Source organism: Puntigrus tetrazona, chromosome 15 (assembly GCF_018831695.1).
Source record: "Puntigrus tetrazona isolate hp1 chromosome 15, ASM1883169v1, whole genome shotgun sequence".
Taxonomy (NCBI): Eukaryota; Metazoa; Chordata; class Actinopteri; order Cypriniformes; family Cyprinidae; genus Puntigrus; species Puntigrus tetrazona.
Window position 1 is genome coordinate 1,556,318 of NC_056713.1, and position 243,793 is coordinate 1,800,110.

The 243,793-nt window shown below is 37.1% G+C and overlaps 5 protein-coding genes across 14 annotated transcripts in view; 3 read left to right on the forward strand and 2 right to left on the reverse strand.

Annotated features, from left to right (window-relative positions):
* cadm2b (cell adhesion molecule 2b) overlaps positions 1-21,820 on the reverse strand; it is a 195,266-nt gene extending 173,446 nt beyond the window's left edge. For 2 of the 6 annotated variants that reach the window (XM_043259340.1, XM_043259346.1), the window contains exon 1: positions 21,381-21,815. In XM_043259340.1, the coding sequence (XP_043115275.1) occupies positions 21,381-21,441 (61 nt within the window). In that variant the 5' untranslated portion in view covers positions 21,442-21,815. Of the gene's footprint in view, positions 1-21,380 lie in introns of all 6 variants that reach the window. The other 4 variants (XM_043259345.1, XM_043259343.1, XM_043259344.1 and 1 more) reach the window with 3 other exon arrangements.
* A 44,519-nt stretch (positions 21,821-66,339) lies between these two features.
* Positions 66,340-184,793, forward strand: gbe1b (glucan (1,4-alpha-), branching enzyme 1b). 2 transcript variants are annotated; one of them, XM_043258907.1, is made up of 16 exons: positions 66,340-66,675; positions 84,199-84,368; positions 87,571-87,686; positions 93,768-93,893; positions 95,103-95,238; positions 99,880-99,970; positions 102,957-103,166; positions 117,982-118,097; positions 118,618-118,745; positions 122,425-122,523; positions 133,559-133,669; positions 134,957-135,128; positions 148,622-148,806; positions 161,864-161,994; positions 171,860-171,977; positions 183,842-184,793. In XM_043258907.1, exons 1-16 carry the CDS (start codon positions 66,578-66,580, stop codon positions 183,902-183,904), a joined length of 2,070 nt encoding a protein of 689 aa, XP_043114842.1. In that variant the 5' UTR covers positions 66,340-66,577; the 3' UTR covers positions 183,905-184,793. The 2 variants fall into 2 exon arrangements, with proteins under 2 accessions (XP_043114842.1, XP_043114844.1); XM_043258909.1 differs by lacking the exon at positions 66,340-66,675 and adding an exon at positions 70,253-70,317.
* A 7,400-nt stretch (positions 184,794-192,193) lies between these two features.
* On the forward strand, positions 192,194-207,885 carry slc7a1b (solute carrier family 7 member 1b). 4 transcript variants are annotated; one of them, XM_043259231.1, is made up of 12 exons: positions 192,194-192,539; positions 200,177-200,626; positions 200,705-200,863; positions 200,942-201,107; positions 201,490-201,623; positions 201,738-201,960; positions 203,671-203,807; positions 204,661-204,763; positions 205,163-205,371; positions 205,497-205,648; positions 205,728-205,836; positions 206,661-207,885. In XM_043259231.1, exons 2-12 carry the CDS (start codon positions 200,257-200,259, stop codon positions 206,840-206,842), a joined length of 1,944 nt encoding a protein of 647 aa, XP_043115166.1. In that variant the 5' UTR covers positions 192,194-192,539; positions 200,177-200,256; the 3' UTR covers positions 206,843-207,885. The 4 variants fall into 4 exon arrangements, with proteins under 4 accessions (XP_043115166.1, XP_043115163.1, XP_043115165.1 ...); XM_043259228.1 differs by lacking the exon at positions 203,671-203,807 and adding an exon at positions 203,130-203,269 and having other exon boundaries at positions 192,203-192,539; XM_043259230.1 differs by lacking the exons at positions 192,194-192,539; positions 203,671-203,807 and adding exons at positions 193,359-193,470; positions 203,130-203,269.
* A 2,850-nt stretch (positions 207,886-210,735) lies between these two features.
* On the reverse strand, positions 210,736-211,754 carry LOC122359511 (natterin-3). Its single transcript, XM_043259842.1, has one exon. It carries the CDS (start codon positions 211,640-211,642, stop codon positions 210,800-210,802), a length of 843 nt encoding a protein of 280 aa, XP_043115777.1. The 5' UTR covers positions 211,643-211,754; the 3' UTR covers positions 210,736-210,799.
* Positions 211,755-232,734: 20,980 nt separating this feature from the next.
* On the forward strand, positions 232,735-241,493 carry slc1a5 (solute carrier family 1 member 5). Its single transcript, XM_043258583.1, has 8 exons — positions 232,735-233,391; positions 237,676-237,718; positions 237,803-237,874; positions 238,025-238,191; positions 238,288-238,521; positions 238,734-238,928; positions 239,011-239,145; positions 239,455-241,493. Exons 1-8 carry the CDS (start codon positions 232,847-232,849, stop codon positions 239,684-239,686), a joined length of 1,623 nt encoding a protein of 540 aa, XP_043114518.1. The 5' UTR covers positions 232,735-232,846; the 3' UTR covers positions 239,687-241,493.
* Positions 241,494-243,793: the final 2,300 nt, after the last annotated feature.

The window sequence follows — 243,793 nt, forward strand, 5'->3', positions numbered from 1 at the left end:
TTTAATAATTACAATTATAATTATTCTGAATAATTCATGATAGATTAAAAAAAAGAAAATGAAAAAAAATTATGTTTTCCACTTAAACCTCATTAGTCGCACAGCTATCCTTGAAATGGCATTAAAGTTTTTCAAAAACATAAAAACCACGTGCTGTAACATAATATTAATAATTTGTGCAACATAAAAAAATAAATAAAAAATCTAACTTGTCATAACTGAATTTCTAAAATAAATAAATAAAAAAAAAAAAAACCTGTATAAAAATGTCTCAAAAATGAGAATGATTTTAAAATAGCTTTAATGAGTCAATTAAATGAATCATTAGATGTCATTCACTCTCTTTCAAAAGGTCACACGAGACTACACAAAACACCCACTGACCGACGATTATAAACAATCGAGCGATCGATCCATCAAATGGAGATCTTTCCCCTTAGCCATTAAAAAATGTATGGCTGATCAAAGGCGGTTAACAGATGCTTTAGGGGGTTTTCTCTTTAGGAGTCCTCCTTCCATCTGTTCTCCGCTGGCATTGCCATCACGAGCCTGCTTACAGGCTCCTCACTAAAGCACTCCATAGGAACCATTTTGCCCTGAGCAATGGGGAATGAAAAACAAGTGGCCAAGAAAAGCTTTTAATTTTCCCTTCATTAATGGCTTGATGACTTTATTCTGCATGGAGAATTAGTGCATCTAACTAATCAGCGTCGATACAGATACTTTTTCTAATTCTTCTCCGACAACTTAAAAAGGCAAGGTTATAAAAAGATGCGTAATGATTCCCAGAGGGATGCGGATAACACCCTAGCAGGCTCTCAAAAATCTTTTTTAATCATCTTTGCCTGAAGTCATTATTATTTATGTGCAAGTTTATAACCGTGAGATGTATGGAAGCACTTTAATTCCTCTCAAGAGCGACATTGCGGTATGTTCCTCATTGTAGGACAATGTACTGCTGAAATTATCTATAACATAAATAAAATCGAAATCAACTGATATTTGTTAGTTTATTACAGGGAGGGTTCACGCCAAAAAAAAAAAAAAAAAAATCATTCACCCCCATGTTGTTCCAAACTTTTTGGTTCTTCAATGGAGCACAAAAGTAATGAAAGTGAATAGGAGCTGTCAAGCTTCAAAGTGACAAATAAGCATCATAAAAGTACCATAAAATTTGTCCGTTTGATTCATGCACTTTATTTCTAGTTCATATGATTGCTTTGTGTGAGAAGTTAAGTCACGAAATTTTGACGTCTACATCGGTCAAGTGATTCATGTATAAATCAGACTGATTCAGTTCTGATTCAGTTCTCGGTTCAACTCACTCACCCAATGATTCCCTTGCGGCTAACAACAGACAGGATGGTAGCTTTAGTCTGTAGTCATGGTAAAAAATGAACTTGCAAAGATGTAAATAAAAGAAATCAGCCAACCATTCGCATTATCCAGAATATGTACCGACACAACAGTTTGACAAATCATTTGACATTTAAAATAATGGCACCGTATCACGGTAATAAGGAGGAAGAATATTGTTAGAAAACCCTATAGAATTATTTTTATTTAAAGATTTTCTCCAGCTGATGAACAATAAAAAACAGTGACAGCCAATCAGAACCCACCTGGCTTTAAAGGGGTCGATGAAAAACTGTTATTTGAAATCTACAAATTCATATTCAATTAGGTCAGGCACGAAAAATAACACCTTTTCAGGGCTAACTGATCACTGCATGTTTTGCGTAAAACGCTAAAAGATGGTTTGCGCCATTTCTGACCCAATTTGTGCGCGTCACAAGACTCTTCGTGTCATTTTTAGCATTGCAATTCCCAGTCGATCCAGGCCAAGATTTTCTTTCAAAATGTGCTTTTCTCGTTTAAACAAGCTAAAAAAAAAAATACAGGTTTGGAACAACACACGAGTGAGTCAATAACTCCCTGAATAGGTCAGCCTATTCCCTTCAATCAGTTTTCTTGAAAAGGAATAATAAAAGCAACAGATTGAACAGAAATATTCATACGATTCGTACACTAAATTTCACGTGCATCTGACAGCGTCGCGTGACTGAAATGTAAGTCATAATACATGAAATAACACGAATCTCGTTGCTGGCTTTGAGTCAAATCTTTTCTATTGTTCAGTGTGATTTATTTACAAATCAGACCGATACTATTCTTGAGTTCATCTCACCGACTAAATGATTCAGGCTTTATTCAGCTGGCTGGAAGGGATGTTTCACACACAATATAGCGTATACATAATTCGGCCCACTTTTACGATACTTTCTATAACAGTCCCAGTCCCCATTATACTGAAAAGACCAGCCAAGATTTTCTTACAGGTTTGGAACAACGTGTGAGTGAGTAAATAACTCCATGAACCAGGTGAGCTATTCCCTTACCTTCCTTCAGTTTTTCTACACAAGGAATAACAAAAGGAAAGATAGAGCATACAAGATCTGGGCTCTACAGAGGGAACCTCGGGCATTCAGACCTGAGCGGCGATGCGAGGCTCGGGCCAAGAGTTTGCTCAGACTCTGCGGAAATGCAGCAAAGCCATCCATGCAGATTACGGGAGCTCTGCAGCCTGGCACATCTTTTTGTTGCTGCCATCCTGTCTTGAGGAGAGAGAGAGAGAGAGAGAGAGAGGAGGGGAGGCAGCAGAGGAGGCTTTTCTCTGCGGCAAATTCTCCAAGCCCTCTCGTTCCCCGTTCCTCCTCGAGGCCCGTCTCACACAACAGTTTTGTTTGTGCACATCTGCTCCGAGGAGATTAAAATTACATCAAAATATCACAAGAGACCATCTCCAGAATTACTCGCATGTGTACGTTCCGAACGAAACACTGTTGCTCTGAGGCGAAAAGTAAGGTGGAAGGGAAAAAAAAAAAAAAAAAAGAGAGAAAAGAAAGGCTCCGGTGTGCTCAACAAATCTATGCCCATCGCAAGTATTAGTCACAATAGGTCAAAATCCTGTGGGCTAAAACAAGGAAAGCTGAATATGTTCGAAACCCATTAAATTTTGATAAAATCAGACTGCAGGAGTCGGGTTGCTCAGGGTTTTATCAGTCCGATGGGAAACAAAATTGCGTTTATAAGGTATCGGGATGATATTGCGAGTGCTTTTGGGGATGAAATAATCACTGGATTTGCCAGGTTTGTAGCTTCAAAACATTACAACATATTCAGGGTTTTCTTTAGGCGCTCAGTGACTAGAAACTCTACCTTGTTTTCTCTCTGCAAAAATACTTTCGGCACACTTTTTTTTTTTCACGTTATTGCAAAAGATCCTCCTACAGGATCCTATTCCTCTTTATCAATGCTTGGTCACAGACTTCTATTCCTTTCTAGCTAATCGAAAGAGCTTATGCTAATCGGCTAACGCTATGCTAAGCTAGCAGGCTCCTCTTAATTTACACTCCTCTTGCATATGTGCCTTCAAGATATTTGACCTTTGACCAAAAGTGGGGCTAATCAATCTCTTTTTCATAAGACAGTTTTAGCTTCAGTGATGTAGCGTGATATGTCATTTAAATGAAACTTCAAAATATGTTTTTATTTATTAAGACAATACGCAGAATATTATTGTGGCACTTTCTGTTTCAGAAATAAATATCGTACCTCATACCTAAATATCGCTTACAAACAAAGTGAGCCGCGCTTGGTAACTTTGCAGTTAGAAATCAGTCAGTTTTAGCTAAATTTAACTACCGATGTCATTTCATGTAAGATTCAATTGAACTTAAAGATTGTTTAAGTGCTATAGTTTGACACTGAGAAGCAGACATATAGATATGGTAAACTGGGAGTAATTATTAGGGCTCTGACAGGAGGTGTAAAAGGCATGCTGGGTAATAATATACTGCTTGCAAGTGTGACTTTTTCAGGGTTATTTTCAACCTCATGTCTACAGATGGCATCTATGGCACGGTTACTATAGTCTAGAATATATATTCATTTACCAGTGTGTATATGAACATGTATACTTTACCTTAAGATTTTGAGATACTTAATTAACTCTTAAATTAGCATTTATAACAACATAGGCTCACTGGAAAAAAGCCTACCTCAAGCTAGATTAGTGCAAAACTCCAAAAACGCTACGAACAATACTCTTTCCTAGCTGAAATGAGCACCACCGACACTAAATCAATTAATTGTTTACACAAATTATGATTACGGGGGAGAGTATCAATTAAAAGACTTTATGGTTCATTTTAGAATTCACATAAACAGCTCCATACAGGTGGCTTTTCCGACAAAGTAAACTTGCTTGTTAGCTCACCCAGTACAGAACTACAGATGCAATATGTTTTACGAAACATTCAAGAAACCCTGTTGCTTTTAACACATGCTAAATGTGTACGTTATGTTAAGTATGGTTTAGTGTAGGTGGCATGTTATTCTTAAATGCGACAGAGCATTGACCTTTTAGCCCTGATCATCAGATATTTAATTTCTGAACTGCAACATTATGTACAACAGCCAGTGTAATAAATCACTGACATATTCATTTTCATCTGCTTTGATAAAACCGAGCACTCGCACATCGAAAGACGTACAAGAAGCAACACGATATCATTCTGCAGAAACGTCAGCAAAGGCACATTTTTCCAATGAGCCTGGTTGCATTCTGGATTTAAAAGCTCCGTTAATTCACAAAATTGTACAGGATTGCAGAGTTTTTCGGATGTAACTTATTTCTAAGTTGACCGATACAGATATGAATATCTTATTTCGTGTTCAGCGTAGGAAAGACAACCATTTGGGTTTGAAACGACATGTGAGTGAGTAAATGGTGACAGAATTTTTTATTTTTGGGTAAACTGTCAAGGTCTAGGGAGGACACGGAAATGTGAATTCTGACAGAAAATGTTGAGTTCTGCTTGATATTTTTTTGTCTCAGAAATATTTTCATCCCTCTTCTCTTTTCTTTCCCTCGGCGTGTGTGTGTTGTGTGTGTCTTTGTTGACACTTCCCTGAACTGTTCCAGTGAAAGGTGGAATCCTAAGCCTTTAAACCAATGCCTCCACAGAAATTCGGCGGAAGCAGCACAGAAAAGTCCGTGGCAATCCAGCCCTGAGATTCTCATTTCCCCTCCCTCTCCGCCTGTCTTCCCAACTTTCTCACAGACGCACAGACAATCCTTTCTCTGGAGATAGATACTAATTACCAAATACTGTCCATCCCCGTCAAGGCGGCCAGACAGAGACGGCGTTGTATTTGGTTCAGCTTGCCTTCATTCCAGCGGTGAACTCTGACCGCGCCGCTAACGGACGTATCATACGAGATACTGAACGGTTATAATGTTCTAGACTTTTCCGTCCTCAGAGCCCTGCTCTTCTTTCGTTTCCATGGTTTCAGCTCATTCTCACTATAGATAAGTCACTCCACATATTCTTAATTAAGGTCAAGAATGTATTTTCATTGCTCACTGTTTTCAGGGCTAAAACCAGCCACCATTACATAAAACACACTGACACAACTGGAGCGCATGTGCACAGAACATCTGTCTCTGTGCAGTGTGCATGTGTGTGGAAGCCGGGCAGCTCTATATTTAGTAAAAAAAATAAAATTATAAAAAGACCTTAACTAATTCAAGTATTTTTTTTTTTTTTTTTTCAACCTAAATGTATTTAAACAGAGCTACATATATTTGACAAAATAATTTTTTCATGTAATATATTTTAGCATTTACCCATAATATATATTTCATCATTTAAATTGCTATTTGAATGTAAATATATATATATATATATATATATATATATATATATATATATATATATATATATATATATATATATATATATATATATATATATATATATATATATATATATATATATATATATATATATATATATATATATATATATAATTTAATTACTCATCATTACACATTTTAAATTAATATCTTACTATACATAATCTATGTTATCATTCACATATACAAATCATCAAATACTAAACTGAATTACAGACATAAAATCAAGATTTTATTACACACAAAGGAGATGCAAATTTGCAATAACTCAAAAGTGAAACTACTTTCACCACACTTTACGGATGTGATCTTACATATGCACAGTCCTCTGCATTAACATTTCTATGAATTCACTCATGGGTGATATTTCAGTTGTTGAGCTTCAATGGTAATTCAATTTCACCATACAAGGAATGCAAATTACTTCTGTTAAGCGTCCCGCCTGAGTTTGATTTATAAATAAATTAATGTTTATGTAAATTAAAGTACTGTCTTTCTCCATTCGCTGATAAAAGGCTGCTCCGTTAGGGACTTGTGGCGTGTGGACACAGAAGCTTGCGTTTGCGATAAGTTTTTTTAAAAATAAATATACTTAACAGAATAAGGCTGGGTATCGAAAGCTGCTCATCGCTGCAGTGCACAACAAAAAGCACATTCCGCAATTCATTACACTGCATCTCTATATTTTCTGTGTTGTGTATTTGTATCATGGAACCAGTTTGACCTTATTCGGTTCAATTTAACTGAACTTTAGGAAGTAATGCTAATGAAAAACATATACAATAAATAACAGATAAACAGGTAATGCCATGAGAAAAAAAACTGGGCAACATAGTTGGGTTACACTTTATTTTAAGGTGTCCTTATTACAGTGTAATTATACATTTAAGTTATGAGTAATATTGATTAACTATAATTCACTTGCTATAGAGGTTTAGGGTTTCTTGCATGTAATTATGCATATTTAAGTGTTTATTTAATATTTAATAGTAAGAACATGTAAGAAGGACACCTTTAAAATAAAGTACCCATAGTTGCGATGCAGGGCAGTGTAGCTTATAGAATCCAGTTAAATAGCACTAAAATGTAAGATATTGGTGCAAAAATGGCCTGTATTAGATTTTGTCCCATATTTATTCATGTTTTTGTCTCGAATAGAACAAGTGCAAATGTGATATTGATATTACACAACCGTTCACTAAGAAATTAATATTGTATTGTGTTTTTATTTTCTTTATGAATGTGGGTTTTGAATGAATCTTGTGAACCAATGATTCAATGAGCCCATTTACAAACAGAGCCATTTACATTCCTGAATGAATCAACCATCTGAACGAATCAAATGAATTAATTACTCATCAGATTAGTGTGTCCCACTTTATATGAGGTAGTCTTAACTACTATATAATAAACTGTTGACCCATCCCTTACACTTTAACCTACCCTTAAACCCACCCACACCATCAAACCTATCCATCACCTTACCAGTATCCCACCTCAATAGCAGCAAAAGTGTTTGCAATACAATATGACCACACTGTACTTATTTTACTTACTTAAGTACATAGTAGTAAAGGCCACCTAATATATAGTGTGACCAATTAGTGTAATTAAACGCGCAATTACATGCTAACTTTGCCATCTCTACAAAAAACACAAATGGGCATAATCTGCATCATAAAAAGTGAAATAATTGTAAGTAAAGCATAAAAATGTTATGCTGTGAAATTCTAAACATGCAATTGTAAAACATAAAGACTGATGAACGTTGTATTATATAACATGAAACATATATGAAGTCATATTAAGAGAATAAAGTCAGGATTACTTCTTGTGTTAACTCTGAGGTGAAAATGGGTTGATATAAATTAACAAAAAGAGAGACGGACAGTGAGAAAAACACCTCATCATTATCTAGGAGAACCAGCAGTTGAGATAGTTCAGGTAATTTAGCGGAAAGACTCCATGGTCGAATACATACACAGCGGCTGCATGAGATTAAATCTGTAATCATTGGAGTGTTGGCTAGCACATAGATGGAGAGTCATTAGCCAGCAGGTGCACAGAGTGCTTGTACCATTATCCGACATTACTGTGCCGCATCTCAGCCCTGAATATCACATTCAACAAGCACAGGAAAGGTTAAAGCAAGAGGACCGGAGACCTGACAGCTGAGAGAGGCTAAACCGTTGGTTTCTACACTCGCTCACTCACTCCAGCCCTCACACATGCACAGACATGGATTTAATGCGGAGTCACAATAATTATGCGCGACAGCTGAACTGCTGCTCTCTGCTAGTGGCTGTTCTGTCATGACCATATTTCATTTCAGTTTATCTCAGAGTTGGCAGAGTTTCCACTTACTCCGCTGAAATGTGTCTTGTGCTCGCGCGTGTGCGCCTGTATCCTTAAACGTCATGTTTACTGATACATAAAAATGAGTCGAAAACACATTCCGTCTAATAAAACTCCCACACAGGTTTGTTGTGAGGTGGAAATTTGCAGATTTCCTACGGAGACTATGCTATGCTGCAATAAACATCTTCATCAAGATCTTCAACGTCATCATCATTTTTTCTTACAAAATTGTAAGACCCATAATGCACTTTTCATTTTGGAGGCGAAAGTTCAATAATTGTATTTTAAACAAAAGTCCTTGATCTCTCAAATGTCTGTTATTTGATATATACATATATAGCATATATATATATATATATATATATATATATATATATATATATATATATATATATATATATATATATATATATATATATATATATATATAATGTTCTACCCACATTCTGATGCAGATTAATTATTCAAAGAGACAAAAGTGAGACTAAAGCTTGACATCAAGGCCACTGATAATGAGTTAATGCAGAGATGAAATATATAATTAAACACCTACTGTTAACGCAGTTATGTTACAGGGAATGTCATAGTTTTGTATAAACATATCCCTTAAAGATAACTAAAGACCAAATTAAGCAAATGTGTGACTTAAGGCGATGAGTGGGAGAAACGAAAGTTTGAGGCGTCAGCTAACTTCATAAGAAACTTCTGGTTATATCAGTCTCAGAGCCTTAGCTGTTGATGGTCTAACTGCAGGCTGATATCTGCTCATCTCTAAATAAACTGCTATTTTTAGGATTATCTGCCCATCTGTCACTGAAAACGCTCCAGGCGTCTTCTTACCAATTACTTTTCATTTGGCGAAGGAACAGGTTGTCATCCTCAAACCCTTGTTTCTCGTTCGCACCTCTTCGCCCTAATTTTCATCTTTCCCATTGTACGAACAGACCCCAGTCCATTCACACACCTTCCATCTCCATTCACCTTCCTGTTTCAACTGGTCATGTAAGCATTGCCATAATTACACTGAACACGGCTCTTTCCGCTGCATGCGGTCCGATATTTTCAGTGACTTGCACTAAAAGCGTGTTTAATCTTCCGTGAAACAGATAAACACGAATGTGGCAATGTTTTATATTACGCTGGTTGTTAAGCGCACTGCAGCAGCTCAGAAATGAATGTCTGGCGAGTGGCGCAAAAATGGTTAAAGCTCTGTCGCGTTCGAATATCACATGCCACCTCTTCCCTAAACCTAAGCGATAGCATTAAGAAAAGCAAATGTGAGATAAAAACGCAATTGTTGAAGCGTAACATTGTACCGGGTGCACCACCGAGCAAGTTTACTATGTCAGAAAAGCAACAGATTATGTTTTGCAAATATTAAAATGTGTTAGTTTACAAATCTTGCACTTTGGTAGAAAAAAATCTTTTATGGTTACACCTATTATTAATTGCATATTACTAGAACATTAGCAATTTATCAGTGAGAATTAAGCGCTTATTCTACACGACCTCATTTTGCATCCCCGATCCTACCCAATACCAAAACTTAACAACTGCTAACTTTTTAATAAATTAAGGATTTATTGAGGGAAAAGCTGTAGTCAATAGTTAACTAGCATTATTCTAAAATGGTACCAAATGTTTCAAGGTCAAAATGTAAAATTGTGCAAGAAGTTGCATAAGACGTAGACTTTATAATTAAATATTGATATAGTTAATTAAACTTCTGACCCTGTAATTATAATTTGCTTGAAGATTAATATAAATTGTTGCTTAGCGTTTGTTATGTTCTTTGAGGAATAAGCAACAAGTTGGCTCTCAAATGAGTGTCACATAGTATTGCCATTCCTACATAGATGCAAGCCTATTTCATCTCTTAATTTTGCCCTTCACATTTTGCCCCCGTCTCCAGCCTTCCTCCTCCAATCTCTGCACTTTTGCTGTATTTAAATTTTTTTCTTTGACGCTTTATGGTTATGTCTTTGACAAATCCTGCAGTCTCAGTCACTCAGGCCCTCACCCACCTTGCTATCGGCATGCAGCTCTTGTTCCAAGCGTTGATCCTCCTTTACGAGGTCATGGAGTTGATGCGCCTTCATCCCATCCCCCCCCACACACAACCTCAGCATCCCTCCTCGCTTCCCCCGCCAACCTCCACACCACCTTCAGTTGCAAATCTGTCCGTATTCAGCCTTGCTTCCCTCGCCTCGCGCACCCGTGGGAACCTTTTTAAAGATCAAATCGATACCAGGACATAAACATGCATCAACTCAGTTTGCGCTTTTCTCTCCCTCACTTTGTAGAAAGTTAAGTCTCACTTCTCACGTCTCAGTTGTGAGTTGAGCAAAGGAATTTAACGTATGGTATGCTGGTCGAATTATTTTTAACGCAGATATTGACTTTCTCTCACCGAAAATACCGTTAAAGGTAAAGAAATTTCCGTGCCGTTTTCTAAACTCCTCCCTGTCTGCTATTGGTCAATAAATAAACAGCCACGCCCCCAAACTCACACTATTGGTCGTGTCACTGTTGCCGTGTTGGGCTGGGCAGATTCTGGAACAAACATTCCAAAGTTTTAAAAACAACGCCTACAAATAGCTTGCTCATAACCGACTCCAAAGTAAAGTGTAACTACTTTAATCTTTACATTCCTGATAGTATTGTTTCTCTGCTATGAAGCCTGCCAAGCAGATGTACTCTGCCATAGGCCCCCTCCTTCTCTGATTAGATTAAATTGTCTCCTCAAATGAATTAAGGACAGAAATCAATTATTGCGCATCTCCACGCCTGTATCACAGCAATACCCACTTATTAAATAGCCCTCGCCTTTGCCTGTTTAATCTTTGATTACGCTTTCAATTTGAGTTGCTGTTATCTCCATCTGCCACCATTATGTTGCCTCACCGGCATCATTGAGATGTAGTGCCACGCGCTTTTGATTACTCTCATCGTGTAGCTTTCCTTTGATTGCTGTTTTGATGAAATAGATACTATCTCTTTATAGTCTCTCGCTACAAGTATTTGAAACGGCTCTTTAAGTGAGTGACAGGCAGGATCCTTTTACTCTCATTCTGAGGCTGACTGTCAAAAAAACGAATGTTGTAATGTTTTTCACAGAAACAAAATAAGAAAATTAAGTTGGTTTTTTTCGGTTAAATAATTAGGCTGCAATAAGTGTAGTGAGTCTGTTTTTGTAGCTAATTACACGATGTAGACACAAGCTCTAATCATGCAAACGCAAATCTTAACCAGAGTAAATGAAAACATTTCACAACTTATTATATTTCTATTCAGAATTAAATTATTAATTGATTTATACTCCCGTTTTACCAAATTTAGTACTGCAGCTATAACTATTATAGTCAGTTGTTATTAGTTGCAGTATTTTCAGCCTTTCAAGTCACACTAGTTGTAGGTTTTAAGAATTTAGCTATTTTATACCAGTTTAATGAAAAGAATATATTCAGAAAAAGGATTTATTCACAAATTTCTTCATTTCAAAATAATGAGAAACGGCATGGTTGTCTGAAATACAGTGGAGTAAAAAGTAATATATTTTTGATTATAATGTATTGGTTTATAATCTAACCAAATTGAAAATACAGATTTTTAATGCACTTAAGTACATTAAATACAATCATGTTCAACGTTACTTGTGCTGTTTAATATGACTGAAAAGGGTTTTTGTAGGAAAAGCTTACATTTAACTATTATTTATTATAATTCCACAATTTCCATTTTACTAAATAGGATAACTAAATGGAGTATTTGCTTAGTCGTATCAATTTTATAGAGTTGCATCGTTTTCATTTATAATAGTTAACTGAAGCCCCATAATGCAATATACATTCTAATTAATGAGAAATTAAGACATACACTCTTCATTACAGAAAAAAAGTAATCAAATAGTTTGTTGCAGACCTATTTCATATTATTAGATTCGCTTTGCTGCACAATAACAAGTGAATCGCTGATATATAGCTGGTCAGACGGGTAAAAACAGCTCGGATGGCGAGGCCACAGAAAGAAAAAGCAGAGCAGCTCGGTGTAGCAGAGTAAATGAGATTCATTGTGTGGTTCTCATCCGCAGGCAGTGTGAGGACATTCTTCTAAGAGTAGAGAGGGTGAGGGACTCTGTTTAAAGGTCAGACAGCAGATGAGATGAAGACTCTGCTTCATTCTCAGCCAAATATTAGATTCAACAGAAGAGCCGAAAGACTCCAAAACAAGCCCAAAGTGCGGCTGCTTGAGTTGCTGATGCAACTGTGGTGCTCACATACTGAAGCTAAGGTACAGAACGTACAAAGCAGAGCGCCGAATTGATTTCGTATTACGTTTTCATATCAGATTGCATATGCTGTATTTCTGGCAGAATGGCTTTATTTCTTATTAAAATGTTTTCACAGTTTTTGAGAATCCATAGGATCTCTACAAATTATGCGATGCAGTTTCAGGGCATTGCTGGGTAGTAACTGAGTAGTACTTTATTTTACACTCCTTTTTTTGCATTATGGTAATTACAACAACGTGGTAAAAGCTAGATACTAAACCCGAACTTACCCTTAAATTGATGTATTTACCTTATATTACTACTTGCTCAAGTGTTTTATCTGCATCTAAAGTAATCCAAACTAACCTAAAAGCAGTGTAAAAGTAATCTAAAAGTAGGCAGAACACACTTCCTAAAATCTAATCTAAGAGATACATTACTAACCACGTTTTTTGCTATCCAATTTGTAATTACAAATTACTGTACAATTGAAACAGCGCTGGTTAAAACACTTACAATTCACCCAGCGCTGTTTCAACATGACTAAATAGGCACATGATGAAGTAATTAATCTGGGGTGCGTTTTCTTTACAATGGCGTAACTTTCTGATAAACCGCCATATTGGATCAACAACATAGGACGATTGTTAATGACATCACCAACATGTGGTGCAACAACTTATTCTATTTAACGAATTCGAAATCTCTGGGATGCTGCTGTATTGAACATGGCAGCTGATGATTAATTTACTATATTTGTTCCCTGTCACTTAGGCATTTGTCACTAGGCATTCATCCACATGCCCACTCTTCAAAAATGTCACTTATTGAGAACGTACCAAAAATCATATTAAAATGCATTTGTATTTAGATAGAATGGAAGATATGGATTCCACTGAATGTGGGCTTGCTTACTGTGCCCAAGAGCATAATTTATTCAAGCCCTTATGACTTACTAACAAGAAATTATGCCTTTAACCACAGGTCGAGAGCTGTAGTTCCAACCCCGTAAATTTGCGACGCTACCGATGCTTTTGGGAATCACACCCCCGGTTGCGAATCTTCATTTCCACTACGGTTTAAGGAAACGCCAATTTGCTGAGCTATATCGGTAATGATGAAACTTGAGACTATAGTTGGCTGAAAATGTTTTTTTGGAAACACACTCCCGATTGCAAATGTTCGTATGATTTCGGGAAACACAAAATTATTCATTTATATTGGTAACGACAAAACTTGCAGATATAGTTGGCTAACATTGCTTTTTGGAAAAAGCAACTGATTGCGAATGTTCATTTGAGCTATTGTTTCGGGAAACACTGATTTGTTGAACCGTATTGGTAACGGCAAGACTTGCGACTATAGTTGGCTGACAATGCTTTATGTGAAATGCACCCCTGATTGCGAATGTTCATTTGAGCTATTGTTTCGGGAAACACTTATTCGTTGAACTGCATTGGTAACGATGAAACTTCCGACTATAGTTGGCTATCAATGTTTTTGGAAAACGCTCCCTGATTGCGAATGCTCATTTGAGCTATTGTTTCGGGGACACACTGATTCATTTAAGTATGTTAGTACTGACAGAAGAAACACACCCCTGAGATACAGACTTTCAACCAAGTGATGTTGGGGTTTTTCCACTGTTTTTTTAAGTGCTAAAGGCAGAAAAAGAAGCCAGTCATTTCTCTATATATAGAGCTGGGATATGTTAGGAAAGAACCAATTAACCAATGGAAAGTGGCTTCTGAATATAACAAAAGAAACTGCCAATGTCAATGAGAGTTTGCTGATCATTTTGCCGTAGTACTAACAGAAATTCAAAGGTGACAATGAGGTAATTTTAATGTGTGAAGCTATCGGTAAACAACCAATTAAGTCCTCTGCATTTTGTGCACATGCCGTTTTCATGCTGTGATTCTTTTAGCAGCAGCCGCTTTAATGTTACTTCCCTGTTAAGAAAGCTCTCCTATTAGTTAACCAGCTGATACATACAGTATGAGATGGTACTTAATAAATCAAGTCAATAAATAAAAGCAGTCGGAAAAGACACATTTATAGTAGAGCGGAGGAGTTTGTAATGCTGTGCCTCTTTCAGAAACTTTCCCTTTATCTCCACTTAGAGATAAAGAATAGAGAATAGAAGTAATATTCCTTGTCCAAACTTCGAATATAATCTTTATCTCAGCTTCTGTCTGTTCTGTGGCCAATGGGTCGCCAACAGAAGCTAATTATCATGTCTGTTTGCCTAAAGGTAGGTGATCTTATTAATTGTGCATGTCACAGCACCATTTATCAGTAGAGTTATTATGGGCTTCTCAAGCGAGGAATATCTGTCCTTTCATTACAGAAGTCGTTCATAGGCACGCTACTTTAATTGCACTTACATCTGAATCTGCTCAGAGCAACCTCATTACTGCCTACAGGAACAAACATGTCATTACGACATCTGTCATGTCGAGCTATAATGGTCGCAGTTAGGACTAGACAAACCGAATTACTCCACAATCTAGATTAATCAGCTGCATCGAGCCAATAAGCATGAACTCGCACGGAATCTACATCCGACACATTTGTAGCCGGACATGTGCAATTACATAAACGTAATGAAGTAATTCACCTGCCCTGAAGGCTTTACAACAGCCTACGAGACGCTGCTCTGGGCAACGGCCAATGTCGGTTTAATCATTCGACTAAAAACAGTGCTTTTTTCTTGCAGGGAGTTACAGGTTCAACCCACAGTTAATGAAAGTGACCCAATATCTATGTCTGCGGAAAAAAGAAAAGATCTGTGCGTGAATGTATTAGGAATGCTTTATGTTTTCGGCACTAAAAATATGAGACAAAAATTATATATAAGTATTAAAATATCATAAATGTAGTCTACTAGTGCATTGCATTCAATTGGCGAAAGACTAGTAAAAATCATTCTTGAAATAAAGCTTAAAATATAAAGTTAAAAAATTCCAAGTGTTGTATGAAATCATTAAAATAATCTAATTAAAATTAATTTAATGAGCTTAAGTTAAGCATTAAAATTTCTAAAGCTGAAAACTGAAAAATTATTTTTTAAGTTATATATATATATATATATATATATATATATATATATATACTAATATTTACTGTGTATACCAATACATATAAATAATGTTAAAAATAGGTATTGAAATACAGCTTAAATAAAATAGAAATATTAGATGAAAAACTGAAATAAAAAGCTAAAATTAATCATTTTTTTTATAGTAAGATTAATAAAATAAACCTAAAAAATGAATTTGCGCTGTATCAAAATATTTAAAAAAATAATGTAAAAACTAGAACTGTTAAAAATAGAGGTAAATAAAAGGTAAAAGATAAACTTAAAACTTAAACCTAAACAACTTTTAATTAACTAATATGAAAGAATTAGTTACCAATATTATAAAAAATAGAGATGAATAAAAAAAAGAAAAATACTAAATAAAAATTACAAAAGCACATAATAAAATTACAAAAACTGAAATACAAAAATTTAAGGTGGCACATCTAATGCACCCCACCGATGTCGTTATGAAACTTTATCAAGTATTTAATTTTTCTTTTACCTAGTATTGATTACGTCCCTAAAAATACGACACTAAAGACAAAAATACCTCCTCCTTGTTTAAGACCCCAAAACACTAGCTGTCATCTTGGCCTCTTCTCAGCTGTTGTTCGAATGTCTCTTTCATATCATACATTATTTTTTTTTTTCTCACAGCGCGTCTGTGACTCATCTGTACAGATGTAGATCTGTCAGCCAGCACAAAGCGGAGAGGCTTGGCTTCTCTCTGCACACAGCCTGCTTTCCTTTACTGGATTACTGATATGCGGCGGTACACAGCGTAGCTCCATGGCCGGCACTCAGCGGCTTAGAGCCCATTCTGCTAGGATAAGCTAACCCTCCATGGCGAGGAGAGAGCATCTTTAAGAGAGAGCATAAAGCATTCTGCCCGTCACACCTCACGTCAAAACGCTGTGATGCGCTAATGCTGCACTTCAGCTGCCGACACACTACCTTAAACGCTCAGCTGACACAGGATCTATCCGCACGTTTAGCTGGGCCCTCGGGCGACTGAGCCGCAAGATGTTTCGGGGGCTTTTTTGGTCCCTCAGGCCCAATTTGTATGGCACATTCACAGAAAGCCAGCTACAAATGTCTTTTTTTGTGAATTGTTAACTAAGGTGGGAAAGAAGCCGCTCTAATGGGAATATGACTGTAGAGGTGCTGTGAAGCCCTGACCTAAATGTCTGGTCACGGATGTAATTGGAGACCTCGAGTTTTATATAACTATTAAGACGCCATGCAGCGGTGTTTTGATCTGTGATGTGCGAGATTCCTGTGGACGTGGACGGGACTGCAAATATCAAGTGCACTTTAATGCTCTGGGTGAAATGTAGGAGACGCAAGATGAGCTTTGAAGAAAGCGCTGACCCGTCGGACCTGTGGTGTGGTGGTGCTTGTGAGCCTCGGTGCTCGTTTGGGAGATGCAGGATTGATTTTAGCCGCTAACTCTCTTCCATGCGTCCCATCTGTCAATAAAAAGACGATCCACTCTGACTTTTGATAATATATTTCCTTAATGGGAATGGTTCTCAACAAGGGGGCCGTGAGACGGGCAAAAATGATAAAAAAAGCTAAAAATCTAGTCGCAAACTGACACTTTATTTAAGGATCAGGGTTCCTGTGGTTTCTGAGAACCATTAAAAAGCATATATAGGATAACAATAATGCAATCGTTAACATTACTCGTCCTGTCGATCTTTTACAAGAATCCTGGACATTTCTGTAATCTGTGGAAGGTCATTTACGCCGCATAAGAAAAAAAATATGTATCTACATATAATTATGATAATCATAATCAAAATTATGAGATAAGGAAGATGGCTTTCAGTGTCATTATTATGATTCACCAGAGTATGATGACTTTTTTTATGATCTAAAAGGTTTCTGTATTATTATTATCATGTTGAATACAAACAGTTTCACAATAAGCAGCTTTGATAAGCAGATTATTACAGTACCAGAGCAATACATAAGTACATAACACACATGAAGTTCTATTAACAAAGTTTGCGAGAACGCTCAGATAACCAATCGTTTTAGCACAGGTGGAGCTCGTTTAGATAATCAACTTAACTAGCGCGATATACCAACTCACCTCTTTTCCAGCATCCCTCCTCCTCCCCAGCTCCTCACGTTCTCATCCCAGATCAGAGATGGGAGCTCGGAGCCCTCCCCACGCTTCCCATGTATCTGATCTGAGGTGCAAACTCTTGAAATAAAGGTTTTCAATGAGACGCATACTGTGGTTCTGCCATTCAAAAACACGGAAAAGTTCCATTCGGAGCAATGCAATTCATATCTAGGATACGTTCCTCGATAATCAGCTGTAGTTTAATGAGATGATTTCTCTTTCGGACCCCCGCTGACGGACTTGATTTCGTTGTTTAACAGCGGGAGAGCGGACATTAAAAAAATCATCTGAGAACAGTGACTCAGTCCTCGAAGCATCCCTGCATGAATGTGACCCTTCAGCCACAGATTATCTATCAGCGCTTATAAGGAAATCTTTCCATCAAATTGATAAATCAGCTGAGTGTGTAACTCCATGCAAAAATATTCATCTAAACACTGTCCGTTCTTCACTGGAGGCACTCAAGACTGCGAGCCCGAGCTAAAGCACAGTCATTGGTTCACATTTTAAGGAGGGATGAGAATCAAGCTGCTGGAGAAGAAGAAAAAATGACAGCTCATGGCAGAGATCCTTGGGATGTAAATTATTAAAATACTTTTCAGAGTCACCATTTTGAATGTGACGCATATTAAGCCGGAAAGGTTCGGGTGAAGCGTTTGACTCCACGAGCTGACTGCATGTAAGCAACAGAAGAAAAAAAGAAAGCCCCGAGAGAGCAAGAAATAAAACCAACCTTTCTTCTCTAAATAAAAAAATATGATCCTTGATTGCTCAAAATGTACAATTGACATCACTGCAACATATATACGTATCCACATTATAATACTACACTGCAGGCCACACATTATAATATATATACTATATATATATATATATATATATATATATATATATATATATATATATATATATATATATACAATATCACACCTATACTACAATGTTACAGTTTTTAAATAAAGCTTCATAATATGAAAAGGATACTTTCTTCAATCTTTATGTGCTGCAGTCATGATGAGATTAGGTTCTGAAAACCAAGAATCGAAAACAATGGAATCGAATCCCGTCGATTCTAGAACCAGGAATTCTAATCGGATTTGATTCTGAAATTTTCAGAATCGAACGGCCCTAGTTGCTAGATATTCTCCTGAATCTTTTCTAAATGTCTTGCTTTTTTCAGCCCTTTGTTGCCCCCGTGCCAACTTTTTTGAAACCCGTCAGTACGCATAAAATTTTTAATTTGTATAAATTTGTCGGTAAAATTTCTCATTTTCAGTTTGAACATATGTTATGTTCTCGGTGTTTAATTGTTAATAAAATATCGGCTCACGTGATTTTAAATGCTTTTAGGTTTTATTCTATTCGAATTTTAAAAATGATCTCATAAAAATTGTAATCTACGCACACCAAAACTAGCTTTTAAGTGCTTTAAAACAAGTTCACTGCAGCTGCTTGCACTTTAAGTCAGTTTATTGTAATATGGTACTTCTGCGTGGTGTGATCTATACACATTATGCAAACAAAATGATACACGCACACGGCCACATATTACAGCCACGTGTTTATGACTGTCAGCGAGAGGACGCATTCGCAGGGAATTTAAAAATACCTGACAACCCGTATCAAGAAAAAATTGATTATTGGTTTTGATCCACACCAAGTTCCAGGAATAATTATAGAGCTCTGTAGTCAGCACAGACAGTGCCAAACCTAACATATGCCGACATCTACATACCCACAATCCATCTCTGAAGCGCACTTCTGAAAAAGCGCACTGCTAAAAAATCACACTGCTAAATCTCTTTCAAAAGTTACTTGTATAACACTACAGTACATTTTAGTGTCCCCGCGATGTACTTCCTATAATAATAATAATAGTACATTCGAACCCTTAACCAAACCCTAACCTTTAACCTATTCTAATTACTCTGTAACTTAATATTACTTAGTACTTAAGTGTATTGAAACACAAGGGCACCTTGAAATAAGGTGTACGCATTACTTGTCGGTGCATTGTTTTTGTCTGATATGGTAATAATGTTTAAAAATGTAACATCAGCAAAAATGGGGTGCAAAAAATTTAATACAATAAATAAAATCAAGCACAAATCAACCCAGCATCCATTTAAGTACATATTTTCATATATCATATCTGCTTTTTTTTTGCTCACTGCACGTTTATATATAGACTGATGTCACGAATAAAGCAGAAATGGGGCATTATAGTTATTTTCAACACGCGTGTGTGATTACCACTGTTAATTAATAATAAAAATATGCGCGTTCACGTTTTCAAATAGTGTTACAGCTCACCCCGCCTGCTGTTACAACCGACAACCTCCATACTGTAGGCATGCACTTTATATTGCAACGTTACACGATTTAGCAATAAGCAGCAGATTACAAAACAGCAGGCACATATGAAAATAATATATTTGAAAATGTAAGACCTTTACTGCAAAACAGCAGCAGCAGCAACAAAGCAATAGGTGTTACAGCACTCCGAAGGGGTATTGTAACACGCAACCTATGCCTTGTCTGCTGAGACATATACAGCATCACTAATCAATATTAGCTAGTATCGAAACATAATATTGACTCTTTGTGTATCAAGCAGCTGTAGCTTTCTTGGCAGACGTATATATGGACTGCGAGTCAATAAAAGTCCATCAGCAGTGAGTCATGTTTTTGCAGCGGCACTAAGCTATATGCATCGCCAATGCTTATTATTCATTTCGTTTACGCACACGTCCTTTTGCACAGAGAGGTGTGTAAGCATTTACAGAGTACTGCGAGATCCGTGACCCCGTGGGGCGCGGCGGCGCGCGCGATCCGCCCGCGGGATTCGGAGAGAGTCAAAGCGGGACAGTTTTTGCGCGCCGGCTCGCTGCGGTCTGCCCCCGCCGGAGCTCCACGCACATCTGTCCGTCCTGAGACGTCCCTCCTACCTACTCACTCTGCTATCGCCACTGTAAATAAATGCATGAGCTGCATCTCCAGCCTTCACTCGAGCGCTGCGCGTCTCGAAGAGAAAATCTTATGCTGCGACGACCCCAAGATGTAGAATCTTGCAAATGCCGGAGCGCGCCGCGCTCGGAACGCGCGTGTGCGTCCGACTTAAACCAGCACTGGCTTCTAACACTCAGGAAAAAAAGGAGCTTGCGTTAAGCATCCATCAACTTCAACTTGCTTTGCGAGGTCAAATCACACACTGAACGTTAAACAAGCCCGCGCGTAACTGCGATTGCATTGCAGACAGCAGAAGCATATGAACGAATCGTGAATAAGAAGGTCGTTAGTGACTCGGTGTTCCCAAAGTTGGTCATTTAATAAACACAAACCACAAGACGCGTCAAATCGGTGAGCTAAACTGCGCGTAATTGAATTGTGGTGCCGCGTACGCGAGCCACACGAATCAATTCGGAACGAGCACATGCTCACTAACCCGTTCCGCGTCTGAAGTTGCTAATCTGTTAGGCGATGGGTCGCAAACATCATTGAAATGAACTACAAACAACTTCCCACGCGCGTGTAAAAGAATGTGCGCCGAACTCAAATCTGCACCGTCATCATCATGCCTCCAAACACGCGCGCTGTATGTGACCTGTCCAAAAGCGCGAGCCACTCGCGAAATATTATCCCCGATGCGACTGAGCACGGGGCTCGCGATAACGCGCGCTTAAATCGCCCCTCGCGTTTCCGTTCACCCCTGTCAACTCCCACCACACCCCAGAGGGCATCACACCGTGGCCGCGCATCCCAGGGTCCTTACCTTTAATGACGATCCCGCAGAAGCTGTAGAGCGCAAAAAGCAAGTGCTGTTGGAGCATCATATTCTCGTGGCGACGCTTGCGTCCGCGTTCTCCCTGCGCTGATGCTGATGCCGATGCCGCTTATCCAGGTGGATGGTGCGCTCTCAGTCGGGCTCGGATCGCATGGATGGAGCAAACCCGAATCTCCCGTCCCGATCCGGAGGATACGTCGCTCGCAGCAGTTACTGTACCCGGGCTGGGAGAAGATGCTGCCCGCACTGACAATGCTGAGAAAGTGGCACTTCAGCCCCTGCCTGAGTCTCTGCCTCTCCAGAGCGCCGCAGCAGACGCGGGTCCCGCCCACTTCGGATTGACACATGGAGACGCCTTACCGATATACAGACGAGCCCGGATGCGCAATCGATCACCCCGACTGATAACTTTCTGTCAGTTGGGATTTTTGGTTACACTTTCGAAAGCGGCCCGCTGTTAATTAGGCTCCTGGCTGTAACGGCGATAACACGCGGCTTCCCTGTTTAATTGGAAACGCCGCGCGTGTCGTTCAGGGATGCGGTAACACGGGGAGACGTGTAACGCCGACAATTTAACCGATTAGGAGTGAACTACGGGGGTGAAATCGCTGGCTTTGTACGGCGCACGTGTGATGGTCACGGTTGGGGTTTGATTTGTGATCTCGATGGTGGGTTTTAAATCAGCGCGTTGTCTTGTTTAGTTTGATTTGTAACATCCCCGTGATGAGAAGCGTGACATGCGAGGATTCTAACGGTTGTGCTGGATCTGCAAAGTTTGCACAAATTGGGACAGCATATATAGACCTAGATTTGTCATAATTATGAGAGTTATTATCGCACACAAAGTGGGTTATAATTGGAAGCTCTCACATACCACCACAATATATTTAAATTTATATTTAATATAAAAGTGGCTAAGTTATTTATATATATATATATATATATATATATATATATATATATATATATATATATATATATATATATATATATATATATTTATTTATTATTTTTTTTTGAAAGAAGATTCACCAGTGAGCTATCATTTGACATATTTATATTATTTGCATTATTTATTATTATTTGTTTTTTGATTACAATATGCTATATATTATGAATGTAATTTATTCCTGTGATGCAAAGCTTGAACCTCACTAATATCTGATTCGGCGCTCAAAGTATTTCTAATTATCATTGTTTAAAACAGGTGCTTGTTTTTTCTTTTTTTATGTAAACAATAATACACTGCCATTTAAAAGTTTGAGGTAAACACAGAAAGAGAAAGAGAGAAATTAATTTTATTCAGCAAGGACACATGAAATTGATTAAGTGACAGTAAAGACGTTTATAATAATCCAAATAAATACTTTCAGTATTTAACTTTCTATTCATTGAAGAATATTAAATTATATTATATTATATTATATTATATTATATTATATTATATTATATTATATATGTAGGGAGTGGAGTGCAAAAAGCATGGTTATAATTAATTATATAGCATATATTTTTATGTAGATATTAATTTGTTTGAATACACTGTTTCTGTTTGTTGTTGTTGTTGTTGTTGTTTTTTTATTGTAACATTTTTCATTTTTAAAAAAAAAAACATATAACAACTGAGGTTATGTTTCATGAGTCATGACACTGAGAGGTTTAGAATTAGTGATATAGCTGTCAGCTGGACATGTCAAAAGATTTGATTTTGGAACATAAAATAGTGACAGATTATATTAGATTTAAAAAAAAATACAGACCAGGAGTGTAGACTAGAAGGCTTTCTTTTCTTTGTTGTCGTTGTTATTGTTTTTGTTTTATATTGGAATAGTGTTGCGATCTCAAGTGGGAAAATGAATATTGTTTATCCTAGTTGTTAGCATCTTTAATTGGGTCTCCAGGCATTCTATCAGCAACAAGACGATGCCGTCCTCACCTTGTTCCATAATGCAAGTCGCTTTCTTTAGAGACGCATGCGTGCATTTATGAACGAGCATTAAATGCATTAAACATAAACGAGTATTTGTTTTAATTCACGAAACGAATAATAATAGCAAATATCATTAAAAACAACTCCACATACTTATATCTGCTAATAAAAATGAAGATGAAAAAAAGATGGTTCTCCTGGCACGGAAGGAAAGTGAGAATGAAGAGTCCAAGCGCAACAGAGCCGGACGACCCTCCCGGCTGGATATTAGTCTTCCTTCCGAGCGTTCTAGGATCGGTGGGCCGAAGTGGGCCGGTGTCCATCCATGACTGAAAACACAAGTCTAAAACCGCGCTCGCGGTCCGGGCTCTCTCTCCAAACCCATCGAAAGGATTTTACACCTGATTTCACATGCCGCTCACCAAATTTCGTCCAATTTAACACAGAGACCTGACTTGCCCGTTCGGGGAGTCTGGCCTTGGTAAAAAAACTTTGGCTCTGCTGAATCGTTCACACGAGGCTCAGTAAAGCCAGTTTCACAAAAGAAAAACGGCAGAGAGGCCAATTGGCTAAAGTTCTGAGCAACTTCGGCTCAAGCGAAAGAAGAATCGAGACAAAGCATATATAAGAGCGAGGAAGATTTAAGGTTGATGGCGAATGGTTATATCCTTCATCATTTCATTGAACCATAGAAAAGGAATTTTACTCAAGGGCTTTGCGAAGCATTATAGTTAATAGAGCATAACCTCTGGATAGCAGAGGGGCATTTTAAGACAAAAGCGGGTAAAGGCTTTCATTTCTATAAGATGTGCATGCATAGAAAGAAGTTAATAGAGTCTGTCTTCCCTGTGTACTGAAAACCAGTCTAAATTCAGCGCTGCTTTTCTTGTAAAATATGCTCAGGCCTGCAAGGTCTTTTGTATTTGTGAAAAACGTGTATTGCAAATCCATCTACATGGGAAAATAGAGTAGAAGACTCTCCAGACTCTCATTTTGCTCTTTACTTTCAATGCTTTTGACACTGACATCCACTAAAAGGAAAAATGCACAGCATTTTTTTGGATTTTGTAATCTTTAATGCACTTTATATTAAGTGGCCTTAACTACTATGTACTTACATCAAAATTTAAGTACAATGTACTGTTGTAGGGGAGGGATGCGGGTAAAGTTAGGGACAGGTTTGGTGTAAAGGATGGGTCAGTGGTTTAATTATAAATGTAAATACAAAAATGAATTACAGATGTAATTACACATAGGTGTTTTTAAAGGTATAAGTGCAATGTAAAAACATGTAGACAATAAGTACATTTTACCAAATGATTCATTTAAATGTAATGTTAGTAGTTAAAGCCACCTAACATAAAAATTGTATGAACGTCATTAACTATATACTGATTTATGTTAGTGGTGTGGTGATTCAGTGACTTCAATTCTACTGAAATGGTTCACTAAAAGCAGTAGCAGCTCGTGACTATAAATTTAGATTTTGGGTCGAAGCACTACTTTAAACTAAAAAGAATGTAAATGATGTTAAATTATGATTCATCGGTTTAAACTCTGCTTCTGCATTTAGGAATTAGACTGTAAAACTTTAGTGGAGGTCTTGTGGCCCTGCAGTAAAATGTTATTTTAAAGAAGTATTTACGGTATTTGAATTACGGTATTTGTGGTAGTTGTGGAGGAATTCAGTAGAAGGATAATTGCTAATAATAAAGTCTTAAACCCCAGATAAGGGAAGGTTTAGGTTAGGCGTAGGACATTCGTACAAAATCAATTGAATTGGCAACTGAATTGAAAAACGGCTGATTTAGCAAAAATCGTATGGATTCGTATGAGTAAGGTCGTAAGAATTTGTACAAATTAGACACCTCGTAAAACATGCACAAACTGCCTTGAGACTTAGTCCGGTCATCTGGGTATTTTAGTAAAAATGTACTCACTTTCAGGCCATCTAAGATGTAGATGGGTTTGTTTCTACTTTAGAACAGATTTGGAGAAATGCAGCATTACATCACTTGCTCCCTGATGGATCCACTGCAGTGAATGGGTACCGTCAGAATGGGTGTGAACAGCTGATAAAATCATCACAATAAAAAAATATATATATATATATATATATATATATATATATATATATATATATATATATATATCATATCATTAAGGTATTCAAACTGTCACTTTAAGCCAAAATATGAGTCTATATTCTATAATAACTCTTCCTCCAGTGAAAATGTTATATAAATGTATGGCCTAGACTTGTTTTGGACTGGTTCTGGAGCTCAATCTGTGCATTTTTCTCTCCTTAGTGAAATTAAATGACTTTTTCTCCGAATAAAATATTACATTATGGATAGAGGCCTCGTTATTTTGTCCAAAAGTGATGGCAAAAAGACATCATTATGTACTTATTTATTACAAGCGCGTAGCTTTTCGCTTCTCGTGATGAACTGATAAGATTTGGATTACTTGTGGATTATGGAATTCGACTCAAGTTTTGATCGCACCCATTCCCTGCAGAGGAAGATGAAGAAACACACTCTTATGCAACTTGGATGGCCTGAGGGTGAGAACATTTTCAGCAAACTTTCATTTTTCGGTGAACTATTCCTTTTTCCAGGGTTTATAACGTATTTCAAAAAAACCTCCCAATCTATATAGCAGAATGCGCTGTATAAAAGTACTATATCGCATTTTTTTTCCCGAAACTTTTCGTCTACTGTAGTCCCTTTGGAAAGATGGTTCATCAGCGGAACAAATGGTTTGCTGTTAAACAAAAGCCCAAGCCCTAGATTGAAGGGACCTGGAACATCACCAAATAGGCACATCAGATTGCGGTAGCACTGGGTAAAATTTATGGGTGTAATGTTCGATTTAATTCCAATATCGTCATGCAAAGCAGTTTTTAAGTTACCTTAATACAGTGCGCGTTTGAACAAGCTCTCAGAAATAGAGATGGGTTTAGCCTGACGTTATCGAACAGTCACCGGCTGTATCTCATGCTAAGTTTCATGTTGCATTCAGAGGAAACGTACGTCAGCATTCTACAGATCTCATTACATTGCAAATCTATAAATATTCAATCAAAATGGTTGCCTGGAGAGAAACGGTTCTTGTGCCTCACCGATGAACTAATTGAATCCATGAAACGCTCTAGCAAATATGCCCGCAGTGCACATGTCATTGTAACCCCGAGAGTCAAGCGACTGCAAATTGGTTTTTTGAAAAAACATATTTTTCTTATATGGAGTGTATGTATTCTGCTGGAAAGCTTGGAGAGTGCGTACGAAGAGCTTTGACTGTTGCATTGGAACCTCTGTCACTACGACGCATGTTTGCTTGATCGCAATCTTACGGTGAAATTAATTTAACCCTTTGTAGTGCAGTTAACACAGAGTTCTCAGACCTCTCCGTCTGTTTATTGGCCATTGTTTTTCGCTGGAAGAGAGACGGAGACAGTGAACAAATCCGAGGAAACTTTCTAAGTCCTAAGAACATTTTGAGCAGCGCTGTGACAAGGTGCCTTCAGTCCACGAAGTATGCGTTTATTCCTGATTGTGATTGCGTTTGTACCGAGATCGAAGTGCATCTTGAGGTTACTTGTATGATGTCTCATTAAAGAAACGGCAAATAAAACATTAAAACACACCAGTTCATCCTTCCTGTCTTTCTCCAGAGGTAGCCGCGGTAGTAATGATGATCAGAGACAGATATATTACACTGAATGTTTTGACAGGCGTCTCGCTGCCGAATAAAAGTAGACAGAGGATGCTTTTAAATGAGGCTTTCATTCATATTACCTTTGAGATTAATTAACTTCCGTAGGAGTTGATGAGAACCGCTGTTGTGACATCGTAACACTTGCCTGAGTGATTCTCAGGGGTGAGTTCACTAAACAGTTGCGCAGTATTTCAGCGCAAAACCTATAGTTATTCACTAGTCATAGCTGTTCGTTTGAAACTGTTTTGCTCCACATATAAATTAAGTCATTGCACTTTAATTTGGACATCAGCGCTCATTATTAGGTATTATATTTGCCTCAGCAAAACCTAATTACTGCTTGTTAGCAGTTAGTAAGACAGTTGTTAAGTTTAGATATGTCATACTTTAGATTGTGTCCCTAATACCTGTGTACTTACATAGTAACTACATGTGTGAATAGTACACACTGGCACATGGTATCTACAGCTGTAATATGTATGTAACTACACACATGTAACAACCCTCAGAACGGTGCATGTGAGTATAAATGTGTAAAAGGATATTGGTTATAACACATTTTTTTACTTCACTAAGTAGTCGTGTAACAGGAATTATATATCTATATTTTGTAAGTATGCGTAAGAGCAATTGGTACTGGGTGTGATCCAGGGGGTGGAGACTAAGACTATAGAATACCCAAGATGTGTCACTCGTATAGTTTCAAATGGGGAAAAATGCAAAGCTTAAAATGGCCGATCAATCACAAGAATCCCCCGCCTTCTATATAAAAGTTCCGGTTGCTATAGAAACAGTCAACATTCTGAGACGTGCAACTATAACTGCGCAAGTGCACCGGCTGATCTCGCCTGAGAAATAAACTGTTTATAACGCTATTTCAGCAAAAGAAACAACAATTATTGCACAGTTGTTGTCAGACTTCATTGGTGATTTCGAATATGACATTCTATCGGAAGCTTAGTTTGGGAGAATTTGGTGTTTCGCCTTCAAAGATGGTCGCCGTGTCATGACTTAAAGAGACTTTTGTGGAGATCGGTAGGTTTAGCACTATAATACCAGCGTGCTTACATGGTAACTCCTCTGAGACATTTGGAAATTTGATGTAAAGTGTAACATTCTAGACACTAACCACAACTGTAAAGTCTAACTTAGTGGCCGCTGGTTTGCCATCAGAGTAATCATATGGTAAATTCATAGGAATTTTGAGTCACACTTTATATTAGGTGGCTACTATGTACTTCAATGTATTTATATTGTATTAAGGTGGGATATAGGTAAGATCAGGGACAGGTTTGGTGGTATGGGTAAGTTTAAGGGTGGGTTAAAGATGGGTCAATTTACAGTCATTTTAAATGTAAGTATAAAAATGTATTACAAATGCAATTAAAGTCTCGCATTAAAATCTGGCTCCATCTAATCAACAAATAATGAATAAAATCATGTCCTCGCCTTAAATACTGAAGAAATGATTTGTCTCTGTCGCTATTTTTACATCGCAACTTTATCATTGTCAGCTAAAAGCAGGCAAGAACCATAGAATATTCTCAAAATCAAAGTACGCCAGATGTTGAAGGTTTTCTGAATTTCCCACTAGCATTCGACCAGCAAAATAGTGTGCAAATAGTGTGCCTTGTGCAAATCGCTTTCAGCACTAATTTTGTGGGTGTGTTTGTGTGGTTACTTGATTTGCATAATTCCTTTAGTGAGTCTGCCAGTGGGCGTAATTCATTTTTAGTAAATTCCCTGCACAGTGTGCATTACTGCCAACCCAAAAAGTTTGTTCTTTATTCGTGTATAAAAAAAATAAAAATAAAAAAAAACTTTTTTAAAAGCAATTCCTCTGATTTCTAAATGTTAAAATGCATAAAATATTAAAACAAAGTAGAATTTGAAGTAGATTTCTGATATTTAGAACTGGATGACTGCTTCTGAAGAAGAAGTCCTTGTTACTGTACATAAAAGATCTTCTTGAGAATCAGGCTTCATGAATCAAATCAATCAGACAATCACTGCTGTTCAGGCAGAAAGAGAAAGACATGCATACAAGAGCACAAGTAGCCTAATCTCAGTAGTTCTTTTGTGGTGGAAAGCCGTACCATCCCGACAAACGTAACCAGGCGAGCTGAAGGGGCTGCGTTATGAAGTAGTGTGTTTGTCAGACGGGACCCGACAGTGCTGAGCCAAACTCATGAGTCCTGATGACAAAACAGAATATTTTTATGCATCTTTTTGATAATCGGTATGGGACATAATCCATTAAATATTCAGAACACAAGCACAGCTCTGTCAACGTATCTGTGACATATTTTTATAGGCCAAAATAAAAAAACAATTATTATTTTAGCAATTTAATTTAATTTAATTTCATGTAATGTAATTTTATTTTATTTTCACATTTCTGGAAAAATGCAATAACAAGTGAACAAGCAAACTAATTCATTTTTACAGCATTAATAATTGCTCTACTTCAAGCTATTCTAATTCAAACTTGAACTTAAAAAATGATTTATTTGTTCCTTACAACCATGTGGCTTTTTCACTTCACAAGATCTTAATTGATAGAGCGGTGTTGATAACCACGTTGTTTTTATCAGCTCTTTGGGCTCTCATTCCGACGGCACCCATTCACTGCAGAGCATCCATTAGTGTGCAAGCGATGTAATTGCACACCTCTGATCCAAAGGAGAAACAAACCCATCTGCGTGGTCTAATGTAGATAGGTAAATTTGAAATAAATCGGATAACACTTTATTGCAAGTGCTATAATAAGTACCGGTATGTACGCGAGAAACAGGACTGTAAACTAAAGTGCTACCTACAAACTCCAAACTTTTGGACCGTAGCATAAATGATGAGCATCTCCTAACCCGAGAAGCAGTCTGGAAGTAGCTTCTCGACACTGAGACGCGCACAAAATGCGTGATAGATCTGGGGACCCGTCCTGAACCCAGTAGACTTCCCCGGAATTCAAAACAGAACCTCTACTAATTGCCTGTCTGTCTGCGTTCTGATCTCCACACCTGCATTATCCGAGACGGAATCTTCCAGAACGCCCGGCAGTCAGTCTGCCGTCCCCACTGAGCCCGGGAAGAAGCTACTGCCACCGCAGATACGTCGCACTGATTGCTTTGCGTTTTCCGGTGTACGTTAACGATGGCCCATGGCAGCTGGCATTCTCACAGACCACTGCATGGAAAATGGACCGATTTTCGGATTTAATTACCCACGATGGATTTTACCCCTTCTCTCTCTGTTTCTATCCTCTTAGCAGCCGGAAAACATTTATTTCGAAAACAGGACAAGACAAATGACGAGACCGCGGCCTTCCACCCCATTCCTTGGCTCAGTCCGTGCGTTCGTGTTCGTTTTAATCCGATGACAATGGATGATTCATTAGCATAGCTGAATATGTGCATTTGGACCAATGACAGCTCGGATCTCCGCTGCAGCTGTTGTTGTTGCTTGATATTGTTCCCTTTTGCATTTCAAAAACTTCCAGTGATCTCTTCGCACTTCATTTAAATGAAAATGTGTACGCCGTCCTCCGCAATATTGCCCAAGCTTGTAATTTCTGCATTTGCATTTCCCTTTGTCAATATTTTGTTGTCATGCTATTATACAGTAAGTTAGACATTATGATAAGACGTTGGGTGGCAAGACCTCACGTCTAATTAATTGCCGTGTGAATAAAGGCCTTAGATGAGCAGAGCTTGCTTTAGACAGTTACTTTGTTTCCGACAATTTATAGAGTTGTCTTCCAAGATATAGCGCGTTTGTTTTATTTTCATTCATTGCATAGGCCAGTGTTACTTTATCATTGAAATACAATTATAGTCTCTATTATTACTTTGAATGTAGTTATATTTTATTACATTTTTACATCAAAAATGTGTTTGCATGTTTCTTTACGCTGTCTATCTAGAAGTCCTGGCTTATATATATAGTACATAATATACATACATATATACACTTTTATTTTGAATAATTTGACAGCATATATATATATATATATATATATATATATATATATATATATATATATATATATATATATATATATACATATTATATTTGATAAATATACATATTATATTTGATATAACATTTATGTATTTATAGCATATTTATAGTAATATTTTTCTTGGTTTTAGTTAACTATATAATAACCATGTGATGAATGATTAAATCAACACACCAAAAAATTATTGTGCCACATTTAAATAAATCATTGCATTTTATTTTTCTCATTTTATTTATTTTTTTTTTTAATATTTTTATTTAAGATCTTTTTTTTTCAACTACATATTTTAATCTATTCATAAGTTTAGTAAATGCAAGGTTTCCCAAATCTATGAATAATCACATTTAATAATTGTAACAGTCACAGAAACAATCATCTTTATGATTTGTGCATCCTTAATTACATCGAGAGAAAGAGAACAAAGACAATAAACATTATTGCCTGAATGATAAACCGCATTAAAACCAATGTTAAAATCAGTGCAGGTTCTAACTGTGTGTGTGTGTGTGTGTGTGTGTGTGTGTGTGTGTGTGTGTTTCTTGTCACATGGCTCATATATTTAGTAAGGGCTAATCATATAAAGCTAATGAATTATTAAATGAAGCATAAAAAGTAGCTGTGGGTGCCTAAGTTGTGTCAGTGGCTCAACTAATTATATTCCAAACATTATTACAAAATGTTTAAATATAATGTCAGCAGATTCAAATAGGGCAAATAACATGGCTGGGTTTCGGACTTTTGGAACGGGATTATGTATTAAAAGCTTTTTTCTCATATATTTTTATTTGAAATGTAAATCATATTTATCAATAATTAATGCATTGTATTAATATTAATCACGCTTATTAATAATTAAATCCCCACCACTTGACATGACACCGCTTACTCCTAAAGTGGGGATTTAAACGCATATATAGAACTTATATATTTCCTTGGCCTTACGATATATAGAATCTTGGCAGCACACAATTTCAGTTGACAGAACATATCCTGGAATATAATTAGACATATTAGTTTTACCTCAGCTGATATCTCATTTCTCTTTGCCTCAAGGACAGCCTGAGAAAAAAAAAAAGTGTCTCAGCTTATCCCATTCTTCCCTATATATATTCATTAGGTGTGCGGCAGTAATACATTTTCCTTTGCCCTGTTATTATTATTCAGTCATTTATTTGTGGAATATTTAATTTCAATGTCTTTTCATTTCGAATCACACTCTCAGTGCCCTGTGGACACATTCTGGGGTGTTATTCACTCCACACACTGCTGTTGCTAAACTGACAGCATTAATTGGGAAATGATGCAACCTGTTTTGTTTGGTGATTAGTCGTGTTACCATCTGGACTGTTTTCTGCAGAGGAACCCTCACACATGAGTGAGCGAAATGTGCCACCGAAAAAGACGCTTCCCACCATTATACGTCACACGGGCCGCTGTCACCTTCAACAACACCCCTGCGAAACATAGCAGATATAACAAAACACCAGACTGTTTGGAAGAAGAGCTCAGACGAAACCTTGTGACGCGCCGGGCTTTCACGTTAAAGTGAGAACTATTGCACAGTTGCGTGCACGTCCTTGCGTTAGAAATAAAACATCGGTCTGCAAAATCTGTCTAGTCACTTCTTCCATTCTCTGTTGACCTCTCGCATCAGAAATGATGTATATATTAAAAGTTTATTTGCAAAAACAGATGATTCAGGGGTTGGTTTTTTTTCAAATAAAAAAAAAAAACATTTTTTATTATTTTATCGTGTTTTTTTATGGTGTTACCTTTTTTTTTAGTTATTTTTAACCAATTTAAAATAACCCAACTGCAGTTTGATTGACATTAATTGGAATGCTCAATGAAAAAAACATGATTTTGAAAACTTTCAATGGTGCTGAAACTGAAGCTGAAACAAATGAACGCTTCATATATAAACCAGGTCTGTATGAAGCTTTTATGTGATATAAGCTTTTCATTAATGTATGATTTATCGGGATAAGCCAAGATACAACTATTTAAAATCTGGAATCTGAAGGTGCAAAATAAATCATCGCCGTCGTCTTTATCAAAGAGGAAATCGCCTTTAAAACTGTCCAAATGAAGTTTGTAGCAATGCATATTACTGATAAAATATAGATTTTTTATATATTTATTGTAGGAGAAAAACCTTCACAGAACGTAATCTTAATTATCTTAATGATTTTTACATTTATTATTTTTATTTATTTAGAAAAATCGATAATTCTGACCCATATATTCTTGCTACTTAATACTGGTTACATCCTGCAACTGTTTTTGTTTTTAAATAGTGCATATTTCTCTCCCGATTCAGTCAAAATTACTTTTTACTGGAGGATTCAATATTATAGAGGGGACTCCTTACTTTCCTTAGCTGGAAACAATGTTCAGAATATGTTTATGATGGTTTTGTTTCTCACAAAAAAGCTTTTAACTTCACAAGAGTTGTGTGGTATATTGGGATTTTGGGATGTGTGGATTATCGTGATGGCACTTTAAAAGTATCTAATACGTGTTTGAATCATTTTGCACGATCTTTGTAACCTGAAAGCGACAATGGATTATTTACCACAGACCTGTTAGACCTGTGAACCAACAAGTGTATTCCATGACAAAGATTGTGTCTGGCACCCTATGCGTATTTTTAAGCAAAATTGCTTATTATTTATGAATTAGACTTAACAAAATCTTTAGGAGAGAGCCTGCGCCTGCACTTGGCTGTGTTTTTGATTGATTTGGTCACGTCTTGTAGCCTTGTAGCATCTGGCGTGGACAGACGAATAGATTTCCTCATTATTTAGCAGTAGAATTTTGTTTATCTAATTACTAAAACGATGGTTGATGAAAACCAGATTATCCAGAACCGGCTAATGTAACAAATGTGAAGTTTAAAGGACGGTGGGCAAAAATCTAATAAAGCTTATCATCTAAGGATCAGCTAATTATGAACGTCTCTCACGAATGATTTGTCTTGAAGTATCTCATTGTTCGGATTCATCTGATCTTCTCCATTGTCGTGCTGCGACTGTGAAGTAAACAAAAACCCTTGATTCCAGCCTCTGTAGTGTCAACGAAAGCGAAGCCTCTCTCCGTCTCACGCAGTTCGCAATGACAAGAATTCCAAGCTACTTACGAAGTCTAAGAACAATCTGTCATGATGTACGGCATCCTGACCTTGACCTTGACGAGTATGCAGCAAAAAACTGACAGGCTGGAAAACTTTCTGTTACTGTTGAACTCGACGCAGAGCATGTTCTGTTCCATATGGTGAAACATCGCCCGCAAAGGCAAGAAAAACCGGTTGTCCTTCAGGTGGGAAACATATATTACACTCTTTTATAAAAGTTCTCCAATGGTTCTTTCACACGCGTTACATTCAACATTGTCGAGAGATGTGTTTGAGCTGGCAATGGTGGCTTTGCAGGTGGGTTGTTCAGAAAATGTTAAAAGATTACATACACAAAACGCAAAAATGTAAAAGAAAAAATCACATGGAACAATAACAAGGGGGAGTAAATGGCGATTTAAAAATAGATTCCTCTGCTTTTCAAGCTTGAAAGCTCTAATCTTTGTTCATTGCGTGGAAAAGAGCTTTTAGTACATTTTACAGAACTGCTCTATTTGTGTTGTTAAGAAGAAAGACGTGTTGTGTGGTGTGCAACAACATGGATGAGTAAATGATGAGAGAAAAACTCCAAAAAAGTTAAACTATCATGCCAATATGGAAGACGTGACATATTGTACTTTATAAATTGTATGGGTTACATTAAAAATAAATGTGCTTCACGATGCCATCGGAGAACGTTTTTTGTCTAAACGGTTAAATAAAGTGCCTTTAACATACGTGGAGAAAAAAGGTTCTTCAGGTTACAATAAGACAAAAAAAAATGGTTCTTTAAAGAACCTTTGACCGAATGATTCTTTGCGGCACCAAAAATGCTTCTTCTTTGGCATCTCCATGAAGAACCTTTATTTTTAAGAGTATGCTTTTATTATGCTTCTTCAAGCTTGACAATTCTAGTCCCCATTGTAACTCCACAGTGAAGTGGCTATTACGACTAAAGCTCATTCGAAATACATGAAAAATGTGCAGTTACATAGAAATCGCTGCAGTTTCCAGCTGAAATGGACACTAGAGTCAGTAAAACTCAGACATCTTTTAATCCATTTCACACAAAGAATAATTTGCAAGGGCACAGTTTCAAATAATAAAGCCTAATTTCCAAACAATTGCTTGAGCAATATTATGTTATGAATTCAAACCAATTGTAACATGCCGCGAGATTTGAAAATGTGTTATTTTAAAGGTTAGTGTAACTACCCAGGTTTTCATATGCAGTAGGCTTTCTCTGTAGCTACCGCGATACGGTGTTGAACTTGAATGCAAAGCCTTGTGAAAACGCACTTCGATAAAATATTTCAAACCTGCAAACTTAGGGTTGGATTTGGTGTAGTGGATATTTCCAACATGATAAAGCATTAACTTTTGGTGATACTCTTCAGATATTTAAATTCTGAATTTTACATTTAATTAGCTGTATGCACCGCTTTCATTTAGCTTTCGCGACAATTCCAGTCCCCATTGTAACTGCATGGAAAAGAGCAGCTGTTACATTTTTCAAAATTGTTCCTTTTGTGTAATTCAGAAAAAAACACAGCCAAGTAGATTCCAATGACAAGGGTCAGTAAATGATGTTGAAAAAAAAAAAAATCAAAAAGGTTCTCGTTTAGCTGTAAAAGCCATTCTGGGAGCTTTAAGAGTATATTGTGTTTGAGTGTGGGCTGAAGGTGGATCACTCCATAGCTGATTATACAGCAGTGGTCTCATCAGTAGCCTCGTCTCTTATCTGTGTTCAGGGCTGCACTTCTTCCTTGCATGTCCACATCGTTTCTCTCCTCCGGACCATCTGTTCCATGCTGCCAATCTTCAGTGGTTGCCAGGTCCTGCTTCCTTGATCCTCCGTTCTCTCACAGACTGCAGCTGAGAGGATACAACCGTTGTAACATCAGAGGTAATCCCTCTTTTTGGCTTTCACTCAGTGAGGCACGATTAGAGGACGTCCTGCTAAGTGACTCAAATACAGTCTAACATACAGTAGCTTTAAGGGGCTTAATACATGACCGTAATTAGAGGGCAAGTGTCACTTTTAGAATCCAGTTTTAGTATTATTTTTATACTGTTGTAGTTTTCATTAATATTGCAATAGCTTTTTTTATTTTAATTTTTTTTCAGGGTTTCATTTTATTTTTAGGTTTTAATTGTATTGTATGTGCTCTTTTAAAAAACTCTTTTTTAACTTTTAAAAAGTTTTATACAATTTAGTACTTTAGTACGTTTTAGTACTTAAACCTATTCATTTCTGCATTTTCAACCAACATTTGTTGTATTTAACTTTAACTTTATTTCAGTCAACAGAAGTGTTTTGGGTTTTTTTTTGTTTTTTGAAGTAAAAAGTATTTAAAACAACATAAAATGAATGGCATTACATTCTTTGAAAGTCAAATCACATGTCATTTTACTAACTAATTAACTAATTAACTAATTAACATCATGTCTATTTGATGTTAATAAACTATTGTAACAAGGACGGTTAGGCTGAATGTGAATCCATATGTGGAAGTTTATTAAGAACAATCAATTAACACAGGTTAGAATATACAGGCAGTGAGTCAAAACTGGGAAGGCAGTCAGATCGGTCGACATACACAAGGGGAATCAAGTGGTCAGGAAATCAGTCAGAATTATACACAGAAGTCAGGCAAGATAAACAGGAGAATAACACTTGGTAAACCAGATTAATGGACAATACTTCACAAAGAGCATGTGGATGGTCTCTGGCTATGTAGTAGACGAACAGGAAGTGAGTGAAGAGGAAGCAGAGGGAGTCAGTACTCAGGCGAGGACTTCCTCTGCTGGGAGAACTCTCTCCTCTAGAACCATCTCCTGGAGCTCGACGTGGACATTCCTGTGGTCCTGGCGCAGGATGGTCAGGCCTTTTGGATGAAACTCCTCGATGAGGGACGGATCCAATATGTCCCCAGCAGCTACCCATGACCTTTCCTCAGGTCCATAGTCTTCCCAGTCCACCAGATACTGGAGTTGACCCCCTTTTCATCTCAAATCCAGTAACTCATTCCTATGATAGGCGGGGGTCCTGTCAATGTCCAAGGGTCCAATGTGGTTCTAGGGCTGCTTGGCCATGGTCAGCTCCCAGTGTGGACCGGTTTGAGAAAGGACAGAGAGACAGAGAGAGAGAGACAGAAAGAGACAGAGAGAGAAGCATATGGTAATTAGCAGGAAGCTTTAATTGGTAAGTGACCTCATTAATTCTCTTTAGAATTTTGAAAGGACCAACATAACTTAGACTGAGCTTCCTGCTGGGCAGCTGCAACTTGATGTCCCTCGTTGAGAGCCAGACCTGTTGTCCTGGTTGGTAGAAAGGGCGTGGCCAACATCATCTGTTGGCCTGGAACTCCTGTGTTCTCACGTCCTGCTGGAGACGAACATTAGCACTGTCTTACACCCTCTCACTACGTCAAATACAATCGTCAACAACAGGGACTGAAGTGGCTTTGCTAGATCATGGAAATATGGGGGGTTGGAACCCCAGGACACACTGGAAGGGGGTCAGGCCTGTGGAAGTGTGAGTGAGAGATTTCTTGACGTACTCTGCCCATGACAGAACCATGTTGTTCTCTGCTGCAATATGTCTATAGATATCTTCTGGTTAAGCTGTTCAACCTGGCCAATGGCTTGGGGATGATTCCTGATGTGAGACTAATGTTAATGTCAAGCTGTTTGCAGAACGCTCTCCAGACCCTCGATCACTGACGATATCCTACAGAAGGCCGTGTATCCTGAATACATGTTCAAACAAAGCTTGGGAGGTTTCTATGGCAGAAGGTAGTCCTTTCATTGGAACCAGGTGACAGGATTTTCAAAATCTGTCTATAAAGACCAGAATTGTGGTGAATCCGTTAGAGGGGGGAAGGTCGGTGACAAAGTCAATAGACCATGGTCGCTGGGGAATCGGTAGTGGTTGAAGAAAACCTAAGGGTAATTCCTTTGGAGTTTTAAACTAGGCACAGACCTGACATGTCGTGACAAAAGCTGTTACCTCTCTAGACATGGCTGACCACCAAAATGAGTTCTGTAGCAGACGGAGGGTGTGGGAAATACCAGGGTGTCCTGCAACCAGAGAAGTATGGCCATAAGCATACTGTTACACATTGTGTGTTATGCAGGTGTTGAGCACGGTGTGGATCGTTCTTTGAAGATTTTGTTGATGAACGACTAGAATGTTTGCAAGCCCATATGGCCTCACCTGATATTCATAGTGCCCCCTAGTGGTCTTTCATTCATCATCCTCCTTAATTCTGATGAGGTTGTAGGCACTTCGTAAGTTGTAGATGTTCTAATGCTGAGAGTACAAGAGAAAGTGGAGATTGCAGTTAAAGAGTCACATTGTTGATTCCTCTGAAATCAATGAATGGACATAGTCCAATGTACTCCTCCATAGCTTGACTTTTATTTCAAGACAAGGGGGTATACTTTACTCTTGGGAGGGCATGGCATTGGGAAAAAGGTCTATGGCACAGCCCAAGGGTCAGTGTAGAGGTAATTTTGTGGCTTTAGTTTTACGAAACACTTCAGAAAGGTGATGATAACCGGAAGGAATCTTTACTGTTTTATGGATCTCAGGCTTTTCTATGCTGGTTGTGAGGCGTAGCTGGGGCTTAGTGGGAAAACAGCGATTAACACAAAATGGTGACCAGATATTTAGCTTAACGTGATGCCAGGAAGTGACGCGATCATGTATGGATAACCAGGGATGTCTGAGGATTGCCTTGTGCTTGGGAGAATCAACAATGTGAAGGGTGATGGATTCTTGATGAAACAGCCCTACACTGAGTGCAAGGGTCTCTGTTTGGTGAGTGATTCCAGTTCCAATGAGTGAATCATCGAAGCTTTTATCTTGATAGATGGAATACGCGGTTGAGTGGGTATTTGACACTTGGTGACTATACTTTGGCAGATGAGATTTCAAGACAATTCAAGATGCAGTGCATCAGTTCTTAACCCAACGGGTAAGGTGAGAGATTTGCTAGTAGAAATTATTTTATTTACCCAGTATGTGGCTGGAGACATCTCGAACTGTGATGGCCTGATTCACTGCAGAAAAAGAACAACTGGTGTTGTCTCCACTTTTCTTTTTCCTTATCAGAAAGTCAAGAAGTATTTAATTGCATGAGTTTTGGCACTGTCTTGTTTCCTCAGTTGTTCTTGCACTGGGGAGCTTGTTGATCTTAATAGTCAGTGCTATAAATTCAGAAAACAATAAATCCTATCCTTTACAAGCCAACTCGGTTTGTAGTTCAGTGATGAGACTGCAATGAAACATGGCTTTTAGGGAGACATCATTCCAACCACTCTGGGCAGCAAGTATCGGTATGATTACCTTGTGATAATTTGCGTTGAAATTTCTCTGCCACCGTAGGTTATTCAAACAAATTTGCTGGAGAAAATAATCCACAGAATATTTGAATCAGAGTCCCAAACTGCAGCAGGCCCAGTGGATTGCTCTGCCAGTCAACAGCGTCATCAAAAACATTTCTCCCCTTGATAATCGAGATACAGTTTGACTTGACAAATGAAGCCTTTACAATGCTTAGCTGTGCCATCGAATTTCATTTGGGTGGTGGTATAGCTCGGATATACTGCATCAGGTGTTTGTTGACTGATTGCAGTTTGGTAAGCTGTTCTTGGTAGTTCGTTCTGATATGTGAGAGTGGCTTGCAGATAGGACACTTTCGCTGGATTCAGGGGAAGTATTCTTTAACGAGGACGCAGAGGCTGAGATAAGCCGGAGGCAGGATAAGCAGGAGAATAATGCTTGGTAAGGCAGGTTAGGTAAGGCCAGTCAAAACCCGGGAAGGCAGTCCAATTGGTCGACATACACAAGGGGAATGAAGTGGTCAGGAAATCAGGCAAAATTATACATAGAAGTCAGGCAGGATAAACAAGAGAATAACGCTTGGTAAAGCAGGTTAACTGGCAATACTTCGTGGAGAGCATGTGGATAGTGGACAAACAGGAAGTGAGTGAAGAGGAAGCAAAAGGGTGTGGAGCAGAGTCAGTGATCGGGCGATGGCTCCCTCTACTGGCTTGGTGTTACAACTATATAATATAAAATTGTGCACATTGATTTCACCACATAACAAACAAAAAGTGCTTTTTAAAGAACAAAAATATCAAAATACTCTTTGAAGGAATTCAATTGATGAAATGAAAACATACTTATCACGAAAGAAGTGCATTCACTTCATGTATGAATTTTGAATAAATCAATCGACAAGACAAATAAACTGCATCACGCCATTGACCCCTGTATGATTAATGCTCTGTATTTAAAAGAGAGCTTTGTGTGAAGAACAGAGCAGAAGTCATTTCCCTCGTAATAGTCAGGTGATCTTTTCTTGACTGGCTGAGTTTGCTTGTGGATCACCTCCAGGTGTTCCTTTGTTAGTATATGACAGTCACATCCCTGAACTGACTGAGGCGGCTCCACACTGAAATAAAGCTTCCAGAACAAAGCCGAAGAGAGCTGTGGCATTGCATTATTCAGTGTATTGAACATTTTCTGTCGTGAAATGGCATGCTCTTGTGATTGTGCCAATGACTCAAACAACATCACAATATGCGGTTTACATCAAAAAGATGCTATTCAAGGTCTCAGGCTTTGAAAGCTTGTTATTGTTGATTTAATTTCCATTTGAATTTCCCATATGATAATAGACCGCTCGTTGCTTCCATATCTATCAAATATGCATTTAAAGGGACAGGTGAGCCAAAAATTTTAATTCTGTCATCATTTACTAAATAAGTAATACTGATTTTTTTTCATTCATACAACACACAAAAAAGAATGTTCATTGTGACCAGATTTCAAGCAGCAAAAATTAATAAACCACATGATCATCATTTACATAACTGTATTATTATTATTATTTGTGTGTGTGTGTTGCCATTAAATCCTAGTGATGTTGCAGAGGAAAAGATTATTACTGAATGATGACCCAATGTTTTGCTTCATTAGCTAAACTGATGTAATTTTACTGTAATTTAATTTTAGCTTAATTTTATAATTTCTTTTTTTTGTGTACTTTCATTGTATGGAAAAGCGCAGCCTGGACATTCTGCTTTTGAGTTCTGCAGAAGAATCATACAATTATACATATAATTACGATTAATAATTTAACAGCACTTGTTTATTTAATACTTGACATGTTTTTCAAACATCAATTTAAAGTGACAACTGAACTAAAATTGTATCATCATTTAGACACCCTTGTGTTGTATCAGTCTAATACTACTGATCTTTTTTCCATACAACAAAATAATTATTCCAATATTCCATGTAATATCGAACGGCTTATTACAATGTCATATCTGTATTTGAAACAAATGTCAAAATGACACAAAATGAGACAATTAACAAAATGTCAATGCTCCTGCGGTGACCAGATTTCAAAAGAGCAGCATTAACCTCCTACTAAATGTCTTATTTTCTATTCTCCATAGGAAAAAAAAACTCAGAACAACATGGGAATACATAAATGATGACATAATTTTCATATTTAGGTGAACTATCCCTGGAAAATTTATCAGATTTATTAGACACCCTCAGTATTTTAGCTCGACTTTGAAACATCAAACGCAAATCTGATTTTAATGGAGTGGAACAAATGTACTTTATAAAATTTCTGCTTTTTTGGAAGTAGATATACTCTTTTTGAGTCTTGCATTATTCAGGATTAAATGTATTATTTATAGATATGTAAAATTTTTATCAGGGAAACAGGGTGGTGTGAGGTACATGCAGTTATGAGTTTTGCTCTCATCAAAGTGAAATAAAATGATTTGAATAAATAATGATGACACAGAAACATCCATTCAGCCTAATGATGCTCCAAAGGCGGAGGGTAATTTTATGGAATATTAATCTTTAAATGGTGCAAATTGCATCAGGAGTTGTATAGACTAAAGGATTTTGTGAGTCTGCATGATAATTTCGCCATATCTCTCCGAAAGCGCTGTCTCTGTTGCTGGTAGAGGATGTTTACTTACGCATATTAGTATGTATGCGAGTATCTCCGGTGCCTACTGCAGGTCTTCTTTTGAAGCTACTTTTTCAAAATCACCTTGGGCTTGATCTACGCAAACAGCTGAATCAGCTCTCAGCACTGGCTGTTATTCTCAAAGTCAAGCGTTGTTTGTTCCAGGTTTCCCATCTTAAAAGCTTCGTTTGAGTTCACAAAAGAGCCAAGATGAAGGCTGAGCTGAACCGCAGCCAGTATATAACGGTGTTCATTCAGTCAGCATTTTAATTATAAGCGGTGATCGCTAAAGCAACCATAACTTCCACTTAGTTTGGAGGTAAAAGACATCAATTCGATTTTTTTAGGACACTAAGTTGTGTTGATAAGTATAACAAATAATAATGAGTCTATTTGTATTCTATTCATATATATAATATCAGAAACCTCTTCTTTTTCCTTGCTGAGAGAAAGAGGGAAATTTAAGGTGCACAACAGTTGCAGGAGTCATATTTGTGAGTATAATGGATATAGCACTTCTAGAGAGTGTGTGTGTGTCGTTCTTATCAGTGACGTACAGAATGCAACACGGTTTTCTGTTGGTCCAACTGAAGATTTAGCTTTAAAACTTCAAAATACAACTGGTAAACAAGTGTTTCAGTGGAATCCAGTTATTTGGAGTGAACAAAAGCACAGAATTGGCTTGTTGAGCTCTCAGGAGCAGTCGTCAAAAACTTTACTCTTCGCCGTCTTAGTGACAGTCTGTTCCTTGTTTTATTAGTTGCGCACAAAAATGAAGGAAAGCAAGCGAGCAAGAAAGAAAGAAATACAACAATAACAATTAAAACTATTTTTGGTTTTCTCAACGGTAGTTTTTAAGAAGTTAAACTGTTGTTAATAAAGTTGGGAAATGGGAAATTTTGAATTGCTGTATTGGCTTATATTTTACTGCAGGAAAATGTGTGACGGCAAACATAAATATATAAAATAGGTAAAAATAAAAAGCCAATCGATAACGGAAAAGACAGAAAGAAAGAGTTTCAGTCATATATTGTTATTGTTACCACATTCATTAATTAAATTAGACTGTGTAAAAATACTGTATTATTTTTAAAAGTAGCATTCCTCAACTTTGCTCGAGGATTATTAATTGTTTATACATTTTTTGAATGAAATAATTGTGATTGCTATTTAAAGTTCATTCATTCATTCATTCATTCATTCAGTGCTTTAGGCTTATTTGTAAGGATGCACAATTTATACATACAAACAAACAACAACAATAATCACATTAGTATTATTATTATTTCATTTTGCAGTACCACTGAAATAATATTATAATTATATATATATTTTTGAGATATCGAACACAGTGCCACGCTTCACTCAACACAGAGCATTTATATTTATTCAGTTAAATCATTGCCTTTGCGATTTGATAACTAAGTCATGCCATTATTTCAGTTGTATAATATTAATAATTGTGCAGCCCTAAAAATCTTAAAAGCTTGTTAAATGTTGCCTGAAGAAGAGACTTAAAAAACACAAATCGAAAAATAGCAACAGACCAACAACCACCCAGAACAGCCTTGTAGCAGTGCGCAACAACATGGCAGAGAGTAATTAGCACAGAAGTTTTAGCACGATACACGAATGTGTCCGAAAGACTAACTTCTTTTCGAATAACTTCCTGTCTATTTCACAACGAATGCGTTCTCACAGTTTTTTTCCCCTCACACCTTGGCATGGCGTGCTAGCAGAACAGCTGTGGTGATGAACTCATCCTGAGGCGCTAACACCTTTGGTGTAAGGCGAACGTCTCGACATGTCCTGTTCGGACACAACAAAACTGCCTGCTCTCAAGAGCCGTCCCCCACCAGTGCGGTGGCCCACCGCCAGCTCCCTTACATCTGCTCTTCGGCGCTGACTGCAGCTGGACGAACGCCGAGGGCTTGGACGAGGAACTGTTTTTTAGACCCAATAGGTCTGATGTTCTGACACGTTTTTGCGTCTTCCCCAAATCTGTGTTTGTCAGACAGATGTGCAAACTGGTGGGTCACAGTCAAAAGAAGCACGTGCAACAAAAATAGATTATTGTACCATAGGCGGTCGAATTCAGTTGGATGTGCTTTTCCCTTCTCTTCTGAATGAAAATCTGTGTGCTGCCGCGTTGCTTTTAGACAGTTGTGGCCTAATGGTTAGACAGCTGGACTAGTCCGCTCTTGTCCAGCCCGATCTCAATTCATACATATTTTACGAGATGGCTAATCCGTACAAATTCGCACGACCTCACTCGTACGAATTCCTACGATTGTTGCAAAATCGTACATATTTTGCGAGTTTCCAATACGTATGAATTTGTACAAATGACCTACACTTACGAATTCGTACAAATTAGTCTAAGCATAAATGCCGTTCAGGAGATCGTCATTTACTCACTCTCACGTTCTTCAAAACACATAGGAGTTTCTTTCTTCAGTTTAATTAAATTTATAAAAAATTTTAGTGACCAAACGATCGCCGATAGCCATTGACTTCCATAATATAAAAAAAAAATCCTGCAGTTTTTTCCCAATCTATAGAAATTTATACTTGATAAAATCAATTCAACCCTTGCACAGCATTGTACATCTACTTTTTGGTGCATTTATCTGTTTAATTTTAATGCTGTCCTCCTAACTGAGATCTTTAGAGTGCTGCGGGAATTACTTTTTTGTTTGTAGGCCAAAACCCGGAAATTAGTTTTATGAATAAGTTCATAATGAACAAGCACTTTCTGTTCCATCATTCTGTAGCCAGTGTGTGTTTTTTAATGGGTTTTTGTTTAAATGCCAAAAATAAGTTATGTGTTTAACACAAGCTCAAGATATTTTAATCTATTCTACAACATAAATTGCTTCAGTAGTACCCCACTCATCATTTTTTTAAAGCCTTTGGAAATGGGTTTCTAACAAGTGGCTAAATGGGGTTACAGTGTTATCACGTTGAACATAAAAACTCATCAACTCACTAGTTAAATTTTGTTCAGTTCAGTAATCTTTTAAAACTCAAACTTTCAGTTAAATTTATGTTTTTATAAATACTGAAAGAGCTGCCATGGTGGTAACTTTGAAAAAGTGACAGTTCTAAAGTTTATTCATATCTTTTCACTTCTTGCGATATTTAATGCTGTCAAATTTGTAAAAGTTGTGGTCATTTGTGAAGATCATAACAATATATGTAAAATTTGTTACACTTTTGCTGTTCTCAGAGCTTATTTTCCGCTATATCCAAAAGGCAATTGGAAATATCCTATTGGATTTACCTATTGGATTTTTGTCGAGGGAACCTGGGTGATAGCAAATACTAATATATGTGGCAACCGCAGCGTTCTATTGTTATTATAGTGGATAAACACTACTAAAATAAATCATCTGATATTAGATTTGTAGAAAATTACCTTAAGCTTCAGTTTGCCTTATTTTCTAGAAGCTCTCTTTTCAAAGGCTTATTTAGCTTTAGTTGAAGTATTTTATTTAATTATCTTGTATCTTAATTGTAAACTTTAGTTTCAAAGCAGCTTCCCCAACTCCATCCAGACAGTCTCTGAAAGTAACTTGGTCATTCGCCTGAGTAAACTGTGACAATTTCCTAATTAAAGCATCCGTAACTTAATTAGCAGTAAGGATGTCTTCACCCCCTCTCATTAATCATAACGTAGACCACCTTCCACCCTTTCCGATATATGTTTTAGTCCAGATCCAAAAAAATGAGTCTGAACCCAATGATTTTTGGCCCATTTTCGAATCTCTCGTTTGTCCAAGGTCAAAAAGGTGAATGAGCATGTTTTAAAAGCTCCCACGTGACAGAAGTACTCTCTGCTAGAGAGTTATTTTAAATATTCCCTAACAGAGGTAACACAAGGTCAGAGGGAGGACTGATGCGCCGTTCCCCCTGAAATCCCATTAATTTTCACCCTCAAACACAAATGAGTTATTAGGGAAATTTGTGATTCAAAACACCTTTGTGAAGCTAAACCCAAACCCAAACATTTGATGGTGTAGCATGCGTATTAAATTAGGCAAAAATATGACTGGTTTCAGAACGATGATTTGAGAATAGAAAGAAATGACTAGAAATGATAAAAAGACTTTTGTTGTAACTCACCCGTCTGTTTTCATTTATTAAAGTCAACATGGAGTCAAAATCTCGCTCAAAACACAAACTTAGTGTTACTTTTATGAAGCTTGAAACTTCGAACCCCATTGGCTTTTATTGTGTGGAAAATGAGCAGCTGAAACACTCTTCAAAATATCTTCCACTGTGCTTCACAGAGGAAAGAAAATCAGACTGGCATGTAAATAATGGCATTTCTTTAATTTTGGCTATTCCTTTAAAAACACAAGCATTGTGGTTAATAAATGCCATAATAAATATGTTCTGCTTCTGTTATGTACAGCATATGAATATTATGACTGCAAATCCAGCTAGTGGAATATAAAATGGGTTTTAAATGTCGTTTCATGATAACTTCATAAAAGCTGATAAAAGACAAAATGATGTTAGCAACTCTATTGAAAGGTTTTGTTGTTGAGCTCAGGACCTTTAGCCTAGCATAACACATGCTAAGCCATGACATTCAGCAAATGCCCCAAAAGCCAGTGATCCATGTCTGTTGTCAAAACCTAGGTGTTTTCTTTGTGTCAGCTGGGTGATTGATACCAGCAGATAAAATGTCAGAAGGTCATTTTTGATAGCGTTGATCTCCTCAAGCCTTTTATAGGACCAGACTTTAATAGATCTTTTGTTTCTCTTTCTAGTAGACTTTCCACTACAGGAAATTCCTAAACATACAGTATTGGAAATTGAAGGTGGCATTTAACAAATTACTTCCATTATAGTGTTGGAGTATGTTTCTATGAGATTCATGCAATGGCAGCATAGAGCTGTTCCATGAACTTATTACAGGAACAATCCCTGCAGATCAACCTGGAGTTATGTGACTTGCTCAAGGGCACATTAATGAAAAGCCATGGCTTGCTCTATGCTGGAAAAATGACCAACAACTTTCTGGTTAATGTTTTTAAACCTTGTTGGCAGATAGGAGGACTTTTGGTTTGAAAATCCTGTTGTTGTTATTGTTTAGTTTGTTTTTTTTTGTAATAGAATTCAAAATAGAATTTCCCATTCAGGACACAGTTTACACTAGCGTGCTTTTATTTTGAAATGATAACAGTCCTCATATATATATATATATATATATATATGTCCCTGTTATTTAAATCACGGACGTGTCTGTGTGTTTGGATCGCTCTGTGGGTACAGCCATGAGCATGATGCTACTGTTTGTCGTCAAGGATACGCAGAAAGAATATGGGCAGCCGTGCCATCATTTTCAAAAGTCTCAGTTATGATTTACACTGTAACACAAACTAAAACTGGGTCTGAAGGAAAAAAGTCTCCGCTTTCTAACTTGAAAATGCCAGAGTGGTGTAAATGATAATAAAGCAAACATAATGCGTTTTATAGATTTGTAGTAGAATAAGTTAACATATACTTGCAAAGTTTCTATGTGTCAGAAGATATTAAGCAGACAGTCTGCTAATGCTAATGCTAATACTCTACTAATACTGTAATGACTGCTAGTTTACATGTAGTTGCAAAGTTACATACTGTTAGTATAATGTCTAAAGTGGACTATTGACAAAGTGTTAACAATTTTTCTTTTTTATACCTGATATAAAAATATCAAGCTCAAAAAATGTCTTCAAAGTCTTCAACAGGTGTCTGACTGCATACGAGTCATTGTATGCATTTAATAGCTATTTTAACGTATGTAAATACATTACAAAATGTAAGCGTTATTGTGAGTTTAATGTGATTCATTCAGTAAATTCATTAAATTCATACAAAAATGCCATGTAAATGTACAAAAACTGTGAAAAAATGTATAAGTGACCTTTATCTTTTATTCTTGCAAAGCATTAGTGGATCTTGTTTGTTTTGGAGTTAGCTGATTTGAAATGAATGCGCTCCTCATCAGCAGATGTAATCATCTAATAGATTCAGTGCATTCTGGACCTGCTCGGATGATACGGCATCAACACCATCCGGTATCTTTTAATCAGGCCGAAATTAAATCTTTGAAATTGATTTCATTTTACGTGTTCGCTCTTGTCGGCAATAATTACAAACCCCACCACGAAGCACCGCGCAACACACCTACTGACTCAAATGCATCTTCCCAGCTATATCAGATCTGCATCTTGTCATGTCGATTATAAAGCGTGGAAGTCCAGAGGGAGAACGCTGGCTCTTCACCATCTGTGCTAATATTCTAAAAAACAAGTCTGCGCGAAGGGCCAAAACAGTAGGAGAGAAAAAGAAAGAAAAAGAGACATAGACATAGACAGCATTGATGTTCAGAACTGGGTAATGACCTGCCTTCACCTTATCTTCAAAAGCAATAATGCCAGTATCATTAATTGGCTTGTCAGCACAGATGCGACTAGAGAGAACAAGCAGGGGCGGCACTGTGAGTTTATTCTGAGCACTTCAGGGTTTTGTATTCACCTCTCAGAAAGGTTACAATAGGCTGTTACAAGTGTCACCAAGCGTGCTTGAAAATCTAGCCATGTCTGCAAACACCGTAACGACTATTGTCTTCATGAGAGCATTCCTGTGAAGAAACCCTGATGAGACGCTTAAACAAGGCTGTTTTCGTTTTTTTCCACACAGAAAGATTGTCAGCAGTGTTCAAATAGAGTTTAGCGTGCGTTTGCAGTTGCAGTTGGGTTCTCTCTGTTATTTTGGTACTGGCAAAAAAATGTTATGTGTTTAGGCTACGTTTTTGCGATTGACAACCGCGTTTACTTACAGGTGTGAATCATGAAATATCCGGATCACACAGCAGCTTACAGTGGCGTCTCGAATTCGTCTAGAACGTTAAACCTGGGGCAGATCCATCAGCCAAAACTCAACAAAATGCGTCATTTGATGTCACGGCTTCCAAACGGCACAGCGTAGAGCTACCTCGTGTAAAAAACGCTCGAACATATTGCTAATCGGTTCAATAAAGTGATACCTTCTTTTTTCTTTTTGTTCATTTTCAAGAAAAGGGCAGCATTTTACTTCTTTTTTTTGCCATAATGGACACAAAAACAGGAAATGCTCTCATTGTTTCATTGCGACATTTTATAAAAGTGACGTGATATTCACTGGAACTCACTGTAGTCTTGAAGTGGGGTATTTTATATGTATGCTATGTATCGCTATGTTTCAATCCACCTATTTTTATGCGGATTTTGGATTATTGCATTAAAAAAAGTGCTGAATGGAAACACCAAGATGTGCATGAATTCCAAAAATGCGTGTTAAAAAAGTATGCGCACGACTGAGTAGGATAAACTTTTATCTGATAAGAGAAAATGCGCATAAACTACGATGCGAACATAATTACTGAATAATTTCCACCATGCGCATTGAAAACGTCACAACAACATTGTGCAGCATCTGGTATTAAAAAAGTACTACATTTAAATTACTGAAAATACTGGATTACCTTTCACATGTGACGCCCAAAACATACTGCATGATTTTAGCAATCCTATAAGGTCATGGATCTAATAAACCTGGCTACGACATGTGTCTATAACACCTCTTGACTCGTACGGTACAACACGCTTTACTATGGAAGAATGAATAGTAGTAAGCAAAAGAACAAAATCACATTTTACCAATTGCAGTATTATTGCAAAAGATGAAGGGATAAGGGCTTGAGGTAAGCAGTTATACGTTTTATCTCCATGTCGCCAACTTGCTGTCAATATATTGGACGGCTTACATGTAGCGGCATCTACTTATACATATCTATGATTTTAACTTGGATGTCCACATGGTAAAAGACGGTCCATAAAACTGAAAAGTGAAATCACAATAAGTGAAATCCTTCAAATCTTCATTAACCCAACAGCGGCTTTATATTTGGGTGGTGAGCAGCATGTACTGTATGTTTATTCAAATATTGAACAATATTGTCACATTTTTTAACCTATGATTTTGTTAATCAACTACAGTGCTTATGCGACCCTCAAAATTCACTCAACCAATTGTGAAAGAAGAGGCTTTTTTTACACATAAAATGAAATAACTATTACATAACTGGTCTAACTGATTAAAAAAAATAAAAAGATGTTCAGTTGAAAGTGATTTGCTTGAGCATTTAGCTATTTGAGTATGAAAACCCACTTAATGGAGGTATTACATTAAAACTGCGGGACACGGGCAGAAAATGGGTGCCCAAATGTTTGGAATGTTCCTAATTAGTGATGGTTGATTATGTGATGGATAGCTAATGAAGTGGGCTTTAATTGAAATATTCAATGATTGTGAGACTTTTTGGAGCTCAATTGGACAAGGTCCTTTTTAATGTGCTCAAGCATTTTTAGAACTAATTGAAGACTTCATTAGACAACTTGATGCCACTTGCAGTAAAATTGTTTAATGACTCTAATGGAAATTTTGTTCATGCTTTGTTGGGCCGCTGACATTTTTTCTCTCTCTCTCTCTCTCTCTCTCTCTTTATTTCCCTGTTGTGAATTTCAAACGTGTTTTAAGCAGCTACAGGTGCACAGACCAGGAAAGCTCCTCTACTAGCTTCAGCTGCCAATGAAGAGTGACACAGTGAGCTTTTTAAATAATTGACACCTCACTTCTGAAAACACCTTGTATGCCGGAAACTTCAGAAGGGACAAGAAACGATGAAAATTGGTTAAAAAAAAAAAAAACGAAAAAAAAAAGTTGGTCTCACTGAGGAAATATAACATTAACTTGAATGATTTCCTTCCTGTCACAGGTAAAATTACATTGCCTCCATTTGATTTCCCCATGCTGACTCACATAAAAGCCTTGACGGTGTTCCTGTGCTCTCTCTTTCAGTTTTTACTTCGAGCTAAAGCCCTTCCCTAGAAACCAATTTTGCCACTTCATCATCAGGTCAAGTGTTAACAATTCCGTTTTGCTGCCGTAGCTTTAGCAAGCTCAAATTTGTAATTGTGTTTTGTGAAAATCCTACCTCATCCCATAGCCTCGTGCTAGCTGCCTCGGTAGTACATTCTAATAGCGACGAAGAGAAAATGTTGCCTCAAAACAGTGATAAAAAAAAAAACACCGGTTTGTCGAATCGCCAGAAAGCTTCCAAGTGTGGACTCCCACAAATCCACTTCAGGTTAAATTGCTATCAGTAGTGCTTTCATAATACGGGTAATTTCATTCATAAGGGTCGAATGCTGTTCCCGCAGGAACATTACGCAAAACCTGACGTGGAAGCTTCTGCTGCCATTCACTATTTGTCCTGCTGTTGAGATAAACTGCGTTGCATGTAATTCGTCTTCTTTTCATGCAGACTTTATTGAAATTCTTATGCCAGCAATGGGAGTCATGCCCATAGCATCAGTTCTGTGCAAAAAACACAGCTCTGAATACAAAACTCTACTCACTTTACATTCGTAGCTGCATTGATAAAAAGACGGCCTTCAGAATTCAGCGTTCAAAGAGGTGGTTTCACATGGGCAGTCACAAAATGCACACTGGATTGTCTGTAAATGCATGCCGCAGGTTTGCTCAATGCCTTCGTAAATCATATTCACTTACAACTTTACAGTTCACCCAGAAATCAATATTTAGTCATTTTTTTACTCACCCTCATGTCCTTCCACACAATACGTTCTATGCCTTTTTGATTTTAGCAAACTAAGCTTAGTTAAGTGTGTTCATCCAATTTATTTGTCCATTGTATTATAATATATCTGACGTCTTTCCGAATGTTTTCCACTTACTTTGTTTTGAGAGCAAATGTGCAGTATAATGTGCAATATAAAATTTTAATAACTGGGTCAAAAATCTATAATATACCAGTTGTTGTTTGTTTTTGTGGTAAACATTTTATTTTATGGTCTATTAACTAGTTGTGTATTAGCATGCATATTACTAGAATGTTAGCCATTTATTAGTAGTAATTAAGCACATATTAATGCCTTATTCTATATTACCTTTTTCTATACCCCTAATCCTACCAAATACTAAAACTTAGCAACTACCTTACTAACTATTAAAAAGCAGTAATTTGAGAATTTACTGAAGGAAAAGCCATAGTTAATAGTGAATGAATAAGTATTAATTCACTAAATGAATAAGTATTCAATATTTTAAATTAGTACTTTTTCTTTTCTTTTTCTGATGAACAGGCCTAAAAGTTGCTATTTATTGAAAGCCCACACTTATTAATAGCTCACAAACAGTGTTGGGGTAACAAAATAGAATTTCGTAATCAGATTACTTTGCAAGTAACGTTTAAAGTAATGCATTGCTTTTGAAGTTACTTTTCCACATCTTTCAAATAATGCAAGTTACTTGAATTTCCCATTTATTCACCGACACCTTTCCTGTCCCCATGTTGAGAAAAATTTTGAGTTAGGTGAGGAGCCTTCAGCCTTAGGCTTTTTAATTGGTGTGAAATGGCCTTTACAGGTGTGGGAAAAAATGGGTAACCTAAAAATGACATAATGTACTACTTTCCATAAAAAGTAACTAAATAATGCAATTTTTTTTTATTTAAAATTACAAGGTATTATTATTAAAAGAAACTTTTCCCAACACTGCTTTTAAACCCCATATGATCTTATATTTGACATGAAAAAAGTTTAGATTCTTTAGATAGACAGTTTTGACAGTTTTGCATGTCAATCCAAAGTTGGCATCATCTGGAGTATTGGCAAGTGTTGTCATTGTATGAAATAATAGTATATGGTAGATTTTTTTTTTGTGTTATGAACATGCCTAAAAGTTCTTATTCTCTGAAAGCCTTGCTCTTTGGTCTAACTCTCAAACCAACATACTGTATTTGATTTGAGAGCAACGTGTCTCAGACATTTTCAGTGAAAGTAGGACACAATGAACAAGTGCTTACAACATAAGGAGTGATAATATTTGACGGTTCCATATCTCGATGCAATGCTGGCCTCATCTGGAAGTCTTCACAAGTGTGGGTGTTATATAAAATCTTTATAATGGATGGATCCAAACCTATTGCATGAAGTATTTTTGTGCTGAAGCTTTACTCTCTAGTATAGCTCTCAAATTAAATACGACTTTTTGTTTGATCTCAATGAGGTTTAGTTGTAGGAAACATAAAACGTCACTGACATCCAACCTGCACTGTATTTGATTTGAGAGCAAAGTGTTTCAGACATTTTGAGTGAAAAAGCAATTTTCATTACACAAAATTCAACTTGTTCAACCAAAGATGCTTAACATACAGCAAGTGTGTTTTGCTGTATTTAATCCTTTTTGACTTTACAGATAAATAACTGCAACTGGAAAAGAGCAGCAAGAACCTTTTTCTCCCGTAGAAGAAAGCAAGTCATTTAGATTTAGAACAAGTAATGATGACTGAACCTTCATTTTTTGGGGGGTGAGCTATTCCTTTCATTGTCAGAACTTTTGAAGATTGCTTCTCACCTTTGTGAGATCCAGGGATATCACTCTTTTCCTCAAAGGCTAATATCTTTCATTAGGGCCTCAACTCCTCGCGGGAGTCTCACAGTACTCTCCCGGACCACTTGCTCCTCCATCCTTGAAATTGAGGTCTGGAATGAATCTTATCACCTCTCATTAGCTTCATTCCCATTCTCCTCGGTCCCTTTTATTGTTTAACGTTAACCTCCTCACATCAAGGCAAAGCGCCGTTCCCGCTTTTGGGGGAATTATGGTCGGCCAGACTCGTTTCATGAAAGTCGATCCCTGACTTCTAATTCTGTTCCCAGTGGATGCAGTTTATCAGGTGACACTTCCGCATCCAATTGTGCTCATGCACTGTGGCTCAATCCAGTGTTTGCTGAAACATGCCAGACATTTAGTTTTTCCATTATCTTGGCTTTACAGCGCTCCTAAGTGCCAGATGAATCAGGTGGTCTCTGTTAAGTTGTAATTTTAATGAGACAGGCGGGCTTACAAGTTCAAATGTAATTGCCTTTGTCACAGGTGTCTTAAAAACATCTGCCTCTGGGGGTGACAGAAAGTAGGAAATGTATTTGCTACAACAGCCCGAGAAATGCAGGAAAAGTCTACGTGGAAAGCATGAGAGAGAAATCTGAACACAAAATAAATACTTTCTTGTATAACCTAAATCTGACAGAGCCTGAAACTGCTATAATAATTACATTTGAATTTACTTTAGGCCATTGTTAATTCATAACATCCCCAGCGAAATCCAGATCAGGGGTATGTTTACTAAAAGCATTGTTAGTCAACTGTGGTGATAATTTCTGAAGTTACCAACGTAGTCCAGTGACTCACTGTTTCCCAAAACAGTAGTTTAAATACAATCGACTGAGTGGTTACCATATTACATTCTGTACAGAATCATAGTTGGTTTGTTCTACAACAATGCATCGTTCTGTTGTAGTCAATTAGCAAAAAAAAAACCCAGAAAATACACTGTTAGTTAGTTAGCCTACTGCCCCAACTTCAAACCTGACATTACCCAATTTTGAATGTACCCAATGTCTGGAATAATACATAAGAACCTAATTATGTGTATAATTAAATAATAAATACATAAATTTATAGTTATGTATTTATAATTATATCCGTATGTTTTAACTAGTTGGTTTGGTAACATTTTGCAGAACTTTTAATTTGTTAATAGTTTACCACATTAATTAACATGAATTACAAATGAACAATACTTATGAAGCATTAACTAATCTTAATTAAGTTTCAAATTTGCGTTAATACTTTACAGAACAATTCTCACTTTTAAGTAGTTGCTTATTAGCATGCTTAGTTTTAACATATTTTGTCACAAATCCGGTTCTTGGACTTCTGTCCAATTTCCACCAGAGGTCTCTCTTCCATTATAATGACTCTCTTACTACACAAACATTCAACCTGGACTACCTTTCCCAGCATCCATTGCAATGATGACACTTTATAAGACAAGAACTTCCTCTTTCAAATTGCTTAGCATTTACACTCTCCCATTGATAGCTACTTTACGGAGCCACTTCCATGTCCTAGTTTCTAGTTCTATTTCTAGTCCATATCCTAGTTTGGTCAAGTGGTCCTGACCAAAAGTGAGACCGTGTTAAGTCGAGGCACGTCCTATTGCCTTTTTACCTGTTTCTTGATCTTGGATTTCTCTCTCATATTGTTATTTAGACTCTGTTTGTACCTTGCCTGGATTATTGTCTGTTTCTCAGATTATCCGTTTGCCTTGCTCTGTTGGAAATTGTTTAACGGAGACTAATCCATCCTTGGATTACTTTTGTCTGTGCCATATCTGTTGTTTTTGCTAGTGTTTTGACCCTGCCTGTTTCTGACCGTGTCTGTGAATAAGTTCCTTACATCTCTCGAACAGTTCACAAGAAAACTAACAACTACTTTGCTAACTATTAAAAGCAGCAAATTAGTAGTTAGTTATTATCACTAATAAGTGGCTAATATTCTAGTATTAAGCATGCATAAGCAACTAATAGGTGTAACCGTAAAATAAAGTTTTACCAAGTTTTAGCTCATTGTTAGCTAATACTAACATTAACTAATGCAAAGTAAGCCACACAGTTGTCAAGTTTAGGTATTAGGGATGTAGAATATGACCATGCAGAATATGTGCTTTATAGGTACTAATAAACAGCCAATACAAGTAATATGCATGATAACAACCAAGTAGTTAATAGTGAGAATTGGTTCAGATACTAAAGTGTTACTAAAAGGTTTTTTTCTCTTTTAAATGGTAGATTTGTCAAAACTGGGTACATAAATCAGAATTGTAGTTTTGATCTTTGATTTAATTCTTCTCCAAAAACTGCAAAATATAAGGACCCTATAATCCAAAACAACACCCAGAGGTATTTCAGCTGCTCCAAACAACACGCAGTGATCCCATGATAAATATTCTATCGGCAGCAGAACACTGGCCCCACCATCCTCACCTTGCTCATGCAGAGAGCACGTCCCTATAGGCCATAGAAAAATGCCTTTGATTATGTGGATGTGATGGGATTTGTGGGCACGGCTCTGGAAATGTGAACAGACTTAGGATGAGCAGTAAGAGCCCTTCTCTCGGTCAAACTGTACAGAAGAAGACATGTGCCACTGTGCACGTCTAAGTGTGTGCGCGTGGGGATCTGGTAAATGATCCGTGCACTCTTATAATGCTTTGACAATAGATTTATCCATACAAACGCAACTTGAAATAAGTGTGCAGCCTCCATCACAGTGATACGATGAATATTTTCAGCGTCTCGAGTCAAGATAACTGAAATTTAAAGACATGCTTGAGTGTGCAGTGGCGGGTACGGTTTGTACTGAGTCATAGGGAGTCTCGCAATCATATTGCTTCTTGTAGTGTTAACTCTGTGAGGCGGAACAGAAAACTCCTTTGTTTGAGTAGAAGTGAAGATAAAAATTGGGCCTGTCAGTTTAACCTGTACATTTAGTGTGCTTATTACAATGAACTAATTAAAAAAAAATGTAATAAAAAAATTGCGCAATTAATTGACAAGTCTGCAATATGTTTTAATTTAATTAATTATTTGTGGGTCTGCAGTCAACTATACGGGCAGCTCGCTTCATTGACAAGAAATATATTCCCAATTGTGAAGTCCCATTTATGAAATCTTTTTCTATTTGTGATTTAAAATTGTGATTTTATTTTACACACAACTGATTTTTTCTGAGAGTTTTCTTAGTTTCTCACAATTGTATGTTCCCAATTCTGAGAATAAACTAACAATTACAGTGCCTTTCAAAAGTATTCATACCCCTTCACTTTCTTCACATTATGTTGCTGCCTTATGTCAAACTGTTTTAAATTACTATTCATCACATTAATCTACACTCCATATGCCATACTTACAAAGAAAAAACAGTTGTCTTCCTAAATAGAAAAAAACAACTGAAATAAGAACATAAGTATTCATACCTTTAACTTCATATTTAGCTAAAACACCTTTACAGTCTCAATTATTTTTTGTTTGATGTGACAAGCTTTTGCTCATCAGCATTTGCCAGTTATCTTCCAGGTTTCTTCTCATTTCTTCACGTCTCAAGCTCTGTCAGGTTGGATGGGGGATGATGCACATTTTCAGGTATTTCATTTGGTTCAATTCCAGGCTGTAGCTAGGCCACTCAATGACATTGTTTATAAGCCACTCTTGTTGTATGCTAAGGTCATTGTCCTGTTGGAAGGTGAATCTTTAGCCCAGTCTGAGTTCCTGAATGCTCTGTACTGGGTTTTCATTAAGGTTATCTCTATATTTTGCTGCACTGAGCGTTACTTTTGCTCTGACGAGTCCCTCAGTCCCTGCCGCTGAAAAACAGCCCAACAGCAAGAGGCTGCTACCAGCACACTTTACTTTTAAGATGGTACTCTGCAGGTGATAAGCAGAGCTGGTTTCCTTCAAACATGATGATAAGAATCAAGGTTCATCAGACCAGAGAATTTTGTTTCTCATAGTCTGAGAGTTCTTTACGTGTTTTTTTCCTGTAAATTCCAAGTGTTTTCATGTGTCTTATCTGAGTAGAGGACTGAGTCTTGCCATACCGCCATAAAGTCCAAATCGGTGAAGTGTTACATTGATATTTGTTTTTCTGAAGATTGTCTCCATATATGATCACAGAGATCAGTTAAAGTGACCATCAGGTTCTGGGTCACCACTTTAACCAAATCCATTCTCTATCAGTTGCTCATGTTTTGCCAGGAAGCCAGCTCTAAGAAGAGTTTCATGATTCTTCCATTGAGGGTAACAGAGACTACACGCTTCTGTGACTCTTCAATGAAGGAGAATTTTTTTCTCAACTCTTTCACAGATGTGTTGCTTGATGCAAACCTTTTTCTGAGCTTTACAGGCAGTTCTTTTGATCTCAGTGCTTGTGTTTTGCTCTGATATGCATTATCAGTTTTAGACTTTTTATTAAGATCTGTGTGCCTTTCCAAATCATACCCAATTAATTGAATTTGCCACAGGTTAACTGCCCTTGAAGTGTAGAAACATCTACAAGCTATATGAATGCTCCTGAGCTAAATTTCATCTGTCCCAGATACAGGGTATGAATACTTATGCCATGGATTGTCTTTTATTTTGAATAAATTTGCAAACATGTTTTTGCTTTACCATTATGGTGTATGGAGTGTATATGATGTTTTAACATTTATCTAACAAATTGTGACCATGTTTCCAACTTTCAATTTCGCAATTGTGAAAGTCTAATGATAATGTTGCAAATATATTTCCGTAATTGTGTCTTTATTTCATAATTAAGAAAATTTTGTGATAATTTTTTCATTTATGACTTTTTATTAGAATTTAGTTTTCAAAAATGACTTCTTATCTTGATTTCTCTTTATCTAACTTTTTCCCCTCACAATTGTGAAATTAATCTCTATTTTAAACTCTTTTTGATCTCATAATAACCTTTCTCGTTGTATTCCGGGGGGGCAAAAACCAGGCCTCCATTTCTCAGGAAATATATAATGAATTAATTGGTTTATCGTTTAAGTTGTAATGTAAACTTTTTTTAAAATCACTACTTTATCTCTTGAAAAAAAAAGAAAAGAAAAAGAAGGTTGTCAGATCGTTGAAGATTTATTACTACTAATTAACCACATATTTCATATACATGTACAATTAGGAGCCATACACTGCACCATGTGTTTTTATCTATTCTTCCTGTCAGTGAAAATACAGAGATGCCTCGGCTCCATTCAGCCTCGTTCAGTGATAAGCCCACACCCATATGCGTGGGGATGGTGATTGATGGCTGGGATACGGCGATCAACAAACATGAGGCTGTTTTTCCTTAAAGCAGGTCGGCATGGACTGCTCAACCCCAGCAGCAGGAGCTTCTGTTTAAAAAAGCTGTCGGTCCAAAAAGAACACTCTATCCCACAGATTCCAGAGAGTGACTCAATGTACTCGCAGCCCATCCGAACAGAAGATGCTGTAATCAACTAAAAACACCTCCAGTTGCAGTAGTTGAGTCATATGTGTATTTGTGCCTCAGGATGTTCGCAAATATGTAATGGTCCACCTACTATCCAAGTATCGGTTTGGTCTGAGTTCCTTCAAAATTGTTGGGCTGTTAAAGCAGACAATGAATATTCTGCCTAAAGGGAGAGTACACCAAAAAATGAAAATTGTGTCATCATTTACTCGCCCTCATGTTGTGGCAAGCCAGGGGGACTTTCTTTCTACTGTGGAGCACAAAAGTGAATTTTTGAAGATTATCTACTGTAGGCTGCTTTTTTTGTCCAATAAAATGCAATTGAGTGAGAACTGGGATTGTGGGAACTGGGAATTGCGATTGTGAGGTCTGAAATACCAAAACAAGTTCCATAGGACTGCACAATATTTAATTTCTGAAGCCACATGAAAGCTTTGAGGAAAACTGTGATGAACAGACCACAAATTAAAGGGATATTTCACCAAAGAATTACAATTCTGTCATCATTTAGAGAACACAGAGTGAAGAATATTTGAGCCACTTAATTTTTATATTTAAACCATCTCTGTATTGTTACAGTTTTGTTACAGTATTGTTACAAAACTATGTTAATAAACAACATGTGCTCTTTCTCCATGTTACTTATATCCTTGTTTATTTTATCAGTAAAAGGACTTTTGTGAAAGGTGCATATTTTACTTTCTCATTTTTATATTCCATTTCATGGATGAATCCAGTCCAGTGGGGGCTCGAACTTTTACTTTTTTTCTTCTTTCTAGTCGTGTAGCATTGATTAAAGACAAAAGGAAGAAAAATGGAAGAACGCCAGACAAAACCTGCATGATATGAACACGTGTTTACATTAACTTTCTTGTATATTAAAAATCTGTGTTCCAGAGAAAAAGAAAGTCATACAGGTTTGAAATGAATGAATGAAAAAAGAGCTATCATGTTGGATGAACTGTTCCTTTAGCATGATTTCACTTGATCTACACTCTTATAGATCCTGAAGCAATATTCTTTTCCACCATGGGACTGGGTTGGAAAGGTTTATTGGATGAGTGTCATACCAACAAAAGGTATCCTACTGGATGTTCTACTTGGAAGTCTCCAGACTTGTTCATCCATGAAAAGTACTTTATACTTGTGATCTAATGTATACCAACACCTCCAACAGCAGCACGTGGGGAAATGATAAAGTTGTTGATCCATGACTATAGCTAAGCATTCCAGCATTTCTGTCAGATGCTTCTTTTGACCACTCAAGTTAACTGACGATTCATCTTCATCTCATCAGCCAAAAGGAACCGACGGGCCATACTGAGTTTAAGGTGACCCGTTTTAGCCCCATGTCAACAAGTATCAAGCTGTCCATCCTTCTCATCCAGCCAGGGTTTCATGCTCCAGGGAGTCATGGGTAACATGGCAGGCCGTGGTAACTCCGGTGGTATTGTCAGCAGCTGTCTGGTGTCTTTCCTCCCTCTCTGAAAACCAGGAGGCGTCACGCTCAGTCAGCCACCAAATGCTGGCATAAATCGACACAGTGACTTCCCAGCCACTGGCCCTGACTCCACGGCTCTGCATAGCTTATAAGGTGTCATACTTGTCATGCAGCGAGGGTACATGGGATTCATTTCAAGGACAGAGAGGACCAGACTCCTGAAGGAGTCTTGACTGTGGCACTGGACCTGAATGCGGTCATGCCTCAAGTGTGTACAACCACTCAGTGGATTTAAAAGCTATAATGGTTTTAATAATGAAAATTTTTAAAGGTTTGAACACCAAGAATTGTTTTCAAACACTCTACCTATCTACCATTGGTCAGACACACTAATAGACCCCACCTTAAACTCTGCGTTGCTGTGTCAGGTCAGTCAAATGTTAAACAACCAGAGAAATGTTTTGATAGCAACACACTATTTACACTTGTTTGAGGTAATCAATCTACGATGTAGTTGTCTCTGCAAAATGGTGTTTTTTTAGGTTTAAGGTTACCACCAAACACTCCGCCCATCTACCATTGGTCAGACACACTAATAGACCCCGCCCTAAACGAACGTCATTGGTTGAGCTGTCGTTGCTGTGTCAGGCCAGTCAAATGTAAAACAAACAGAACTATGTTTGGAATGCCTCTTAGAGACACGCTGACACTCTTTTTTGGGATGTTTTAATCAACCTACAAATGATGTTGTCTCCGCACAATATGCTCGAATTAGTATTTAAACAAAAAGAATTGCACACTTCAGCTTGAAGTTAACTTTAATGAGCTTTTTTGTGGATTATTCTAGATATGTTTGTTTCCAACAGGGGATTTTTCAGGGGATTAAGAGACGATTTTGGAAGATTAGTTCCTCTAAAAACCAACAGAGGGCTCTACTGAGTCCTGTCCATGAACTCTGTGAAGGGAAAAACGGGTCACTGCAGGTTCACCTGGCAATCAGACAGACTTCAGGCAGAGGTCAAAGCATTTTCAATGGAAATTGTTTTTGAGAACAGTGCACCGCTGTGGTTTCCTCAAACATGTTCATACTATTTCAGGTATTTCAAGCTCCGAACAAACCTACTCGCTTTACCTTTTGATTTTTCTTGTTAATAAAATATGCTATAATATTCAGTATGCAAAAATATGAGTGTACTGACTAGTACGTGTTCCTTCAGTGGTATGATTCTTGTTTTTGGCATGAACTTGCCCATGTATGCAGTTTTAACCAAGCAAATCGCTGCTGCATATAAAGTACGGAGATGTAGGCATTCGGTTGCATATCATTACGAGATTAGGCTTTAATAGAGATGTGTGTCGGAGAAACCCGCATGGCACTCTGGGATGCCCTAAAACAGTGTCACTCCAGGTGAAAGTAGCAAAAGGTTGGTGGCGGACATTAAAGGCGTTTTTATGCGAGTGCACTTGCGAAACAAAAACTGGACCGGAGCCCAGAAATGGAACGGAGTGACAAACTGCCAATATTTCTCTCAATCAAAGCCCCGAGTGCGACATTGTTATTAGTAGCCATGATAAAACAAGCATGTCTGTTACTTTTCTAAGCTGATTTACCATTTTCACTCGGCGGACAATAAATTAGGTGATAAAATCTGGCAACCTCACAACATCGCTGCATTGTGCCCGTTCGGTTTTGCATAGACAAGCAACTCTGCTGCTACGAGCTCCTCTCTTTTTTTTTTTTTTTTTCAGACTCTCACCCCTGCACTCTGCTGGAATGTAGATGGTGAAAAACTGACTGTTCTTCCCACTGGCCCTGAGCAATAAGAGAGTGTTTACACAGACAGTCCCACCCCTCCTCTCATCACCAACTGCAAATTTATATCTTTTTCGCTGGCTGTGTTTCTAATGCACCGGAAGCAAAAAGCTCCCTCCAGAGAAGCGAAGAATTCTCACATTATCTTTTCATTTCTGCACGTCAATACAAATTAATGTCAGGAAGAGTTTCAGAAAGTTCAACCGATTGAGTTTAATTAAATCAGAGATTATAATGCATAAACACATTAATTACCGAAGTGCGCAGAAAGATTATGAGGTTACTTTCGTTCAGGTCCGCTGTGTCAATCAAATTCTGAAATACGCTAAAGGGGGGTAATGTCTCTAAATTAATGGAATTACAGAAATCGTAGTAATGATATTCATTGTGAAAATTACTTCTCAGTACATTTTTAACGTGCCGGTTTCTTCAAAGATTATAAGCGTGCGCTTAAACGTCTGATGAATCACGGTGTTTATGAAACGCACACTTTCTTCTGGGTTCACCTCCGGCTCAGACTTGAGTAATTGGTAAATCGCACTAATTCCAAAATATCAAAACATTAACCTGTCTTTTTGGTACCCAGCCTAAATTTCTAAGAGATTCTGCAGCCGTAACTTTCATCTAAACCTTCAGTGCACATGTTGAAAGAATCTCTTCACTCATCAATTCTGACTCATTGACTCACAGAAACATATTGTTCTTCATAATATCAACCTTGACTTTCATTTTCCATTTCATGAATATTGTAATTGTGATATCTACGTGCATGCACTTTTATAGATTTAAATGACCTCTGATGGCAATAATATTGAAGTATTATTAGTACTGTATATGTGCCATTTTTTATTATGCATATACAAAAGAAACTGCATTTTGAATGTCATTTCGCTGAATGTCACCTCCACACTTAAAATGATCATTATGCTGCTAAGCAGCCTTTGCGCGTTCGGTCATTTTACCTTTTTTAAATGGATTTCCTTTTTTTGAAAACGCTTCTTAAAGGGACAGTTCACCCAATAACGTAACCGTATCATCTTCTCAACTTGCCTGAAGTTCTTTCTCCTGTCAAAAACTGTCCCTTCCCAAAATCATAAATCACGAATGTTACGTTATCAGTCACGTGGTGCAAACTTCATAGTATACTTTTGGACGTGAACACGAAAATGGTACATTTGACTAAAAATCGATTAGAAGAAACGTTTCAAGCAAAGGAATTAAAAGTCAAGGATACCAAACATGGCTATGGCCGTACAAATCGTTCCGTGGTTATTTAAAATACGTACACAATGAGTGATTAGCACCTGATAGGTAAATGTATGAGCTATACATGTAATATGCCATTGTGCGTAGTGTATTTTAAGATGATTTTGTATATGCATGGAAAAGGCGATCCACATTGTGAACGTAAAGGCAGTTCTGTAAAAACCAAAGGTTGGTAGAGTCTTGAATTCTTGTACCCATGCGTGATGTTCGTGATGTGCTGTGTCTTCGCCCATTAATCTCGGCTACTTGCCCCAAAATTGTCAGCCTGCTCCCTGATTTGGTATCAGTAAGCGTTCTCGCGTGTCAATGTTGCAAGCTGGTTTGTGAAAGAAACATGGAAGGCAACATGGTATCGTGGGCAGATTTATGACATTGTTGTCCTGTCCTGGGCCTCTTTGTAGATTTCGGCTCCTCAGGTTTCAGTGATTGGATTGAATCTCAAGTCGTCTGATTCTCTCTGATCCCCTACAGATGTCATTTTTGGAGGCTTCATTCATCTGAACTTACGCACCTCAGGTTTTAAGTGAACATTGTCAAAAAGGATCAGAGCAGAGTAGGCTCATGGAAAGTAGTGGTTTGGAGAGATTGAATCTTGCTCGCATGCATTTAAACAACCTGGTCTCATAAAAATATGTACCTCCGTGCACTTTTTGTGCAACAGTTTTTATGTACTGCGCGTTTCGCCGCAGTTTCAAAGAGAAATGTCCAAATTGCGCTAAAACGCAGGTTCAATACGTGAACCCTGGCGTGTTTATATTGCGATGATTCAAAAGCATCAGTTTTACTGCCTCTAGTGTTCATTTCTTTTGGAAACGGCAGTGATATGTAATAATTGGTATGTATTTTGCACGCACCCAGGTACGTTTATGCCAATTTGGACATTTCATGCACAACACAGGGACTAGAAGAACACGTTTTCGTACATATTTCTTTCTTCAACATGATTAAACATAAGCCGCGTGATTAAATTCAAATGAAAACAAGATAAAACTGCTGCGATGTTAGTCACACTTACCGACAGTCTAATAATGTTTTAACTCCACATTAAACTTTACTTATAATCCTCTGCATTTGATCTTACTGGACTGTTTCAAAATCAAATGTGATGCAACCGAAGTTAAAAGAGGACTGCTCCGAGGGTCCGTGCTTTGAAAAGTGTTATCAAATATGTGCAGATATGAGATCAGCTGCACAGACAGCAGCCACACCAAGCCTTCAGTGTTACGCTAATTTATAAAAATGTGATTCACTGCCATGCATTCTTCCTCTTAACACTTATTTCACAACAATAAGTATATAAAGGCCGACTGTAGGAAATGAGATACAGTACAGGATATGAAGCAAGATGAGTAAATTAAAGTCAGTTATTTGGAAAAGATCTCATATCCTAAAGGCTATGCAATAGCCACTTGCTCACTGCGGACTTTTGTGCTAATTAATTCATTATTTTTTTTAATGATTATTATACATTTTCATTTCTGTGCTTTTCAGATACCTCTGATCTGATTTATGTGATCAGAGTGTTCATGAGCATAACCGGGTTCAAAGAATGATCACTGAACCGGCAAATGTAAAACACACATTCGTAGCTGTCTGAATTAACATCAGTTACCGTGGCAAAGAAATCTTTTTTTTTTTTTTTTTTTTTTTTTTGGCCAATGATATTCAGTTAAATAAAATGGTTGTAAAGTTGTAAAAATGCCACTTTTGGTTGAATGAAGCCTGAGGTGGAAAGGAAATATGCTGATGAAATATATCTCACTTTTTCTCAATCTGTGAAGATTGCATGAATAGGATCCTCTTTTTATATCCAACCTTGAAAGTAACCAAACCGTACTGTAAAGACATGACATGTCACATACTGCACGGCCTGTCAGCAAAACATAAAAAGATGTAGAATGAATGAACGTCCGGCCCCACAAAAGAGGTCAAAGGGGCTGACCCTGGCCGTAAAGCCTTTACATTAAAAGCCTATGTTAATTAATTTGTCACTATTTTTAATTACCATAATTAATGCTGTGATTTGTGCGCTTGTGTTTGTTGAAATTTAACAGTGTAGTTAAAAATATATATATATATTCCTTTTAGTCTTAATTAAAGTGAAGTCATATAATCTGGATGAATAATTACAAAATATAATAATAATAATAACAATAATACAATAACAATATATTATAATGCTAATATATTATACAAAAAATCAATACAACAACAATGATAATAATAAAATAATATTAATACTTATTATTATTTATTTTTATATTATTTTAGTATTATATATATATATATATATATATATATATATATATATATATATATATATATATATATATATATATATATATATATATATATATATATATATATATATATATATATATATATATATATATATATATATACACATTTTTATATAACAATAAATAAATTACACTGCTAGGATATTCTTGTAGCCTACATTATTTATTAGCATTTATAATTCTTGTATCTATAATGCACATCTATTTATATTCAAATGCATTTCATGTATTGCATCTACGGTGTAACATTGATACAGAAGCTAGAGGGCCCGTGCTTCCAAAAAAAAAAAAAAAAAAGAGAAGGTTGTACTTTGTCAAGGGCAAAAAGTTCAATGATTCGACTCTCCGCCTCCTCAAAATCCTCCCCTAATCTGATCGCTGGCGCGGTCCCCTTAAAGCACCACGCTGCCATTTAAGAGCAAACATGAAAAGTAAGCTCTGAAAGCCACATCTTCTTGTTTTCATATGGACAGGGCAGAAAAAAAAAACAAAACACGCCCCCGTGTCTCCGCTGACAAGCGCGACACAAACCGCTGGTCATTGCTCCCAGTTGAAAGCGGCGTTTTAAATCGAGGGAGTCGGCGCTCGATTGCTCTGGTCTGACGAAGATGGCAGAATCGGAGTGTAACGTTTCAGTTCCTCACTTGAACTCCCTTCTACAAATGGATCCTTACCTCAAACCGTTTGAAAAGGACTTCCAGAGGAGGTAAAGCGTGCTTTTAAGCGTTATTTGCGTCTCGTCGCCGGGCAGTGGTTCCGTGGCTGTCCCAAACGCACACTGACACGCGTTGTCTGTCTGTCAGCCCTTCACACCCGGCACTTAGGAGTTGTTCTATTAATTCAGTGCAGTGTCCATTAAGAGACAGCTGCTGGATGCTGTCCTCCTCTGTGTGTAAGTGCTGCGTGCCCCGGTGAATATGTAAATACGGACATCTAATGCTTTCTATGGAAGCCTGATGGCGATGACGCCTCTCTGCAACGCTGCTTTAAGAGAGAAGGGGACAACATTTTGGGCGATTTTGTGCACAAAAATAGTAAGAACATAAAAACAACGACAACAACTACTACTACTAAATATACTATCATCCAAAAAATTGTTATTATTATTATCCTCGCAGCCTGGCTTTTGCATGGTAAAACACCTTTCATGTTCTCAATCCTAGACCTGCAAGTCAATCTTTAAGACCCCTGCTTTTGATACCCCCCACCTCTTATGTTTGAGCTCCCTTAACAGGTGCTTGTTTTTATATATTTTAATTATAGGAAGCAGAATCCACCTATGTTTGCTTATATTAAAAATAATATATTTTTAAAATAAATATAACAATGTTTTGTCATTTTTAAATTAAATTTCTATATTTGTTTTTAATTATATGCCTTTAAAAATAGCAAGGGGTTAATGACAAAAAACATTTGTATATTAATTACAAAATATATTATTTTAAAATATAAGCAAACACTATTTATTTATATATATATATATATATATATATATATATATATATATATATATATATATATATATATATATATATATATATATATATATGTGTGTGTATATATGTATGTGTGTGTGTGTGTGTGTGTGTGTGTATGTATATATATGCATAATATGAATTTCATATAATTAATATATTAAATTATTAATTAATATACAATTACATAAGAGCTCACTAAGTGTTTTTTAATTTAAATCTAACTTTTAAAAAAAGTTTTTTTGCTTTGCTTATAAGTTTAGGGTCACCTAGTGAGCCCTGGTTAATATAATTAATAATAATCTTTACCATAGTCATTTATTTAAGCAACTTTACAAAAAGGTAAACAAACTATTTATTGTGATTTATTAACAACTTAACAACAACAACAACAATAACAACAATAATAATAACAATGATATTACAACTACTATTACTAATATTATTTACATAGTGAATTATGCATTATAGTTTCAAAGCAGCTTCACATAATGTCTGCATCAAAAGTTACTTTACAAAATTCAGCGCAACACATTTATGGAAAATATATATATATATATATATATTACTTAAAAATAATATATATTATTACTTTGACCTGTGCATATTAAACTATATGAAAGAAAAAGTCAGCATACAAAGTTTAATTAAGTTTTAAATAAGTAAAAAAAAAATTCTGATGAATGGCTAAAATCTGAGAAGTATATTAAAATCTAAATTTGGTGTAAAACTAATTACTGTTTCAATAGATCTTGGGAAAAATTATATTCTAATTCTAAAAAAAAAAAAAAAATCCAATATACCACAGTTCCTAGTTGTACTAGTTTAGAACTTTTAAAATGCGTTCGCTTTATTAGTCCCGGCTTTGACATTGTCATAATTCATGAACCGCTAAAGACGTTTAGTCCGGACGTCTATTTTTAGTCTCAAACGCTGGTGAAGTCGAGGCCTGTGTCCCGGGCGGACATGAGACCACGTGACAACACGACAACGTACCGCGCTGCACCGTTTGCGCCTCGTCGTCTTATTAGTACACCGGCGGTGCTCCTTAGTATGCAGCGCGCCGCTGCTCCGTCGATAGCCGCGCGAGCGCGCTTACAAACGTATGCGAAGAGAAACGTTATTAGGCCGCGCTTATTAATACATAAAGACCAACGGGAAAGTGATGGATGACTTGGGGTGACCACCTTGAATATCTAATTATAACGTCAGTCATAATTATAGTTACAGTTTAACAGAGTTCTGCTTGAGTATATAAACAGTGACGCGCAATTGGCACTTCAGCTCGTGATTGCTTATGCCTGGAGACTTCGAGTGCTCCGTACCAATTAGACGGCGCTTAATTGCAATCCAGCGAGCGGCACTGTCAGCAGAAGCGCGCTCGTCATTTTAAAACGCGATACATTGCACCGTCTTTACGTTTGATTGTAACGATAACAACGCCTAATTGCGCGCGCGCGCGCGGGCCGCATGTTTGTGACTCGACGTCCTCCGTTCATTAGCGCCGCGGAGACCGCCGACACGTTCTTCATTATCGTTTTAATTAACACCAAAGTCTTGAGGGGCAGCCATCGAGGTATCTGAAAACGCGGTACACGGTTACTAATTGTAACCCCTCTCCGCGGAACCGGTTTCGAAAGCGGAACGATGCCGCGCTGAATGCGTGTCGCGGATCGACTGAGCCAAACCACGCGGGATGTCAGATTATTAAGGAAGCCTCTGCTCTTCGTGGCGCGTTCCGTTAAAAAAAATGAAGGTTAATAACATTTCAGATTTCTGGGCTACTTTTATTTGCTCTGAGAAAGAGAGGGCCCCGTAGGAACGGGACATGTCTTTAATATCTCAATTGCGGTGATGATTATAGAGAGCTCATTGAGGGTTGTGTTTAAGATGCTTGCTTGCTTGCTTGTGGAAGTCAGTTTCTGTCACATAAGAGAAAAAAACGCTTTGGTAAATCGTGATTTATGACATGAATCGATAGCGTAAGATGGGTCAAAATGAAGACCTCAAAAGCCATAATCGCCATGTGCAATGTTAGGGTAAAGACTTGAAAGTGGTGTAGCAATCGGATGAAAAGTCTCAGTATGAGCTGAAGTCAAATTCACAGGACGATAGGTTGAAATTAGGACTTCGAAATGAACCTAGGAGTTGTTATACAAACGCTGGACATTCTAAGAGAAAGTCAGTGTTGGGAAGGTTAAAATGACATGTAATGAACAGATTCAGATTTTGAGAGGATGAAATTTGATTAAAAAGTAAATGAAAATGTTCAAATTAGACGAAAAGTCATAAACATGAGATAAAGTGGAAAAAAAAGGGAAAATAAGGGGGCATGAGAAAAAAATTGTTAGATTTAATCAACTTTAAATTAATAATTCTATTTTTATTTAATAAAAAGTGGAAAAAAAGAAAATAAGGGGGCATCAGAAAAAAATTGTTAGATTTAATCAACTTTTAATAATTCTATTTTTATTTAATAAAAAGTCTAAATTAATTTTGATATAAAAATGAACTGTATTACATAAAACACGAAAACTGATAAATAATTACCACGAAGAAATTCAACTTTAAATTCATGATGTATTATGAATTAAACCAATTCATTTTGATGTAAATAAACGAATGAACTGTATCCGTGAATTTTTCAATGTCAGTGTTTCTTTCAGGAGTGTCTTGTTTTTAGGAGATGCCCCAGACACTATTCTTAAATAAAATTGAGTAGCATTTTAAAATGACGCAAGCAACCTACCTTTTATGCCTCAGCTCAGTTACTAAGTGGTGAAAGTCCACTAGGCCTCCTGACCTACTGTGTGTAAGCAGCGCATGTTCCTGCGGGAGTTGAACGAACGCGGTGGGAGTGAAGACTTTTGGAAGTAAGGTGAACTTTGTTCTATTGGTTTTTGGTGGCGAAATGCTCCTGTTGAGCTCAGATGGTTTGCGAGGGGTCGTGCTCTGATAAACACGCTAATAGGATGAACAGAAGAGCGGCGCGTGTGCCGTTTTAACAGAGACTAATCATTTACACGTTGCCCTGAATATCAGTAATCGGCATGGGCAAACGTAGCTGTTTTTCATACGCTTTCTCATAAATATTTAGCCAACTTCCCCTGCTAGCGTGAGCAATGAGATGATGCAAGCTTGCGAGAGGCGAAAGTGTGAAACAGCTAAACATGGAGGTTTTCACTTGTGATGCTGCATCTAAAGTCAGCGAGAACCTGACGTTCTGATCGATTTTACTTCAGTAAAGAGTGAAATTAAATATTGAATGAGGAAAAAAAAATGAATAAATGTGGGGGCCGGGCTTGATTTTACTTGCCGCCTTGTCATGTCAAGCTCCCAGCAGACTTCTAGATGAACCAGGGGAGCTAATTCCGACAAAATATTATGAAGATGAACTTTTTTACTTTTGTCGTCGTTGATTAGGATTTGTAATTGTGACATTAAATTTAAAGTACGTTTAAATAGAAGTATAAGCCGATATAGCAGTTTGACAAAAGTTATGGTTATACGATAAAAAGTCAAATTATTATCGTATTTTTGATTTAAAATTCTAAATTGAACTTGAAGTTATTGGATAAAATTGACAGAACAACTTTTTTTTGTTTTTACTAAAAATTCATGATTATGAGATAATACCAAAAAAGTAATTTTTTGGAGTAAAGAGTTCAAATTTTGGTAAAAAGTTTTTGAAATTGATTAAAAAAAAAAAACGCAGTAAGTCATGATTATGAGATGGAAAGTCAAATTTGGCATAAAAAGCTATTTGTAGTTCTGAAATAGAAGTTTAGATTGTCAGATAAAGAGTCTTAAAATTCTAAATTGACAAAAACAATTGTGGCAAAAACGTCAAAGTTATGAGATAAAAAGTCGAAATCGACAGAAAGCAATACTGACATAAAGTTATGGTTGCGAAATAATTAAAAAAATCATCATTTTGACATGAAACTTAACATTGACAATTTTGTAATTGACATAAAAAGCCATTCTGGCAAAAAGTTGTGGTTATGAAAAATTGTTGTGTAAAAAGTTGTTGTAGGTTAAAAGCTGAAACTGACACGAATGCGATTGACGAAAAGTCACCTCATGATCATGAGACAAAATTATGAGACGATCTGCCAAAAGCAGTTTTTAAGGAAAATGTCACTGCGAGATAAAAAGTCAAGTTTGGGATAAATAGTCATAATTATGACACGAAATTCAAAATGATCAAAAAAAAACTGACATTGACAAGAAAGTTAAAAATGATGAGATTAAAAAAATGTCTATTGACATGATTTCAGATAAATATACGCACTTATGGCATATGTCACATTTTACTTGAAATTAAGTTTTACCGAAACCACAATGCTTTTAGTTAACAATATCAAAACTATTAATTTTGCCGTGATTCCAAAAGTACATATACTTCGCATGTGTACTTCTTCATTCTGTAACATAATGCATTTGATTATAAAATGTGTAGTCTATATAATTTGATATAGCGCACATATAACATGCATAATTGTGCTCGCGCGTCACGTTTTCCTTCTAAGCGACGCCTCTTTCTCAAAGGCTTGGTTCCTTGCACGGTTCTCTACCCTAAGAACCTATATTGCCTCACTCAGTAGTGTGGTGTATTTTTCTGAGCGTGTTTATGAGGTGACCCTTCCAGCGGCTGCTCGGCTTCTGTGGACTCCAGGGAGCCCCGGGGCGAGCCTCACACACCTGCCTGGCCCCCGAAAAGCCCCTCTCCTCCCCATAAATAATTGTACATAGGCAGGTGCCAGCGCAATAGCTGCTCGCCTCTTGATCAAACCCCGGCGTCAGAGGCCCCTGAGCAACAAGAGCGTTTCTTTATGAGCGCAGGCGTCAAAATCAACAAGGTCTTGCGGGCAGCTCTGAATCACGCTGAGCATCAACGGAGGGAACGGAGTGTCAGGAATTCAGACGACTAAAGAGACTCCGTAAACTTCAAACTGGGATTGATACGCGCTGCTCCGATCCCCTTGTTCTCCCAGCTTTGGAGAGAGCCACGGCGAGTAACTTCTTAAACATTTTAGATTACGACGCGTTGGCGCACAAAGCAGAACAACAGCCTCCTCCTCCTTTTGCGCCTTGAAGTGAGAGATTTTTGCTTTTGCAATGTTTCATTTAGTCTCGTGTAGGCCAGGTTTTCATCTCAGGACTCTTTTGTGCGGCTCTTTGATGTTGAACTTTTGTTGTTTGGGAGAGAAAAGGCGGTTTGCGGGTAGTTACGGTCTACGCCGTATCACCGAAGCGTGAACTGGGATGTCGGCCACGAAGGCTTAGGGAGGCTTTCGGGACGGGGCCACGGTAATACCGAGGTCTCAAATGCTCCTAAGTATAAATAGCAACCTTGTTTCACCGTTATACCCAAAATAATAATAATAATAATAATAATAGCGGTGGGTTTGTGCAGCTGGGAGTGTGGAGAATGGTGATGTTGGACCACGGGTGCTGGAAGACCTACTCTAATAAAAGAATATGCCTTATATTAAGACCTGCATGAACATTAAACGACAATTTCACAAGAATTTATAATAAGTGTTAATGGAAAAAAGCGTGTAAGTCCATTATTACAGTAATAATTGAACGCAAATTTACAATCGTTTGAAATTGTTGTAGGAGCTCTAATTTAGGCCTTAAAATATGGGCTCAGTGTGATATTTTTTTTTTTTTTTTTTTTTTTGAATGCTTTTTAAAGACTTTTGCTCATCAAGGCTGCATTTATTTGATCAGAAAAAACAAACAAAACCATAACATGTGATTCTTTGATAAAAAAAAAAAGTTATATAAAGAATAACAGATAATATAGATCTTTTCTAGGTCTTTATTATCACCAAATAAATAAATACATTTAATTCATGTTTTAATAATAATTAATAATAATAATAATAATAATAATAATAATAATAATAATTAAAATACTGATTCCGAACTTCTGAATGGCTGTGTAAATCAAAGAAATGAATTCTTAATTTTAATTAAATTTGTTAATTGTTAGGGGACAAAAAATTAAAAACTAATAATAATAAATAATAATAACCTTACCAAAATTATTCTTTATCACTGAATTAGCATATTGGAATGATTTTTGAAAGATCAAGTGACATTTGAAGACTCTAATGGCTTAAATGTATTAGACTATTTAATATATTCATATAAATATATTGTAAAATAATAAAAACAATAATATTGTTTTTACTTATTTTTAAACCAATAAATGCCGCTTTGGTGAGCATAACATTAAAGTCTTTCTGACCCCAGACCTTCTTTTGTTCATTAAAATGGAATTCATTTTCTTTTCTTTTCAAAATATAATTTGTAATATTATTTTTCACTCATGTATGGACGAAATCTGACATTGCCGTGCAAGAGGTCTTAAAACAGTGGCAAATGAGTTAAACTATTTCTGTGTTCTTCTCTTGTATATTTTGTCAGGCGTTTCATAATTTCTCTAAAAATACTTTCATTTAACCTCAAACTTTCTTTTGACACAGTTTCACAAAGACTGCTGGGAAAACCCGGCATTCTGTTCTCTAGACTGTGTCTCATTGCATTCTCTCAGCTGATTCTGAAAGAGCATGAAATGCAGTCTGATTTTGTCTCCATCTGGGATTGATATTTCCCAGCAGTCTTTCTCTGACAGTTACTCAGCCAACTGTACATTTGTGAGAACAAGCTCTTGAAACTAAATGAACAAACGGTGGAGAAAGTGTGAAGGTCAATGGGTTACACATCCTCCATCCTCCATTCTGCTAACCAGAATGATCTTGGTTCGAATCCAAATCTAGTAGGAACTCTGGGATATTGGCCTCGTAGTGGGTTATGACCTTGAACAAGGCACTTAATCCAGAACCGATTGCGGCATCATGGGGCTTGTGTCAATACTAGTTTCTATAAACAAATATATTTTCAATATTTACAATATTTTCATCTATTTAGTCAATCAGCATGTCGTATAACTTTAATTGAGTTAACAACCTAAAAAAGCTCTCATAACGTACGTTGAATGTTGATATCTGGCTAAATTCATTTGAACAATAATGTTTATCATCTTAAACTGCTGATGTTGAAGTATACAATGTTGGATTAGGCTAATTCAGACATATTTGAACCAGATACTTATTCCATAATGTTCAGTGATGGATATAGCACAGTCCTTGTTTAAGCATATTAAAAACACTAGACGTTAAATCATGTAAATCTTAAAAAGCAAAATTCAAACTATATTTCCAACTTTTTTTTAAGGACAGACTATTAATAGCACTAGTTGTCTTCTTTTTTTTAATGTCTCAGATGAAAGATTAATCCCGCAACCAAAGTTAGCTTCTGTTAAATTACGGGCGTAACTATAAATCAATCAATGGATCGATTCTGTGATTTTTTTCCTAATGCATCAAATATCTCTTCGTAATTGATTCCGAGCTTAGTTATAAAAGAGATTGCGCTGCATGCTTTAGAAACAGCTTGCTTTCAGTTCCTCACTCACACGCACGCATTACTTAAAATAATCATTCATAAAGTTCAAAAAAGTAGAAGCAAATTACAAGTGTTCACAGTTGAATATCTTTACATTGATCTTGCATCATAGAAGCCGAGGTGCAAATACATTTAATCACTCAGTTGAACACACAAGCGGTCTTCTTCACGATTATTGTGCGCATTAAAAACTAGCCTAGAGCACCATCTGTTGTTGAAAATTAAGTTCAAAATCGATTCAAGAGAGAATCGAAATGTGTTAGTATAATCACAGAATCGACCCATTAGTTGATTTATTATTACACCCCTAATCATTTTCTGATAGTTTCAGAAATTCAGCATGGTCATCGTACAGTGCGTTACTAGCCACTAAAAATGCGAAATGAAATCGATGCAACATGGCACTAAAACATAAAACGTTATCCCTTCCTCTTTCGCCACTTCCACTTTTTTTAAACGCACATTAAAAACTACCAGAGTGCGATTCATCATGCTCTTTTTGTTTACCACTAACGCACGCTAATGACGTTTCGATGAGTCAATACTGTAGATCAGGGGTGTCCAAACTCGGTCCTGGAGGGCCGGAGCCCTGCATAGCTTAGATTCAACCCTGCTAAAACACATATACTATGCATGTCTGAAGTACTTGATTAGCTGGATCAGGTGTGTTTAATTAGGGTTGGAGCTAATCTCTGCAGGACACCGGCCCTCCAGGACCGAGTTTGGACACCCCTGCTGTAGATGTCATTATGGTACGGCCCATTTGCATGTCGTGCCAAGTTCACTAGATTCATGTTGCACGGTGTGATCTGTAAATGACCTTCCAGGATAGCTAAATTTGTGCAACACATACAAGACTTAAAGCTGAATAGATCTTTGTGTTCACTACTGTCCTGCATGCTTATTTAGTATGGATTATGTTCACTGGGAATTTTCAAAAGTCTGGCACACTACAATTTTGGACACGATTTTGTTGTGTAAGACAAATTTTGGGAATCATGACAGATTTCTTTCGTTGTAGGGCACACTTTGATTTTTTAGCATGACATGCTCACTGACTGCCAAATAATTGGCATTGAGATGAGTTGCAGCTTTTCACAAACTTCTGACACTGTCAGAAATTTTGGGTCGCAGTCCTAAAACGCGTCTGCCCTGCGACGGCCATCTCTACAAACTATTTTTTCCAAGCCAGCTGTCTCCAAACTTTTGTTTTCAGTGCCAGGCAAAACATTGCCAACATTACATCAAGGGCTTGTTTGGGTTTGTGTGGTACCATTTAAATTTTTGCCGATATTAGAACGTGACGCAACCGACCGTCTAGTCTAGTGCTGTTAGTCTCGTTTTTAACTCAAGATCTCACCAGGTTTGTGTCGTGCTGCGTCAAACAACAAACTTACAGATCAGGAAACGAAAAAGAAAAGAAAAATCAAGCGGCAGATGCTCCGCTTTAGAAAGGACATCTATAGTAGAGTAATTTTCACTCATTATTACTAATAAGCAGGTTTGCTGAAGTTCTGATTTCAGTGACGTTTAGGTTTCGGTAATGACCGTGTTGGAAATCAGCTTCCTATGAAGTCACCTTGACTCTCTGATTGAGATGCAGTTTCTGATCTCTCCTCTAGACTCTAATCATCTGGGACACGAGCCTGCGGACATGCGGAGAATATCACTGCCTTATGGTGCGGCAGTAGGCCAACCCTCCCTCAGCTCCTCAAACACTGATTTCTTATAATGGCAATGACTCTCATAATCACAGAGCAGCCGAAGTTTGACAGTCGGCATGGATTGGGATGGGGTCAGATTAATTTCCTTGCAAATAGCTTTCAGGTGTTTGCTTTTGTGTTTGCCTTTTGGGAGTCCTGGAAACGGTGTAGAAGTATTTAATAGGGATGCTGGTTCAATGTAACACGCTATTTTAGGCGTAAAACAATTTTTACTTTTGAGGGACCACGTAAGGGGTTCGTTCTCATTTGTTCAGCTCAGGTCGGTGTCGTACAAGATTCGATTGCCCTTCCGAAGCCAGTGCTACTTAACTTTGCACGCAAACATTTATTCATTTATTTGTTTTTTGCTAAATATGCTTAAGGATTTTCACAAAAAAATCATGATTCATACTAAAATGTATTATAAATTCCTGAAAAAAATAAGAAAAATAAGTATCATATCTGGGTAGCCTTTCATGCACAAATTTTCTAATAAATGTACACATTAATTAACATTAAAGACATCAAGGCAGTATTGGGTGTGTTAGGCTGCTGTCACTTTAAGACCTAATGCATGGATTCAATATAGTGATATTGTGATTCTGCAGTTTACATTCACTCAGGACATTAACAACTGTATTTGCATCAATACAAGACAATTTAACCTGAAATAATTCTCTTTGATGTCATCACACATCACATTTATCCACTTTCGAATGTTTTATGACACGCAGCAAGTGTATGCTGACTTTATGTGCTGTCATTGTCCTGTATTTTATAATCTATACAGTATCACAGTGGGTCTCATTTGCTATACTTGCGTCCACATATATTTTATTATCATTTGTTAAAAAGTATTTATGACCAGCCGAAACCTTATACAGTAGGTATGCGGAAATCACATGCTTACAGAAAGGTACAACAGCAGCAGTTTTTAAAAGGTACTAATATGTAAAGGTAATGTTATGCAACTTTTTGGGGTCAAAAAAGTTTACCTTTGAAAGGGTGCAGTACCAGTAAAAGTATTTGGCTAATAAAGATAGTAGGCTGATACAAGTTTAATTTTACCATTCTATATAGTATATTCAGTCATTTGATATGAGTATCATTTGCATATAGTTTGAATGACTTAAATATTTTTAATAAAATTTATTTAAAAGAAAAATACTGTCAGCCAATATAAATTTTTTGGGTGTCCAAAATATTATGTCTAGTGTTATTTAAGCAATGTCATGCACATATGTTTTTAAGTAAATATTTCATGTATTACAATGAGCAATTTTCCCACTGTGCTTGCTCTTAACCCGTATTATGCTACATTTAAGTGTAAAATCCTTCATTTTCATTCATACCGATGGCAGTCAAGGATGAAGGATGGATTAGTAAGCCAGTAACCTTTTTAAATATGACACTGTTACCGTGCTGTCCGTCTGTGCATTGATTTATGTTAATTTCTTTTAATGTTTGAAAAGAAAAATGGGTCTTCTCTTTCCAAAAAAACGAGTGCTTGACACTGACCGAATATGAGCGCATTTGTATTCATATCGTAATATTTCTGCGCTTGTTAAAGTGGTTCGTGAGAGAAACTTTAAAAAGGCTTTAAAAACTTTAAAACCAAATGCCAGAGGTTAAACTGCCTCATTGTGATTTCACATGGCAATGAATTCATTCACGGACAGCCAAGTTTGACGGTACCACTTTACGTGAAGGTTATTTTTTTGTAACTTTGGCTAATACATTAGGTATGGTGAACTAATGACAGCGTTTATTAATATCGGTTGATGTTAATGTCGACATGCACTGCTCTTTGAAAGTTTTGTCTTTTTTAGCGTACCTGAAAGGTGTCAATTATGTTCACCGAGGCTGCATTTGCGGTCTAATGCAGGCCCATTTTCCAGCTCCCCTGAAGTTTTACCGTTTTTGAATCCATTCAGCCGATCTCCGGGTCTGGCAATTACGCTTTTAGCTGTAGCTTAGCATAGATCGTTGAATCGGAGTAGACTGTTAGCATCACGCTCAAAATCGACCAAAGAGAAAATTCGGGATTTTCCAGGTGTAATAATCAAGAAACTTTTCTGCCGTACCATGGCTGCCACAGGTGCAATGATATTACGCAGCATCTGAAAATAGTCTCCAGCACTTTTAAGACAGGTCAAGTGCATTAAGACACGAAAGAGAACTCTGTTTAGTGCTGACATTTATGTGACATTAAATTAAAACCAAACAGATGTTTCCTCTCAGAGAATCTGAGAAACAAGCTGTAAAAGGCACAGCTCATTTGCATTTAAAGAGACATGCACGAAAACAGCGTGTTTCTGCTTCCGCACAAAAAATTGGCCTTTTCAAAATGACGTGTGGTTTTATTTTTATGAAATTTCACTGTTGCATAACAGTTGCCTTTTAATCTAGGTTAATAAATGCCATTAGAAATGAGTTAACTAATGCTAACAAACCCTAATATACATACTAATTTAAGTAAATTATTAATGCTATTAAACCCTTTTTGTAAAGTGTTAAGAGTTATGCCTCATCATGCGTCATTTCTTGTCAAGTGCACTTTATTGACGAATCAATCCGAATTAATTCCACTCTGCTGCTGTTCAGATGCGGTTAAAGCACGCCATTCATTTCATCGAAGCATGCAGGATGCCGCTTTTGAGTTTTTGTCAAGATTTGACTAATCTGCAATTATTTTGTTCTTCTACAATATTTAGTATGCGTTTAGTTTCTGAATGATTTCGTTTTACTTGTGCTCATTTTGATCTAAGAGGGATAAACAGTTTCGAGAGAGGCCTTTAGCATGCAGACAGTGTGCTCTGCATTAGTGTACTAACAGGAAGCACGGTAAAACCCTCTCACGCTCTATTGTGTCTGTGAATTCCTCCCTTTCAGCACAACGGTTATCAAAGCTTTGCCTTATGAAACTAATCCGCAAATTTACACAGAAAATTTAGAGATACTTACTGTTAGACTTTAAACATCTCGCCTGCTCTGAGCAATGTGTCTGTTTTTATAGATATGTAGGTCCATGTTTTTGACTTGGTAGTTTTGAGTACATTTATTTATTTGCTTACCCTCAGTTTACCCATTGATGAGTGTCCATGCATGCACTACTGTTCAAAAATAATAATTAATTAAAATATCACATTAATTAATTAAAATATTCGGCAGCACAACTGTTCTCAACATTGATAATATTAAGTGTTTCTTGAGAAGCAAATAAATCAGGATCATGTGGCACTGAAGACTGGAGTAATGATGCTGAAAATTCAGCTTTGATCGTTAACAAATTATATTGTATGATTTTAAATTGTAATATTTTATAATTTTGACTGTAGTTTAATCAAAGGACCATTTGGTAACCGTTTATAATAAGGTTCATTGCTTAACATTAGTTACAACATCAACTAACAATGAACAATACTTCTACAGCATTTATTAATCTCAGTTATTGCTAATTTGACTAATTTTTACTACAGCATTATTAAAATCACACGTTGTATTTGTCGACATTAGTTAATGCACTTTGAGCTAACATGAACAAACAATGAACAACTGTATTTTTATTAACTAACATTAACAAAGATTAATAAATAGTGTAATAAATGAATTGTTCATTGTTTGTTCGTGTTAGTTAATACATTAATGAATGTATTATTTGTAATGTATGTTAATATTTCACAACATGAGAGTTTTACTGTGTTGTGATGAAACTGTAAAAAAAAAGTAAAATCTAAATAAAGTCTAATAATATGTCACAATGTAGCAGTTTTTGTTCAGATTATTATTTAATTTTGTATTTTAACATAAAAAAAATTATAAAAATGTATACCCAATAAACTATGTAATTGGAGTTTCTGGTATAAAACCTGCCTAATTTTAAAGCGCTTATTTACAGTTGAATAGTGAATGGTGATTAGAGAGAAAGTGTTAAGATTACAGGCCCAAGTCAAAAAGCGCCGGCCACATCTCTATGATACGACTTGATGATTTATTCCCTCATTATGGTACCAGTGATAAGAAAACCGTCCGCTCGACTCACATAGTTACATTTTAGCACACCTCTCCCTAACAAACCGCCTCGAGCAAATACCAATAAATGCGTAGCTTACCGCATTCCTAAGGGTAAAATCAACCGCGAGCGAGCCTGGGGTCCATTCAGCCGCCCAGAGCATGTTTAAGCAGCATCAAAATTTATTCAGAAGAGTTCAGAAAATCAAAACATGTCATGGGACATTTGTTTTGAAGGTGTCTGGGACCTAAACGGACGAGCCCCAAGGGTTCCGCTTGACCATGCCAGGCCCGTCAGCTCTTCGGGCTTAAAGTTCACATTGAGGATGCAAACATATTTTGGCTGTTTAGACTGGAACAGCTTGCCCTCTTCATCCTCGGGCACCGTCCAAGAGCCTTGGCCTCTTCTTCAACCCATCGACATCTCCAGCAGTGGGCCTGAAGGGGCGTTCTGGTTCATAATTCTATACCGTTGGATGGCCGTTTATAGCTTTGTTGGTAATTGCTGCTCATTTGCAGAAAGTCGAACTCGCACCATTATTGCTCATGCTGCCGGAAACCGCCAGCTCTTATTGAAAACGAATGAGTTCCAGTTGTTTTATCGCAGAAAATCGCCCTGTGTGTGTGTGAATGCTGTAGGCGTTTGACAGGCCGCTGAGAGCTTAGCTGTTTAGATTCGGCATTTAATTCTTGTAGCGACGGCATCCAACCAGGGAATCTGATAAGCAGCAGGTGGCAAAGGGGATCTTAAATGCTATTGATTGTTTTGAAGAATGAGAATTAGCCATAAGGTGTTCTCTAGTGTGTTGTGAGCACTTGCGTTTCAAAAGCAGATGTTAAGTCACTGTTAATGTAGAGCTGTGCGACAGAAGTATTGGTTGTTCAGAAATAAACAAGTGGAGGAACAAGTAAAATGGAAACGAAAAAACTCAAGCTTGTTTGTTTTTTTAGCTCTGAAATACCTTAAATTGTTTATTTAATGCGTTTTCCTTTAATGTTAAATGTCATGGCCATAGTTTATGAATGTAGTTTTTGGTTTTTAGTATAGCTTTTGAATATAGCGCATGACATGATATGGGACGGGACAAAACGGCATTTAATATGTAAAAATTAAATAAATAATACTAAAAACATTTGCAATTGAAAAGAGATGCTAAAATAAAATAATAATTGAAAAAATGATGTGGACAATATGTTAACTTAAGTTCAATATGCAACATATAGACAGGTGAATTGCTCTTAAAATTAATTAATTTTATATATATATATATATATATATATATATATATATATATATATATATATATATATATATATATATATATATATAAATTATTATTAAATATGTAACTTGAAAATTAAGTATGTGCAAACATTTGAATAATTATTACATATATAAGATTTCGAAACGAAGACAAATTAATCCTATTTGATTTAGGAATTGGAGAGTTTTTTTTTTCTTTGACGTTCACATACTGTATTAACATAGACATAATACTAAGATGTTGTATTGATTGCAGGCTTTGTTGTAGCCTGTTGGTAAGATGTATTTGTTCAAGTGTGTTTCTGAAGTCAATAATATGTGTGAATGTTTTTCCTCTAACAATGTGTTTTTTCTTGTTAGCTTGTGCTTTCTAAACACGCGCGCACACACACACACACACACACACACACACACACACACACACGCACGCACACACAGACATTAGCTGTCAAAAAGAATGGCTCTGCAGAATCGAACAAGGAGGTGTTGGCTTGATTTATCTGAGCAAGATCATGTCTGATATGCCTTCCTGATGAGACGGTTGGTGTCGATATGGCATTTTAGAGAAGAACAGGTATAGGCGTCTAAGAATTATAAGTTGTCTGTTACGGTAGTTTATTGGCTGTTGATGGAGACGTGGAGTTCGAGGTCTGTAAGTGCCTAAAGAATAAAGTGACCTCAAAAAGGTCATTCATAGCTTATTGTTAGCACATCAGGAGATTGCTTCATCTTCTGCTAGCTGATATTGTGCTGTTGAGTTGGATATGACTGAAATCTTATATCGCAGTATGAGCAATTTTACCACAGTATCCGTGCATGCAATGCTGTTCGAAGGTTTTTAGTCAATATTCTTTGAAAAGTATCATCAGGCCTAACATTTGTTCAAAAATGCATTCAAACAGAAATATTGTGTAGGATTTTTGCAATTTGAAAACTACTTTTATTTTCCGTTTACTTCTGCCACAGCGATGGCAAACTTTTATCGTTAGAGGATCCTTCAGAAATCATCACTAATATGCTGGTTTTGGTGCTTCTTATTATTAACCTTGAAAACGGTCGTGCCTCTAAATATTTCCGTGGAAGTTTTGTAACATTGTAAACATTGCTTTATTGGCGCTTTTAAACAATCGAATGCATCTTTTTTGAATAAAAGTGGACATTTCTAATGTACAAAGTGGACGTTACAAACACAAAAAGTACTGACTCCAAACATTTGAACAGTTAGTGTTTATATATGTATATAACACGGCTTCGTGGAATACTCAATTCTGATTGGTCAGTCGCCACATTTCAAGGTTTGTTATTCCCACGTAACAACCGCTCAAACTAATAATCCCGCTTTATGTACGTTATCCCTCACGTAAATGCTATTTTTGCATCGGAAATTCATCTAATTAGAACATTATTATCATCATTTGTGAATGCAAACAAAAAGATGCATTCATTATAAGTCAGTGCAAAAACGAAATCTTCATGTTATAAAACAGAAACCTAAAAAGCATCTTAAATGTGTGCCGTATAAATAGTTCGGGTCGTAGATAGTAAACTTTACTCACTCATTTTGACTATAAGGTGGTATATATTATTATGTTGTCATTCAGCCAGTGCTGCTCCGCTTTGAAGTGAAGCTAGTGTATTTCTGAACAAGAAAAAGTGAAGTGGGGGCAGTACAGAGCCTTGTGGCACACCTTTGTTGATGGCCGGAAGGTGGGAGGTGAACCTCATCTCCCTTGAAGAAAATGGAGCAGCTGACAGCACTCGGCTGGCTCAGTGCCCATATTTCTGCTTAAGAAGGTGGATGATATTGAAAACAGAAGTGAAGTCAAAGAACAGGATGCATGCTTAGGTGTTTAGTGTCTCCGGGTGATGTAATGCGTGTCGAAGACGCCGGGTCAATGGCAACCTCCATCAATATACATGAGTGGGTGGCTGTTTTCAGATGCGAACTCAACTTTGCGATTTCAAAGACGATCCTGAGGGTAAATGCGTTTCTTCTGCCAAGGGTTGTTCAATAGGAGACGTATGTACAGTTATAATATAAAATATTAACTTAATAAATAATTCAGAGCAGGCTTTTGAATGCCAAATAAATTGGTTAACAGTCATTCAGATTTCTCTTGGTTTGTTTTCCCGTGTATCGGGATGCATTTGTTTGCGTTTTGCCCGTGGTGTCTTTACGGTACGGTATATTTACTTTGACCGATATGTGTCGTGGAACTTGGTTTAACGCGCGAGATGCAACGTCTGTTCCGTCCGTGGTTGCTAAGAAGTTTTCCTCTGCTTTGTTTTTGAAGGTACGGGCTGTTTGAGAAACAGCTCACACTCCTTGAGGAGGCCGAAGGAGGCTTTGATCAGTTCACACGCAGCTATAAGAGTTACGGAGTACAACGGATGCCAGACAACAGCCTCGTCTTTAAGGAGTGGGCCCCAGCCGCCGAGGCTCTGTTCCTCGCTGGAGACTTCAGTACGTCTTTTCTCATTCTAAGGCCTTTTCCCTAAAGCCCTAGGCGCTTGCCATCTTCCCGTCGGGTAGCGCTGCAGTGATTTTTGTTAGATCTCGAATCCCATTAAAATTAGGCGTTAAGCAGAAATACGGTATTAAGTTGACTTCAGTCGAAGCTGAAGTTAAGAAGTTAAAGTTCGGCTAAATGCCTAATTGGCCTTTGCGTATTTAAATGTATTTAGTAAAATTTGCTAAATACAGGCGTATAAAAAAAGAAATGCATGTAAATAAAATGATAATATCTTGGAATATGTTTAAAACGCAGCACTCACTGTTATGTAATAGGTAAATGGTAAGGTAAAATAATTGATCTAGTACAAATATTTAATTTATTATACGTCGCTGCACATTAATAATGGTTATTATAATGGCTTTAAATAGAGCTATATTGTATTACTCATAAAATGCAACGCATTTTTATTTAGAAAGCAAGGTAAAGTCATTTTTAAATGTATAAAAATAACGTAATATGCAAGATATTAACTTATCATTTTAATGGCTCAAAATATTAAGCTTTATAGTACTATTCTTAAAATGCAAACGGTGATAAAGCAGAATATTTCAGATTTTGTATATTTGGTTACGTGACAGATATAGTGTATAAGTGTTATACATTTAATAATGATTATTTTAATGGCTTACAGTATTAATACAACACTTTTTTTTTTTTTGATTATTTTAATGGATTAAAGTATGTACTAAACTTAGGGTAAAATATTTGACTTATTAATTAATGTTATATTATATTTAGTTTGTTTTTGCAAATAGTGTAACGCTATATAGATGTAGTCAAAAACTTCTGAGCGTTGTTATTCATAATTCAGAAAGTTTTGTTATTGTACTGATATTTTGTTCTTCGCAGAATTCATAAATCATACAAGAGTTAGTCTGCTTATTCATCTATATCTTATGTCAATTTGTAGTTGACTGTTTGTTCTCTTTGACAGATCAGTTTTTCATCTTAAACCAGATGAAAGAACATTGTGTTCAGGTTAAGACAAAAAGAAGAATCCCTTCAAGGTTATCTGAATTGCCTACAAGACCAAATACAGTCAGTCAGTCAGTCAGTCAGTCAGTCACTAAGGACCTTTCTTTTGAAACCTTTTGTTTGTCAAGAATCTGGCATAATGATTTCTCACCCAAAAAAGTGCATGAATGCAGGATTTGAAAGCATTTGCTTGTCTTTTCTAGTCATTAAGCAGTACAAGGTTTTTTTTTTTTTAAGAAGTAATGAGCCAGACTTTACAGACTGCAGGCCAAATTCTGTAGTCTTTGATCACATGGCAGAACTTGCATTGCTTTTGAATAAACAAATGGTTGTTAGTAATTTTATCAGAGAGAATGCAAATTAGGCAACGGATAGATAAGCATCGCCGTTGCCGTTTCTCACGATTTAAACCCAGTCCTAATACTAATTATTAGAATTCTGCATACGGTTTGTGAAAGATGCGAATTATAAATCAAATCAAGCAGATTAGCAGTCTAAAATTATCTTGTTGGATTTGCAGTAAAATATTAAATATATTGGCAATATATAAAATGTAAAATACCAAAGTATCATACAATGTAAAAACCAGCGTAATAGTAAAAAATAGGACAAACAGGTTGTAATATGAAACACAAAGACAAAACACAATCAGGGCCACACATGATACTACAGTAATGCACAAAAGATTTATCACAAAGCACCTAATATACATTAAGCATAAAAAAATATTAAATATAATGAAATAATAATAATAAATAATAATCATAATAATCTGTACTTAACTGTTTAATGGTAAATTATGTGGTAAGTAATGTGTCTGTGTGTGTGTGTTTTTAATTCTAAGAAACAATCAGTGTTTTACTATGAAATTAAATGTAATGGTCTTTTAAACCATTTATAGTTTAATGGAACTTATAATTCAGTTTTTTTTCCTCCTCTCACTTTCTGGTAAAAAAATAAGAAATAAACAAATAATAAAAATATGATATAATTAAATAAATGTAGTGTGTATAAATAAATAAATAATATATATATATATATATATATATATATATATATATATATATATATATATATATATATATATATATATATATATATATACTGTTTTTTTTTCTTCATTTATTTTAAAGAGACAGTAGTACAAATGACAATTGTTTTCCAACTAGATGTGAAAATACAAAATACTATACTGCATTATCTTTATTTCATAAAAACGCAATGCATCAGACACCTAAAAGCAGACCTTTATGTAATTACAGATACAGCTAAAGTGGTCGCCTCAATCGTTCTCCTTTCATTCTATTAATATATTAATATATTTATCCACATTCTTTCCATCCATCCATCCATCCATCCATGCATTCTATATACTATATATTTTGTTTATTTTGTTTAACTTTATCATTTGTTTAGCTCTATCTCTATATATGTGTACACACACACACACACGCACACATTTTAGTCTAGGACCTGAAATGAATCAAGCCATAAATCTAAACAAGTTATGTTCCAAATTAGAGTTAATCTCGAAATGACCCAAGAGCACAATATATACTGTTCATTTAATTTGTACCTTAATTAGCGTGCTGTGTTTCAGTTATTAGAAATGTTTTCATCGTGAAACCTTCTAAACCCTTTTTTGGTTGCCAACATTTTGGCCATTATATCAAATGATGCTATTCACTGAAGACGGAATGAGTTGGAATCACTCGGCCCCAAGTCTGATGTCAGATTTCAGGACATTTCAGTGGTTACAACGATCATCATTATAAACAACCTCGCCTTTATGAATTTCCGTTGTACACAAAAGAAGATATTTTGAACGAGGCTGGCAACCAAACAGCTGATGGTAGCCATTGACTTCCATAATATGGGAAATTTACTATGGAAGTCAATGGCTACCGTCGGCTGTTTGGTTTCAGTGATTGTTTTCAGATTGGAGAATAAAATTTTATGGTTATGAACCACTAAACAATCAGGTGGTTTTACACATCCCTATTTCCCTTTCCGTAGCAACCACTCAGAACACCCTAGCAACCATGCAATAGCACATCACGCCATTTTTGCAAGTTTTACACAGACAATAAAAGAAAAAAAAAAAAATAAGCGTCTATGTAATATTATTCATCGAACAAATGAAGTTTTTTAATCGCAATTGCTTTCTTTTAATAGATGGCTGGAATAATTTTTCACATCCCTACGCTAAAAAAGACTTCGGGAAGTGGGAGCTGCACATACCCCCAAAAGAGGACAAGACACCTGCTGTCGCTCATAACTCCAAGCTGAAGGTGAGCAGACACATTAGCTGGTTTGTTTACTTCATTAGCCTGAATGAGGCGCTGAGGTATTATGAAGGCTTTATGCGCTGTCAAGATGGCTTTAATATTCAGCCGTTTTATGGATGGCGTGTCAATGTTAAAGATACAGCAACAGCTGTGACTTTCAAGCCATTCGATGCTCTTCAACAGCATATGTTTTTAATAACGCCGCTCCAATTTGGAGCTTCACACCCATGAGGTTTAAAACCCAGAGCTTTAATTTTAAATAAATTGAAGCGTGGTCCTGTGGGATCTGTTGGACTCTTCACTCAGTTCGAGATTGTACATTCAATTAAAATCAACAAGCTGAGTAGACTTTATTTACTTTAACGTACATTCTTGATATTATTGTGAACGATTCATCCATGCGTGATGTTCTCGCATCAAAAGGTAACGGCTTGCTCTGCTGCTTTCCCTCATCTAAAGGCCACACCGGCAACTTAATTGGGTCATTTTGGGTCGTTTGGTTGTAATAATGCATTGGCAAATATTGAAATTACAGCAACGTTTACCTTACGTCTAATAGAGAGAATTCACCCAGTAATAAAAACTGAATTTCTATCCCTCTGTTGAAAGTCTAGGTAATCAAATAAAATCTTTTAATCATGACATATAATCGCATCTCTTTTATTAAACTGCTGGATTCATGCGGATAAGATTTACAATGCATTTATAACCTTCTGGATTCCACATTTTGGTTCCCTGGACTTTCAGTGGTGGGTCAGAAACATCTCCAGAAAATCTTCTAGCTTACATTTATTGACATATATAGAAATGTCATACAGCATAACCATCAAGTGAAATGAACATATTGTACTAGCAACTTTACTAGCAACCTTAAATACATTTTACTGTAAATTATAATCATTTCCAAAAATGTTTTAAATGTAATTTCAAAGTTAAAATTTATTTATTGTTTATATTATTATTATTATTATTATTATTATTATTATTATTGTGTAATAGTTTTATTGAAAAAATCCTTAAGTTGCACCGCATGACATTTTGTGGTCTAACCTGTTTTTTTTTTTTTTTTTTTTTTGCCTTTTTGGTCATCTTTTTAAGAATGCAATTTATTTTATTTGAGTCTTTTCAGTTTTTTACTGCGTCTCTACAAATGAATTGTTCACCATAGATGTGCACGTACCATAGAAGTCATTGCACATATTTTTTCAAAGGGGTCATCGGATGACAAGTCGATACGATCCCTTAAGGTATTGATAAAATGTCTGTAACATACTTTGGTTAAAATTATTAGTGTAAAACAACACACTTTTTTACTTTGTCCAAAATATAGCATCGTGTCAAAACCTATTTGCTGACTGTAAGCTGAGAACCATTTCTAATGTATCTGCTTATGAAGCCGGTTCTGTATCTGTGTGTTTAGTCCAGCCTCTTTCTCTCCTGCTGTCCATTATGTGACCCGCTGGCAGGGCCTTGATTGATGGCAGGTAGATGTCACTCGCTGGGCTCAGGCTGCTTTTCTGCTTGCTTTGTTCCTGTTGTCTTCTTGGGTCAGGCTCTGAACGATAAGAAGCAGATGCAGACCCTGGCCCCGTCCCAGTTCAGGCCCTCAGACTGGACTCGGATGAGTTGAGTGTCAAATGGATTATGTTCCCGGTGAATAGTGGTCCGGCCAGACTTTAATTATGCAGGAAGTGGACTGTCCTATTCTTTCTGCTTCAAGCTGCAGCCTCGTATCATGGTGGATGTATCACAATGAGGTAGTACTTGTATAACTTAACGGGTGTAATATAAAATAAAATACATATAACAATGCTTATTATGCTGAATTGTAAGACCGTTAAGAATAGCAAGAAATTCAATTCAAATTCTCCAAACAAATTAAATGAATAACTTTCACTGCAAAAAAAAAAGAATATAATTGATTAAAAACGCAATGTAGTGACCAAATATGGAATATTTTTTTTTGCATTAAGCCCTAAATATGACAATATTAGTACAAAATGTTTGTTGATTTATTGATATTTTTCTCTCTAAAAATGTCATTCGTTTTTACATAATCATTAGATAAGAGCATTTCCATATATCGTTTGAAGTTTCAAAGTTAAAGCTTAACTAAACTATAGTTTAGTAACTGCGATTTATGGTTTTTTTTTTTTTTTTTTTATTTAATTTTATTTTGTAAAATGAAAGTATGTGGCACCCACTGTATAGGCTACATTTATTCAATCAAAATTATAAAGACATATTAATGAATTATTAAATTTTATAATAAATTTTTTATTTTATTTTTATTTTATACCTCTATGAATCATTTCAGTGGTGTTTAAGAATAACAATTACTATTATCTATGTTAATTACAGTTGAAACCTCCAAGATTTTATATACATTTATATATAAAATATGGAAATCATGGGGTTTTAAAAATATTAAGCAGCGCAACTGTAATTAACGTAGATAATAGTAAAAATGATTCCATTAATAATATACAATATATATAACGTGCATCCTTGCTCCAAAAAAAAATCGTAAAAATATGTAACCACATAATGCCCTTTTGAATAGTGGCGGAGAAAAGTGTCTGATCGGAACCGAAATATTTCCTTTCATTTAAATAATGCAAAACGTTTCCCTGCGAGGTCAGGAACATTCATCGCAAGTAAATGTTTCCGATAAACCACGACTGGACCCTAATACGACAGTACAGCAAAGTGACAGACATTAAATGAACTCGGCGAGAGTTTTGTCATCATCCATTTATCCTCCACCTCACCCTGCTTTCATTGACACCGTGCGTCTGCTATTTTCTGCTATTTTCTCTCCATCAGTCGGTCTGGCTCAGCATCCGTCCATTCTCGCACTCTTTTCCGGGTAATTATATAAACTGGCAGACCCGCGGTGTGGCGGTTTGGCGCTCCCGCATGTCCTCGGGTGAGAAGCCGCTAATGATCGAGCCCCACTGGGACGCTGCTCTGTAGGTCACCGGCAGGTGCCAATGGCTCTGTCATTACCTCTCGCTGGCAGCTTATAGAGAGGACCATCAAATGATCCATTTGCTTTTTGGCCCGGGAAAGAGAGAGAGAGAGAGAGAGATGGGGAGACTCGGGGATGGAGAGCTCCCGCGGGTGCATTCACACGGTGAGAGACGCTCCGTTATCGATCTGCTCTCCCGTACCGACAGTCGTGCGACTCGGAAGAGTGAGTTACACTGCAGCCGAGCGCCGCTCTCTTCTCGCTCTTGTTTGGAAAGCCGATGCCTTAGGCTAGTTTGCTTCGAGTGTGGTTGTCGGGTTTGAGCAAACTTTAGGGGAAGTGAATTATCATACCATTTGGCACGTTTGGATTAAAGCACACGGGAAGACGTGGCCTCATAAACTGCGTTCACGTTGTAATAGCCACACCGTGATAGGTACAGTAGCTATCACTGAGGCGGTACCTACTTAAAACGTCACAAGGTAACAGTATGGGCCCTTTAGGTACAAAGACGTTTTTTGTGAATAGGTATCATCTCAGTGACAGCTTTTGTACTTTTTTTTTTTTTTGTATGTAATGTATTGTGTTAATGTATAATGTTTTAGAAGAGCATAAGAAGATTGTTTTTCTCAGCAAAGCTGCATTTTTTTAATCTAAAGCACAATAAAAATAAATGTAATGCGAGATATTATTACAACTATTTTTTATTATTTACATTTTTTATTATTTCTTTCAAATTAAGAATTTTATCAAATGTTAGCAATTAATAAAATATTAAGATTTTGAAAAAAAAAAATTCAACATAACATAAAATATATTCATAACTCTATAGGAAAATTAAATAACCGAAACTAATGTTGTTTTTATATATTTGTTTTACTTTTAAAAACAATATGTTTGGTTTAATATTTAATAATGTAGAATAATAAAACTTTCATTTCTCAGGGACGTGCAGTGTTACCACAGTTACAGACGAATGAAATCATATCTGTTGTATTTTATTGAAATCTCAATAACAACTCTAAAAGTTGTTGTGATACTAAATTTAATTATTTTGCTCTGCGTGTGGAATAAAATAGTTTTTTGGGCCATATAGCGTTATCATAATTTGTTATGTTATGTAAAAATTTCAGTATAATATAATATTGTATTTGATAACTCCAAATTTTAGGGCTGGTAAAAAAAATAAAAATGATAATACAAAATGTAATTGTCTCTACAGGGTATATATAATATGCAAAATGGAATAAACATTTCTTAGGGCTAGTGTTATTGCACTTTTCGTTATGTCATGATATGCCGTGTTATATTATATTATATAATGTTAATTGTCATTTATAAGCCCTGTTCAGTTGTGGTGTCAGTAGATCCTGCGCTTCCTCCACAGCTTCGCTTCTAAACTTCCCCAGATCAATGAAATGACACACTCTGACATTAAATTCACACTCTGCTTTCGAATGCCCTTTAGAAAGGATAGCTTCTGTAGTCTAATCTGAGACACATGATGAGTTTTTTAATATCTGTGAGTGAATAGTTTTGCTCCAGCTATAAATAAGAATGCCGATAGTACACAAAGGATTAAATGACCCTTTCCGTTTCTGATCAATGCTTTTGTGCTGGCTAATAGCTTTATTTTAGACAGCTCTAGAAATCTTCTTCTCCACGAGGAAAACACAGTGTGGCATAATAAACTTATCCTCATGTGGTTACAAAAATTCTGCCATTATCTACTCACTCACATGTCACTTTTTAAAATTTATTTTATGTGTAACATAAAAAAAGTAATTTAGCAAAATGTCTAAGCTGCTTATTTTTTTACTTTAAAACATACATTTTCCCACATAATTTAAAGTGACATCTCACTCATTTATTTTATTTTATTTTATTTTATTTTATTTTATTTTATTTTATTTTAAATGTTTTATTTTATAATTTTTTATTTATTTATTTATTTATTTAATGTTTTTTTTTTTTTTTATTAAGTTTTCTTGCATTTAGGCAATTTATATTCTAACTAACATCTCAAAGTTGCAATGGTTTATTTTTAAATTGTTTCTACAAATATTTTGCACATTATCAATTCTGTGTGTGTTTTTTTTTACAATTGCAAATTTATATTTCACATTATGTAGCTTGATATTTTTATCTGGACATTGTTACAAATCTCTCAACTAGTGCACATTCTGTCATCACTTGTGCATATGAACCAAAATTTCAAATAAACAAGTTTATTTCTACAAATAAATACACATAAGTATGTTTGACACAATGTCTAGCCCGCTTATTTCTGTAGTTTAAAACATGCATTGACCACAGCTTGAAAAAACTAAATAAAAATAAAATAAATAATAATAACAATTTTAGGAGCTCGACAGCCCCAGTCCCCATTCACTTCCATTATATGGAAAAGAGCAGCCTAGACGTTCTTCTAGATGCCTCATTTTTTTTTTGTCTTCAGCCATGGAGGTCTGAACGGGAAAAAAAAAAATTCTAAGAAATAAAAAATGAAAGTGAGAAAATGGTGACTATTACCATTTTTGAGTGAGTTGTTGCTTTAAAACCTGGCCCAGACGCAAGTTCCCACGTAATCTTTCCTGGCCTCTCCGTCTATAGTTGTAATGTAGGGCATATTGGTAAAAACAGAAAGCGTTTGATCTATTATTCATCTTACTCTTTCAAGTTTGTATGTATATGCTTGTAAAGCGAGTAGTAAGCTAAAAAAAATAAGTAAACACAAATGTTTCCCAGAATCATTGCACATTGGGTGCCTGACTGGGTGATTGTAAATTGGTTATCACATTAGTACCCATGCGAAACTCGTGTACCATTCAGATGCCACAAATATTTTTTGGCTTCAAACCCAATGTTGTGAATGTATTTTTTCCTCCGAATAAAAACCGCTTTCACCTCCAGCGGTCAGACTGAACTCAAACGTCCTCTTTGCTTGTAGCGCGTGACCTTTCTGCATGAGATCGGTCCTTTATCCCTGCTCTCTGGCAGCTGTAAACACATTTTCTCTTACCTGCATTACCCAGCGCCCTTTGCTTGTGCCCACGTCCCGACCCTCTCTCTGTGCCCTTGCCGTTACATCCCTCATTTGTCTCTCTTCCCAGGTGGTTGTTCACACCAGAACGGGCGAGCGGCTATACCGAATCTCACCTTGGGCAAAGTATGTGACCAGGCATGAGAAGTCCGTCATCTATGATTGGGTACATTGGGACCCTGCTCAACCTTACATCGTAAGTGATTATTTCCCTCCAGCGCCGGTGTGCCGCAACCTTTGTTTTGTAGTGAACTATAACGGGTCCTCAATTATTTAAACCTTCTGTTTAAGTATAACTACGTGCATGTAATGAACTGGAATTTGGATGACAGTATGAACGTTTATTTCGGCCACTTATAATAATATAAAAAATAAAAAATGTAAATTTATGTTCAAATTTATTTTCAAAAGTTACAACCTTCTCTTTAATCAGAATTCTAAATTTTGTCTTGCAATTCTAACTTTGCTTTAATCTAAATTCTACATTTGCATCCCACATTTCTATTTTTTTTATTTTTCATCTTGCAATTCTGGCCCCTTTCTCAAAATTATACATTTCTGAATGTTTTTTTTCCCCCTGAATTTTGACTTGAAATTTAGATTTTATAGATTTTTATTTAAGAGTTTATGTCTGACAATTCTGACCTTTTTTTTTTTTTTTTTTATAAGTCTAATTTTACAACTTATTTATCTATTGCAATTTTGATAGATAAAAGAGTTTGTTTGGTCTTAAAATTCTGAATTTTTTCTTGTTCTTGTAATTTTACAACGTGCAATTCCGCTATTTTTCTCAGAATTCTGCTTAAAGTTAGAATTGTTGTGTGCAGGCTCAGAATGAGAAGATTTTTACATCTGAATTTTACTGTACATCTTGCGATTCAGAATTTTTTTATTGGTATTCTGAGTTTACATCATGCAGTTGAAAAGTTACAATCCCATATCCCAAAAAAAGGAAATAATTGTGAGATGAAAATACACAATAACCTTTATGTATATATATATATGTGTGTGTGTGTGTGTGTGTGTATATACATATATAATTCCATGGCAGAAATTTGAGCATGTGTGAATACTGTATATTTAAAGAAAACGGTTTCTGAAAACAGGAGGATGAAGAAAATGTCTTTATGAATACAACATGAACCGTTTCGTTGCTTTCTACTTAAGTAATTCTGCTGTAACGTCAAGTCAAGCCGGTGAACATCATCTCCTCAGACTATGAATTATATATGCCCGTTAATGTCCTCCAGTCATGATTCATGATTTGGTGAGATTCCCCAAATTAGCTACTGTCAGCTCTGTTCAGCGGCTCCATCTTATCTTCAGCTGTATTGGCATGTACTGCGATGTTAAATTGGGATGAAGAATTATTCCATAGATATTTCCCCCGCTCTTTCTGCCCCAGCACAAGCACCCTCGTCCACAGAAGCCCAGGAGCTTACGGATATACGAGTCCCATGTTGGAATTGCTTCTCCGGAGGGCAAAGTGGCATCCTACAGCAACTTCACACACAACGTGCTGCCTAGGATCAAAGATCTTGGTAAGGGGCCGCGTTATTAACACAAAATGTTGCTTTAATATCTAATTTATGCTTAAAAAGGCTTGTGACTTTATCTTCGTTATTTTTTTTTTTAAACTGACATATTTGTATTATTTGGCTTTATATCATTTATATGTCAAAGAAACAAATGACTCGATTTTTTGGTTTTATGTGCTCGTTTGCATTTGTTTTATGCTGCCTTTATTTATTTTTTGCTTCATCTTACGGTATTAATTGTCTCCGCCAGCAAGGTTTTATTCAAAAAAAATTACTTCCTCCGTACTTTCATTTTTTTTTTTTTATTTAATCTTTTGTAAGACCGTCTTTATTTCATTGCTTTATTTAGTTTCAGACTTTTTTTCAATTTGTTTGCCTTGCTTTTATGTCTATATTCTTTTTTTTTTTTTTTTTTTGCCTTTGACAGTTTAAACATTTCTTAAAAACAAATGACTTGAACCGCACGCGAGCGTGTCCCTTGACCGATTCGGCGTCGATACCGTTTCTCTGTGGCCTTTTGAAACGCAGCGTTTAAACAATCGTCTCTCTTTTATTGCGTTCGGCTTAGAATTTGCCACGAGTTTTAATACTCTTTCTTTCTCCGAATCATTGTTTTTGCTAAACCTTTCAAAATTAAAAGACATTTCAGACGGGCGAAGATAATTGCCACATAATGTTATGCTCTTAGAGACGCGTTCGTTTTTCTCTAACAAAAACACAATGGGCTTCATCGGTCTGCAGAGCGCTTTATTCTTTTTGATGCATTACAGAGAAATGCTGAAGTGCTGCGGTAGAGTATTACCATGTGTTTTGGAGATGCACCGTGGTATACCTTGCTGCTAAATGAATATTTTGATCAAAGTATTACCATCCAGTGCATCACTGTATGATGGTACCATTATTTTTAGACTGGAGAGAGAGGTTATGTTCTACCTGCCAACATTCCTCCTTCATCACAAAGTATCTGAGCTGCAGTGGTGCTTAACCTGACAGACCTGCCGCATTGATGACGAGCCACTGGCCTCGGTGCCAATGTTCCCGGGGAAGCTGCTCTCTCAACTAAGCCCCTTTCTGCAGGTCAACACCCTGTTTACAGGCTTTAGCTGCCATGTGGAGTGTTCATTAATGCCGTCGTGGATGAGGGCTGGAGAGAGGTGCGTTTGAGAGCGCCGATGTGTTTTGGAGATGCAGGGCGGGTGGGGTGTTTTCAAGTACTTACCAGGCACAGAAGATGAGGTTTAGAAGCCTGTGGGTCTGAGATTGGGGTGACGTGACGGTTCGAAAATTCTTTATTTCGTCCGTGGAACATAAAAGATGTCCGTTTTCGTACTCGAGGAGCGTAAAGCCTGTTGCACGCCGGGTCCGACGTTTTTGTCCGATATTTTCATCCGAAATCTTCGAAAGCAAACGCGGCGGTCACGTTTTCAAACTGCCTCCGAAACGTTCGTTCGATTGAATTTTCTGCATTTTCGCATCCGTAGCGTGCATTTTGAGGAGAAGGATGATGAATGCGGAAACAAAGACGGAAAAACGCACACGCATTTGGAGTCAGGAAACAAAATGGCAAAACGTATGCAATAAATGCGTCATAATGTGATTATATTCAGAGCCATGTAATAGCTTTATGTGATCAAGTGAGAACTACTGAGGATCTTCATTAGAGGATAAACGTTAGTGAATAATCACTTCTGTTTAGGACATTCTTCTACTATGACATCTTATTGCGAGGAAAAGAGCAACCAGCACATTATTTAACATTTCTCCTTTAGCGTGTCGCTCAGAAACAAAGTCATGCAGGTTTGGTAAATGTACCGTAATTTTACGTTTTGGGTGAATGATTCCTTTAATATCAACCATTATCTTTTGCTTTTTGAGTCCTGGACTCAGTTTTTTTGTTGACAGGAGTATTTGTCGAGATGCCTGCGGTGTAGGCACAGGGGTGATGTATTTTTTACAGCAGAAGTTCCAAACGTTTATCTCAGTCTGAGATTCAAAATCAGATGAAGTGCTTGTAAAATGAGTGTGCCTTTTAGTGTTTGAATTAAATTATCATTTTCTTCATTCCGTTATGAGTAGGTGGTGACCTCATTAAATCAAACTTTCACTTTAACTGTTAAACTGGAAATTGCTAAAAATTGAAATCAGGTTTCTATCTATCTATCTATCTATCTATCTATCTATCTATCTATCTATCTATCTATCTATCTATCTATCTGTCTGTCTGTCTGTCTGTCTGTCTGTCTGTCTGTCTGTCTGTCTGTCTGTCTGTCTGTCTGTATCTTCATTTTCGCATTTTATATGCATAGGCTTCCAACATTTATTTTGTGTTATTTTTTTTTGTGTATATCTATCCGTTTATTTAACTTTAGAGTATTAATTAGTAGACAATCAATCACGATAACATGGAATATACTGTTTTTGGACAATGTACACATACCTCGTATTGGGCCACAGAGGCCCCTGTGGGCCCCATCTATATGCGGGCACAGTAACTCTATAGAAATATCACGGAGGTGGGCTCTTTTAGCATCTTAGGAACATGGAAATCTTTGCAAACATTCAGACCCACTCCAACATTGTGCAAGTTACACAGGCCCAGACACCACTCAAGTTTTTGTCGAAAAAATATTCAAAAAATCATTTTTTTTCATTGCTCGTAGGCGAAACAGAAGCGTGTGTGCCCGCATGTTTAGATTGAAAATGACCGCCTTCCACATAAAGTCCTACTATGCCATTCGCAGTAACAAATATTATGATAGAATAATTCATGCATATGTCCGTGCGCTAAATCAGTATGTTGTTGCATTGTGCCTGTCGCTCCCTCGAGTTCTCATTGTTTTGTGGTAACCGGTTGCATTTCCCTAGACGATTGTGGTTCTGGCATCTAAAAGGCACTGAAAAGTCTCTCTCTCTCTCGCTCTCGCTCTCTCTCACACTCTCTGTCTCTCTCTCTCTCTCTCTCTCTCTCTCTCTCTCTCTCTCTCTCTCTCTCTCTCTCTCTCTCTCTCTCTCTCTCTCTCTCACTCACTCTCTCTCTATCTCTCTCTCTCTCTCTCTCTCTCTCTCTCTCTCCCTCTCTCTCTCTCTCTCTCTCTCTCTCTCTCTCTCTCTCTCTCTCTCTCTCTCTCTCTGTCTCTCTCTGTCTCTCTCTGTCTCTCTCTCTCTCTCTCTCTCTCTCTCTCTCTCTCTCTCTCTCTCTCTCTCTCTGTCTCTCTCTCTCTCTCTCTCTCTCTCTCTCTCTCTCTCTCTCTCTCTCTCTCTCTCTCTCTCTCTCTCTCTCTCTCTCTCTCTCTCTCTCTCTCTCTCTCTCTCTCTCTCTCTCTCTCTCTCTCTCTCTCTCTCTCTCTCTCTCTCTCTCTCTCTCTCTCTCTCTCTCTCTCTCTCTCTCTCTCTCTCTCTCTCTCTCTCTCTCTCTCTCTCTCTCTCTCTCTCTCTCTCTCTGTCTCTCTGTCTCTCTCTCTCTCTTTCTCTCTCTCTGTCTATGTGTGTGCGCGTGTGTTTGCTCATGCATCGTCAGTGAGACGAGCCCCTGGCGCTGTCACACCTCATCAAAAATCCCCAAACTTTCTCTGAAGCAGGGCGAGGAAGATAGCTAGATAGCTAGATAAATAAATAAACCAATCTGCTCGGGGAAAAAAAAGCGATGCGAGACAAGCCTGGATCTCCCTCTTGAGTTCTTGCCGTACAGATTCAAAGCCGTGTCAGTGTAGCTACAGCCTGCGTTGGGAGCCGAAATGCCGGTTTTGTGGCTGATCCGGACAGATAAGACTCGAGTATGACCCGAAGAGTCGTTGAGACGGGGCGTCCCGGTGGACACTTTGTGTTCAAGTGAATGACCAGCTTCTATAGCGGTCACTTACTGGTCAGAGCGTTGAACTGGGGAACTTTGACGGCCGTATTCATTGTCCTGCGGTTGCTTGGGTTCAACCTGAGCATGTTTTCTGCGGCCTTGACGGTTTATTATTTTTGGTTGACTGTTGTATGATATCGTCTCATTAATGAAAACAGCTGTTTTGAAATTATGTGAAGCAGTGGTTCTCTGAGTGGGCATTTGCTACACGCTGCCGGAACAGCAGAATTTGTACTTTTTTGCTCCCACATGTTTGTTTTGCAGGGAAACAATATAGCTAAAAGTCACAGCTAAAAGTTAAGTAAAAAAAAAAAAAAAAAAAGTTTTGGCATACTAAAACATTACATTTGAAAGCTTCTGTAAAAGTGTAGTTTGTCCAAAAAATATAAAGTTTTTTTATATTATTATATATACTGTAACATTTTACAGTATTATAATTAATTTTTAATATAATAATAATAATAATAATAATAATAATAATACTAATAATAAACACTGTTGTTTACAGTATAGTACAATTAGTTACTGTATTTGTTTATTTGTTTTAGAAGCAATATGGCACCTTTTGTATAACAAACACACACAAAACAAACAAACAAACCAAACCGTATAAGTCACTGGGTTCAACCTTTTCGTTTTTTATGGAGAAGACCTACATGAACATTCTTGAAAATATCTTGTGTTCCAGTAAAGAAAGAAAGCCATATGGGTTTGGAAAAGCATGAGGATGAGCAAATGACAGAATCCTGATTTTTGGCTAATACGCACTGTTGTGTTTACTATCATACACACAGGTTATAACTGTATTCAGCTGATGGCGATCATGGAGCATGCCTACTACGCCAGCTTCGGTTACCAGGTCACCAGTTTCTTCGCAGCATCAAGGTAAATCAAAAAATTGACAATATTTCATTATTTTCATTTTTTTGTTTGTTTCTGACTATTTTGTGTGTGTGTGTGTGTATTTGGTTAAAATAATGTTACATTGTCATTCAGTGTAGCACAATATTTATATAAACACCATGCTTATTTTGACTTCTTTTAACTGTACGTTTTATGTTGTATGTTATATGTTATATTTTATGTAATATGTTATATGTTATGATGTTTTATGTTATGATGTTATATGCTATGTTATACTGTGTTACTAACCATCAAGTAACCAACAAGTGACTGATCTGGAAGTTAATAAAAAAACAACAACAAAACAATGACCATGAAAATCAACCCTAGGGTGCACTTGTTGACCCTCAATGAAAAAACGCTGTCCAGAGGTCCACAACATGGCACAGTTCACTCATTTTTATCTTCTTAATGTTCAAAATGGGGTAAACTTAGCACCCCGCTAGGCGCACACACACCATGAGACTCTGTCCCACATCTGTGGCCCCAAATCACATAGAGGCTCCTCTGACGGGGCCGATAATCTCCCTGTAAACACATTTGCAGTTAATCCTGTGGAGAGGTAGAGACCTCAGATAAAGGAAGACAGGCAGGAATTCTTTATTTATGTGCTTTATTCCGTCGCTCGCCCTTACCGGCTAGCGCTGAAGACAGCCTATAGCGCCAGTATAATGTATACAGAGTAATTTCACCCATGATTGATCTCCCTGAGCCGTTTAAAAAGTGCAAGGTCTGGATGCCGGGAAGGGGGCGGAGGCCGAGGGAAAGGGTGTTGTTGTCACCCTGCATCACGTTTGCCGGGGGAAAGTGATATGATGATAGCTGGAGGACAGATGAAGCTTCTTGGAGCAATTACACGGAGGAGATACGTGAGGAAGCGCTGATGGAAACACGCCTCTCGCGCCCCTTTGTTCCGCAAGGAGCCGTACGTCACCCCCAATGGAGGCTTTGACCTCTGCTCAGCCGCCATGACGGTGTAAACGATCTGAGATTGATTTTTATTTACTGCCATATTTGTTTGTTTTTACACGGCAATTGGGCGGCACGGTTGATGTATTTGCACATGTGTCGTTCTGCCGGCGCTGCTAAACACAGCTGTTGGGTGGAGGGGATTTTTCTGAGATAAACACACGCACGCGTACGTGGCAGATCTGGGATGGTATCCAGAAGGTTGTAGGTTTGAATCCCAAAAGGCTGATCCATGAAGTATTGGCACTTAAGTGGGACTATAACTGCTTTGTTTGTTTTGAGTGGATGAGCTTGTCAACTTTTGGATTAGTTATAAGGTAAAATAAAATTTGTGTGTCTGTATGTGTACATATAGAAAAAAAACACAATGCAAAAATGTTTAAATATATGTATTTTCATTAAATGCAGTCCTTAACAGCAAAAGAATGTTCCGCAAACGCCTTCCCTCTAATGTAACTTAAAGGAAAACTTTATTTTTTTGTAAATAGGTTCCAGGAAATATGCTCCCCCAAACTTAATAAGTTGAGTTTTACAGTTTTGGAATCCATTCAGCCGTTGTCCGGATTTGGCAATACCATTTTTAGCATAGCTTAGCATAGATCATTGAATCCAATTAGACCAGTAGCATCGCTTTTCAAAAATGACCATAGAGTTTCAGTATTTTTCCTATTTGAAACTTGACTCTTGACCTGTGTACTGAGACTGGCGGAAATTGAAAAGTGTCGATTTTCTAGGCTGATATGACTAGGTGTCAATGGTCGTCTTTTGGACAAGTGTCAAGTCAGCAGTCTTCCCCATGACTGTGTAGCCTACAGACCATTTGAAGGCCTTTGCAGGTGTACTGCAATACTGAGTTTTCATTAGTTTTCAGTTATAATCATCAAAATTAAACATTTGAAATATATCAGTCTGTGTGTAATGAATAAATGCAATATACAAGTTTCACTTTTTGAATCTATTTAGTGAAATAAATCAACTTTTTGATGTTTTTTTTAGTTATATGACCAGCACCTGTACTCTCATTCGATCGTAATAATCACGGAAGTTTGCTGTTGTACCAGCGCCTGAAAACAGCGCCCTCTTGCTTGCGCAGCGTGTCTAATTTTTATTCGTCATCTACCAATGTTCATTTATGATACATCATTTAGTATCGCATCTGCATTATTAGCATTCGCAGTATTACACTTACGCATACTGCATTTGTGCTTAAAACCTTTTTAGTCTTTGATCCACCACCCCCCAAAAAAAAAACATAAAAAAGGATATTTAATTAGACGATGCTTATGTTATGTAATGTTATGTTCAGACCAAGTTTCTAAATATTAATATTTTAAATGATTGAAAAAACGCGTCTCTTTAAGTTTTCGGAGCTATGAAAAGATTAGTTTATTTATTCTCTCTCCCTCCATTTATAGATAGACATTAGCGATTTGTGTAGGAGCGATGGAAATTAGATGGAATTGAAGATATATTGGAATTGGGTTTAGTTGCCCAAAGCGCTATTGCAGCCCAAAAGACAATGGCCCCCCAAATATAGAGGCTTATTTCATTATCTTTTCATGGTTAATCTTTATCTATGTTCAGATCAAATGGCTTCTTGAGTTGTTTGTGTATTTGTCCTGCGCTGTTAGTAACGTGAGCAAAACATTGTTAATCACAGTCAGTCGATTAGAGCCGTAACTCTAAAGCCGACTCCGGCAAATGTTTCCCTTTCACGTTTTCTTCAGCGGACGTTCTGTGTTCTGAAATCAGTGCATCTTGTGTTTTGCGATAAACTCAGAAGGATATCTCTATACTTTTGAAAGAATCGGCCTCAAACTCACCAGCGCGTCTTGCGATAAACTCAGAAAGATATCTCTATACTTTTTTGAAAGGATTGGTCTTAACAGTCAGACCGCTGCTCGTTTCTAGCTTAACCCAAGACGAAGAGCGCGCAGCTTGACAGACAACCTCTGCCCAGACTGCTCTGATATCTGCCTTCATCTGTTCTTCTCTCCAGTCGTTACGGCACCCCAGAGGAACTCAAGGAGCTGATTGACGTGGCTCACTCTCTGGGTATCATCGTCCTGCTCGACGTGGTGCACAGCCACGCATCCAAGAACACAGAGGACGGGCTGAACCGCTTTGACGGCTCTGACTCCTGTTTCTTCCACAGCGGGCCCCGTGGAGAACACAGCCTCTGGGACAGCAGACTCTTCAACTACTCTGGGTGAGACTCAAGTTTGTTTTTCACATTTCAAACACTTCGCGCTTCACGTGAGTTACACGGCTCTCTCATCATACGACGCCTTTTGTAACACGGCGTTGTGCAACGCAACACAAGCGCTCTTTTAAAATCTAGGCTGCGTTCCAAAACCTGGTGAGCTGCCTACGGAAGCAGCGTAGACACATGCTTTCGACTGGAAGGCTGTTTTGCTAATTATGCTGCCTTCGAAGATACCTTGTTTTTTTTTGTTTTTTTTTGCCAAATTGTTCTCAAGGGCTGAAAACCTCCCTTAGAAACTACAGTTGAAATTTAGCTTTTAACTCATACTTAATAAGAAACATTAAAGCGTTTATGGTAAAGTTAAGGTCATAAGTTCTAAAGCATACTTTAGAAGCTAGCTTAGCAAAAAAGTAAAATAAAATGGTTGAAAAGTCGGTGGACAGTGGTTAGATGCATTTTAACTGTCATTGTTTTTTTAATTATTATTATTTTATTTTTTTGTATGTGGGTACTTGATGTATCCTATTGAAAAAAAACTTTAATATTTATTAAAGCTATTTATAAACCTAAGAATAAGGATACATTTTGTCATGTGTACATTTATTTATTTATTTATTTATTTATTTATTTTTCACATCATAGGACCAGGTCCAACTACCCAAGTACATTTATAATACTTTATTTAGTATAACCTTTGCATGAAATTACAAAAACAAAACAAAAACAGTATTTAGTATTTATAAACTGCCATTATCAATTTCTCAATTTTCTTTTCCTTTCTATTGGTTATTTGAGCAAATAGGAACGCAAAAGATATATTTGACGTGCTTTCCTATTCACAGTTTACCCAAACGTGATGACTTCAGCAACCTGAAAATGCGAAAAAAATATTCATACAGGAGAAATGTATTATAAATATTTGATAGTTCTTTGAAAAATTAATAGTGTTTGAATGGTGACAAGCTTGAAGAACAAAATAGCAATAGCAGTTGATGGACAATGCAGAATACTATCTTATCATCTGCTGTCTGCAAATGTCTGACAGACTTCTTTTGGATTTCAGTTTTACTTGCATTCTAAATCACAAACTCATCTTAAAGACATCTATTATGTCCTCTAAAAGAAAACGGCCTATAGATGTATTGCAGACGAGCAAACACCCTAAAAGAAGTCTTCCGGATGTAAATGCAGACGTCTCTGAGATGTGCGTGTGACGTTATATGTTCAGCGTTCATATCATAAGTGTTACCGCAGCACTTATAAAAAAGTACATTTTTGGCCTTTGTTTGCTTTGTATTTTCACGTTTACTAGAATAGCGCAGGTAGCTTATCTTAGCAACATGCTAACACCAAACCATCGCTAACAAAAAGCTCCAGAATTGAGCTATTTAGTTATTTTAAGAAAGGTTCTTTTAAAGATTCTTCTCATTCCTTCTCCAGATTAAGTTGACTGTTTGAGTTTTCTTCTGTAGTTCACACAAAACGCTGTTTGTAATCATCTCATTTGAAATGGAGGCTAAAAACACATGCAGTAGGTTTTTCAGGCCTTCTGTTGGGTCGCTCTCTCTATATTCGCGATTCTTTTTTTTTCTCCTCTCAGCGACACAGGTAGCCAAGTTTTTTTTTTTTTTTTTAAATCTCCTTTTTTTTTCCAGTGGTTGAAGTAATTTCTATTGTGCGAAACCCTGAATAAGTTTTTAATTGTCAGCCTCTGTACACATCGAGGCAGACTCATTTTGCCATTCAGTGCATCTTAATGTTTCCTTTAGCATGCCTCGAATGCCACTTTTAAAAAGCTTTTGAAATCTTTGTTCGTTCCGTCGAAGCGCTATAGAATTACATTAAATCAACAGCGCTAGCTATTTTGAGTATTTTGCATATCCTTAATGTTCCTTTGCTCTAATTTCGAGCACTCAAGTTTACTGTTCTGGAACTGTTCGAGTTTCTAAGTGTGTGTGTGTGTGTGTGTGTGTGTTCTTGAGTTGTGCTCACAGGTCATATCTCCGTAATTAATAATGTGGCATGGAATTATGCTTCCATAATTAGTTCACCTCATCAGCACTTTTGTTTGCCCATAATCAAGCATTAACATGTCCTTATCTCACGCAACGGAATATTCATGTACAATTTTTTAAAGCTTTTAAAGATGCTTTCTGCGTATGAATAATCATTGCAGGATTTGCCTATTTAGACTCATTCATCTCTGAAAACAAAGAGACAATGCAAAGCGCTAAGAGGCTTAGAAAAGCAGAACCCACGGTACGCCGAGTCGGAGGAACAGTTCTGTCGTTATTTACTCACCCTCATAACCCCCCAGACTTTCTTCCATCGAACGCAAAAGCGCAACTTTCCGCCGCTTAAAATGCTTCGGGACGGCATAAGAGCAAATAGCTGATGACTTTGCGTTTTAAGGGTGAGCTGTCTCTTTAAATTCCTGGAACGTGTCATCGTCACAGTAAGGCAGGGAGTTGGAACATATATTTGACCTGGTCGGCGTTTCATCATTATAGCTAAAAATGCACTGCGTTTCTGTAGCCATTAGGTTTTCATCACAACCGTATGCCAGCTAATATGTTAATTTGCCTTTCTCCCCACTCTCGAACCCATACTGAGCGAGTCTTTAAATTGGAACACCTACTGTACTCTATTTGCCTCTGGCTGTATTCCCATCGCACCGTCTTGGGCTGACAGCAATTACTTCAATGTTGTATATGAAACCTTTCTGCCAAAGCACAGTGTGAATTCTCCATCAATATGTCCTTCCTCATTGTTCACTCCCTTTGTCTCCGAAGCCTCGCATGTTAAATATGCTATCTGAAATTCAATTAATCACTTTCGAAATGCAATAATTGCCACACCGTTCTATTCGAAGTGATGTGCTCAGAATAAGAAATATTGGCCGTTTACAAACTTATCAGATATTTTCCTTGTTTTCTTGTTTGTGGAATATTTAGAATCGTTGCGACTCATTAATGATGACAATAAATAATTCCTCTTTCCAAGTAATTTAAATGTCTTGCATTATCTTCTGAAGTATATTAGACAGCAAGTATAGTGTAGCATAAGTATAGATTAGAAAGGAAGCAACCGTTTTTTTTTTTTTTTTTGCAGTGTAACTAGTTACATGTAACAGAGTTTTTTTTTTTATTAAAGTGTAACTAAATCAGCTACTAAAATGTTAGCATTTAAAAATGGGGTTACATAGGTTTAAGCAATTTAGTAGCAACCTTAGGAGTAGCAACATCTATTTAAGTTAATGCATATATATTTATTGCTAAATATGACTTTTTAATGTTTTTTCCAAGGCACTGGCGTTTCTTGTAGCTATGCAAAGCTATCATGCATCTATGATTTTCAAAACCGTATTCTAGCTATTAAACTATTTCTTTTTAAGGTTTTAAATCGGTATTGACCCTCACAGATCTTAAAGTAAAAAAGAGGAGCTGAAATCTGATTTTGTGGTCGTTGTAAATTATAATCATTTTATCTTAATTTTATATTAAGTGATGAAGGATTTAAAAAAACGTCTGGTTAACCTTGTCTGCTTTTTAAATGTTTGAAAATAACAATTGATTCTAATGATTAACGATTCGTTAGAAATTTAGAAAAGTAGTAAAAAGTAATCATATGTAAATTGCTCAAAGAAATAGTTGCACTGCTTATTAGTGGGGAAACCTGCGATCTAACCCATTACATTTCCAAAGTAACCTTACCAACTTAAAAATAAATAGATTTACTTGTTGTGATTCCTTGCAGTTCTTATTTATTAAAAAAAATCATATAGTTTTAAGCATACCTGCAGATGCCGATATAAGGAGGCATGGTTATTTTGAATATATATATATATATATATATATATATATATATATATATATATATGTGTGTATGTATATATATGTATATATATGTATATGTGTATGTGTATATATATATATATATATATATATATATGTGTATGTGTGTATGTGTGTGTGTGTGTGTGTGTGTGTGTGTGTGTGTGTGTGTGTGTGTGTGTGTGTGTGTGTGTGTGTAATTAGATCACAGAGCCGGAAATATGTTTTTGGAATTTTCACTTCACTCTGAATTATTCAGGTCTTTATGTGCCAAACATTTGATTCATATTAGGAGTGATTTTCTTTTTGATACACAAATATCACATTCTTTTTAAGGTTTTATGGGGCACTCATATTTATTTCCATATGTGCACAGAATTGTCATCTAGATCACTTAGCCATGAAATTTTCACTTATTCATCAAAGCAAAAGATTTTGCGAAGGTGAAATGGATCTCAAGAGATGCACTTGACATCTGGCTGAGTGGAAAGTGCATCTTGGATTTGTTTCTGACAGGTTTCATTAAGAGCATGTTTTCTTCCTGATGGAAAAGAACTTCAGCGTTTTTTGTTCTCAAAAGAACAACTTTACAAATTAGAGCAAACTGTGGGAGTGTTTCCAAAAAAAAAGAAAAAAGAAACTTTGATTTGCTGTCTGAACAGCTGACACATAACTTTTTTTTTTTTTTTTTTTTTAAACTCACAATTTTGACATCAAGCGTGTGTGTATTATGTGTGAATACTGTTTACAGTTGACAAAGTGTATAATTGGAAGACAAAGCCTCCATTTAAGGAGCTGATTAAAAAAAATAAATAAATAAATATCAATAAAAAAACTTGTCTTTTGAAGCCAAAAAAGCAAAAAAGCTGAATGTGTTTGCTCATTAATAACTAAAAGAAAGTTAGTGTGAAACTATTGCGTTTCTGAATTGTTTCAGCTTTGTGTTTTTAGTATTGCGAATATGTCAAAAGTTATGCAAAGAGGCCGATAGCGTAGGACCAGGGCAGTTAAAAAACATACTGGGCAGGAAAAAGGGCTTCAGCTGCAATAAAACAGTCCATTTAATTCAAAGCTTCATTTATTTTCAATTAAATTTCTCATCGCCCTGTCTGGATTTTATTGTGGGGACATTTTTGCTAGTGTTCTGCGTAAAATATAATAAAAAAAAAATCAATTAGATATATTAAGCTTAGAAAAACAAAGTAATCACAATTTAATAGTGTTGAAGTCTTATAATAAAAATAAAATGTTTATGCAGCCTATAAGTCTTTATTTAATGCCCGTGGCAATTGTATAGTCATTTATCACAATCTGCTCCGATGATCAATCAGCAACAGCTGGGAGCTTGTTTTGGCATCAACACAGAAATTCAAAGAGAGGCTGTTAAGCACATGAAGTTAATTCCTGAGAAAGTAATGAGATTATCCTTTTATTTCACAGCTCAGAAACGTGAAAATCCCTGATCAAGTACACATGCATTTGAACCGAAACGAACAAAGCCCATGTATGATAGTCTACATCTAACAGTGTGTGTTCTAATGTTAGCTGAACACGTCTCAAACATGCCCCATGAGAGCCACGATAATGAAAGACTGAGCGAATCAAAATGAGAACCCCTAACCGCAAAACATCATGTGTGTAAATGAACCGAAGAGCAACAATTCACGAAAATGGGTCTTAAATTTGCAGTAGCTCAAAGTGCCCTAGTGTGTCAAAGTATCAGAGACGTGTTTACAATCCTTTCGCTTTCAACAGTTCGGCCATCCACTGAGCCACACACACACACACGCACAATGAATGCGGCTTCACGGATGCCGCCCGACTCTCTGTTCTCCAAATCATTACTGTCATCGCAGTGGTAAGCCCAACAAAAGCGTAAGCCATTTTAGCCGCTAGCTGGCTCTGACCCTAATGGCCCTCACGGTAAACCCGAACCTATTGATTGGTGCTCTCGCGGCGCGTGATAATTAAGTTTCTCTTCTTCTACTTCTTCCATGGCTGTAAGCTCATCTCATCACACATTAAGAGACAGACCGGCCGCCTCCGTGGAGTCTATCAATGCCTTTTTGAACCCACATTTAATAAGCGCATGCCAAAAGCTGCTGCCGCCAATACATTATCCAGCGTTAGTGTCAGACGGCGCAGAGATTCGGTAATAAGAGCCAAGCTGCAGTTTCATTACTTATTGAGCTTGTGCCGTTTTCAGAGGGACTCATTAGATGGGCCGCAGACATATGCCACAACCAGCAGCCATCTGAAGAGTCATTTGTAAAAGCCCGAAGGAACGCCCCGGTGTCATCGCCGGTTCATTTGTCTGTTTTTCTTCTTGCAGTTTGTTTGGAATGCGTCTCGGTGTCGGGCTCTCTATTAATTTCTGCTTTTGAGAAGATGAATCGCGGAAGAGCCGTTCCTGGTTTCGACTGCGATGGCACAGCATTGTTTAATCAAGCAACTTTGAAACAGGCATTGGCGAATGTCGCAGCAGATGCGCCATTGACATCGGTGGAAATTGCATGTGGTGTTTCTTGAAATGAGGGACTTTTTTTAGTAGAATCAAACCTGCATTGTTGTCCCCTTATTCTACTTGACATGGGTATGAAGGACTTTGTTGGCGCTTTCGGGAACTTTCGAGAACATATAGCTAGCCGGAACGAAAACAAGTCAAATAGCTTTGAGATGTTTAACGGTGACCTTGACCCTGAAACTCCAAGTTCCAGACAAAAAGCCCCCTTGAGAAGTGGGGTGGTGTGTCAGGTGAGGAATTGTCCTTCACAACCACTTGCAATCTAAGTTGTTTCTGTCTATTTTGACTTATACAAGCAAGCAGAACATGTTTTGTTTGATTAGGCAAAATGCCTTTTTTGTGATTTGTACTTAAAAGCAACATCTCATAAGTTATGTTTCAAGATGATCTTGACTGTAAACTTTACCCTGAGCCTCCACGTCTCAGTCAAAATGGAATAGTTCTTTTTCACATATACAAGCAAGTAGGCAAGCCATTACTGCTGACCATGTTTAGTGATGATAGAGAGAAGAGAACGCTTGATTTGAACGCACAGGACGGATATTAGCAGATTGACTTTACTGTAGGTAGAGATGGCAGGTCAAAAAAAGAGAAAAATAGCAGAGAAACAAAACATTACAAAGAATGGTTATGATCAGGAAAGATTAGGTAAATATCGAAGCAGTTTTCCTGCAGTGGAAAGAAGCAGGAAGACCTGGAATCGGATGTCAAGGTTGCATTTTTCTTCGTGATACATGAGTAACATTGATTTTGCTTTTTTTCACAACATCTTATCCATGTTGGATTACATGCTTGTGTGTCATTTCCATGGTTGCACAATTACTTGTGGGTGGAGATTTCAAAATGGGGTAAAGTCATGTTGGGGTATGTGCATGTTTGTTTTGGTTCTTTCAAATATCAACATCGTTTGCCAAAAATCGCTTGCTGAATCTTTAAGGTTTCTAATCCTGTTTTGTAAGTCTACTACAGTAGCTTTACATGCATGCAAGGACAAAAAAGCTTTAGTTTTCTCAAATTATGTATTACTTATCACTAAGCATTTTACGATGCTTCTCAAACTATTTGGTCAAAGCAGTTCTAAAACTGTACAATATTTGCCCCAGGTACAATAGTGTGTTTTCGCAACACCAATCCTTTAAAGCTAAAACAGGGTTTGCAGCGTTTTCAAACGTTTCAGTTTTTCAATGTCAAAAAAACTCCAGAGTAGTGTAAACAAAAGGCATAATGGTAGCAAAAACTGTTAAACCCTGCCTTTTTGTCAGTCTACTCAGCTTTGATAGCTAGATGATTATTTATGATTGGTATGTCATGTACAGTGCATTTTAGAAACAATACGCCATAATCCTGAACTGCTAAACTGTTAACTGTTTTTAGAAATAGGTTCATTCTCCAACTCCCACAGAGTTAATAATTATCTCCGGGTGATACAGTTTTTATATGGGTACTGAGCCACCTTTCAAGAGCAAGCGATTTGTAAGTCCTGCATTGAACTCTTTAATATTAAAGAAGCTGCTGTCAGTAAAATGGCAAAGTAGAATATAAGCGCCCTTATGTGAATGTTTGAATTACTAATATATCATTTATACTGTACAGAGTCGGTCCTTTTTTATCTTTTATTTTTTTGAAAGACAATAATTTATTTATTATGCACTTTAGGATTTAAAACTTTGCTACATTATGCATTGCATGAAAGGCAGTATTCGAAATAGCACTTTAAGAGCAATTTTCTTGACCACAAACCTGACCTTGAGCCTCTATGTCCCAGTCAGAATGCCCCACTGAGTGGGATGGTGTATCACAATCAACCCCAAAGCTGCTTCCATCAGTTTCACACATTCAAGAAAGCAAACCCCTACTGTTGAATGCTGTTTTTTCATTGTGATTTGTATTTCTTGGTCTATCAGAACGGCCTATTAAAATTCATGACTACTGACAAAATAAGATGTTTCCAGTTTCCCTGTTTGCTTGTCTTCAACATGTAGACAGCACCGTTTTTGACATGCAAAAGTCATGAAAACAAGGTGATTTCACGGAAACATCTGTTGCGTGCTCCGTTTAGCTCCATTATGCACCGTGTTTCTGTGGCATCTACAGGGAAATGCGAACAGCCAGTGTTTGAGGCCTTAGCCCTTGTAGTGGAGATCTAACTAGCCCAGAGACATCCGCTGGGCCGCACTTCATGGCTTCCTGTGGCTCCTCTAATAGGCTGTTTCAAAGAGCAGCAAGGACACCTTGTGAAGGCGAGTAAATTAATCCTCTGTGCCGCGACAACGCTCCTCTCCACCCGTCTCCTGAAGGGCAGGCGCACTTCCTCTCGGCCATCGCCGTCGTCTGCCCTCTCTCTGGCTCTCAAGAGGTCTCAGATGTGTGACTTCAGAAGGCTCTTTCCACGCTTATCCATCCCTTCCTCCAGTCTCCTGCTGTATTGGCTCATTTGCATCCATTTTTCATCAGTCATCACCGGAATCCCTCTGCACATCAAACGGAGCCAGACCCGAGGCTAGCTGCTTTTGTGGTCTCACATTTCGACCGCGCGTTACATTCACCAATATCCGGACTAAGAGGAACGCACAGGTTTGATGACTTTGTGGGGCACGCTTGGTATTCTGTGCAAATAGCGGCGAATTAAACTCCGTCTTTGTGAAGGATTGACAATGACAATGGTGGATAAGGTCCCGTGCTCGTGAAGCGCCACCCCCTCCCCTCCTTGAATATTCATTCCTCATCAGGACGCGTCGCATGTTCTCCCAACACCTCTCAATGAGACTTAATAAACTTTCTATTGAGACGAATGGTGGATTTCACCAGAGGCACAGCTGGATGTTGATGGAGAATGCTAATTCTGACAGCTCTGGACGAATTCCAGAGCGACAAAAAAAATGACACGACGGTGGCACTTGTCACATCACTTTATCCAGGTGTTATCCATCTCTTCCCCAATAAACATTAATCTGCGCTGCTTGTCTTTTATTGAATGAGCGAAGAAGCCGTTTTGCCAATAGGACAGGCACAGCGTGTGAGATGCGTGAAATGAGGTGCCTCAACCGTCGTTTCCCACAAGGCCCGGCTGTTCGCCATCTCTCAGACTGTCAGCTGCCGTCGTTTCACCGCTGCGCCTTGTGTGAAATGACCTGTCAAGGTTGTAAATTTATTTGTTCTCATGCAGGTTGACTGTAATGTTGAGGATACAGGATTTATACGTTTCCTCTTCCTGCGATCTTCCTTACACCTGAGACTTGGGTAGCGATATCGGGTAGAAGAAATGCAAATAAGGTCAGTGTATCCCCGTTGAGAGATTATCCTTGGTTTTAGAGTATTCTTGTAGTGTTAATTCGTAACGGTCTGGGAACCAGTGCTTATGACAGATTTGGCATACTGTGTAGCAAGGTCATTTTATGTTTATCATCACACTTGTCTTTTCCCTGTCATTCTTTCCCCAAGGATGAATGTGGAGTTGAGACAGATTATCTATAGCTATTTGGCTCTGAGGAAATGTCGCATGTGGTTTTTTTTTTTTCTACTGTTGAAGGGCTGGACTACCAATGCAAGTAATTTCATTGATATTCAACGTATATTTTATCATTGAGTGCTATGAGTAGCGATGTGGAAAAATTGTGTAGGTAGCGTTTTACCGTCCTTCCAGACACCCTTGAAGAAGTCATACGTAATTTGGTTAATGCGAAAACTGGCCTATTTGTCCATTTGTAGCTAAGTAAGTAATGGTAAGTAACTCCTTAACCTTAGTGTTACTGCTGTTCTCAAGCACATTTTTGTGACCTGTTAGATGTCAATGCTGTGGAAACTGCATTTTACAGTATGGTGTTCTCATCATGTTAGCTCTTTAAGTCATATCACATTTAATACACAAGTTTGTACAGCTTCAATATCATAAAATAAATATTTACCCAAGAAACTGCATGCGGTATGTGATCTATTCCATGTCTTCTGCCCCCCAGTGGATTATCCATGCTCTTCAGAAATATTATACATGTAGTTTCTGAAATATCCTGTTTTTCTAATATCCTAAATCTCTTTATTTTTTTAGGAAGAGGAATCTTAGTTAATTTAAGCAATTTATTTTGTTTCCTTTTCATTGTTTGTTTTTTTTTAAAAAAGGAAAATGTACAAAATATTTAAGAAACTTATTATTATAATAATATTTTATAATGTTTTATAAAATATTTTATTTAAAAAAGGTATCATATGAAACTGCAAGTATTTGATGTATTCATTTTCATTTGCTTATCTCCAAATGATGTTTAAACTTACCACTATATGTAGAAACTTATTAACCCAGAATAATAAAAATGTTGACAAAGTATGAAATTTAACTTGCCACATACCAACCACACATAATCTCATCGCTTCATTAATATAAAACAGTGGTGACACTTTATTTTAAGGACCAGTTCTCACTGCTTTAATCTGCATGACCATATTTTTAGACCTCTCAATCCTACCCCATACCTACACTTAAAAACTACCTTACAAACCAATTATTACGCAACATATTAGGAGTTTATTGAGGCGTGGTTAAGATTTAGTTAACAGTGACAATTGGACCTTAAAATAATGTGCAACCAAAATAGCTAATAAAATGCGTCCCTTGAGGCTAAAAGGACCCTTAGCCCCGTAAGTAGCCCTGCTTTACCATCACACCTGACAAAAGCTTTGTGCTCACGGCCCTCCTGACAGGACTTGCCCATAAGGAATAACGGCTTTAATGCGCAGGTGTGGCTTTGTCATGGCTGTACCTCAGTCCCATGATAGCACATTGTGTGTTTGGCCTCTGCGTCGTGCGGTGATCACAGTATAATCTATTTATCGCCCACAGCCCTGCGTGACCGCCCATGCTGCACGCTTATCAGATTACCACAGCTCCCTAGTATTGGGAGAGCCAACCCGGAGTTGCAAACTCGCCATTTGCAACTTTATGAAACTGCGTCGTGGATATCTACATCAGCATTTTCCCCCGTGGCTTGGAAAACTACAATCTACCCCGGCGCTGATTCACTCCTCATGCAGAACCAATTGCGAACTGCTCAGTCCTGGAAGAAGCTTTGGGGGATTTGCGCCTGGCCGACTGGGACTTGTATCCATATATTTGATTTAGCATACATGAATGTTGCTGCCTAGATCAGCACGCCGCTGAATGCATCAAGCCGAAGCACGGAATGACTCCAAATGAAGGCTGTAGCTCCTTATACCGCGCTAATGTTATCAGACATCTCCACCGTTCTGCAGACTTGCTTGTGTGAGGAGGTTCATAAGTTATTCTGAATAGCTTCAAGTTCCAGTGTGAGTGTCAAAAGATGGTTCATTTCCATATTTTCTCATTTTCTGCTACCTGGGCCTCTTGTCATTCTTGCAGAAGTTTAGAAAAGAAGAATCGAGGTTGAAGAGAGTTCATTCGCACATCCCTGCCGTCGAATACAGTTTAAGATGTAGGATTAGCGCTAGCCCGTCTCCGTCGGGGCCCCTTGAATCATTCCGGCCAGAACCGGCTGCATCGTAAGTGTCGTATTGTCCTTCTTCTGACAATAACATTAAGGATGCCGTAGCGCGAATCGGAGCGCTTGGCATTTATAAAACTCTCAGGCGAGATGATGGCGTTCTTTCGCGCTCTTTAATTCGGCTTCACACGGTTGAGGTGCTTTACCTTGTTCCGCGCACGCTTCGCACGGTGCCAGAGGACCCCCGCGCTCGCATTTTAACAAAGTTTCTATGGCAACGTGGCCATTACTCCAAGTTGTTGAGGATGCTCAGCTGGAGGGGGCTGGTCACAAGTGCCTACACATATCATCCAAGCACCAGGATACAGACGTACTTTAGGGATGAGTTGATTCCAATTTCTCATCCTGACGGTTAATTTATGCTCCTAGCCGCATGCCACAGGAATCTGATTGGGATACCCGATGAGGAGATAGTATTCATTTCTGGGTTTCAAACATGGACGGAGGGAAATGCGATTTGCAGATACAGCTTTTCAAAAATATAGGTGGGGAGAACATTTGCATGGACTAATATGCTATTGGAGGCAGGAGTTCGCAGCCTTTTGGGCTGTGATGGATTTGTAAAGTATCTAAATTGGTGGGACCCTATGTCATTAATACACTGTGATTTGTAAACACGTTTGAAATGGAATGGATTTTTCAATAATGATAATAATAAACAATTCATAGAAATTGAAGCACAACCAAATATATATTTAGGTTATTGGTTTAAGGTTTAATCTAAATAGTGGCTGATCAAGGGGTTCTGAAAATGAACTGTACTCTTACACCGAGTCTACACTAGTACGCAAACAAATGCTTCCAGAGCTTCTAGTCACTCAAATTTGCCTTTTTGTGACATAATGTTTTAATATCCCGTCGACTCCTCCAAATTTGAGAACCTCATTCCTAGGAGACACGTAAAAAAGTCGCAGTGTGTGTGTGCGCGCGGCTGTATCATGTGCATAGCCGTGATCGATGCTCTCTGCACTATCAGGAGGTTTCTTTCACTCCGTATCATGTGAAATCCTAACTCTGCGAATGCAATACTGCTGCACTTCCAGGCAGCGCTGAGTTCTCGCCATCTGGGAAGCAACACATCCCAGAATGTGATGATGTCAGCCGGATTAATTATATTGCCTGGTGCCTGAGAACCTGGAGCCACAACTCGGGTCTTCTTGAAAGTTTGGTGCGCAACGTCTGTGTGTAACTGGTATTGTTTCTTTTGATTATTATAAACTCAAATCCGGTCTAAATATAAAAGTTAACGATATTTCGGGAGTAACAGGGAGGCCCCTTGGTGGAGCGCAGAGGCAGAGCTGAACATATTGTATAAATCAGAGTACTGCATTTTAAGCATGGCTTGTAATAACATGCATTAATTTCCATATTAATGCATTTATATACAGTGCTTTATGGCACTGCATTGCAAAGCCATTAAAATAATCCTTATTGATGTTTAGAGTCATTAACTACGTGATACCAGATGCATTGCAGGAGGTACAATGAAACATTTAGCTGAACTTTTAGGCTTCTGCTGAGGTTAATTTAATATAGTATTTTGGTTTAGAGCATATTTACGTTTCATCAAACAGTAATAATTGGTGGACCCCTGGGGTACGCCTGCGGACCCCTGCCGAAGAAACCCGCTTTAATATAATGTTCATTTAGGAGTCCAGGTCAGAAGTTCATATTAAAATGTATGCATTAAATATGTGAATAACTAACGATCTGCTATGAGTTGTGTGCTGTAAGCAGATTTTTCAGTTCTGTATAATGTGAGGAAAAAATCGCCTTTGGAAAAAGTCACAGGCGTAATGATGAGGAATATTGTCGCGCGGCATTCTGGGGTGTTTGCTGTTGGGTTAGTAATCACAATTAATATTTAAAATAAAATTAAAAATTAAAAATTGAGGGTTGTTGTACAGTCCGTGTTGTGTGTTTATATTTCTCAAAAAAAATTAAATAAGGGTAGAGGGTCAATAAGACATAGAGGTAAAATATATCAATTAATAATTTTATACTGCAAAGATGCATAACCGTAAAGACATTTATAAAGACAAAAATTTATCTTTGAAATGAATGTTCTTTCAAATATCACATTTATGAACAAATCTTGAAATAAATAAATAATCATATTTTTCACATTGAATACACAGAGTAACAAAAATTTGTAATTTGTAATTCTGCTGTGCTTATTATTATTGTTATATTGTGGCTTCAATATTTTCGAAAATATTTAGGTAAGGTAAATTGTAGACCTTTTAACATTAATCATGAAACATTAGTGTAGTACAAATATGTTTTTGTGGTAATTGTGAATGGATGGGAACATTCTAGAAGTTTCTGTAATATTCTGTAATAATACAAAAGTGCTTTTTGGGGCATCATAGAACATTGTGTGACTAGTCATAAAAGACTCAAATAATCCAGCATACACTTCTGAAGTTTTAGACGACTGACTTTTGGTAACCTTTAATGTTCAACTATTCTTTTTCTTTTTCTTTTTCTTTTTCTTTTTCTTTTTCTTTTTCTTTTTCTTTTCTAGCCCTGCCAAGGATGCATGTAACGTAATATGATGTGTTATGCACTTCATAAAGAAAAATGCTTCGCTGTATAATAATAAAAAATATTGCTTGAGCAGTACATCAGCATATTAAAATGATTTCTGAAGGATCAAGGAAAACCGGAGTAACGATGCTGAAAGTTCAGCTTTGTATCACAGTCAAAAAAAAAAAAATATATATATATATAATTTCAAAATAATAATATTTCTGTTTATACTGTATGTTTGTGAAATAAATACAGCACTAAAGAGCACAAAAGAGTTTTTTCAAAAACTTCAACCCCAAACACAATTTTAGCAATTTGATGAGATGACTCACATATAGACGTATTCCTGTAATAACGGCTTAATAACTGTTTGTGTTTGTGTTTGTGTTTGTGTGTGTGTGTGTGTGTGTGTGTAGCTGGGAGGTGCTGCGATTTCTCCTGTCAAACCTGCGCTGGTGGATGGAGGAGTACAGGTTTGATGGATTCAGGTTTGATGGAGTGACGTCTATGCTCTACCATCATCACGGGATCGGTATGTCCACGGAGAATTAAGCACGTAATGTTCTCTACGTTAATAACATTCTTCCCCTGTAAATGTCACAGGCTCTTTTCGTAGAACAGGTAGAAAAGCGTATTGGAAGAGCAAACCGTTCCAAGGGCAGTTTGAGTAGTCTGCGAGCATGTTACGTAAACTCTCATAAATGAATGGAATTAAGCAGGAAAAGCATGCGATACAAGTTCTTTCAAGCAGGAAATTAATTACACAAGGAGTGAGGCAAAGGTTATCCTGGCATTTTTCTCTTTTCTTTTTAATTTTGTTGCAGTGATGCCGCTAATGATTTTCGGTAGCTTTTCAAAGATCGCTTTGAATAAATCCAACTTTGTTTTAATGAAACATGACATTAGATTCACAAAAAAAAGGTTACCGCGAGTCGGTTTCTTCGCAGCTCTTTTGAAAAATGAGCTTTGCGTAATTGCTTATTAATTTTTATTAAAATGTAACCGTCAGCGGTGGAATCTGATTTTTATCTGCATGTTCTCCCGACGCTCAGGTTCAGGATTTTCCGGGGATTACGCTGAATACTTTGGACTCCATGTAGATGAGGACTCTCTTGTCTACCTCATGTTGGCAAACCATATTTTGCACACCCTCTATCAGGACTGCATCACTATTGCAGAGGTAAGCCGTATGCTGTTTTCTGAAATGCGCTGAACATAGCTCCTAACAGCGTGAAGAGTATTTCTGAAATGTTAGCTCAGCAGTTCTTCAACTGAAATGATTTTGTTGTTATATGGATGCTTTGAGATGACAGTAATGCAGCATTATTGTTGGAGTTCCCCACAGCCATGGGTTATACTGTAACATTATGACTGGCTTCAAACAGGTTTCTCAGATACTCTCAAGACTTTTTATACATATTATATTTCATTATGTTATGCTATGTTATGTTATGCTATGTTATTAATAATATACACACACACTACCATTCAAAAGTTTCAGGCAGTTTTTTTTTTTTTAATTAAAAAAAAAAATCTCATGGTCATTAAGTCTGCATTTCTTTACATAATTACCTGCAATTTTAAAAACAATTTAAAACTCTTTCCAGTTTAATATATTTTGAAATATAATTTATCCCAAAGCTATATTGTCAGCATTAGTACTATTGTTACTATTACAGTTGTTACTATTATTGTTAGTTGTTGCTCGAGACTCTAATCTTATTATTATCGTTAATATTGTAGTTTTTCTTATTTTTATTTCTTTGTTTATTTTTGGAATTGATTATACATTTGCATGGTGAATAGATGGCGAATTAAAAAAACAACTAAACAAAAAAAAAAAAGAGCAGCATTTATTTTAAATGTGTAAAGTTTTATAGCATTATATATTTTTTTTTACTTTTTATTTGTTGTATCCTTGGTAAATACAAATAGTTTTGCTTCCATAAACAGACATAATTCAATTTTAATAATATATTATATATATATATATATATATATATATATATATATATATATATATATATATATATATATATATATATATATATATATATATATTAAAAGTATGTTACGGTTAAATCACCGATGCCAGACGGATTATTCTGACGATGTCTTTCAGTCTTTTCTGGACAAAGAACGATGTACTGTATTTTCAATTGTGTTCTGAAGACGACAAAGTGATTAATGACAAACAATTTCATTTTGGGGTGGAGTAACCCTTTAATTGTCAACAACGCAATTAACATCTTAAATATTCAAAAGCACAAATGAGATCTGAGCATCATGAGTTCGTAACGGTTTAAATTGCGGATGAACTGTTCCTTTAAATAGAAAGGTGTCTCTCTTTCTGTTCCGACTACTCTCTTCAGAATATGCAGCAGAACCATCCGAAATGACCATAATACCTTTAGTCATGGCTCGATAACCTTAATCTTGTCAACAGCGACACTGTATCCCAACTCCACAAAGACAGAATTAACCTTCCGAGTCAACGGGACACAGTGCATTAAATTAGCACTCAGTGGCTCTGTCTAAAGCCATGATTAATGAGACCACTTACTTTTTACTTACTTTGTTCAGTGTTTTGTAATTAGTGGACAGCGCCCACCAGAGATATCATCTAATTCTATTTTATGAGCTCCATTGATAGAGCCGGACTGTGAATGCTTAAGTTTGCTTACGTTGCAGGAAACAATTAAATAGCATAAAAACAGACTACAAATACAACAAAAACCAGGAGCGCAGCTACTTATTGTATTCTGCAGTTAATTCGGTTTTGCACAGCTCTGCATATTATGTGATACCCTGAAGAAAAGACTAACATGGCTGGAGACCACTGCTAATCTAGTCAACAAAATTAGTGGCCAAAATTGATGAGTTTTTTTGATTTTTGTCAGCGATAGAAGATTTGGCTGGTCACGTTATCCCAACATGTCGGCCCCCACGAGACGACCCACTCTGTGAATTTAAATAAATTAACTTTTATTAGGCTAGATATGACTGGAGTCATCATTACTTTTTTTTTTAATTTCTCAATTTCTTCAAAGTTGTCTTGAAACCAAAACAACAGCAGTTCTTATCTTTGGAAAACATCAATCGACTTCTATCTATATATATATATATATATGTGTGTGTGTATGTGTGCGTGCGTGTGTGCGTGCTAAAATTACCATGTGCACGTAGGTTTCATACGGCTTCAGAAGAAAATTTTACTTTTTGCCATTTTGAGCTTGACAGACTCAGATATTCTTCAAAGCAGGGGTATTCAATTAAAGCTCCAAAAGGTCCGGTCTTGATATTTCCTTCACAGTGGAGATGCAGACAATGCTTTTTTTTTGGAGTAGTTGTGAATTTCAATCTTGGCAGCGGTACTACTAAAAGAAAAAATCTAAATAGTCATCAAAGATGAGGAAATTGGCCTTGAAAGCCAAAGCAGCGGGGGTTGAGAATGTTCTTTTAATATTTATTTATTTCTCACAAAAGAATTCAAGCATTATATCGGTGGATGAGAATATTAGCGGTCATAATAGTCATTTGCCAGCATCGGCGAATAAAGATTTTGGCAGCTCAATATTTGTAAAGGGTAAAGCAGTTTTGACCTCATTTATTTGAACGTATTATGGAATTTATTTGAATTATTTATCAATGAATCGTGTGTGAGAGGTGACGGTGTGTCTGTGTCTGAATCACTTGCATATGCACGTCTCTCTACAAAAAAAAAAATGCTATTTTACCATTGATGAGTAGTATAATGTATTGATCTAGTATCTAGGTTGTGTTAGTTACTGTGGTCCCGAAGGTTTCTTAGTGTGTGTGTGTGTGCGCGTGAAAGTGTGTGTGTGTGCTTTAAGACATGCCTTTTTTGGGCATTAAATAAAGGCACAAATACCAGTAGTTTGATGAAATGTTAGTAAATGGCGTTGCGCGATCACTGTTAAAACTAGCCTCCCATATATTTTGCATCTGAAAGTGAATCTCATACAAATGAGTATTCAGTACGGTCAGGTGCAAAAATAGCTTGCGCTAATTCTTCACCACGCATCTTTAGAAAATCCTGACCGTACTATTTTAACGCCGAAAGACGTTTTGCGCCGGTACAAGCTGTTAGTGAATATGGCCCTAAGTCATATGGATGCCCGCATACAGAATAACGCAAGGGACGTTAGATCTCTGCCAAAAGTCTTTGTGCATGTTCAGCGATTTAACAATATATAGTTTTCCGCTTTTGCTTGATCTGTTTCTGTTACTGTTACAATAACCGCGTCGTCTGCAGCTCTTCAGCAAGGTGGAGTAGAAGTCCACGCAGAGCAGGCTCTTGATACAAATATTAGAAGATATAGCGATGAAAGATCATTACTATAAATGAACTCGAGTTCTTGTGCTGTGTACGGCTCTGTTGTTTCGGTGCCCTGCTGACTTTACATCTGTAGACGTGGTAAAATGGTGCTACCGTTATCGTTATCGCTTGGAACCAAGTCCGGGTCTGGAACCAAATCGCTGTACTTTATTTGAGGACCCCTGCTTTAAAGGAGCTGTTCATCCAAAAATGAAATATTGCTGAAAATGCATTCACCCTCAGGCCATCTAAGAGTTGAGGTTTTAACTTGATCGGAACAGATTAGGAGAAATGCAACATCGTATTATTTGCTCACCAATGGATCCTCTGAAGTGAATGGGTGCCATCAGAATGAGAGCCATTAAAAGCTGATGATGTAGTGCTGAATTTTTCCAAATCAAAGAAACAAACTCAGCTACGATGTGGATAACCCGAGGGAGCGAATCAAAAGAGCTATTCTTTTAACACTACAGTAAACCGTATTGTTGTGTTTCTAAGAAACTCGTTCTTTTTTTTGAAGGATGTGTCCGGTATGCCCACCCTTTGCCGTCCGATCCAAGAAGGAGGTCTGGGTTTCGACTATCGCCTGGCCATGGCTATTCCAGACAAATGGATTCAAGTGAGTGTTTGTTTTTTTTTCCTAATATGAAGTGATGGACAACATAAAAGAGAATATCTCGATTATGTTCAACATGCATGCACCTACTGTAAGTGTAACTGAAAACTTGCTGCGCTTTACTCTCATTCCAATATGTTCCCTCCGGATGGTGGCAGTTTGTTTGAGCCGTATCATGCTAAGTGTCTCATTCATCATGCACTTGTCCTGCTCGTGATTCCGAAGCGAAAACGCGTTTCAATCTTTTTCTCGGGGGAATTAGATTTGAAGATACAGTATCAAGAAACCTGCTCCAAATCTAGACAACCGGCGGATCGGATAAATAGGGCGTATCTCAATTTTTTTTCCCGGCCAGATATGTATTAATAGTGTCGTGCTCTTGGAAACTAGGATGCGTTCAGTACTCCCTGTAATGTTTTCCTGTCTTTTTTTTGTGAGTGTGCATAATTAAAAGTATAATTATGGGCAATTCTTCAATCATTTTTCTTAATTAGGGTTTCTTCTGTGAGTTGATCTAAAGCATTCCTTTGTTCCGCGCTGTTTCTGTGGGTATGCATATTAATGAAGGTCTTCTCATTATGGATATATATATATATATATATATATATATATATATATATATATGTGTGTGTGTGTATATATATGGAGATTTTGGGATTCTTTTCTTTTCTCTATCTGACTGATCAGAGAGCTTCAGTTGAAATCTTTATTTTAGTCATTTCTTGTGTCAGTTAACCACTTTGACCCCTCAATGGTTTAACCAGATGTAATAATTAGAAGTTTTTCTACTAGTTTTTGGAGATGGATTGAAAATTCTGTATCATCTGAAGTAATTAGTAATTTGGTTTATTCCATTTTTCTCTGGGAATCTCAATCGACCGTTGTGATTTTGAAGATGCTTATTTTCTGTTTTTAACACGGTGTCAGATTGTTTTGGGTGTTTTACTTTGAAACCATTTCACTTTCATTCATAATTCATGATTTGTATTGCTTGGTGCTTTAAATGATTTAAATATTTATTTATCTTAATATCTTAGTCTCGTATATCCGTAGACATTTACAATTTATAAGTGGAATATCCACAAGGACTTATGACTTGAGCTTTATTTCAAATAGCTTTACTTTAAATATTAGTGACATTTAGATTATTAAATGCTTTGAGTAGTTACTCTCATTTAAAAGTCAGTAAGGTTTTAAAAATGTTTTTGAAAGTCTTTGAATTAAAAATACAGTAAATAAGTAATAGTGTGAAATAATGCTTTTTCTGTTCTAATATATTTTAAAATGGAAATGTAGAATTTTCAGCATTGGTACTCGTCTTCTAAAATTATTAAAAAATTCTTAAAACTATTCAAGATTCTTAAAACGACACCATTTGTTTTAAATATAACTTTTAATGTAACCGTTATGCATACGGATTCATTTAATGTGTCCTTGCTAAATAAAATCAATTTATAAAAAAAAAAAAAATACACCTGAAATTTGAGCAACTGCACGTTTTTCTAAAGCAGAGAAAATTTAGAAATACTGTCTTTAAAGCTGTCTAAATGATGTCCTTATAAATGAATATTACCAATCAACTAAGACTTGAATGTCTTCACCGAACGTAATCTTTACTTAATATCCTTATGATTTTTGGCAAAAGAAAAATCATTAATTTTGAATACCCTTACAGTGTATTCATGGCTATGGCTCGAAATATACCCATGCTCCTCACGACTGTATTCCAGGATCACATTTACTCGCGTGAAAGAAAAAAATAATAATTTAATGACATTATGTGAATCACAATAATATCGCAATTGATTACTGCTCCAATGAAGTTACACGAAGGTTGTTTAAATAATGTTTAGTTCATTGAAACATCCAGTTCTCAAAGGTTCTTTTTCTCTTGTATTTTGTAACTTTCCTGTCTACCTTGACAGTCTTATACGGTGAAAGCAAAAGAAGCAGTGTGTGTGCCCTGTACACCGCAGGGGTGACTGTCGGTGCCGAGCGCACAGCCTCCTCAGAGAACCGCCTTGCATTGCTAAACAAGGCTAGCCAGAATACAGGGCTTTTTACCAGAACAGCAGCATCGGCCGCGTGCTTCTCTTGGCCCCGGATGACCCTCTGCGGCTCCGCTCCAGCAGACTGATTCAGCGCTGCACTCTCCGCTCACAAAGGTGTCCACTTCACTGACTCTGGATCAGTGTTTAGAATGGCATAAAGGCTGCTGCTTGCTGCTTCTTTTTTTTTTAACATTTGCTTTTTTCATACAACATTGCCCAGCATGCAGTATTTATTTGGGGCTTTTCATCCGACACCGTTATCGATTTCGTTCTGCGTTGGGGTACCGATGAAACTGCACTTTGAGGGCTCTCGGATGACTTGGAGTTTGTGTGAAGAAAAGAGAGGAGAGCTCGGAGATGTGCGCAGAAGAGCGTGTGACTCATATCTATGTATATAAGCCAATATATTTTTGACAGGGAAGTTGGAGATGGTCCCCTGCTCCGAGGTCTGTCAAAAAACAACATTAAATATTCTAGATGCTCTGAATCTCACGAAGACAGAAACAACATGGTTCATACTGTACCTCGATGGGGAAAAAAAAAAAATACAATTATAATAATGCTGCTACTACTTTAAAAAGAAGCAGAAGTAGAAGAATGTAATGTTTAAAATTGTGTAATTTATTCGTATTTCTATTAAAAGTAATTATATACACTCTCACAATCTTTATGCACTAACATAATTATATACACAATCTTCTTCTGTGGGCACCCTTTGCCTTCAAAACAGCAGTTCTTCTGGGTACACTTGCACACAGGTTTTGAAGGAACTCGACTGGTAGGTTGTTCCGAACATCTTGGAGAACTAACCACAGATCGTCGGTCGATGTAGGCTTTCTCACATCCTTCCGTCTCTTCGTGTAATCCCAGACACACTCGATGATGCTGAGATCATGGCTTTGTGAGGCCCATGCCATCACTTCCAGTACTTCTTGTTCTTCTTTACGCTTTGGCTGTATGTTTGGGATCGTTGTCCTGCTGCAGAATAAATTTGGGGCCGATAATACGCCTCCCTGATGGCATTGCGTGATGGATAAGTATCTGCCTGAGTCTCTCATTGATAACACCATTAATCCTGACCAAATCTCCAACTCCGTTTGCAGAAATGCAGCCCCACACGTTCAAGTGTTGCCTGCATACAGTCATTATTGTACTGCTCTCCAGCTCTTCGACGAACAAACTGCCTTCTGTTACAGTTAGATATTTCAAATTTTGACTCAACAGTCAAGAGAACCTGCTGCCATTTTTCTGCACCCCCTGTTCCTGTGTTTTCGTGCATGCTTGAGTCCATGAAGACCACTTCTGGCCAGACTTCTCCAGGTCAGTGGATGGTCCCACTGGTTCCTGCCAGTTCTGAGCTGATTGCACTGCTGGACATCTTCCGATTTCGAAGGTTAATAAGCTTGATGTTTCTTTCAGTTTCCTTGGCCGTCTACGATCCTGTACAATCCTCATTTCTTTGTGCTTCTTCCCAGTCTGCTTTGAAATCTTTGTCTGGGAGAGACCTTGTTGATGCAGTATAACTACCTTGTGTCTTGTTGATGTGTTCACTTTCACCACGACACGAAACTGTCTTTCACAACCTCACCTTGGTAGCAGTTTTAAGCCTCCTACACAGCTCTTTCAGTTCATGACCTGGGTTTTAACCTACGGTGATCATTAGCACTTGTTTGGTAAAATTGGTTGATCACACACCTGACTATAATCCTACAAAATCCCTGACTTTGTGCAAGTGTACCTATAAGAATTGATGCTGGTTTGAAGGCAATAGTAGTAACACCAAATATTCATATAGATACTATATGCTTTTCTTAAATATACATATATATATATATATATATATATATATATATATATATATATATATATATATATATATATATATATATATTTATTAAATATACACAGTATACACATACTTTGTGTATACACACAACTTTTATTATAAATGTGATTAATAGCTAATTAATCATTCAACGGCACTAATACATATAATAGAAATGATACTGAAAATACACTTCTGTTTTTAAGCCTAGTATATATTCTTTAGGAGTGACCTGGACTTCTCCTTGCTAGGTTTTGTGAGATCGAGTACAAGCCGATAGTTGTTATTCCAGTGGGGCGGCACTGCCTGCAGAAACACACATCCCAGCCCTGCTTTTAACGTCACCCAACCTGTCTGATTAATCCGACCTCTGAGCCCACACTGGCAACCCGACTACATCCGAGAGCCTCTGAGAAATTAAGATGTCCTAATAAGAGAAGCAGATAAGGCTTGCAGCACAACTTTGCCTGATTGTATCTGATTACCACTCCAAAACGCTGTCGCTTCCAATGGATAGCATAACAAAAGCCCTCTAATTTAGCCAGTGCCCTTCTGTCCGAGTCCAACAAATTGAAATGTAATGGAAACAATTAGAGCTAGTGAAGAATGCCTCACATGCTGTCGAGAAAAGCAAGAGACCGAACCTCGGCCCTGTTTGCCAGCTAAACATACAAATTAACTCACGACTGGTCTGAAGTCACCTCTGTCTGCGGAGCTTTCCGTTTCAAGCTGTTTGCTCTGATATAATAGTCCATTAAGGAGAGAGTTCACCTCAAAATTTAAATTTTGCATTATTCATCAATATTTACTCACCCTCAGGTCATTCCGTGAAACACACACAAAGAGCAGAAATATAGGTTGCCGGGAGGAACTTGGAAATAAGTGTAGCTGATTTTTTTGAAAGATTTTTAAGAAAAAAGGTCAAGATTGAAGTTTAGAAAATTTGGGTTGGGTACCTTTCACGTTTTTACCGTACTTTATTCTCTGTGTAATAACAAAAACATTTCTTTTAGTAAAAAAACTCAATTTCAACATTCATCATATTATGAATGTGTGTGTGTGTGTGTCTGTGTGTGTGTGTGAGAGAGAGAGACCTGGAACCGGTCACTGGAGTATATTTGTAGTAGTAAGCTAAAATACATACAATGTATCAATTATTGACTTTTTTTTTTTTTTTTAATCAGTAGTGTATTAACTAAAGGTCATGTTCCATGAAGATATTTTGTAAATTTACTACCATTTTATATATTACAACTTAATTTTTGATTAGTAATATGCATTGCTAAGAACTTTAAAGGTGCTTTAAACAGCTTTAAAGGTGATTTTCTCAGATTTATATATATTTATATAATATTTATTTATTTATTTGTAGATACATTTAGATTTTTTGCACCCTTCCAGGTTTTTACACACACACACACACACACACACACACAGAAGTCAAACAGGTTCGAAATGACATGAGGGTGAATAAGTAATGTCATCATTTTTATTTTTGGGTGAATTATCCCTTCAATGGCATTCTTTGTGGATGTGAAAGCCCGTCTCAGATAGCTTTATGCAGATGCGACCCAGATTTGCATGCCTCACAATGCCGTGACTCATACGTTCACACCAGTCACTGGGTTTTTATGTTGCTCTGCAATTGTGCATTACATCAAATCATTTCTTTGGCTCTCCGTGTCAATAAGATGGGGGTCACTAGAGTTCTCACTCAAAGGAGAGACTGATAGAATCTACAATCAGACAGAAATTAAACTGTCAGATGATAATTGAGGGGAAGCTGTGTGGTATGTAATGCCAGGAGATAAACAGAGAAGAAGCGTTTCCCATCTGGCCCTCTGCACCTCACAGTCATTAGGGGTTGCATTTCCCAGCATGCTGCGTTTTTGGACTCGTCCTCTCTCATTTGGTTAATAGCGCTCCATTGACTTAAGAGCAGACTGTATTTTTAGGACCGTCTATTAATTGCTCGCAAAGTATTGAAATATCACATGATTAATCATGCCTCCTGACTCGTAATACATTATATTACTTTCATCGGAGACGTTAAAGCTTAAAATATCGCTTTGTGTAATCGCATATTCACCATTGGAGGGGCAGTATGTAACGGTGTCGAAAGATTCATATTGTTTGATTTTACAAATTACGGAAAGCCCTTAAATGCGAATGATCATCGGTTTGGCCCAAAACGTATTTAGATGGTCTTAAAATACAACTGTCATGGCACTAATACCTGTAGCATGTGATAAATGGCTAGAGTATTCGGTCTGTTTATTAAAAAGCATCACAGGAATTTTATTTCTTTTAAAGATAGCATTAAAGATGTAGTTCTAAAAATCTGTAGTTAATTTTTAATATTAACGCATTGCATGGTCCACACCAAAACGATAGTGATAAAGGCACAATATTGTAGGAATCGTTTTTAGAACGGTTTTCATTTTCAGCCGTTGAACGGTACAAGCATTGGCAGCCAATCAGAATCCGTCCTGCCATAACGAGCTGGAGAATTTAAAGCGGCAGACGCGAGATTTGTATATCGTTCGCTGGTGTGGACGCTGACATTGGAAGTTTGTTTAAGTGCGTTTATTAACTAACTATAAGTAACTTAGCAAATGCATGGCAACTAATTCCCAATAATTTGCAACTACATGTCTGCTAACTCTCAGAGTGGTCTGTTAGTATAGATTTAAGGTTAGCGGAATAAGTTGACATATACTTGCAAAGTTTCTGATAGTCAGTTTGTTGTGAACACATCAACATAAAGTGTTAGAAGTTATTAAGCAGATAGTCTACTAATACTCTAATGACTGCTAGTTAACATGTAGATGCAAAGTTACTTAATGTGTAAAGGAATATTGAAATAAAGCGTTACCTTTATTTAAAATTAAACTTTGTTTAACTAACTGAAAGAGGAAGAGGTTTACATAATAAAAATAATAATATAAAAAATAATAACAATAATTGTAATAAGAATAACGATGACAACAACAAAACCAAAACATTTCCTCTTTCAGTCAGTTTAAGTTTAAATAAATACATTCAAATAAACATTTTAAATAACCAAAAGAGTAAAATTAGAAATGATGATGACAATAATGATATAATTATTATTATCATCATCATTAATAATATTATAACAACTTTAACAAGAGTAAACCTTTTCCTCTTTCAGTTTAAATGGATACTAAAAAAAAAAAAAAAAAAAAACTCACATTTTAAATAACCAAAAGTGTAAAATGTGAACATTTTTGATGATGACGATGATGATAAAATTGAATAATAATAATAATAATGTTGTTGTTGTTACCAGCTCATGTTCAGAGATATGGGAATACAGCAAACAATATATCGACGTCTAAAGCTATTTTCTGTAACAGCTTTATTATCAATTATCTTCATTTTCCCAGATGATATTGACAACTAATATACATGCAGTAAATCAACACCACAAATTGAGAACATTAATGTATATGCAAATTCATTACCAAACAAGCGCACGAACAAATACATAAATAACGTGATTAATCCTAATGAATCATTTCGATCTCTGCCAGCCTTGCTGCATTTGAGTGAAAGCCCTATACGGTGTATCTTACACGTAGTCCGTTCCGTTTGGCCGTTATTCTCGTTCCGCAGCCTGTAACCGACGCAAACACAGATACACACCAGCCTGCAACAGGTTTGCTTAACCATGAGGCGTCTGGAAGGTGTCACATCCTGCGATTCAAAGGTTTCCCCTCAGAACAAACCCTGAGCGATAAATGAAGAGAGGGCTGAAGATGAAGAGCGATGGCTTTCAGTTCTCATTTCAGCAGACTCTTCATTGCAGCTGTAGTGACGCTTACAACACCCCGGCCTTTTTTTTTTTTTTTTTTTTTTTTTTGTCTCTTCATTGATTGTTTGGCTGTGGGCTAATATAAAGGTTTTCCTCCGTGTCAGTCACCTGTCAGCCGCAATCTCACCCAGCACATGGCTGCCTGTCACTCTCATGGGCTTCCCTCGCTGCTGTCAGTCAGTCTGCTGCAGGGGGCCCGAGGGGGGGGCGTGCGTGTGTGTGTGTGTGGGTGTGGGTGTGTGCGCGCGCACGTGAGTGTGTGTGTGTGTGTGTGTGAAGACTGATCGCCATAAATGGTGTGAGGAATGCAAAAAAAGTTGTTTGCCGCTGGAAAGTTGCTGATGTGTAGAACCCGAGATGTTTTTTTGTCAGTAAAACTACAGACAACAGTGTGCTTTTACTGTAAAGGGGATCGCTCTGTCAGACCGACGCTTTTTATCTTGGGAAAAAAAAAAAAGCACTTCCAAGATATGTAAAAAAAAAAAAAATTATGAAAATGATAATGTTAAACAATCACGACAAGTGCTAAAAAAAATTAAGCATTTTTTACTCATCAAGGCTGTATTTATTTGAAAATACAGAAACTAACGTTAAGATACTTAAAATGTTTTTTTGTTGTTTTTTTTTTAATGCAAAGCTAATGCAAAAAACAGACTTTGTTGTGCTCCTTAAATTTTCAGCTTTTTTTTTTTGATGAATAAAAAGTTACAGAAGAGGATTTGCGCAAAATAGAAATATTTTCGAACAATGTAGAATTGTGTTCAAATGCTTGTCTGTACATTTTACCCTTTATTTTTATAATTTTTTATTCAGCAAGGATGTTAAATGATTTTAATAAACTTTTAAAATGTAATTTATTTATGTTATACAAAGCATCAGTCATTACTCCAGTCAGCGTCACATGATCTTTCAGAAATCATTCGGGAAACTTTTGTGCTGCTTAATATTTTTTTGTTACCTGTGATGTGTTTTATGATTCATGAATTCATTTGTATTCTTCTTCTTCTTTTTTTTTTTTTTTTTTTTTAAAGCTTTTATTCGGCTAGGATGTGTTAAATTGATAAGAAGCGATGGCAAAGATTTACATTATTAGAAAAAATATGTATTTGTAATAAATTCTGATCTTTTTAATATTTTATTCATCAGATAATCCTGAAAAAATGTAAGTTGGCCGTTTCCCAAAAAAAACCCAAATTTGCCAACGTTGATAATTCTAATAATAAATGAGCATATCAGTAACGGCTGATGATAATTCAGCTTTGCGTCACAGGAATAAATTCTATTAAAATAGAAACCCATTATTTTAAATCCAAAATTTTGATCAAATAAATGCAGCTTTGATGAACATCTTTTAAAAATATTACAAATCTTACTCTTTCCAGACGTTTGGCTGGTAGTGTATATACATCATAAATAAGCAATACACGCACATATGTGTAAACACAACTTCTTCTTTTTTTTTTTTTGGGATGCGACTAATCATTCGAAAAGAATTATCCGCGAGTGCACTTTATTAAAAATATACATTTAAGATAATACGTACAGTACAAATGCACACTCAACACAATTAAATGAGCTTCTTTTAACATCTACCTACTGGAGCACAATTTTTTTCCAAATAAATATATATATTTGGACATTTGTTTTGCTTCAGCAGGTGGATGTTTGAATCACAGACTGTTTTTGGGTAATAAACTGAGCTGCATTCACGGCAGGTTTTTAGAGTCGTGTCGGACACACTGTCCCACGAGTATTTCTGTCTTCCCACAAGCTGAACATCTCTGTCGTGTCGCAGTGAGATCTTCTCCCTGAAAGAGACTGAGATGTGCGGGGCTAAGGGTGAAAAGCAAGAGTTGGAAGACGTTTGAGCGAGAGTGGGATGATGAATTGCGGCGAGAAAAGTCCCAGGTTTGGGAGCGGAGGATGTTGACTCTTAACTAAGGACGGTCGACTCTTTCCAGTCGTTCCGCGCCAGAGACGTGACACAGATGTCAGAATAATGACTTCCTCGCAGCGTTTTATACATTAGCATAGAGCTTTCCTGTTACCTCGCCATGTGAGCGGCAGCGGCGGAGGAATGCTGATTGAATGTTGTTATCACATGGTGACATGTTTATTGGGATGGACTGTAATTATAAGGTTGTTATTATTTTATTCACCCTCATGACATTCCATACATAAAGATTAGTTGATATGATACTTCTGGGTATGCCGTAGCTGTTTGCAAGGTCAAATTAAGAAGTTAATTTTTGTAACCAATGCTACACCTAGTTTGGATGTGCCATTTATTATTGGAGCAATATTTTATAGTAATATGACATTTACATGCATTGTAAATATGCATCCCTCAGTTTTTTTTTTTGTTTTTTTACAGAAGTAACAAAAGTTTAGTAAGTCAACAATTTAACCAGTTTCAGTTATTAAACTTATTTTGGTAATTACACTTCCACTGGAAGCCGTTTTCACTTTTAATGCATGTAATAATATAATACTCGCATAATATAATGTTTTTGTTTTTGCAAATGTATTGATAAATGCTATAATTAATGAATATTTGAAGAATTATGAATATGTGAAATATATTAGGGGGATTTTGGAATAGACTTTTTTGCAAATGTATTTATCATTTATTTTAAATATTTGAGGCTTCATTAAATGTATATATTGGGCTATGCATAACCAATATTCAAGAATACATTGTGCATAGTTATTATTATTAATTATTAATACTTTATAAAGAATTTGTACATTGGAATATGTAATCATATTAAAGCGATTCGTTTTAAAGATAGAAAATGTATATTTGTGTTTTGCAAACGTATCATTGAATATTTGGTAACACTTTATTATAAAGTTAATGTATTAACTAACATGAATGAACAATGAACTGTACATTTGTTAAGGCTCGTGTTTTGTAAGAAAAACTGAAAGTGTAACTAAGGCAACAAAAAGATGTTAAATTAAAAGTTGCAGTTAAATAACGCTCATTGCTACTTTTAGTTAGTAAAAAGTCTATAATACTAAAATAAAATAAACAAAAGCCATCGTCACCGTCCTATCCGTTTCATAATCTCACTGCAAAGTGCATTACTGTTGTATGATAGATTCACATACTGTAGATACGGCTTGTAGAAAGAAAATTAAATCTGGTTTTCGACTAGACCAACAAACCAGACAGACCCCAGCGGACCTCTATGTCAAAAATAGTGAACAGTTGACGAGAGAATAAGAATAAACAAGAAAGAATGAGTTCGTAAAGAACTGAGAGAATTGCTTCTGCTTGTTCGTTCATTTATTTATTTATTTCTTCTCTCCCGTTCTCAGATCCTTAAGGAGTTCAAGGACGAAGACTGGAACATGGGAAACATCGTGCACACGATGACCAACAGGAGATACGGCGAGAAATGCATCGCTTACTCCGAAAGCCACGACCAGGTACTGCCATCCGGAAACCTCCGTTACCTCCGCTGTAGAGTAAAGGAGAAGTAATCAATGTGTCGTTGGGAATGGAAATTGGTGTCACAACAGGTTGCAGTCCTCTAGGGATGAGGGTGAAATGAGAAATGAACACATCCGTCCTGTTTGTACACATTCTAACGCCGCGGCCGGAGCCGGTTGTTGTTTGTTGTTGTTGTTGTTGTTTTTTCGGTCTTCCTTTCTTCTCTTTGTTTTTTCCTCTGTGTAGTGTTTCCAAGGTCTGGGAATAATGATTTGTGCTACTCAATACGAGACACTTGAGTGAGTCTGAGTTGAAACGTGCTGAAACTAGTAAAACTTTACTTTGACACTTTATCAATAGAGCAACTGTTTAGCATTGCAATAAAGTTGCCATCAGGACGGAAGATCCTGTGTGAAACTGCATAAGAAGTTCAAATATTAATGGACGTCTGGACCTTGGCTTAGGGGTTGCTACATGCAAAGCTGTGTGTGTGTGTGTGTGTGTGTGTATGTATGTGTGTATATATATATATATATATATATATATATATATATATATATATATGTATATGTATGTATGTGTGTGTGTATGTATATGTATATATATATATATATATATATATATATATATATATATATATATATATATATATATATATATATATATATATATATATATATATATATAATATATATATGTATATAAATATATGTCCTGTTTCTCATACTATCAATCAATAAAAGAGCGTGACAAAAAGGTTGAGTTATTTTCGGATGCAAGGTTTTTCGTATCCGTCATCCTTCCCTATCAGAATGCTTGGTATGGATGCAAAAACGCATAAAATCAAATAGAGGTTTTTTTTTTTGTTTTTGTTTTTTTATGACAGATGAACGTTCGGAGGCTTGCAAACGTCATTGACCAAATGCGAGGTCGTTTATTTATTAGTTTTTTTTTTTTATAATGTGCAAAAAATTAATTATAGAATTTAGTGTGCAAAGACCTTGCTCATACTCCAGTTTGTGGGTTTTTTCTAAGCCAATCAATATATTCTACAATTGCACCTTCAGTGGTAACATGCGGTTTTGCGTCATTAAAATTAGGGCATCATTCAGTCCGTTTTTTTTTAGCGTGCTGTGGTGCTTTTGTGGAGAACCAGACAAACGGTAGCCGTTACTGTTTTCCCCCGTTAACAAGCGCAACCAATCAAAAGCCATTCATCAAGCTGCAAACATTTCACCTATTTTGAATTGTGCGCTCATGTTGTTTATCTGCCATTCTGTTAGGCTCTGGTGGGAGACAAAACTCTGGCCTTCTGGCTGATGGACAAGGATATGTATACCAACATGAGCGCTTTGATTCCCATGAACTCCGTTATTGATCGGGGCATCCAGCTCCACAAGATGATCCGACTGCTTACCCACGGCCTGGGAGGAGAGGGCTATCTTAACTTCATGGGTGAGTCTTTGCGTTCATATACATTTTTTTTTAAAAACGCAGGACGATGGGCAATTGTTTTTGCAACAGTGTATATATTAAAAAAAGTAGTGATTTAAAAATCATATAAAAATCAATTCTGTAACCTGTATTAGGTTTCATAGTACATATCACTATATACACGCATTACCTTGTGCATGGTTGTTGTTCAAGCCGAATGGACTACATTTGGACTATATACAATGGACTACGTTTTTTTTAGATACCGTTTCGGCAAATTCACATTCAGATCCGTCTCCGTTCTGGCATTTAATTCCGTCGCAATCCAATATCTCCATTTTGGATTGACACGTCATCAGTCGATCGTTACATCTATTTTTAATATCCGTGAAGTGGTCGTTGTTACTGTAAGTGGTTGACTGTCAGCTTGGTCAGCGATCAGCCCAAACGGTGTACTAGCCCCACCTGCTGACCAGGTGCTGATGCTGTACCGCCGCGTTACATAAATGAACCCATCGGTTCGGTTTAAAACAGACACTCTTTTCCCCCAGCCAAGGCTATATTCATATCACACACGCGACCCGAAACCCACAGATTAGCTTGTGTTTGCGAGCATATGGGCAGACTCATCCATGATGCACGCAGGAGTGCTGTTATTGTTTACTGCTGTTCTTGTTCTGCCAATACCACTAACCGTAATGACAGCTACAGATGTGAACTGCTCGATGTAGACGCTGTCTGCTCTTCACTTGTAGTATATCTGTAAAAAAGCTTTTTGTCTGCTGACTGAAATGACTCTCCTACTGGTGCTGTGCCCTAGCTGAATATATATATATTTTTTTCAGTCTGTTAAGCCTCTGAAAGCCAAAGGCTAGAAGGAATGTAAAGAGACGAGCCATATCTACAATATACGCTCGCAAGAAAACACACTTTGTTCAACTCTTTAAAATATCTTTCAGGTGTGACATGTAGCAATCATACTGAGAGATGACAAAAATTACATTTATTTATTTGTTTATATATATATATAATAAAAATGAAAAGAAAAATGTATATATACAATTTGTATAAAATGTTATATATATATATATATATATATATATATATATATATATATATATATATATATATATATATATATAATTTTTTATTCATTTATTTTTATTTTTATCTTAAAGCAGAGACATGTAAGAGCAAATGCCCTCTACAGAGGACAAAATGAATTTATCTGGACCATTAAGATTTATCTGGACTTTAAATATTCCTCCCAATTAAACTTTTAGTACGACACGTAGTAAGAACTATGCATTTTTTCTTTCTGACATGCCTACTTTTGAAATTAATGGCATAAAAACATCTTACGCGATAATTAAAATATAATTAAAAGGTTCAAATTGATCATCACATGGGTCTTTTTTTTTTCTTTTTAAGTAAAACAAATAAATAATAGATACATTTCATTTATAGTTGCCTTTTCAGGATTTTTATCAAATGAAGGTAACTAACAAGCCAAAGCAAGTTGACCAAAAACAAACAAACAAAAAAAAAAAAAGTAAATACAAGACGATGTGTCATGTCAGTGGATCAATGGCTGTGAAGTCATTTAGCCAGTGCAAAGCAAGAACAAATTGTTTGAGCAAGCAAATCAATTTGAGCTACCCTCAGCTCGACAAAGCCCATCTATTTATTCTCTAGTGGCAGAAGATGCTTGCAAACTAAAAGGCCACAAAGAGATGACGGCCATGTTTGCAATGCAGAAAGAAGATGAGCGCTGTGAGGCAGAGACTCGACATTATAACACACTCGCGAGGCGGCAATGAAACGGCTCAGTGGTTTCATCATTAAATCAGCAGGTGGAGAGCGAGATGAATGTACGCTTGACTTTCAGAGATGGAGAAAAACTTCTAGATCACCTTCAGAAGCACAGAGCGACGACTGACTGTATTCAAACTGCGCTTTTGATCAGTCACAACTGCCGCAGAATTGAGCTAAATTAACATTGCGATTAAAACAAAGTCCACGGTGTATTATCTGAACAGAAACGAATCGAGTGAACCCTTGTGAAAAACAAGTGTGCTTAACTGTATTGAATGCACACTTGTAATGCTTTTTTCAGTTTTTTCTAAAAACCTGTTCTTGCGGATAATTGAATATCCACTTATGCATTTGATTATAGTTTAAATGTGCTACATTTGCAACATTACAGGTGTGATGAGTATATTTTACTTAAAATGAGCATATATATATATATCATAAATGCTTGACATTATATTTGTCTGTACACTAAACTGTGTGAGTTGACGTGGATTTTTCCATAATTATTTATATATATATATATATATATATATATATATATATATATATATATATATATATATATATATATATATATATATATATTTGATGTTTGATTAATTATATTTTTAATATATATTATTTATTTATTTTTATATAACTAATACAGTTTTGGTCAACTAACGATTAGCCTTACACTGTAAAAAAAAAAAAAAGTTGAGCCAACTTAAAATTTTTGAGTTTTCTGAAGCTGGTTGCCTTAAAATTTTAAGTTGGCTCAACTTTTTTTTTTTTTTTTTTTTTTTCTTTTTACAGTGTAGTAATTAATCATACAATATTCATTTTGGAAGAGCTATCCCTTTTAAGAAAATAAATAGGGATAAATTGCTATTTAATGTTGTCTAAAGGTGTAATCACGATTTATTTTCAAGAGCAAAATCGTTTTATTAGGAATCCGCACAATTACGATTTTATTTTAGTGAAAACTTTGCGTTTTTCCATGAAAGTTGGTCACACACATTCTCCATGCTGATTAATAGCGAGCTGCTTGGTTTGATACACTATTGACAATCAGAGTGTGTGATGTACATAATTTACCATAATACTGTAATAGTTATTTTAACAATATATGATTTGGCATCATCGAATATATCTCAAAACCAAACAAAAACACGACCAGGGACAAATCGGTGCTCATTCCCACATCGTCAGTGCTAACGTTACATATATGCCATAAATATCTGGACCTGTGTGAAAGGAGTTCTGACTGAACGATGCATTGGCGGTGACCTGCAGCCAATGAAAGAGCAAGATACATGCCAGAAGAAAAGAGGATCCATACACGCAGTAATAGCAAGCGTGGCTTTGATTCTGAGAAAGGCTCCTTAGACCCAAGAAATGGAGGAAGGGTTTGTCGACCATTTGAAGTCAGAAAGTCAGAAAGAGCTTTATTGCCATGTACGGTTGCACATACGAGGAATTTGTTTTAGTGTCACAGGCTTCCAGTACAAAAAGACAACAACACACAGATAATGGAAATAAGATGTTAACGGCAAACACATATAACCACAATAAATAAATGAATAAATACATATAAAATAAATTGCATGTACAGGTGTGCTATAGATAAAACATAATAGGAATAACAAAATAAGTCACAGGGACACACTAGGATGAAGTTTAAAAATGATAAAATGATTGCACTTACTTTTATTACGCAATGGGAGAATATTTAATTGCTCATGAGGTAGATTTCTTGGAGGTTTGTATTGTAAACTTACCATTTTAATGACATTTTCAGTGTTGCACATGAACTCTGATCTCATCTCGCTTCATTTCCATATTACTTCTTGCGTGCTTTTGGTTGCGAAACGCAGTTTGACCAAACAGATTTGTCTGTGTTTTTGTTTTTTTTCCTATTGTAAAGTAATGAAGTGTTTAACCTCCCGTTGCTGATCCATCGTGCGACGTGACAGCAGCAGCTGAAAGCCTGCCCATAAAATCATGCAAAGTGGACTCTATACTGAAAAATTCAGCCGTTTAAACAAATCTGTCGAGCGAATGACTCATTCATGCACTGGCTTTTATCTTATGTTTAAAATATATTTTGCTGTCTCATCTTTCTTTTCAAAATCATTTCAAATGTCATGAAAGTTTATTTATTGCAGGTCAAATGCACCCATGTCCTGCATTAAACAATAAATGTAAATGTGCCACCTCTGCATTGCAAAAAAAAAAAATGTAATTTGATTGGTACAAGCCCTATATTGTGTATTGCCACTTAAATTGAATTTATTGGTGAAATGCATTTGACATGAATAAAATAGTCTTGTTACCAGCATATCTGGCCAAGATACCAGCACAGTAACGCGCATAGCAAAATATTGTCTAATAGTTATCTGGGTTTTTTTCATCCCGCACCCTTTAGACGAAAGAAGATTCACATTTTCACTTAAAAAATAAAAAATACATAGGTTTCTTAGATTAATGTATTACCTCTGTTTGTCTTAGACTATAAATAAAAGAGACAGGCAAAGAGTGCTCAAACCTTGAGGATCGTGGGTGAGAGAGAGGAAATGAACGTAATTGACTGGGAGCTTGCAGTAGTCATGAAGTCCAAAGTCATTTCCTAAGCAAATGGCTGTTGGCATGCTTTGTTATTTGTCATGATAAAGGCCCAAGTAACTGCATTTTCATTACTGGTTTATTTAACGGAAAGAGTGGACTTGCTTTCGGCTCTAAATGCGTGTTGTGTTTGTGTAAGATGAAGGGGAGGATAAACTAAACTGATTGGTCTCTGAAAACGGGGTTGCATGTGATTCAGCTATACTGTAGGTCATCGGGATTAATCCTGAATCACATTTTAAAAGGATCATCTCATCTAGCTCGGTGTTTGCGTATGCTAATGGCTGCTCGCGTTTTCCAGACAACCTTGTTTCAAGGGCAGCTCTCGACTATGCCTAGTGCTTTACATCGAAAGACCTGAAAGACTGTTTTCATTTGAAAAGGAAGAGGTTGTCTCCTCTTCATAACAAGTTGTCTGGTTCACTAAAATATTCTTAAGGTTTGACCCTCTATCCTGTGCTTAAATCCAAACACAACTAAACTTAAATACAAAGCGCTTAGCAATTAGTCGCGATTAAATTTCGGCAACTAAAAAAAAGCATAAAATCATTTTGGATGACCAGTTTTTCCTGTTTGCGGTGGCCAGATATCAAGAGTTCAAATCCCCAAATCAGAACTTCCCTGTTACACGAATACACTTTCTTCCCAGTGTTTTGATTATTTTAAGCAAATTTGGCAACCATGCACATGCGTTAACTATTTTTTGCAGAAGCGCTGTAGGAGATCATGAAAACAGCGGCAAACGAGCTGGAGTTTAGCTACTCAGCAGGTCTGTGTTCTTTTGCTCATACCACTGTTGTTTTAATAGCAGAAACCACTGTTGGAAACAGGTTATTGCTATGTGGAATTACTAGGAATTTTACTGTTATAATATTTTTTATTTATCTGTTTTCATAACATAGAGAGATTTCATAAGTGTTTGGTATTAATTTATATAATAAACAGCTTATAATACATCAGTACACTAGCCTAAAATACACCATGTGTATGTCCACATTCTATTGATTTGCGCTTACTGATGAAAGTGCAGTACCTGAAATGTGTGAAAACTTTTGAATAGAATGAAGTTCTGTTCTTTCTTTTTTATTCCTGCCATTCGCAAGCTACAATAAGATATTTTCGTGTTTCCCAGATAACACAAAATAAGTTACATTTACCCTGAACTTCAAATTCAAAAGTTTTCACCCCCCGCCTATTCATGCGTTGCTTTTCCTTCTGGAGCATCAGTGAGCATTTGAATCTTCTATAATAGTTTCATATGAGTCACTCAGTGTGAAAAGAAGAATCTCAAAATCATACAGTCATTGTTGGAAAGGATTCAAATACACAAAAATGCTGAAAAACAGCCTGGCGATTAAGTATTGATTGCCACTGGAACAAGTTGCAAACTGGATTTGAACCTGTAAGCAGCAAGGCTTAATAACCTCTACAGACATGTTCATAATTTGATGTACTGTGGCTGAATTTAGTGTGGTTATATACTTCCCCTTCTGTTTCTATAAAACCAGCTCTGAATTGAGCGGCTGTGTAACTTTGCACCGTGGGGTGTATTTTTTTCTTTTTTTTCAGCTCTATATCCAACTTTTAATCAAACGCTGACTTTGAAGCGCTTCACCATGACGAAGCAAACACTAAGCTTTGACTACACCTTCTGCTTCACTTCTAACTGTATTACACACTCTTTTCCCTGGCATTGAATTTTTCTGTGTGTGTGTCAATTGGGAATCTCGGCTGCCAGCGTGAGGCCTGCGCCACAATACAGTACTCCGGCTCCCACGGCTTTGCGGCTTCAAGGTATCAGACGCTTTGAAGGGCCGCTGTGCACGTCTGACCACCTTTAAATGAGCTAATGGTGGTTTCATATTCCACCGTCGCGTCTATATGGCTCAAGATTTGTTTTTCTTACTGTAAGGCTGCAAAAGTCTATACAAGACGGCTAATAGGAAATGAACAAGTCATGACGTATTTCGTTGTTGTTTTTTGGTTTTTTTAATACTCTGCTCTTATTAAAATTACTATTCTTATGTATACTATTCTTAAATATATAACTGATCAACTTCACTGACTATAGAAAGTCGTCCAAAATTGAACATATTTTTTGAAGCTTTAAAGTGCTGGAAATAGTTTTAAATATTTGAAAGTCATTGGAAAAAGTGTTTGAATTTCTTTTTCTGAAGATCGTACAAACCCTGAAACGAATGCTGTTTCTGCCACATCACCATGGTTATACCCAGCGCTGCGACTTTTGGATTTCCAATTTTTTTTTTTTATCAATATTGCGATTTTTAATCACGATTTTGAACATTTGAAACGTATTTCCAAAAGAAAACTAACTAGAGCTTTATCAAAAAAGGTGTAACTTATCTCAAGAACAAAAATAGACTCTGTGCGGAAACGATCTCTGCATTGCTGCAAAGAATATAGAAGTTAGTCTAAGATCTTTGGCACCCGTGTGGAGTGTGAACGCTGTGATCCGTTAACATGAGCGTGGAAAAAATACACACCTCATACGGAGTGTGTGTGTGTGTGAACCTGGCGTCGTGTCTGTATGCCCGAACGAGTGGTGCTTTTATTACACTGGTTTCGTTTGATGTTTCTCGTATGCAGTGCTTATGAATGGGCAAAACGGTAAAATACTGCATTTAAAAGTTTTGAAGTAGAACTACTATAATATAAATATAATATACTATTGTACTATATATAATATAATAAAATTATATTGTGCTATTAATATTTATTTATTTCTGAAGCCTATATATATTTGTTTTTGATATTATTTCAAGTGAATTTGTCCCCAAAAGAGGTTTACTTATTTAATACAGTAAAGAAAACCATTCTATCCAACAATATTATTATTATTTCTTTATTTATTGTTTACTTTTTTTTCCCCCTTTTTATTACGCCAATAGAATTTAATATTTTTTCCTCTTATTTGCATTCTTTCAGGATCCCAACAGTTGAGGAGGGGGATTAAATGCGCTTAACTGTCATATGTGACAACACCGAAAAAGCTTAATGGCATTTCAAATAATTAATTATTTAGAATTGTTGATGAAATATGATGTGGACATGTCCTTGACAGGTTTAGTGAGATTCAGCCATCATTAAGAGAAGGAACATCTGGCTTCATAATGAAGGATGTGAAGTACACCTCTCCACACATCTGCTGTTGTACTGAATAAACTCCAGATTTACATCCATGAGAGAAACTAATCCAAATCCTCCGGCAAAGCCACGCGGCAAACAAGAGCGATTTCTTCAGATGAAGTTGACTTTCTGCTTTGTGAAGTTTGCGGAAGTTTGCCGTCATCATGTGTGTGTTTCTTTTGGGGAAACCGGGAGGATATTTCACCTGCTGTGATTGTTATTGTTCTAATTCCCTGGTTATTTTCCCATTTCCATATTTTCAGATTTTGAGTCATGGCTCTATCCTGGGATTAGACAACATTTGTGATCATCAGCACTCTTACTACACACGGTTAGACAGCGAGGGTTGATATTGTTGATAACTTTTGGTAATTAGATGAAAAGTTTATTAAACTTCAGCTTAGTACCAGCATTAATACAATTGGAATAAAACAAACATATATAAATTATGCAGTTGGAATTAGAATATTAATAATAATATTAATATTATTTTTATATATATATATATATATATACTACATACTGATATAGTATTAATATATAGTATTAATATTCTAATTTATATATATATATATATATATATATATATATATATAATATATATATAAATATTATATATAATATATGAACATATATATGACATGAATTGTTATAATATATTAAATATTCCATATACATCTAAAACAAATTTAATATTGTAAAAAACGTTTTTTTTTACTTATGAAAGTTTCACTTTTTAAAATATATATTTTAGATTAAATGTAAATTAAAACATTTTTTAATTTTTTTTATTTTAATGAATCTCATTTCTGCATCTCAGAATCTTAGAATATTTACCTAAAATCTATTTAAAATAAACAAATAAAAGGATCTGCAAAGCAGAAAAGTTCAAGTTCTCACAGTATGTTCCTTTCTGCGCTCAACATTTGCTCGTGGCTCCTTTAACGCCAACTTCAGTGTCAATGAGGAGCGAGAGGAAGCGATCAGTCCGTTTCTCTGCTGAGGCGCTTTTCTGTCTTCAGCTTGTCTGTGGATCCACTGTTTCTCATCTTTCTCTTGAACATGCACCACAGGTCCACTTGGGGTTCAGGTCAGACACGTTTGCTCACCAGTCAAGCACAGCAATGTCATGGTCAGCATCCTCACAAAGTATTTTTTTTTTTTAGCAGATGGAAGCAGAAAGTGTTTCAAAATCACCTGACGGGAGCCTGCATTGACGTTTAACTTGATGAAACATTTCACGGCAGCCCAAACCATCACCGACTTCAGAAACCTTGCACTGGTCTTGCACTGCGCCTCTCCAGTCTTCTCTCCGGACTCGAGACCTTGATTTCCGAATGCAATACAAAATTTACTTTATCTGAAAAGAGGACCTTGGACTGCTGAGTAACGCTCCAGATATTTTTCTCCTCAGCCCAGTTAAGATGCTTCTGGTGTTGTTTCTGTTTCAGAAGTGTCTTGGTAGCTCTTCTTCTGAAGACGTCTGAGCCTGGAGACTCTCGATGAATTGACTCCAGCTTCAGTCCACTCCTTGTGAAGCTCTCCCAAGTGTTTGAAGCGGCTCTCAAGCTTGTGGTCAACCCTGTTGCTTGAACACCTTTTCCCACCCAATTTCTTCCTTCCAGTAAACATTGCATTCAATATGCTTTGATAGAGCACTCTTTCAGTAGTGACCTTCTGTGACTTAACCTCTTTGTGGAGGAGGTCAATGATCGTCTTCTGGACCATTGCTAGGTCAGAAGTCTTCCCCCGTTATTCTCACATCAAAGAACAAGAGATACCTGGAATTTCTACAGTAGGAATAGTCATTTAATCAAACTCAAATATAAATATTCTAATATTTTGAGATACTTGATTTAGATTTTTATGAGCTGCATAAGCTCTAACCATCAAGATTAAAACATAAAAACTTTTCAAATGTTTTATTTTGCATATAATTAATCTTAAATATATGTTCCTTTTTGAAATAAGTTGCAATTTTTTTTGTAATATGCATTTACATGAGCATTAGTCATTAAGCAAATATTTTTATTCAAAGAGACTTTGAATAAATGAGGATGACGAAAGCAAACAAAAATGATAGATAGATAGATAGATAGATAGATAGATAGATAGATAGATAGATAGATAGATAGATAGATAGATAGAACAGAAAAAGAATAGAGAACAGTGTTAGGGTGTGTTTGTTTTTAATAAATAAAAAGAAAACGAGTCCAAAGAATACAGAACTTAAGTTTTACAGGGTATTTTTAATAAATAAAAAGGAAAAAAGTATATAAAAAATAGAATAGGGAGTGCTAGTATTAGAGTGTCAAGTGTATATGGAAGTAATATAATATAGTATAGTATGATATAATAATGCTTCTTGGCTACATTATTACAACCCCTCAATTTTTATTTATTTTTAATATATTCTATATTTATTATGTTCTCTAAATATTATGTTGTATTGCATTACATGATTTAAATTACAGTCGTATTGTTACTGGTATATTTAATAATGTTCCACTTATAAAATATATTAAATAAATGTAGTTGTTTAGCTGAATTGACATCAAATAGTTTGATTATGACACGTTCATATCGTCTTGGAGCTGGGTTGAAAGTTTTGTTGTCGACTGCGTGTGGTCTTGCACATCTCTGATCATCTGAACATCTCCCGGGCCATCCTCTCCACGTCCTTCCTCCCCGTTCGCCTGTGCTTTGACGCTTCTTTTACAGCCGCGTAATTTATTTCATTAGAAAGCTCTGTCATTCCTCGTCCGTTCCACACCTCGTCCAGGCATCCATTTTTATTTCCATCTTCTTGTCTCCTTCCTTCTCGCTCTGAATAAACAACTTACCTCATCACCATTGTTGTGCCTCCGTTCTCTCGCTTGTCAAAGCGCCTCCTCGGAATTCAATTACCCAACTGTTGTTTTATGATGTTGTCTTGTCAGCTGATGACGGATTCATTATCTCATCACTCCGCTTGACAAGACTGTCACAACGCTCTCTTTGCCTTTTATTCCAGCGCTCACGCTCGGCTTGCAAATGCATTCGCTCGCTCTCGTCTCCAGGCCGGCCTGTGATCTCCTCTGCCATCTGCTCCGGCGGCTGAGCTCATCGTGCCCTCGGACGGCTGGAAAACGCTGAAACCCCGCCGTTGTGATCCTGTCAAAGACTCCATTGTGTTTGGCGGCAGAGGCCAGTTAACGTATGATATGACTAAATATTTATGCGCGCGGCGTAATACGGTAGTTAGCTGCGTTTTTGTTTTGTTAGACGCAGCTCCGATCACATGCACTTTTGTTGAGGGGTTTTTTGTTTGCTTTTTTTTTTTGTTTTTGCTGTTAGTCACTAATGTTGAGACTGTCAGCCTCTCTCAGGTTATGAAAAATAGCAGTAAACAGAGACAGACAAACAGTATTTCTAAAAAAGACACACCAAAAATATGTAAAAATTAGTTTTTGGTTTTTTTTGTACATTTCTGTTAGCATTTGTATGTTTGGTTTTTTTAGTCATTTTTTCAGATAGAAATCGTAATATTTTTATGCTACTTTAATGTTTTAATAATAATAACAGTGTTTTAATAACCATAAGAATAACATATAGCAATAATAATAATAACAGCGTTTTAATAACAATAAGAATTTTTGCTACAATAACATTTTTGGAGCTTATGTTTATATTTCTAAAATGTTTAAAATGTTTATTTCAATTATTGATCATATTATATTCCAATCAAGTGTCCAAACAAAAGTGTTTTTATATATAAAGTGTGTGTATAATGATACCATTTCTGGTGTTACCATTTTTATCTACTGTTTATATTTAAAAAATGGCTACAAATATTTATGGCTCTACATATTTGTAAACATTTTCTAAAAAAAAAAAAAAAAACACCAACTTTTACACACACACTTTTATATAAATGTATACTTTTATGATATGTGGTTTCACCGAGTAAAGAATATGGGTTAAAATGCATTTAAAAGAAAATGTTAGAAAATATAATATTATCTGTTGTTACTTAGTATATTTTAAATACATGTTACATAACAGTTCTATCGGTTGTTGTTGACTACTGAATGAGAGTTTATTTTGGACCTTCGAGATGGTTATATAAGATATAATATAGGCCTTTACTTAAATCTGGTGGACAATCTTGGCAATTTCTCCTATTCTATAGTGCTTTGAGAGACATAAAAAGTGGTACATCAAAAGGCAATCCTTTCTATTCCTGTTACTTAACCCTCAGACAAGGTCATTTTGCGTTTCATAATGCATTATTCAGTCCTATCCTTTCGTCTCCCGGTTCATTATGCCTGTGTGTTTGTGGCGTTTCTCTCTGTTCTTTCAGAAATGCTGCGAATAAAGACCCCGCAGATTCATTTAGCATTCATTCGTTTGTTAGAAACTAAACTGAAAAAAACACACACTGGGAATAGATCTTGAAGCTGTACACTTCTCTTGTCTTGGTTTGATAATGGCGGCGGGTTTGAAGTGAACATTCGCTGCAGGAGGTGCTTTGAGAGGGAAAGGTTCGTTCTGGGCGAGGGCAGGTTACTGGACGACTCTTTGCTCACGGGCATTGTTCAGGGGATTTGAAACTCAAATTTGGTACTTTTTCAGAGGTGACCTTTTGAAAGATCAGAATTTTCAATTAAACGTTGAATGCTGATATCAGGAAGAAAAGGACACGGCCATCTTGGCGCTGTCAAACTAACAAGAGTTTTTGGAGGAAAAGTTATTTTTGGAGTAGAAGGTACATAATACTGCTATGTGTGTGTGTGTGTGTGTGTGTGTGTGTGTGTGTTCAGGTACATTAGTACAAATTTGAATGAAGTGTTTGAAAAAGTAAAATTGCCAGTAGTTTTATGTTTAGGGTAAGCGGATAGAAAATACAGTTTTTACGATATAAAAACCATTATACCTGTATAATGTCACCATAAAACAAACGTGTGTGTGTGTGTGTGTGTGTGTGTGTGTGTGTGACAGAGTTTCTATGCATTATTTATTATTGCTCACCAAAACCATTTTTAATCAAAATACAGTAAAAAAGCAGTACTATTGTGGCGATTTTGTTACAAAGTATCTGAAAATGTAATATATTCTTGCTATGCAAAGCTGAATTTTCAGCGTCATTGCTCCAGTCTTTAGTGTCACATGATCCTTCAGAAATCCTGCAAATCAGAGGAATACTGGTGTATTTATTTGTTTATTTTTTTTTTTATGAAATAGTATTTATGGGATAGTTCATCCAAAAATTAAAATTAGCCCAAACAATCCTAGGTGTATATGACTTTCTGCTTTCGGACACATGTGATAAAAAGTGTCCTGGCTCTTCCAAGCAATGTAATGGCATTGAATGAGGGTTGAGATTTTAAAGTTCAAAACATTTTGAAGTCTATCTATCATTAAATAGATGAGCCACTCTATCGTCAATGCGTGTATGACAGCGGAAACTATCATCGTTTATAAATTACGTATTTTTCTTACGCAGATATATCGGCAAAAAGCACTTTTGATTAGTTTGAATTTGAGTTTTGAGATTAAATGGGTACATATAGAGAATGTGCCACGTAGAGTTCTGGGAAACTGCTTTGTTTTAATTGCTTGTTCTCTCACCGAACTAAATCATTTTTATTAGTAATAAAAAAAAATTTACAATGGTGTCACGGTGGGCAAGTGACGCAAGCGGTGATGCGGCTTAGCGGCGGTATCACCGCCAACACCGTCTATCACACCAAGCCTAATATATCTAATGTATCGCCTACTTTGGAAATCGACGGTGAACCCAAAACAGCTTGAAATTTTCATTTTTGGGTAAGCTATTCATTTGAAAACTTTCATCTTGCAGGTGCAAAAAAGGAAACTTTATTTCTGTCAGAAACCTAAACCAACGTAGTCAACAATGAGAATCTTTTGAAGCATGTTTCTTCAGTCTGTATTGCGTTTAATTGCAGGCAATGAGTTTGGTCATCCGGAATGGCTGGATTTTCCCCGAGTCGGCAACAATGAGAGTTATCATTACGCCCGGCGGCAGTTCAACCTTGTGGACATGGATCACCTCCGTTACCGGCAGCTGTACGTTTTCGACCGAGACATGAACCGCACGGAGGACAAGTACGGCTGGCTGGCGGCTCCCCCGGTGAGAGAAATATACCTTGTCTTGCTTCCCAGTTCCAGTAAAAATTACTTTCTCTTCTTCCTTCATCAGACAAACTCTTGTGCGTATATCACCAGAGTTTAGCTTGCTTTATATCAGCTCCCATGTCCTCACTCCACCATCTCCGTCTTTATGTGCAGCATAAAAGTCTTTTATTTTTTTTCGAACATCTGCCATTTGACTAAAACAACTATCAGTCCCTAACCAGCCCCGCAATCTCATTACTCAGGCGCTTTTTAAACTAATTTTCGCTCTGCCATATGGACAATCCGTATATGAATTATTAGCCGAGGAAAACAATCCGGCTCGTCGATGTGATTCAAAGTTATGAACGGACTGATTTACTGCTGCCGGCCGTGAAGGAGTGAAAGATGGAAGGAAGTGGCAGCTTGTCTTTAAAGAATGTTCCAGATAAATACAACAAACTCTATTGACAGGAGCTGAGTCACGAAGGACAGAAAATAATTGCTCGGTTCAGAAAAAACAAACCAAATGTTTTGCGGTAATGCGCTTACTGTTGGACAAGGCATTCGTGGGGATGTCACAAAAAACCGAAGCCTGTCTGATTTTGTACAATACGTTCGTTATTTGAGATTTGAGTCTAAATCGTCCTTTTGACGTGGGACTGCTTGATGGATGAATTCAATGTGATTTCAAGTGGATGGGGTTTCTCTGAATGTTTCAATCTCATATCTTTCTGGTGGCCTTGAACATAAAACGTTTAATGCGTTTATTTGGTCATGACAGACCTGTACGTACGAAACGGTGTGAATTTTGGTATTTATGCCATCTAGTTATTTATTTATTAAGTATTATTTAGATACTATATATTGGAATATTCATTTATATTTTGAATTAGCTTTTATTTTTATTTTTTCAGGTTTCATTTTAATTTATTTACTATAGTTGTTTTTTTTACAGTCTGATTAAATGGGATAATTCCAGATAGACCGGTAATGTTACAAGCCAATAGCAATATTAATATATAATTAATAACATTCTCTCAGTAACTAATTATAAGTACACTATAAAGACATTATGCTGTAATTTTACAGTCATGTCTATTAACTCTTAAACACAACACAATTAAGAGTAAAATTCTAAATACAGAAAGAATATGAAAAAATCCTTCATATCATGTGCCATATTTAAAAAAAAAAATGGAGTGAATAGTAAATACTTTTTCACACACACACATGTATATGTTTTTTGTACTGTTGATTTCATCTACCATTTTGTATTACTGTTCAGTTTTAATGCATTTTTTCTTTAATATTTAATCATTTTCAAATTATTTTTTACATTTAAGGCCAGAACACACTATACAACATTTAAAATCAGATTTTAAAAAATGCAAGACCGATATAAACATTATAGAAATGATCTGTTTGAAAATCATAGTCTGGATCTATAAAATATAATTTGTTCCCCTCATACGACACATGATTTTCTATAAAATATGTGCCTGGCAGACACCATTTTATTAATTAATTTATATTTATGTTCATCTAGTAGTCTATGTATATTTAATTTTTTGCTACGTACTATATTTGTCAATATTTAATTATCAAAAGTGATTGGTAACAGTCTTAGTTATAGTGCCCTTGCCCAGAGTTCCATTGTCTGTTTCTCTCAGGTGTGCTCGTGTCAGTTTGACCGGCAGCAAGGTGATCGTGCAAATGAAGGGAATTGGCTGGGATTAGATGGCAGACTGTGTAAATGATTCACTTCCTCCTGTGATCCGCAGCCTATTTTACACCTGCCTCACCTTGTCTCGCTTTGACCTTGCCACCTTGTTTTAGATGAGGACTGCGATCATGTTCGAAAGAGAAGGCGAGAATTTTTTTTTCAAGCTCAAATCAGATTTGACTTTCTGCGGTGCATTAAATACATTTAAACAATAGAAAACAGCTTTTAAAATGTGCAAAAAAACGAATAAATAAAAAGCGGTGCTAAATGAATAGAAAACTCATTATTTTCTCACCCTTTATGAAAGCCGTATAAGTTTCGTTTCATCCGTGGAACGCAAGAACGAGGGATGAGAGGATGTGTATAACTGTCAAGTCACATAAAAGTATCATAGCAGTAATCCGTATAAAACTTGGGCGCTGCTTTTCAAATCTTCTGAAGTCATACGATAGCTTTGTGTGAGGAAAGAGACTGAAGTTTAAGTCTGTAGTTCGATAAAAATCCCCATTCCTCCCAAATCTGGTGCTTTAATGATACATGAGAACGTCTTGGGCCTCAACAGCACACGGCAAGGAAAAGAAAGAGAAGAAATTGTGCGCGAACCTCATCTGAATGTGAGAATGTAAATGAAATTTAAGGAACTGAACCTGTTATAATACCTCCACATGCTTGGTTATATATATATACTGTAGATCTAAAATTATAATATCATGCATCATTTTAATATGCAGGGGAAAATGTGCAGTCAGTACAACATTTAACTGTTTAATGGAACAATGGTGAAATACATTGTACAAAAAAAATCTAAATAGAATCTGGTAGATTATTAATTCTATATAAATATGATTTTAAATATATGTGCTGTTTTAGTATAATTCAGCTAATAAAGCAGATACTAGTTTTATTCAGATAGGTATTTTTTTTTTATTAACATTCTGAATGGATTTTTCATATTTTTTTCAGCATTTTTTATTATTATTATTATTATTATTATTTTACAAATAATTTAAAGTACAATCAGATCAACCTTTATTTTATTTTATTTATTTATACATAGCTCAAATAAATGAAAATTAGGAATGAAAAAAAAATTAGGAATAAAAAAAAAAAGAGAGAGAGAAAAAAGATTTTAACAATATAAAAATTGGTAAACCAGTTAATTGATACTGTATAAAATAGTTGTAATAGGAAAAGTTGGCTGAAATTTGTTCTTATTATGCAATTCATCATATTGATAACATTATTCTCACGTTCTGTTTAAAAGTGCTCACCTGTAACCTCTGTTCCCTTTAGTTTGGGAGAGCAAACGAGCTCCGACGACTCTAATGAGAGGCTTTTAGAAAAGATGAGTTGAGCTTTGAGCACGTCTTGGGTGTCTGAGCGTTTGTAATTGCTGTGTATCATCCTTGTCTTTTCCCAGGGTAGATAATCGACAGTAAAAACCTTGGCACCCACTCAGACACCCAACTCTCTCTCTCTACAGCAGCTGACAGAGTGCTAACAAAGTATCGCTCCAGCGAGAAGAGCGCTCGCGTGCGTGAACAGAATTCTTCATTTCCTCATCTGTTTCTTTAATTCGGCATTCGCGGCATGGAATTGAATTAACATTCAAACTGCATGTTTGAATGTTGACATGATTTCTGAAGAATTATCCGATGCCGCAAACTAACGATGCTGAAAATGCAGCTTTGGGTCAGAGGAATAAAATACGTTGAAATAGAAAAGGAATCTGATCGGTGATAGAAAAAATGATCGAAGGTCTTAAGCGCAAGACACAGGAGCACTTAGGATGTGTCTGATCCAATTTTGCTAGATTAATGGCGGGAAAAAAACGGCCAGCACGTGACCTTAAAGGGTTGTCCCTGTTGTCATAAAGTGCCACTGGGTTATGACCAGTGTTGGTCCAAAGCTACTTTTAAAAGTAATGCATTACGTTACTACTAATTACGTTACTTTTTATGATAAGTAATGCTTTAGTTTACTTGTGCAGTGCTCATCTTTTTTAAGCAAAATGAAAAACCCTTTTGTGCCAAAATGTGTAATGAATAAACTTCAGTCTGAAGGAAGAGTAAATTAACATCCGTACAGGAGAATGTACGAGAAGTAGGTTCAACACTCAATGTAATAGCAATATTAAAAAAAAGAGGCACAATTTTTAGCTTATCTAAATTAATTTTTGCTTATTAGTACGGTTGAGCTGGATCATCAAAGGTCAGCAGCAAAGACATCGGTTAATAAAATGGGATTAGATGAATTTATTTAACATAATTTTTTAATTAAATGTGTCATATTCTGAGTTTGCAGTTTCATTTTGATGAATACTAAATCTTTTTTTTTTTTTTTTTTTTTTTTGTACTTTTTAGTAGTCTCTGTGCTTCTATTTCTCCCAACATGGAGACAGGAAACTTGTCAGAAAATATATGGTGAAAAAGTACTTTTTTGGAAAAGTAATATTAGATTAAGATAAGATTTTCTTGTAAGTTAAACAGTAATGCGTAACTTGAGTTCCTTGCAACGAGTTACCCTCAACACTAGTTGTGACCGGTTCATATTTTGGTTTGGGGAGTCCCCATCTGTTTTTTACCTTATTTGCTCAGTGACCCCCAAATTCTCTCAATGATGAATTTTTTGAAAACCCCTCTTTTGCGTGACGCTAATCTCTGGTGATTGGTCCGACGGATCTCGTTTTCATTTCGTCATGCCTGCGATGTCTGATAAAGCAGCGTTTGTGAGCTCAGTGCTGCTTTGTTTACCTGGGAAACCAATACGTGTAACGCTCCAGAAGCGCAACACCCAGTGGCCAAGAATGAATTTGCAGTTTCATTGAAACCAACCACACTTCGAGTAAAGGGTGTGTTTTGGTCAGTCTCTCATCTCACGTTCCCTTTAAAGCCCGAGACGCATCGTACACAATTTACCGCTATCTAGAAAATCAGAAAATCAAGCAGCTGCGCTCGTGCCATGGCGGAATCGATATTTACAAAGGAGGGGTTTTTTTGGGAGTCTAAAGCCTCGTACACACCGGGACGTTCTCGTACGTGCTAATCGTCTGCGTTTTATCGAGGTGTTTTTCAATGCGCCTTTGTGTTCATACCCAAGCAATTTTCGAAACAAAAGCGCTAATCTCTTTTCGGACAGTTTTTCTTGCAGCACGTCAAACCATAAAAACCGATCCAGAGGTATTTTTTTGGTTTTTAAATGACACTTTTATGCCTGCTGTTTTGAACGTCGGTACACACACTCACTTTGGCTCCTTTTGTTTAGTCACAAGGAACTAAACGTTGACGATAATCGCGCGTGTGCGGACTTAATTCTTATACCTGCAATGTCTATCTGTAGGCAAAACTTTTTGTTGTGCCCCATAAATAATATTATTGTCATTATACACTACTAAATTTATAATCGTAGTATAACGGCATAATAATGCAAGTAGGCCTACACACTTTCAATTGACAATAAACATTTAATTCTTAAAAATATTTAGATCATAGAAAGTAAGTATCTAAATATCGGATGGGCGATATATTGCAACACCAAAAATGAATAAGTACATATATTGTGATAAGTCGATATATTGATTATTGCGACAGGCCTATCTATTTTTGTCTACGCAATAATAATCTTTTGTGTGCTTCTGCTTATGCATGCGTGTATAAATAAGCAGAGCGACCATATAAATAATGAATACTAAAAATGAAAAAAGTACACAGTAAAATACTACATAAATAATTACTAATAAAAATGACGATTAATCCAACTTAACATTCAAGGTTTTAAATATTCATTTAGCATTTTTAGCATAGCTTAGCATAGATCATTGAATCCAGTTAGACCAGTAGCATCGCATTCTAAAATGACCATAGCGTTTCGATATTTTTTACTATTTGAAACTTGACTCCTCTGTAGTTATATCGTGCACTAAGTCGGGCAGAAAATGAAAAGTTGTGGTTTTCTAGGCCGACTCTTTGGTCATTTTTGAATGCGATGCTACTGGTCTAATTGGATTCAATGATCTATGCTAAGCTACGCGTAAAGTTCGCCTGAATAGATTCCTAAATGGTAAACCCAACTTATTAACTTGGTTAACTTATAGAGTGAGCCTATTTCCAAAAAAAAAAACATTCCTTTCAAGGCTCTCAAAAGCTCTAGTTTCGTGCGAGGCAGGGAACCATCACAAAGCTAGATAATCTATAGCGTAATTAAAAACGTTGCAGCATTCACTATACGTGGCTTTATTAGCTTCATCGCATTTGATATCTCCAGCAGAAATCACAAGACTGTATCATCAATTTTCAATATATCCTCCAGCCCTGCAGGGGACTTTAGTTGAAAAGCCGGTTGCACGGGCCGCCCGCTAATTTGAAACAGTTTCTCAGCAGGCTTCTAAAGACTAAAGCTGTGATTTTAGCCGAGCGCTGTTTACGTGCAGCTACAATCATACAGAGCGCCCGCTGAGCCACAAACAGGAGCGCTGTTCAGTAACTCATACCTGCTCCTGTGTCTATTTCTCTTTTTCTCTCTTCCTGTCTTTCTGTGCTGAGGGCCAGTCATATATTATTTACAGCCTGTCCACTACTGCACACAGCAGGACACATACAATATGTCTAGACACGAGCAGCTCAAGTGCTCTAGTTTCACAGATTTTCAGAAATAGTTTGTTTACATCTGTTTTTGAGATTTGGAGTCGATGTGAAATCAGCATTGACCCAATTTACTTGACTTGAGAATATGGATGCTTGCCATAAAGTATTCACTTTAAGGAGTGGTTCGCCCCAAAATGAAAATTTGCTAAAAGTTTTCTCTTTAGAAAAGAATGATGAGTGTTCATCCGTGATGTAGATGAGTGTGTTTCTTCATCAAGAGAGATTTGGAGATATGTAGCATCCTATCACTTGTTCACCAGTTGAATCTTCTGCAGTGAATGGGTGCCGTCAGAATGAGCGTCCAAACAACTACTAAAAACATTGCAGTAATCCACAAGTAATCTACACCACTTAATTAATTAATGAAACAAGTCTGAGATGATTCATGCTTTATGCCATGGTGCGTTATCCTGCTGGAAGTAGCCTTTAGAAGATGGGTACACTGTGGTCATAAAGGGATGGACATGGTACAATACTCAGGTAGGCTGTGGTGCTGACACGATGCTGGTACTATTGGGCCCAAAGTGTGCAAAGAAAATACCCCCCACACCATTACACCGCCACCACCAGCCCGAACCGTTGATACAAGGCAGGATGGATCCATGCTTTCATGTTGTTGACTCCAAATTCTGACCCTACCATCTGAATGTCACAGCAGAAATCGAGACTCATCAGACCAGGCAACGTTTTTCCAATCTTCTACGGTCCAATTTTGGTGAGCCTGTGCGAATTGTAGCCTCAGTTTCCTGTTCTTAGCTGACATGAGTGGTACACGGTGTGGTCTTCTGCTGCTGTAGCCCGTCCACCTCAAGGTTGGACGTGTTGTGCGTTCAGAGATGCTCTTCTGCATACCTCGGTTGTAACGAGTGGTTATTTGAGTTACTGTTGCCTTTCTATCAGCTCGAACCAGTCCTGCCGTTCTCATCTGACCTCTGGCATCAACAAGGCATTCGCGCCCACAGAACTGCCGCTCACTGGATATTTTCTCTCTTTCGGACCATTCTCTGTAAACCCTAGAGATGGTTGTGCGTGAAAATCCCAGTAGATCAGCAGTTTCGGAAATACTCAGACCAGCCCGTCTGGCACCAACAACCACGCCACGTTCAAAGTCACTTAAATCACCTTTCTTCCCCGTTCTCATGCTCGGGTTGAACTGCAGCAGATCGTCTTGACCATGGCTACATGCCTAAATGCATTGAGTTGCTGCTATGTAGTTAGCTGAAACGGAGTCATCTTGTCTGAACCGGAGAGAAATATACACAGATAAAGCATGTGAAAACAGGCCACAACCAATATATTTTGAATTAATGTTTTTTTTAGCGTTATTATGAATTATGGACTATTATTATTAGAAATTAATTGCAGGGCTGGAGTGGTGTGGATTACTTGACGACTATTATGTGTTGCATTTATCAGCTGTTTCTGACGGCACCCATTCACTTCAGTGGATCTACAGAATTGGTGAGCAAGCCATGTGATGATACATTTCCAAAAACCAAACAAACGTTCGATTTCCTGGGGGGGGCGAGTGAATTTTCAATTTGGTTGAACTACTCCTTTCAGGAAGAAAGGCTACAGTACTTGTGTTTATAGTACTTAGCTCTTTATAACTATCATAACTCAAAAAAAATAAAAAGGTGTAAAATTCATCAAGGGTTTCCAAAGTTCTGTCAGATAGGTTTCTACATTTGAGCCCTGAGCAAATGAGTGTTTAGTCACGAATGAGTAACTGTGGAAGTCAAATAACCGGCTAACTTAATAGAACACAGAATACAAATAAACCCCGCGGTCCTCCTGAAGGTCATCGAAATGTTAAGGGTGGTTGGAGAGGGCCGGCGGGGTCCGTACCCTTGGGGCAAAAAGTTTCCTCTGCATCCTGTGAAATCCTCCAAAATCAGCAGTCGTGTGTGACTAATAATAGAGTTTTAACTCAAGGCATTTTAAATAATTAGAATCAAATATTTGCATAAACTCTATTCCAAGCCCAATTCGGGCTAGTTTTCTGAACTACGCGTGAGGTTCGATTCTTATCACTCGGTTTTCGCTTACTAACATCTCTGCGTTTATTACAAAAATAAATAACAGGAGAGTTTCAGAGTAGCTTATTGAAGCATTAGTGTGCAAAATATGGATCGCTGCGTTTCATAACTACTCGTTCAAATTTGGATGCAGGAGATGGCGCTGTAATAGAATAAGTGGTGTGCCTTTTTAAATAATGCTCTCACCCGAATGTATTCTACAAGGAATAAACTAACTTCCCGCTCCTGTCCGTCATTGTAGACTTCTTTCTGGTTTGAGTGTTCCTTCTCCATAAGCTAGCCAAATATTTCTATCATGTGAATTCTTGCTAAATATGGATGCATTAATATTAGGGGTCTTGGCATGAATTGTGCTCATGGTCGAGCGGTGGTGAAGCACTCTTGCGAGCAAACGGCCTAAAAGTTAATTGAAAGTTAAAAATGTTATTTTTCAGAACCTATACAAAATGTAAAAAATAATGGCTTTAAGTTGTATTGAATTGAATTAACGGCTAGAACTGAGGGGGAATTAATTTAACAGAGACATCAGTATTGCAGACAAATGTGTGAATAATTACATTTTCAGTTTTTTATTTTGATCGATTCGCAGACAGCACTAATGTTGACCTTTTATGGATGTTGGTGTTGATAATATTAAGGATTTTACTGCTGAATATGCATTTAAATTAAATTTGTAGTTTTATAGGCTCCTCAGAAAGAGATAGGGACGTCCACCCGCCCCTTCAGCCCCTTCAAAATTTCTATTTGATCATCCGGCCCCCAAATGAAACAAATTGAATAGAACTGCTATAATCACACAAATACCATTGTGAAGCTAAATGGCTATTAATTATTATTATTATTATTATTATTATTATTATTATTATTATTATTATTATGCTATAGAAAAACCATGTTAATGCGTGGTTACTTTATTTTCAATTATATTTATTTTATTTTATTTTTATTTGTGTTTAAATGTACTCTAGTCGGAAATATTTTTACACATTATTACACATATTATTAAATTTTTAAATCATTTTTAATATATTTTAAAATGTAATATATTCTTTTGTATAAAGCAGAATTTAAATTTTCACTGGGGTCACTGTCACATGATCCTTCAAAAATCTTTTAATATGCTGATTTGCTGGTCAAAATCTTACTTATTTATTATTACTATTATTATTATTATTATTAATAAAAATCTTTTGTAATGTTAAAAATCCATATATTGTCACTTTTGATCAATTTAATGCATTTTTAATAATAAAAAAAAAAGGTTTAAATGGTAGTGTACACTTTCACCTAATTTAAAGTCAGTACAAAAAGTGAAAAAACAATCCACTAAATAATTATGCTGCACAACCTAAATGTTTTCAAGAAAATCGATCATGTATTGATGTTTGACTTCATTTTTAAAGGTTTAGAGTAAATGAAATAATTCGGACTAACAACCTTTTACACATTGCCACATAAAATATAGCATTAGTTTTTTTTTTCAGACGGCCTTACTGTACATTTCTTTTTTTTTAAAGATCCTTAATAAGTAATATGGATCGTTAAAACGAACGAGAAACCATAAGAGTCCTGCATGATGTTTGGTCGATATCTTCCCAATCGAATAACTTAAAATGCCATTGCCCGAAACGACTAAAGTGCTGCCGATTAATAAAAAATGCGCTTATGTGGATCTTTCCAAATAATTTTCACAGAATCTGCAAACTTTCAGAATGCTTTTAGGACGCTCGTGTCCCTCCTGTCGAGATCGCCGCGTTTCGGAAGCGTGCTTTGGGCTGTGAAATGAAACCAGACGTGATGGGAATCTCTATTAAAACACTAAAGCCGTTTGCGTGTGCACTAAGGGATATAGTTCCAGCACTCCATAACACACATTATCTCCTGTGCAGCGGTTTGGCGCCGGTATATCATGACGACGAAGAGCATTGCCTCACCTCCTCACTTATATGTCTACTTCAAAGGATCAGCTTTTGTGCCAGCCGTGTCGATGAAAATGCAACCCCTCAGATCTAGACTGTTTACAGTAAATTCCTCCAAAATGCAAGACTCGTGTTACGGTTACGCGGGATGACGAACGGCTGCTGGAATCGGATGCGCTCGTCCCTCGGATCCTCGTACCGTGCAAACGACTAATAGGGGATTCGTGCTCCGAGATGTATCGAATATATAGCAAATATTTCAAATAAAGGAAAGCGCTTAAAGGATAACGCATGTGCTTGAATCAAACCGGTATAAAAAAAAGGGCGTTTTGATGAATGGGGCAATAAAAATGTGAGGCTGGACTAACGCACAGTTGAAGCTGTCGCTCGCAGCGCGTTTTAAAAGCCAATGAAGACATCGGCGCGGATAAAGACGGACATTTGGAGGTTGCTTGAATACTGGGCTCTGTTTCCTGGCTTACAGCGCGCTCGAATGGATCTTAATTAGGGTTGCGACCTTTAGGAAAATTAACCGTGGTTTGAAAAAAAAAGAAAACCGAAAGAATTGTTAATATATTTAATGGTAAGTTAATGATGGTTTTCCTTATTCGTGGCATTTTTTGTAAAACTATGTTTATAGAAATGCCCCAGCACAAAGAAATGGATTAATTGTGATTAATCGCATCCAGAATAAAAATAAATAAATTTCATAATGTGTACACTGTGTATATTTATTATCATACAGAATACAGTATATGCTTTGAAAATATTTACATGTATATATTTATATTCGTATAAGTTATGTCAAATAGTGCTCTCTACACACACACACACACACACACACACACACACACATATATATATATATATATATATATATATATATATATATATATACACATATATATATATATACATATACATTTTATTTACATAATTTTTATATTCATATAATTATTTTATAAATCTTGAACATTCGCTTGACAGCACTAAACAAAATACATTACACCCGTCCCATTTAAAGTGAAATGTGATGAGTTTTTCTGCAGTGCTGAGCATTCTAACCAATCACACAAGTGCCCGTTGAGTTTATGAATGCAGTGGCCAATCAGAAGCATGAAAGTTCTCTCACTGACTAAAGACTGTGCTAGTCATCATATTAGGCCAATGACCAATTTTAAATAACCAAATAAACTGTTCCGTCAAAGTCAATTCTACTGAGCAATTATTGGCCATTAATAAGCACATTTCTAATCCTGGTAAGCATAATAGCAGAAATAAGTCTTTAGATGTTTCCTAAATTCTGCCTCCTTCATCTGGATATCTTATCTGTTCAGCGAGAGCACTTCTTATCTCTCTTTCGTATTCAGTTCCCAAATTGGTTGAGGGTCTGGACCTCTAAAAATAGTGGGGCAGAGTGACATTGATCATCTCTGGTAATGGCACGTTACAGACTCGTCTTTCTGCTGGAAACCAGCTAAATCACTGCAGTCATCTGCTGCTGACAGTGAGCTGCAGTTTTGCCCCAAGAGTGTCATCTCTGGATTTCAGTCAGATAAAAAAAACATTCCCACATTTCAAGAGTTGGAGTTTGAGTAGTTTGAAGGGTCTGTGTTTTGTAGAGAGAAAGATTTTTTTTTTGCCTTTGAAAATATTCTTCTTGCTTCTTGATGTTTATTTAGAATGAAATTTTACAGTTGCAGAAAATAAGTTGGCCATCATTTCTCAAATATACTGCACCTAAAATAAAAAAGAAATATATATATATATATATATATATATATATATATATATATATATATATATATATATGTGTGTGTGTGTGTGTGTGTGTGTGTGTATATATGTTACAGAAATACTTTTACTTAATTTATTTTTAAGAATGTCTATCCTTTTTGTATTAAATTCACACTAATTTGATGTATTTTTAAAAAAATTAATGCATTTTGTAAAATTGTATAATTTTTGTAAGTTTTGTCAAACTTGGCAAAAATTTTCATTTATTTTTAACATTGCATATAAGAAACGCATACACGATTAACAAACTTTTTTGTGTAATACTAGCAATTTGTATATATTATCATTTCTCAGTTTTTATTGTCTCTCCCTTGTCTTTTAGTTTTATTTAATCCACACAGAAGCTTTTTGCATACCATGAACATTTAGCGCAGTGAGAGACTTCCTTTAACACTTTCATGTATGAGTCAGTATTATTTAAAATAATATAATTTATTTTAATATTATGACAATTAACTTTTTTACTTTTAAGAGTGCATTAGTTTTCTCCGAAATATTTATTTTGCACTGTTTAACATATCAATATAATTATTATTGTGTGTTACATTTAATATTGATTTTAAAAAAAAGTTTACCGTGGGGTACATTTGATTTGTTGTAAATGTTTTATTTGCTTTTTTCCCCCCCATTCGATCTGTTCTTTTACCCAAATGAAACTTGCATACCATGAAACTTCAGTGCAGTGAGACACTTCCCGTAAGACGTTTTTTTCAAAATCCATCTCACAGAACAGAGTTTTAATAACTCGGGGATGATTAGCGACGGGTTCATGCACAGGGCACGGAAAGTTGTGGGATTTTGAACAATATCCGTACAGATGGGAACCACAGAGTTAGCGCTAAAGATCAAACATGCAGAGGCTGAGGAACAGAACACGTGTGATTAAAAGCACACAGATCTCGTGCGATCCCACTGTGCTCAATCTTTGATCTCCATCTCTCTCTCTCCGTAGGCTTACATCAGCGCCAAACACGAGGGAGACAAGGTGATCGTCTTCGAGAGGGCCAACGCCGTCTTCATCTTTAACTTCCACCCAACTAACAGCTACAGCAACTACAGAGTGGCAGTGGGCCCGCCGGGGAAGTATCCTTCAGCTCCGTCTCCAGCTCACAACCAAATCCCAAACTATTACAAATCGTTTGAGTTCATTAAAAAAAAAAAAAAAAAAAAAAAAAAAAAAAGCTAAAATAAATACAATAAGAAATATTAGATGAAATAAATACTTAATAGATACTGAAATCGCCAAAATTACGGAAAACAAAACCTAAAAATGGCAAAGTGCATATCAAAATTACTAAAACGTTACCTTAAAAGAGACATATTATGCCCCTTTTTGCGAAATGTAAGGTAACACTTTATAATAACTTTATAGCTGTACTATTTAATGACTTTATAATAACTTTATAGCTGCAAGGCATTTATGATGATTAGTTAACGATGAACTAATCATTTACAAAAAGAGATTAACAAGTGATACGTTAGCAATTATGTACATTTTGTAATTAATTTAATAAGTCCTTTACAAGTGATTAGTTAAGGATGAACGTATGATGCAAAAAAAAATATTCTTTCAAATGATGAATAAGTGATTTGTTCATATTTTTATTTGTTTTGTAGTTTAAGCTGTAAATAATTTACGAGTGATCAGGTGATGATTAAGGGATCATTTACATAACGTGACTATACGTTGATAAATGCATAATTAATATCAATTCTTTAGTAAATCTTAAATAGTGTCACGAAATAAATTTAATTATATTATTTTTTTTAAGCTAAGTGATTGCAAACCATATATTTTTAATTCAATTAATAAATATTTTAGTGTTACAGAAATACAGCACTGATGCAGTTAATACCCTAAATAACAATTATGAAAATAATAAATAACTGTAATAGTAATCCTGCTGTAGCAATATTAATAATAATAATAGTAATAGTGCTAAATATTATGATATAATTATTATTATCATTACTATTACACTGCAGTACTGCAGCTAATAATAATAACTGTAGTAATAATAATAATAATAATCCCTATTATTAATAGTAGTAGCATCTCTCTCTCTCTCTCTCTCTCTCTCTCTCTTTATACTCATGTCATTTCAAACCCATAGTTCAGAGAAACTTCTGAATTATTTATTTTAAATATTATACTAGTTGCAAAAACCGCCGTAAAGTGGTCTGTATGAATTACTGCAAGTCTTGTGAAGATCCTTCGCTACGCAGCAATAGCTTTGATTGTGCAGAATGTGGCTGGCATTACAGAGGTTTAAGTTTGCAGCAGCGTTGAGTAAATGAAAGAGCGTGAGCGTGGCCAGCGGGTTTAGCCACGCACTCATGCAACCCCGCTGCATCAGAGCTGCACTGAAGCGTTTTCACTTGGGTGTCCTCTTTATCAGGAGACTGGAGGAGGACCCGGCTTTCAGATGCAAACAGCTGAGAAGCCGCAGAAATAGCTGTCATTTTAAATGCGCTGGAGAGGTAAACGCCTGAGCTTGTGGACGTTGCTTTGCACTGTAGAGTTTCAGCGTGTGTGTGTGTGTGTGTGTGTGTGTGTGTGTAAGGTAACCACGCTCAAAAGATGAGAGTCGAAGCAGAGCGTCCAATTAGAGCAGAAGACAGATGAAAGTGCCACTCTGTGTCAGAAGAGGTAAACAAGTCTGACCCAAAGAGTCCAGAGTGCTTTTTCATTAAACCCCAACCATCTCACACACATATATATCTGTGCGTATGCGTCCATATTTCTCTCTGTTATCTCACGGTGGTCTGACGGTACGGAAGGGGGTTGAATAAAGTCATAATAACACACGGTATCTCTAGATGCGTGAGAGTGAAGATGGTGTGTTCAGGGAGCTTCAGTGGAAGTGCTGTTATATACAAAAGTACCCTACCTTGATTCCATACATTTTACGTCTGATCGTGCCTCTGATTTTATGGCGGTTGATGTATTATACCATGTATTACGATGCGTTATATTTCAAAAATGCTAGCTCACTGGAATCCGTGGTAGCTTTCATTGGCCAAGGCCCCGCCCTTGAGGCCGTTTAACTGACACATCAAACAACCAATCGCAGTGCGTTTCGTCGAGTGTCACGTTTCTTTGCGTTGAAATGTCACCGCAGTAACAACTCGTATAAAACTCTCGTATTTTAAAGATTCAATGCCACGAATCAGGTCTCCCGAAAATCCTGCATAATTCAACCAATCCGTCGACGACTTCCACAAAAGTGTTTTTTTTGCCACGAATCAGGTCTCCGAAAATCCTGCATAATTCAACCAATCCGTCGTTTCCACAAAAGTGTTTTTTTTGTGTGCCATATGCATCAGATGTTTAGCCAACGTTCGGTGGGCACAGCGTCTGAGGCTCAGACAATAAAAATTAAATAAAATAAAATAAATGCTAATAAAAATTAGCGTTATTACTGATAATTAATTTCAAATAATTCAATGGCCCTGACTCATACTTAATTTCCACAGCTCAAGATATTGATCAGATTATATATTTCAATGTATTCATCTTATGAATCACTCACTTCCCATGACCATGTGGTCTTTGCGATTTAAAACAGACAAACCAAAATATTATATTTGTTGGATTTTTTACTGTTATAATAATGAGCTGATTTCGGCGAGCAATACGGTACACCTCTATATAGCACCAAATATAGCATCTAATACCTAATATAGTATAGTAATAATAATAATAATAATAAAACCTCAATATGTATTCATTTATTCATTCATGTTATTCATTCATTTGAATGCTTATTAAATAAAATAAAATCATTGTTTCTTCTATATTAGTATAAATAGTTGACTCTTTGTTTTAACGTCTGTTCATGTAACCATGGATCACTTCACTTGTTGATAAAAAATTGTATTTGATCGTATTATTTTGATCAATTGTAAACCACAACCTTAATATTTCATAATTCGAGTCGAACTTGTGCATTTGTGTCACTTATTTTTGTCCTTGCTTTTCGACATTAGGCAGACTTGAGACGTTACTGTACTTCTACAGATGTTCGGCTTGGATGCTTTTTTTTTTTTTTTTTTTTCTTTTTAAAGCTTTGTAAAGCTGAATAGTTTGCGTGACAGATGAGTAGGTGTTTTTTTTTTTTTTTTTTTTTTTTTTTCCTGGAACAGATCAGGACGCATTTGTGTTTACAGCACCAACGAGGCCAAACGTTTCACGCTGGAGCACAAAACACTTTGGAGCCCGTTTGCGCTTCCGTTCGATACCTCGTGTAAAACGGGCCAGAATGAGGGTTTTTTTTTTGGTTTATTGTTTACGCATTAAAACGCACTTTGGCGTGAGCTCCCGTCTCATCAGACGACAGCTGCAAAAAGCCGTATTTCTGTAAACAAGTGGAGTTGCAAACTGAAACTTTACTACAGGTAAAAACATTAAAAAAAAAAAAAAAAAAAAGCTTCGGGGAGGCGGACATGCTCATGAATTTGGATTCTAAAGAGAGACACGAAGCACTTCGACGCCTTAAAACGTCTCTCCCGTGTCCTTTCAGCGGGAAAAGCAGCAGTTTTGTTCCTCAGACTTTTTCTCTCTTTTCCAAAAGAGAAGACAAAGTTTCCCCCGAGTTGAGCACTCCGCCACAAACATCAGCCATTAAAATTCCGTCGACGGCAGCTTTTGACAGGAGCTCAAACCTTCGATGCTTTGGTGTTTTTTTTTTTTTTTTTTTTGCTCTCAATCTTTGGTTCTCTGCTCTCGATGGGCGCGTTCTTCAGGTGCTTCCCTCCATTCAGAAGATGGAGTATTGTAAATCCCAGTTGGGTATCATCATGAAAGCACATCCTGTCAGGCCTGATGTGTCTCTGATACGCTTCGTGCCAACAGGTGTCTGTGATTGTGTCAGGTCATCATTCTCCTATTATCTGTCAGGGGCATTTACCTGAACGCCATTCTAAATAATTCAAGCATATCAGCATTCCTCCTTGAATCCGTAACGGGCTTGTCCTCGGGCTAAACAGCAGCAGGCTTTACAATTTAAAGATGCTTGATGTCTTTATACAAAAAAGTTGGCGAGGTACAGTAAAATTTAAAGTGAGTACGTTTTCTGTTTTAACGTATTTTATTTGACTTGTGTCATGTGATGATTTGCTGCTCCTTTATTCATTTTATTAATAGGGAAAACAGCCGTGATTCATGTTTTTGTAATACATTTAATCAAGGTTCTTGAATAGGAAAGTTTAACTCGGCATGTATTTGGAAATGATGCATGTAGGATTGACACCGAGTGGTTTAACTAGGTATTGCTGTCCAAATTCAAAATATTGGAGACATTTTGTTTTTTAACCTCCTACTCACTGGTTGCCAGATTCCCGCTCAAACCCCTTTCTTTGCCAGCTTCCATGACTGAAATGAAATACGCTCTGTTTTCTGTCAACTGGCAACCCGGGGTTCCGAAACACGATTGGGTAAACCGATAGCGGGCGGGTTTCACAAACCAAAACAGAGGCCCACGTAGACGTTTTCAAAGGAGAATAACTGACTGTAGCCTTGTTCTTCAAATAAGCATGTTTCTTAAATATCTGAAAACATACTACGGTATTTTTATGCAGCTCCTTAAATTTAAAGGGACCGTTCACCCAAAAATGATAATTTTGTCACTGACTCTCATGATGTTTCGGTTGAAGAACGACAAAATAAGATATATTTTGTAGAAAGATGGTAACCAAAAATATGGGAGGAATATTTTTTTTTTCAATCGGTGGCTGTTCGATTAGCAAATATCATCTTTTGTGTTCAAAAGAAGAAAGAAACTCTTTAAGTTTAAAGATAAAGTTTTGGAATAAGTTGAGAGTGGAAAAAAGATATTTTACTTAATCCAAACTTTTGAAATGGTGGAGTGTCAATATATTTACACGTAAACGTCTCCTAATAGTTAATATATAGTAATAGTATAATAAATACTGTAACAAATTATGGTTAATTGTAAAATATTTTAATAAATAAATTAATAAAAATATAAAGTCATAATAATTAATTATTATTAATTATTGTTATTAATAATTTATTTATTGATTTATTTTTTTTTTAAGTTATAGTTTCCGGGAGCATTTTTTTGTTTACCTCGGATTTTACACGAATTGCAGTGCTGATGCGTTTCACTAAAAAACGAGCAAAATCACAAATGTTTTTAACACTATTTATAGTCCTACGTTTTGGCAACCACGTCCAATCAAAAGTTTCCGTTTCAGGCCCTATTTCAGCGTGTTCGTTGAACCTAGTGTAGAATTCGCTCAATGTTTGCTACAAGAAAAAGATACAAAACAGAGCTGGAGATGATACACTATGATGTTTTGAAATTTGCTCGCAGATACCTCCGAATACCAAGACCCATTTGCCCCTCGAAGGACAGACCGCCATTACCGCCTTGGCTAACGCGAGAGAGGCACAGCATCGCGACCCTCTTCCCAATCGCGATCATGCACGCATTTTCTTCAGGTCATCAGCGCGGAGTCCAGCGGTCCTTCGTCCTGTCATCCTCCCGTCTGCTATTTTTCCTCCTGTGAGCAAATTGACTTTGATCTCAGGCCCTCCCCTTTGTTCAGCAAGGCTTGGTTGATTACAGTGCTTTAACGCCAGCGCTGCCTGGCCTCCGAGACAAGCATCTGTAAGCGCTAACAAAAACATAATTGCTAAAAGCCTCCAACTGCCAATTTCAGCTGGAGAGCCACTGCTGTTACACTGGCACGCTTGCCAGGGAACATTGAATTAGCCATCCTAGGTCTTGTGTATCCGCGCTCATCTACACACACACACACACACATACTCAGTATTCTTCCGTCACGTTCGCGCTCGCTGTACTGTCGCGTAGGCTTTGGTCCTGGGTGATATTCATGCTTGTCTAATGGGAATGGGTGGTATTGATCAGCGCGTGAATGCTTTAGGTAGACTTCCTCTTTATAAAGGATCCCTGAGCCTTATTTATGTTCTTTCTCTCTCCATCTCCCAGAAGATGTCTTTTTATGGATCTCAGACTTGCCGTCTGTGCGAATCCACACGGGACGAAACCGATATTCTGCAACGCAGCACTTCTTGCTTGCATCTTGCTTCTGGTGTTATTCCTCTAGAGTTGCAACTTCAAATGCTGGCATCGATGGTAACATTATTGGTTTCGGAACGGCTTAGATATACTTCCAGTTTCTAATGGCAGGCAGGCACATGCCTGTTAGAAAGACCAGCTTAAACCAGGTTGTAGATGGACTTCCTGTCAGACCCCTCAGAAAACCAGCAAACCACACCCACCTACGAGACCCTAAACTTCTAATGAATAAAGTCTCTTCATTGGCATTGATAGTTCCTTAAAGAACATTTAACATCCATTGAACCACAGAAGGTGCTATAGTTGTTTAGATATCCATATTGACCCATGTTTTTCCAGATCTTCCTTTTGGAAAAAGGCTTTTTGAAAAACAGATCTTTTTTTGTACATGTGGTAAATACTGGTAAAAAAAAACAATAACATAAAATATACACACTTTAATATACCATAAAAATAAAAGGTAGTCCATGTGAATTCTAAAGTCTATCCAGATCTCAGTAGCCAACCCAAATTGCATTAACAGTAGAAGTAATTGCATTAAGTAATTGTTAATTGCATTAACAGCCTTATGTACTCGTGTGCAGTCTTGCATTTTAAAATCACTTACAGAGGAAGTTCGGTCCCATCAGGCTACACAGTCATGACTCTCATGTTCTTTTGTTTTCACTCACAGTCTTTTCAACAATGGTGACATATTGCCGAATATAGGAACCGAATATAAGACGACTGCTTTTTTTGTCAGATGTATGTCCAAGAATAAAACGAATTAGTCTTATTCGGGTCAATATGGTAAAATGATTCTGTTAGGATCTGCTCACTAAGAGGCTATTTGGAAGCCCTGCGTAGTTCAGGCTTTACGAAAAACGACTTTTGGGAGATTGCCACTAAATGCCTTTGAGTCCTAGTTTTCTGTTCTACGCACAAAATATTACTTAAACCATTGATAGATTTGTGTAATATTTGCCTTCATTTCATACCATATTTGTCTTCATTTTTATAGCTGAATGCTAAATAATGTTAGCGTTTAAAGCTCTTGCTTTTTTCTAGCTACTGATATGCATTTTATTTGTAGTTACAAGTGAAAAAATGTTCAGGCGTGTTTTATTTCATTTGGTGGTCGAGCCAGCGTGCTAAAAGCCAACCAGGTCTCGCTAGAAAATGCCTGTGGCGACGCTTGATTTTCTTGTACATTTTGTGCCCAGTGAGTGACACTAAAAGCGCATTTAGTTCTGTTCAAAACTGATGTGAAAATATTTTATTTATATTTTATTCAATGTGCCATGAGTGGTGTTAAACCCTAAACCAATAGTGTGGGCAAAACCAAACATAACACACAAAAAAAAAAACCTTCGGAGGACTTGTACTTGAGTGTATGTTATTGCAAATATGGTTCTGGGTAACGCTTTATCTTAATGTGTACTTGTTACATGGTACATGTACTTATAAAAGCACTTAATTATGCTTAATTATACATTAATTATAAATGTCGCAAATAAAAAAATAATTGCACTGCGTAAATCGAAAACCAGTGCTTCACCGGGTGACCTATCGAGCAAGTTTACTTCTTATAATCTATATATTTGAAGCTGGTTATGTGATGCAAACTTCAAAATGGATTAGTTTACAAAGCATGCACTATCGTAAAAAGTGTTTTGGGCTGTACGTGGAATATGTTTTTATCGGCAATCTGCCACTGTATTCATATTGCATAAAAAGGAACAAATATTTTTGCCGTTTTACTGCCACTTGCGCTAATTTTACCTGAAAACCGCAGTGAATTATGTACAGGTACGTTTTTGCAGTTTTGTAGCTGGAGGCACATTTTAAAAGTGTAAGATATATAACCAGTGTTTATTATTAGCATGTTTGAATTGCAAATTAACAAAACGGTCTGCGATTAATTCATAAATGTGAGGCATTTCCTGCATTTTAAGAAGAACTCGCAAGCTTTACTTTTTCCATAAATCCTCGCAGTAAGCAACTTACACGAATCCCCTATTAATTCTCTCTGAGAAAAAAAGAAGGCATCGGATCATTTTGTTTTTCTCACTCTCTTCCCGATAACATCTCCGAAATATCCATAACAAAGGAAGTTTGTTCTGTCGGTGAGAAAATTCAATGCAAATAGGAGTACGGGGGAGTAGGGTCGGGAGGGGGCATCTGTCGTCATCCTCAGCAGGAACAATACGCCGAGCAACACTTCTTTTTAATCATCGCTATCAAAGCCGGCAAGCTGGCGGTAAAAGCCAAGTGTGCTCCAGCTCCGGGGCAGAGTAAGAGAGCGTTTGAGGATAACACGGAGACCCACCGCTAGCCCATGGGGATAGGAGGTGATTATTCAAGCAGCCAATTAGATGCCTGTCTGCATGTTTGTTACAACTCACAACTGTTTAAACCCCTGAGAGGGCCAAGGTAAACAGAGATAGAGAGACTGGGGACTCCTTCCTTGTGCCACAGAGTACAGTTGTTTACTTGCACTTCCAGGGTGAAAACTGTATATTTACACCGCAATTAAATGGCAAAAGTCGTTTTTTTGTAAATGTTTAAAAAAAAAATAATGTTTTCTGTAGATTTGTAGACGCGTGGAACATTGCCAACGTTACCAAGGCAAAATAACGATGGCGATGATCGTCGTCATATTTTGTTTGTTTATTATTTTTATTATTCTTAAATAATGGATTGCTCTTTATTTTAAAGTGTGTGCACTTACAGTGTACCTACTTTAGAAAGTACTTGTATTATAAGGAAACTACAGGGGATAGGTTCAGGTTAGTACCTAGTTATTACATAGTTATTGGAATTATTGTAATGATGATAATAATAACAACTGATGCTGTTGTTGTGCAAATAAATTATAGAAAATACAGTATAAAAATATTAATATAATTTAAGTATTTATTTTAAATAACTATTGATTAACTATGATTTGCACAATTTGTTTTTCCCTGCTAAATGTCCCTGGTCTTACTGTGCACAACTCATCGGTTTTAAATAAATGTAATAACTTTTACTGTATTTTACAGCCTTTTTTGTGCCATTTCTTGTGCATATTGGCAACGGAACCGGTTTTAATCCTATCATTTTCCACATAATATCGTTTCACTCTTGGACATTAAATTGTTTTATGTTGTCTTTAAATAATTGTTTGATTTAACTTTAGCTCCATCAACAGCATCTGTGACATGCTGTCAGTTAGCACAGATAATAATTTCAGCATTAATGGAAATCCGTGAGGCGGTCCAGATGTTCAGAAACCTCAGCACCTTAAATTTTCAAGGCATCTGTATCCGCATGAAATAGATTTTCACTAAATGCGTCTTCATTATTCTTTTATGCTCTCTGTCAAAGATATTTCTTATTCCGGTCATGAGTCTAGGCAATTACTTTTTTTAATATTTAATTTAGTCGGCGTAGCGCAGACAGAGCGAAATTGTGTGAGTGCACGTTTTGTGTTGTTTGAAACATTTTTTTGATGGGAATACATTATTAATATTTCGAAATGGATAAATAATTCTGCTTGGAATTGTTGATGTGGCGGCTCATCGGTTTTGGTGCGCGTGTTTATGTGGGACGAATGTGTGTCATTGTCTCGGAGGAGCTCGAAGCAATCAGTGCTGTTGACTCGCGGTGCATTCCGACGAGCTGAAGAACGTCTAGAAAGTGGACACCGTGAAGATGGCGGCTTGTTTCGAGTGAAAGATAACGCAAAAAGTCACTTTAAGAGCCTCGTATCCAAGCATTCTGGTGGATCGTTAGATCCGTGTGTTAATTCGATTGACGATTTGTCCGTCGCATTCATAAAGAAAGAAAACATGGTTTCTCCTTCTCGTAGGTTGCGTCTCCTGTGTCTCTCTGGGTTCCTTAACCACACTCCGCTCCAGATATAAGATCAAACTGGACTCGGATGAAATCCAGTATGGAGGTCACGGAAGACTCGACCACAACACGGATTTCTTCTCTGAGCCGATGGAATTCAACAATCTCCCCAATTCTATGTTGGTAAGCAATCCGTACTTTTTGCTTCGTCGATTGTGGTGGAAAATATGTGAGGATGTCCGTTTAATTGGAGCGCACTGAAAACACTGCCACTTAAATTTCTCGGTACCAATTTTAATACCACGGCAAAAACGATTCGCACTTTAATTATATAAATAGAAATATATATACAAATTAAATTAAAGTAACGGAACGTAGCCTTTAAGCGTTTCTAATTAAGTAAACATTGCCCGAGTAATTAAAAACGAGTAAACAGTTTCTCATTGAATTGCTCAAGTAGACGTTCGGTAATCAAGCGATAAAAATTCGAAGAATAAGAACAAGAACTGGATCGAATCGAAACGACGCAACAAAGATGCAAATGAAGTAAACCGTGGTGTTCGGGTATCTAAGAGAAATTGAACGTAAAACAACCCTAGCTAAATAATTGACGTAGTCTGCACTACGTGATTATTAGAGGGGGGCCGGGGGGCCTCGGCAGAGTTCTTAGGGAGCTTAAATTATTAAATAGAAGCCAAAACAACTAAAAATCAAGATACGCCTTATTATAAATCAACCCGCAACGTCTGTCTTGAAACAACTGGATCTAGGAGATTTTTAAAGGAATGGTTTACCCAAATAACTAAAGAAAAAGAAGATGTATTCATCCCTGAGCCTAGATTTAAAGAGGTGAACGAAATCGATTTGGAGAAATGTAACGTTATATCGCCTGCCCGCGAATGGATGCTCAACAGTGAATGGGTGCCGTCAGAATAAAAGTCCAAAGAGCTGATAAAAACATCGCAATGATTCTCAAGTAATGCAAACGGCTTCAGACCCTGGGTCCTATTTTAACGATCTGAGAGTCTAAAGCGCACGACGCACTCTGCACTTTTGCTATTTTAACGACGGGGAAACAGTCAGTGCGCTTAGTCTAAATGGGTTTTCCCTATTTTTTTAATAAGTAATGGGTGTTTTTTTGGCCGTAGCATGCAAAAAAACCAATCCATCTCATCTCACATTCCTCATATTAGCAACGTGCCGACAATGCGCTTGAACACACTTCTTTTTTCAGTCCAGCAAATGCATTTTCTAGTTGCGCTGGATGGAAAAAAAATGGACATAAACTAGCAAAGACATTTCTTTCCGTCCAAGCAACGCTAAATCCACATCTGTTCTGATGAGGAAACCAACTCACCAACGTCTCAGATGGTCTGAGGTGGGGGTGAATACATTTGATCAAATGTTCGTTTTCGAGAGTGGTTTCTAAACCTGGAAAGCTCCGTGCCGCGGTGCATCCTGAGAGAATTTTTCCTCCTCCTTATTGTTTTAGCTTCCCGCATTAGCATACAAAACGCCTTCCGTGTTTGAAAACCGAAGGAGCTTTCATTGAAGCTCAAGGCTAGACTTTGTGATTGAGCTGGAGCAATGTACGACATTTTAAACCGTGCATTACTCAAGTAATGCATGTACACATTTCGAACCGTGCCGTCACTATATAATGTTGCTTTGGGCTCTTTTTATGCATTAGGCTCTTTGTCAGAACAGTAATAAACAGGAGTCAGGTGCAAGACTATCTATAGTCGTCATAGTTCAATTAATCCAGAGTCACGTGTCTCCATCAGATAAGCTCTTCTATCTCTTGGATTCCAGCTGTCATATTGTGTATTCTCTTTCTAGAGGCCTTATTGAAATTAAATGCATAGCGTGAAATTTAAAACCCCCCGTTTGAGGCCGTAGCTCACGATGCAAGTCTCCATTCCTCCTCGCTTCTGAGCACTCCCCTGTTTTTCTCATATTTTTTTTTCGTCATCCCCCTCATCTCCTTACCTGAGGGCCTGCTGACGATTTAATAAGATCCATAAAAATTCAAAAGCAAACTTTCCGTTTTGCTGACTTGTCCTGTTGTCAACATAATTTAGTAATTGTTAAGCAGAGCGTATGGACCAATCTTGAGCTTGCAGGTAAAAGGTGGCGAAACAAAAAATTTGCATAACTGATGTTTGTTTTCTTAGGTTTGCTTAGTTGCATGACTGCTTGGGACCAAATTAATAGACTGAATTCATGAATATAATATATCCGCCTTTGTGTTGTTGATTTTCTCCTGTGGCGCATAAAAGGGGATATTTTGAAGAATGTAAACTGAAAATTATATGAAATAAAAATATGTAAACTGAAAATTATATTTGCGCTTACAACCGAGGAATTTTAAACTAGTTCGCTAAAATATGTATTTATTTATTTGTTTTTATTTGGATTTTATTTTATTCTAAATTGTTCCCTCATCTGTAGAGTGACAGGTTACAGTCAGTAGGTAATAATTTATTTATTTGTTAATATTGCATGGTTATTAATTAAAACCATAAAAACTTTAACTTAAAAAAAAATGCAAATGTATTATTATTATTATTATTATTATTATTATTATAGCTGGTTGCCAGAGTTTTGCATTAAGCTTAACTAACATTAAAGACTAAAATTAAAACCGAAATAAAATCTGTAAAATAGGTAGATAAAATAATGTTAATAAAATTATAAAAATATGCTGTTTATATATTAAATATCTAATAAAATGTGCTGTTTATATATTAAATATATTAATTATATTATATAATAAGTATATAAATGTATATACTTATTGTATATGCAATTTATATATTTTCTAAATATATACTTTGTTTATATGTACATAATAATAAGCACCGTACATATATAAACAAAAACTTTTTTTAAATCGATTAATCATTTGACCGCAGTAAAAATTACGTAAACATTAACAATAACAAAAATGGCACTAAATTGCATAAATGTACTAAAACTTAAAAATGACAAAAAAAAAATGAATATACCAAAACTTTAGAAACCTGTTAGTAAAAAAACACTGAGTGAAAGGGTGGTTTTGTTCAATAGGTCCAAGAAATGAAATGTTCCTGCACAAGCCACACGTGAGTTTTAAATTACGATCACAGTCATCATGTTCAGGATACCGTAACAGCCATCTATTAAAGCTACATTATTCATAACCTGTATTATTTTCATACTATTAAACTTGCAGAACTTACTCTGCGAGACCTCAAGGGTTGAAGAGATCTCAAGGCCTTTGTCAGAAAATAGCGGCGAAACCCTGAGCTAAATGCATAATTCAGAAAAATTGACTTTGTGATGGTTTAATTTTTTTACCCATTGATATTCATAGTGTCAAGGATACAGTAAGTGCTGGAGATTTACTTATTAGTGCTGCTTACTTCATGCAGAAAATGTAGTTGTGTTAAAGCATTGTCTTGAGATTTAGGCTCCTCTCTGCATATGAATAAGACGGCTAACTAGCAGACGGGTTTATGTTGTGGTTTTCAAGTTGAATTGGCATGACCCGCACTCTGACAAATTGATATTAATATACAAGTCTGAATTTATATTGATCCATTCGATGCACGTCCAAATCAATCTGTAAGATACAACTACAACAGAATACAGAATAGCCTCGGTTTATGACGTCAGAGACGAAAGCGTCTTAATTGCCATATTTTGTTTATATATTTGATATACTGTATATGCTTCCTTTGGTTAAATTCATTCAGGACACTAAAACTTAAAAACCTCTCTCTCTAGCGCTCTCTTAAATTCAAATGAGCTTTATTGGCCAAAGCATTGACCATTACATGATTATGGAACAAATTATTATATAATACATAAGCAAAACAAGAATGGATCTGAAAAATGATTACATGTATACTTCTCTCTCTCTTTTTTCAGTTAATAAGAAACAGAAAAAATAAGAAAAAATAGTGCTTTTAAAGTGGCTGAAATAATTTATAGTTTTCATGTTTGGACTATATATGTGTAAAATATATATATGTATATATATATATATATATATATATATATATATATATATATATATATATATATATATACATATATATATATATATATATATATATATATATATATATATATGTATATGTATATAAATTATATATATATAATTTCTAGATATTTTATATATAATAATATATATAAAATTATTATATATATACACACATATATATATATATATGTGTGTGTGTGTGTGTGTATATATATATATGTTTGTGTATATATATATATATATATATATATATATATATATATATATATATATATATATAATATGTGTGTATATATATATAATAATTTTATATATATTATATATAAAATATCTAAAATATATATATATATATATATATATATATATATATATATATATATATATATATATATATATATATATTACACATATATAGTATATATAAAGCAACAGACACGTTTGTGTGTGTGTGTGTGTGTGTGTGCATTCAGTTTCATTCAGTTGCACGCAGTATCTATTTCAGGAACACAACACTGCATCTCGTGGCTCCTAATGATACAGGGCTTCTGATTAGTAGCTGCTCAGAGTTGTTTGATTTTTAAAGCACACAGTTTGCAGCACACCCCCATATCTTATATTTTTGACTGTACTTTCACCCTCATGTAAAGCACATCGGGTTCCGCGCAAGCCTTTCCCCGCTCCCTGTACAGAACCCTCCTCTTTTATCTCCTCTGGAAGCCCCAGCTGCATTAAGACAGCCTTCATCAATTAAAGCCCCAAAATTACACATTCCCTTTTTTCTTTCTTCGCAGCACTTTATTAATTCAGAAAGCGCTGCATCGCTTCCCAGCCACTTTCTGCCAAACGCAAAGTTTATTTTAACAAGTGCGCGACCAGTAGCATTCCCCAGCAGGGAATAAAGCGAGGCCCGCGCAGACAACGGAGCGCCGTTTGGCGACGATTTCTCCGTGATATTTGTCTTTTCCGCGAGCTCGGAGATGACACACCTGCGTGAGATAGAAATTAATCATCGTGATCGTTGGCAGGTGCCACGGTAAGGCCCCTTTCAGCGCGCTTTTTCTCCATGATTTATTTAAGCTTCAAAGTCGGCGCGAGTGCGCGTAAACTTTTCCTCCCTCTTCCCCCGTTTCTTCTCTTTAATGGGTCCATCAGCTCACCACCTCCGTTTCCCGTGAGTGACAATAAACTCCGGTTTGCCGTCTGAAGGCGTCGCGAAGGCTGACACGCGGCGCGCTCTTAAATCGACGCGTTCGGCGGAACCAGGAACGCGGAGGCGCCGAGCCAGTCAAAAAATATTCCACCCCTTCGCTTTGCGACGACGAACAAATATGAATTCCTTGCCCCCACGATCTCCAGACAGATTTTTAGTGTTTATAAGAATCGTTTGGAAATTAGATTTCAGTAGTCACTACCCGTTATTTTCTAAAGGAATAACGTTAGTGATGGTCCAAGTCAAAAAAAAAATCCAATACCAGATCTATTGGAATGGCTATGAGGTTTCTTTTATGATTTAATCGTGTCGTTTCGTAGAGAACAAGAAAAAGAAGTTAAGTAGAATGTCCCTGCTGTTCTGTTTCTGGACAGTGCAACTGGATGGAAATGTGCCGTCAAAATTTTGAAAAAAGATTAAAAAGCCACACAATGCAGCGTCATTATTCGACTTGCGCGCTAATGTTGCTAACATGAAAGCTTTGTAAAAGGAATAGATTGGGTTTAGGTCGGTGTCCCTTGAATATCCTGTCTTGCAAATGTCAAGGCCATTTACTTTCATTGTATGGAATTGAGCAGCGCGTTCAAAAATAGAAAGCGAATAAAGTCAGGTGAGGTTGATAAATGACAGAATATTGATTTTTGGTTAAATTATTACTTTAAAAGTCTCTGGCGGCGTGTTTCGTTTAAGGAATGGCCTCTTCGCGCTCATTGACATTTATTTGGCGCTTAAACATTTTAATTAGAATAAATGGTCGTTCGTGTTCAAACGACATATTTTATGTAGAGATGTTGTAATTCTTTTCATTTGCACTCTATAGAAAACTGGCCAGCTTTTACCTTTTTCCCCAAGTAGATTTCTTTTGGCATTGTTACGTAGTTCACATAGAATTTATTCATTATGTAAAAATTGAAATCTTTATTAAAAATATATGTAAAATATTTAATTTTAAAAGGTTTATATATATATATATATATATATATATATATATATATATATATATATATATATACAGACGTGGACAAAATTGTTGGTACCCTTTGGTCAATGAAAGAAAAACTCACAATGGTCACAGAAATAACTTTAATCTGACAAAAGTAATAATAAATAAAATTCTATAAATGTTAACCAATGAAAGTCAGACATTGTTTTTCAACCATGCTTCAACATAATTATTAAAAAAATAAACTCATGAAACAGACCTGGACAAAAATGATGGTACCCCTAACTTAATATTTTGTTGCGCAACCTTTGAGGCAATCACTGCAATCAAACGCTTCCTGTAACTGTCAATGAGACTTCTGCACCTCTCAGCAGGTATTTTGGCCCACTCCTCATGAGCAAACTGCTCCAGTTGTGTCCGGTTTGAAGGGTGCCTTTTCCAGACTGCATGTTTCAGCTCCTTCCAAAGATGCTCAATAGGATTGAGGTCAGGGCTCATAGAAGGCCACTTTACAATAGTCCAATTTTTTCCTCTTAGCCATTCTTGGGTGTTTTTAGCGGTGTGTTTTGGGTCATTGTCCTGTTGCAAGACCCATGACCTGCGACTGAGACCAAGCTTTCTGACACTGGCTAGTACATTTCTCTCTAGAATTCCTTGATAGTCTTGAGATTTCATTGTACCCTGCACAGATTCAAGACACCCTGTGCCAGACGCAGCAAAGCAGCCCCAGAACATAACAGAGCCTCCTCCATGTTTCACAGTAGGGACAGTGTTCTTTTCTTGATATGCTTCATTTTTTCGTCTGTGAACATACAGCTGATGTGCCTTGGCAAAAACTTTGATTTTTGTCTCATCTGTCCACAGGACATTCTCCCAGAAGCTTTGTGGCTTGTCAACATGTAGTTTGGCATATTCCAGTCTTGCTTTTTTATGATTCGTTTTCAACAATGGTGTCCTCCTTGGTCGTCTCCCATGTAGTCCACTTTGGCTCAAACAACGACGGATGGTGCGATCTGACACTGATGTTCCTTGAGCATGAAGTTCACCTTGAATCTCTTTAGAAGTCTTTCTAGGCTCTTTTGTTACCATTCGGATTATCCGTCTCTTAGATTTGTCATTAATTTTCCTCCTGCGGCCACGTCCAGGAGGTTGGCTACAGTCCCATGGATCTTAAACTTCTGAATAATATGTGCAACTGTAGTCACAGGAACATCTAGTTGCTTGGAGATGGTCTTATAGCCTTTACCTTTAACATGCTTGTCTATAATTTTCTTTCTGATCTCTTGAGACAACTCTTTCCTTTGCTTCCTCTGGTCCATGTCGAGTGTGGTACACACCATATCACCAAACAACACAGTGATTACCTGGAGCCATATATATAGGCCCAATGGCTGATTACAAGGTTGTAGACACCTGTGATGCTAATTAGTGGACACACCTTGAATTAACATGTCCCTTTGGTCACATTATTTTCAGTGTTTTCTAGGGTACCATCATTTTTGTCCATGCCTGTTTCAGTGAGTTTATTTTTTTAAATAATTCTGTTGAAGCATGGTTGAAAAACAATGTCTGACTTTCATTGGTTAACATTTATAGAATTTTTATTTATTATTACTTTTGTCAGATAACAGTTATTTCTGTGACCATTGTGACTTTTTCTTTCATTGACCGAAGGGTACCAACAATTTTGTCCACGTCTGTATATATATAATTTTTTTTTCTCCTGTGCTATTTTATCAAAATATATTGAATGATAATATGTAGTATAGTTAATGTACAACGCAGATATATACAGGAATATAATCAAATGTTTATTTACATGCTTTGATAACCGCGCAGAGTGACTCAGTTATTGATTTCACATATATTTTGTTCATTTCCTCCATTCAAGCTTTAATGAACAGAGTTCAGCATCACCTGCACGCGCGTCAATCATTTGCCAACATCTCCATTTCCATTTTTAAAAGACGCAGACCACCGCCTTCCAAACATTTCCCCCCCACTAGTTGCCTTTTTATCTGAAACGGATGGATTTAATTACACGTGTATCATGTAACCGTTTTATTTTCTTGCCCTCGATCTCTATGGCCACGCACCATAAATCAGCATCCAGCCGAAGTTTCTCGCTCCGCTTCAGTCGAGAAGCACTTGAAAAGCAGGGACGAGATAAGAGACAGGTGCGTGTGAGAGTTTAGTCGGGCGGGCGTATTCGCCAGAGACCCGTGAACGTGGATTTGAGGGGGAGAAGGAGGCAGCGGATTGTTTTGGAGTGTACTTGTTTTAAGGTTACACAACGCTCCCGTCTTCAGAAGGTCATCATAAGACTCCGACATCTCCCCGAGGCGCGTGAACCGAGCTCGTTTCGAGCGCACGATGTTCACTGATCCGACTCGGCTGAACGTCAGCCCGCTGGAGCGCCGTTGCCCAAAGGCTCTTCTGATTCTTCCTTGAAAGTCTGGACCTCACAAAACCCGCTGCGGGGGAAAAGCGACTCGCGATTGCGCGAGATACCGTTCAAGGCAGACTCCTGCTTTTCAGAACATCTTCAATTTGTTTACGCATCAAACGGCGGCCCCGTACCTTTCGTTCGCTTTCCAAATTCTCTTTCATGCTGATCACAAAGAGAAGTTCTAATGATTTGCTGTCCTTGAAGCAGAAAGCGGCTCGGCACAATGAGAACAATAAACCACATGTTCCGTCACGGCCTTCAGACACCTGCTACACGGCTCCTGCCAGCTCCTACAACAAGCCTTGAAATGCTGTAATTTTCAAAAAGTGCTTTTTGAATATTTTACAGTCGCTCTGGAATAAAGTGGGACCGAATTTTGGTTTGACACTTAAATGTCGTCACGTTATGTAACGAAAAGTCGATTTAAGAGGCGGCGGAGAGTGACCGCAGGTATAGTTTGTCACATTAGCAAAAAAAAAAAAGAAAGAAAGATCTAATTTCGTCAAAGTGTCCTAAATGAAATGTCTACGGTTTGTGCAGAATTTGTTATCAAAATTTCATTTCATTCTGCAGTTTGGGATGGCTGTTAGTTGCATTAAGAAAATGAACTGAATTGTGCAAATTCAGCAAAACTGTTACTCAAATTTTGTATTATATTTGTATTTTAGTTTTATATATATATATATATATATATATTTATATATGTGTGTGTGTACATTATTAATACATATTGAATACACATAAACTCAATAGACATAAATGATAATTATATACAGTATTTTATGCATTAACTAACAAAATATAATATATTTGTTAGAGTATTTATTCATCTTAGTTGACATTAGTTAATCCAAAAAAAAACTTAGTCAATGTTAGGTCCATTAAATAATATTAACAGATGCAACTTTTGATTTTTAACAATGTATTACTATAAACATTAACTAAGAATTCTTTATATTGTTAATTTTAACTAATGCAGTTAGCTAATGATAACAAATGGAAGCTTATTGTAAAGTGTAGCCTAAAATACTTCTACATGAATTAAATAATGCATATAATCTAAAAGCACTATAATTTATTAACGTCTTAATGAATGAGATTTTTTTTTTTTTTTTTACTTCATTATAAATTCAGGCCAGTCGAAGCACCGTTGCATTTGTGTCTCTGGGCCTTGACAAAAAAAATCTCAAAATAAATCATAAAACAGAATGTGCTTGAAGTGCTTGCGTGTGCGAATTGAATTTTTAATGCAGGCCCAATTTCTGAATAAATGAATAGTTAAGCGTCGCGTCGCTGGCCCAACAATCCTATTAATCCAAGTGCAATTAATACCAATTGTATCTCGATTAAGTTCGAGTCCAAACCTTTGATCCCCTTTCGCGTTCCCCACTGCACATTTAATCAAACCCATCTATATTCAAAAGCCAGAATCTAATTTGAAAGCATCGCATTTTATTAACGAGCGTCGTATTGCATCGGTTGCGATAATCAGCATGTGTGTGGCGTGCCGTAATAATGACATCAGAGACCTCCGCTGTTCTTTGTTAGCCCATTAATCCTCTGTTTGTCACCATTGTTTTGCGCGGCTCGGGAAAGTAAATGTTGTTGACACGCGGCGGTAGTTTTAAGTCTCGGCAGGTGCGGCTGTTCTGTCTCTCCCCGCCGAGTGTGTTTAATTAGTTACCGATGTCGGTTGTCAGTGTTTCGGCAGCGAGTCGTCGGCTCCCGTGGCGCTCCGCCGGCGGAGGAATTCGTGTTCGGAGGTGTTCTCGTTGGGCGAGGGAGGAGGTATTGAGACGCGGGGTCCTGAGGGAGGCTTCCTTACGGAGGAGCGCCGCTCGATGGGTCAGGGATCCATGGCTGCCGTGTGAACACGCATCCTGCCTTCCTGTAGAGGTTTAGGGCAGGAGAAACATGTTTCTGTGAAATAGATTGGATCGGCGAGACCATGTGTTGGACCCACCTACACGGTTGCAAAAAAAAATGTACAATGTAAAAAAAACACTGTTCGAATGCTACGGTAAGAACCTGTAAAATTCCTGTAAAATTTACAGGGGAAAGCTGTAAACTGACATTGCCTCAATTCCCTTAATTGCATTTGAAATTTAGTTTGAGCTGGTTGTTTTTTCTTCGAAATAACTGTTGTTTCTTAGTTTTTTCTTCTCGGTTATGTTTATTAGGGTTGCGTGTGACATGTAATACTGTTACTATTTAATAGCTGCTTGCGAAGGGCTTTGGTTCATCGTGTGATTTTTCTCATCAGCACCTGCATTTGGTGGCTGTCGGTGTATATATAGCTAGCTATGGACGTAACTGAAATCTGTTTTGAACCTTTGTAATTCACTGATAACCATCAAAAGCGACTGTTCATGAGAAGTCACATGATGAGCCAAAGCCTATCACAGGCAGCTTTTCAGTATTAACATAATATAGAAGACGCACAAACACTAAACGCCCTCAGAGTAACACACATGAAACAGAAATAATGCAACGAATATTAATTTAACAACATTAGATGTAGCATATATCCCTAATGTAAGAAGCAGTTATTAAAATGTAACACAGATTTCTGGGAATGATTCCAACGGTTATTTACTGTAAAGTATACATCCTTTTCCACTTTCAAAAACAGTACACTACTGTAAAATTACATATAATGTCCAATACCGTTTTTCACCATATATAGTCTGGGAACCTACCATTTAACAGGTTTTAACTGTACAATTCTACTGTATTTCACTTCTAAATTTTCACAGCCTACTTCAAAATGTCATTTTATTTGTTCTGACAGTGTTTTCTGACAAATTTTGTATTTTTTTCAGGCTTGAAAAATACATTTGCAGTGCAGTTTATATATAAGCATTTGTTATTTCTTTGGAAAAGGCTATTATTCACATATTGATATTTTCTCAAACGTTTGTCCTCCACATTGAGGTTATGTGCAACAAGCAAGCAAAAGCAAAAATGATGAATTCATTTAACTCTATCATATCATAGAGAGGACCGCTGGACATCATTACCACATTTAGTGTCGTCAAAGTCATTGGATATATTTAAACTTTTCAGATATATCTACGCAAAACTTTTATGAACATCTAAATCGATAAAATAATGTTTTCCCTTTTATATTTTTTCTTTCAGGCATATTTGATTGAATTATTTTATTTGTCGCCGTGTCACTGTATCATTTTTTTTTTATTATTATTAACAGCCATTCTGCCCATTTCCTTGAATCCACGAATGTGAAAATAATAGCTGTGGTCTAACTTTGACTCTTTTTTTTTATTTCCCCCCACATTCCACGGTAGACGCTTACGCTTTTTCGTGTTATGCATTGTTTCAGAATATGCTACGCCGCCTCAAACAAACGCAGGGTCCCTTTGATCTCATTCTGTCTTTGGCTGTTCCACTCTCTCAGGTTTACATTCCCTGCAGAACCGCTATTGTTCTGGCCAACGAGGAAATCGATTACTGTTACTGATTCGCCACGAGATGGAAACCCAGCACACTTCTGTGACTCGACCTACCTCCATTCACAGCGTGTTTGCCGTCGTCCTTCAGAAAGCCTGCATTTTCCCATCAATTAAATACAAGATGTTCTGAATACCTTCGATCTCATTTCTGCTTGGGTAATTGTTCACAGGTTATTGATTATCAAGAACCGGTTTCTCGATACCCCACTGAGCTCAAGTCTAATCGTCAAGCCCTTGATATGTTCAAATCCAAGCTAAATTTGATTAGATGAACGCCAGATGTTAATTACTATTGAAATTGCCATTCAACAGTGAATAAGTAAATGAACCCTTTGACTGTGGTCAGTATTATAAGCAATAATTCAGCACTGTATTTATAATACCGTAATTGTGAAAAGCAAATATAATTGCTTTGACGCAAGTTTGATTTGTCTGCTATTTAATTTGACACGAGCACTTTTTGACATTCTGTGTCGGTGATTTAAGTTCTGTATAAATATTTATGCGCAGCAAGTATTAATTCATCCTAGTTCACAAAAATAAAAAATCGTTTGAGAACGAGGTATTGATTACATGTCAGTTCAGTGCTGAGCTGTTGAATTATATATTTTTAATACATAAACTCTGTGTAAAGTCGTAAAATCTAAGTTATATTTTTCTGACGGGCTGTTTTTTTTTGGTGCCTTTAAATTTTTCCAGTCATAACCCTGTTTTGATTTTTTTTGATATAATATTAATCGGACAGTCACGTAGCTCAGATATTGTGCTAATTCACTGCCCAACATGCGTGTAAACGTCTGTAAGATATATTTTAAGTGCTGTCATATGATTAATCGCGTCCAAAATGAATGTTTATTTACATAATTTGTGTCTATACTGTGTATATTTATTAGGTATATAATATATACTTTATATATTTTATACATAATATATACTTTATATATTTTATATAATATATATAATATATACTTTATATATATATAATATATACTTTATATATATATATAATATATACTTTATATATATATATATATATATAATATATACTTTATATATATATATATAATATATACTTTATATATATATATATATATATATATAATATATACTTTATATATATATATATAATATATACTTTATATATATATATATACTTATATATATATATATATAATATATACTTATATATATATAAAATATATACTTTATATATATAAAATATATATATATATAATATATATACTTTATATATATATATATAAAATATATATATATATATATATAATATATATACTTTATATATATATATAATATATACTTTATATATATATATATATATAATATATATACTTTATATATATAATATATATACTTTATATATATATAATATATACTTTATATATATATAATATATACTTTATATATATATATATATATATGTAATATATATAATATATACTTTATATATAATATATACATATCCATGCGTGCATATTTATATATACATAGTAAATATACACAGTACACACACATACATTTTTATGTAAACCAGAATTTTTATTATGGATGCGATAAATCGCACTTAATCGTCTGACAGCAATAGTATTCATTTATTATTTTCAATGAGAACAGCTTTTTGTAGCCCAGAATCAAGTGTGAAAATATATGACAATGTTTATTGTAATCTGAAAGCTTCTCTCATCAAGGCATCACCGGACCTAAACCTGTCCTGTGGTTGTGGTTCGAAGAAATCGAAATTGGCCTTCTATTAAAGCGACGCTCTCGTAAATGTAGAGGAATTGGTAGCATAATCTGTCACACCGAGAAACAGATTTCCAAAAAGCAAAAAAAAAAAAGATGCACAATCGCCGCTTATTTTTGTTGTTTGCGTTTATGAAAACGAACAAAATGCATAGCAAGACCAATTTCGAAACTTCGAAAGGCCAACGGATATCTGTGTGCGATGTCAAACACTGTGCCATTTGTGGGCGAAAGCCATCCTGAACCGAAATAAAGCACCTCTGAAAAAAAAAAAAAAAAAAAAAAAAAAACTGTGGTGGTTCTTTGCTCTTCTTGAGCCGAAGGTCGAATCGCAGTATTGACCAATCAGAAGCCGGGACCAGTAATGCAGCTCGTAGTGCCTCTACGGTAGATGTTTTCCCGTTAGTCAGGATGTATGTGCTTTCACGGCCATTGATCGCCGGCAAATTTGCACTCGAGAGCTTGTCGGGTTTTTAATGCAGCGATTGTATATAGAGATGTTTAAAAAGGCTTTGTCGGTGACAGTGACATCTTTATCACTGAGATTAACAGATCAAGTCTCTAAAGTGCTCGAAAACAGACAACAAACCACATCCTCACGCGCTGATATACTCATTCAAGGTCCTTGAGAGCTTGCTCCGCTCCGAGTGTTGCGTAACTCGCCAGAGCTTGGTTATATTTTGTAAACTACAGAAACCTGCGAAACACACACAAAAAAGAAAGGTTAGAAGATGAGTTACGGTGTTAAGAGATAGTCACAAATCAGAGTCCATCAAAACAAGATGTGCTAGCGTTGCGGAATATAAGTTCTTAATTATAAAAAGGTTGCAGGTGTGAAGTATAAAATCACATATAGTGACATTGTAAGGAAAAAAAAGTGATATATAAGGTCATAAAGACATAAAAACGCTCGCTGAAGTCTAAATTATGCAATATATAATCACATAAAAGATACAAGGCCAGGCTTGTGAGATATAGAATATTCTATAGAAACAAAGTCAAGCAGAAATTATGTTCGCGAACGGCAGGGTGTAAAAAGTCACAGTTGTGAAATGTAACGTTGCTTTGCGACTTTAGATAAAAAAAGAAGAAGCCAAGTCGCATTGCGAGAGGTAAAGTCAAACCGGCCGATAAAAAGGCTCTATTAAAATTGTGAAATGTAGTTACGTGCAACATCGGAGAGGGATAGAAATTCTCAATGTAAAAAGCAAACAATGGGAGGCAAAATTATGAGATAAAATCCCAAATCTGAGAAACAGAGACGCTAAATAGTCGCATTTACGGTTATAGAGCCAAACTCTGAGATCAAGACGCAGTTACAAGAAAACAAAGCCACCAAATGCAAATAAGGTCACGCTGGGAGATAAAAAAGAAAAAAAAAGGTCACGCTGGGAGATAAAAAGACTTAATTGAGGGAAACAAAGTCGTGATGTGGGGTACAAAAAAAATCCAAATGTGACAAACAGTCGCAAATCAAAGTCGTGCTGAGAAATAACTACAAGAAATAGCGATACATATGGTTACAGTAACCTTTTTTTTACAGACCGGAATGGGTTTCCACTACAAGGGCCTCCCGTTAACCGCCCGACCATATGGTCACTTTAATATTTTGTTGGCTGAGCGCTAAAAAAAAAACATTAATATTCCCAACCCATCGGTTCAACGCCATTCCCGAACGCCTCCTTTGCCTTTACGTAACACCAAAAGGGCTTAAAATCACTCGCTGTAATGCTAAAAGCTTTTGAGAGGGCCACTTTGCATAAATATCTGCCTCTTCCACAAGGACCATTGTGAATTTGAAGGAGGACGTTGTGCTTAATCGCACCTTTCATCCTGACCAATGGCATTTTCATTACGCTTCTTGAATTGAACGTGTTAATCTAAACGGGGGAGTCAACAGGAGCAAAGGGACCGCTTTGTTTCGCCCGTCTTTTTTTAGCTAATCAAGTCCGCCGTCCGCCATTAATCACCTCAGCGGCTGCGAGGAAATCAAGAGCGACCGAAGAAAGCCGCGACCCCGGACTCCCCCGCAAGGTCACGGAAACGCGGACAATGGCCTCTTTTTTTATGCTTATTATTCTCGCTCCGCTTCATCTGCGCCTCCGTCTCCGCTTACCGGAGCCCCGCGTAAACCGTCCTCTTTCGTGACGCGTGTCTGGCCTTTAATGTAGCACGTGAGAGCGCGCGCGCCGCGTCTGTCTCGCGTTTCCCTCGCGGGGCGGATAAACTTGCGTGGGGTGCTGCTCTGATGTTACAGGCCACGCTTAAAGGTTCCGTGAGTGACTCCGTTAATGAAGGTAACCGTGAATAAAGCGCAGTTGCGCCGCTGAGCGCTGGCCGTGTAGTTTGTGGAGGAATGCTGCCATCTAGCGGAAGGAGCGTGTCAGCGACCTCGGTCTGCTGTTACTTTAGAGAGAGAGTCTACTTTGAAATCATTAAGGTCGCACTTTTAGACGTCTACGGCTATTTTAGTAATATAAAAAAGGCCCAAGATCTTACTCATGCATATTATAATCTACACTACTTAAGTGGAATTACTAGTTTTTGGTTTTATGCTGAAATTAGATAATTATCTAACAAATTTGTGATTTCTTTTGCCAACTTGATGTACGAATATATTTTAAGACATGTAAAATATATATGCCTATACGCTCAGGAAAGAATTATAGATACATACAGGCTACTTTAGGCCCAAATTTATACATTCGTGATAATACAATGTGACATTTCCACCAAAAACATGCCATATAGTGTATTATTAACTGTTTGCATTTATTTATGTTATTTAGATTTTTTTTATTTAAATTGTTTTAAAAACAGCACAAATCTGTTCACTGAGAACACAATTATATTTATTATTTAAAAAAAAAAAGTATAAACCTAAATAAAAGTGCAGCTAGCAGTGGAACAAGCCATGTTCATTCAGGCTGAAACAAATTGGGTTTATTCATGATAAATATACAAACTATTCATTTATGTATGATCAATGTGCATTAGACATTTGTGTTATAATTTATATTTCAAAAATCTAATTCTTTCATTAAATTATAAATTATATAAAGTGTACATAAGTGTATGTCAATGTGTCCTGTGGTGTGACAGAAAAATGTAAAAAAAAAAAAAAAAAAGGATAATTTGTTTTTGTCATTTGTGTTACGTCTTTTACATTTTTGCTGTCACTAAATAGTTTTGTCAACTAGTTTTGTTCTATATTAGACATACACTATATTGGCACCCCCTTATTTGCAAATGAAAAAAGGTATTTCCAAAATTGTTGATCAGTCTTTGTTGCAACAGTTTTGAAAGTGTATAAAATGAGTGTACCCGTATGTGCAAGTCATCAGTATTTAATGATGAATTTTAAAGCAGGGCTTCACTTGATCTGAAAAGTTTAGTGCTGCTAACAGTGTGGTGAGGACCACACAAAGATAAAGATTACGAAAAAAACTCAAAAAAAGTTGGGACAAGGCCATGTTTTACCACGGTGTGGAATGCCCTCTGTTTATAACGGTCTGCAGACGTCTGGGGATCGAGGAGACAAGTTTAGGAATAAGAATGTGGTCCCATTCTTGTCTAATACAGGCTTTTAGCTGGTCTTCTTTGTCGCATCTTCGTCTTTATGAAGAGCCAAACGTTTTCTGATGGTTAAAGATCTGGACTGCAGGCTGGCCATGTCAGTGCCCGGATCCTTCTTCTACGCAGCCGTGATGTTGTGATTGATGCAGTATGTGGTCTGGCACTGTCGCGTTGAAAGAGACGACGTCTGGAAGGAAGCTTATGTTGTTCTAGAACACACGCACTCATGCAACCCCATGCCATCAGAGATGCACGCTTCTGAAGTGAGAGCTGATAACAACTTGGGTTGTCCTTGTCCTCTTTAATCCAGATGACATGGTTTTCCAAAAAGAACTTCAAGTTTGGATTCGTCTGACCACAGAACAGTTTTCCGCTTTGCCACAGTCCATTTTAAATGAGCCTTGTCACGCTGGATTGTGTTCACCAACAATGTTTTCTGGAAGCCCATGTTGTGATTTCCATTACAGCAGCATTTCTGTATGTGATGCAGTCTAAGGGTCCGAAGATCACGGGCATCCAGTATGGTTTTCCGGCATTGTTCCAGATTCTCTAAATCTTTGGATGGTATTATGCACTGTAGATGATGATGATACCTTCAAACTCTTTGCAATTTTTCTCTGAGAAACTCCTTTCCGATATTGCTCCACTATTTTTCGCCGCAGCATTGGGGGAATTGGTGATCCTCTGCCCATCTTGAGACACTGCCACTCTAAAGGGGCTCTTTTTATACCAATTGACCTAATAAGTGGCACATTAGTCCTCCAGCTGTTCCTTATATGTACATTTAACTTTTCCGGCCTCTTACTGCTACCTGTCCCAACTTTTTTGGAAAGTGTAGCTCTCATGAAATCCAAAATGAGCCGATATTTGGCATCAACGAGAAATTACAAAAACATTTTCCGTTAAATAATGAGAACAAACGGCAAAGATGAGGAACATCATACATGATTACAGTAAACTTCTAAATTAATCAATAGTTTTGCCTATATTTAGGATTATTTTGTTTTGTCTGTTAAATATATGTGAATAAAATGCACATTTTGAAGGCCTTAAAATGGTATACAAGCTCAAAAGCATTGCCTTTGCTAATAAAAGTGAATATTAGATAACCAGACTGGTGTGCAATAAGTCTGACATGAACAGTATGAAGTATTATAAGATGAAGGCTGATGCACAGTTATCAAACTACAAAAATAAATATTTTCGTGAACAATAGGTTTGAACCGGAGTTTAGCTTTACATCACTTGCTCAACAAACCAATCCTCTGCCGTGAATGGGTGCCGTCAGAATGAGGGTCCAAACTGATAATAAAAAACATCGCAATAATTCTGACGGCACCCATTCACCGCAGAAGATCCATCGGTGAGCTAAATGGTAGCAATGCTAAAGGCTTGAAAATGAAAGTCATCTCGGGTCGCCCAGTGGCGAGTGCATGTTAAGCTAATTTTCTGTTTTTGGTTGAAATATTTCTTTCTACAATCCCTATAACGCCAACTTCATGGGAGCTAAAGCATTCGCAGACATCTCTGCCCCAATCAAACGCGCAAGACGTTATGTTTTACTTCTAAATGATATGGAATATCTAACCGAACTGCTCTCAAATAGCCAAGACTCCCAAGTGTGAGTATCGGGGGCTGGCCGAGTGTTAACAAGGAAGCTTGAAGAAAGAGTTACTGAGAAATCCACCACCGATGCATGCTATTTCAGCTCTGTAGCTCAGTTCTGGGTTTTTTTTTTTTTTTTCAAAGGTTGTTTATTTCTCCGTACACTAGAATCTCTCTGAGAACAGACTTCTGGGAAAGTCCACAGTTGCTTTCAACAAAGGAAGCCTGTGTTATTAGTGAGTCAGCCTACAGATGTTTTTGAGTTTGAATAAGGTGCATGTTTGGGGGAGCCTTTTTCCATCTTCAGACTCTGCGCAAATCAAACTATCAAAGGTTCCTTTGAACAAATTGGCGAGAAAAAGGAGCAGCGAGATGACTGCTGCAGAGAAACGTGTATACAGCTCTAGCTGACTTTATACACATATTGTGTGAATGGTGATATTTTGTTGCATTTCATGCTCAAGTGAAGCAAATTTGTGTGGGACAAAACATCCACATTTTTTTTACTGGTATAAATAAATACAATGTATTGTATAGTTGCTAAAAGTGAGAGGTAAAAAGTTTTTTTCATTTTAAGTTGTTTTTTTTTTTTTTGTGATTGTATACTGTACAAAAAATGAATAAAAAGGTTACTGCAACTTTTTTTTTTCTCAGAATTGCATGACACAAAAAAAAAGTCAGAATGGAGTGATATAAACTCGCAGTTCTAAGAACATAGTTATTTTTTTCCTGCTCAAAATCTAACTTTAGAACTCGCAATTTTGAGTTTAAAAAGTCACAATAACCTTTTTTTTTTTCAGTTACAGAATGGGCTATACTATGGTCTAGCCTAGAAAAAAATATAAAGTTCACACTCAACAAGTAAAAAAAAAATTTTTTAAATAATAATCTTAATTTCATTCAGAGGTCCAAACTTAACAAAAACATGATAATTGATGCAATTTCTGATATATGTCCAAAAACAGAATTCTGGTTGCATATATATATATATATATATATATATATATATATATATATATATATATATATATATATATATATATATATATATATATATATGTAATGTATGCTTTAGTGTAGTAAATGTTCAATCTATAGATGGATGCTAAGTTTAAACACAGCAAAGAGAACAACATCTTCAAGGGGGAACCAAAAGTTCGTGTACTTGCTAAAATAGTGAAACTATCAGTCAGACGGCAGGCAGGTCACAGATTCTGCTAAACCGGTTTTTCAGCAAAGTTTTGGTCAAGTCGATCATTTAAAGGTTTTTATAATCAGAGAAGATGCTGCGCTTCATTTTGGATTGAACAAGTTTAACTTGCACGAGCATAAACGACGCAAAAAGTCCGCAAGAAAAGCAGCTCGTTTGAACATCATAAAAACGTGACCGTGCAAACGAGGCGCGCTTCTGTAACGCGGGTCGGCGCTTTAGTGTTTGGGTGTCGGCACACGGAAGGATGTTAGAGACGGTCCGCCAATGATAGCCTCATGGGTGGGATCACTCGCGGCAGAAGGGGTGGCATTTTATTGTAAAGTAGTGCTTGTGAGACTAAACCCTAAAGAAGAAGACAACGTAAAAATAGAAAGTCGGCTGCCAGCTGTCCGCCGGGCTTTTTTGTTGTTGTTGTTTATTTTTCGTCGTGAACGAAGCTGACAGTTCCGAGGTCGCGAATTGAATTTTGGGGTCCTAGACGTTGCCAGGTAAGAATGAGGCATGTTCATTTAAACGGTCGCTTTGTGTAGTACATCAGTCATCTTCTACGTGTACTTTTTGATACTCGGTCGAAACCTTCTTCCTGTGTCTGCGATGCACATGGTCCTGCTCTCTCTCCGTTTAAGGGCTGATGCAACACGCCACTTTTAAAAGATGGCGAGATATCGTGTGAATTCATTTAGAAGTTTATCTGCCTGCCGTGTTATTGTTATGAGAATCGGTTCGCGTCTTTTAAGTTGTGATTGTTTAATAGTTGTGATTTATTAATAGCTTATTCCAGTGTTAGGACCCGCCGGGAATGGCCAGCGGCGCTCGCGTGTCCTTGTATAGTAGCGTGCTCGTAATTCATTGTGCTGTAGCCGGATGCGAGCGGAATCGAATAACCAAATCTCAAACAAAACCCAAAAAACGCAAGGCCACTAAGACGATTTCTTTTTGTTATTTAGCGCTTACTTTTGCCTGTTGTCGTGGTTTTAAACTGGTTGGTGCGGTTTTGGTATTTGTGCCATCTCTCAGGCATTGTATTGAAGTGAATCTTTTTGTGAAGGAACCGATTCGCGACATCTTTCTCAGAAGCTCGACTTCACAACTGTGCGTGATGGTAAAATTGCGAAGAAACAAACACAGGTAAAAGTACAAATCCGACGACATCTGTGTAAAATACACATTTAATAGTTTTAAAAAATATATGTATATTTTTCTTCGTTGAAATTAAGCGTCCGAACTAATCGATTCACTAACGACTCGAACTCGGCGCCACGGGGTGTGTGGCTGCGCGTTATTATGACGTTTTAAAAAAAAAATGCGGGAAATTTGTTTGCTACTTTGTATATCTACGAATTGGTCGCCGTTCTGGGAACGAACAAAGTCGAACGTTTTGGAATCTCGTCCAGATGCGAAGAACGCGAACCGTTCTCAGTAAGCGTTGTTTGAATCTGTTTCATGCAGACACTTATGCACTTAAAGATGTGTTCGTTTACGCAAAACCTAGACGTGATACAGCCAGTATTGTCATGAACTACCCATATACGTGTATAGATGTCTAACCCACAGGCAGTGAATAAAATTAATATAATTTGCAAAGAACAACATTATGCTAAAACAATTTACTGCCTGTGCATGCAAGCAACATCAGCGTTGCCTTCAGATACATTAACAAACATTATATAATGCGTAACATGTCATTGGTTAGTGTACAGTAAAAAGTGAACTTTTTTCCATTTTAAACCTCGTTTAAATATCGAACAGCTTATCTGTAGTGTGCATTATATAATGATTATTAATGCTTTATTGCTTAATGTGATTTCGTTCCGAGTGCAGCGATACATTTACATGTTATCATGCTCTTTTGTTAAAATGGCTTCTGCTATTAAGCCTATTTTACTTTTTCAGTTTCCTTAAATTTTATTTGACTAAATGATCATAGTAAGTGCTGTATGTAGTCCTACATGTTAAATCGGCAGCACATTGGTCACCCTGGACCACAAAACCAATCATAATTCGCACAGGCATATTTGTAGCAATAGAATTATGCCATAATTCATTAGGTTATAACAGTAAAGATAATGTCCCATGAAGACATTTTGTGAATTTCCCATGTATATCAATGTATTTATCATTTTTGATTAGTAATTAACTTTACAGGTGATTTTTCTCTATATTTTGAATTTTTTTTTTATTTATTAATTTATGTTTTGCACCGTTAGATTTGTGATTTTCAAATAGCTGTATCCCAGAGAAATACTGACTTATTTATTTGTCTGTGGTCCAAGGTCAAGATTTTGAATCTAAGTTAATTAGATTCGAGATATAAAAAAAGAGCAAAACTCGAGTTAAAATATTGCGCATTTCTAAACAAGAATTATATCGAATCATTCAATACATTGTAATGCATAATAAAAAAAAATCGGCAAAATGAAAGAATAATCGAATCAGAGTTTAACGAGATTTTAAAATGCTATCTGCACTGATTTAGAGAAAATGTTGTTTGACGGTTTTCTGTATCTTGAAACGAATCCGTGAACAAACTGCAAATGTAATGGTCAAGGTAACTTTGCCCTACTTTATCACAGTGTTTGAATATCGCGTTTGAGGAAGGTGCAAGCTGTATTGATTTCATTAGAGTTGTTAAATGAACAAACGAATAAATTCCCAGAGCTGAAATGTCAAACTATTGCAGTGCGTCGAGTGATTCACGTAAGTCACGCGGAAGCTCTGTTTGACTTTCCTTGGGTGTGTACGTTACGGGCTGTTGCAACTGCAAAAAATGTAAATCTGTCCCATGCGTAGGTTTGATTCAGGCTGATGTATTTGTTTAAAACATCTGTTCTGTTCGCGTTGACGGATGTCAGTCGGAGTACATTGACGGAGGAGGTGTTGCTGCGGAGTTCAAGGGCTGGGGCGGACTGTGTTTGCTTTCCAGGGCAGAGTTTTTGTTTGGACAGTGAAACGGTCAGATCATTCACAGTCATAAGGCTGGCATGAGCGGGCCTGCACAACCCCAGAAATGCCCTTGGGTCGCTTCTGTAAATCACCTGTCATCGCTATTTTGTTTTGAGGATGTCTGTGGTTTCGCATCACTGTAGGGTGGTTTTGTTTTTCATTATTAATGCCCTTCAGATTTCGGGAGACGGATTTAATGCTGGCCTGATGACATGCACACGTGCACCTTTTTGAGCTGCTTGAATCAGGCCTCTGCCGCTTGATTGGGCTATCGATAAAGGTGTGTGTTTTACAAAACTAGTTCCTGTCGGCTTAATCAGTGTTCTGTATTAAATTACTGTCTTCATTATAGCAAACGCACACATCAGTTGCGCGCGGAAACATCCAGGGGAGCACAGTGTCAATGCTGTTGCGTGGATATAATCAATAAAATGCTGAAAAACGGCATTAAATTTCTCAGCAACAATGTGAAATGCTGCTGTTTTTAACTGATTGAATTCTGCTTTCATTTAAATGTATTCAAATAATCGTGCTGCACTGTTTTATTTGACCCCAGAACTGAATAACAACTTAAATTAAGTCAATTAATGAACTGAATGTTATATGTCCTGTTCAGTATTGTGCTGTGTCAGGTGATTCTAAATATATATATAAAATGCAGTCAAAGTCTTGTTCAAAATGTTTCTAACCGTGAATCACAGCCTATTGTTTTCATGTACTGCATGTGCAACACCAATACGAAGTAGGGCTGTACGATTAATCAGAAAAAAATCACATTCTTACGATACATCTGTAATTAATTTCCGTAATTATATGTTTAATTACACTGTTGGCATATCCTTTAGACCTTAACCCACCCTTAAACCTGTCCCTAACCTTTGTGTTTCGCAGTACAATATGACATTGTAATTATTTTTTGATGTAAGTACATAGTAGACCAAACTCTTGAACTGTAGTGCTCTACTGGTTTCTGAGAGAGAGAGAGATGCACTTCAAGTGCATTCCTCAAATTCCTCAGTACAACTTTGATCTAATCAGATGTTGACATTCGTCTTTAAAAGTCAGAGTCAACTGACCCAGGCATCGTGACCTGACTGAAGAGGTGCGTGTACGTGTGAAAACAATGTGACCGGCTGTGTTCAGATGCCTCCCATTTCTCCCAGCGCTCTGTGATTGGTGGAAAATGGGGCAAGGCCCTCTCCCAGCCCACTTACTGGATGTGCACTTGACGGAAGCACGAGTTTCCGTGCGTGCGTTGTTATGGACTTTTAAATTAGATATAGACGTGCTTATTACTCTTCAGGGCTGTGAGCGGCAGATGTTCCAGTACGCCTTGCGCAATCGTGTGTTGCCACGCGGCAGCGTTAGGCTGTTTAGTACGTAGGCTTTGTTCCATTGCCCTTCATCCAAACAAACAGCCCCCAGAACATTGACAGGCATCCACTGAGAATGTGTTCAGAAGAGCCTGCTTTTATTTCTAATAAGTAGTTGTTTTGCTTAATTTAGACCAGTGGTTCTCAACCAAGGGCCTGGGGACTACTAAGTGGCCTCGGGTAACTTTCTTGAGGGCCTTAAGATGACTTAAAAGATTTGAAATAAGTCAAAAATGTTCTTAAGAAATGACTAGATATGAATAAAGACCTGGCCAGTTCAAATTCCGTGTCTTGGAATTTAAAAGGTTAAGAAGAGTATTTTGGTTTTTTTGTTTTTCAAAAAAACGAAAGTTCTGTCATCATTCAATCTGTCATATTCCAAAACCCGTATGGCTTGCTTTCCTTCATGTGGCACTAAATAAGAACTTTTGAGAAACGTTCATACCAATAAAATATAAACAGAGCAAGGCCTTCACACAAAAGTAGTTCTCTATTAATGTAGCATAATTGATATAGTCATTTTTTTATATACTTTTTTTTGTTGTTTGATTAACATGAATTAACACCAGAGATATTAGCCCACTGTCACTTTAAGAGCTGCCTGGATCCAATGTACTGTTACACATGTTTTGTTTCTCAGCTGTTTGCTTTCACTCAAGACCTAAATCACCGTGTTTACAAGGATAATTACAAAGACGTGCATTTTGACACATACAGGTGTGTATTTTACCCTTCAAAGCCTATAAAGTGACAAAATGTGCCACATGTAACAAAATGAGGTCTTTTTCAGTGATGATCGCATTCTAATTGTTGAAAAACACTCATTTTAGAAACCATGTCAACAATTTTCCATGACCACCTGCAACATTACGTAACCGTGCTAGAGATAATAGTGCAAAATCTCTACCAATTGACAGATTTACTGTTTGATTCTTACTTACACACAAACACACACACACACACACACACACACACATATATATATATATATATATATATATATATATATATATATATTAAATTTTATAGGTTTATGTTTATTTACTTTCCACCCCTTTTCAGATCTTAAAAGGCATTGCTATTATGAACTGTTTTTATACGGTAAAGAGCAGTGTGAACATTCTTCTAAACATCTACTTTTGTACAGCACAGAATAAACGTCATGCTATTTTGAAATGACACGTCAATAATTAGCACAACGTAATAATTAGCAACTTTATGTTCTCTCGCTTAAAGTGTCAGAGGTGTCTCATGACAGAAGGCAGAGACAGGCAGAAACCAGAATCTGATGCAGTGACCGACTATAGAGGCTTCAGTGACCACCGCAGCTGCCGGTCTTCACGTGACCTCACCGGGTGCTATTTGTGGCCTGAGCTTTGAATGAGTCCGTCGCCACAAAGGCACTGGACTCGTGCTACAGGCACACACACGTTTGAACACCTTCCCCTTGCTTGTATTTATAACGAGTTCAGAGAGAGAAGGCATCATCAAAGGTTTTACTTTACAAATCCTCATTGTGTTTGATACCTGAAGGAGGTGCCGATCCAAAGCCAGAGCTCAGAGAAAAGAATCACCGGACTTTATTTGTATTTTGAGGATTTCCTCGCTTTGATATTTCAAGCTGGTAAGAAAAAGATCTGAAACTTCAGAGCGCTCCGATTAAGGGCCTCCGTGGGTTTGATGTCTTGCTGTTTATGTTATTTGAGTTTCCCATGAAACCCGTTATTGGTTTTTCTCACTAAATGATGCAATGGAACTCAGTTATTTTATATGCTTTAGGCTTTCTCAGCAGCCTTCTGGGAGACTCAAACTTAACATTGTGTATTTCAGACTAAATTATCTTCGGATGTATTTCCTTCGTGTAATCAAACATGAACGGAATATTATAAAGTAGTCTTTGTGTTTTTAACCGTGATGTATTACCAGTAGAATGAATATATTGGACGTCAAGAACACTTTAAAGGAAAATTGTGTTATTAATCACTTACCCCTATGTAACGTAAAAGCTTTGGGACACAATTTATGATATTTTGGATTAAAACCAGGAGACTTGTGACTGTCCCATTGACTGCCAAGTAAATGACTCTGAAGGTCCAGAAAAATATGAAAAACATTGCCAGAATCGTCCATCTGGCATCAGTGGTTTAACATAAGAAGCGTCAAATACTTTTGGTCCGAAAAGAGAACATTTATTTAACTGATTCAGCACCATAGCATCACCGTAGTGCCGTTTTTGAAGAAATAGCATACGCTCTTCGGTGTTGGTTGCCCCGCAAGGATAAGTCTTATGTGTATTCAGACTTCGATTTGAACCGCGTACACCGTTCGCTCGCAGCAATACTCTCCAAAATGGTGCTACGAATTGAATAATGTCGTTATTTCTATTTTCTTTGTGTCCAAAACTTTTTCTCTTTGCTTCATAACGTCATGGTTGAAGCACTGATGGCAGATGGACTATTCTGACGTTGTCTTTCATACCTTTCTAGACCCTGACAGTGTTATTTCCCTGCCAGTCAATGGGACGGATGATCCCTTTAATGTCGATTTAATGCTGCATACAAAATATACTTCAAAATTAGATATAGAATGACCCAATATCAGAAGCTTTTCATTTTCCTGTTAGGAGCTGATGAAATGAGGTGTCCTGTTACTGTAAACTGTAAAAGGTAATAACACCAGCAAGCGCTCAAGTCACTCTGTTTATTAGTGCGCCGTGTATTTGAGGGATTCTCTTTAAATATGATGAGCGACGTTAGCTTCGCACTTGTGTGTTTATAAAAAGATCCTACTGTAAAGTTCAAGCGATACCTCGGCTCACGTCCAGTCTGCTTTTGGCTTACAGCTATTACAATAACGATGAGTAAGAGAAATCACGCTGGTTCTGGAGGTAGTACCAGGCTCAAATATCATCACTCCTGTGACTCTCCCAGCTTATGTCAGGATTGCTCCTCTTGCATCATTTAGTAACCGTAGAATTCAGAGATTTTAAAAAGACTGTTTTCTCATTTTAATAAAAATAAATAAATAAATGCAGGGAAAAACGGTACTAGTATGGCTGGTAGAGACATGAATTGATTTTGCATTGCCACTGTGAAATATTGATAAAAAATAAATGTAAAATAAAAGACTTGGGCGGCAACGTTTTGAATCTATAATTCCAATATTTTATATATATATAATTTCTACTTAATTATGACCATTAATGGAAATATTTTGTTTAACAAATGATGAATTAAATGCTACAGTCTGCATAAAAATGACTTCATGAATGATTATATGTATTTGTTGTAAGTTTTCTTGATTGAAGCCAGTTGAATAACACACAAAATTGTGAAAAACAGCTACATGATGCAAGGAAAAATCAGATTTTCCAAACACCGTTTATTGTATTTTAACATGGCTTTAATGTACATAATACTGCATTTAAACACTCAATAATGCAAGTCTCTGATTTTTTTTACTGAAAATAAACTAGTGCACTGACTGTCTACATAATATTGGTTAAACAGTTGTGCATGCTTTTACTTTTTTAATTTAGTTGGCCTTTTCTGTCACCTGTACACACTTAAATTAAAACATCGTAAAAACACTGCTAATATGCATGTTAATAAATAAAAAACACTGTTTTAAATAATATATAACATGTCTAAAACGGATATCTTAAGCTAAATGAAAATATGTCTTCAAATTAAAACAGTTACTTAAACTAAAATGGATTAACGGTAAAAATGGCAACTTGAAAACTAAAAATGAATTTACCAATAGCAACGTTTTATCGAGTTCATGTGCTCTTTCTTTTGTTTTTGTAGGTCATCGGCCCTGCAGTGAAGATCTTGTTCGTGTGTGAGAGTGCGTGTGCGTGTGTGCCTGACTGCGTAAAGAAATCATCATGGTCCTCGCCTACGTAAAAGGCTTCGGAAAGCAGCTTTTGCGAGTGAAGGTGGTGGACTGCAGCACAGAAGAGTCTCGTCTCTCCCGATGCCTCAACACCTTTGACCTGGTGGCACTGGGAGTGGGCAGCACGCTGGGCGCTGGCGTCTACGTGCTGGCCGGGGCCGTGGCGCGGGAAAACGCCGGTCCGGCTATCGTCCTGTCATTTCTGATCGCAGCGCTGGCCTCGGTGATGGCCGGACTGTGTTACGCCGAGTTTGGAGCGCGAGTTCCCAGAACGGGCTCCGCGTATCTGTACAGCTACGTGACGGTGGGCGAGCTGTGGGCCTTCATCACCGGCTGGAACCTCATCCTCTCTTATATCATAGGTGAGAAGAATGCTTTCAGTAGTCAGGCTTAAAAATGCCAAATATCAATAGTTATAACCCATATTGGCCGTCTCTCAGGAACGTCCAGTGTCGCTCGGGCCTGGAGTGCCACCTTCGACGAGCTCATTGGCAAACATATAGAGAACTTCTGCAGGTTACACATGAGTATGAAGGCTCCTGGAGTGTTAGCAGAGTATCCCGACATGTTTGCTGTGCTAATCATCCTCACGCTGACAGGTAAGCCACCGAAGATACAAATATTGCTCGGTTCGTCTGTGTTCAGTTCATCAAGTGAATATGTCGTTTGTTCTGCAGCTTTGTTGGCGTTTGGGGTGAAGGAGTCCGCTATGGTCAATAAAGTGTTCACGTGTGTTAATGTTCTGGTCTTGATGTTTGTGATCGTGTCGGGCCTGATCAAAGGAACCCTCAAAAACTGGAGCCTGGATCCTGTGGAAATCCTTAACCAAACATCCTATGAGAAGCAAGTTTTGTTTTTGTTTTCCCCCCTTTGATAGAAGCACGGATTGTGAAATGTGGGCTTTATTATATATCAAAGACAAGAAAGAAACGGGAGAGTTTGTTTAGCTGAAAGTCACAATTGGCAGCAGGTTTTTTTTCTTCCATGTTTTTACATGCATATTATTATTTTTTTTAAAGTTGTTTTAAAAGAGTTTAACAGTAATTTAAAGCTAGTCTAGTAATTGCAATCAAATGAAATTTTACAAGGATTAATGGTAGTCTAAATCGTAATGTGAAAAATTTTAATGCTTCTAGAATTGTTTAAATTGAATTATTCTTTTTTTTATGATTATTGTTCTTGTCCGAGGCACACACTATAGCTTATTTCTTGTTTGTATTTGCAGTACATCAGAGGTGTTGCCAGCTAAAGAGAGTTTGGGTGTTGGTGGTTTCATGCCGTTCGGGTTCTCCGGAGTTCTGTCCGGTGCCGCCACCTGCTTCTATGCTTTTGTCGGGTTTGATTGTATCGCCACAACAGGCGAGTTCAACACTTTTTACATTTTGAGGTCGATCTACCCGAGACGCGTTCCAAAACTTCTCTTCGGCTTTTTGTGTAAATAAAGGCCTCGTTTCCTCTCTGTTTGTGATTCAGGTGAGGAGGTGAAGAACCCTCAGAGGGCGATACCCATCGGCATTGTAGCATCTCTTCTCATCTGTTTCGTCGCCTACTTTGGCGTATCAGCCGCCCTCACAATGATGATGCCATACTACATGCTGGATAAGAACAGCCCTCTTCCTGTGGCCTTCAAATATGTGGGCTGGGAAGGGGCGACGTACGCGGTAGCCGTCGGTTCCCTTTGTGCTTTGTCCACCAGGTAAGAACTACACGGGCGCCTTACAAGTTACGTCCGTTTTGGGGTGCGTTGGTTTATTCGTTTTAAAGCTGCAGTACGTCATTTCTTTGTGATTTTGACATCAAACTTATTTAGCGAAAAGACATCAGAGATGGAAAGGTCTATACAAATACATAAAGTGCTTATGTATTCGTTGCTCTCCCTGATATGACCATTTTTAATACCTGAATTGTGTGGAACTTAATAGATGAATGAATTAATATTGTTCATTCAGCTGCAGTGTTCTGAAGTAATTGTAATGGTTTATTTTTCATATGATTTACATCTTGTTTCATATGTTTTAAAGTGTCATGGAAAACTCTTACAAATGATCATACAATCAAACGTTGCACTAATGTTTCTGTCATGTCTCACAATCTATAATGAACTACTATATTTTCATGGAAGTGGGCAGGGCTCAGTCCAGGTGGTCTCTGATTGGTTACAAGCTGTTGAACTCCTTGCTCTATTCAGTTGTTGGAAAACATTATTCAGACGTTGTGTTCATTTCTTCAAAAACACATCATGTTCTATTTTTCAAAAGTTTGGGGTTAGGAAGATTTGTATTTATAATTTTGTTTTAAAGAACAGCATTTACTTGAAATATTTTTTATTTTTTTTATGTTTTCATTACTTTTGTACTGTCGTTCTTTTTAAAGAAATAGTTATTTTTCATCATTTAATCACTCTGGTGTAGTTACAAATCTGTGTGAATTTCTTTGTTCTGTTGAACACAAAGGAAGACATTTTGAAGAAAGTTTGTAACCAGGCTGTTTCGGTCACCATTGACTTCTATAGTAGGAAAAAAAATACTATGGATGTCAGTGGCGACCCAAAACAGCCAGGTTACAAAATATCTGTTTCTGATGAGCAGGACAAAGAAATTCATATAGATTTCGAGGGTGAGTAAATGATGACAGAATAGATTTTTTGGGGGGTAAACTATTCCATTAAGTAAAAAGAATTTAAGATAAAGATATCTTAAACTTTTGAACGGTATTGTATTGTATATTTGTAGGATATATATATATAATTAGTTTTTTCCTGACACTTTAAATGCATTTTTGTAAAGCTAATTAGCTTTAGTAGATGAGAAATGCACAAGCTAACTGCACTGCATGGCTTGAATCTGTTTCTCTCCCCTCAACTAGTCTGTTGGGCTCCATGTTCCCAATGCCTCGTGTAATATGGGCCATGGCTGAAGATGGGCTGCTTTTCAAGTTCTTGGCCAACATCAGTGAAAAATCCAAAACACCCATAATGGCCACTGTAACCTCCGGCATAGTGGCAGGTGAGAAGTCATTCCAACTACTAACAGTCTTGCTTCCTCACAGATCTCACAGCGATCCGACCTACAACCTCTCAAACCGCACCACGACTAAATACGGACTAAACGTATCCACTAAACTCCAGCAAATGGCAAAAAATGACCCAGCAGCTTTTTGGGCCTTTATGTTCAGAGAATTGCAGCAGTGACTGTTAGTAGACTACACAAAAAGTGTTCACTTCATGATTAAAGTTACGTTTCATTGGAGGGGTTGAACTGTAAGGGGTATATTGAGCTTTTGCTCTCCTTTATGTTCAGCTTTAGTGGTGAGGCTAGAGGCGTCTGCGATTGTCTGAACCGGGCTCATGTTTTCGTTCAGATGTCAGTCATATATTCACTCATCCTCCCTCCCCTTGCTTGTGTAGTCTACTGGGATCCATGTTCCCACTGCCACGCATTATCTTTGCCATGGCAAATGACGGTCTCATCTTCAGCTTCCTGTCTCGCGTCAGTGAGAGGAAAACGCCCATCATCGCCACCATGGCGGCTGGGCTTCTGTCCGGTAAGAGTAGAGGAGAAACCTATTAACAGCATTCATCATGTTTTATGATAAAACTCCTGTGAAAACAGCAATAAAGCGTAATTCATATTTGAAAGACTACTTAAGGTAAGCACTAAGGTCAATTATACCTAGATTGCTTTGATTGCACGTTAAGCATTAAAAGCAGACATTGTTAATATGAATATATTCGTGTGTTACTGCTAGTGCAGGATGTGTCTGGTAACAGGATATGTGGCAATTTTGAGAGAATAGTGTTGTTTTTCTCTTTAAATATGACACCTCACTAACCATTTCTTCATGTTTTGACAGGTTTTAAGATTTCTTGGTGGTTACGAAAGTGTATATGCCACAAGTTAAATGTTAACACTGAAATATTACTCTTCAAAGGTTCAAAGAAAGCGCTGAATTGATCAGAAGTGACAGTATAAACCTTTACATTGTTACAAAAGATCAGCTATTAATTTTAATAATTGATGATAAATGTCTCTTGGGCATAAATGTCTCTCTTTTTGCATATTAGAATTATTTCTGACAGATTTTGAGAAAAAGACTGAAGTAATGACTACTTAACATTTTGAAATTAATAACATTTTTAATATATATATATATATATATATAAAAATAATAAGTTACTTGAAATTGTAACAATATTGTTTTTACTGTATGTAATCAAATACAGCTTTGGCGAACATAAGACACTTTTTTTCTTACATACTCCAAACGTTTGAATGATAGTTTATTAATATATATATTGAGGACAATATTAACACAGAATAATTAGTTTTCATGAACTTGCTATACTTACTACAGTTGTCATTGTCCTTCCAGTAACACACTCCTCTTCTCTCCACAGCGGTGATGGCCTTCCTGTTTGATCTGAAAGATCTGGTTGATCTCATGTCCATTGGCACTCTGCTGGCTTACACACTAGTCGCGGCCTGCGTCTTAGTCTTGAGGTACGGCTTCAGATTTTCCAAGACCGTATAACCTCAAACAAAAGAGTTTGATAACTCCGCTGTCTAACATCGCAAATGCTGTTTTGCAAGTGTTGTTAATAATTTCGCCTTGCTGTCTTCAGACTGAATTAATTTGAAAGAAACAGCCATGCTTTCCTTTTAAACCCTCCACCTCCCCAGCTCCACCTTATCGATGTCCTACAGTATGCAAGCTTCCTGTAATTGTTTTGCAGCAGCGATACTATATAACAACAGCATTAACTAGCAACGTAGCCGATCTATTCTGCCCAAAACAAATACATTAGCAATGTCATATCCATTATCATGCCAGTCTTTCGAGATTTGTTGTGATAAAAATGGTTTTAGATTAAGAATAATGGTTTTAAATTTGTCTTTCAGGTACCAGCCGGAGCAGCCCAGCGTGAATGTCCAGTATCAGAGAGCCAGCTGTCGGGAGGAAACGGAGGCCGACTCTATCAACGAGAGCAGCGCTGGTTTCCTGCCTGGATCTCAAGACCTCTGCACCCTCAGCAACCTTCTGTCCCCCAAAAACGAGGAGCCGTCCCGTCTCTCTGGCTTCACTGTTAACATCTGCACAAGTATATTAGGTCAGACGGGAGCAGATGCGCATTTTAAAACAATGAATGCATTCACTTTATCAGCCCTGAGCGCTGATTAAGCAACGAATGGACTTGACGGTGTGAGTCACGGCTTGTTCTCCCTCCCCGTGCAGGTGTTCTGGTTTGCGTGTTCTGTGTCGTGGCGGTCCAGGGGGGATTTCAGATCTGGGCTCTTGCGGTTCTTGCCAGTCTGGCTGCGATTTGCTTCACCGTCACCATGTTAATATGGCGGCAGCCTGAGAGCAAGACAAAACTGTCTTTTAAGGTAAACAAATAGGCACACAGAGGGAGTTTTATGATCGCCATTTATAGCGGTTTGTAAAGACGGGCGTCTGTGTACCCAGGTTCCTCTGCTGCCGTTCCTTCCCGTCCTCAGCATGTTCATTAATGTGTACCTGATGATGCAGCTGGACGCAGGCACCTGGATGCGCTTCGCCATTTGGATGGCCATAGGTAAGTCAGTACTTCGTCATCATATGTTCATTGTTTTGTGCCCAGCACTTTGTGACGCCATGGTGGGTGGACACAGGAACTTCTAGGACGGTCCTAGAGCTAAAAATAGACCTAGTGCACTTTGAAAGCTTTTATGGCAACAAAAGAACCATTTTATAGTAATATTCGTGTTGAAAACTGATGACGTTTTTGCTTCTTAATATTTTGTGGAAGCAGAGCAACGCTAATAAATGAAGACTTATAATGATAATGATAAATAAATAATTGAACCAATAATAACTGAGCAGCAAATCAGAATAAAGACTGGAGTAACAATGCTGAAAATTCAGCTTCACGTCAGCAATAAATGACCTTTTAATGTGTCGCCTATTCAAATAGAAAAAGTCATTTTAAATTTGTTGCAGTCTTTGTAAGTGCTGAAAATGTAAATTATTCAATTGCAATACATACGCACTTTTTATCATCACAGTATTGGAGGTTTTTGGGAGTGTAAGCTGTTCTTGCAGCTCGCTGCTTAAATTACGATTGATATTTTTGTTAATGACCCTAAACTAGAAGTCGTTTATAAAGCAGAAACTATCCATTTGCCTTTCATTTATTATTGTTTTGAACATCCGACCTCTAGCGGCGAAAATGTGCGATACACAACACTTTTAACAAGCAAAATATGCATCTAGTTAGAGCGGGAAAATGCACGGCCTTGAATGGCTGATCGCGGCAACCCGACAGAACACGATAAATGGCTAGTTATTAATAACAATCACGATAAACCTCCGTTACAGACGGCTCTTTCGCTGTCCTTGACCTTCTGTGTTTCTTTCTAGGTTTTGTTATTTATTTTGGCTATGGGATCTGGCACAGCACAGAGGCGGCCTTGGCCAGCAACGACATGGAAGACATCAACGGCTTCAAAGCGACAATGACAAACGAACCAGCCGGGCCTGAGAAAGAGGCTTTCTTGAGCAACGGTGTTAACGGCAGACCAGAGGAGAGCAGTGACCCTTGAGCAAACGCTTGAAATACCACTCATGGCATTATGCGCTCACTACGTACGTGACTTGAAACAACTGAAACTTCCAAACCGAGAGCTGCTATTGACGTTCAAGACAGCGTGCTTTACGTGTTACTGTAGGTCCGAAGCACCTTTTTAAGCAGCATTACGACAACACCGTCGGTTCTTCCTTCGCCCAATCGGTTTGTTTTACCTATTTATTTTCGTAGCATGTTGCCGTCATGCTTGATAAATTATTTTGAGCAAAACACATTACATTGTTACCCAACGATTCCCTTTGCTGTGTGCGTTTTGTGTATTTAAAGTTATTCTGAAAGACATCTGCTGATAGCGACAGTATCTGCGACCTTGCTTAAAAATCACACCGCTCCAAAAGAAACTTTTTTTTTTTTTTTTTTTTTTTTCTTCGAGGTTTCAAATATTTATTTAGCTCACCCAAGGTGCTTTAATTCAATTTTCTCAATACGAGAAGAACATTCGTGCTGCAAATCGCAGTTATGCTGTTAAGTCAGAGCTTTTTTTGGATGGCTCTGTAACTTTCCAGTGCCTTTTCTCACTCTTTTTGAGGAAAAAAATCAAGAAGGGATCAGAGGGAATTTTTTTGTAATGTCCGTTTTCTTTCCATTCAGCTCTTGTGCGCGTGAAGATGTCTCTGTAAGATGTTTAACGTTCGCACCCGGTGTTGGGCTAAATGTTTTTGTACAGTATTTTTCGGACTTTTGTGTGTTTCATTTTTATTTTAGTTCAAAATTCAAATTTCAGTCTGTTTGTATAAAAGCAAAAAAACCAAAGAATTCAGTATGATTTGATTCGAAACTGCATTATTTTATTGATTTTGCCTAAACCCTAACAGGACTTTTAGAAACACTTGACTATTGCATGTGTCACAGTCACAGTACATTTTCTACGCTGTACTTGAAGTAATTGAATAAATGTATATTTGGTCGATAATGTCAAAATGAAGTGAACTGTAAATTTACTGTAAATATTTGTTTTTGTTGCAATTGATTTGTCTATAAAGTAAAAAGTTTCTTGTATTTTTTCCCCTTTTTTATTGTACACTGCAGCTATTTAAAATAGACGTAAATTCTATATTTTAACACCAAATGTGAGCGACCCGACAGTTGTTACAGCAATAAAAAGTCAATATTCTAGTTAAAAAAACAAAAACAGGCTTACATTGTAATGTACATGGGGCCAAATGCATAGGGAGAAAAAAACACAGATTCATAGTATAGCCTAAAACAATGTTAACACTTCAAAACAATTGCTTACAAACATTTATATGTAGTTACCTTTAACCCCTTTACTGTGGATTATGTAGTTTATCATAAAGCAGTTATATAGATTTCAACACAACTGTAAGATATGCAACACCAATCTCACTTTATAGTAATATTAAAACCTAGTTTTTTTAAGACCATAGACATGATGTTTAGCTATAAACAGATTTCGGGAGGAGCGTGCTGATGATTAACCCGGCTGGCTTCTCGTTTCCTAATCACGCAATTAACCAACCAGAGCAAGAGAAGCCTCCTATAAATTCACACAAGGCTCTTTCCTCGATATCTCGTTTTTCACGGACTCTCGGTAGTCCGCCGAGTTCAGAGCCCTCTCCCTGACAGCACGCCAAACACGCTTACTTTTACCGTTACTATGAATAGTTATGTGTTAGTGCGAACTCGTCAAATAAAATTAAATGTGAGTGGAGATTTGTTCATGCTGCATGTTGTGCCGCGTAAATATGCAGAATTTCAGTTTTACAAAAAGTATGGAATCGCCACGCTATTTCACTTTATATCAGAAACCTGACAAATAAAAAATTACGCAACAAAACAAATGGAAAATAAATGGGCGAAAATTTTGAACGTGCCTTACTACATCAATTGACAAGGAGCGTGGTGATAATTACGTAGTTTTCAGGACGATAATGCATTTGTTGGATACTCTGCACATCCCAACTTTCAGTGTTCAAGAGACAGTGACCTTCAAAGCCCTCGCTCATCTGAACATTGTCTTGTTATAGAGGTTCCCACCACTCTTGCTTCAGGGCCCTAACCAGGAGACTCGGGTGATGCTACCTGTTCTCGTGGGTGCCAGCAACTGCAGGTTTCAGCACCTGTAGGTCAATCAACGCCAAACAGAGTGACTAAGGCCTTGGCAGACTTTTGGGCCGTGTGGAGTTACTTGTTATAGAGGAAATGCACCCCACTCAGGTGGAGTCAGTTTTATACAGCTGATATTTTGAAGATAGTGGCTTCTAATGGTTGCTTCATTTAAATCTTGTGCTCAAAGTAAAATCCGTTCTGTCTCAGATCCAACCTAAAGATTGGTTTGTTATCTAAAGAATGCATGGCTTGGATGCAGCTATGGCTACGACTCCTGGACATCCTAACGTTTGAACCAAACTCAAAAACACCTGACAAACCCGTTCAAACAACTACAGGTCAAGTAGCCTCCCAAACACACAATTGAGAGTCGGCCCCTTCTGTGACACGGTCTGGACTTTATTACTTCCCTGATACCTCTTTCCCCTGGAATAAAGTCCACAGTAATATCTCCCCAATTAATGCGGAATAGAAAGACCACGTTTAAGTTGCCTACGCTACAGAGGAAGGTAGCAGTACCTAATTGTAAGCTTTATTTTTAGTCATGGTTTAACCCTCATACCTCCGTCTCTTTGCATAATATTGAAGAAAAATATTGTGCTCCCATGGAATCTAGAAGACATACATTTTTCGAATGTGTTGATTAAGAAAGGTGGCCTCACTTGGATCCAGATTTTTACTGAGAGGATGTTTGGGTAAATATAAAGGAGGCTTCTCATAATCCTGGCCACCAACAGATACGTTTCAATTTTATACACGGAACACGTTTAAACCCTCGTAAATTGCGAAGAGGTATCTGACCCAAATTGTACCATGTGCGCTTTGAAGGTTCCAGATACTCTTTTTTTCACATGATGTGAGAGTGTCCATCTGTTGCTCGGTTTTGGACTGAGGTAGGTCTAATTTCTATTCAACAACTCTACAATACTGAATATTAATAATCAGGTCAAGAGCATATTACTTGCTGGCCTCACAGCTGCTAAAAAGATGAACACATTAAGATGGAAACCTCCTCATTCTCTTTCTGTTAACTTTTGCTGGATTCTTACATTTTTGGATGTAATGTTTTAGGACTGTCTACTGCTTTACCTGAGTTCAAACTTGGTTTAACTGGAGTTCCTGGACATGTGTAATTCCCACTATAGGTATGCATGTGGGTAACCCTCATTTTATTTTCGTTCTTTTGTTTTTAACTGCTTATTTTATATCAAAGCATGGTGTATATAGGGAACTGATATACATGTGTATATACATATTTTCCTTTTGGTTATTAGAAAATGCTTTGTGATGTGTTGTTGTTTTCTCTCTTTCTCTCTTACACACACACACACACAAATGTTGTGTTTCCATGTTTTATGGGGACTGTTCGTAGTGTTGTTTTTATACTGTACAAATTGTATGTGTTATTGCCCTACACCTACACCTAAACCTACCCCTTACAGGAAACATTCAAAACATTTTAATTCTGTATGTTTAATAAGTTTGTTTTCTCATGGGGACCTAAAAAAGTCCCCACAATGTCAAGATTTCGTGGTATTCCTATCCTTGTGGGGACATTTGGTCCCTATAACATGATATATACCAGGTGCACACATGCGCACACACACACACACACACACACAATTATTTAAATAATAAAGAGCTTGTTTTGAGCAGTATTGATCTCATTATGACACTGTGATGGTGGTGTAGTTGTGCTGTGCATCTCATCATGAGGTTAGACATAAGGAACAAGCATAAATAAAGGAAAAGTCCGGTGTGTTGCATGCTAAAAGCTAATTTAATGGTGATTTTTCAGGAACTCTGACAGGTATGACAGATTCATTTTGCATTACAGAAATTGTTAAGGTTTACATTCACCATGAAGCTTGACACAGTTCTCGAAGTTTGTTTTAACTTCTGCTGACTTCTCGTAAGTGTAATTGCCGCTGATCGAGGTTGTGCGTGTCTCGTAGTTGTTGAATACTCTAGTGAGGTCAGCGGTAAATGGGACACTGGTTACAAGGACGTTGCTGTTTATTACTAAAGTACAAGAACTGAGGCGTGGGATTTCTAAATCCTGAACGTACCCGTAATCATTTTTCTTAATATTTGATTTAGTTTCGGTTTCAGTGGAAGTATGTTCTACCTTTAGACCCAAATCTATATCTAGAATTTTAAATCCAACTGACCCTCCAATTAGCAAAGTGTTACCGACTTCATAAGTAGATGTTTCTTCAAAGTTATTGTCTATCTTCACCTGCTGTTTCATTACTTCACAGTTGTTGTTAACAATGGTTAAATTCCGAAATAAGTCTGGTTTTTTATTTCTGTGAAGTAATGTAACATTAAATTCAATATTTGACAGGTATTCCTCTTTAATATCACCATGGTTCAGGGAAAGGAATTCGTCATAGCTTCCAAAAGATTTTAAAATGTTTGCTTTAATGTAACCTAAGTCATTTTTATTTCGAGCGATAATCAATCCTTTGCAGGTCTCAACTGGGAAAAGTAGCGATTTTAAAAATTCAATTTTCTTCCATTCAAGATTTTCAAATTCATCTGGATTCACAAGAAACCTTTCAGCTGTTTGAGAAGATGTTACACACGTCATAGTTAACATGTCAACTAAGCAAGGCTTACATTCTTTATCTATTCCAATGTAATATTCTTTTTCTGGAATGCCTGTCATGGTAACAGAAAACATATTCGCCGTCTTGGTTTTTTCCCATTTGATGTTGCTGCTGAAACCAGTTTGGTCCTTATGTTTTTTATTTAATCTCAAAAGCAAACCCCGCCGTGATCTTCGTTGAGGATAATGAAGATAATGAGAAAGTTCTGCAAGACAAATCCAGAACAAAACCAATATCCTGTTATTTATAGATTTTACACAATTTATAATGGTAAATTCTTAATGTGCCTCTTATTAATATTAAGTAAGTTATTCTTAAGTTTAGGTATTGGGTAAGATTAGAGTTTTAATTAAGGAATTAATATGTGCTTAATTAACATACGGCTATTAATATATGGCTAATATTCTAGTAATATGCATGCTGGTAAGCAACTAATAGGTGTAACCATGAAATAAAATTTTACCCAAAATAAATATACTTTGTTACTACCGATCTCTGTGTTCTAAAACCCGCTCACGGCCCTCAGGAAGATACGATTTGATTTCTTCATGCAGGTGTCGCAGGGTAGGTAAATATAAAATAGCTGCAGAATTAAAGAAATCATACATACCATCTCTCTCAATCTTAGAAACATGGTCTGCTGGAAGGTCTTGGCTGGAACCCCCCACAGTATGTTGTAGGCTGATCAGCAGCAGAGCAAAGGTGATTATTTTTAAATCCATCTTCAATTGCTGCACGTCAGGTTATGTATAAAAATGACACAGGAGAGTCAGACCCAATGCTCAAGTTCAACGACGCACTTATCTCACCAATGTCTAGGTTATTATTTTGACATAAAACCGCACAAATCTGGAAAACAAAGTCAGACAACAAAGCTTTTACATAACATTACCCGTTTTAGAACTTCCTAAGAAAAAGGAACCAAATAAAAGCTTGAGCTTGAGTTTCGAGGACCACGTTCACCTGTGAGTTGCTGAGAGTGAGGAACTTCACAAGCAGTCTTCCCTGGCACCTGTTTACTGTGCTTATATGCCAGCCCCATGCAAATGCAGATGTCCACATCACCATATATGTGCAACTATCTGAAATTTAATACAGGGCCAATATCTAGATATCTTTATCTTGGGAAACAATGCGTGTTAAAAAGGTGAGACATGTTGTCAATATATTCCTCGGTCACTTGAAAATATATCTCATCCTCATCTTGATCCAACTGTGGACGAGTGGGAGTTTTTGGTTTCACGATGAAAGTTTGACTTACATTCATTTAAAGCTTCTTTGTTCAGCTCACAGCTGCAACTGCAACTGATATCACACTCTAAATCATAAGTAATACACCACAGCTCATAATTGAGAAATTCAAAATGGTAAAATACCCAATGTACTCCACCATTCCATTCCAGTGTCTGTTGAATTCCAACACAGACGCAACTTGATACCTCAATCAAATCAATCAATCAACTGACCACCTCAATCAAATCTAATTTAAGAAATGTCTATACAGAAACCAAGCGGTAATGACGGCTCTGAAGGCAATGAGCTTTGCATTGCCTTCCTTCTGATCCCAATGTTATTTTTTAATGAAGTTCCAAACAAGTCAGTGAGAACTTTATATTCACTTATAGCAAGGCAGAGTTAAACACAGGATTTGCAAAAACTTTGCAACTAAAAGACACCACGGCACGCTTTTTTGTACAATTTTTATTATGTGGTGTCACGGCCCATTTGTAATAAGGTGAGATGCGAACGAAAGTTGTTAACAGGATTTCGAGAAGTATTATGAATATAAGGAGCAATGGCTTTGGCCAAAAATAACAAACATAAGAACTTATACAAAAATGTATAAGTTACCTAATTATTAAAGAAATAATTAGGAGAGTTTTCCAGAGAGTTTTCTGAGGACAAACCGAGGATTGAAACAACTGCAAACTTAGACACAGAGTCGACGGATGCGTTTCTGACCTAAAACACAGCAGCTCTATCTGAGGAATGCACACTGTCAAACACACAACTCTTAAACAATCTCAGCAGCGGGTGTTTACTCATCCACTACAATCCACTCCACCTATTCAAACAGAGCGTTCTGATGATGGGGTTAGGGTAGAAAATAGCCTGTACTTTAAAAATGATCTAAAAAAAAGATCTTAAATGTTTTTTCTTTTATCTAAAACATTTGATAACATTGTAAGTGGACCTCAGAGAAGAGTACAAAAAAAAATAAAAGTGGATTTTGTGACTCCATGAAGTGATGGTATTAAAAATGTATAAACACTAAAAAAGTCATAGAGTGTTTACATTTCAGGAACGGTTCCCTTGATTTAAAATTAATGTGACAAATTAAAAAACGGCTGTATGTTAATTTATCAATCATGAATGGCCTTTAAAATGTTTCTTAATATAAACAAAACTGTAGCGATTAAAGTTTCCTTGCTCCACTATGCTGTTTATTAAGACATTGCATATACGTTACAGTAATATGTAATACATAATTATCTCTGTGAGGGGGTAAAATTAAATAAATACAATAAAGCTAGATCTCAAAATTGTATTGCCACTGTGTGTCTTGAATATGTTCTATGAATATGTCTTTTCATAGTCATACAAAAACGGACCACTGTCAAATATGAATATGGTTTAGATAGTGGTAAAACTTTTTTAAATATGCAAAATCGGTGAGATGATGTTTTGCATAGATAATGAGTCCTCTTGTCAGGCAACCCAGAATCATCCTAAAGCGTGTAACAGACGTGCTTGACATTTAAAAAAAAAATGCACTTATATAAATTCATATTAATATTGAAATGAACCTTAAAACAAACAAAAAATGTCTTGTCAAAGGGCTCACTCCACGTATTTTGATATAAAATGTTTTTACTTCAAATTTAGTTAAAACTCAGTTCGTTTAAACTTTATGACTTCTTATAAAGCCTCAACTTTCACAGCTAACTAGGAATATTGCTAGCTAGCAATATCTTTATTATTGAGTATCTTTTGTCATGTCCCGATTCGAGAGTCACGAAAGGTTGCCCGGAAAAATATGGTGGCGATGTTTAATATGTCTATGATTGTCACGCCTAGAGGAATCGACCTCGAGTGGACCAGCATGTCTGTTACATGCTTTATGGTGATTTTGGTGTATTAAAAAAATATATGCAAAAAATATATGCAAATTTCCAGTCATCTTACTGGCTCGATTGATACATAATTAAACTAAGTTGTATTACTATCTAAATTACACTCATATCGAACAGTGAGACGTTTTTTTATGATTATGTAGGAAAGGTTAAAAACCAAATTGCCATTGTGCTACTCAAGATCAAGGTTGTGTGCTGTCAAAGTTTGGTCTTCAGAAAGATGTTTTCAAACTACACCTTTCACTCTAGAAAAAAGGTGCAACGTGATGTTTTAGCATTCTGGTCGTGTAAACTTTAGAACAGAATTATTAGTGTAAATAGTTGTTTTATTTAATGATTTTTTATATGAGATACTTAGAGCGGACATATAACATATGCAAGGTCTTAATAAAGGGTTAACAGGGCTGTGCATGGTTGAAGTGTTTCTGGAATAAAATAGAGTTTGGTAAACCTGAACTTTACTGTATGACAGCAGTGTGAAGACGTGTTGGTAATGTCATGATGATGAAAGGACCAGAAACTGTTTATGTTGTTGCATTGCTCTGCTTGCCGGGTATTGTAGGGCCTTTAGAATAAATTGTCATAGAGAGGTTTAGGATTTCTCGGATTGGTTTTAATTCAAGAGATCCATGCCTGCTCTACTGTCTCCAGTTAAAATTGTACTGTGCCTTAACACGGTCGTTGTGGAGGAAAATTAATTTATACTGATGAGAGAGGGATAGTTGGGGGACCCATAGGTGTCTGTATTTGGAGGATCCTAAATAAATGGACTAGGCTTTAGTAGAAAGGATGTAGTGAAGCCGTCACTGTCCTTCTGTGGAAAAGCAGAGCTGGTAAGAGTTTGTAGCCTTGGGTGAGACTGAGATATAAAAGTGGAGGAGTTCCTGCCTCTTGGTCACAAACTGTGTGTTTCTGTATGACTGCCTGACCTTCTATGCAAAGAATAAAACCTTTAAAAAAAGCGTTTATTGACTTTGTCTCTTACACGGTGAGAGCTGTTATTTTGCACTTTTAATGAAAAATCTTAGATGAACAAAAATTGCAATTTTAAAATAAGCTATTCTCTATAACTTTTGAAACATGCAATAGCTATCCGGTGAAAGCACAGAAAAGTTTGGTAACACTTTACAATAAGGTTCATTAGTTAACATTAGTTAAATATTATAATAATCTCAGTCAGTGCTTATTTCTGCATTTACTAATGCGTGACATGTCTTCACACTGCAGTCATAAAGTAAAGTTTAGTTTTACCCAACTCTGTATTTCATTCCAGAAACATGGCAGCCATGAATGTTCACGATTCTTATCAATGAAGTTATCAATGTCTCCAAGATGCTGTGACTTTACATATGTTACATGTCTTCTGGGAAAATGAAAGCGCTACCAAAAAGTCAAATCCAAAATGCGATGACCAGATCGTGCAGCAGAGGGCAGAGCGATGCAGAGAATGATCACCTCCGTCCCACATCACTGGTCAACAGATGAAGACAGAAAGGTGCATCTGCATTTATTTGTATTTCTTATGATGCCTTCTGATCGCCAAGCTCACATTTCTTCTTAAATTCGACTGTGTGTGATTTTACCCTGTACTTGAGCCTTAAAAAAGCCGACAGGTTGGCATGTGTCTGGCAAGTCACGCTCTCTCAGCTCGATTGAAGGCGTCCATGGATCGTGATTTCTTTTCCCCACGTTTTATTATGAGTTAGTTTGTCTGAGAGAGAGTAAATCTGTTCAACTCTCCCTGTTATTCAGCGAGCATTTGACCGCAGGCTCTGCTGCCCTCTCCTCTCGGGTTCACCTTTCAGGACGCCGTGAACGCTCTTGCTTTTACTCAAGTGCATTGCTGCTTTTATTGAGGAAACGCACGGCGTTTGTTAAACACCCTACAGCAAAATCCTGCAAAGCGCATTCCAGATTCCGTTCGTACTGATCTGTTGCAAAACGTCAGCTCCTTGAAAAGAATCAATTTAACGGGTATTTGACGGATGAAAGCCGCTCGGAAATGAGATAGATCACAATACAATGCAAATCATTAAACGCAAGGCTGCGTGGTTTAAAAAACGTTTTTCACTGTATTAACCTTGTTGCTGTTGTGTGTAAGTGTGTGCGTTTTCAAAGGCGTAAACGGTTCATTAGCTGTTCATAATTAAAAATAACAAATACTAATAAAAATATATTTAATTTTTGTGGTATGGGTGGATGTTTATGGCTTTCTATCCATCTATCTGTCTTTCTACATGCCTTTTAAATTGTATTGTATGACCATCTTCTGTAAAAAAAGAAGATATTTCGAAATGGCACAGGTTCAGAACAACACGAGAGCAGGTAAACAATGGCACAGTTTTTCGGGTGAACTATCCACTCTCTTGTGACTGAAAGCGAAAGACACGCAAAGCTCGTTTTATTTGGATTAAGGCTCGCTGAGATTCCAGGAAACACGGCTAAGACCTTCGAAATCCATTTAAATATTTTGGTAAGATTAATTATGTCAAATTATTTATTCCATAAGTCAGGCTCTCCACGGCGGTTCATCCTCCGCGTCTACTTGGCTCGGTCTGCAAGGTTTATCTCAAACCCAGTAATCTTCCAGATATCCTCCAGCTGCTGTAGTGCGAAGTGGAAGAGTGGAAGATCTGAACTGACCCATACGGACGCAGTTTTTATGTAAGGTCCAAATGAAATCTAACAGATACACCTGCTGTGCATTGCTCCCCGCATCTGCATGTTGTTATGAACATGGCTAGACAGTGCAGCCAGTAGGTGTAGGTGTTTTATCGCTTCATTTCACAGGTTGAACCCAAGGATATCTATTAGCTGTATTTGCATTCTCGGCACATTCCTCCAGAAGTATGAGATATGAAAGGTCTTTGCTCATCGGTCCGTGATGCAGGTATGTTTAAATCAGTCGTGTGGTGCACAAAAATGAAAGGTTTACCCAAAAATGGAAGTTCTCTCATCTTGTAGTCACCCTCGAGTTGTTCCAAACCATTCTTTGTTCTGCCGAACACAAAGGAAGATATTCTGTAAAAAGCTTGCAACCAGTTAAAAAACTTCTTTCAAAGTATCACAATTTTCTTTTTTGGGGCATAAAACCACTATAAATCCAAAACCGTAAGATCTGTTAAATTAAAAATTGTTATGCACCTTCTACGTTAGATGTCCATACACTCGAACTCTCATTTAAAAAGCTCACTTATATACTTTTTTTCTTACAGGATTTTATTATAAATTCAATCATCATATTAAAATATACTTATTAACGTCTTATACACGCATCTTTAAATTTCTACACTTAACTATTTTATACACCTAAACACAAACGTCTTACTAATGTCTCTATGAAAGGCGCTTGATACAAGCAACAGCGGCCTTCAGTGACCTGCCGCATGATCTTTGGCTTTACGAAACTTTTTAAATTCGTGCAGGTCATGGGCAAAGCGGTCTTCGTTGTTCTCCAGGTCCAGAATTTTTTATGATCTCGGGAGGCTTTTTCTGGCCATGACTGTCAGGGATATCTCCCTTGGGATGGCTTTGGGATGACCACGTTAGGAAAGGAAATATGCACTTCTGCAAATTAAAATGGTTCTTCATTTAGGGGCGCATTTGACTTGGTACGTTAAAGTTAAACTTCTCTCAACATTGTGAATCTACTCTGTTTCTGCACACTACAAGCGTGTGGAGCATCTGAACAGGATGCGTGTGGAGCATCTGAACGCATTCTTTTTTATTATGGGTGAAAGTGAGTGGGAAAACGGGTAATGGCTTGGTGGTTTACTTCTGAGATGTAGGAAGAGAGAGGAGCAGTGGAATGCTAGCGTGTAGGAAGCGTAACAGTCAGGGGGTCACAGCGGGGGTCAGTCTGTCTGAGCCTCCAATGTGAGAGTCTCCGGGGGGAAACTGTTTAACTGCTCCGTCTCATGAGAACATGCACCGAGGGACCTTCCAAGAAACCCACGGAGAATATAAAACCGGACAAAATATCACTGTCTGAGCCCTTGTTTTTTACGTGGATGGTCTGTAGTTTAAAAGCTCAGAGAATAAAGGCCCCCCGAGAGCTGTCTGTATGAAATGTTACATTAAAGGGATAGTTCGCCCAAAAATGAAAATTCTCGCCCTCATGTCGTTTATCTTCAGAACGCAAATTGAGATAGTTTTGATCAGATCTGGGTTTCTGGTTTCTGCCCTGCAGCTGAAACATTCAAGGCCCATGAAGGTGGTCAATAGAAATAGTACAAGAATTGTTGAATCAAGTTGTTATTTTTGTTTACATTGTGAAAAGCGTTTTCTTAGCTTCGTAAAATTTGGGCTGAACCACTGATTATACCTGGACTATTGTAACAGTTCAGAGAACATTTCATTTGCTTTGCCATCTATGCTCTCAGATTTCATCAAAAATATCTTCATTTGCGTTCAAAAGATCAAATAACATGAGGAAAATTAATGACAGAATTTTCATTTTTAAGTGGGCTATCCCTGGGGAAAGATTAACACTTGACAGCATTCATTCTCTAATCGCTTTTAAGCAAAATATCTTGTATTTCATCAAATATTTCCTGATTTGTGTTCCGAAGATGATTGAAGGTCATGGGGGTGAATAATGACAGGTTTTTTTGGGTGGGCTAACCAAAAAAAAGATTCACACCTAAAGTCATTGTGAACCGATAGACGTATATAATCATACCTGAAGCAGAAAACTAAGTTAGTTGATATAAAGATATTCCCTCATCGCGTGGAAATCTGCAGGCTGTCACAGGGACGCGCGCCGCGCACGCGACAGAACTCCGTTAGAAAGGTTCGTTAGACGCGGAAGGGCGTGGCCTCAAGATTAAAGATGAACGGTGCAACATAACGCCAGCAGAGGTCACTCATACTTCGTTAAATAAACAGCAGACATTTAATTTAATGAAACGCATAACACGTGGAGCAGTTTGAGGCTGTATTACTGATTGTTTATGTTGTTAACGGTGGTTGCTAAGGGCGTTGCTAAGTGAAAGCTTCACCGTTGGGCGCAGTAACGTGATTCAAACACAGCTGCTGACCAATCAGAATCCAGGAATGGAACGAACCGTTTTAAAAATACCAACATGTGCGAATGCTTATTTATGATATTAGTACCGTATTATTGTCTTTTTCCCCTATTGCACACTGCTCTCATGACTGTGTGTCATTGTCTGCAGGTTTCTTAAAATATCAGATCTTTGTAGAGCAAGATGCTGTAAAATGTCACGTGGCAAAAAACTCCTCATAAATACGTCATTAATTAATGATGATAAATAAAAATATATATTTTTATAGCATTTTATTTTTAAAATGCTTATTATGTGCACATGTGCGCGTTTTTATACTTTTTAATTCAAGAGTCATTAAACTTCCAGGTAGAAGTTTTTAAAACCAGCATTAATCCAAAAGAACTTTAAGAACGTCTTGAAAGGAGTTCATTTAAAATGAATAAATACATTTTCAGTGATCATTTCAGTTGAACACAAATGAAAATGTTATGGAGAATGCTGGTAACATTCCATAAAGTCCATAAACTTCCATAGTATTTTACCAAAGTGCTTGACAATTTTCTTAAAAAATGTCTCTCTTTTCTTTTGTGTTAGACAGAAAAAAGGAACATATACAGGCCTGTGACAACATGAGAATGAATAGATGACAACAAAACCATTAGCACAAATTAGCAGATTTTGATCGCTTAAAGCGGGGCTGTCCAAACTCGCTTCAGCAAAGTGTAGCTCCATCCCTAATTAAACACACCTGAAGCTGCTAATCAAGCTCTTATTAGCGTGTTAGAAATGTCCACGCAGGTGTGTCGAGTTCTGAATGAAGAGCTGATGGAGTTTATGTGTGTGAGAGGTTACAGTACATCAGCTGTGCTAGCATTAGAGCAGGATTAGCGCTATAAACTGGGCCACTTGCTAGTGTAGAACAGTAGCCGTTACATTCGACCCGGCACCTTGAATAACGAGATTAAGATGCCATGTGATTCCAGGCCCGAGCCAGAGAGAGAGAGAGAGAGAGAGAGAGAGAGAGAGAGAGAGAGAGAGAGAGCAATATCACCACACTTGCCTAAATTATATCTGCGTTATTGTTTTCAAGAAAGCTATCAAGAGCTTATCAGGGTTTACTCGTATAGCTTCTAGCACTTTGATTGTTATTTTTACAAATCGTAGTGCTGCGCTTTCCACGAGCCACGTAAAGATCTTGATCTACAGTCAGATTAGAACAACAATGGCAAACAGTCAACGGCGGATCAGCCTGGCGTTTGTTGAGCCAGTGGCCCGGGCGAACATTTCAAACGTGCCGAACCCGTTTACAAACGCCACAAAGTTTAAAGGACCCAAAGTCCAGCGGCGTCAAAGTCATGAACATCAAGTCAACAGAAAGGTCGCTAATCGAGCTGCTCTTTGGGAATTTAATCAAAGCGGCGGGAGGTGTTCTCTCGAACTCAATTGTTGTGTTGACGGCCTTCAACGGTGCTCCCGCAGCTATTTCGCTCGCTTTACAAACTCAATAAAGACTCGCCGGGTTTTTGCAAAAGCTAGACGATTGTCTCTGTAGACCACCTGTGGATTTCTTGGGAACGTAAAGCAGGCCAGCTCTTAATGTCTCCGCTTATCCGCAGGACTACAAAAGATACACAAACAAACGAAGCCGAAGTGTTTTCATTAGCTTTGACTTTATTAGTCGCTGCATTATAGGTATTACTGTACCTTAATACAAAAGGTATTTCATATATTTCCATGGCCTTTAAACTCAAGTTTAGTGCAGATGGAAATCAGGCCACAGAGCTAGACAGAGACTTGAATGTGTGGGAACATTTATGATTATTGACAGATACAGAATTTTCTTTTGTACTTTTTTGAACTGTTTGTAATTTACATATTTGTTTTTAAATATAAGTTTAACTTAAAATATATATATATATATATATATATATATATATATATATATATATATATATATATATATATAGCTTTGCTGCTATATTTATAAAAATATAAATAGTTTATAAATCTATACATTCATGTACATATTAAATAAAAATAAGCTATGTTATTATATAAATATATTAACAATATATAACAATATGTGCACATTATTTTATATATATATATATATATATATATATATATATATATATATATATATATATAGTGTGTGTGTGTGTGTGTGTGTGTGTGTGTAAAATTCAGTTTGATTAATCACATTTAATTGTTTGACAGCACTAATATGTGGATAGATCTAAAAGTTGGTGTTAGGACACACTGATATGTCAACTACCCATATATATATATATATATATATATATATATATATATATATATATATATATATATATAGTCAAATTCAAAAAGAAAATGGACTTTTCCTAGAACGCATAGACATGGTATGATACTAGATTAAATAATTGAGTAACATAAAGTAATTGTGTGTTAATATGTAGTCTCCTGGTTTTCTTAATTATATTAATTTGTAACATGTCTCAGATTAATGAATGTCTCGCATGTCTAACCCTCGACTGTTCAGTGTATGGTTTACTTTCCATATATTAAAACCGTAGTGTACTTTATTCCAAACACTGTCTAGATAAGCAGTTTGTGTTGACAAGCACTAGGGTGACTTCAGGACTACAGGGGCAACCGAGGTCCTTGGAAACGGGTCACTATGGTGACAACCTGTAGTTATAGTAACCTGGCTCTGCACGGGGGATGTGATCGAAGTGGCCCAACCACGAGAGCTCGACTTGATGCAAATCCCAGCAGCACAGTTTACAGTGCATTGACTGTTTTGAGTTTTACATCAAATAAATGGATCGATTTAACCATTCTGGTTAGTTGATTCGAGTCTTGGACCAGACTGAGAGGCTATTAGAAGTTTTCCCTTCATGGAAATACAGTTCTAATGTGCTAATACAAACAAGAAACTATTATAAAAAAAGTTTGGTAGTGGATTATTAAATGCATTCCATGTAAAGCAAGCATCAAAACAACCGAAGCTAAAGGTCATTCGGTGACGTTATTGATCTGTTGTTGCTGTTCAGCGGTCTAAGCAGAGTGAGATGAAGCAGGTAGTAAAGAGTATCTCCTGTGATGAAAAGAGGGGGAGGGAAGAACAATGAATGTCCAGGAATCTATAAAGGAATGGAATCTTGAGTCTAGTGGAATGTTTCCTATGAGTCTGGGTTCATGATACCCTTGGAATCCACTCATAGAGGATGCTAACAGGGCCACGTAAACAAGAGTGGCAAGTGCATTTAAAAATAGGAGTGAATCCCCTAAACACAGTTTTGTGTGTATGTTTTATTATTATTTTGCCAAAAATAATATTACAGAGACTCTTTATATATGGCGACTGTCCATGGCAGAACCTGATTTCGCTGTGTTTGACGTGTTCCTAGGTCAGTATATCCTGTCGACCCTGGACAACATTGCGATTAGCCAATCAGATCTGAAGAACCATTTTCTAGATTTTGTGAAGTTTAGGCTTACAATCAGTGTTTGGTGCTCGTACAGCAGTATTATTCAGCTATCATTAACTCTGATTTTAAGCATTACTCACGGGTAAGGTTGGGTTTAGGTGAAGAGTTATGGTCAAGACTACATTTTCGCATTAAAATGTTGTTCCAGGGTCGACGCGTATATGTTGGAACTCTGCAAAATCATGACGTGCGTTGTTTTAGACCCATCATGTTTTATGTTTTGATAGTCAGCTTTACAGGGTGCGTTGTAGAAGGGTTGCCATGTCCACTTATTTTAAAGAATGCTTATTAACTCTTTCTTCGCCAATGATGAGATATCTCGTCATTCAGGTTACAACGCTTCCCAGCCAAAGACCAGTTTTTACATCAATCCCTGTTCTAGGTGTATTACTGTAATGTGTGTGTCATCTATCTATCTATCTATCTATCTATATATATATATAATAAAAATGGAGTATTTATGTATATATACAGGTATGTAGCTATGTATATAGCCTAAATTCATGTGTGTTTGTGTATGAATAAATGTGTGTGCATAAAAGTTTAAGTTTACTGAATGCAATTTTGATTAATCTTATTATTATATGCAGGTGAGAGAATATGATATCTGAAAGTGTTTTGCTTGAAAATGCACTACTTCGATAAAAATGCATTTTTTTTCAGTTTTTTTGTCCAAAAAGTTACACTTTTGATGAAACCTACCCGCATTCAAGTGATGATAAAACGTGATCACATAAAGACAGAATAAACTTTTTAGTTTGAAAGCAGAGGCTTGGTTCTTTATTTTGATATATAATATATCAGGCAGTCAACTTTAAAAAAAAAAAAAAAAAAAAAAAAAAAACACTGGCAGGGAAAGAGTTAAGCATCTTGTTATTTAGGCCTGGCTTGGATCATAAAGTAATCCATTTTGTGTGAATAGTAAAGTAGGCAGATGCAGGCTTTGATAATTTGGTGTGTGGCTTATTTCCAAGAAAAAAGCCTTAGGATATTAGTTGTGGTGGTTTTATAGCAATATTTGGCAACGCTGGGTCAAACCTTGTTCCCCGTGATTTTTTTTGCGCCAGGACTCTGACACCATTGAATTCTTCATTAATTTCTCGTTGAATTTCTGTCTCTACATGTACTCGATCGCAGCATGCATTATAAAGTGAACCGTCAGCCGAATTTAGCTGAGATTCCCATCCGAGAACGTCTTTCTCTTAATACCAGACAGAATAATTAATAATTAATACAATACAGAATAAGTGCTATCCAAAGTGTAATTGCGCACGCATACCAATAAAAAGGCAAAACATTGCTGAAGCCTTTTGCTCAGACTCGGTCCTTATGAGAGGTTATTTTCATTCAGTGTCTCGTGACGATTGGTTGTGCAAACCATGAGGTGACGGACAGATGTAGGATACTGTGATTGATGACAGTGCACATGACGGAAACTAAGCGAACAACGCGGGGCTCTCTTTATGTGTTCCTCGTGTGTCGTTGATGTGTTTTATGTCACGCAGCTGGTCTGCAGTCAGCTGAGGGGGTAATTACCGCTCGCATGACTTCACGCCGTCAACACGCCGGTTAAAGCTACTTCAGTTTGCTACACTGAAGGAATCTTTATTATTCGTGATGCATGCATATAGCATGATGTTTAACCTTTTTATATAAAGTTTCGAAAATGCCATCTAATTGAACTTGTTATGAAGTAAGGTCAAAAGGTGTGGTATTAAGTATGTGCTCTGCTTTGTATTATAACAAATCCATATTGACTTAAAAAAAATGTAAAAAATTATAATTACTAGGGTGTTGATGGTTGCAGATCAACTCTTGGGTACATTTTTTTGTTTCTTGTCATCTTGTCAGCACATGACCAGACATAAAATTGTGAGTTCTTTGTTCGTTCTATTTGAAATGTTAAGCCTAAAATTGTATAGACTTTTTTTTATACTTCCTCTACATAGTTCAAGCAACCTTTGAGTAGAGTTGGTCTAACATAATGGCGTGTATTACACTGAAAAGTTACGTAAAATGGTGTTTTAAGGTCAATTCACAACTCTGATGAACGGCAACAGACACGGTTGTTTGGTTTAGTGTGATTGGTGTGTAACCCCATCGGTTGGAACATGTTTTCACTATTTGAACATGTTTAATTGGTGTTTGTCTGAAACTTTTTGCCGTCTGTTCGCGCAGTGTGAATAGGCCTTTATTAAACTTAAATTACCCCAATTATGATTTGTGGAAAATGATCATTTACGTAACAGCTCTAAGTAAATGAAAGCATCCCGCGAAGTCTCTCCGGCAAAAGAGTCGACTCTGAATCATTGAAACTAGTCGCTTTTAAAACGAATCCCAAGCGTTTCGTGCTGAGGTCGACGACATTAGCGTATTGCTCACCCGCTTGTTGGTCTGAATGAAAATGCTAATTCATTCTTTGCCACTAGGTGCCGCTTTTTGGAGAATAATAGCGGTTTCCCCGGTAACGTCTTTAAACAAAGACGTTTACAAACCAACTAATTACTGCAGATTAAAGTCAATCAAATTAGGGGTTTTTTTTGGAAAAATTAATCATTGAGCAAAGTCACTGAGCAAATTAAGTAAAAATAAAAGCAGATTATAAGGCAATGAATGTGTTTTGGGTACTCCCAAAACCAAAATATGAACTTTCATAACCCAAAATAGAGCCACTTTAAAATAAATCCTATGCCTATTTGCTTGTAAAATAAAAAAATGCAAAATGACATTTACTCAACATAATACAATTGGTTACTGTGTCTAAAAATCAATTTTGAATATGTTTTAGTTAAATTGTAGTTTGTTCTTTGCACAAAGGTAACATAACTTAATATGAACACACATGCAATGTTTTATATTTCTTTAATCTGGAACAAAACGCGTCCGTTTTTATTGTATGGAAGAGAGCTGCTTGAATATTATTCAAAGTTCCTTTTGTTTTTCTTGTTAGAATTCAAGGCAAGTCACATGGCTTGCAACAATGCGTCAGTCAATAATTCAGAATATGGACGAACTATTCGTTTAAATAAATCTCACTGTTGTGTTCGTCAGCATTATACCGCATAAACAGGCATTGAACCTACTTCTTGCTTTATTATAACCATCATCTGTACTCAACTATTTATAGTGCCTTAAATGAAGTCACATAATAGTAATTTACTCAAAGCAATGCAAGATCTTTCTCCAAGTCATCAGATCCTGGGTTTGGATTCTTCACATTCATCTGTGGTGTCCAGCTGGAGCGTTTTCAGGAATGGGTCGCCTCACTCCGCCGCGAGGCTCTCGCCGTTTTCAAAAATTCTAAACCATTCTACACAAGTATATTGAAATATGAACTCATCTCACTGAGAGAGGAATGCTGGGGCACGAAAAGGTGGGCGTATTTTTCTCAGCCAATCATCACGAGGCGCCTTTTGTCACCCATTAACACAGAGCAGCAACCGTGTGTTCTTGCGTGACTTCGTCTTGTGTTTCCTGCAAAGGCTTTTCGCAAAACTGCATGTGCCCAGAAGAGCTTTCCGGCATTCTCAGGCTTCCACCTTGTCTGGCGTCTCTCTGAAGTCGTGATATGATTATGCATCGTGCGTATAAAATATACAGTGATCCCCAAAAAGAAGGCAGACGTTTCAGATACGCTTGCACTGACACTTGGTTTGGTGTTTTGAAATTGAATTCATACAAAAGTAACCATTTTTTTTACTCTGTCGACAACATTCTCATTTAACAGTTTATTTTAAAGGACTCCACACAATTTGACCTGTGCGATCCCTAATGGGTATTTTTTGGTGTTTGTGCACTATTAAAGTCTTACACGAGTGTGTATAGATAATAGTTAGTAAATAAGAAAAAGAGGAACATTATATATGCTGTGGATTATATGTGATTTCCTGGGCCTGATATTGATTAGCTCTGTTTAGATGGAGGTCATGCTTTTGCACACACACACACACACACACCAACCACACTGGTGGTTCTTAAGTGGCTTTGGTACAACAGTCAACATTTAGATAAAAAAAAACACTTTATTTTACGATTGCACGCGGTTTCAACTTAAATGAACTTGCTAACCCGCTAGTAAACAGTACTGAAAAAGTTCATGAAAGTTGTCCTAAGACAAGAACACATTTTGGTTTTAAGTTTTAGAACAACTTAGATGACAGTTTTGATTTGCTTCAAATGTTGACTAGTATATGCTCAGATTTGACATTTTTTGTTAGTATTACTAGACATTATAACGTAGTAAATCTGCACTAAACAGTACAGCTTGTTTGGAAGAGACACGAGAAGCATTTTCCCCTTCCTTTTGCTTTACTTATTCCTCTACTGTGACTCTCCCGAGAACCACTGCTCTCCACCGCAAGTGCAGGAACGCTTCGGGTTTGGCGGGAGATCTCCGAAAACAAAGTGAGAAATGTGTGTCCTTCATCAGGTAATTCATCCTGACAGCCAGCAGTAAAACTGAGAAAGCTGGAAGAAGTGAGAGATAAGTAGGGGTGTAAAACATACGGTTATAGCCAGTGGCTATTTTTATCAGCGGTAGCGTGAGACAGCGGCGTCTGTGTGGGATAATGATGGGCCTCAAACTAATCAACATATCTTATCAGAGGTTTTTGGGTTCATATGCTGCATATCAAAATGTATGTGTATATATATGTATATGCCAGCCAAAGAGTCAAAAGTTACAAAGTTCCTTAAACATGTGAATTTATAATAGACCTCATGCTTTGGTCCTTAATAAAAAAACTAGCAGGGAAATGAACAACAGCAAGGATGTAAGTCTATCTGTTTATTAATAAAAGAGTCATCACGGTAAGATGTTGCTTCCCTGCATATGTCAGCTTTTTTAAAGTTAAGAGGCATAAACCATGCAGACGGAAAAAAACAAACCCGCACGTAAACAGGTTTGCCATACCCCGGCGCATGTGGTTCGGCTAACTGTGACTTTAGCAGATGGTCTATAAAGGACCCGGAGACACGCGATAGGCATTGAAGCACCACAGGAGAAGACAGAAAAGGAAAACAACCCGATACAGACATTTTTTTGCCACTTCTCTCCCTCTTTTTCCTCATAAAATGGCTTGAAATAATTAATAATTTCTTTTAGATGTTTAGATGTTTTTTAGATGTCGTCGTAACTCGACCGCCCTCATCGTTCACATTCATTGTACGCAAAAGTACAGCACGAACGTTTCGCTAAACGTCTCGTTTCGCGTTCCACCAAAGAAAGAACCGCTGAACTGTTCCCCCGCATTACGCAATAGCACCGTTTCATTAAACGTACAGTTTTAATTTTAGACACATATTCAGCTGGCGTAATGTAGAAGTGAAGAACACACTCGGGCAGACTGGGAACGGAGGGAGTCGGGTTACAGCGTGTAAATTTGTCGGCCATTAGGTAGGCGTGCTGTGCGAGCGCGGCTCAGGCGAGATTAAACCGGATTTAGGGGACTACGGCACCTCTCATGTGGGTGATTTCCCAAGAAAAGCTGCCCTTCAGACATGTGTCAGAAATTAAACGCGTTGCATTTTTTTTACTACGTTGATAGATTTCGCAGCGGTGTGTAAGAGCCTGCTATGCACCATTATGGGATTAGTATATATATATATATAAGTTCTCTTTGAAACCTGTTTGACCTTTTCTCTGTTTTTTAATAACGTACGGTTCGCTCTTTTTCATGCAAAGTATGTTAAAATACCACAAAAGTACCTATAAAAGCGGTCCACCTGGCGCCGTTTCAAAGGAGTCTCTTCACCTGCAGCCATATTTCGGACGTTTCCTATCAGCTTGGATGTTCTGAAACGTCCAAAACGGCTCGCCACACTCGTATTTAAACAATATATTCAAATTAGCAACAAAATCTGGCATGATAAATGTTGTTTCTTATGCTTAAATAGCATTAAAATAAGTTTTTATTTAGCCTGGATCGGCACGCGAATCGATTTCTTCCTTATTAGTAGTCAAAATACAAAATAAACATGAATCATGAAAAAGTCGTGAAAATCATTAAGTTTGCATTTTATTAAATTACTACAATATATTAATCGCAGGCTGTAAACTATATTATCAGCCAGATGTAATGTGCTAAATGCGACTAAGCCATGAAGGTGCGATAAACACAATAATCGTGATTTTCTGTAAAAGCTGCTCTGAGACGATGCACAACGAGAGGGGCTAGACGGATAAAATCGACCTGACTTGAAGAGCGAGTCTTACTTGCGTACCATGATTCAGCAGTTTTATTCATATGTGTGCCATTAAATCTCACGTCTATTTCTGCAGTCTGGACTTCCTCCAAGGAAGAAAAGCATAGCTTGAATGCATCCGCAGCGTGACCTGACAAGAACATTTCCAACACCTAAAATGAGTTTCGAAGGCACCTTTATTCTATAATAAGCTGCATTGCATCATTTCAGTGCAGACGATTAAATATAATAGCTCTCGTATCCATTCATTTGGCTCAGTAAGGGTGACTCAGCGTTTCACATTGTCCAACCCTCAGAGGAGCTCCACACAGAGGACTCTTTGAAACCATCCGAGATGCATCTATCCAAAAGTTACATTATGTTCAAATACTTCTATGATTTTAATTCAGGACAGCTTTCTATTTATAATCACGTGCCGTGTGGGAATGTCGAACGCGTTCGCCACATGCTGTCCAGGGAACACGTCGCTACGCTTTTTTATATAACCGTCTGTAGCCCTCTTTTTGGGCCGATGTTTTCTTGCTGTCTTGAACAATACAGCCTCTGTAGAGTTCGCGAGATAGACCTACTGTATCTGGTTTCTCCGCTGATGCCATTGAGGTGCTTTAATTCACAATCTCTGTGCCTGGGCTTGCTTTCCCATGACATGAAATCCTACGGCATTGTATTAGACTTTCTCCCTTTGCCTGTTGTTAAAGGTCATGTGACTCTCAGGTCATTTTACCATGCTGCCAGCAGATCTCCTACTGTAACAGCACTGAGGCAGGAAAAGAACGGCCAGCTGACATGCATTAATGCATAATGCACATTTTAAAAGATGAAAATGGTGACAGAAATGCATTAAATACGGTTAATACAGAATTAAGTATAGTTTTAACAGAAAACAAATTGATTATAAAATTTAAAGTAAAATATGATTTAATATTTATTTAAATCAATTGATTAATCACAATTAATTCAAAATAAAGGTTTTTTGTTTACATAATAAATTAACTGTATATATATATATATATATATATATATATAAACACATGCATGTATGCATTTAAGAAAAATGCTTATTTTTTTATATATATATATATATAAATACAAACACATGCATGTATACATAAAAATGCTTATATATATATATATATATATATATATATATATATATATATATATATATATATATATATATATATATATATATATATATATATATATATATATATATATATACATACTTACAAACACACACATACATATATTATGTAAACTAGATATTTTTAATGATTAATCTTTTAAATGATTATTTTTCTGACAGCTGTAATTTAAACATATTGTCTATACTTTTTAGAATGTGATCATTTCTTCGTCATTGACTGCAATCAACAAATCACACAATCAAACAATGTCCACGCTGAATAAACTGCAGATGACTGTAATCAGCAGCAACTGATAACGCAGATTCATATTTATGGTTTTCCAAGAGTTCTGAAACTTAAAAAAATAATAATAATAAAATAAACAAATCCAATCCAAATAAGACTGCAGTTGTAAAATGACTCAGCAACATTCAAAGCAGTGCAATAAAATGACATGGCGGAAATATAAAAAGCCTTCACCGGCTTTAGAACTGCAACAAGTTAACAAAAAAATGTTCTAAGAACATTTTGTATCATCCGAATGTTTAAAATGCTAAGAAAATCAATATAATGGTTTAAAAGAGCATTCCCTGTTTGCTGGAAGTGAAACGTCGAGGAATTTAGTTAGGCCCAGGTGGAACAGGTTTTCCGTAGGAGGTCATTATACGGGGCCAGGCAGGGCAGTGGTGTTTATTCAAGGGCATCGAGGTCGCGGCGTGTGTGACACACACAGGAGTGAGCGGACGCTCTGTTTTCAGAAGAGAGGCCCCCTGCTTCGAACGATCCTCACATCATCCTCTCACGCCGTATGGATCTCTGGCACTCAAATCTCTCTCTGAGACCAGCACACAATATCTGTGGAATGTCGTGCTTCTACGAAATACGGTTCACACGGTCCGGTACAGAAAAGATGAACCTTATATAAGCACACCCTTAGCTTTCAAAAAGGGACCCCTAATGAGTGCGCACTGTTTATAGAGTGTGGACTGCTCTTATTAACACGAAAGCTCTTCCCATAAAGCGCCACGCTGAAAAAAATCTGTTTAAAGAAAATGAGGGCTTTTGTTTATTAAAGATATTCTGACTCTGGCTCCACGCAGAGGACGTCAATCTTCAGCGTATTTGATTGCAGAAGCGAGGACCGGATTTCTGCTAACAATGAGATATTGTCATTTCCATGCCCCGCAAATGTATTTCTTGGCAGACATGCAAAGTCTGGTGCAGGTTGGGTCAGTTTTTTTTTGTGTTTGTTTTCGGGTCAGGGATGAGTCAAAGGCTGAATTTGGATGAGCATACTTCTATTACTGCCATATAAAGATAGGGCGGAATTAGTACAAAAGGTATACCAGGTTTCGGCCAGTATACGTGAAGGTCAAGTCAGTCAAGCCAGGTGGCAATAGATGTACAAGATCGGCTCCTGTGAGTAGGGGAATCACCAGCACATGGATGATCTTTCATTCAGTTCACAAATGAATGAATGAATGAATAAAAAGTAGATAACAGTTGCTGGTGAGTATTCCACTGTATGGAAAACATACTATGCAAGTTAATTGGGGCCATTGCTTGTTTGGCTGGGCGAACTATCCCTTTAAGATACACTTTAATATATATATATATATATATATATATATATATATATATATATATATATATATATATATATATATATATATATATATATATGATACAAATTATTACTGCAACAAATGATAGACTTTTCTTTTCAGATTTTTTTAAATTGCCACTTCAACGATGGGTGTGTGTGTGTGTGTGTGTGTGTGTGTGTGTGTGTGTGTGTGTGTGTGTTTGTTTAATTACTTAAATGAACATACACTGAATGTATGAAGTTCACCCAAACAGAGCATTGCAGGTGTAATTCATCAGACGTTCCTCTAAAGCTTATTGTAGACTTTTATTTTGTAATTCTGACCAGCATACGTTTTATAATTTGTAACAAAATGCACTTTGTTAAAGTATGACGAAAAGGCATGAACAGCACCAGCTTTATTCCTTAACCGGTTCATGTGGATTTAATACATAATGAAATCGATATATTTATATAAAAACGATTTGTATATTTTCATAAACTATGCTAACAGCTTACGTGTAGCGTGCTCATTAGATATGCGTCTTTGTTCCAGTTCAAGTCAGTATTTGCATAATGTACGCCCCGCCCCTTAATGACGTTAAGGCTACTTGAAACTCCTCAACCCGCGCGCGTTTTCACGCCGAGTCATTTCTACGCTGCCAGCGCGCGAGGAGGAGAGAGAGCGGACGATCAGCTCGCACCAAAGACTTTTACACGAACTCTCCCACCTTCAGACGGGCACGATGGCAGAAGAAAAGATCTCTATAGAAGACGCAAAGGCGTCCAACGGCGAAGCGCACCTGGACGACCCGGCCATCGCCAACGGCTTGGGCGAGCGCGCGAGGAGCGAGCCGGAGACCAGAGGGCAGAAACTGAAGCGCTTCGCCATGGCCAACCTGCTGGTCATCCTGACGGTGTCCGCGGTCATCGTCGGCGTCTTCATCGGGCTCGGCGTGCGAAGCGCCGGGCTGAGCCGCACGCAGATCCTTTACTTCGGGTTCCCCGGCGAGCTCCTCATCCGCCTGCTCAAGATGATCATCATTCCCCTGGTGGTCTGCAGTCTGGTGTCAGGGGCCGCCAGCCTTGACCCCAAAGCCCTGGGCAAGCTGGGCGGGTGGGCGATGCTCTTCTTTCTGGTGACCACTCTGATCGCGTCCGCCATCGGCGTTATTATGGCGTTCATCATACAGCCCGGCTCCAGCGGACAAAAAATGTCCAGCCTCAACCAGGATGACACCGAGGTCCCAAAAGCCAAAGAAGTCATCGACTCGTTTTTAGACTTGATAAGGTGAGTCCCCGTGTCGCCGGCGAACACGTGTTCGCGCGGCGCGTTCGGAATTAGAACTCTAGGGTTCCAAACTCGTTCGAATAATTAGATGCGTGATAAACTCACGCGGGTAACGTTTAGTTAATTTGTGGCACTTCAACTAAGTCGGTTCTTTTAAACGATTCGGTTAAACCGGCGCTCAACACTGCCAGCTCAGCTCTAAACTTTGCCAAACAGGAAGCGGGAAAGAACTGGGTAAATATGTCAGCGAACAAGAAGGGCAACATTTATTTCTAACGTATTGGTAACTATAGATACAAAGTTTTCCATTTCAACGCTCAGACGCTACTACGGTTGCGTAAGTACATAAAACGAACAGGAACGTTATCTCGTGGTGTTTTTTTTGTAGTTTAACGCTACTTATTGTACTGGTTGTCGTAAATTTCTTCAGCGGCGTTGTTTTGACTGTGTGGCGCGAGGAGCGTGACGTTTATCGACATGTGCCGTAAACTGACCCTGAGGTTGCATCAGCTGCGTCGTTTGACGCAGTAATCCGGTTTAAGAGGATGCAGCTTGTACGGTCAGTTGTATAGACGTGCCACACACCCTTCTCTTTTTCCGGGAGTTGGGTTTCTTTACTCGAGAAAGCTAACGGCGAACCTTACCGTGGCGCTTGGCGGAATAAAACAAGTAGACCTTTTAAAGAAAGCGGGCATTTAATCTCTCAGCCGAGGCAGACATTCCTTGCGTTCCGCAAGAAAGCCCAAATCATACCGTTTACGGGCGAGTTATAGGGTTTGGTCCTGTTGGCGTGTAAACAGCTCAAATTTCAGCATGTGTTTAACAGAATGGTGTAAAGAGAACATTCTGTTCTCTGAACAAACAACAACAAAAGACATGTTGCAAGCGGTCTGAGGGCTTTCTTACTCCCGCTGGAGACGAGCTTGTTGATATGAATATATGCAAAATGCAAATGTTAAAGCACTGACAGAATTTAGGGTGACCTGACACGAGAGACATTGAATTTTCCTGTTTTAGGTGGACTGTCCTTGAAAATGTCAATCGGCCCACAAAGTGAGATAAAACGAAATACCCTATATACTACCTTTTTTGTTTAAGAAAAAAAAAATCATATATAGAATTGTCCCATTATCCACAATAAAATTTACTTTAAAATGAATTATTTCAGTTATGTCCTCACTTTTTTTAATTTATTTTATTTTAGTTCAGGACCGTTAAGGGAATAATGGCTGATAATTGTTGCTAACAATCTTGTATTCATTCCCATTTTACAAAATGAGCCAAAGCTTGTTTAATAACAGCGTTGAAATAGCTTCGGGTTAATGATTTAATAACATCTAATTCCAACAGAAGTTAGATATTATTTTTTTTTTTCCTCAAAGTGTGTACACCTTCTTTTTTTTTCCCACTGTAACAGACGGTCTCTTCCTGGCGTCGCAGCTTTTAGTGTTCATGTACGTACTTGTCATTTGATGTTTCATGCTTTCTGACCAGTTCCTCGGAATATCAAACTCACCAGGGTTAAATACGTTTTTTTTTTCCTTAATATAATAAGACGCACATGCAAACACATGCACAATAGAAGCAGGGTTAATTAGGCAGCTGATGTGACTCATGTCATCCGTCTAAAGTGCTTTTCTCTTGGGGTCTCACCGTGACTAAATCGTGCCACACGGTCACAAGGACCACAGTGGAGCCATGCTAATTTCATACTCTGGCAGGCGTGCAGTTGGACGCTCTTTCTATAGAAAATCAGCGGGTTCTGGCATGTATAGTAGGTTTGCTTGGCAGAATGTAAGTTTTGTTAACCCCCGCATTTAGATTTTTCTCTTTCTACAAGTTTAGACTAGTTATCTGTAGTCGCATTGCCTTATCAGGTTCGGTGACATGGAAGGACCCTCGACAACAACAATTGGTGGAACAAGCTCTCCTTGCCCCATGTTATGTAAAAGATATAGTTTATCTTAAAGAGTAAGTGAGTCTTGTGGCTGCAAACCCTTATGACCTTCTTTCTGTGTAAAACACAAAATGAGACATTTTGACGAATGTTCATGCTGCTCTATTCTCTTAAGTGAATGGGCCAAAAACACTAATAATGGTCAAAGCCATTCATGCGGTACATTCGACATCTTTCAAGCTATACATGCGTGTTTATAGCGGTCACCGTTCACTTTCATTGTATGGAAAAGAGCAGCTTGTACATTCTGCTAAATGTCTTTTTTGTGCTTTAGAGATGAAAGGCAGTCAGATGAGTTCAGAATGAAATTGTTCCTTTAACACGTTTGGTTTATAATGCATGCGAAAAACAGTCACCATCATGGCCTTTTTTGTGTGACTTTTGTGCAAGTTTATTTTAGACGGGACAAAGTCAGAATGTAGGTACATTTTACCTGTTAATAGTTACATTTAATATGTCAACCAACGCTAAACTTAGGATAAATCTTTGACAAAAGGGTGTGTGTGGAGAGCCACGTTTCAAGGAGGTCCTAGTCTTATTATTTACACACCCACGTAGGGCTCGTCCATCACACCTTAAAGCGTACTTGGAATGCATTCGTCAAATCGTGGTATTAACAGTTGTTAATCTTGTATAAAGTGCTCTGCTCACCCAGCTGGCTTTGAATGTGACGCTTTAAATACCAGAAACGAGATCTAAATGCGTCAGTAATGACATATTTCAACGGCATGCACAGGTTCTACCAGTGTTGCTATACTGGTTTCGCGCCTATCTTCAGTTCTAACTATCCTTGGCGTTCAGACGAAGGAAATCCGAGAAGGGAACGTCCACTGGCATTGATGTTTGGCGGTTTCTTGCCGTCTGGGATGCAGCCTGTTGCACGGCACAGCAATTTTAAGGCCGTTCTTCTCTCGGTTTTCCAGTCTCCTCTTGCTCCAGCTGCGCTGTTTTGATTTATACTAGTCTTCTTGCTCCTTGCAGGCTGCTTTTAGATGATTGCGATGTATTGGAAAGCTTCCTGTGGGCAACAGAATCTGGTCTGTAATGGTGCTTCTTTGGAAATGTAACTCAAGAACAGCTGATGTGATTTATTTGGGATTCACTCTAGGGATTATAATTCCATCAGATTGAAAACTTCCTTTTTTTTTTGTATGCATGCACATCATATTAAGGTCAGGGATGCTGGGATATTCCTGAATAAATGTCTGTTGGGCATTAATCCTCATCTCCGTGCAGGTCCTAGCGCTCATCTCCGTTGGAGGGAATGGTGTTATAGGGATAGGAGGTAATGTGTGGAACTGAGATTAGTGTAGGGATATAATCGGACTAAATTCTCCAAGTTATTTCCACATGAGCACCTCGTGAGGCCAGGCCACTCAGGGATTGGCTGGTCAGGACTGTGAGGATTTTTAGTGCCAGTGGGCTAAATCTGTGAAGGGTAGAATTGAGTCTTTGTTCTCACTCTACCTTGTTCTGCCTCAATCTCACAAAATGAAGTCTGTGGTACAATATTTATTAAAATTTTCTAATGCACTTGTAACGTAACATAAAGAGCTTCAAACCATGTTCTAAATTGAGAAAACCTATACCTGTGTTTTAAAGAGGACTCAAACCTATTTGTCTCGGTCTACATGACATGCTACAATATTGTGTTAGGAAGCTGAATAAGTAAAAGTGAACATATTAATAAAAACAACAATTATTAGTATTTCTGTGACCGCAGTAGCCATATAATCAAACTGTTGCACTGTAAAATAATATTTCAGTTATATAATTTTTTTTGCTTTACACTACTACGTAAAATGATAGGAATTTGCATAGATGCGAAAATAAAGCCTAACCGTTGGCTATTGCGTTCCCAAATGTGGGATAAACTCACAGAGCATGAAATAAATGAGTTTATTGCGTTTACTGCGTATGGAAGAGATTCGGAGATGGCGGCAAACAACGGATCATGAGCCGATTGTGTGAACGGAGCGAATGCTTCACTATTTGAAATGTGTAGCTCAAACGCACTTGATGAAGGGATTAAGCCCATACTGCGTTTTAGATTTTAGTTTGTTTGACATAATGGCCCAAAACATAACATTTTAAAGACCTTTTGTCAGAATAAGTTTAAATTGTATTGGAATAAATCTTTTTTTTTCTTTTTTCTCTCAATATGCCCTATTGATAATACGATTATCTCTTGTTGTAATGTAAATGTTTACGTCTGAAGTGTACTCCTTATCTTTATCCCATTAACCTTGTTTCTAAATCGGGAGACAGGCGGACGGGCTTTTTAGGAGTTAATTTGAGTTAATTTCCTCACTGTTGTCTTCTTTCAGAAACATCTTCCCTTCGAACCTGGTATCAGCTGCTTTTCAGTCGGTGGGTTTAACTTTTTTTTTTTTTAACTTTTGGTGATTTTTATATACATTTTTTGTGTTTCTCAACGTTTGTTCTCCTTCACAGTATGCCACTGATTACAAGATTAAAAATATTACCGACTTGACCAACTTGACCATCTCCTACACTGTGGAAAAGGTACCAAGTCCCAGATATCACACCTTCAGACAAGTCCAGATTTCTATAAATACATGTACAATTTGGAAATTTATTATTATAGTGTAATTGTAATGTAAGAAACTATTTCTAGTTTTTTGTGAACTCAGTCATTTATATCTTTGCGTTTAGACTCCGATCGGCACAGACGTGAATGGAATGAACATCCTGGGTCTCATCGTTTTTGCTATGGCGTTTGGTGTGGCCTTGAGGAAACTTGGAGAGGAAGGAGAGATCCTAATCAAGTTCTTCAACTCTTTCAACGAGGCCACCATGGTGTTGGTTTCCTGGATCATGTGGTAAAGAGAACACCATGTGCTTCTCCCAGTGTTTGAATTCTGGTGTCCTATCCATTAGTCTCTTCACTTCCCTTCCACATGCTTTCTTTTCTAAAGGTACGCGCCGCTGGGTATAATGTTCCTGGTTGCTGCTAAGATTGTAGAAATGGAGGACGTCACCTTGCTGTTCGCCAGCCTGGGGAAGTACATCGCCTGCTGCGTCATTGGCCATGCCATCCACGGTATCATCGTCCTCCCGGCCATTTACTTTGCGATTACACGGAAGAACCCATACAGTTTCTTGCTGGGACTGGTCACCGCTTTGGCCACTGCCTTTGGAACGTCCTCTAGGTAAATGATTGCAGCTATTTACTCTTAAAAACAAAGGTTCTTTATTGTCGTCTACAGTTCCAAGGAAGAACATTAACATCCAGAAAACCTTTCCATTGCACAAAAAGTTATTTATCGTGGAATCGTATTAAAATGTTTTTTACGCTAAGATAAAATGTCTCTTAAGAACTGCTCATTGAATGCAAATGGAAATAACCTGATTTTCTCCTCAGCTCTGCCACGTTGCCCCTTATGATGAAATGTGTGGAGGAGAACAACGGTGTGTCCAAACACATCAGCCGCTTCATCCTGCCCATCGGAGCAACCGTCAACATGGATGGAGCAGCCTGCTTCCAGTGTGTAGCCGCGGTGTTCATCGCTCAGCTGAACGGAATCTCGCTGGACTTCGTCCAGGTCATCACCATCCTGTGAGTTCGCTGGGTGACAGTCATCCACTTCCATACTCCAGAGCTGTTGTCTTTGACTGACTGACTTTTTATCTGTTTGTAGCGTGACTGCGACGGCGTCTAGCGTGGGTGCTGCCGGGATCCCTGCTGGAGGGGTGCTGACGCTGGCCATCATTCTGGAGTCCATAGGCCTGCCCACCAACGATCTGTCTCTCATCCTGGCTGTGGACTGGCTTGTGTGAGTGTCTGCTTTTAGATGGTTTTGTGGGCCAAAGAGAAAGTTGGTGAAGTTTTTAGTATGTATAGCAAGGAGGGGGAGAACAAAAATGGAAAGACTCTTAAATCCTGGCAATTTATTTTGAGTAAATGTTTATTTCAGTAATAGTGTTTTAACACTACAAAAAAAGTCGATAGAAAATAATGACTGTTAAAATATTAAGAAATTATAAAAAGTTTTTAAATTATCAATTGCATTTGTTTTTTTTTGTTGCATTATTTTTATACAGTGAAAGTAAATTCTTATTATTTTTTTTCTGTCTTCATTTAGCGATCGCACTTGCACGGTCATCAATGTTGAAGGTGACGCCTACGGAGCAGGTCTTCTGCAGCATTTTGTGGACCGCAGTTCCAGCAAAGAGGGGGCGGAGCTAAATAAGGTGCAAGTGGATGAAGACCCCGCCTCCAGGCCAGAGAGCTCTCCTCTCATCGATAAACAGGGAAGCCTTGAATTGGAAGAGGTCGCTAGACCAAAACCCTGTGAAAAGGAGTCTGTGATGTAGACTTGCACAGTATTTCAACAAACTTTCCTTCCCGGCCTGTCTGACATCACTAAATCAATCTCTGCATCCTTGCAGTGATCGAGGGAGAGACACAGGTTTAGATTAAGACAGGACAAAGACTACATCCTTTTGACCCTCCTCTATGCCCAGCTCTTTATGAAAGGAGTCTGCCAATACGTATGCACATTTTAGATGGAAACATGCTTGAACAATTATTTATTAGATGCTGGTCAGACATTTTTTGAATTTTTTTTTCTCCTTTTTTTTATGTTTGCTTTACTCCTTTTATAAAAAAAGAAAAGAAAAAGAAAATGAAACTCAGTCCAGCCTTTTAAAATGATCTATTTATATTACTTTTATTATAACACATGCCCTAATAGTTCTGATTACATGATGTTGAGTTTAACACTTTTTCAGGCAAAACGTCTAATAAGCCAAAGCATCTGCATTTTAGGCTCTGCGTATTTCAAACACACCAAATACATTTTTTTATGGTCCGTTATGCTGAAATACCTCATCCATGCTGATTTCCTTTATATCACCTCAAGCTTCTCGGATGTAGGTCCATCTAGTGCTGAGGCCTTCACTAAACTTGCTACTTACTAGAGGAGCCAAAAATGGTGTAGGATACCCTACTGACAGTCAAGACACTTGTGCGACTTTGTCTTTATTTAGTCACCATTACGTTTCACGGCTGGTTCTTTGGGTTCAGTTTGTATCCCGAGGTCAGACAGGAATGTAAGCACAATGGTATATGGGTCACATGCAAAGTACACCTTGTCTTAACGCCCCAAGGCTTTTTGGGTAAGAGCCTTGAAGCCTGCAGGTGAGGGAGTTTCCTGGGTGAAAGTTAAGTTAGGTCAGGAGGTGTAAACGGATCCATTTTGATGCGTTTTAGAAGAAAGCCATAGTTTAGAGCATGAATGCAGACGAATCAAATTAGTTTTAAGCCAGAATAAGGAACATGTTGGGTGTTTAAAAGTTTGGTTTCTGTTTGGGGTTAGTTTTTAATTTTTGTAAAACAAAGAAATGAAGTATCAATTTTGTTTGCTTTTTAAGAGTATTTCTATCTTTTTTTAATGTATGTTATTACAGAAGAGCACAAATATAATATACCTGCCATTTTCTAAAGGTAGTTAACTTTACGAGGACAAATCAGGCAGATTATTCTGTTAACACCATTAACTGGTGAATGTTTAACTGTAACTAGTAGTTAAACTGTAGTAGTTAAAACAAAAAACTGAAAATATATATATATATACATGTATAGCCTAAACACACCAGCAGAAGTAAGGTATCGAGCGACAGGGTGAAAGATAATTTCTGTTATATTATATGTTGACCAAATGTTTGTCACGGCGATGAGAAGAAAGTCAACATAACAGCCCATTATTGTAGAAGTCCGTTTTCATAGCAGGTGATCAGTGAGAGGTCACATTTGACCAAAGAAACCCGTCTCGTGTTTTTACAATAATTTAACAAGATCTATTCTTTGGTGCTTCTAATCTGCATAATTAAGTCTCTCATTTCTGTTCCGTTCTGTCATCAAGTTGTATTTCAAATCTCACAGATGTTCTGCGTGACTGACATCACTCCTTTTAAAAGCCAGTACTGTAAAGGCTTCTCATTCCAGGCGGCTGTAGCGTAGCTGCCCTGCTGATGTGGATATGTGTCTGTGTGTGAGTTTATTGGGTGGTTGTCATAAATGGCTGCTTGATGATGCCATCAGTGGAGCCAAAGAGTACTGTTCAGAGAACCAGTGAATGTACTCCACACGGACTGCAGAATAAAGTCTTTTTTAAGTAAATCGGCAGTGATGTTTTTTCTTTTTCGAGGTGTATGAGGTGCACGCTGGGTCCCAGATGATTTTCTAATTTATGGATAGCTGAACCAATTTCGTTCATATTTATGTTTATTATACAGCTCAATGGTGTACTGGGTTACTACACCCCAAAATGAAAAGCTTCGCTCATCTTCGGAACAAGATATTTTGTATGAAAACAGGGAGGCTTGTGACCGTCCCGTTGACCGTCCAAGTAATGAACACGTCACGGTCCAAAAAAGTATGAAAGACAGAATAGTTCATCTGTCTTCAGTGGTTCAACCATAATGTTATGAAATGACTTTATTCAACAATTGTACACCCCGCTGTGTCAATCGTAAAGCAATGATATGTCTTCCATGTTTCTATACGTTCTGGTTTCACCAAAAACAGCATTTGTGTGGCACATCTGACTAAGAAATAAGAGCAGTTTGCGTCCAGTTGATATTTCCCAAAATGGCGCCCAGTGACTTTACGATGCCGAATTGAATAAAGTCGTTTTTATTTTAAAATAAAAATTAAAGTCGTTAAGTATTGTCGTCGGTTTTCTCACTGTTTCATGTTTTTTAAAATGAAACATACTTTCCACTTCATCTGAAATGTGTAAAATTGTGTTCCAAGGACAAACAAAGCTTTCACGGGTTTGTAATGACATGGGGGTAAGTGATTAATGATTTTGGCAGCATTTTATGTTAGAGTCCTGTTCCTCACATACATTGGTACAATAAGTACAAAAAATTATTTATTGTAATTGTAATTCTGAATGTTCTCCTTCACAGTATGCCACTGGTTACAAGATTAAAAATATTACCGACTTGACCATCTCCTACACTGTGGAAAAGGTATCAAGTCCCAGATATCATACCTTCAGACAAGTCCAGATTTCTATAAATGCATGTACAATTTGGGACTTTATTATTGTAGTGTAGTTGTAATTTAATAAATGTATGAAGAAACATTAGTGGTTTAATAATATTTCTAGTTTTTTGTGAATTCAGTCATTTATATCTTTGCGTTTAGAATGGACATCCTGGGTCTCATCGTTTTTGCTATGGCGTTTGGTGTGGCCTTGAGGAAACTTGGAGAGGAAGGAGAGATCCTAATCAAGTTCTTCAACTCTTTCAACGAGGCCACCATGGTGTTGGTTTCCTGGATCATGTGGTAAAGAGAACACCATGTGCTCTTCACCATGTGCTTGTGGTGTCCTATCTGCTAAGATTATAGAAATGGAGGATGTCACCTTGCTGTTCGCCAGCCTGGGGAAGTACATCGCCTGCTGCGTCATTGGCCATGCCATCCACGGTATCATTGTCCTCCCTGCACACTTTCTTGCTGGGACTGGTCACCTCTTTGGCCACTGCCTTTGGAACGTCCTCTAGGTAAATGATTGCAGCTATTTACTCAAGTCAAGTGGCTTTTTATTGTAATTTCACCTACGCATAACTATGCAGTACATAGTGAAATGAGACAACGTTTCTCCTGGGCCTGGTGCTATTTAAAGTGGACACACAATAAAAAAACTCACACGCTGAGCTAAAATGTGTCTTAAGAACTGCTCATTGAATGCAAACAGGAAATAAGTAGAGTTTTCTCCTCAGTGTGCAAACATTGCCTTATGACAAAATCAGTGCAAGAACACAAAATACAAACAACAATAAATATGAAGTGCAAACAATGCCTATGGAACAGAAAGTCCATTCAGGTATGATTATCAGCTGAGTCTGATGGCTCGCTGGGAAGAAACTGTTCACCATCCCGTGGGTTGTGAGGGCCCAAATCATCCACTACCTCTTTCCAGATGGCAGGAGGGTAAATAATTTATCTGTTTGTAGCGTGGGTCATGTGCTAGCTGGGTGTGGGGATTTAGGATGCAGCGTGTGGTGTAAATCTGAGTCCATAGGCAGAGAGACGATCTGTCTCTCATCTTTTCAGCTGTCCTCACTATCTGCTTTTGGATGGTTCTGGGCGATCCAATTGGTGCAGTTTTTCCCAAACCAGGCAGTGATGCAGCTGCAAAAATGGAAGACTCTTAAATCAATGGTTATTTATAAAACATATTCAGGATGGGTAACACTACAAAAAGATGAAGCTAATGACTCCTCAGCCTCCTTAAGGAAGTATAAAAAGGCGCTGCTGGGCTTTCTTGGTGATGGAGCTGGTGTTGAGTGACCAGGTAAAGTTATCTGTCTCCAGATGTATACCAGGAATTTGGTGCTCTTGAGCAGGTCTTCCAGCCCTGGATCCGTTCCAGAAAGACAGCGGAGAATGGTCACTCTTGGATGAAG

Bases quoted from the DNA above. Each gene is read 5' to 3' on its own strand.
- slc7a1b (XM_043259228.1), top strand. From the start codon at position 200,257: ATGGTCCTCGCCTACGTAAAAGGCTTCGGAAAGCAGCTTTTGCGAGTG. The intron at 201,108-201,489 runs GCAAGTTTTGTT...TTGTATTTGCAG, and splicing joins AACCAAACATCCTATGAGAA to TACATCAGAGGTGTTGCCAG. The intron at 205,649-205,727 runs GTAAACAAATAG...CTGTGTACCCAG, and splicing joins AGACAAAACTGTCTTTTAAG to GTTCCTCTGCTGCCGTTCCT.
- gbe1b (XM_043258907.1), top strand. From the start codon at position 66,578: ATGGCAGAATCGGAGTGTAACGTTTCAGTTCCTCACTTGAACTCCCTT. The intron at 66,676-84,198 runs GTAAAGCGTGCT...TTGTTTTTGAAG, and splicing joins GAAAAGGACTTCCAGAGGAG to GTACGGGCTGTTTGAGAAAC. The intron at 171,978-183,841 runs GTAAGCAATCCG...CCACTCTCTCAG, and splicing joins ATCTCCCCAATTCTATGTTG to GTTTACATTCCCTGCAGAAC.
- LOC122359511 (XM_043259842.1), bottom strand. From the start codon at position 211,642: ATGTTTTCTGTTACCATGACAGGCATTCCAGAAAAAGAATATTACATT.
- slc1a5 (XM_043258583.1), top strand. From the start codon at position 232,847: ATGGCAGAAGAAAAGATCTCTATAGAAGACGCAAAGGCGTCCAACGGC. The intron at 233,392-237,675 runs GTGAGTCCCCGT...GTCTTCTTTCAG, and splicing joins TCGTTTTTAGACTTGATAAG to AAACATCTTCCCTTCGAACC. The intron at 237,875-238,024 runs GTACCAAGTCCC...CTTTGCGTTTAG, and splicing joins TCTCCTACACTGTGGAAAAG to ACTCCGATCGGCACAGACGT.